Below are 288,358 nucleotides of genomic sequence, written 5' to 3'. Positions count from 1 at the left end.
CACCAACTTTGAGGTGGACGTGTGCACATTGCTCAAGGCGCCGAGGCCACGCATTCTTCACTTCCTTTGAAGTACACCAATACTTAATCTCACAGCTAAATTGTTTGAAATGTGGGTCATGGCTCCAATTTTACTACAGTGGTGTAAGACCAGTATATCAGTGCTTATTCCCTCTTGTACCTCGACGCCGAAATCATCTGTCTGTATTCATTTCTCATTAATCAGAGGAGTTTCTGGACATGCTTCGTGTTAAGTTTCAATTATGAGTAGCCGCAGGTAAACAAAGCTGTTGGATTGGGGTCAAAACAATTTGTTGGAGGCTGCTGATGTGAAGTCCAAAGGAGGATCAGGCACAACTGAATGTTAAATAAATGAATTTGTACTTTTACTTCCTTGTCCTTTAAAAAAACAAACAAAACCTTTGTTATAAGATTGTATATTAAGGTGTTTTTAAATGCTTTTAAAGGCCTTGTTATATACAGAATATGTGATTTGGGCTGTTTTTTGGTGTCACCCCATCACAAATGAAGGTCAGTGAAGGACATGTCAAGGGTCTGACCAAGCCTGCTCCCCTTGTCCCCTGTTACTACACCCATCCACCTCTTAATTCTCAAATCTCATTTCATTTCTCATTTAAATCCATCTGCATTTTATGTGTTTTTTTGTCATGCAGGCAGCGCTCCCAGTCATTTTCATGGAGGGGCCACAAGGGGCCTCTGAAAGTCTTGGGGTGGCAACCAAAAGCTGTCATTTGGGAAACCAGGCTGAAAAAAGATGACAAAGAAAATGTGTGATTGTGTTGCTGGTATGGTACTTTTAGTTGTCTTGAATTAGGATTCAAACAACATGCTGCTGAAACAATCCGTCTAACATCTAAACCTGAAAGAAGATTGCTTTGCAAACACGTTTCAGGGTAATAAGCAGATCAGGATTCAAGTTTATTGGGTAAGCTTGCAGACACAGATTTTGACTCAAGGTCTCAGCAGCTCTCAGTGTTCAAAGAAAGAGTTGCAAGGCAAAAGCAACAGCAAGGAAAACAACATGGCTCAATAAAAATAATGAAGATAGAAAAAGCATAAAAAAGCATAGCTACAGCTATCATGCACCACAGACAGTGGACAGAGCTTCTGTGTCTGAAAAGTGAAGCCTTAAACCTGCGTTATTTCTAATGGCCAGCAGAAGGGGCGACTCCACTGGTTTCAAAAATAAGTCTGATTGTATGTAAGCTTATGAGAGAAACTTCAGCGAGTTTATGGTCTCAATCGCACGTTTTAAGTCTTCTAGGTATAAAGCTAGACAGTTATTAGATATAAAGTAAAGGAACAATCAATATAATGTGCCTTACTAAGGCCACACTGGAAAAGCCTCAGGAATAGCTCAAATACTTGGCATTGACTCAGAGTCGAACACTCTAAGTGGAAGAATGAACCCCTATTCTTCCAAAAAATGTTCTTTCATTGGTGTTGATGACGACGTTGGAGAGCACTGTCGCTCAATAATCTCCCATGGGTCTTCTGCTGAATTGACATATGGTGGCTGTAAAGGACGTATCATATTATTCATATTATTAAGCGTCTGTATCATCTAACCTGTCACCCATCCGTACATGTATTACACAGGAATGACAGGAATGTTTTGCACTGTACGAGATATGTGCCGCTACTGCACAACACAGGCTTATTGTACAGGACTGTAGTGTGATATCAAGGCCTGTTTCACTCTCATTTTCAAGGCAAAAACAATGTAATCACTTCTGTCTTAAAATGTCTTCTCAGTTTTGCCAAAAAATAAAAAAGCTCAGTTGGTATATCAGTCAAACCAACTATACAGCTCAAGTTGAATACAAAATAGGATGAACATGCCAGGGCATCTGATAAGTGACCTTTGCTCAAGTTCTCTCTACTGTTGTGAAAGAGAGAAACAGACAGACGGAGAGAAAGTGAAGGGTTTTACATGCTTCTCAAAGTCTGCACCTTATCAGGCTCTCCATGACTGGCTTCTCCAGGAGTCCCCGGGGTTCCCAGTGGGCACAAGAAAGAGCGAAAGAAAGAGATGAACTGCATGCAGAATGGGCAGCGCTGCATCCAAAATTGCCCTGAACTAGAGAGCAGTGTGTGATTACCATTTCGAGGGCAGAGGAGTGTGTTAAGAGAAGCAAAGTGGAATAATTATTAGCCGGGTCTAGCACGTGCGAGAGGGTCAAGGTTAAAGCGGAGCCCAATCCTCCACGGCTCCAGCTCCATATATGATTAAGACTTTAAGTGACCGTTCAAGCATCGCAAAGGAAAACTCCACTCCACTCCTCTTCAACACACTCCTGTCCAAAAGCCGGACCTGTTCTCCAAAGATGGATATTAAAGCTTCAGCTTCAGGGTCCTTCTAAGCAGTGACTTTGTTTTTCTGCCGAGCAATTTGTTTTCTTTAATCATAGAGCTTGAATTATAATAACTTCTTACGTGTACTTATCCTCAAGCTTTGTTGAGCTTACTTATTTAAAGCCTGTGCAGGACATTGGAAAGAGCTATTTGTGTGAACCAAAATAAAGCAATAATAAAATGATAGGATACATCCATTTCCTGTGTTTTAAAGGATAAGTTGGGTGGGTAAAACGGTACAACAGGGAGAGATGCAGGATGCTTGTGATGCTTGAAACTGCCTGACCAAACAACCAAAACCGTCATGGAATATTTACCCTGGCAGCCACGTTTGGCCAAATATTAACTGTGCATGATGGGAAAGCAAATGTGGGCTGTTTATTTTGACTGACGCAGACTTGTGTGTATGCTCACCTTGTGTGGATAAAATCAGAGCGACCTTAACTGATGCCGTTTGACGCATCAAGTATTACTCATACGCCATTTATGCACATTACTCCCGTTGGAAATATCTTTATTAGGTCTGAAGATGATGAGTAATTCTGTACCCGCTCATCTTCACATGAAACAATATGCCAATTAAATAAATGCTAAACTTCAATTACCAAATCCTAACCTCGTGCCAATCTCCATTCTCATTCCATCTCTTCGGTGCTCCAATAACCCTCCCGTACAAGGCAAAGCAAAGCTGGTAATAAGCTTTAACTGCCACTCACATTTTATTAGAAAAGTTAATATCAATAGTCGGGAAGGAAGCTTAACAGTTTCAGGTTCCTGGGAATCAACACCTATAATTAGAGCCTTTCGTGGTCTTCTTCTGTACTTCTTATAAGGTTAAATTTCAGTGCCAAGTTCTCGTCAACTTTGACAGAGGAACAATAGAAACCATCCTGACTGGAAACATGTTAAACTGGCATGGTTTGTGCACAGCCCTGGACAGGAAGGCTCTACAGCACGTGAGTAAAACCACCCAGAATGTCATTGTTACCCATCTACCGAGCATCAGTGCAGTCTGCACAGATCGGGCTGGGTAGAGTGAAAAAAATGTTTGATACCGGTACCGATACCTTGACTTTGATACCTGAATGATTCCTTTTTCTAAACCAATTTTATGAAACCTGTTTTTTTTAAGATCACATTACACATACACGTGGTGAGCCCCATCTCTGGACGCACCTTAGTGTTTTTTTCAGCATGCCTGAGACAGTCACTCACCAGCTCTATTAATCTTCCCACAACAAGCATACTGCATGCTTATTGGCATACTGACGCTGATGAGATTCACTCCTTAGGTATTGAAATCTAGTATCGAATGACAAGACATTTTTCGATACTCGGTAGTATCGAGGCAATTCGGTCGATGCCATAAAAGTATTGAAGTTAGATAACGTGCCTTTTGCACAGAGCCCAAAGGATGCTAAAAGATATCACCCACCCCTGCCACAGTCTGGTCACCCTGCTGCCATCTGGCAAAAGATACAGAAGTGTCCGCTGCTGTAGCACCCGAAAGCTCAGGCTGTGGGATCCTGATTTTCTTTCTTGTGTAGCCTAAAGAAACTACGACTTCAGTTGTACAATGTTGTAAAACCTTGTGTTGTTGAAAGACAGTTATTTCTTGAACCTTGAATGAATTGTTCTACAGTTTGGCCTATATATTTATCTTACAGACATGAGAGTAGTATCTATCTTCTAATCCAACTCTTTCCCAAAATGTCACACTACTACTTTAAGAGCCATTGTGACAGGATCATAATGTCATCATTTGTCCGTCCGGAGCTGTTAACAGTGACTATGTAATAGAGATATCATTGGATTTGCACTGTAAAGAGGGCTCACACTAAAGAGAGACCTTGCTCTCAATTAACTCTCCTTAATTGCAAATAAAGGTTTTAATAAAAAAATGTTAACGTTACAAAGTCATTTCCTTTATATAGCTGGGTATGATTGTGTGCAACTGAGTTTAATGAAAACAGCTGTTCCCAAAATGTTGTGGCATTTGAAAACTGTTCTTTTGTGATAGAAATATGTTTTTTCTACCCTAACAGTCAAGGTTTTTGCCTCTTAATTGCCACCCATTCAGACACACACTCACACACTAATGGTGTGAAGCGCAGGCCTGCCTATTGGGAGCAACTTGGGGTTCAGGGTCTTATCAGTCATCGACCCAGCAACCCTGAGATTAATGGACGACCTGCTTTACCTCCCGAGACACATTCAATCCAAGGTTGTGTCTCAGCAAGGTTAAATAAGGTTTAACTAAAATTACACATAATTAGCTGGAGAGGGGTCCCTAAATAACCTTAGTGAAACAGGAACATTGTGTTGTGAGCTGTGCTTATGAGTTGTTTTATGCACAGTATTCAGAATACTGTCTGCATGAGAAAGAAACAAACAAAACTGACATTCTCTTAACCGTTAGCATGCTGACAGTTTTTTTGGAGCAGTGTTAATGAGCTTTAAGTTGTAAACACAACACTGACAACTAACTAACTTACTTCTTTGCTGTTAACGGTTGCCTGTTAATCATCTAGCAGATAATGAGCAAGGTTAGCACGCATTTCATTGCATGTTTGTGTCCAGCTGAAGTCCAATATTCACTCTTCTTTTAGCTCAGTTTTGGGCCCAATCCCATTTCGCAATTTGTTAATAGCTTCATGTTATCAATCAAGCTATAAAATAAAAGGAACACTGCTTCGTTACTGGCCACTAACGTGAGGGGTGCTTTGTAGGCTAACATTAGCAAACCGTGCTCCTACCCTGCCAGTCTGCTCTGGTACTGAAGGAGTGGTACCGAGTGCAGCAACTTCACTGCTGGACTTTAGTTTAATTTTGGACATCATATGCAATTAAAAGGGGATGCAATATTGAAATACGTCAAAATGTGGACTGTCATGCAAAAATCAGCAATAACAGTGTAACGTTAGTTAGCCAGCTAGTTAGCTACCGAGACATCAGCAGACTGCCTACAATTGTTTTATGCTTGTTATAAAGAAAGGGACCATGATACATTGAAATGACAGAGAGTTATCATAGCCCTTGGTTTAAAGTGTGCCTCAAACCTTTGTTTGGAGGGCCATGTTGCCCTAACACTTCACCCTACCCCTCTATCCCATCAAGAATCTGGGGTTGGGCCTTGGTTTTCAATGCCTCCTAAGGGAAGCATCCGATCAGAGCCATGAAACTCAATAAAAACAAAGTTGTGGGCCAGACAACCAAAATATTGAGCTGAAAAACTGATAAAATGCTTCATTAAATCGAGGGGAATTACACAGCCGTAGGATAACTTTCTGCGGGTTTGACTCTCACGAGCGAAACATGTTGTATTCCACACAGTCATGTGATCCATTATTAATATATATATGTATATATATATATAACCCTAACCCTAACCATATAACCCTAACCATCTATAAAGTTAAGCAAACAACTCTGCTGCTTTCCACATGCAATATGCATTTGTATGCAGATGTGGACTTGTAATTTGAAAAGTGTCTGTGGTTGCAATGTCATTTCTCACTCATACAGTGTCTGGAGTAGCCGTAACTCCCACAAGTCATCATGAAGAAGAGCAAGGCCTTGTCCTGAAACCCCCCCTAAACCTTTCTTTCTTCCTCCGGAGTTGTCCTCGGTTTGATGTGGCCGTCCACACAGACAGAGCAGTGGTGAATTAAATCAACCCTGAACGGGATGCCACTCTCGACTGAAGAAGTGACGGCAGACCAGAAACCACACACAGACCGACAACAAGTGTGAGTGAAGGACACAAAAGTCTTCTTGTTCAAATATGATGAGGGTGTCATGAGGTTTAAAATGCACTGCACAGGATCCCAAAACGTTCCTCGTTACGCCTGACATGTGCTGTTAATATCTCTGCATGAACTCATGCTGAACTTCTATTCAGCCATGATATTAAAAAAAATTAAGTTCTGACTAATTTTAGATTGATTCACGCATGTTAAGCCACATTAAGCTAATTTAGTCCCATTAATTTTGTGCAGTCCTGATTGTTTTTTCTAAATATATCTGTCTTCCTTTGTACTGCAGCGTGGCTTCACAGTGAACTACTTTAAATTTTACCCTGCTTTAAATGTTCACCCTGACTTAGTTTAATATGATTTATTAATGTCGAAACACATTAACGTCATTTGCTCCCATTTCTTTTCCATTTTATTTTTTTTCCCCTCCACCCTGCTTGATCTCTTTATGCCTCTCTGCTGCTTCATTTAGAGACACCCTTTACTTTTATCATGTCAATAATCTAAAATTATGTAATTAAGTTATTAAGTTTGCTTATATATTACATTACATTATATTTTATTGAACATTTCTGAACATTTAGTCCCATCAACACCAACTTTCAATTTACTTTTTTCATTAAAGAAATGTCTAATGCTATTTTTCGAGCATTATGTTCCCTGATGTTTTCATTCATTAGAAAATCTACATCAAAACAACAGTTGTTCTATTGTCCCTCTTTTTTTTTTAAAGGTTATTTATTTGTCTTCTTTAAGATGTCTTTGCTTTAAGCTTTGCATGTGGTATCTCCGTAAACGTGACCTGACTATGGCCGTGTCTCCACAACGTGCATTCATCACCACGAACTGGTGAGTCCACTGTTAAGCAATTTCGAATGTGTACACTACTGTATTAAACACACAGACACACAGTCTGGATCTGACTGATTATGCCTCCCAGTTATAAATATGCTCCCAGCAGAAGATTAGGGGAAGATGGGCTTTCACACATAATAACTGAGATTATCCTGCTGACTCCTCTGACGTCAGAACTTCAGATCTCACAGGAACTTGCACGATTCAACGTGACACCAAAGAAAACATCAGGGGAGACAGACGCCCGCACTCAGATTGCTCTTCCTCGCCGCTGAAAAACAGCTCTCACAGTCAGCCTCTGCACTCCCCAGGACTTGTTTGTGATTCACTGGATCACATAAGCACACACACATCTGCACCTCTCAATAAATCTACAGAACACTTTACACCTTCAGCTGAGTACAACTGTTTGTAGTTGTGTTGTACTTTGACAATCCTGATGTGACTCAGCAGACGTGGACAGACATGGATGTAAACTGCCATTTGACCTGTGCGCGGAGGCATGAAACTGCAGGGTGGTAATTCTAGTTTAAGAATGAAATTATATTTTGGCGACCCACTTTTAAAGACTTACATCTTTAGGGGAACAAATGATCTTGGGGATGAGTGCAACAGACAGGTCAGACATGGTTTGTTATGTTCCTCTTACAGGATCTGTTGAGAATATCAAGATTATTTGCTGCCGCCAGCCTTATCCTTTAATCTTTGCTGCTGTGTGAAATCCTTTAATCGTCATTGTTGTGAAATCCTGCCCATTTTGACCTTTTCAGCTTTAGCAAATTTATTCCCAAGAAATTATTCAAGATTAAACCAATGGGAAATGACAATCAGTTTGTGAGTGTTTTATTTTAGGGGTCAACAGCCAAACAATATTGGGAATCGTTGGTGTGAGTGTGCTGGCTCTGACCCTGCTATATATGTTTCCTCATGAGGCTGCTGTTACCTTTTGACCTCTTGGCATTCCTGCTGCCAGAATATTGCCATTTTGCAGTATTCTTATAATCCTATAAAATAACAAAACATAACAGAAAATATCTATCTTGTAAAAACAACTACTTTCTGCAATTAAAATACAGTTTTTAGCTTATTTTTAGCTTATTTTTTACATTTAATTGAGGATATTTACACATAATAAAACAATGAAATTGCCTTTTAACATGGTCAAATGCTGTTATAATACAAATAACTGTATTTAGCACAGTCACACCAGTGAAATGATGTCTTCACAGTAACGCTGGTAACTAGTCTGTATATTTGAATGTTAAAAATTGCAAATTTAGAGAAAGTTTTTGTCATGAAAACTAATTAAACAAAGTATCTGTCAGTTAACAAACAAATCTATGTAACTACACAGTACTTTAATATAATACTTCAATACTAAATGTAACCCGAGAACCAATACTTCTCTCACTGTTAATTGTCACTCATTTTTCAAATCAATTTTAGTAAATGCAACGACAGTGTTAAACTTGAATGCAACATTTTCGATTAAAAAAAAAAAAGCAAAATTATTTTCATGTGTAGAGGAACAGCAATTATGAATGAAATTGTGAAAGGAAAAATAATTGAGGCAAAGCTGGCTACAGTAATCCAGCAATGAATGGAGACCTACACACAGAATTTAAGAGATAACACAGTTAAAGTGATGACAAATTTGTACCGCCAATTAAAAATATACTCATGCATACACAATATCCTGAGCTGTTTGTTTAAGGAGAGACACAAGTCGTCGTCACGTGACTCACATTGATCACTCCGGGGTCGAATGCACGAGCATCATATCTGATTTACCGCATGGGAACTCAAGCCTAAAGTTATGATGAAGCAGGCGCTCTTAACTGAGGATGATCCCACATTCCAATAAGACTGCGGGGCCTCACAGAAATCCATATGTGATACGCATCTTCACAGTCAGTCAGTCAGAGTGTTTGCGCTCCAAGGTCAGACAGTCCACCTTTACTGAGAACGCACCACTACATTTATGCTTAATTCACAGAATGAAAACCAAGCATTTGGAAACGCAAATGTTCTTCCTCAGCAGCAATAAATCCTGATGGCATACCAACATTTTTAAGAAAGTCTATTTATGAAACTGCTGTTATTCAGCACTTATAGAGTCAATAATCTCTGAGGAGAGTCATGGTGAGGCAATATACTCCAAAAGGTGAATTAGACAGCTGGCCGCTTTGATCTGTGAGCTTTGATCAAGCGTGACTTCGGGAGAGCCTAAAATTAGCCACACAACTGAGTGGTCCTCCAGTTCTTCTGCACTTACTGAACAAATGGCATACGTGTGTGGATATATTATAGTTTGTAATTTGCTTGTAAGTTTGAGAAACTTAAGATAAATGAAGTCTTTGGAAGAACAAAGAGTGACAAGATAGATGGGAGCTATTTCACTGAAGTAGCATCTTTTCCTTTCAAGTGAAAGTGGAGAGTAATTTTACCAATCAGCAGAAGCCGCATTCAAATATCTTTTGTGAAATGAGCTCAACGTTTTTGCCAATCAATTTTCATAACATGAAAGGATAATGTGAGGAAATTATGACTAGAATAGCTGTACAGTGATATAACTCAGTTAAGTGTTGTGGATAAGTGAGGGGATCCTTTATCTATCTATCTTTAATTGAAGCAAATTATCCATGTTCAGCAGAATGTGTTCCTTTTGAGCGTGTGAATAGAAAGCAGCAGGGATGATGTTTTCTTGCAGGCTAACCCGGAAGTTAGCATCGCTCTGGTTCCCTCGACAAAAGGGATTTTGGATTATTGCAGAAAATACGTTTTTGATGTTCAACAAGACAGTCGTCACAATTGAAAAACACTTTCATGATTTTTGGGTAAATATAACCACCTGAAGTAGAAAAAGCTAACGTTAGACTACAAACAAATTACATTGCGTTGGTGTGACTTCACTGTCACCACCATTAAGCTTCCTACTACTGCACGATACCTTCAAAAAAGGAAAACCTTCATTCTGGCTCCCCAGAGGACGTCTTTTAGACGTCTCGGATGTCCATAAATGATGTCTAAAAGATGTGATCTAGACCACTTTTTGCTCACTGGGCTTTAGAAAAAACTATTGGAACTTGGGTCCGCTAGTTTAGCCTCACATCATTGACACTGGATTGTTTCAGCAGTCTGTTTATTTATCCCAATCAGTCAATTTAACAACTGTACAGATATATAGGCATATAGACTGAACAACGATGTATGTGTTTTATGTTTATTTGTTTTCCCACTCGACCCCTCTCTATCTCTTCTTCCCCTGTACATGCATGAAGTTTACTCATGTGTTAACGCTGCCCGGAGCAAACCTGCAGTGATTCGTGTCCACTCGCATCTTTCCATTGATTTTGTGCACAATAAAGTATCTATTTAGATATATATTTTGCTTCGCTTTCATTCTGAACACTCTGATCTTTAGAGGCTCTGCTGGTTGTTCTGCAGTTGTTCATCAAAGACCCGATAGGACAGTAGTGACAACACAAGCCTCATTTCTGAATATTTTAACACACTGGAGGATTTTCTTCATGTGACATCTAAAAAAATTGGGTATGACTCGGCGGCTAGTGAAGCACTTTAACAGAGCTGTGGTGGGTTTTCTCACCTTCTCAGTTACAGTGTGTTATGGCAACTTCACCACCCAGGAGAGACAGAAGTTGGAAAGAGCTGAAGGCACAGCATCTAAGATCATTGGCTGCCACTCTCCCCTCACGGTCCAAACACAAGGTGCTCAAAGCGATCGGTGATCCATCACATTCCTCTTGCTCCCTATTCAAATTCCTCAGATGCAGAAACACCTGTCTTAGAGCCTGAGGCTGTCCAACATTTAAACTTTATAAGAGTAATGTTGTCATTAGCACACAGACTGCACAGTTTCAAGCAACTCAACTAGGCATTAATGTATGCAAGAATGCATATAATCCAACATGAACATTGCATTCATAAAGTCCTGATTTAAAGGTTCAGTGGTGAAAAAGGATGACCTTGAAACATGACTACAGATTAACAACAGTCTTTTGGCTTAGGCATGTGCTTTGTGCTGTCCCTGCTGGATAAATCAATACATAAACATATGAATTTGCATCCACAACAAATTATCACATTTTCCCAAAACGGATTAGACCGTATCCGAGTATGAAAAGTTTCAACGCGAAACTTAAGACAAGAACAGAGAGATACAACAACAAAAGACTTATTACGGTAAAACTGTTTATTCTTAGCGAAAAGCTTGTCAAAACAACATCCTTTATGATAAGACCTCATTTTCACCACCGCGAATGTAATCTATTTGACAAATCAGGAACATGTCAGATTGTCCTCCACCTAATGAATAACATAGAGACAACCACAATCAGTATGGAGATTGGTATGAGCACATTTCTCGCATCCTTAAACACGAGCAGACAGAACATCTGTATGCATCTGTGTGCATGTGTGAAAATGCATTCCCCTGGTTCATCAATTTAGTGGGAACCATTTCATAAAGCTTTAAGAGTGCGTTTCCAATACATCACCATGCATTTGGGTCAAATAAGTAATGTGAAACATGTTGCTTAATATGACACACTCGCAGAACCGTCACCTGATTCTCCACGGAGCTTTCAGTGTCTTTTTTATTTTTTTAATCTTTGTTTTACACAACAACTGTCCATAATCGATAACAGGCTGAAAGTCTCCATCAGTTTCCTTTTCATCCATATGCCTCACAGTAGTTTGGTCCACTGCCAATCAACCTGCACCTCTCACACATTAGTGCTCAGTACAATGTCTAAGGATCAGTCTCTGGGAGTGTTACTAGTAGTAGCGTCTTCACAAAAGTTAACTTAAAACAAAATATGCTATTTTTCTCTCGTCACAAAGCTGTACTTATGCTCTGGTTAGGTTTAAGTACAAAAACACACTTGGTTTTGTTTGAAAAACGTAATGTTTTGGCTTGAAATAGCTCGCCTACCTGTCTTTTTAGCCACAGACTCCCCCACTTCCTGTCAACAATCTCCATTTTTTAACATGGCTAGAAAGTGCTCTGAGTACTCCTTAAAAATTTCTAGTGGTGACACATTTACCACGGTCCCTCGTCAAATACCCCTCCATGTTTACCACCGCTCAGTGAGTGGAAAGCTGGAATGTGATGTGTTGCTCTCTGACATTTCAAATGAACAAAGTGTGAACAATTTAAGCTCTGAGCATCAGGGCTCCAAGGTTTTTTCTCTCGCTGTATGATGGCCATATCACTGCTGCTGAGTCAGGCAACAACACTCCCTAAGAAATGAAAGGTTTTTACACGATGTTACGCCTTTGTGGTCTTGAGCCAACCTTACATGCCAACTGTTCTGTCTGTCGCACCTTTCCCGTGCCGACCCCTTCTTCCCAAAAGCATCTTAAGGCTGATGATCTTAGCCCTTTAGACTTCTCATCTGAGGCTTAAGAAGCTTTTGGGAGACAGGGACCAGGTCGTGTTATCTCCTCTTGATCCTGCTTCCCAAGTGGTGGAATGACTCAGTAATTGCAGTCACGACATAAATGTCAAAATTGCTCCTGGGATTTATAATGCACATATGAGCAAGGGGAAATGTGTAACTGAGTGGAATTGGTCAGGTTACATTCATTGGGTTTCTTCATCGGCCCAGTGAAAGGGGATTAGTCCATGACACTGTGTCTGATATGAAGCCTGACACAGGTTATTAAGAGGCTAATACACTGACCCTCAAGTTCAACTGCCCTCCACTCATGTCTACCTTTTCACTTCTAAGGCAGTTAACACAGGGATTTGATGGATCATGAGATGTGCTGGAGATGTACAAGCCCACATTTCATGGCTGATTACATTTAGCTTCTAATAATATAATGGAAGTGGTGGTTCCAACAAATTTGTTTCAGTGCCACAGTGGATGAAAACTGAAGAGGACAAATGAAGTTATATAGACCGTATAGTAAGCACAGTAACACCAAATATACCCAGTAATGATAGAAGTAGATTACGTGTGCTTGTGACTGGATGGTATGCGTTTTTTGTTCAAGCGCAGAAGATAATTTGTCACTGTAACAGCGGATCAGCTGAGAGTGTGATGACTCAAACTACTGCTCAAGAAAATATCATCTTCTACGCTGATGATTACGCCTGGTCAGTCACATTTAACCAAAAAGAAAGCTCAAAATGATCTGCACATAAATGGTCTGTATGATGACTATTTTAGTTCACAACAACAGGTATTGTAGTAACTGTGTGCGCACAATTTTCATTCAGTAAACCCACCTAAAACAATAACATTCAAGAGATAAGTTATATTCTCCCTCACATTGTATTGTAGCGGATTCAATTGCACCGAGGTGAAAATGTCCCATAAATTAACAGCCTGCATTCAGGAACTGAAGATATGACGATCAACCAGGTTCCGATAATATACTCATTATTGGAAAATGATGGAGATTTAATTTCAGAGTGGGCTGTTATTATCTGGTGATTATCCTTCAGTCTGCTGGATGGCAGACTCATGCTAAATACCTTTGAACACATCCATCAAATTCAGTCTTGGAAGCCACAATTATCAAATGCATTGTACGATCAGATATAACACCAAGACACAAAATGCAAAGACAAGAAATATTTTTGAGAAATATTTCGTGGTCTGATTAAAAAAATCATTTTCAGGTCCAGGATGTAGTATGTAGGAGTGTCTATTGGTGGAAGTACAATATAATCATAACTACTGTGTTGAATTGTTGTATAATCACCTGAAACTAAGAATTGTTTTTGTTACCCTAGAACGAGCCCTTTAATCCAAGTGATTCCTCTCCTACGGAGTCTGGTATGTTGCATCTCCATGTTTCTACAGTAGCCAAGAGAGGACAAACCAAACGCTGGCTCTAACCCTTTCACATTTTTTTTGTTGTTGCATTTTTAATGGCCACAGTAGGTGAGGATGAGATGAGGGGTGTTCAGTTGGTTGCAATCTGGAACCCCACCACTAAATGTCACTAAATCCTAACACACTGGACTTTTTAAAGTGTTTTTGAATCATGGCCAATAACAGGCCAACCCCAGACAATGATCCAATTAGAATGGCATTAAGTAGAGCGCATACCTCTGCCATGACCCAACAGTCCCCTTTAATTCACTCAAACTATTACTGTTAACCATAATTTAAGATCACCAGATCTAGGATCCTTATCAAGTTGTACTCACTCATAGATGCCAGCCACCTAAATACGCCATCATCACCATCCATGCATTATTCCCTGAGAAATTAACAAAAATGTCAAAAACGCCCTGTCTCACAATGTTAAAAAAAAGCCTGAAAGAATTCCTAAATCCATCCCCTTATCTGGATCCAAAAGTTAATGGGCCGAGACCCATCCTCCATCCAAGTTTCATGGAAATTTGTTCAGAAGTTTTTCTGTAATCCTGCTGACAAACAAACCAACAAAACATATGGACCAGGGGTGAAAACGTAACCTCTCTGGCGGAGTTAATCATCAGTTAAACACATGTCTCAAGAGAGCTGGATATTGTGTTGCATGGTGATTCATTCTGATTAGAGTTGCTCATTGTGCACATCTAATGTTTCTTTTACAATCCTGGGATTTCACATTATGCACATTAGAGTTCTCTCTCTGGTTGAGTCAGCTGACTTCCTGTTGGCTCCTCACACACATGGATGGCAGGAAAATAACTTACTGACACCACTCTTTTATCGGGCTTTTATCGGACCTAATGGCTCAAATTCTGATAACACAATGTGTCATTGAGGGGTGTTTGTGACGCTCGGACAAGAAATGTAACTTCCTGGAGAAACATGGCTGATTGTTGAGTCAAGTGCTGATGCTGTGGGTTACCCCCAACAGCTCTTCACTGACAAAATCTGCTCAAAGCTATGACAGCCCAGCACAGTGTCCTGGGGGCTTAGGGTAAACCACCATTCTAAGTAAATTGGTGCACAGATCTACTAAACAAGTAACCATAGCAACAATACTGCTGCTTGAGGAAACCTACCAGTTAACGATGAGTTGAGGATATATGAGGACAAGACACAATTTAACTTGTTAGCTTTGCTTGGAGTGTATTTTTTGCACTGGCAGGAAAAAAAAACAACAGACCTGACAGAGAAAACACGTCCGCCTGCCGATGTGTCGCTTCGTATGTTTTAATGATGTGTCAATTAAGTAATTGGTTGTGATTAACCACTGAAAAAGTTGTTCCAGTCAGACACTCCTGCCTCCTTACTTTCATCAGGATTAAAACTGATCTACTGTTTTAGATTTAGCGAGCGCTCGGAGCAGTAAACCAAAAGTAATCTGTGATGTCGATGTTTTAAGTGCCACAGCCATTACTGAAACACGTGTGCAGTTCCCAGAGAATTAGTATGCAGTGCTGCGTGATGAAATATCGTCACCTTTGCTGTCATAATAATAGAGGTAATCAGTGCATCTAATATATCACAGAGCAGCACAAATACTGCTGCACACATACGTGTCATTAACACTAATGAGGCTGACAGCAGATGTGTGGCGCCACATGGGAAAATCTCTCTTCTGCATTTTTCTGTCGGCCGGTACATCCTGTAAACGTGTGACAGTGTGCTGCCCGTGGATCAGAGGATACACGCTCATCCTCGCTTCAGAGCTTCGGACTCCACTGGCTGGTTACCGACGTAATTGCAAGTCATAGCTGTTGTCACGTTTTCCCCAGTGACTCACTGTCTGCCATCGGTAAATGCTCTATCTCCCTGCTCCCGTCCTCTCGCTCTGCCTGAATCAGCCATCTAAGCTCCACCCGGGGACGCACCGCGAGGCATGATCAATAGGTCACACTTAAAGACAGGCTTCCCCTGTTTCTCTGCTGTCTTCTTGATACTGGCAGATTGGCTCAAAACAGACAAATACCCTTTGCTAGTTCTGAAAGATTTCTCTTTCTAGTGGCATATCTGTCTTGATCTGTTGTCTCTTGTGTCCCTGTCCCAGTTTCCACTCTCTCCTACCTCCTCTGTTTTCCTCACATTTCCTTGCCTGGCTCATTTCGAAGTGACAAGCCAAGATTGAACGGAGCTTACAAGCATTATCCTGAAGCTGTTCTTTTTTAGGGCTTTCTTTTTTTCTTTGTTGAAATAACTTTTCAAAGGTAAACAAGAGCCGGCGTGAGTAATTGAAAGACGGGCGCTGCAAAAATCGATGTCAAGGCCGGAGAAAAGAAGAATCTCAACCAGAGAACTGCACTGGTAGTGGTTATTGATTAGGAACATTAATTCTCTGCTCAGCAGTTTTTCAGTACTTTAGGCTAGTTTACCTTTAGGGTTGCAGTCTATCAAGACTTACCTTTAATGAGGGTGGCAGCAGAATATATTTCTATTTTCTTTATAGTCGGAGCGAAAAGGATCAAAGCCAGAGTGACCTGAAAATAGATCTGTGGCATTAAGTCACATAAGCCAGAGAAACGAGAAAAAGCAAAGATTTGTCAAATTAAGAAGATGTTACACATCCAGAAAGGTGTTCGAGGAATTTTGTTTTATTTTAATTACTTCTTGACACTGTGTGGGAAGATGTATCACAGCTTGTGCTTGCCATGTTGGACCGGTGCATCTGGCACCAAGCAGGGAGAGGTGGGAGCATCACAGGCATCTATCTGAGGAGCGCAGAGGGCTGAGGGAACAGAGAGAAGCCACGCTGGGGGAAATTAGCAGAAGCTTTTCTTTATCATGGTTACTGAATGACACGTTAAGTCAAAGCCTGTAGGGTTATAGGAGGAGGCAGTGAGCGCTTATACCAGAGACTAGACGGATAAAACAGCCTTGACACCTTCTCCTCGAAGTAGGTCACAAAATCCTCAGGAGAAAGACAGAAGCAGGTGGTGCTTAGAAGGGATATGCAAACAAATGTTTTTTCTAGTGTTTCAAAGCAGAAGATGAGATTTGGGAATGGCGGGCTGATTTAGCGACTGATGTATGAGAAGATGGAGACCACAGGGGTCATGGACAAGAAGACAAGGAGAAGATTTGCTTACGTTGAAAGTCTCTGGGCAGTTAAAGGAAAAGTCAAGCAGTTTGGGAAATATACTTGTTTGCTGACAAATCCTCACTCTCTGACAAGATCAATATCAATTTGTCCTCTGAGCACCCATTCAGTGCTGAGACAGATGGAGGGCGTGCCTCTCCTCACTAGCTGTTCTATTTAAGCAACATGTCAAAGACTCACATAAGTAATTTTGCAACCTGGTAACCCCACTGTGACAACTGGAGGGTTGAGATGCTCTACGCGGCGATTGCTTTTAAAGAACAAACGTGGACATGTGGCAAACTCAAGCTAAAACAACGATGTTCATTTCTGTAGTTATTTCTGCACAACGACAGGGTAGATGTTGGTGAAGTGATGTTTGAGCTGAAGTGCGATTAAGAGGTTGATGACCTGATTCTGTCCGGGCCATAAAGAGATTAAAGTGATCTTCTATCTGTAGATCAAACGCAGGTAAAATGTCAGGTGGAAATTGAGTCCGGGGAGGAAAAGAAATCTAGTGGAGGGGATGAAGAAAGTGTGGAGGGAAGAGAGCCTGAAGTTTTGTGATAAGGTCAAAGCAGAAAGGACATATGAAGGTGAAATGAAGAGAAGTCACATTAAGTCCATATAGTGTATTGTAAAGTCATTCAAATAAAGACTCCAGCTTTTGAGAGATCAAATGAAGAAGGAAAATTTTAAAATTAGAAATGTAAGACATGAGTAGTATGTCTTGTAATTAAGACTGGGATAGTTTATCAAGAGCTCTGTGAGGCTGCTTAGGCCAAGCAACTTTTATTCAGTAATCCAGCCGTTCTTGTTATTTGTACCTTCCGAGTAACGCGCCGCGGAGGCCGCCATGTTTTTTAAAGTTTACTTTTCCACTCCCTGTAAGGTAAGTTGTGTTAATGGCAGCCTGAATTATCATCAAATATCAGCGCTAAAACCACCCATCCACTTAAATTGTGCATTGATACTGTTAATTTACATCTTAAACTACATTTCACCAGAAGTGTGAATGTTCATTATGTGTGTTTTATGCCGTTTTTGATACTTGGTAATTGCAGGTAGCATGCTGTTAGCTGCTCATGTGTTTCTTACCGATGGTGACTTTTGGTTAACCTAACCTAGCATGCTGTGAGTCAGTAGGCATTTTAAGCTGTGTAAATAGTGCTTGACGGAGCAATGGCTTTTCTGTCTACTTAGCATCTCATCTGATAGCTTGTTTTTGATATTTTATAATGTATTCCTGTCAGAGCTGTATTTAATTTGATTCTACAGTAGCACTAATCTGAGTGCTATTTGTGATTTTTGATATTAGATTATTATTTGAGTAGGAATCAATTTTTCTCAAAAAAAGTTTACTTTTCCATGCCCTGTAAGATGATGAAGCTGACTGTGAGCCAAAGAGAGGATTTGCTTCAGTGAAGCATTAAAGCGCAGCCAAGGTCTTAACCACAATCCTGAACCCAGTGTCTGGTGCCTTTCTTCTCTCCACACCACACCTACAAAAACACAACGCAGAGTCCAGGGGTGGTGTAGAGAGGCTGTGGCAGTCAATATCCACTAAGATGCTCTGGGTTACAATAACATGGCTCGAAGAATATTAATGTCAAGAAGTCACAGAATTCGGGACTATGAGACTATGACCTTTAAAACTTTCATGACCTCTTACATGCGCAAGAACCTTTACAAAACACTGAAGAAAAGAAAAACAAGTGAAAAAAGCACAAAAGGTCTTCTTTACTTTACTTTGTGCAATAGTCTGGCAAATAATCTGCAGGTCAATTTGCATTTTCTCCTATTTTCCATAGGTATATTTTTATTTCATCGACTCAGATGCAGCACAACTTTGTCATTGTTCAGGATCAGGACACACACACACACACACACACACACACATGGGTCATTTGAAACTCTTGAGTTCGTCTCGTTGCACTCAGTGAAAACCTGAGCACCTCCAGCCCGCGGCAGCTTAGGGAACGACCTGCTGTAAATCTCTGAGCTGCACATCCATTGTTTCAAAACCGATCATTCTTTGAACTGCACTGATGTCGTTTCCCTCAGGAGACCTGATTTCAGCGTGAAAACACGGGGAGAAGAAGTGGTTCCCACGCCTCGGCCTTTCAATCACTAATCCTCATCAGACAGCTCCAGCTAGTGGGTGTGTGTGTGGTCTATTGTGTGCGTACGTGTGCATGTGTGTGTAGGAGGAGGATAGTCCACAGAACGCTAACCTAGATTATGTTTACTCAATCAAGTGATGAGGGGGCTTAACCATCGATGGCTCTTCGTCTAATTTAGGTGTTCTTAATTCACACTTCAATGAAGCCCTTAAGTGTATAATCAAATAAAAATCAGCTCTGCCTGTAATGATCTCTTGGAGATGCATATGTCATGTTGATTTCAGAAAGGTCTTCAAGTTTACACGTCTTTTTGTATAAAAATGGCTGAAAAAAAAATTGTAAACGCCATCCCTCATCTAAATTCGACCCCAGGACACAGTGATCCCATACACCTCTTACACCCCTGCTCGTTTTATAGTTTATATTTTGGACTATCTGCTGGAGCAGAGGCACATTATGGTGAGTGGCAGCATGAATGCATGCTTTGTCTACAATTAAAGAAAGAGAGGCAGGTACCGCGACATGAGGTTCTCTTAGGAAAATCTGTCTCCGTCAGCCTTTATTACATCTTTTCTTTTTCACTTTTTTCATCCACCCAAAAAATCAGCTAAACAAATCTTAAATCATCATTACCTTTAATAAGAAAAAGGAAAGGCATATTGAGTGCGGGGGTTAGGCTCCCTATCACAATGACACCCTGATAAAAACACATAAAAAACAATACATTTAAAGATCACAGTACATTTAAAACAATAAAACGAAATTATAATAATGTAAAGCAAGAGAGGCAAGATAAATTCAAATGAAACACCTACAGTCGAAACGCTTACTGTCTATTAAAGGAGGTTTAAAGTGATTAAAATGGATTAAAACATGTACATTCACACTGCTCGCCATCTATTTAAAGAGATTTAAATGAAAGGGATAAGCTTGTTTAGTTTTAAGAGTTTCTGCAGGTTGTTCAGTGAGATACTCAGGTAGTTTGCCAAGAAGTGCTCTATAGATAAACAGAATGTAGTGCCGTTCTCCTCAGACTGCTCAGGACTGCCACTCAACTAAACATCAGTGCATCCTAAAATCATCCTCAGTTATGAACCCAAGAGCCGAGTGATAGACCGCATGGAGAGGTTTACGAGTGGAGGCAGGAGAATGCATATAAATTACATCACCGTAGTCCAGAACGGATAAGCGTTGTTAATGAATATCCATGAACTGGACTGGTAGCCATCGGCCACAACAGCTTGTGTTCTACCACTGAGATAATTGCAAACCAGTTGTAAGATATATAAATATATATAAATCAATAAAAAGGACTGCACAGTCCTGCTAATTACCTAATGCAATAGTGATATCATTCAAGAGTGTTGACTTTCACAGTACCTTGCTCCGCTCTAAAACCTGATTTGTAAGACAGATGTTTCATACTTCAGATTTGATAGCTCTGTCGATAATTATTCAGATCACCGGGCTGACCTACTTCATGCAAAGGTAGAGTGTAGGAGAGCATCCCCGCCACACTCTCTTCTACCACAGTCCGATTAGAAAAAACAGTGAAGCATTCAACTAAAAATAGAGCTGCTAACAACAACAGTCTCAACTCTGACTGATCAGCCCCAGTGAACTTTTTTGGATCAAAGGCACTTAGACCATTACAGCTACAAGACATTTATTTTGTTGCTTTAAACAGCAATATTTGCAATTCTTTATTAAAAACATATGAGTGGCAAGTTTGTTTGCACAGCGAGGTACATTATAATCAGAGCCAGAGGGAGGAGATGTGGCATTTTTAAATACATAACCTTAAGAAAATTAAATGCACACACATGAATAGAAATGTCCCTATTTGTCTAAAGAGCTGTACATAATGAGGAAAATCAGCAAGGGAGGCCACATCACTTTATTTATCTTTAGTGGGGAACAGCATTTCACGTAACCTCCAAAGTAAAAGACATGCTGATGTTAAAAACACTCACAGTGCAGGAACCTTCAAACATAAAGCATTGTAATGCTTTCGCTACACAAACACAATATGTAATTTGAAGTCCCTCCATATCCACTGAAACTGACGAACGAAAACAAAACACTTGAAAAACAGCCACAGAGAGGTAGCTCACACAATCTGTTCCGTTTTCTGAGATTCACTAAAAGAACCAACATCTTTTCAGAGAAGCAGACCAGTTTAAATTATCGTCATCTGGATGTTATGTTCCCAAGGAAATTGCTGTGTCTTCCTAGTAATCGTCGTTTTTTACAGCTAACAACTTCTAACTTTTTCTTTGAAAGGAAAAAGAATCAATTGGAATAAATAGAGATGTAAATGCGAGCTGATTATCTCTCAGTAAATAAAGTGTTACATTGCAAACAGAACTTTGAAAACCTCGGCGTACGACTGATGCTTCAATCACATTGTTCCCAGTTTTTGCAGCCACTTTTGTGTAGAGTTAGAACAATTCTGACACATGTGCCCCCCAGTTGTGATGAGTAGTGCAGAGTAAAACATGCTGCTGAGATGAAAGGGTTGAAAAACACCGCTGAATATTTCCTGGAGCTGAAAACAAAGAGCTCTTAATGGCTGATCCATGAATAAAATCAAATTAATGCAAACTCCTGCCTCTGAAAGCAGAAACTATACACAAACTTTTATATTATGTGTGGAGATTACATCCTTAATAAAAAGGGATTTATTCTATGAATGACCAGCGCTTCCTCTTGGCTGCTGAACCACAAGAGAACAGGGATTCGTTCATAGTAAAGACACAGCCTCGCTGATCCATTTTGTCCAGTCACGCATACATCATTTTCAATACATTTTCAGTAAGTGGGCTTTATTGTGTGAACAGGGCTGATGACGCATCTGATTACTGATGCCCAATCAGGACGGAGCTCATACATTTGCTTTGGTGAACACAGACAAAAACAATCTAACCCCCAAGGATTCTATATTCAATGCATTCATGAGATAAATACAGTAAGGGAGTGTTTTTTTTCTTCTTATATGCAGCTGAACCCTCTATATATGCATGATCTATGGTCAAAGCTTGCTATTGTCTTACTAATCAGCATGTTTCCACCAAAGTATGTAAAACTACTAGAAAGCACATTAACATTTGAAACTAACTACATCCACTTTGTAGGGTGATGGTACGATGGACAATTACACCAACACCCCCCCGGTGCTCCGAGCTCCCAGGTCAGAGTCAGCTAATACGACTGCTAGCTGCACTGTTAACTGTTTACTAGCTAATGACAGCTACAGGTAGCAGCAGTTAGCGGTTACTTTGGGGATATGCTGTGCCCTGTTTGTTTGGAGTAATCGTGGCCAAGTCTTACATATTGCACCTTTAAGTATCAAAAGTCATTTTCTGGCAATAAATGAACTTAAGTATCAAAAGTACAAGTAAAAGTAGATTACACTGTATATACTGTATGCTATGGGTCGACTGATTGGCCTGGCTGATTATCGGATCCGATAAGCATGTAATCTGCAAAGTAACGTGTAACCAGTAAGTACGTTTTCACAAGTGTAGTGAGTAAAAAGCATCATATTTGCCCCCAAAATGTAATGGAGTGGAAGTATAAAGCAGCAAAAATAGAAATACTAAAGTGCCGTACTTTCATTCCATCACTGAATATTTCATCTTCTGGCTGTGAGAGTTACTCCAAAGCAAACAAAGCATGGAGGTGAGTAGTGCTAAATCCCCACAGCATCAAGTCTACAGTCCTGAATTAGCAAATGTAACAGGAATCACTTTGGCTGACGGCTTTAACCAAAGCAGGGGAAACTTCGCAGTAAGAGGTCACAGGACAGGATATTTTTTATTGGCATCTATCGATTGAGCACTTAAAAAGCAAATGTTGGCATAAGCAGCGGCAAAGAAAAGTGTCTATTTGTGTTTGTAAAAGGCCTTACGAGAAAAAAAATACCTGCCTGGCTAACTGATTGAGAGAGTAAGCAAAGCTGAAGGATGCGAAATAAAGATTTATTCAGAAGGCGCAGAGAAGACCATACAATGGGAGAGTGGAAGTACATCTGCGAGTACATTCTCCTGACCCAGGACTGTGGCACACTTCCAGCTGATGGATGTTTAAAAAAATAAGTGAGATTTTTTTGCTCGAAAGGCCACTTTAGGCTAATGAGGGTCACCGATAAAACAAACGACACAGGTCAGAAAGCAGTGCGCACATTGGCACAGCGGAGGGAAGATTCTGGGTCAGGCAGCTGAGGAGGATTAATTCATAATGCGGTGTAACTGGATAACAGCACAGGCTTCTGGGTAAAGACCTAAAACATAGCTAAGGAGGCAGGGTGGTGACAAGCTGGGCTTATGTGTCCTTGCCTGAGCGTTAAAAATATGGTGACAGTGACTGAAATGACAGATTGTTTGCTCTTAAACAGGCAGGTAACCCAGAGGTAAACTTCTCTAAGCAAAAACTTGTCCGTGTCATTGTAAAGGAAGTTTGATTTTCCATGCATGCATTGTGTCCTTTTAGTATTCCACTTATGCCAAGGTCGAGCAGCTGAGGTCTCATTTTCATACACTCACACCCCTGGCAATGTCAATCAAGCCCATGTGAACAGGAGCTGTGGGATGGAGAGTGGGAAGGGGCACGGGACGCGACTGAGCCTTTCCATGCTTAATGGCCAGATTAATAATAAATCCCTTGTCTAATTATGAAATGGTCAAAACTAATGAGATTTCTGCCACCCGTTTTCTAATGAGCGTATTACCAATTCCACTCACTCTGTGTCTCTGCCACACAAACGATAACATCTGCATATGTCATGCTCCTTGAAGCTTGCACAACACATGAATATGAAACTTTTTGTTTTTGCACACGCTGTTCCTGCCGCTAACAGGTGTTGAGGGAGGGAAGATAATGAGACTGCTGCAGCATGTGTGTCACTGAGCGACTGTATTTGACTATTTGCAGCTAAATAACCGATATAGTGCCCACACACTTCACGCTGCACGCTTCAGTTTGCACATTGGTGGGGAGGGTTTGTCATATTGAAAGCTGTCCTAAACCAGCAAGGATTGAGACGAGGTGGTTCAAATAATGTCAGAAGGTGAGTCAGCACCAAGCGTCCTGGATTGGAGCGGGGCTGGGAAGCGATTTTGGCGTGGTGGCCACATAGGGTATTGCAACTTCCACACACCAGTCACAAAAGAGGTTGTAAAACAGTGCACACAAATAGCCCAATATGACTTTTGTTACCAGGATTAGACCCAATTGGTCCAATAACATTTGGAAATTTTCAAGGAGCTGTATGATTAAATTATTTCATCCCATTCATCTGTGCAGGGAGCCAACAGGAAGTCAGCCAGCTTGGCCAGTGGCCAGTGGAAGTCTCTCTCAAACGGCTTGGCATTTTCTGCGGGTCCAAAAATACAGAAACCTTTCGGTTTGTGTTCCCAGTGAACAACATTCAAGGAATGAATAGGGCGCCATCATTGAACACATTACTCAGTTCTCCTTAATACATCCATAGTCTGCACTAGCTGGTACTAACTGTAAAAACTCAATTACACACTAAATGGAATCCTGGCTGCTGGATAGTGGAGGAAACAATCATAAATTTGAAGCAGATCCCAGTAAATCCCACTCACTGGACCTTTAACTGAGCAAGAGTGCTGAGTTTTAATGCTTATTAATTCAACTTTTCGTTGGTAAAGAGTTTTATTTCTTCTTTTCAAAGTTTGATAGTTTAAGCTAATGCGTATGAGAAGTTCTTTAAGCGCTCAGAGAAAAACCTCCATGACGACCAAAGGTACGTGTCCATGGTATCTGTTGTTTTCACACCTCCCATTCATTGTCAATGAAAGCTGTGCAACGCATTCTGGTAGTGGTGTGTTGTTTCCAGAGACGTGGTGTTGTGTTGCCCACTCCTCATTTGGACAAAGTCGAATTCTGGCTACTTTATGCAAATCAGGAGCATCTGGCACAACATGACGCCTCTGGAAACTGCAGAAGAACTCGACAAAAACTAAACATAAAATGTTCATCATAAACACAATTCGCTGAGCTGAGCGTTCGTCCAGTCTGGTGCAGCCACTAAGTGTTAATGTGTCCCTTGTGGACATGTACCTTAACAGTGATTTAATGTTGTGTTTGAACAAAAAAAAGACCCAGACACAACACACTGAGGCCGGCAGGTTAAAAGACAAAATGTGAGCTTTAACAACAAAGTCCAAAATCCAAAATGCAAGAAATAAAAAGCTGGTAACAAGAAGGCAGGCAAAGGAGAACTAAAGAGTGATACAAAAACGTTGGACAACGCCACAGGTAACAAAGCAGGAACACAGAGGACGCATGAAGAACGGACACAGAAACACAGTGGAACCAATGAAGAGTGAAGGAAAAACAAATACTTAAATAATCAGCGGCTGATTAACTAACAAAACACGGGAGTACACAGAAAACAGGCGGGGAAAAGACAAAGACAGGAAGTGGAAAGTACAACATGACACATGAGGATATTTTTTACAAAATAAAACAGGAAATGACTGATGACTAGTTTGTTTTGTCAACTGCTCTTTCCAAGACTAAGAATCAACGTTGAACTTAATCAATACATCATCGATTAAAAAAGAAAGTACATCTGTGTCATCACGCATGCTGGCTGTAGTGAATGATGTTACACTAAACGTAAACATTTACAGTTAAACAGTAGATAATCGAAATTAACCCAACAGCTGAATGTGCAGGTCTACTGTAAGTAAAGTACAGGCTGTCTGACTGTATCCACGGTCACTGATGTTTCTCTCTCTTGACAGAGAGTGGCAAGTTCATCCTACAGTTTACCTGCTTTTATACATACATCCTTAATGCAGACTGCCCTCCACAGCCTCAAGTCTCACTTCATACAAAGTTAAACTCTGTAGCTTGAGTCAGTCTGGTGTTAACAGCAGAACACAGGCATGTGACATCATGTTTAGACAGCTGGACCAGCGGCATTAGCATCCAGACCCTCAGGCTCACATGCAGAAGATGATCCGATGACCTCATACAACATGGAATGCACACGGACCAAAACATAACGTTGATATAATGACCACATGTCGGCACATTGTGATCTTTCACACGGACGAGTCGGACACATGTGGAGCAGGGTGACACATGAAGGCTGCAGCTTATTTGACTGATTAATTCTTGTTGACAGTCACGTATGTATAATTCAACCTAAGTAAAACCATAAGTGAATTTGTCACAATGAGAGTGACTTTGGTTCATCACAGAGCCAGACTCACACTTAGCTGCTTGAGCGCTGCTTGTTCTTTTTGCTACTATATTATTTTGCTGTTAGGGCAAGCGTCAGTGAAATGCTCTGTTAAAAAATAAAAACACTTCCAAGTGTTTGGTGTCTCAGTTAATTGTACATGACTGTAACACTTTAAATCTGGATAAGGAAACAGGAAACACAGACATTTTTTTCTTTTTCACCACCACTGCTCCTGATTAATAGTTGAACTGTGTCACAACTAACACCGCAAAGGCCCCCAGGAGCCATTTTCACACCTGACATTTGCATTTAGGATGCTAAAGGATGCTCTAATGGGCGTACTGGTAGAAATTAAAATCAAACTTTGATTAGCTGATATGAACCATGGCCTCCTCCACTGTGAAAACTCTTTCAGAATCAGAAATAGTTTATTGATCCCTGAGGGAGAAATTAGGTATGTTACAGGGCGTCACATGTTTTGTGGGGCATCATTTGTTTTGGCTATTTTCAGATGACATTTGATTGGCTACATTGAAACATCCACACTCAAAATTAAACTGAAAATATTTTCCTTACTGGTCCAGTGGATCTATGTCATTTACATGGACATGGTTTGGCTGGCAGCAGGTTATTTATACAACCTGCTAGCATTAAAAAATTACACACAGATACACAAAATAAGGTTTTTAATATATGCAGTTTTGGACATAAAGGGCTCCCCAGTCAATTTCGCAATAAAAACAATTGTATTATATAATGTCAAGCTAGACTTTTAAAAACAAAACTTGCTGACAAACAGGTACACACGTATTATGACATATTATGGACTTCAACAAGTTAACAGCTAACTTCCTGTCCGGTTCCCTCCCTGCTCTCTAAGGCACCACATGAATGCTATTACCGTTTGAATTCAGACCTATTTAATATTTTTTTTTTCCACTTACAGCAGCTTTACTATTTCTAAATGGTTGCGGTTTGTTAAAGTTTAGGCTTCAAAACTGCTCAGCTAGGTTTAGGAAAAGATAATACTTTGGGTTAAAATCGCTACAATTAGTCTCGTAATGCAAGTGAGGTACGTGATGTACAGTAACTCGCGTCACACAACACAACAAGAGACGTAACTACATCAGTCACGTTTCGTAGGTTACATCGTTTACGCACTTTAACTTACTTGTCACTTTGACTCTTGGTCACAAACGGGACATAAACTGCGGTCTCTGGTGGCAAAGTCCAGTGAAGGATCCACCCAACCACCCCCTGACTCTGACTTGTCTTGCTCTATACACTACTGCACTACAGGGGCACTTTAAGAAGTGACCAGGCTGCTGTATTTGACACGTTGGGGGGTAAGAACGAGCTAAAAAAAATCACTTAAAACAGAACAGTTCACAAAAGGGCTGCACATGTAAGCACAACTCTGACTGCTTATTTCTATCTTATTTAGATCAGTGAAGGTTCACCTTATCTTACATTATCTTATCTTTTTTCTTATTTATAGTCTGAATAAATGCGATTCAGACTAAATTTCAAAAGTCACACACTTTCCCAGATACCCCTCTTTTATTCACTGGAAACATTATTCTACCTGCACCTGTTCCTCAGGAAATAACTCAGGCATGTTTTGAAAAAGGCATAGCCTGACACAAATGAGGCAGGTTTGGCATTTATGAATCCATAAACAGGACTGACATAATGTGGTGCACTGAACTGTTGGAATACATTGTGAAAATCATTCAGATTATCATTGTCAGGTACATCAGGTTGCTTCCTTCTGCATGGCAACACATAATGGATCGACAACCAGTCTTCTATGTCAGATGCAGGTGTAATTGGTTACCATGCCACAATTTTCCCAGGGGTCACAGTTTATTGAATTAAACCTTTCCTCCTGTCCCACCCAACTGTACCACTGAAAATCCCATCATTCTCTGCTTGAGTGATTCGCCGCTCCTCATGGAAAACGAACAGGGGGGCTGTGTCTCCACCTTGCTCACCGTGTCTGGCATCGGCCTCACAGCCAGACTGCTGCAGATTAGTTTAGACTGTGCAATTTGTAAGAGGTGAGGTTCAGATAAATGGAAACGGCAATTTCTTTTTTGTAGAAAAGAGACATTCATTTTCGTAAGTCAAATTAGGCTAAGAGCCACTGAGTGATTTGGTCAAATTGGTGGAGACCTTTGATGAAAAAAAAAAGCCTGGCAGTGCTCGTTACCTAACACATTATGTAATGGTCGCTGTTAGGTGTGTTTGTGTGAGTGTGTGCATGATGGACAGCGGACGATGGCAATGATGGCAAGCAGTGGAAGTGTAGCAGATGTTTAGCTGTTAAAGCTGATGATGCATTATGTCCGTTAATACATAAGAGATATTACTTTGTTCAGTCCCGGTGCACTTAAACACATCACGGCGCTATTCACAAATACTGCGTCCACATTCATCTTAATCTTTTGGAGCCACTATGCAGATGAATAAAATTTATGGTGCAGGTTTTAAAGGACCAAAGACCTTACTGTGTGCTAAAGTTAAACATGGAGAAAAACGCTATGTCAACACTTTTGTGTAAACAGTCGGCAGTATAACTTGATTTCATCTGTAAATTGATGTGCTTTACCTTCTGTACGCAGAGGTGCATGCAGGGCGCATGAGGAAGTAAATTATATCCTGCTGCAGTACATAAAAGCAGACCTGAGCAGGTCACAGCTGAAGTGTTGGCTGGAGAGCAAAAAGCAACAGAACCCTCCTATCATTCAGCCACACAACAGCAGATTGCAGGCCAGCAGAGAGGGCACGGACCGAGGCTTTTACATTTTCCACCCAGTCCATGCATGGCAAGTGTTGAGAGAGCGTACAGTGAAAAATCCTGCAGAAGCAGAGCAGTCAGCTGCAGTCACCTATTTTGTTCATTAGTCAGTTTATCAAATTACTTTGTAGAGCTTATAATCAGAGTAGTATTCACAGCCACACACAGTAAGCTTGTAATTGCAGTTAAAAAGAGATTATGAAGTTTGTTGAAGCAGGAAAACGCAATTATCCACACAATAACTGCATTTTATATTAGAATCCAGCAAGTAAAAATGATAAAATGCGCTCTAGTGATTATTAATGTTCTCTGTGTTTGTATGCACAAATAATTAACACTGCCGGCAATCTGGCAGTGAAGCTAAAAATCTGAGTCTTATACACGGCTGCACAATCTGAACAGCCCTGGTAATTATCCTGTTTACATGACAAGAAGAACTGCGATAAACCTACGAATAAGCTCTCCTCCTCTCCTCTTCTTTGGTGCACAATGGGAGGGAAAAATAAAAACAGGCTCAGGAAAATGTTTCTTCACTAATGGAAAGCTACCGTTTCCCCACAATGAGCCACATTCCTTGAGTCTAAAGTGTTCTGCACTCGAACCATAGAGGTACATAGAGTGACCACGTGGGTTTGTGCGTCCTTCCAGTATCTCACCTCTGACTGACCTCCCTGCAGGACATTACTAAGCCACCATGATTTTGAATCTAAAAAATATGCGGTGCTCCGACACAGGATTAACCACCAACTCACCAGACAGAAGGCTGCTGGTTGGATAATGTTCAATGACAGCTTGTTTGAATGTCAAATTCACAACTCTTAAATTCTACCAGTACGACACCTTTTTGGGTACTTTACTCTCTCTGTAAACAATAATGTCATTTCAGTTGTAAAAACTAAGTCACAACATGTAATGTAATACTGGTATTGCTTTAAAGGAGTAAGCTGTTCAAAGACCTTGGAGCAGAGAGGAAAAGATGCAAAGCTGATGTCAACCAAGACAGTGAAAAAGGGCCAGTTATCTCCATTAACAACTTATCTACTTATCTTATAAATTACATGAAGATGTCGATTAATTTGTTGATGCCTCGCTTAAACTTTCGTCATCCAGGGAGGGCTCAGCTCTTTCGGCACTGGCTGCAGGCATGCTAACATTAACTTACTGTGGCTGCTGCGAGTAACTTGGCTTTCAGGCCATCATACATCATCCAGTACTGTCATCAACTTGCCAACTGCCACAAGTTGGATGAGAAGATTGATATCACTCTCGTGTCTGTATATTAAGTATGAGGAAGCTGGCTAACTGAGCTTAGCACAAGACTGGAAACAGGGAAACAGATGGTGGAGATAGATGGCGGGTGGCGGTAGACTCAAACACCTGTGATCCTAGTTTTTGTGTTGCCACTTGCTGGCTTTTTGGCTGACTGAGCCAGGAGAATCGCAGGAGGAGCCTGACGGTGAGTGAAATCATACTGATTGTCTGTTCAGCAAAGTGAATCAGTGCACTAGAAGAGACATGGAAAAAGAAACGGAAAGCCCTGTGAGCCTGTCGCTAAATTATGCATGATTTCTCCCAGTGCAGTTTCTTCTTTTTTGGGGGGCCTCTGCCTCTTCACCGGCGGTGCCATTTGTGGCTATATATCAAACATATTCCACAATTGCTGCTTTATCTCAATGTTTTGTATATCCACAGTCGTGAGTCTTCCAGCTTCCCTTTTTGAATGATGAGACTATCTCATGCTGGTGCAGAAAGTACAAGCTAAATGGTTGTCAGCCGTGGTCTCGGTGTGTTCAAGTGCAGCATTTTGGCCAAGTGGAGCCACTCAACAGTCGGCCTTCATCCTCGATGTTGGTTTGGTCCTCACTCTCGGCAAAAACAGCTAGTAAATGTATTTCCCAAACGTCAAGCTTTTTTTTCAGCTCATGAAACTAAAGGCAAGGCAACTAAAAGCGAGGTAAAGTTGACTGTCAACGTTACATTTTTCTGGTAGTTTCATTGCAAGTACATACGATGACAGGACACAAAGAAACAAGCTGAACAAACGGGACAACTGCGTCACACACACCTCAGCAAGGACAATCTGTTGGTTTATAATGGGACATGGACTCCATCCTCTAGCATAACAGTTGGACGTTTACTCAACCTTCCACCCTCCCAACCTCCATGCCCTCACTCTCCACACCGCCACATAATTAACTTACTGCACTGGCACTGAATGTTGGCACTGGACATAAATTGTAAACTGCTGAACCACCCACCATGAACATAATTCCTCTGGATACTGGGCTGATTTACAGACAGCATATGGTTTGATTTGAAATGCATTTTGCTGTTTCAAGTAGTTGACTGTTGTTTTGGCTTTAATCCCCACTTCACTGTCTCCACCAGCCTCATTGTTTGTTTCCAGTTTACTTCCATGGACAAAGTCCCAGAAGTTTTTTATGTGGCGTGTTGTGTTGCCAGCTACAGGCATCTATTTGCAGGTGAGATATTTAGTGATATATTATGTAACAACATGTATGCGGTACTGGTTGGTGTTATTTTATGTTTTTGGCAGCCCGAAAGAACATTCAGTTGTTTGCCTTCCAGATATGCTTTTTTAAGTAATTTAAGAACAATTTAGAAAAAAAAGTAACCCGTCCTACAATATATCAGCACAAAGCAGCAGTTTACAGGCACTTGAACAGAACATCATCTTTCCAGTCTTTGTATAAACAGCTGAATCATGTTTTTCATGAACAGATAAAGTGCAATAATTACATTGTTGCATACGTGAGTGTATGCACATATTCAGTTTGCGTTTATATCTTATACACGGACACGAGCCTCATTTGTTTCTGCAGCTATCGGCTTAAATCTTTAAAATGTAGTGTGCGCATGTACACCTTCTCAGCAAAAAATCCCCCTGGATACCGTCTGTCATCTCCTCCATCTTCTTTCATTCATTCCTCGTCGAGCTGTACTTGCTGTGACATCTGTTCTCTGCCTCATTATTAGGAGTTAGGAGTGAATGTTAACTTATTTCTACTCTGCTTTTAGTGTTACATACATCAAAGATGAGATAAGGTGCCAAGCTTTTTATGTCTACGCAGTAACTGTGCTACAAAAGTGTGTGTGTGTGTGTGTGAAGAAGTGTGTTAAGAGTGAAAAATGAGACAATCTCAACACAGCAACCGTCAATCAATAGTATGACTTGCATATGGAAAGCTGATGAGGTCATTATTTGTCTCTTTTTCATTGCCGTTTGACGTTTTATACCTCCCTCTGATATAGTTTTATATCTCAAGCCGGTTCTTATAAACGCTGCCTCAAAAAGTGGTTGTTATTCCGCAGTGTGCATATGTGAACGGCGGACTGTGCAGTGTCAACAGCGCCAGTGTGCATCTGTTCATGCCGGTGAAATGTGAGGAAATAAAAAGTGTTTTTTTTTTTTGTTTGAACAAGCATCTGCAGAGCATGATATTAGTTCAAGACAAAAAAACTGAGAAAACGACTGCCACAAATAATAATAAAAACAAATCATTAAAATTATGAAGCAAAAATAAGTTTTTTGCTTCAATGTGTCATAATGAAGTAAAAGCTGATTGCACTATGTAATGGCTACAGAGCAATGACACCATCTGTGTTTAGATTGGCTCCCTATAGACTTTGCTTTCAATAGAAAATGTCCTGGGAAAATGAAGGCTGCCAGGCAATCCAGTCAGGCTGGCAGCCTGGCACCATTTCTAAATGCTCTCGCGTCTCCATTATAGATCAACATATTCTCACTCCCAACTCGTCAAATTTGGCAGCTTGGTCAGTGGCCTTTAGCTTCAAACTACGACGCTGTACCTACCACTCTAGCATCAGTTTTGACTCTGCTGTCGAGTAAGAAATAATTATATTATATTCAACATCCAACGTTGTCAAATGGTTGCAGTTTGCTTAAGTTTGGGCAAAAAAAATACTTTGTTAGGGTTGAGCAAAGATCGTACTTAAAATAATGAATGTAAGTTATTTAAGTGACATAATGTTCACTTATTTTCATTAAATACATTAAAAACAAACTCTTTGTCATAAGTGGGACGCGAAACCAGAGGGGCACCTACACTGTCAAACTCTGAGGCGTAAGCCCACTGAACAGACTGCTGCATTTGACACATTGGGAGTGGGAAGGTGGACTCAATGAATGAATAAACTCATGTTTGGTCGACAATAGGACCACTTGGAAATGCCAGAGGCTCAATGATGTGCATTCCACTTTTTAAAATATGCTTCACGGGAGTCGAGTAGTTTTAATGCGATCTTACCATAAATGTTTTACATTACACTATGGAATAAATGGCAATCGGAAGCAGGGGGCCCTCCGCTGCAGGCACATAGAGTCGCATTTACATATAGCAATTGAAAAACGCCATCTGACCATTTATAGTGTGGAGGCATGGCGTGTAGAAACACCTACTGCCAATATAAAACTACTTTAAAAGATGTGTAAAACATCAAACGCGATGTAAAAAGAGGCAAATGACCCCATCAGCTTTCTGTACTTGCAGGCGCAGCATTACGCCGGCGTCTGACCACTTTGTAAAATGACTCCAGAAGTTCTCAACTTGTATAAACTGCTTAACGACAAAAAACATCTTGAGTGATTTCTTCTCATAATGCCTCACCGATGTTCTCCCCGTCGCAGTGATAGCTGTTTTTAAGAGGACTTGACTTGCGCCACATCAGTTTTGCAGCTTTACAGAAATCCCTACAAAGTCATGTGCCTGCACGGCCCGTGCTGTTAAATCAGCCTCTCTGATTAAAAATTGTTCCACACCTCTGGGCAGCATCTATCATGTTAAAGGTGATGCCGAAGCTTTCTGAAAAGTGTGGTGGGATGTTTACAATTTAAGGCGACTCCTCCTCAATTAAATTTGAGGTAATCGTCCTGCTTTCTCTTCAGGTGTCTCCTTTCGTAAATGCTGAAACACCAAGGTCTCAGTCAGACAGAGGGGTTGCATGGTCAAGGCACATCAGCACTTTAAAAATGTCTGACAGGAAAAATCAATACAACATTTCTCCCGTAGTGGTGGCAGATTCACAGTAGAATGTATGGGGACATTTTGCTGATATTACTTGCTCAGATAGTTGCTACACAGGAATGCTTCGATGAGTGAATACATGAGTAAATCTATGCTTATTAAGTTTTTGAAATTTATAAGCTTTACATAGTAGTACGTATTAACTAACAAGAGAAAAATGTCAAAAAGAAATACATAACAGATGTTGTACACATGGCCACATGTTCGTAATATATGTAGGGGCAGAAAGGGAGGTGGATTAACCTGCAGGAATGGTGTGAGAAGTTTCTTTGGACGTTTTGATCCTCTTTTTTTCTGCCGTGAAAACGTATTACCTTAGGAACCGACATAAATTCAGCCTGGCCATTGCAGCTGCTCTGTGAAGGATGAAACTACCAACTTTTAAACCTTCAACCTTTCAAACCTCCAGGGCTGAAAGGATATATTCCTTTAATGGCTAGCTGTTCTGTATTTGGAGTCACTTGCAGAGATATCCTGTTTTTTTTTTTTTCTCTCTCTCTCTTTTTCTAAAATATCACAACCCGGTCTGTGATGCAGAGCTATGCAGCTTTGGCAACGATTCATCTTCCTTCCAGTGTGCAACACGACTGTGACAAAAAATAAGAATCATGGCCCAGTTTTTTATCACACAATTGAAATATGGCACCACAGACAAGAGCACATGAAGGTAATGGATTACAGAGGCAGCTCAACTGTCCGCATGGTAAAGCTTTATTTTAAGAGCTTTAGATCATATGTAATAAGGCCCTTATAAGTCCTTATACTTAACATAAAACTACAGGTTAATAACAATAGTAGTATAAACATGTTTATTGTTAGATTACAAGAGAGCCATAAGTACTTAGACCTAACAGTTTATAGACTGCTTAAGAAAGTTAATAAAAGCTTTATGAGTGTCTTATAATTGTTTCAATTTGCTTTACAAATATATATTTTTTGATTTTAACTACCTTACCGATTATGTCATTGTTAAACCTTTACCTTTTCAGGATTAATACATACATTATTGATCGTTCATCAACAGTTAACTGTGGTTTTTGCAGGTACAGAGCGCAAGGTTCTAAAGTTAACAAGTTTCTTTGTAAGTGCTAATAAATGCTTTATAATCCAACTATAAACACGCGTATGATGCTATTATTAACACTTAAACCTATTAATGCCCATCTTTATCCTGGAGAATTTGGAGGCATTTCCGATACTGTGAGAATACCATCTGCTCTAGTCTTTCTTTCTTTTTTATTTTTTTTTTATCAGTTTCACTTTCACATGAAAACTACCACCTTTTTTTCAGTTGCAGCAGGTGATGTTAGACATCCTGCTAATTTTGTTAATTAGGGGGAATCAGTGGTGTAGTGGTGTCTGGAGAAGTGGGTATACTTTTAATTTATGCCCCAGTTCATTTTCAAAGTGATCTGTCCAGCAAAGGATTATAAACAGTGCTATATAACACTGCTGTATTATAAACAGTGACATGTAAGCAGTAGTGGAAAGCGAGTATTTCTATTTTAGGCAGGGGTGGAAGTAACATGTTATATTTACTCAAATTACTGTAATTGAGTAATTTTTTTGGGGTTAACTGTGTACATTTTCAAGTCTGTAATTTTACTCGTATTTAAGTTTCCATTACAACATTGCCAGTTGTTTATATGTCTGTCTGTGGATATAATAGAATATATTATTATTATATTAATATTAAAAAAAAACCTAGAATACACTGAACAAAATAAAACAAAGATAACCCAATATAATCACAATAGAATAAATATAATATTATCTAAATGAAAAGGACGACTACTAAACTTGAGGGGGGCTGCAGCTGATTGCAAAAGGGGGGATTACTTAGGTCTATTGATTCCCCATGAAAAACACACAAGCACTGCAATAAATACAACAGATAAGCAAAGCACAAGGGCGCCAGGTGAATGCATGCAAATGAAAATAAAACAAGGCAATTGCTACACAACGTGCCCCTCTACTAATAGCTGCAACAACTCTCTACATGGATATGGAGTCTATATAATAACATCATAGTAAATACAAAATATTAAGGAGAAATACTTGCTTAATAAATATATACTATACTTTTTATAAAGTAGTCTAAATGAACAAACACTCAAGGCAGAATTAAGATATTAACCATTCAAAAGTACAAAAGCAGCATAGCTATAAACAAGGTAGTATTCTAGATACGTTAAGTTTAATAAAGAAAAAAGCAAAGAACTATTGGCTGAGTGAGTCAGCCTATATGGGCAAACCAAAGTAGCAGAGGCAATTTCTATCATTGGCTTCCTGAACCAACCCCGTAGTCAGTATGGTTTGCAGGATATATCCTGGCCCAAAGCTGAAGGTCTCCATGACTGGTGACCTGCAAGCCTGCTATGTGCACAATAAATACAGAGGTGGCAGCACACAGGAATATCAGTCTTGACCAGCTGAGGCCTAGGGACACCACAGGGACATCGGCCAATTAACTGAATTGGGCGTTAGATCATTTCAAGTGCTAACCATTGTAACTCTGTTCTGAGGGCCAAGGGGCACTCAGGCTTGAGGACCAAGGGTAAAAACTAGAAATGGGATTGAGTCTCGGGGTAATACATTTCTTGGAATTGCTCACCACCTAAACATTATTTTGGGAAAATATGGCCGGTTCTCTCTTCCTGATCCATTACCACTGTAACTGTATACAATGGATGGGCAAAACACTGCTTTATAATAAAAAATAGTTAGTTTGACTGATTCCCTTGATTTAAGTGCCTGCAAACCCTGAAGACAGGTGTGTGACACTATGGGTAGGTTGGGGATCATTACGTTACATATCACTTACAATCAATTGAGCAATTCTTTATAAATATACATGAGTTTAACCAGTTAATATATCATCCACTGGGGTTGAATAAGAACCAGACAGGTACGATCATTTTCCAAGTATAGCTGAAAACCCCTTCCTCTAAATTTTACTTTCAAAACCCATGCTTGCTTTTGTGTCAAGAAAATACTACCTTTCCACATTATTTATATCCATGTCCACCAGCAGTAAATATCAAAAAGTAGATGGTATGGTCTGTACAAGTGTCCTTGACAGTATGGGAAACTATAGCTACAGAAAGCTTTGATCTGTTGAGATAAAAGCTCATCCGGCACACAAGGGCACAAAACTGTAGCCAAGTTTCTATCTGTTCTGGGTCTTACTTTGGCCCATTGTATGCACATGCATGCCCACGCACACACACAGTCGCATACACAGACACTCAAACACAAGGGCATCCTGTCAGAAGTAGATCCATACCAAGTCCTGTGCCAGAGCCCTGGAGCCATGAGATATCTTGTGCCGAGAATTTGTTTGAATACATTAGCCAGTTTATTTGGCTCGACCGACTCTCAAACACAGCTCTCGAACGAGTGCAGATTATTCATTTATGTGATAAATTGCGCTGCTTTATTCTAAGGGGAATGCAAACAGAAAAAGGAGCGCTCAGCTTAGTAGAGTGTCCTGTTGGTCACTTCACTTGTTGTATATGAGATTGTACTCACTGCAGGACAAAAGAATACAGAGCAAAATCAACAGAAAGGGCTTAACACCTTTTGAATTTCACTGACACTGATGTCCCTCCGTGCCCTCGGATGGAAACAAAAATAAAGGATGCGAGACGCTCAATGTCAGCATGGTCAGGCACACGTGACAATTATTGACATGCTTACCTTACAGTTTACTACCCCTGCAGCTTGCCCTTCCACAGACCGTCATGCTTTTAAAAAACTGCTAGCATGCTCTGGTTGCGGTCGCCTCTCTCCTCCACAATGACATTGGTTTGCTGACTCATAACATCTATGACTTTGGGAAGGATAAGTGGTCATTACACCTGTCATACTGTGAAGTGCAACATGAACCAAAGGGGATGAGAAGAGAATTCAGGGCCTGCAGTACATACAAACCACACACGCTGCTGACTGGGATGGAAAAATTGAGTTCAGAGTTGGAATATGATCATGAGCTGCCCTTGACTTACAAAGGTATACATGTCAGAGAGTGTAAACGTTATTATACCTTAGCTTACTGGACAAGGGAAAAGCTGGGTTTATTGTTCTGCTTTGCATTACTGTCAAAATCAAGTAGTATAAAGTGGAAATTCTCAAACCCCCCCTTCACAGCGTTTCCCTGTGGTTTTACTGTTGGTGCTGCTGTTGAAAAGACAGTGTTAGCAACATGGCTACAGCTAACGACCTGACTACTGTCCAGAGCCAAAAACAAGGCATAAAGATCCCAATTTGACCTAGAAACCCTGATCTCAGTGCTATGAAAAGGCAGCGTAAAACACCTGGTTGTATTAATGACACCGGCGCTCTCCACTGACTGAATGCCAGTCCGTTCACTCTTGTTTTACCTCAGTTTCAGTTTAAGCATAAATATCAAAACGCTTTGGCCCCTCGTCTAAAATATCCAACGCTTTCACACGAACAAATGTTAAAACGCAGTCTCGGTCTGCGGTCACTGGCTTGTCAGCCTTCTCGCATGTAACTCCACCACCATCCCCTCCACCTCATGATATGAAAGTTATTTGTATCAGTGGTTTGCAGAAATATTAACTGCCAACATTGCTTTCTGGCAGCTGGGCTGAAATTATAAACTGCAACATAACAGAAGGTGTTTATTTTTTATTGGAGTTGCAGATTAGACCAGGTTCAGCAAATCAATTCAACACAGAAACAAAGCTACTAATTAATGCCGGAACAAGGCCTGTATGTTGCTGTTTGTATAATGTTTGTGTATCTGAGGCAGAGCAAATGGCAATGTGAAATTTAGAGGTGCCAAAAAACTGTTAACATTAAGCGTGCCCCCAGCTATGGTTTTAATTGTAAAATATATGTGGTGTTGTTGTATCATCAGCAGTAATTAATGTACTATCACAGCCAGCTCATAATTATTTTGGACAAACACACCTGTTACTGTGCTCCATAAAAATGCCAACACTACATCCCAAGATAAAATGATTTTGTCTGTTAAGCACCAGAGGAAGAGTAATGCCCGTGCCCTTCAGTAGAATAGAAAAATAGAAAAATATTTTTTTACACAAGTTAATGTGGCAAAAACAGTATGTAATAATACTCCATTATAAGTAAAAGCCCTGCATTCATACATTTACTTGAATATGCCATAATAATACACTAAGTATTAGCTATACAATGAAGCATTCATAAGGTAGGAGACTGGCCCTTATCAGTGTATTATTCAACATCCATGTATAAAGGTGAATTTCATTGCTGAGATCAAATCAAATAAAATGTTATTTTATAGCCCAAAATCACAATGCCTCAATGGGCTTTACAGTGTGGACAGTGAACAATTCGAATGAGGAAAAACTTGCCATGTTGTTGGGGAAAAAAAAGACGATGCAATTTATAATATATGTAAAGTATGTGGATCGAGGAGATGCCCTACACATTCTGTCTGAAACCAGTGAAATCGCCCTCTGCTGGCCATCAAAGTCTTATTGCATGTAAGCTTATAAGAAAATAACCCTACCTCTCATTGTTGTCTAATGAGTTTATGGTCTCAATTACTAGTTTCAGTCCTTCTCCAATACAGCATGATGTTCATTTAGTAAAATATGGTCCCATTTAGAGTAAAATAGACAGTAAAGCAGTGTGTGGTAGCGGCTTGTTAATCACAAGGTAGCCACATCCTAAAGCACAGTGTGTCGTCGAGTTCCCAGGGGGATCCAATCAGGGTATCCTCCGCTGCTCCACTCTCATCCACATATGGTCACTTCTGGCTCCAAAAAACCAAAAACAAGATGGCAAACTCTGTGCGTCACAACTGTAGTCCACAAACTAATGACTGACATTACCACACCACCGGTCATTTGCTTAAAATTCTCGATTCAAACAGACAGGCTTCTGCTGAACTATTTCTAGTTCTGCTCTGCATTACACGGAGGCCAGCAAGTCGCTATTCTAAATAGCTAATTAATGAACCTGTCAATGGCACATCAGAGGCAAAGCCCGTGGGAGGAAAGCAAGGGAGAGTCGGGGGGGGGGTGTTCTTATTTTGAATATTGACTGCTGTTATTCATGTGGAGTCAAAGCGCTGCTGAACGATCTGAAAGTTCGGCATGGTGGCTTTCCGCTGTAAGGAGCGTCAGCAGAAGTTTCTCTCGTTTGATATGCATGGTTTTTGAGAAATTAGGAACTTTTTTTGCAACTAGGGTAATGATTTGCATGCGCTGTTTGGACTATTCTTTTGGAGCATAGTCCCTCAAGAAACAGACAAATGACAAATGACTGACATTGTATCTGCTGTGAGAGATGGTGATAGAAAAAGGACGCACCATATGTCACGACGAAGCCATCTCCTGCTCTTTTTTTTTTTAAACCACACAGGATCAACTGTCTCTGTTTTGCTCTTTCTATCTGTCTCCTCTTTCGTGTTGCTCACATTAACATTTCCATGAGACATTCAGACGTTATTTTCCCATCACACCCCCTTCTGTACAGCATGCATCTAACCGCTATTAAGAAAGGCTAGTGGACGGCGTTGTGTAGGTGTGAGCTGTCCTCTGTCACACACTGAGATAATTGGCGACCGTCAGTGTAAACATCCATCCCATCTTAAGTCAAACAATGTGTAAATGTGTGCATCGACAGCTCCTCGGTTATGTTTGTAACTTTAGTGGGCTGCATTGTTCCGATGTCTTGTGTGTGCGCTTTTCAAATAACCGACAGAGGACATAGAAGTTGTGATGAAACAGGTGTGAAGCCTAATACAGGTTTTTTTTTAGCGGCAACACTAAGAAGCGTCTTCAGTGAGCAGACGGCTGAGAGCTTCAAAGCCAGTTTTGTATCCACTTCAACAGCTGAGGAAGAGCTTTGCTTTGGTATACGGCTTATGAAAATCTATACACAAATGCTTTTGTGGAATGCTCATTAAATCTATGCATATTTTTCTCCACAGTAAGAGTCACAGCAATAACAGCCTTTGTGTCGTTAATACATAAGTTTAATGATTGAGTGGCGCACTTTCAGTTTCCACTAAAGTTCACTTCAAAAGCTGAAAACCTGCATTTTTTGGAGAGATGACAGTAATTATTTAACAGAGGCGATCAGCGCCAATCTGCTACCTTAAGGCTTTAGGATTGTAGGCACAGCCCCAAGATGCCACGACACCCCATTATTTCAGCCACAATGGAGTTAGAAATTTGGCAGCTCACATCACTCGGCTCTGTGTTCACACATGGCACAGCAAGTGAAGCCTTCATCAGTGGCTGAACGCTGATGGCTGATAGCTTGCGTTTGGCCTCGCTTCAACTTGAACATGAACTCAGATGTGTTTGTGAGCCTGAGGCTGTTGTTTGGAACCAGTGGGAGGAAAGAATGAAATTTGTAGATGGGATAAGTTGTACATGGATACCCAGCACTTAGTTTAAACCAGTTGGTTATGCGTCCGTAAGATTGTTTAGTGCTTTGCCCTGCATCTCTTTCTTTCTTTTAGGGTTCAGGGTTAAAGGCCATACGTGTTCGACTTACTCTGAAGTAAAATATGTTACTTCTACCTGTAATAATCCTTTTGTTATTGATATGGGTTGATTGGTCTAAGACGATAAAGGATCACTGTTCAGTGTTCTGGCTCTATTGATCTCCATGCAATAACCACCTGCATTCAAAAACCGTCACAGTACGATAAATAAGATTATCCTTAAAATAAAACTTCCCCAACAATGTAATTTGTTTCCACCACCACCACATCTCCACCTGTATCGTGACTAACAATACTGTGCTCCAGGTTTCGCTTTGGCTCTTTAAACAATGATGCCCACAGTCATTACGCCAGTTAACTGGTGTTTTTGCCAGAGACACTGAGGAGGACTGTTAGGGATGGAAATATACAACTTTTCTTGAGGCTGCCTGGATTGTTGTCACATTGTTGTGTCCATCATGCATTGGATTTGCAGTAGAAAATCGATCAAAACAACAGGTTTCAAGTTTTTCTGGTTATATTGCAACAGTCTGGGGCTTTTTTTTTCAAAAACTTGAACCAGCAGATCTGTCATGTGTAATTGTAGCTCACAGCCGAAGACTGCTGATGGAATAGTTACAGGCGACAAGGCTGCCAAGCCAGTGACCACAGTGTTTCAACATTTGTAAGCTTGACACCAGGTGATATCTAAGGAGACACTGGTACAGTTTCCAGACGAATTTGTAGACAAAAAAACTCCAGAAAACTGTTTCTCGAGAAATGTTAAGTTGCAACATAAAGAAATAAAACTTTTAACTTATCTATGGTTTTGCAGAAACCTACATTGCCAACATGTATTCTGCTGATTGGGTTGTGGGTTAGGGTTAGAGTTAAAAAAAAATGTGACAGGTATTTAACATTTCATGTCTTAAGGATGAGGACCTTCTTGTCTTTGGATTATCACAAGACAGTAAAGTATCTCAGTGAAACTTTCCCAGCAAGACTAAAAGTGTTTAGTATATTTAAATGTCTTCTTCCACAAACAGGTGTTGGAAAAGTTGGGTTTGTCTTATAATCAAGGTCATCTTATGTTTGAGCCAATATGGTACAATATGGTAGATTTTGTTTGTGGTATGTTTTCCAGTCTATGCCTGTGAATCTGTGGGTACGGAGATTAGCAGGGCATTTACTCTGTCCATCCATCCTGAGACTCTCCTGGGCCAGATGGGATATATAATCCCTCCAGCATGTTCTGGCTCTACCCTGGGTTCTTCTCCCAGTTGGACATGTCTGGCATACCTGCACAAGGAGGCATCCAGGGGCCATCTTAATCAGATGCCTGAATCCTCTCAACCAGCTCCTTTCAATGCAAAGTAGCAGCAGTTGTACTCTGTTCATCCTAGCGTCCATATTGGTAAACTCAGTTACATCAATTTACTGTGATGCTGCCTTTACAACCAGGAAAAGTTAATTTATGCAAGCGATAAATGGTCCAGCCTTACCTCCAAAGACAGCTAATTCCAGTCATATTGTATGAATATGAATTTCAGTCAGATCAGAGCTTGTGATCATACGTAAGCAGGAACATCGACTCAAACCCAGCAGTAAGGGCCAAGTAATAAACAAAAATGGGGCATAAATAATGTTGAGTATTGGCCTTTGTTTGATCGCATTCATCTGACTGCAAACGTTCCACATTCAGCGGGTGTTGGCGAGTCCCCAATCACCATGTAAAATGGTTGATTCTTGCCCTGCCATTTCACAAACTGCCTTTAATCGAGGGAATCAGCTGCAGCACAAATCACCTCTGAGCAGATGCAAATGGACTCGGTAAAAAACTAATGAAAACTAATGTTTGATGTCCGCTGCTGCCGAGAGATATGCCTCAGACAATCTGCAGCTGCTTTGGATTGACTTTGTGACAGCTCCAGCCAATAGAAAACACTAATGTCTGACCTGCCGGTGGGAACAAAGCCAGACTTGGACTGCTGGAATCATCAGTGTCTAATCCTCCAAATCACGATTGCACATAGTTGGCAACTTGATGGATCTGTTATTCCTTTGAGGAACTTTTCAAACAACACTGGTTGAAAAACAACACATTGTTGACGACTTGATTTTTGCCAAAGAATCTGTCCTTGTTTATGCTGATTTTCTCCACATTACTGTCTAAGAACCAAAGATAATTAATAACACAGTATTACCCAGTGGCATCAGGGAAATATGGTGGTGTTCCTATAAATATGAATGTATGATGAAGACTTTTTAAGATGGAGTAGCATTTTTCTACTCCATGGGCAAGTGGAAAGTAATGAATAGCAGAATACAGGCAGAATACAGTCATATAGGCCCTGGTCAGACCTGCTGTTGACATCAGTCCTGAGTGACCACTTGTGATCAGATCTCACTTCTCCGCAAGTGAAAATGTACATCACTGGAACAAATGGACCCTATTTCTTTTTTTACACAAAGAAATAAAGAACTTGATATTTCACATTTGCCCAAATAAATAATCATTTTGTTAGAGACAGAGTTTCAAAAAGTTGTAAAGCTTCTTTCAACTTACCAATTTACAAAATCATGGGATTTTTTAAGGGGGTCTGGAGGCTTTCTCCGTGGGCAACAAAAAACTAGCCTGTATTTGTTACTGTTTACTGTATATGTAAAATTATGTGTACCATAAATAAAATGTTGTCTTCTTTCACAGATTTAGTGCAAATGGTGAAATCAGTTGAAACTTGTTCAACATTTGCAAAGTGTTGGCAAGTAAAACTCACTTTAGACAAAAAGCAGACAGGCTGGTACAGCCATGACGCAACAAACAGACTTTTTACAAGGAAAGACACGACTGAATGTATTGAGTAAAATGCTGAATTCACAAGAAGGTGTAAACGATTTAGATGATTCGCCCTTAGCTGTTTCACAAAGTTTTTGAAGTTTCTCCTCACTCAACAACTCTGAAATGGCGAGATTTGTTAAGGAATTCTGGGGATATTGGGATTACGAGTTCAAAGACCTTGCCTGACCCCCTTATTGCCACTGTGGAACAGACAGTGTAATGTACGTAATGTAGAATAATGTTTTATTCTGGATTCACCAGGTACCTCATGTTTAAAAGACAATTTTAAACAGGTCCATTGTTGGAGACATTCCAACAGGGCTGCTTCAGAAAACACAATCAAAGCGAAATGGAGAGCAGGCCCCACAAGCGCCACAAACATGTCAGAAACAAGTGCCCTTCTTCAGCAGCGAGAAACAAATTCCCTGCCTCCAGGAAGCACAGACGGCTAGACTGATGGTGTAACCCCATTTGATAAATACGGACTCAAACACTGGAGACGTGACAGGAGGCCATCCATTATGAAGTGAACCTAAAAAAACAGACGTGGAGCTAAGTCATTCACAGAGGGACTTAGGGAATTTAAGAACGGTTGAGAAATGGCATTTAGGCAACCTATTGCTCTGAAGAAAGTAGTTTTCAACGCCAATATACCACTAAGTCAATCATCGTGATCAGGTGTCTTCTGATCCCTCTAACTTTAACATACTACAGGGACTTGAGTAAGAAAAGCAATGTAAAGACACATATTATCTTGCCAGTATAGGAACAATGGGAGAAATTAACTAATGGATGTTGAGTATGTGTTTAACGCTAAAGAAATGCTTTTGCTGGTACGAGGCAAGAGAGAGTCTGTAACTCTGAATCTGTATGGATAAACATGGGTCACTGAGCTAACCTGTGAGTTTAATTCAGTTTTATATAAACTCAGACAGGCATCAGTTTTTTGCTCATTCAGTCATTCTTGTCACTTGAAATATTCCCATTTTGTTGTAGCACGTTACATTGTGTTGCATGTTTATTGCAGCAGTGCCGTATATTTCCAAACTGCATAAGTTGTCAAATTGGTGAATGTGTTTTCCTCATTTTCTTGTACTTTCTTTGAAACTCTCAAGCCTCCTGTAACTTTTGTAACATCAAGCACATTCTTGTCATTATCCTCTTTATTTTACATTAGACTTCCAGTCTGTTTGTTGAACTTGAACCCCAGATTACAGCGATGGAGCTGAGAAAGTTTATTATGCACTAAATGTAATGATGGCTCAGTACCTGATTAGCACTTTGTAAGTTCACGTAGCATCCTTGTAATTAGTATGTTGCTTTATTTTTGTCATAATGTTAATTAGAGACATCACACTATTTCCCTAGAGGAGTTCTGCTCTGTGATTATATAACAGTTCTGTGCTTTGCATATAAAGATGACGGTGAAGACTAATACATTTATGTCTCAAATTGCCCGACACGCAAGCTGGTGCAGCCCATAATTGAACTTATAAGATTTCTTCTCATTTGACATTAGTGTCACTCAATCCATTTATCTAATTGGTACGCCTCCACAAAAGCTGATGAGTGTAACTGTCGGTGACAACAGAATAGATTCATTTGATCTGAATTCTACTCAGATCAAATTGAAACAAATGTGATTTTTGATCTCAGCATGTCAGCATGCGGCGCCAACAGTGTGTCTCTGTGTAATGTATTATGACATATTTGGTAGACATCAGCACCTCCTGATTGTTGAACTATTCATCATGTCTGCTGCAATCATTTAATGCAGCAGGTGCAACATCGGATGTACGGAGCATGTCATGAATATTCTACAGCTGTTTTTCTGCCGCATGCAGCATCTCCGTGCCAGACACGTCTTTATCTACCTCTCTGATGACAGATATGTATGGGTGGCATACGTACTACTTTCCTGCAGCTGCACAATACTTAACCAGGAGAAAATTGAGTTCTCCTTTCATTATTTCTTCAATTAAATTGCAATAACTTAGAGTATATCAGTTGCATCCACAGTAGCAGCTTTCATTCAAGTCATTCTGAATTTTAATTTAAAAAAAAAAACTGCTGGCAACTATTACCTGATAGGGTAAGATGATAATGTGTGTGTGCACTGAGATACAGATTCTGACTCTGTATGTATGTGTGCGTGCATATGTCTGTGTGTAGTCATTTGCCCCCTTGGCATTATAATTATGGGCTGCCTAATGGAAATACCATTTAATAATATACACAAGTAACCTTATAGATTCCATTCAGTGCCCTTTTTATGGAAGCTATAACCCCCGAAAGGAGGAAGGAACTGAGAGAGAAACAGTATTGGTTGAGAAAAAACTTTATCTACTGCAACAACCGTAACTGTGAATATGTTAAAGATATAATATGCAGCAATTCTGCATTGTCTACAAGCAACTACACCTTTGTTTTATATTTTGTTGAGTTGTGTACTTACATTATTGCAAATATATATCAAAGTAACCTTGTGTTTCATGCGGTCACCTGTCACGACTCCGGGAAAGGGAATACGGCGAATGAGGCAAAAGTTGAATACATGAATACAACTTTAAACATTACCTCATCTGTGAACATTTTTCCCTGAGTCACATCAGATAGATTTTCATCAGCTTGGGTGGGTATTTAATGTTGTATACATCAACAGTGAAGCAATTCAATGGCAGGAACGGCCAGCTTACTTTACTGTATGCTATCAGTAAGCTAACGTTAGCGAGCAACGCATGGCAACTCTCTATGAATTCAGTACTGACCAGAGACTAAGACACTCTCTCTTCTTTTCCCCAGTAATGTTACGTTCTTGAATCAAAGTACATTTCCCCAGTAGTCAACATTACAGAACATAGACACCTGAAATTGGAGTCCAGCTCTGCAGATCACTGCTGCAGTCAGGTTGATAAACAGGAATGAAGATGAATCCACTTTTTAATCCTAAAAGTAGTAGTTTAAAAGGCCTCCACACAACCCTCGGCAACATCTTTTATTTTGTTTTGATAGAGGGCCTCTTAGCGGCAGAAGTTACGTATTGTATGCTTAAGTTGCATTTCTTACACCTTTCTTTTGACGAAAAAAAGATGTCTTATTATGCCAAAGAAAATTTCAAATCAGCTCATGACACAGTGGGAGGTTTGTGGAAATATTCCACATTTTACAGAGTACACGCTTCCTGTTTTTCCTCTCTGAACTGTGGTCCTTGTCTGGTTTCCAACCAAAACCTAAAAAAACATTACAGCAAGAATAACAACAGCAGCAGCAACAACAAAGTCTCGCAGCCATTTAGATAAAATTCCCGTGCTATGAATAATATTTGAAATTTTGCTTGGGTCAGTCGGCAGCGTGGCCGTGTTGTTTTGCTGACACAGGTCCTCATTAGAACCAGTTGCTGATTAAAAACAAGCCCATCTTGTCATCCTCCTCCTCCATCCCCCCCTCCTCCGCTGTCTTCTCTTCCTCACTCTGTCCTTCCTTGTGCTGTTGGTTCAACATCAAAGGGACCAATTTGCATAGAGCGAGAAGGGAGTACTGAGAGCCAACCTTGTTTAGCTAGTCAGTGTTCTGGTGGTGCTTAATGGCTGCTGACAGATGAAAGGAAAACTGTTCCACTACCCAAACCTCATAAGTACAGCCTCTTCCTTTTCGAACGGGCATGATAAAAGATAATTCTCTTCGTAAAAAGTGAACATCCTCACAACTATCTTCAAGTATGCACATAATAATTAGGGCTTGAATGAGAACAATAAGGCAAACACTTCAGTCACCGTTTATGACCTGCTATGAGCTCCTCACTGTATATTTTACTTGTTTATAATTATTGGTTTCATTATCTTGTTTTTCGCTATTATGTGCAATTTGCCACTAAGATCAAGAGCTTGATGACCAAACAGAGATTTGTATAATTATAATAAGTGATTCTTGGAGAACATTAATAATACCTGACCACGACATCACATTAATCACAGAGACTGGGTTAATTCTGAGTGTGCACGTATGTGTGTGTCTACATGTCTGAGCATGTGTTTACAAGGTTGTATGCATGCTTTGCTATGCATCGCTGCATTACATTACCTGTAATGAGATTACAGGTTCTATTTTCATGTTAGAGCAAAGGCAGGCAGAGAGCAGCGCTACACACAAGTTGCTGCTTTCATGACCTTGGAGGAAGCGAACAGAAGGGCGTTTCATTCAAATGAGCAAGCGAGATTCTTATTACGCACCCTCGCTGTATGTTTGTTTACATTGGCTCTACCATAACTGTCAGGCAGTGAGGCATAATGTGATGAGCAGTGTAAATTGGAATTTCTTGCAGGAGTTGGGGGATTGAGGAAAAAGGGAGAAAGTGCTGAATAAGGCTGCAAAATATTGATAAAAACTGATTCAGCGATATATTTTTTTCCACAACACACAGCGATATGAAAAAATACAGGAGTCATAAAATAAAATATTACAAAATAGCTAATTCAAACTAAACAAAACAATGAAGCAAGTAGCAAACTTTGTCTCCAAAACCAGCATAACAACAACAAATAGAGCATGGCTCACTTCAATATGGTGTGGGTGTGAGCGTGTGAAAGACTCGTCCTAGAGTTTAATCCACTTGGTAATGACTTTGTTTTGTTTTCCCCGCAACACCAAAACAGTTACGATCCAGTTCACAGCCACAAAAAGAAAAGACAACTCAAAAGTCAGCTCTGGTTTTACTGCGGGTCCCTACAGAAACAGGGTCAGGGTGCACCATAACTTTTTCTCGCACCTCTCAAAAACTGTCTGTACTCTTTTCTGCTCTCTCCATATCTGGTTCTCTGGGAGATTTACAATGGCCTGAGATAAACTGCTCCTGGAGGCACTAAGTGACGATTGCCTTTCCGCTCTCCCCTGCCTGCTCTTCTCTGTCAATCTGTCGGTTGCTTTGTTGGACCGTTCATCTGCAAGGCTTATGCTTTGTACGTCTACATTTGTTTTTATCTCCATTTTGAACCTGCCTCTTGTCAGGAGTCAAAGCAAATCAACTTGCTTGAAGGACAGGTGTGCACAACACATGCACATCGGCTCCTTCTACGTGTAGGTTCATAGAGATGTTTATGTGCATCTTCACAGAAGTATGATTCCAGTTTAAATTTAGACTAACAGTGTGTAAAAATTCCCTCGCTAATCTTTGACTCGTGTTATGTGTTGTACAATTATCCAATAGAAGAAGAGCGAACTAAGACCTAAGGAATTATCGTTACTTCCTATTACTCTGACAATTCAGGAAAGGAGTGAAAGTAACTAGTTGTATTGTAACATTAACGTTATGTATTCACATCAAACTGTTTTGTTCAAGATGCTGCACTACATGGAATAATTTTATTGGTGTTTTTTCTTTTCTTTTACAATTATAGCTGCTTTATCAACGTGTGGAATTGTTAAAGAATCGTTGACACAGATGTATTATAAAACTGTAGATTCTTATAATTCATAGTTGCAGACTTTGACTGTACTTTTACAGTAGATTTATATAAAAAAAATCCTGTATTTTATTTTAAAAACTTATAAAATATATATTTTTTACAGTGTAAAATGTTTTGTATATATATATATATATATAAACACTATTAGTGACGCTGTCTGTGCTTATCTATATTGGCCTGACGCTGATCTAGCTTGATTTAGGGCCTGCCTCCAAACGGATGAGCAGGTCGAGCGGCCTCAATGCCTTTCAGAGTGTCTTTTTTCCCGTGGGTTCTGACTGTACGAAACCACTTTGCCGTCTTTACTGTGTGACCTCCATCAATATCTAACTCACCCTATTAGCAGGCGCGTAATCACCGCAGGGAACGGGGGGTCACGTTTTTAGTGAATCATATCGCTTCACAGTGTCAGTGTCAGGCCACAGTGACCACAATTGAAAGGATGAATACCGGTATTACACCAGACGCACATGATTCAGAATTTTAAAAGGCATTGCGATGGCATTATTGGCTGAAGACAGTTAACTGGAATTGTATCATTTCTGTCCTGGGAGATTACAGGCAGTGATATCCTTGACCCCTGCAGGTCTCCTCATGGGAACTGCCTTGTCACAGATAAGGCAGGCCGAGGATGAAACAGGGATGGAATTGGTGTTAAAGACTCTCTCTCTCTCTGTCTGTGTGTGTGTGTGTGTGTGTGTGTGTGTGTGCGCACCTTGACAGATGACCAGCTACATGCTTGGGTTGCTCTGCTTGCAGCTGAGGCTAATTTTCATTCCATAAATCCCGTCATTTAATGAATATATCTAATGTGATCTCAGACTAGAGAAAGGTATCTCTTACATTTCTCTGAGATAACAAACTACTATTGATTTTCCTCTATATTTCTGTAACCCATATTCGTTTATCTAACAAAACTTACATAAACAGCCCTAAACTAGGCCCAACAGGCTTAACATAACCAAAACAGCAGACCACTATTGGCGCTGCTCTTTGTAAATAGATATAAATAAACAAGTACAAATCTAAGCTGTGTTGCCCAAGTATGAAAGCTAAGCAGCTAAATAGGTATATTTTAAATGAAGTAAGTCTGAGCTTACATTTTTCCTAATCACCAATATAACACTGGCTCTAACTAGATCTACACTAACCATTTACCATCATGCAAATACTTTTAGTTCACCAGCTACCTCTGACAAAATCTCGTAGTTTCTGTAATTCTCATTCCAGCTATGTGACAGCTGCTGGCTAAAGATGAAAAGTCTTCTTTTGTCTGCCTATGCCTCAAATGAAAGACTCATTATTTCTAAAAAAGTATGACATACTTCAAATGGCAGATCTGTCCCCATTATCATTGTAAAATAATGATGTGTGAGAATGGAAAGCTTGACATCTTTAGTTTTCAAGGTGTCTGTCTGGATGGAAGCAAAGCTTTCCTCTTGGACCAGTGCAGCTGCAGCCAGTCTCATAATAATCATCTTAATTCGGACTCTGTGGGGGACCTGGAGTTGGAGCGTCTCAGCGGGGTTTGGATTTCCAGGGGCACCTGAGACACACGCAATAATCTGCAGACTTCAGCAAGAGACATAACACTAATGATATTCTACCCTTCGGTGATGTGTGGACCTGTGATATCTGAGGTTCTCTTGAAGCCATCACTCCATTTCATATGTTAATGTGTTGGTTAATTTTGCCTGCTCTGTTGGTGAAGGATAAAATGTAGCCTGGATATCTATGGGACAAAAGCTCACAGACATAGCCAGTACCACCACTGTTTCTGTCAAGGTGAGAGGTCAGACACTAATTCCAAGACGACGTGATCATCATCATGTAACTGACAAAAAAAGACTGCTGGTAAGAAAATAGAGGGAATGAGGAAAAAGCTCAGTCAGGCATTTAATTTCAAACACATGACACCAACTTTAGACTCCCAGAAAGACTGCAAAGACCGGTGTATTCAAGGAAACCATTGCTATTACGCCGACAAATGGGTCTTTCTCAGTATTCCCCTTAATCCCTTGTGATAAATCAGGTGTGAACGGAATCACTTTGATTTCCGTTTGCTCTGTTGATTTCAGTTTTCTTTGTTTTTAATTCTTTGTTGTCTCCAATTTTTCCACCACCTGGACTATGAGCCATATCTTAATGACGACACGACTTGCCCTCGTTCTTGTGATATTTCATTTTCAAGCATTATGAGTCAAGGCTGGATGTAACCAAAGTGCAGGTCCAAATGTGTCACTGCTGGGCACAGGCTACTTAAATGATAGTAGTGCAATGACAGCCACTGGTTCTTCAGCATCCTGGGTTTGTAGGCCTGTTTGAGCTTCCACCCATTCATGGCATCACATTTCATAAGTCACTGTATATGATAACTGCAGAAAGTAGAAGATTAGCAGGGAAGATTGTTCTGAATGATGATGAGTGCTCATGAAGAGGAAAAGCCTTGCTTATGTCATCTTCATCACCAAAACACCAGCATCAGAAAACTTGTCGGAAACTATAATCCTTAAGGTTGTGTACAAATGGGCCGGCTCTACTCACGACTCAAATGTACTCAGTGAGAGCGATTTAATGAATTCGAACACAACCGTGTCCAACTTGGATGTCATTTGGTAATAAATGAAGTCCTGAGAGAGGGATATCTGGCAGATTACTCGTAATCATTTTAATCATAACAGATATAATCTAATACAAATTACGACTAATTTTTTTGCTGATGAGATTGGGGGTCTTCAGCTAATGTTTGACAGAACAGATACATGTTCATCTGAGGGCAACGGCCTACTGTCCTTGACACTGCAGAAGTAAATTAAATATAGTGCTATCTTAGTGTGATTGGTGTCTTCTCAGCAGCTGTATGGCAGACAAATGAAAGAGAAATGTAATTGGAAGGGGAAATGGACAGTTAAGAGGATTCAATATTTGCCTTCAAGAGGTGCACCAAAGCATACAACAGAGGCTGCAACACCATGTCTGCTGTGGGTGGCACAGAACCTGACATGGCAGCACAATGCCAACCCAGTGTGTGATTTTGGATAGCATGCCAGCATTCTGGAAGAAGCATGACATTTAACACAACAGCCTCAGCATCTTGCAGTTGATCTTGTCCTCTGCTGGTGGGTAAGGAGCTTCTGGACGTTATTGTCTCTCGAATTTGCAGAATTTTGCAGAATTTTGTTTGCTGTTCGTGTCTTTAAATTAGCTGCTAGCTGCTTTTTAAATCCCCCAGTTGTGGGTTGAGGTGAGACAGATGTCGATTCGGATCTTTCTCAACTATGACCCCTCATTCTATCTGTGGCTGTGTGAAAGGGGCTTAAATAACATGCTTTGTTCTGTTTGATTAAACCGTACAAAAATATTCTCACTTAACGCTCAATAAGAAAGCAATTAAGTGCAATTCCCAAAATGTTTAATTTGATTCACTGAATGTGAGTCATATAATAATTAACTTTAACTCAAAGGTTTCTACACCCACGTCAGAGTAAGCATATTAGTGTTGCAGCCCTTTTGTACCTCTATACATGGATTGAGCAAAAATTAATTGAACACATTTACATAATCATTAAAGATTTGTTAAGAAGATATCCACAGATAATAATTGCCTGAAAAGTACACTTTATCTGATTTCAGTATTCAGCGTGTGAGACAAATACTCAGTTGACTTGAAGTCAGATGATTGACTTGCCCAGAAAAGAGCGCTCTTAAACACCCTAAAAGTCGGCACTTCAACCTAAATAACGTCATCATTTCTGATCCATCGTGCCGAATTTGACCCATTTCTTCTTCCGTGTTCCTTCCTTTACATAAAATGGTTTCTAATTGCTAATCTGCTTGGCCTTTGGAGGCTCACAGAATGCCGTTACAGGGAAAATGGCTTCGACTCTGCCTCATGATTCTCACAATTGAAGCTCTAAAAGGCATCTCACTGGGGATGGCATTGGATTTCTCCCAAGATGGCAAGGCAGAGAAATGTAATCTGGAAAACAATGGCGAGACGTTGACTACGCCTCTGAAGTCATTGTGCATTCTCTGCTGTACATATGCAGATTTTCACCTCCTTATATTCTAGTACGAGAAGGCAACCAGTTGGTATCTCCTTAAGCTACTGGTGAGATATTTCTACTTTGTCTGAATTTATACTTTTTAAGGGGAGTTAGTTGCATTCAACTGGCTATGAGAATTTGCTGTAATCATAAGAGCTCAGGCTTTTTCAGTAGCTGCTTTTAAAGGGCCCTGGGCTGCATGACAGTACCTGTTTTGGCCTGGCTGCTTCAGCTTCTTTCTTTCAGGTTCTCCCTGATTACCTGGCCCCACCCATATTTTTGAAGAATTGGACGCAGTTGTGTGTAGTCTATGTAAGCTAGGTGGTTCCAAGATGGCTCCTCTGCTCTTTCCTTTGAGTTTAGTTTTAGCCTTGGTTGAGGTTATAGGTAGTCTAGGTTAGCATCTACATTTTCCTCGCACCAAACTACACTACTGACTGCTGATTTAATACGTTATTGTTGCGATAAACTTAGTAAATGTATTACTTCCATCAAGGAGGTTATGTTTTCTTGCAAACTGACATGGGTGAAAACAAGAGTAGGCATCAACTACTGAATGGATTTCCACGAAACTTGGATGGAGAATGGATCTCTACTCCCATTTTCTTTCACTTTTCCTCGTCCCATCGCAATAAAGCCATGAAACGGCTGATGAAAAGTTTTTAAAACATGTTCCACATCCGTCATACACACATACTGACATACACATAAACATTGCTGTCTGGTGCAGTGGCCAAGAAGTTTGAGCACAGAACTCGTGCCCACAGACTGGACCACAGGATCGCAGGTTGGAATCCAGAAAAATGCATTTTCTAGTAGAAATTCAAGCATACCAATTAACAAGAGCAGTCAATCTTAGTGTGTAAAAGCAACATCGCAACAAAGTTACAATGCATTAAGTAACTATTGTTGTTATTATTTTCATTGCTTTATTGCGTAACAACTTAGCCCCCAAAACAGAGATTTGCTTTAAAGCTTTAATTTCTGAAATGAACAACACACTATGTAACAACCAGAAGTGTCTTAAGAAATTGTGGATCAATTGTTTAAAGAAAGTAGGAAAACAAACAAACAAACAAAAATGTTTACATGAAATATATAAAGAAATGAAAAAAAAAATTCCATCAAATATAATGTATGCTGGTCAACTTGAGGTTTGTTCTTCTGTAGCAGACCTCAGCTGTTTTAGCTCTGTGGTTGTTGGCTGAGTAAATCAACCTTCCGTACATTAATTACAGTCTGGCTTACACTGTCTTTCAAAATGCTAATCACAGGAGTGTAAGGATCCTCATGAACTTTCAAATACTGTGTTTACACACTTAATTCACTTTGTGTGTGTCCCCTCATTAATTCATTCATTTTCTAACATGCCAGTTTTGGTCCTACATACATGAGCAAATACTTATTATTGGCTTTCCTTCTCATATATTTCTACTGTGCTATTGAATTACTTTATTTTTATCTCCTGTTTGAGCCCACACACCTCAAATCTTTATTACTGAGCTCAAAGCATGTTTTTGTCTACATGTTATCAGGGGTATAGAATCACAGGGGGGTGTCCGATCAATAGAGTGATTGCAAGAAGATTAGTCCAACAGGCAGGCGAGCTGACTTGTTTACAGAAAAATGTAAGAAAACAGGCAGGTGGCTTCCTCAATCCGACAGAAGCTTGACCATTCCATTATTATTCTGCTAAACATGTCAGGCGAGTCATATTATTCTTAAGCCTACGTTTACCTCGATATGAGGATATCTAGGCTATGGTCTGTGTGTGCATGTGCACGTGCACAGAGATAGATTGAGCTGTTGTTCCAGGACCACAATTAGCTTCAATCAGATAGAAGCTGTTGTTTGTTTGTGATGTTTTGAAGCTATTTTTAGTGGGAGCCTCGATGTAACTGGAAAGTAAAACAGTTTTTCTTTCCTTTTTTTGAAAAATAAACAAAGATATGTTAGGATGTCTCATACATTTTATTTATAGAGCGTTTATTAAACAGAAATTACAGAGTGATTTACAGCAGTGCTTGAGCTGTAATAGTCTCTAAACCAGCACAGGACACAGCATGCACATGCTGTTTTTACAGAGTTGAGCTGTTTGGCTTATGTTTATACTGTAGCTGGTCATTTCCTGGCATGAGACTGTTTTAAGTGAGAAGAATTGAGTTACAATTAAAAAAGAAGTAGCAATAAATTAAGGCTCATAAAACAGAGTTGGTGAAGTATTCTCTACATTGTTAATTTCATTTCATTTTTGTGTTCACAGTTTTTTTTTTACTTATTGAATGTGCCATCTGGGATGATTTCTTTTAACCACAGAAAACACAACACGCAGACTAACGGATGGTCACTCATTTATTTTTGGTTAGACACGACCAGTGATGCACTGGAGTAGTTAGTAGTAGAAGTATGCGTCCTTTACATACCAAATACGTCCCTGGATTAAAAATAACAGGATTGCCCTTTATTGTTACTTACTGATACACATGACAACATGTGAATAAGGGGGTACTGGCACTTTTTTTTCTGCTTCAAGCACTGAGTGACTCAGAGGGATTTCCAATAATGCGTGTTTGATGAAACTTAAGGTAAAATGTGTGTATAACAGTCTTTTTCAGATGTACTACATAGCACATATCATATGCTTATAATACCCATCTCAAATAACATTTTTCATCATTTTCCCATTATATTATTTGTGGGTCATTGCTATTTATGAAAGTACACTTCTCAAGACACGCAACATCAAACAAGTAGGGCACATAAAACCTAATTTGTTATCCAATTTAAGGGGATCTAGTCCGTCTTAGAATCACAAGTGTCCTCTACAGTGTATGCCTACTTTATCTCATTGTCTGACGCTAATAAGTTGGAGAAAATAATTATAATAATAATTAGCCTGGTGCTAGTGTGAGTGTTACTGAATCAAATGTGAATGAGCACATTAACAGTCTGAGTGTAGGGCCTCACAGGTAGACTGCCTGTCATGAATCCTCCCTGATCTCACAATCCATAAGTGGTGCTATTAAACATCTTTTTTTCCATAATTTTTAGTCTCAAACATTAAACCAAAGCAATAATTTCAAGATATTTATTGTTTAAATGATACATAGTAACCTAGGCTACTTGCGTCATTACCCTAGCCCTTGGTGCAACAGCTACACAGAAAAATAACCCCCGTTCCTGCCAGTTTCATCACCTGTTCCACCAATTTACCCACCTGCTCCCCATTCCCTCTGATTCCTCCAGTAGCATTTATACCCATTCACTTCCACCAAGCACCTGCTAGATCATCTTTTGCACTCTGTTAAGCAATCCAGCAACCTTTGTTTTCCAGATTACCTCATCCTGCCTGCCTGAATCACTTCCCAGATTCCTGGTCTTTTTGGCTGCCCCTTTTCTGGTTAAAGGTCCAATTAGTCCAACTTGATGCGATACTGATGCTTTCAGTTTCCCAACTGTTCAAATGCTAATGCGTTAGGATTGTAGGTTGGGTCGGCCGCATCTCAAAGCATCAGATTTTTAACGAGTTGGGACTTCTACAAACTGGAACTTTACATTTGCCATCTTCTTTGCTGCTTTTGGCCTCTGCCTGATGATTGGATTAAAGATTGTGGATAATGCTCTTCTGTTTAATATCTTGTGTCATGTTTGTGGGTTTATGTTTGTTCTGTGCCAGTACCATTACAGTACAATCAGGCCAGAATGGATCCAGCAAACTCAGAGTCAGTGAGGCAAGAGCCTTCTGCCCAAACCGGAACCATTCATCGACACTAGTAGTAACTCAGCTCCATTGCAGAGGCTGTCTAAGATCCACTGTTCGTCAAGAAAAGTCTTGGATGCCATCCGTGAGAAACTTCAGCTGCTTTCTCTCATTAGCCAGCCTACAACAGCGCCTGTGCAGGTCAACGCTTCAGCTCACTTCTTCCCTGTGCTTATCAAACTTTTATTAATAATCTTTCTGATGTGATCAAGGACGAGTTGGCTGCCCTGGACCCATCCCTCCATCCTGGATGAATTCATTGCAACTGCTGTCTGGATCGACGGACGCCTCCAAGAGTGCAGGAGAGTGAGAACCCTGGCAACCAGGTACCAGGGTCAGATGAAGATCCTGGGGTCCATGGTGGACCTTCATCCTTTATGTTGATACAAATTTTTAGCAACCCTGAAATACTGAAATACCCTCTCATCCCCTGCTCCACCCTCAGATCAGGATTAATGAACTCTCTCAAGTGGTTCTGGTGTTCAGATTCCAACTTCATGAACTAATCCCTAGCCATCCTCTCAGGGATTCCCCAGAAGCCTACCCAAAGCCACTGAAGCCAGGTCCCTTGATGGACACCTCCTATGCTCCGTCACCTGCAGAATGGTACTGGTTTGTCCTTGCACGTCATGGAGCCACCATAAGACATTTCACATTCCACCTGATCAATGCACCTAACCAACTGGGGATTATGGGGTTTCCCTGGCTCCGGACACACAATACAGATATTGACCGCGGCATACCACGCCTTTTTCCAATAAAGCCGACACTGCCGTGCTGTTTTCTCTCAAATAGGCTCTATCTCCCATTTCCAGGAGCAAAACTACTGTTCCCTGACCTCTCAGGGATTCCCCTCGGGAAACGTTTTTTGTAGGAGGTTTTTAATACGGCACAGTCCACATCACTTCAGCCACATCAACCCTATAACTGCAGCTTTGACCTTCTCCCTGGTTTGGCACCTCTTATGTTATATCCATTTCCCCATGCCATGTCAGTATTTGTGAAAGATGTACAGTAATGCACTTGCTAGACTCCTGTTCCCTTAATCCCCTAACATCCTCCCAGCTTGCAGAGCCAGAGACCATTTGGCAGTAAATGTTGTACAGTCTACAGGCTAATGACATACAAGTAAACACAAGCATACAGAGGGTGCTCCTGTAGCACTCTGTCAGAATGAGGTAGAGCACCTAAGCACCTTCATCGTCCACCAAAATATGCTCATACGTAAGCCTTATCCACATGTACACGGGTATTTGTTAAAACTTGTCTTCTATGCGTTTCAGCCTTATGTACACACATAAAAAGTATTATTGTCATTGAAAACAGACCTTTTGGAAAACTTGTTCCAGGAAAATCCGTTATAAGTGTTTACATCTGCACGGGCTGAGGTTAAGATCTTTGGAAACAGTGATACAGACACTTGTGTTCACTTCCTAAAGGCTCATTCATGCTTAACGTTAGATTTGCATACATGATGATGTTACTTCACCCCACCCCAGAGACAAAAAGTTACTAAACAACAGCTGGGAGGAGATTATACGGGAATTAAATGAGTTGGACGGTGGGGAAGGAAAAGTGGAGGACCAAGCTAGAGCAATTTGACCCGGAGCAGGGGCCTCTAGTGACTGTATTGTTAACATCCATGCCAACATGAAGGACGCATGGAAGTATGTGGGTCGTGAGGGTTAAATCGTGTGAAATGAATCTGTTTTCATACATAAAGGGAGCACTGTTTCAATTTACAAAATATCTACGATTACTGTTTGATGCATAATAGGAAGAAAGAGGAGAACAATTAATATGAATAATTTCAACAAGGAGTGATATCACTTGTAAAATGGCTTTATTTTATTAAATGCATAAATTCCATGTAAAATATAATATTAATATTCTGCTGCTATTATACTTACCAGCAGTAGTAACAGTGATAAATGTACCATCACAGTGACTGCTACATGGTCATAGTCTATGATGATAACTCGTGCAAAGTGCACCGTGGTGAAGCTTTTAGTCAAGAGGCCCCATATTAACATCTTGGACAAACTCAGTGACCACCTAAGGTGCACCGGGCAGAATATATGTCGATGTAAAACACATCAAGTCCCATTTTCTGCTCATGCAACCCCGGTCATTCACAACACCTAATTTCTTCTCATGGGCATCAGCTTCGCAACGACACAGACTTTCCATTAGGTCCAAGCTAACACTGTTGTCAGGTGACCGTGTTGCTGCTTTGCTACCAGTAGCAAACATGCCTTAACACACTTAAAGGGCACTGGCAGCAACTTGTCTTTCCCAGGCTCTTCATACAGGCTAGTTCCTCTAAAGTTATAGCATAAGGAAAACCATGAGGAAAACATGATACAAAAAGGGTTTTATGACGAAACAGTACTAGGTGTTTGTACATTAATGGTATTATAAGATGTATTAGATGAGTCTTTTAATTTTTCTTCATCTTTTTTGTCCAAGTGCTTACACTGACATTTCTGGTTAAATTTTGAGGTGAAATGGAAAGAAAATGAACTGTATGTTTCATAAATCTGTGTCTCTAACTTTAACGTCGGACAAGAGCTATGATTTATGTTATCTATATGTAATACTGGCTCAGTAGTACAGCCATATTTGGGGCTGTGGATAACACAGGGAAATGGTTTTCCAGCACCTCAGCGTGAAATACATTGTTTAAGGGTGCAGGAGGTGCACTGGTTCACACAAACAGCAGTGATGTAGCAGTTCATTGTGGCTGCTGCCTTTGTTAGTATCCCCCCTACATTATGTACACGGATCCACTGACAAAATAGTCTCCATATTCAATAGACCTTTTTTTTTTATTGAAAATAGCGCCCCAAACAATGCCTGCTAATCTCAGTGACAGATAAATTGCATTTCCTATAGCTGATTCACATAATAGCCGCCTGCTAGTTTGCAGGTGGAAAGCTTTTATATTTTAGACAGCAGCAGCAGGAAATGTTCAGTTTGCAGTTCCACCTAATTTACATTAAATACGGCTCTGATGACAACAATTTTTCTCCTAATGAAATAGCAAAATACATTATTTGTCCCATTCCTTTGGAATGACACATAGCAGCATTTTCTGATGCCCTTATTGGCAGGATGACATAATTTGTCATGTTAGAGAAACATTGAGGACTATTGGTTTAAAAGGGAAAACAAACAGCGATCTAGTTAAAGTCCGATGCTTTATTGACTCATCCTTACAACCTGATCTCATCCCTGCCAGAGGTGTGAATCTACACTGACCACATGATTCGTACGCACAATTCTTGATAGATCTCAATGCATCGCATCCTCAATTTTCTATATTACTGCTTTTCCATCAATTAATACAAACAATCAGATGAATTTGAACTCCCTTTAAACTCAGAAAGTGCTTTCAAAAATCAGACTACAAAGGTCTTTTCAATACCAGTGTCCATGTAACTGACCTCAGTACATAAACAAAATAGTTTTGTGTAGGCTGCAAACTCCTGATTATGTTTTGTCACTGCATCGATGCAGAATCTTCCATATCGACATCGCAATGCGTCTCAGAATCAAGAATTTTCAAGACCTCTACTCCCTACACAGACACTCTTTAACACCGTATATAACCTCACTTCTTACTATGCTCCTGTCATAATTAGCACGGCCACTAGAGGCATATGCATAAATGACAGAGGTGACATACTGGAAAAATTCCACCTTGGACAGCCTATATCATTGTAAACATAGAATTTCAAACTATATAATATTATGCATTGAAAACAGTTGTGCTATTATAGATGCATGCATTTATACGTTTGTGAAGATTGTCAGCCTGCTTCATAGGCGTCACAGGGGTCTGGTCCACTATAACAACCTGCACCTTCACACACACACGACTGCCTGTGGAGCAGCCTCTGGCAGTGTGTTGCTGATGGCGGCTGACCTCTAGCAAGTAGCTCCTTTTAAAAGTTATCTTGCAACAAAAGATGTGTCAGACATTTTTATTTACTTCTAATAGAGTAAAACACATTTACAGTTAAAACCAGACTGCATTTTGTTCGGCCCATTACCACACAGTTCAAATCTTGTGTGTCCACAGTATTGGTGCCTTGCAGCAGCGTCTCTTAACTTGCTGGTACAAATAAAGTTATTTACCTCTTCAATTATCCAGTATACTTTAAAGTGGTCATCTGTGTTTCCTCTAAATAAATTTAATACAACAGTGCCCTTGGTGGCACCTTTGATGTCCCCTTCAGGATGTGCTCTTGAGAAATGATTCTCTTTATTTCCCCTGCCCAAACAGTGAAATGAAACATCTGCCCTTGACTGGAGGGCTTTGTCACTTGAACGCGAAGTACCCCAATATGTCATTTTAGGGCACTTGCCGAAACGACTGATGTTGTTGTTGTTCTTGGGAGGACAGTCTCTATGATAGAGACGTAGGACAGCAAATCAGTTAGGAGTGAGCTTGATATCTGTGAGATGAAGTTAGGAACAAGAAGAGAAGAAAAAAGAAAAAAATCCAAACCACTAGGTCACGAGCTACAAAAGAGAGCTGCACATATTAAGACATTCAAAAACAACTCTCTCTCTCTTCGCCAGCCTGACCACATGTGCATTGAGCCAATCAGTTAAGACAAGGCTTGGCTGAGGAAGGAGATCATTACGGAATGGACCACAGTAGTACAGGTCAGCACAGATATTCTCTGCGAGGCTACAGTGAAAAAGCATGTGATCATGAGAAAACTAGACTACTGTGTAGTACATTTAGAGAGTAATCAGTTGAGTGCACATCTCTCCTTATTGCTTATGCATTTAGGGGATCATACAAGGAGATAGGATAAGTTTGGGTGAGGGCACATTCTGCTGGTTTGTTGGATTTAAGGTTCATGCAATTTACTGGGGTCAGTTTTGCACGGAAAAATATGTCGGTCTATGAAGCTGCAAATTTCCATATATATATTAAAGGGTGGTTGGTTGGTGGGAAAGAGAGAATTTAATTAACCTACCGAATAGAAATCAACATGACAGCGGAAAAAAAAGGTTGAGCACATCACAAAAAATAAAAATGCAGGAAATCTGCAGCGATTTGGTTGAAATATAGAAATAAAAGCTTCTTCGGAAGGAGAAGAGAGCAGTAATAATAACCCTCAAGAAAAAGTGAGTGTTTTACACCACCTTAGAAAGGCTGAAGCTGTGGCTTTCTGGCCATTAAGTTTAAGATTGACTCTCACTGGGCTGTAATGCACTATGGATCCAGCACTCCTGTTGCTTGTAATTTTTTATGGGCTGTGTTTTTTTTCTTTCCATTCCTTTTTCTTTTCTTTCCTCACACATCCATTTGATATCTCCTGCTGCATTAGTTTAACACATCTTTTTCAGACACACAGACACAGTTGTAGTAGATGACTCTCTAATTAGCCCCAGTCGTAGGAAATCACATTCTAATTTAACAAAGATTGTGAGTGCAAATAGAATGAAAGGGTTGTTTTTTTTGCGCTGCACTTCGATGTACGGACTGTAAAATTGCTATCAGTTATCTTGAATTGTCATTGGTTAAATCTGTGGGGTCTATAATACATGTTGAATCCTACTACAGTAAAAATCACAGACACAGTGCTTCTGTTATCTGTTGGAGGATTTCAACTATGTTACTGTTGATTTTATCTACAGTAGACACTCAACGTGACAGTGCAACCCTGTTTTAAAAAAAAATGGATTCCAAACAAACAAGACACACCGCACTCCCCTTTCAAACCACAATGTCCACCTCCAAGACAAGTAACTTCACACAGTTTAATTTTCTTTTTGCATCATGTTTGATGCTTTCATACAATAACAAAACTTACACTAACATAAGGTTGGAGACCTCATTTACCTGTTGGGGCCACAGACGTAAGAAGGTGACACCTTGAGTTTACCCAAAAATAGCAGCCAGTCCGACGGTCGGTAAGATGTCCGTGCTGGATTTGGTTTATCAAAGACGAGCAACACGGTGCATGAAATAAGCAGAGCTGACAGCCCAGACAATTGTGTTATACCATTACAGTTACAGCTGAAAATGACCAAAGAAATTTAAAAAAGTTTGTAGATTTTACACATCTCTGCAATGCAAATCAGTGGCCAGTTCTCTACCCAGAAGTGACTGTTGTTGTTCAGGCAACGTCACGGCCTGCTTAAGTTATCTCGCAGTATGATTTTGACCTGCTTATTTCTTTTGTTGCTGTATGTATAGATGTTGTAAAGGGAAGTAGCCTGATTTTTTTTACAATATACTGTATCACATCGAAAAAATGGAAACAAATCTGTCATGGTGCAAACGCATAGCACTTTTTAAAAATGGAAATAAGGACATGACTCGACATAAACCTGGCACTGCATTTATCTCCAGTGTTTTCAACACATATACTTTACTTGGGCGGGCTGCCCAGGAATATTTGGCAGCCCATCTTGGCATTTTTTTACTTTCTACTTTCTACATTTTTATCCATCCGAGAGAGTGACGCCACCCACAATTAATTAAGTAGTGGTCAATCTGCCCTCAATCTACCCCTCCCATCTACTAACATTCACACAGGCTCTGCAGAGAAACACAGAGACAGAGAGATATGCTCTTATATCCCTCTTCTATTTAATGTAGGCTTGCTTATGCCGTTTTTTTTTGTACAAGCAGGTGCACCTGGTTGTTCCCATGTCTTTCGGTGCCACGTTGGTTTTGTATTGTTTAAAAAGGCCACATCCTTAATGACTAGCTTCCTCCACACGTCGCCCACCTGCTGCTGTGAAAATGGAATCAGGGGTGGAAAACTTGATAAAACATTCTGCTGAAGTCAACAGAGCGGACACATAGTGGGAGAGAGAAAAAGAAAAGGTGAGGCAAGCCAGCGTGTGTGCATTAAGGTGGACAATTAAAGCCAACACCACGCAGGCAAACTTTTCAAGCGATTCTGAAAAAGATAGATAGAGTATTCATTCTCAGGTTGGCAAATACAGACGCTTTGCCAAACACCATCACCACCACCACCACCACCACCACCACAGGCACACGACTGCTCTGTGGGTAACACTGGCTTCAAAACGTGAGCGGTAAAACTAATTTGTTTGTACACAAGCAGAATCCTAGGAGAGAGGGTCGATATTGCATTCTGTTCTTAAAAGTTAGGTCTTCTGTTTTTCCATCTCACAAACGAACAAACCTCTAAATACTCTATATGTTTTTGAGCCATTACTGTTGGAACACAAATAGCTATTAACAAATGGGAAAATTGAATTGATTTTATTAGTGTGTGTGTGTGTGTGTATGTCTAGATAAGGAACATGACTCCCTGCCCATGCAGCAGAATAAATTAAGGAGCCAATTTAAATGGCTGTGAGTTGTGTATGTGTATCCGGCTGGCAGAGGACTGCAAGAGAAAGGGAGAGTGCGTGCGAGAGCGAGAGACGGGGAGGGAGGAGGGGGAGGAGAGGGTTAGAGACTGAGGGAAATAATTCTGGAACGTGCACGGGAAACACCTCTATTTTTAGCACATCTCCTCAGAGAGCAGAGCAGAAGCATGAGCTGAATGATTTTGGCCGCGGAGAGTGGGAGTGGGGGGGTGTGTGTGCGGGGAGGGGGTATTTTTAGCTCCGCTGCATTCATACATTTATGAATCTATATATGAATTGCGTTGTTTCCTGCCTCCAGCAAATCCCATCCTTGCTTGCGTATGTTGACGCTCGGCTTATTTGCAAACGTCACACAAAAAACGTCTCGGTGTGGTAGAACCATATCAGTCGTGGCAGGTTAAGGACACACGTGTGAAGCAGGAAGAAGCCAGTATGTCCGTGTGTGTGTGTGTGTGTGTGTGTTGGGGTATGTTGCGTGTCTGCGAGCTGGCTTGTGTGCTCGCGTCCATGAGAGTGACAGAGTCGGTGTGTTGCTCTGCTGTGAAATATCCTGAAATGGCTTGCCTTCGGGGGTTTGTGAAAGTATGAAGCAAAACGTGACTGTGTAGTCAGAGCTTCACGACTGAATGGAGAGGAGGGGAGGGGGATGGATGGAGCGAGAGGGAGAAGGATTTGAATGAGAGGGCAGGTAAATGAAGAATGGGGGAAGAAAATGAGTCAGGCATACTGTAAGGGAGAGAGAGGAGAAAAAGGATGGACAAAAGAAAAATGAAAGATGCACACAAAAAAAGTAGAGACGGGGAACTTCAGAGGCTAAGTCTGTCACGTGCAGAGCTTTTCAACGTGTCAATTTCTGAGGCACCATTGTAGCTAAAAATAGAGAGCATATAAATAGACACTGGTCTGATTCCTACTGTCTGAAAGACAAAATGGCTGCAGTATATTTATCCTATCTATTTTATATCTCTAATACAATCTACCTTAATCAAAATGATTCAAAACTACTTTCCAGATGATGAGATTTCTGGCATTCACGCTGTATTTTCTTTTAGACTCCCTCATCCCACAACACCATCACTGATGCCAGGTGTGTGAGGATGTGTAACCCAAGGGGGGAATGATATTATGTTGACAGGGCAGGTTGAAATTGCTTTTTGGTTTTGACCTTTGACTTTCCCTTTGCCAGGTTAGACTGTTTGCAGCCAGGGCAGCATAATTTAAGCGCTACATTTTGATGTGAGCCAAAGGAAGAATACAAGAAATGGTGACTGTGTGCATTAAAAACAGCGCAGGAAATAAAAACTCTCACCTCTAGAGGTGTCTAGGCATGCAAGAAGGTTTGTGTGTGTCTTTCAAAGACAGTTTCCCAGTTATTCAGGATAATCCACAGACTTTATTTACAATACCATGTAACAAAGCAGCTTGTTCTCACTCCAGATGTGTCAAATACAGCAGCCTGGTCAGTGACCCTACATTTCTAAGTTTGTAGCTGTTGCTGCCCCAATAGCGTCAGTTCTTTAATATCCCTTCTCAAAAAAAGTCAGAATCAGAGGGTGATTGGGATGGCTGAATCATACATCGAACTTTACTTTTGAAGACTTTTGAAGAGTTCGCATCCCATTAGTGGCCAAGAATCAAGAATGATTTGATTTTAAGTTATGTTGAGTAAGTCAACGTACATAACGTACACAAAACTTACGTTATGTGAGAGAAATACTGATGTCAGTGACGTTACATGACGTGATTCATGTTACTTCTGTAGTACCATAGTTATTGTTACCAAAAATTATCTTTTCCTCAACCTAACCAAGAAGTTTTGGAGCCAAAGCCTGACCAAACTGTGGCTGTTTGACAATGTTGATAACAGTCCAAAAGTCATAACATGTCATAATATGTTAACTGTTTCCCAACAATGTGACAACTCACCCTGGACTGTAGTTTATTTCACTACCTGTTTTATTTTGTACCTTCATCCATGTTTGTTTGTCTGACTTCCTGCCTCTGTTCAATTTCCCAGTTTCATTCAACACCTGCTGTCAGTTATCAATCAGCCATCAGTATTTATAGTCCCATTTGTAACAACCCACTTGCCAGATTGTCTTAGCTATCTTCTAGCAGACTAACTTTCCAACAATCATTGTTCCTAGTTGTTTTCCAGTGTGTGACCACAGCCTGTTTGGACTTAGATTTTTGCCTGATCCGTCTAAGTTTGTAGCTTCAGACTGTTTTTTGTATCCTGCCCTCGCCTGCTCTCTGTACCGCCACTTCCGTGTCAACTTCAAGCTATAAAGTGAACTTTAAGGCTTTTGGACTTCACTTGATCCTTGCGCTTATGAGTCCTTTGTCCACATGTTCCAAACAAACTCTCCCAACAAAAGTGAAACTGAAATGACTCCTATAAGAAGCACTTCAATCCTGTTGTGCTTGTGAGATCAGCCACAGAAAATGATGATTGCTGATTTTGGAAACTGTACTTTGTGAATTTCTTTCCAAAAGAAAGCACAGCATCTAAATATCAATAAACAAACACACAGCTGTAGAGACATTATCATCCTGTGGGAAGAGAGTCCCCCAAGCTAAATAACAAAATAGGTTGTCACTGCCACTTAAAATGAGCCATTTGAATGTTTTGTGATCTGATGCTTCCTGTTGGCATGTAAGTGCTTTCCAAAACGTGTATGGCCAATGAAAAAATGATTCATGTGAGTGCTTTCTGATCTGGCCCCTGGCTTGGTTAAAAGAAGCACACAGGGATGTGAAGCAAGGGCTCCCACTTTGAAGGGGCTCTATGTTACAATTTGTAGGAATTTACATGTATTAATCACTTTTTATTGGCAGATTATAACGTGATGTGATAAATGAGATCCCTATACAAGCCTGTGGACGAATTGTTAAAGTTGTTAAACATAAAATAAGACACTTGAGGCTCCATAACAGCATCACACTATTATTTTATGAAAGCCATAACTCAAAGGTCACAGAAACACGTGATCATCAGTTATTTGACATTAGACCAACTGATTATCGTTTGCCTTGCGAGGCAAGAAAATTTGCAGGATCACATGAATCCATCTTGCCAGGGTTCAGGCGCTTGTGACCGAACCACAGTGGCTTTGACCAATCAGAGTCCTCTGACAGGTGTAGTAAAGGTGTTACGACCAGCAGAGAAGTGGTTGTTCATTTGAAAACAACAATGGCAGCTCCTAAAGAGGTTAGCGTAGATGCTGCTATAGTATTTCTTCACTTGAAAGAAGAGCAAAGAAGATACTGAAGGCTTTTCTCAATGGAAAAATGGTCTACACTCTTCTTCCAGCTGACTTCTGTAAGACTTTGACTTTCCAACATGGCTCCACTGGTAGCACTCTCTTGCTATGTCATAGTTGTCATGCTATGTCATCGACCTGACTGGTTGAAATTAGCCCATGATTGATGGTGATGGACAGATGGTTCATCTAATCACCTGCCAAGTACTTTTTAGAGGTGCCTGCTCTTCTTCAAAATGTTTTCCAAGGACGACTTCCCAGATGGTTCTGTGTAACAAACCATCTGACACGCCAAGTTAAATCATCATTGGAAAGTCTAATCACTTCCTGTATTTGCCACTGACCACAATCAACAAAAGACATCGCCGTCGAGATAGTGGAGATGCCTCCAAAGCTTATTTTTACACTCCTTAATTGTTCCAGAAAATCGTCAAACAGCTTGAGCATCACAAATGGGTTCCAAGACGACGGTCTGTGTTGCAAACTACAAAGCTTACATTGACGGTGTTTTGATGAAGCTCGTATGCTCCAAATACAGCACAAGATGGAACCATTAGGGAGAATTCAAGTACGCCAACTTCTAGTGTCTGGGCTCTGCTTGGATTTGAAATTGTTTATTTAGTCCAAATGTGTTGGGATGAAAAATGCTACTTGATCACAATATTTCTTCTTCGTTACAAGAGCTGTTTTGCGTGCTACACATCAAACACCATGGTGTGTCAAACACCATCAATTTGTATCATTCTTAGTTCAGCTAGTTCTGTATTTGATCGCACTTCATAACCTCCACCAAGGAGTTTATGTTTTCACCCACGTCTGTTTGTTTGTTTGTTTGTTGTTTGGTTGGTTGGTTTGTCAGCAGGATTAAACAAAAACTACTGAACGGATTTCCCAAAAAGTTGGCTGGAGGATGGGTCTAAGCCCAGAATAGACCCTATAAACCTTTGGTGCGGATCCGGAGAACGGCATGGATCGAGGATTTCTTTTTTCTCACTTTCTTTAAAATGTTAGATAGGGTGTTTTCCTACATTTTCGTTGATTTCTCAGAGGATAATGCATGTATAAAGGTCAAGGACCATCCTTGACCTTTGTCCACAATCCGTGTTCAACAAGATGTCGTTTACAACCCTAACAAGAGCAGGTTCTGTCTTGTCAAATTTATTTTAAAAACTATCATATAGGGTAGCAGTTAGGAGACAATCTCTTTCAAAGATGCCATTTCAAAATAGATCATAGTTGGTGAGATCAGAAGAGTCATTACTTTGGTTTTCTCACTGTGGCTATAAGTCTTTAAATATTCACAACACAACCAGAGCATGAGGACCTGTTCAAACCAGAGAGCAGGCCTTTATCTGGAGAGTCTTTATACATTCCCAATGACAAATTTGGTCAGTAAACTATCAAAGGAGCAAAAAGAAGATGGTATCATATTTAGGAATAATCTGCCTGAAGGGACTAAATGTATTTGAAAGGGGCATGAACCCTCAGTAAATGATGTAGGGAGGGAATCGCAGACTGAATGCCATTACCCTTATCTCTAAAGAAGGTTAAAAATGTCTCTAGCTCAGCGTTTGAGAACACCAATAATTAAAAGTAAAGAGTGAGAGGAACCTTTGGTCGTGCTTCTTGCTGGAGACATGTTCAGCCAGTCCATCAGAATATCAAATAGAATTCAGTGAACTACAGAAATGGCCCACTTGGGTATTTTAAGAGGGGCTAAAAGACAAATTAGACTTGAGGCAATTTTTGTAATGTATGCTGGATTTCTATTTGTTCTCAAATAACACAGTTTTAGAGAACAATTGCATATCTCAACCATACTATCCATTAATATTAACAGATTTGCACAGAGTTTGGTGAATTTCTGCTTTCACTTGGCCCCAAAAACAGGCTTGAGGCACCAGATGCTGTTATTTCTCTCAGGAGATAATGGTGACAGGTTTTGGACCTGGTTTTAAAAAGGAGGACTAATATTTATGGTTGAGGAGCACAGATTATCTCAACATTTCAACACATCATGCTTGTAGGAAAACAAGTGTGGAAAAGAAGTACTTGAGTTAACAAATACAGCAGTAAATGTTTAGCACCTGTAAAAATGTGAGGGCAAACAGAACGAGTGTTACAATGTGCTCTTGAAATCTAGATTTTAACACAATGTGTTATAACACACACTTTAATCTCCCAAGACCAAACACTGAACACCCAGTTCAAGGGTAAAAGCAAAATTATGATAAGGCTGTGACATTCTGTTTGAAATTAAAACACCTAAAGACTCAGCTGCAAAGCCAATTAACACACAATCAACCTCTGTCACGATACAACAGAGGGACAAGGCAACTTAAAATAAAATCCAGATAATTTGCATAGAAATATAGCATTATATTTTAGGGGTGGATAATTAACAACAGAGCAGAGCCGAAGAAATAAACTTTCAACACAAGTACCTCGAAGCTTCACAGGCTGTTAGTTGCTAAGGGACTACATCTAAGTGAGTTGTTAAAAATAGCAGCCAGTCCACAACCAAGGCCACGTGTAGTTTTAGGAAAAATAAAATCATGAAATTTTAAGCAGTAATCTGGTGCAGAGTACATTTTGCAGAAAAAAACAATAGAGATATGTTTTTATATCCATTATTTTATTAATTTACAACATCTGACATGACCTGCTCTTTGTGAGCGAAACTATAGGCACTCATTTCATGAGCGTAAAGCGCAGTCAAGTGCACTGTGCTCAGAGGTAGTAGCTGTGCATTGTAATGGCTGGAGGGGTGGGCTGCAGGTGAACCCCAGGTCTGCTTTAAAGGGGAAATTTGAAAGATAATGTCTGAATTATAGTTTAAAAGGTAGAGTGTGAAAACACAGCAGTACTGATGCTATGTCAAAGATGTTTGTGTTCTGTGTTGCAGAGATGCATATTGAAATTGGCATGCTAACCAGCTCATCATTAAACAGGGTTATCAAACCTGCTTTTTCTTCTCGTCTCCGGGGTCATAGTCCTAGTCAGAGCCGCTGTAAATGACCTCTGTATCCCCTGTCTTCAAACTGGCATCTGTCAGTCACAGTCTGGTGTCCCGCCATATTCACTGGGAGACCGGTTGACCATTAGCAAGTAGCTCTCACTGAGCAACCTGCAAATGACAACGAGTCGCTACAGCCAAAGACAGCAACAGCAAAGAGTAGCAATTGCAATATAGTGAGCAGCAGTAAGCGTGTAGTTTTGGAGCTACCTTCGAATTCTGGCCATTTCCTACAAAATACACCTTCAATGAAAGAAAAAAGCTGCACAACTCAACTCAAAAGGTCCTTATCAGACTAATTTCTACTGCCTTCTTTCTCTACTGCTCGGCTCACGACAGCAGCTGTCTTGGAGTAAAGTGTAAGTAACATGTAAAATAAGGATTCCAATATGTCTGCCTAGTGGTTGCTTTGCAGTGAGAGGGTGCCTGCAGCGGGGGGCCTGGCAGGCTGAGTTTACAAGCTTCCTGCTGCTTTGCGACATATTTAATTGAAGATTTTACTACCGACGGAAATAGTTTAGACATGTCTTCAGTCTTTGTGGAATCTAAGCTAAGCTGGTGCCAGCCACATATTTAACAGAAAGATATGAGAGTGGTACCAGTCTTCTCATCTGGCACTCAGCACGAAAGCACATAAACATATTTCTCACAATGGCAAATTTGAACAACCAGTCAAACCTGTATTCTGTGAAAACAGTGCATATCAACCCTTCAGTGCGTTGCTATCTAAGAATGTACTGCAAGAGTTCTATCTAAATGTTGTCTACCTGTTGAAACGCAGCTGTGATCTCCACTTTGAGGGAAAATTGAGCTGGCCAGTCAAAATGTCCTGGTCTGTGCCCTGCCCTTCAGTGCAGCCTTGTCTCTCAGGGATTTGATGTCGTGAGCGGGGTTGTGTGAAGTCACCACTTGCCCACCTTTCACTGTCACTGCCTCCACTACCTTCCCTTGGTGGTAAGGATGGGTCTGTTGTTCACTGCTGGTCTGTCGTTCCTCCCTGGGCTTGCCCCGAGCCTGTTCCATCTGAAATGGTTTTTTGTGTTTTTGTGTGTGCCTTTCCGGGTTTACACTGTGAAACACACACACACACACACACACGCAATTTCCACTGTGTGAAAGGGTGCAGTGGGGTGTTGCTGGCTCGATTCCCCCATTTACTGCTGTCAATAACGGCTTGGTGTATGGCAGTCAGTGACACACAAGGTACAAGTCATCATGGAGATATTATGTGAGTGTCATGGCAGGCAGTCCATTAAAGGGCACAGCCAGTGTGAAATAGAGAAAATGTTACACGTTATAACCCCAGCTCTATGAGTACAAGCAGACCCTGATGTAGTCAGTGTGCAGCTCTGCAGTTACAGCTGCAGATTGATGCAGCTGTAAGTTTTAGCTAAATACAGACTCATCATCAGTGACTCAAGTAATTATACAAATGTCAGTGCACTGATCTGCAGAGGAGTTTCTGCTAATGGAATCAGGGGTAAAGTAACTACATGCATTTACTGAATTACTGAGCCACTTATGTACAAGTGTACTTAAACGGGGACTTTGACAATTTTCAAGTAGCTACAGTGTTGGTAGTATATGCAAATGAACAGTGGTGAATTTCTCTCCATTTTGGCAAAAACCCTCCAAATGATGCAAATGATTTGAACCCGGAATGTAATTGAAACTGTCCACACTTGGCAGTACTGGTGAAGTGTAAACCAAGATTCTGTTTCCACAGTACACTGCCTATTCCTCGCCTAAACTGTTTTCAGAAACATATTTTTGCATACTGTTTAGCTGCAGTAGAGAAAAATCGTTAACCTGACTTGGCCACCATATTGTTCCTGTATTGTGAATATGGCGGCCAAAAAAACAAACTCTGCTCAAACTGTAAAACAAGGCAGTGCTAATCAGATATGAACCATTATCCTGTCCATTGTCCAGATGGCCACCTTACTTTTTCCTGTTTCCACGCACAACCAACCCTCAGCGTGAGTGTTTATTTGTCCAGTGAGGCGCAGTGCATTCTGGTTGTTGTAGGTTTTCTACCTTTTGAGCACAAGTGAAAACCACAGCCCATTATCTTTTCACTGGTCATGCAGCACCGAGACCCAATGGTGTTTTCAAAATGATTTAGTCTTTGGTCTTTCTTTTATTCAGAGCGATGCTCTCATTTCAAGAACGCCGAACACATTCACACAGTTACACATTCACACCTGGAAACTGCCAGCACAACCACAGTCTGGTCTGTTGGCTACTGAGCAGGTGACCATCTTCTACCTCTACTCTACCTCCTGAGCCACAGTCTGCCCAATAACGTTTTCTTCTTTATATTATAGGCAAGGCAAGGCAAGGCAAGTTTATTTGTATAGCACAATTCAGACCCAAGGCAACTCAAAGTGCTTTACATGGGCATAAAAATTACATTAAAAGCATTTAAAATACATTAAAACAAAACATTAAAACAAGTTAAGAAATAGGAAAGTAGGCTAAAGTAGAATAGTTTTAAAAGAAAATAAAAGTTACAGTGCAGTTCAAAGACTTAAAATTGCTTCAGTGAAAAGCAGTGGCAAACAGAAAGGTCTTCAGCCTTGATTTAAAAGAGGTGAGAGTTGGAGCAGACCTGCAGCTTTCTGGGAGTTTGTTCCAGATATGTGGCTCATAACAACTGAACGCTGCTTCTCCATGTTTAGTTTTGACTCTAGGGACTGGAAGCAGACCTGTACCTGACGACCTCAGAGGTCTGGATGGTTCATAACGTGGCAGCAGATCAGAAATGTATTTTGGCCCGAAACCATTCAGTGCTTTATAAACCAACAACAGGACTTTGAAATCTATTCTTTGACTGATAGGAAGCCAGTGTAAAGATCTGAGAACTGGAGTGATGTGATCTACTTTTTTGGTTCTTGTTATTATAGCATGAAGTGTGGCTGGAGTTTGACCTCTTCAGAACATACTGTCTTCTCGCTTTTGCAATTTAAAAGTTTATTTTGAAACACGCTCAATAACAAAAAGTTGCTTAGTGACATGGGGCAGACTAAGTCCTAAGTACACTGACCTTCTGTGTCTGCCACAAGGCGAGGTGTAAAGAGGACACATCTTTAGCAACGTGTCTCAATGAGATTGCCTCCCTTAAGCTGAGAACGATTCTCCTGCAATTTGTTATTTGAGATACAGAATAACCCACACACACACACACACACACACAAACACACACACGCACACACACGCACACAAACACACACACGCACAGAGGAGAACAAGACTGCTTGCTATCTTTCAGCCATGTCTTATTTCTTTAATCAGCCATTGAGTTGTAACAAACATAAACCTCAGACATTCCCTTACGGTCTCTGAACATTCACAGACTGACTCTGACTCTGGATGATTTTGCTAAAAAATGCTTTAGGAGGAACAAGTTTGAAATGGGGGTCAAGGAAAAGAAATGAGAGATATCCTAGTAAGGGGAGAGCCTGAGTAGACACGAGCTCAGAGGATGAGAAGGAAAGAGACAGAGAAGTCAAAAGTCACATATTCAAATCAGAAAGGCAGAGATACACTGAATGTGAAGTGGCAGGTTTCCAATATGCCTCGGTCACACTACACGACTTTAAAAGTCGTCACATCGCTGTCCTGTTCACACTACATACCTTTCTGTCTTGTATGTCTGAGTCCTGCAGTCGTTACAAGATCACGCCCCCCAGACGTGACATGGAAACGATGCGGTCAAAATTGGCAGTGAAAAACACGGCAGTAAAAGGACAGAAAATGTGTGAGAGAATGGACTAGGAAGGGCAGACAGCAAGGATTACTTTTGCACTCAAATCTTATAACTGCCTGCTCACATTGTGGCTCAACAAGGACAACATGGTTAGAAATACTGAAAAGCTGGTGTGTATTTATTCTGAATGAGATCATAATCTATTTATTCTGCTCGCTCCATACAAATGGACGTGACTGAGTTCAGGAAGCTACTGCGACAAAGACGAGGAGGAGAGAATGGTAAATGGACTTGCATTTCTATAGCGCTTTTTCAGTTTACTGACCACTCAAAGAACTTTACAACACTTCACATTCACATGGTGCCACCACTATCTTCACTACCACGCTTCATTATCTTGCTCAAGGACACTTTTGACGTGTGGCTGGAGGAGATGGGGAATCGAACCAGCCATCTTCCCGATTACCGGACGACCTGCTTTACCTCCTGAGCCACAGCCGCTCCAGTCGAAAGAAGAGGAGAAAGGCTGTAGCTCATTCCTGCCCCCACCCACCCGAACCAATCGACAAGTCAACCAGATATTAAGCATGCTGGATGTCCAGTGGGCATTGGAGACACATTTGTGAGCTCCTGTTCACACATACCGAACGTAGAAAGAGGGAAAACACATGGGCTAAATACACAGGAGGCTAGTCAGGGACAAGTGAAGCTAATCAGGGCAAGGGAAGGCAAACAAGACAAAGACAAGAGGACGAACCTTACAAAATTAAACGGGAAGCAACAAAACTGAACCCCAACATCACGACAAACCGTTGCCACTAGAATCCTGCAGCTTTAGATTATATACCTATTGACAACAATGTATTAAAGTACATTGCGGGTTGGTAGAAATATGTTTAGTTTCCGAAAAATTATATGATGACATGATAACCCTGCAAAGAATAACATCTATTTCTGGATAATGACATTTAATAGGCAATTGATAAGTACACAAGGCAGTAAAGGAATAAAAAATAAGCAAATAAATCTAAAAAAAAAAATCATCAAACATTTAAAAATAGATTTTTAAAATAAGATACAGAAAAGATGACAAGCTAATAATGACTAATAACACTGCTAGTATTTCTCAAGGGGCTCTTGTCTCAAGAGAATCAGCATTAGCCAGTGGATTAGAGTATTAAACAACCATCATCGGCCCTCTAGGAAGCAGCTGGTGGAGCGGCATCCATCTTCGCTAGAAGAGCGAGAGAGCGTGAGATGAAGAAAGATAGAACACTGTCTTTACTCACTGTCCCTGTGATGAGTTCACATCTCACACCGTTTTATGCAAAAGTCTTACGCTTAAAGAGCTAAATAGTCCCTTCTTCTGTCCCACAGTTCACAGTAAGATGTGGAAGGCAGACAGCGGAGAAAGATTTGAGATGATAGTTAATTAAATCACATATTATGATTTATGAAGCGTCACTTTGTGGTCACAGGCGGGTGACTCATGGAGGTTTCAAATTGTAGTCCCGGAGAGATGGGGGGATAAAAGACAGTTTTAATTAATTGACCAATGAGGTTCTATAGTTTTTAATTTTTCATATGCAGTTCTATAATGCATGTTGTACCTTGACCTCTACGGAGTAGATTTGTTTGGGAGAGGAAGGAGATCTTATTCTGCATGAACCTTTCAGACACAAAAAGCACAAAAGCAGAAAATCCTCCAAAAGAGTGGGTATCGCATAAAGGAGTATATTAACCATTTTTCATGTTGGCTCCACATATGTGTTCTGTGACTTACACACTATTTGCAGCCGCAACTTCTGTTTGTATCTTGGATCCATTACATTTCTTCGATACTGCAGTTATGTCACGTTTTTTGCTGGTAGTTTCAGTGGGCATGACCCTGGTTTTGAGCACTCTGCCATAAGTCTCATCAGATGCAGCCTCCAGTTGAACTGCAAAAATCCAGTCACTAATAGTTTTCCAATATCGGGATGTGTCGGTTCAGTAAAAGACTTCTGCAATGGATGCTCTTGTGTATCATTCCTCTGAGGAGAGCCTCTGGTAGAGTGCTCCTTGTCCTCTCTTCATCCAATTTCAGGGAATGGCCATATCCTTCAAGATGGTGACGGATTTCTTTCGCACTTCCTGAAGAACAGAGAAGCATAATTACCTACAGAGAGAACACAGCTCCATCCAGAACGTGACCAGCCATATATAAGTGGGAATTAAACTGAGAATGAGGAACTACAGGAAGAGAATAGTTCAGCCAAGACTTATCCATTTAAATATGAATTAAATCTGTTTTGTATTGGAAAATACATACAGTACAGTTACAGAAGCACCTGCCAAGCTTTAAAAAAGTGCTGGAGAGGACTGGTTGGAAGAAACCCCTGCAGGCAATGCAACCCTGAATCTATTTGTTCAACAAATTCATGGATATACAGTATGTGTCCGAATTCATTGTTCATTTGTGCTCAATGTGAGACAATACACATGAACAGATGCAGTCTCCACAGGAAGCCACCCAGCTGCACAGCAGCAGGTACTGCTTCAAATGGCAAATACCCAAGCCATGCATACAGTGGGATTGAAAGAACAACAAGCTACCCAAGCAGCTTGGTGCTGACTATTCATGCCTTGGAATATTTTTCCTTTGAGCAAATGATGATAAGTTGCCAGTTCTGAACAGCCAGGAGGCAGGTCCAAGGACAAGGAAAAATGGATTTCAGTATGTATTTGCCTCAGGCCAAAGAACATCAACTGTCCCTATAACCGAGGGACTGACCTGAGGCGATTGTCACCAGGAGATGAAGTACTTGTATTGCTTTCATCCTCTGTTTACAAATTGCCATACAGGCTGCAACGAAAGGTGGTGGTCATACATCAGCAGATGGATGTTGACAATGAGGTCATTCCTGTCTGAAAGAGGAGAAACGCTACAACCGCCATCTCCTTAAAGACAACGAGTATGCGGAGTCTGTCTCTGGGAGAAATTAGTTCTATAAGCTTTGAAAGTAAAGTTTGTTTGTGTTCCTGGTACAAATCACGCTGCATCACAAAACACAAAGGGATATGTTCAGAGCGGGTAACTTACGGCAGGAGAGTGGACCCAAAAAGCTTGATTTACATCACATCTGCCAAAGAGTGCAAGCGTGACTCTTAAACTGGTACAGCCACTAGAAACTGAGCTTTTTTTTTTTGGACAAGGGAGCCAACAGTGCTCCTCACCCTCCTACAACAGGAGAGACAGTTCTGACAAACACAGTTCAGGGCCCTGACAGGAAAGCACAAACCTTCTATGCAACCCTCTGGAGGAACATACACCTCTGTCAATCTCAAAGGAGATGTTCACTGTCCATCAACCTCCAGTCCTCCGGCAAGACCGCAAGCTAAAGTACACATGGTTATACATCCCTATAAGACCACAAACAGCTATATTCCTACTTTTGCAGGAGCCATTTCAACATTATCTAGTTTGAATCTACCTCCATCCATTTCCCCCTCAGCAACACCTCTCTTTTGTCCCAGTGCTCTTTGACAGGTCCTATGTGTGAGTGGAGATTTGGTGTAACTGGATCGTAATCTATATTCACCTCAAAACACCAACAACAAACTTTGGGAAAACTACTGGATGCAAGGCAAGCCCAATTAATCTGTCCTCACATCTGCGTGACAAGGGTTAAATTCAGCCCAGTCGCCAGGACAAAATGTTGGCAGTTAATGTTTCTGCATATCACTGATGCATTCACATCCCCTTTTAATGAGGGACAACGGCATTTTGACGTTTGGATATTTTTTTTCCTCTGTATAATTTCCAGCTGTGTTTGTGGAGAAAAAAGGATATTTTTGACAGGAAGTTGGGACATCTCCAGCTGCGTTTGTGCTTACCAAAACAGGTATTTTAAGCCAAAACATGATCTTTTCCTAACCCTAACCATGTCTTTTTTTTAGCCTAAACCTAACCAGAGCATGAGTACAGTGTTGTCACAAGATAAAATTGAAAAAAAAGAGTAAAGTTGCAACATAAAGAAATGTTAAGTTTCAACACATCCGTGGTTTGCAGAAATGTACATTGCCAGCATTTATTCTGGCGAATGGGTTGGTCAGATTACTAGCCCCTCCATGAGGACATTTTCTAAAAGTAATCTCGACTTCATTTAAGAGTATAAGGGTCTGTGCCTCTGCCTCTCTGCAAACTGACTGATAATTTGTCCTCAAAAAGACTGAGGTTTTAACGAGTCTCTCATTTCTTGCAACTCTCCCATTAAGGTGCAAAATTGTCTGTCTGAAGGTTCTTTAAGGCCAGCGTTTACTTGATTACGTTCAAAACTTATGAATGTCATTTTGTTCTGCACCAACAGCACATATATATCAGGCCAGTGAGGACATTAATTAAAAACTGAATTGTCTTTTAGTGAAGCATAAAAAGCTGTGTGTACATTTGAGTGGAAGGGGCGAGACAGCGGCGCTATATACACACTCAAGAAATAATAACTTTCTAGTCTGGAAGTTTCAAGTCTAAATAATCATTTCTAATCAATCTAGTTCTATTTATTTTTTTTAAACTATACTAATGAGACGATGGTCTTTCTAAGTAGTCATACTATATACCACTTCTCAACGAAACCACAGAATGTAGTATGAGAACTTGCATTAGACCTCGATTGCTAAAACATGCATGTGTGCTTTTAAGTATGTTTTTGAATTATTCATTGTTTGCAGACATGGTGCTATTTTTAAAAAGTATGCCAAAGTTAAGTCGCATGGAGCTCCAGTGCTTAAAATATTTACTGTTTATGCTAAGTATATTTCATCTTCCTTCCACTGACAGACATTGTCTCTGCAAAGGTAACATGTCACATAAATGATACAAGGATCTTATTTTGTCCCTCTGGGCCTTGTAGGCTTGTATTTGATAATCCTTTGCCCTTTTTATTTCCCCAACGGTAAACACATGTGCAGGGCAGTCATCCTCCTGTCATGCATAATTTACCAGATTTAGTTTGTTTGCGTACGATTTTAACACCTAGGATAAAACATAAAATGACTGTATAAACCAATATACAAGATGACATTGAATTAAACATTATGCCAAAAGCCTGTGGCATCTCAATGGTCTGAGGCATTGCTATGGACTATGTTTCTCTTCTGATCTCCCATGTTTCCTTGATGGACAGCTCTGAGACATCACAGTGACAATCAAAAAGAAGACGAAGTGACAGGAACATCCACTTGTGTGCATGCACGCCCAAGAATGAACAACACTGTCTCTGCGTGTCCGTCCTTGTCTTTCACACACAGATCTTTCAGCGTGAACTCTTGGGTAGTGTTCATGGCAACAAGAGAATAGACACAGGCAACTGTAAATAGAGCTACTAAAACAGTGACAGGAGTGTAATTTAATTCAGGCAATGATCCACAGGCCAGAGAGAGACCACGTCTGCGTTGCTGCTTAGAGCAATGTCAAGATCACTAAAAGTAAGAATGGAAATGAACACTACGTTCATGACTGCATGGACTGAATATGTCAGCGCTAATTAACTTTACACAGCACGAAAGGTTGTTATGAGTGTCGGTGTTCTGGGCAAACAGGTAAGAATAAATTGCTGCGGAACCACGTGACATTTAAACACAACATCAACGATAAATATTCTGTGAAGGGAGAGAAAATCACAGCACTGACTCTACACAACTGACCACACCATTGTTCAAAGATCGTTTGAGACATAAAAAGAAATATAGCAGCAAAAAAACAGTTGTGATTCACATCATTAACAATGGATATATTCCAGTGTGGTGTTCCAGTTCAAGGGTTGTTGTGTGTGCTGGCTCTCTGACATGGCTCACTAGGACAAAATGGAGAAGAGTCATCATTAACGTTTTAGTTACATCTGTGCTTTTCCTTCTTCAAGTCCCAGAAAATGTATATCCTGCATTTATGTTATGCTGTACAGCACACTGCGTAAAAGCAAAAATGTAGCAATTAAATGGACGCACTAGCAGGATTTTAATCCTTTGTGTGGATAGTCTTTAAAGAATAATGATGTTGCTGTTATTTTTTAAAATAATAATTATCGACAGGTCACAAAAAACGAGCAAAACAAACAATGCATTTACTTCCCAGTATTGTGTGTGTGGCCAAACTCGATATATCTGATGCTGTAAAAAGTGGAGAAGGTCAGATTTAAGAGTTGTGAAACAATGTGCACCGTGTGTAACACACACACACACACACACACACACACACACACACACACAGCATCCCTTCACTGTGCTACATGATAAATCAATTTAGTTTAAATGTCACATGGGCACAATGTATCCTTCAGAGACATCTCATTGACAAGCACATGCAGTTTTCACTCCTCCATTCTATGGGAGAACAACACGAGGCCAGCAATACACAAACTGTGTCAACAACAAAAGATATTAAATAATAGGATAGGATAGGGGAAATTCAGAGATCTCACTATCAGAGTGTGTTTTATTGAGCGCTCACAGTGGGGATTACAGATTCAAACTGGCCTAATTCATTCTAGGTCGAATTTACACTTGTAGTTGTAGTGTTTGGTTAATTTGTCCGGGCTGCAGAAAAAAGTTGATCAATGTTGTGTTTTTGTTCTGGTCTGGTGCTCATGCTCACATGGACTTTTTACAAATGAACAAAGAGTAGTAAACATGAAGTCATGACTGACAGGTAACTCATTCATTTGACATCGGTATAGTCATCCTGTATCATTAGCACATCATCATACCCTGTAGCAGTTAATGGGGCACTTTAATGCTTCTGATGTGTACTTTTGTTTTTTGGTATCACAAAGAGCTACCAAAAAAACACCTGCTTATTAGCATTATTAGTATCATTACACTGCCAGTTGACCGCATGTCATGAATAATGACTAACAGGTAGAGACAGGATGAAAGGAGGCCTCGTCCAGTAATGATTCTGTGCTTATTACTGCGGGATCGCTGTCAAACACTTTTTATGGACTTAACAAACTGGCAGTACAGTAGCGGGACCAGTTTTAATAGCTTTTGACCTATTAACAGGGGAGAAAAACACGCTGATATGCATATGTGTTATATCATTAGAAGTGATTTTACATAAAAAGAGGCCTATAGACGAGGAATCAGTTAGTCTATAAGAACTCTTCCTGAACAGTTCACAATCAGCAGATGGATTTAATAGTCATTTAGTTTTTATCACATATCTATTAACCAAAATCCACTTGGTTAGCCGCTTGCTTTCACACCACACTAGAGTCATATTTAAAAAAATAAATAAATATTGAAATTTACAAGCAAACAAGTTGATATAAAAATCATAAAGTGGAATTTACTCCTTCTCCTATTCTCAGTGTATGTGTGCTGAAGGCTTCAAGTTTCCACATCACACTTGTGTATGCTGAATATTGGACCACAATTGGCTGACAAGCTGTTTGTTATGTCAATTAACACAGAAAAAATTTACACTTTCAACATTTCATGTGAAAACAGCCCTCTGGTCTCGAACTGTGCACATACATCATTCTGCAGAGTTAAGCTCAAACATTCAATAGGAACAAGAAGAAAAGCATTTTTTATTTACTAGATTGACAGGGGAGAGATGAAAGGAAATGAGGGGAGAGAGGGGAATGACGTACATCAAATGTCCCCATCTGGAGTGAAACAAGGGACATTGTGGTTCATGGGCAGCAGAGGAAAAAGATAAAACTAACAGCCGGCAGCCAAAAATGGTTAATTAATGGTTCATCACAGAGAGTTCACTGACCTTGAGCGTTTGACAGCTTCAGACTAAACAGGAAGCCGGTTCTGGTTATTGTCTGCAGTTATTAACAGTACGTTTTGTGTCTTCAAATGATTAGAATAAAAAACAAAAACATGTTGGCTTCTTATGACTGATCTCACTGAAACACAACTCACCGCAACATGACCAGACGAACACAAGTCTCTTTTAAGATGACCCCACATGTCAGAGTTAACGCAGAACAGACACACCGCTGCAGTTTCTATCAAGAAAAAAAATTAAAGAAAAACTTCATTCCCCTTGCTGTACAAACATGGCTGACCACAGCTCTGTCTGTGCAGAATTATTGCAAAATAATGCTCAGTAATTCAAAGTAAAATACAGTATTATATAAACTTGTCCTGGATGAGAACAGTATTGCCAGTGTGTTCATTTGTAGTGGTGTCATTAATATTTAATCCACAGGAATGTGGGTCATTTTTACTGTTTTCATGCTCGTCCTGCAGTTTCTTTTTGAAATGCCAACAAAAATATTTCAGTCTAATTCATAAATGTTCAGGTTGAATCAGATACATTATATGGCACAAAGCATTCACATTATGGGTCATTATGCACTCACCGTCATTGACATTTGGCTTTACAGCACTTAGATTGTGCTTTGTGGAGTGACTTTATGGTCATTTTTTTTTTACCCGTTTGAGTTGCAGCTCACATCAAGTCTTTTTTTGATTACAGAGCAGGCACTCATGTTATCAACCTCTCCAATACATTTCCACAGCATCACAGGCTCTTTCACCAGGCCTCTCCTCCCATAGTGGCCATCAATGCATTCTCTATTTGTTGCTCTGAGAAGGCACCAGGCACCTTTTGTGCACATCTCATATCAGTCACATCCCTGACAGGTGTAAATACATGTCCTCAGCTCTGTCCATGACAGTGTATGTATGTGTATGTAAAACTCAATCAGAGGTGCGAGTTGAAATCATCTCACCAGGCGTTTCCAGCAAACACTTTGCTATACATGTGGTTTTGTTTGGATTGTGCAGCCGTCATCTGATTCATTATGCCACAAGATTTGACTTCATGTGGGTGTCAAGATGTCAGGACCCGAGACAACCATACAGCATGTCACTGATATTAAAACCAGTCTTTGCTATTGGACAAAAGCAATTGGCAGGATACATTTAAGAGACCCGCAGGGCTCTTACATGGTTATGCATGGGTTACAAGTATGCTAAATGCAATCAGTGAAGAAGTGTCAAAATGAGCTGTAGAAAATGATGTCATGATGCAAATTGTAACTGGCATTTTAAATATAAAAGAATATTTTGTGTCATAGCATAACTTCATTCTCTCACTGCTTCCCACACCTGTTTTACACAAATGTCTGGTCGCTCCCAATTTTGATTTCCCAGGGGTATTATTGACAAGTGCAGACCAAAATGCTTCTTGACACAACTGCATAGACCGATAACAATTTGGAGCAAAGAATCATGGGACGTAACACTGAGCGACACATGCAAGCTGGGGCAGTTCTTGGTCTGTCTTTAAGCAGGCAAAAAAATAGCGACCTGGCCACAAACTTTCTTGAATTACAGCGACAGAACAGTAGACTGAGGCTAGAAACAGGCATTTCCATAACAGAATCTTGATTCATGTTTGATCAGCACTTCCTAGTTTGACAGTTTGACGTGAGTTTTATGAGCTTGGTGCGCAGCTGGATGAACTTTCATACTGGACGCCATTGGATAATTCTACAACCAATCAGAGCAGTTAAAAGCGTAACATGTGACTTTTCAAATCTGGACTGGTAAGGCTCCTCTGTCAGTCATCGTATCAAACCAGCCCTTGTATTAGATAAGCGGCTAATATTGGCCTGATAGGGACCAGATCGGATGGGTATCCGTCTGAATGGGAGGAGGACCATCTGCTAGAGCAAGTGAGCGCAGCAGATCTGTCTGGTTCCAGAGCTACACAAATGTGGGAGGTTGAGAACACCTCTGCGTTAATTTTTGATCTGGTGAAACTGTGTGAAACGGAAGATATTGACCTGCAAAGGCACTGCAACAGATTGAGTGACACACAGAGCACGTCTGAATCAAGACCAAACTCTCTCCAAGAGCTGCATATACTCAAAGAAGTGCAGCACTTCGATCCATTAGTTTCCTCAGTGGACAAACATTTGCATGCTGTGAGATTACGCTCAGAATTTCTCTGACTGTCCCAGTGACTATGGTCACCCTAGGCATCCCTCTAGGGTCTCTCGTTGAAGCACCCCTCTAGTGCAGTAGTATAAAGAGCAGAAAGGGTGTTAGGATCGGTCATAGACTGGACTTTCCCTCAAGAGACCGAGGTTTGCGCCCCATTTGTGACCGAGAGTCAAGAGTGATTTGTTTTTAAGTTGATGTTGATGAAGGTTCTCAGTCATCCAGGTCATGGTATTTCTAAGTGCTGTATCGCAGGCAACTGGACGTGTTTCAATTTCTTGAAAAGAAACTGAAACACTGAAACTGAAACGTGGGAATAGTGTTTTTCACCTGCTTCACAGTGTTTGCTCTGTTTTTACTCTTTGCCCCAGACACTAGGCCTGACCTTTACCCTTCACTTTCAAGTGTTAAGCCCACAAGGCTTCATTTTCTGCTGCTTAGCATTTTAACACCTTTTTTTCAATGTGACATCTCACATTCTACTCTCAATCTTATACAGTACATGGAGGATCTTCATAATTAATTCGGAGGCCTGGACATGGTGGTCACATAAGGAACATGTAATGTCCTTATGTGACCACCAATGTAAGATGTCACATGGGTCAAAGTGGAGCAGTTGAGTACCAGCAGCAGAGCCTTTCTGAGAAGTGTGAAGTTTCCCAGAGATGGAAAGCTCAGTGAGACCATCTACTTTCTATTTATAAGCTGACTGACTGAGTATAATGCCAAAGCACTCTTCCACCACATGATGGACTTTTGAGTACTTTAAAGTGTTCATTTGTTTTCTACTTTCCTCCTAATGCATTAAAATCCATTCAAATAATCTAATTACATGAACAAATGTGGTGTAATGTATGACTGTAGGACTGAAAACCGGAAAACCTTTCTCAACATAGCCACCAGTGACGAAAATGTTGTCAATTCCTGAAGAAGGTTAAAGTGCTTTGATCCATGCAATAAAGCTTTCATTTAAGTGCCTGTATTCAACAAACCTGAATGAAAGAGGGCTGTACCTCTACATTTTTAAGTCTTCAGGTGTCAGGTTGATTCAATGTTACATTTTTACTTTGCATATACTGGTACTGGAGTCTTGCTGTCAGCTTATCTTTGCTCTTCTTCCTCTACAATAATGAAATCGCGGCATACAAACTGAAGAAAAAAACAGTGTCGGGAGGGGCTCTGAGGTCTAGCTCTCATTGTTACTCCAAAATCACCGGCCTCATAGTACAGACTAGTAAAGTCCAATCATGTTCGCGCAGGTGTAAGGCACAGCCATTACTATGTGACACTATTACCCAGCTGTGCGCTGCTGTGTCCAAGGTTGCAAGGCGCATAAATAAAGGGATCCCTGTTAGGATTTCACTGCTTCTTGATTGATCTGTGACTGAGAAGACAGTGTATAGTGAGAATCCAGAGGGACATCAGGCCAAAATTCAAGGTGAAAAAACACATTTGTTAATGCCTTAGCTACCATTAGACAACAGCTACCATTAGGATTCAATCACCTTCAGCGATATGATAGGAATGGCGTGAATTGGACACAATTATTTTTGACTGGAAGTAATCAAGCTTGCAATTTTTTACGTAAACTGTCTTGCCGTGTCTTCACCCGACCACATGTTCAACACAAAAGTGTAATAAGCACAATAGCAGTGAAAGTGCCTGCTTTTTTAAATTATTAGTGTCATTTATTATCTTTGCGGAAATTTGTTTTCACGTTATGTTGCATTACACATTTAAAGCTTGATTACATCCAGTGTGTTTTACTTCCTGGTTTAAAAGAAAAAGGCATGATGAGAGACTATGAAATGGCTGTATTAGGTAGGAAGAAGTTGAATGCTAACGTTACGGTTGCTAATGAGTTATCTAACATGCTGTTTTACCACAAAATAAGGCCAGAAGTCCAGAAGTCCAGATATTCAGCATCCATTGTATTTCATCCAGGAAGTGGAGAAACGACAATGATTTGTCAGAATTCTTACATTTGTACAACTTGAAAACTGCAGCACAGCAGTGAAACATTTTCACTCTGATAACAGCATTTGAGCTTCCCACCGTGAGTGATGGAAGAAAATGGCTGCTGTGTAAATACGGTCTGCATTCAACACAACCCTTTTACTACATGGTTTTGCAGTGGTAATAGAGTGCCACAGGAAGGAGTCCTAAAGCCTGTGACATTCATGAAGTAAAGTTTGAATCTGCTGAGAGACTTTCACATTTTGTTCCACAAAACGAGACCCATCTACTCACTGGTTATAGTAACTTATAGACTAGACTTTGTGTAGTCCATTCATAGCTTAACATCAGCTTTTTTCTTCTGCTGATTTCATTTACGCTTCAAATTTAAAGTGTTAATTTGTTTATTAAATATTATTTATTTATTATTATTTGAGTTTGCCACAGAGCTTCATTTCTGCAACAATCCAAAATCCAATTGAAAAATCCCATAGGCTAATTGTCGGGCTGATGACGATGCTATCCTCCGGGTTAGCCTGAAAAAAATAATACTTCATCCCTGCAGCACAACGTCTTTCGACTGACGTGGCGTTCTCACAGCCACAAAAGGTCCTTATCACTTAAATATAAACATAGGTAGAATTAGACATTTGAACAAACAACAAACTATATAACCGTCCTTGTAAGGAATATCCCCTCCGACAAATATTGCCCGGCTTTAAAGTTGCTCCTAACCTTTTTACATTTTATATTTACAGTTTTGATTATCATGCCAATTGAAGTGGCCTTTATTGTGTGTCTCATTGTTATTCCTGTAGTTAATGAAATTCTGCTACCGATTCATTCAGTGTAACATCTACTTGTCGCTGCGTGTAGAATATAGAAATTAGCACACAGAAATGAGAAACATGAATACGATTCTCAACGAGCTAAGCTGTCGTCAAAGCACAGCACAGCCACCTGCATTACTCGAATGAAAGCTTCTGTGTAAATGAAGGATTTGCTGACGTTTGTTCCAAATTCATTTTGAGAAAAGAATAAATGGGAGTTACTTAATCATAGCAGATGAATTGCTAATTTAATGTCGAGTACAGCGTTACTCATAATTGGAAACATATAGTACATGTAGAAAATACAAACATTCAGACAAAGCACACATATTTATCGATCAAAGATCAGGACAGGGGCTGAAGGCTGTTGACAGAAGAATTTAGTTGCAGGTCTTGAGATTAAATTATGCTCTGACATGAGCAGTTCACTGACAGACAGACGGAGAAAACAGAGAAATTTAACTCAAGTCAGAAGAAAAATACTGGAGTTGTTAAATAACCAACAGATGAATCACAGTATTTGTATATTCCTCTTTGTGGCTTTGCTGTTGGGATAATGAACTAGGCTGAGAGCTCGGATCTAAATCCTTAATGCATCTTTATCTCTTTCTCTCCCACTCGTCTCTTCATCCCCCCCGACACAAACACTGAGATATTTTAACATTCAGCTACTCAAACAAGCCTCTGCTGCCTACCTTTACTCCCATCAACTGGAAAACAAACCATTTTGAAGTGTGTACTCAAGAATAAGTTTAATTGCACACGTTTGGTAGCTGTTGGTGTCACTGTTTGCACAGACGATGTAGTTTTAAACATACAGTGGAAAATAGACCTTAGCAATTAGGACAATACATGTCAGGACTACTAAACTGCTTAAAAAAGGGAAATTTGTGACAAAATACGCTGAGGTCCAACATCAACCCCACAGAGTTTTATTTGTGTGTTGTCGTTAGATAAAACATCTGTAACAGATTAATGGATTTTTTTGTTGTGCCATTTCAAAGCTGCACTAATAGACTTTTTAAAGCAATTTATTACTGCGCTGCGATTACCCAATTAGATTTTGTCACAATTGATTCTTCCAAACCGCTGATCATTCATTGGCAAAAGTCAACCGTCACAAAGATTGGTCTTCATCATACAGCACAGTTGACCTTGTATCTGTTTGTTTTTTTGTTTGTTTTTTTAAAAAGCTATCGGTCTCACTGTAAAAAAAAATTATATTTGACATTTGAATTTGACTACTATGACACTTAAAATAAGAAGATTTTGAAGTTTGCTTCTATAGTATTATGTCTTCTGACCTCTTCCTTTTGAACACAGTGACATAAGGAAGTCATATTTTATTTCAGAAAAAGGAAAATAGGAATGGAAAATGTAATAAACCGATAAACACCCTAAAGTTAACCCCTGTATTAAATCACTTCCGAATCGGGCAAATGCGAGGGGACACAGCAATGCTTTTACAGCAGAATATAAATGACCCCCATAATTTAAATCAATTACATTGAAGATTAACTGAATGTCATTGACATTTACCACACATAAATTAATGTCAACACAAATGGTACCATAACTGCTAGTCATCTAAGAATGATTACAGTTCAACTCCGACTCAAAGTATATTTTTTCAAACTTTTATTGCATTGCATAATTATATATTACTTGATTAGAATGGGTGATGACCGTGACATTTAACATTCATATGCAGTCTCAAAGAGGCAAAATAGAAGATGAATGCTAATGTTTCAATCATACTGTATCTAAACTGATCCACTTAACAGCACACTGATCCAATCTGTAACTAGTCTTTTTGAAAACCATCAGCATCCCCGAAAAACAAAGGTAATAATAAAGGTAACTGCAGGACAAGCGCATTTTAGTCAGAAAGCAAGCTTCACAAAGAACTCAACTTTTTTTTTTCTACCGACTAGACGTCAGACAGCAGCCCTTTGAGCCAGCGCAGAAGATTATGGGATTTTTCTTTGCTATTTGCATGTCTCTTTCACTAGACATGTCCCGCTGTTTGGAGTTGCTGGAGTCCAGGCTATTGATCTCCATCCAGGAGCTGCCTTTTTTATTGTTGTAAAGGCGGATTAGTTTTCAAAGGAGGAAGACATAATGATACTTTGCAAACAGACCATACGAGCAGTTTTTGTTGATTTGTCTGGCACTTCACCCTGCTGAGTTATACTCTCACCAGGGGTGCAAACAGGTGAGGGGTAAAAAAAAGCTGAGAACGTTGTATGGATAAAGAAAACTGGGTATAAGAATGGTGGTGCAGGGTATGAAAATTTGAGTCAATTTTAATGATAAATTGCGTTAATCTGGTCTAGTCTAAAGAAAAAAATGTAAAATTAGTATCATCTAGAAATGTATTATCTACATTACAATGTATAATTAATTATTTTGAGTAAACTTGTGGATTACTCTGAGTTTGAACTGAGTTTCTAACCCTAACCCATTTTAGATAATGTACAGTAAGTACACAACTTAAAAAAATATATAACAAAGGCCTTGTAGTCGCAGAATTGAGACATACTATATCTATATTTGTAAAAATAAAAAGCTTAATATGTAGAAAAATCATGGTTCTGAAGTTTTTCACTTTGAATACAATATAATTTCACTGAGGGGCCCACCAGTCTCCCACCTGCATCAAGGACAGAGGAGGTTAAAGACAGAAGAGAAGTGTGGGGCTACAGTAATACAGATAATAGCTATCAGCCCTTCCTCGACCTCTGGCAAGGTGGGTTTGAGATGATCGACAGACTCATGACCTACGTTAGAAGGATGCTTTACCTCTCTCATTAGGATGAACAGTGTGATACACACAGGGATGGTCACTGTAAGTGCAAACGTAAAATGGCTGGCAGAGGCTGCGGAGTAGCCAACCGACTGTGCCCCTCATGTGCACAACCCCCAGCTAGCATGTCATCTGCAGCACCAGCGCAGTCTTTCACACAACCCCTATGTACTGTAGGAGGTGAAGGTAATGCGAACAAGTGAACCATGAAAGGTCGGAGAAGTAAACCGTGACCTATTTTTCTGTGAGATCTTTATATTTTATAATGTGAAGCTCTTGCATTATCATGCATACTAAATAAGTTTGGATTTTGAAGAAAGTGTATCTTTGCTTTACATTTGTGTGTTAAAACAGCCGCTCTGACAGCAGGTCCCTCCGCTCCCATGCGCTCAGTGTGTCTGCTCAGCGCACGGATCTGTTCTGCTCTTTGTCTTGTGACGTCAATGTCACATCTATGACCTATAGCAATACTGTATAGACCAAAACACGCTTCAGAGAATGCACTAACCCTCTGACGCCTATAGTGCACTGTTCCGCCTGACCGCTTCCAAACATCTCAAATGCAGTATAAATGTCCTGTCTTTGACTGGCCTGGCCCCAATAAATACACTCTCACAAAAGGTTCAACACATCACCCACAGATCCCACCACCCTCATTGTACAGTAGATAACCCGAAACAACCGGTGGGAGTCACCAGCTAAATGACCGTATTATGATCCCTCATTGGCTTCACATCCACGAACACAGAAGGTTGTATTTGTGGAAATGTATGACAAAGACAGAAGTAATGCTACTGGGAATAGAACCTGTTCGCTGTGAGGAGCACAGGAGGGACTTCACTTCTTCTCCTACATACTCCTGAAGAGCCGACTCAACCCTCACTTACCACTCTCTGCAATTTCCTATGTTCCCTGTACCAAAGTATGCCACTTGTAAAAGTCATAGGACGAAGGACTTACTGTACCTGCAATCTGACCAATTCAAGTAGGAACACTCAAAAGAAGCCAGCTGGAGAGAGACATTTAGTTTTAAGCAATTTAGTTAGATGGTAAGGAAGTTATTTAGAGATTAGCTACATACAGGGCAGGCAGGAGAACAAACTACAATGTCAAGCAATCAAAGCATTGACATCTGAATAAAACATGTCTTCAAAATAGGGCTTGCTTTTCTTCAATCAAAAAAATTAGATCAACTACGTCTGAGTTAGCTTTCTGTACGGGCTTCTCGTAGTAATCACTGTATGCTATGCACTTGGTTGAGTATAGAAGGCTTTAACCGGACAATCAGACTGAATTGCAACTTCCTTTTATTTCATCAGTTTAGCTAGAGTGTGTATTTTTGCCCTCAGTAGTAAGTCGAGTATCAGTCCCGCCAACATCACTTTAAGTTGACAAGGAAGCTGCAGCGATTGACATTAGGAGCCGTTAACTTAACATTTTTCACATCAATCAATCAAATTATGTTGATTTAAGAGTTGTTATTTCTGTAAATTGACAGGGGGGAATAAAATATTTTACCTTTTAAGTTGGAATGTTACTCAAAGCATGAGATGACGTTTTTTGGCTCTCTTGCATGACAGACACAGGCATTATATTTTAAGTTTTTTTATTAATGTAACTATTCTCTGCTCTGATCCCTGCAGTAGTAGCTGTAGTATTTCCAAGGACTTCTTTTAATAAATGTGGGAAAGCTCTGTTCTGTGTCACAGTGACTGTGTATGAACACTTCCTCAGCTGTAAATTGTTTCCGAGGAAGGTTTCTGCCAAATTAGAAGTTGGACCTGCCCATCATTCTGATCTATAGTGGTCAAAAGCAGGGGAGAGAGGACTCAGGGCTTTCAACTCACCGCTGCACGGCGGGGAAGTAGAGAACTAGAGAACAGGCATGAGATGAGGTCATGACTGTAGGAAAAGTCGTCCACAGTATATGTTGCCTTTTTGGCAGCTGAATAAAAGTGGACGCCAAGCGTCAAGGTGCCCCTTATATATGGTATATCATCTGTGGGAAGAGGCTAAGCTTGCTATGATTGGCTGAGCAAATAAATGCAAATTTTGAGTGTGCTGCTGGTGAGGGAGCGGTCAAGCATGGAGTCTGTTTATATGCGTATCCAGCGTGAAATTGGACTAAAACCTGAGATCAAGACTGGAAAAAAATGTCTTTATGAATTGCTGATCCCTGCTTTCTAATGTGGTTTCAATCAGTATGGAAGACATGGAGCTGCAGTTTTATTTTCCATTTTACACATTAACAATTCAAGAAAGAATCGATGGACATTTTGCAATTGTGGCACCAAGACCGTTCAATTTGCTCTACTGTAAGAAAAGGTGAAGCTCTAGAGACAACACAAGGCAATAAAAACACATTAACACATCTTACATGCCTCGCCTTTTGCCCAGCGTTCAACGCGTCCAACCAGTCGGGAGTGCAGTGTCACATTGTGTCATCCCACTCGAAGCCTGTGTCACCTTGCATCCAGAGCACGGAGCTAATGCTGAGTTAGGTGTTTGTCTCCCACTGGGGCTGCCCATGTAAGAAACAGCATTCACCCGGGGAAACACACGGTGCTTGTGGCAAAAACGTACAATCAGTACATTTGTTACATAGAAAAGCAAATCATTTGTTCCGTCACATGCCCTTCAAACTACCCACCGACAGGTACATTGTGTTTCAAGCCGAGGAATGAGTTTAAATGGACGTCAGCGATCAGCGCTAAAGATCTGTGCCAGCGGTATGTATGCCGATGCTTAGTGGCCTGCATTAGCGAGTGAGCAGAGGAATAAAGATGAGTGGATTTAGGGTTCTATTTGGCATCAGATTAGGAGCTAAAGTCCAATGTGACTGACGGTATAATAAGCCCCAAAGATTTTGAATATTGTAATCACTACATCTTTTCATTTGCCATTAGTGCAAACACATTTTTTCGACTGTTCCTGAACGTTCTGTCTTTCCACACTATATATATAATTTAGTTTCTACTTATATTCATGCATTAATATTTTCCGCCGCTTCTCGGAAATTCCACCACATCCTAAGCTTCCTATTTCCCTCCTCCATCTTTTTTTCCCCCCCCTCTGTCAGTCTTATCACTGTGCCCTTGGCTTTCATTTCTCTGGGGCTTTGATGGGTGCTGTGATGGCAAGATGATTGACAGGCTGAGCTGATTTCCACACACTAATCATGACATCACCGCTCAGTCGATTTCATTTCACATCACATCACATCACATCAAAGCGGCCTGATTGGAAGGTGAAAAAAACCAAGAGACATTTTCCTCCGTATCGTATTGAGAAAATAATGTACATTGTCAGTATCGTTTACAGCAGAAATGATCTGTTTACACTTTTGTGTTTTAGAAGTTGTTTGAACAAATAAAGACATAGAACTTAACCAACCACAAAAACACTTTGATTCAGCTGTGTTGAGTGTTACATAAGCTGGAGCAGAAACAGACTTTTAGATTTTTTTTGATCATCACGGCGGTTTTACCAACTGTTTCAACATGAAAAGACATGAAACATGCTCGAGATAGCAAATCCATCCAATGCCAACTTTATATTTTATCGCTTTATTGTCACATGGTAATGTTATTTTCCAAGTTCCTTTTTGTGCATGAAAGGAAAACAAAAGAAATAGCTGCAAAAACATCTGAATTTCATGTATACGTTTGGATTTCTGCTCCCTGCTTTGTGTTATCTGTCCGTCAAATCTCTGATGTTGTTGTGATCTTGAACGCAAAGACGGAGTTCAAAACCGGCCTTGCACACGACTTCATTTGCATTTAACCTTAATGCAAGTTTGGCAATAAAATTAAGGTTATGAAGTGGGCACTGAGATGGATTGCCTATGTCAGGGAGGTTCTCAGGTCTCCGCAACTTGCACAGTGCAGAGAAATAACTCGAAACCAGAGGATACCGTGCCACATGGCGAACTGGGCCATGAGCTAATTCGCTATTGGTAGCTAGCTACAGCTGAGAATAGCTATTAAAGAGCAGCAGTTGTCTGTTACTCCGGTGATATGCTGCCACCTATGTTTTCGGAGCTACGTTCAAATTCTGGCCATATTCTAGAAATTACACCTTTAAAGACATGCTTCGAAAGACGGTCAGCAGTAATTCAAAGTAATGCAATGCAACTGAACCCAGTACTATAAGATCCTTAACCCTAAACAAAGGGAGTCTAGCGACAATCTACCGATAAAACAGTTAAACTCACTGTACAAAAGTTTGGCCATCATCCTTTTATCTAAAGAAGCTTGGCTGCAGTGTTACACATGAGAGAATAGCAGCTGCTAGAGCAAAGCTCCTCACTCCACTTACTGGATCAGATTTCACAAGAGCCCAACAAATCAGATGATAAAGCGAAAACTGTTTAGTTACACTGTAAAATCATAGTTTTTATTAAAAAAAACCAAAGAGGTACATCTGACACCAGGATTTTAATCACACTACCATCAATAAATGTATCAAAAAACAGTAGCTCTTGACATTCCCAGAGAGCTCTGACAGCTGAACTGAAATTGTGTTCTGAATTAGTTTCCAGCCATTATTGCTCTAGTGGTCCTCAGTGGGACAGCAAAAATCCTCAAATGCATTTTGAAACCAGTGTCCTGGTGAAAACCAAATTTCAAAAGCCCCAGCTCCAGATGTGGAATGTTAAGTGTGAGGATCAGGAGAAATCTCAACAGGCCAGTAAAATTTCAGGCTGATTACCGCAGACTGACATTATTCTGCTTTTCTGGAACCTGAGCTCTCCACATACAACACACAACACAGTTACGCTTGCCAGTGTTTTTTTAACTAAAGATTAGGGACAAGTAAAATGAAAAGAGAAGGGTGAAGCCAAGTAGATAAGAACAGGATGCAGCCAAGAGCTCTACAGTTTAAAATAATGGAAATATTTTGTTCAGTTTGGCAGCGCGGATGCAAGATGTTTGGTTATCATCCAGTATTTATTTGCCAAAAAGCTCTCTTAAAGAGTCAGTTGACCCAATTCTCTGACAAAAAAGAGAAAAGAATCCATTTGCTCCAATCACAAAATTACATTTCACTTTAGCAATCCGTTTCTCCAGAAATGATGTCAGAGTTGACTTTGATGTCCACAGTTTATATTGGAACTACTTTTCACAGAAGGGTTAGTAAAAAAAAAAACGTTTTTAATGTCATTAAATCTGTGTGGGCAGAAACGGGCATTGTCTATAATTTTAAGTGGTTTATAAATATCTGTCTATACGAATGATTTTCATTTCATCTGTCCAAACAGCTTCAGTAGATTTTTTTTTGGCCACTTGGTAGCAGCAGAACAAGGCGTGCTGGGGCTGGGCTGGGCAGCAGATTGATGCGGCCGATCCTCATTAGAAAGAGGTCGACTGTGCAAGCAGGTTTTTACTCGGTCTTTACTTAGTCACTTGGCCACTGTGAGCGCGGCTCAAAGTCATAACTCAACACTAAAATGTATCATTTTTGTTCAACCGTCTGTCATTATTTAAATAAACACCGAACAGTAAAAGAGCTGTCACTATGAGCACCTACTTACACATCATATGAAATCATATGAAAACAGATTTTGACATATTTTGCTTCATGAGGGACAAAGATAGTGAACCACTTTGGCAAAGGTAATGATCTCATCTCATTTGCAGATTCCCTTTATGTGTCTTTGAGAAAAATAATAAACTTTTAAGACTTAAGATGGATTTTTTTCTATTAATTGTCTGACAGCAGCATTTCATTCTTGGGCAGAAGCGAGTCCTTCTTCTCCACTGTAAAAACTGACTATAAAGTGGAGGCGAGACATATGAAGACTGGTGTTTGACCCCCATATACCAAAGTTTTACATCTGGCTAATGCACTCAGGCATTAGCCAGAGATCCCCCGTCACCAACTCTCTGTCTCTCTTTTTATCTCTCTCTCCACGCATGACTATACTATACTATAAATAGCAGCAGCATTCCCCCAAATCATCTTCTCACTTGGGGAAAAGGAGCATTAAACCTAAATAACCATGCCTTTGCCTGACAGGCAAAAGGCCAATGTTTCACCTCTAAGCCTGACGCTAATCATGGTGACAATATGTAGAAAAAAAATACACAAAGATACTCACAGCAGCTCTGTCATCTCTGACATTTCCTATTTTCCATCTTGTTATCTGCAGCCTTCTGTTGACATTCCCAAAGCCTCACGTGCAGAGCCAGAAACAGTCGAAGGAGGATCTAAAAATAGCAGCAGCACGCAGCTCAGTGTGCCCAATATGAGTGAGCACGTTTTTAATATCTCCTCATTAAATATGCATGAGATTAAGTACTCGAGACTTCACTGTTTATTGAGTGACGAGCATTGTTTTTCAATTCATCAACTCCCTGCACCCAGCCCCACAAATCTGTTGTTTTCCCAGTTCAGTATGGATGAATAATGCCCGGCTGATTGACACGTGAATGGTACGAAAACAGATATGATGGAGAGCACGCACGCGCTGTATTGTTATTATTACTACACAGACACGTATTTAACATCGTCACTGTACATTTCCGCTTTCTTTCGGTTGTTCCTCTTTTCATTATTCCGCTGTGTTTTCTTGGAAATACTAATGAGTACGACACTAGTTAGTACACGATCTGATGATTTTAATTGATAGGATATATTGCGCAGGAAAGGAGCTGCATCTTCTCTCTCCACAGCTGTCAGACTTGCGCTATTAAATCTTTCGATCATGGTTTGAGTGATTGAACGTCAAAGGTTACCTACAGGGCATACACACATACACACACACACACACACTTTTTCCTCGATGCAAATCTGTATGTCATAGATCTCTCTGAAGGATGTCAGGGGGAGAAATGTTGCTCTGCTGCTTTTTTTCTCATTAAAATGTGCTCATATACTTCTAATGATCCGTGCAGGTGAGACACAAATTCAAATGCGGGTCGCCACTCGTGACCTCACAGACCGGGCAGCATATGCCACGGTGGTTGCAGACAGATCTGGCCAAACTTTATCGTGTATTTGACAAAGACCAACTGTCAGTAGCAGACTCTCTTCATCAATTTTTCTTGTAGTGATTTACCAACAGGATGCCATATCTGGTAAAGAGGCGCAAACGTTACCAGGCAGCTAAAATCCCTTTGCTGAATTGGCTCCGGTGACAGCCTCTATAATCCGAAGGGACAGGTGTTGCCATGACAACAGCTTGCCCTGAGCTGAGCTGGCAAAGCTTACAAACAAATGATTGCATGAGTGAAAAAAACCTATGTCTGTGCCAAATATGTGCGTAAAGGAAGAGCAACACAAGGCATTCTCGCTCCTCTGCTGCTCTGGAAGTGAAAAACACATCCAAGTCCTCCGACGGCGCCTCGAAACGGGAGCTCGAGACGCAAGGCGGATGCCACACCGCGGGCATGAAATGACCTTGGATCAATCAGGACTTAACTTAGTGCAGGAGCTGTAGACGGAGAGTGCACGGTGGTCTCGTCGCTCTATTGGCTAAAATTAAAAACTAATAATAGAGCGGCTGTGTCTTACAAGAAGAGCGCAGCAGCACCTCCAAACACAAAGGCCTGTCAAAGTGCGTCAAACAAAGTGAAACCATGAAGCAGAAACTCTGCTGCTGATAAACAACCATTCCCGTAATTACTCACCACTTCAAATTCCCATCCTGTATTACTCGTTACGTGTGGCAAAAACAGGAGGACCCAAACGCAAGACACTCGGGAGGCAGGCAGGGTAAGGAACAAAAAGCAAGCTTTATTAAAATAAAGCTGTAAATCAAAGTCCAATAAATACAAAATACAAAGTCCGAGCAGAAGAGCTGGCAAGAAAAGGCAAGAAAAACAGAGGGAGCAGGCAAAGGAAAAACCGAGAACAAAGAAAGAAATACTAAAACTCAATAAAGTACAAACCAAGGAAGCGCTGGCACAACAGGTAGGAACACAGCAGGCATAGGACTCACGTGGAAAACAGTATTTAAAATAAATAGAGACTAATTAACCACTGAAACACATGTGAACAGGAAAAAAAGGTGGGAAAGGACAAAGGGAGGAAGTGAAAAGCAAAACGTGACATGAGGACAGAACAACAAAATAAAACAAGACACAACTCAATCAAAAACTCATGTCATTACTGAGAACATGAACAGTAGCTGGTTGACTTGACAGCAGTACGTGGTCGCAGACTCAGCCATATCAGTTAGTCCACTGAGGGCTACGGTATGTGCTGCTTTTACAGATAGAGCTTTAATTGGAAGTCTTGTCTCATTTTTTTCACACCCCTTCATGTTAATTTGCGCCTTGGTCGTTATCAACTACTACTCCGCGTGCTGATCTTCGAACAGGATAAGAATAAATGCTGGGCTTGCACTGTTTCTGAGTCAGTTGATATATATATATATATTTGAGAAATACTTTCTTGCAAAAAGTGTCCAGCTTAAAACCTTTTGCCACTATTGGACAATACCAAGTTTTGATGTAATGGTGGTGCCAAAACAAAAGTATCACCAAACTTCATGCTTAGAGGACCATAAATATGAATTCACTGGGAATTTGGTCAGTGGTCGTTGAGATCTTCAAGACAAACTTTACTTTGCAAGGTGAAACCAGTGGGGACACAATAAGAAAACATACATACACAGGGAGAGTAATCATGTGAATTTTGACAGCTGCTTGCAACGGAAATGGTGCTGACGGGTCATTCTGGTCGAGCAAAGTCCCCAGTTCAGTTCAGTCTGGGGATCCTTTGTTCCATGTCATTCTGTCTTTCCTGCATCCGTCTGTCCTCATGTTTTCTGTCAGTGGCTCTACTGTCATAAGTAGAGCTCATCAGCACCCAACTGTTCTCATACTGAATGATTATTACAGTAATTGCATTAAGAACAAATCAGTCATCCACAATATTTCCTTATTGTGGTTCAAACTTTGAGAAGGTGCAAGACAAGTGATTAAATGACCACAGTTATTCCTGAAAGTGATCAATATCACTTTGAGGTAACTGCTACACAGATTTGATCAGCAGGCTACACGATACAGCTCTCTTCAGTTCATCATATCTGTGGGTCCCTCAGGTTCGTCTTATTTTTGGCTGGTATAAATCTGCTTCGTTTGTATTGTGGAACTTGTTTATTTGGCCTCCCATTACACGCTGTGCAGGCATTAAAAATTTAGGAGTCAATGCCTTGTGAAACTATTTTTGGGAGCTACAACCCACAAAAGCTACCTTTCCCTGGGTAGCACAGGCTGCCAGGATAATTCAGGTTTCTAAAAGCAGCCCTCACGTTTGCACTTCTGATAGAAGAGCATTAAAGCATGGAGGCATTATAAGTCCTTCTCTGTGGACACTGGCTTATATTCTCGCCGAGCTGTCTCATCCAGGAACACTTCAAATTAGCATCTCTGCCCACAAGGCAGTACTAGGAAAACACTGGACTGTCTGTAACGTGGGAGCCAGGAGCTGGCTGACAAAGCCCAGAGGGCCAGAGCAGCCCTCACTGTCTTTGGTTGGAGGTTTTAGAGAACGAGTGGGGGAGAGAGAAAGAGTAGGTGGACAGTTTCATCACTGTGAAGAAATGGAGGAAGCAAGGTGCGCTCCCAAATAATTCTGGAGGGCGGCGTAACAATTAAAGAAGCGCAGAGTTGAGTTGATTACTTAATGTGAGAAAAAGCACACCTAAGCACCCGGCGGCCATTCAAACCCCCACACTCGCTCCCAGGCGTGTCTGCGTACTCCAAATGGATTTGAGACGGCATGAGAAACAGTCAAATTAGTGCAAAAGCTAATCACATTCATTGAACATGCAAGAGGTCCTTTCAACTATTAAGCAAGCATAGCTTTGTAATTATGCATATGCACATAAACATCATCAATTATGCACATGAATTATTCACATTGTTAGAGTGTCAGAGCAGAAATATGAATAATTGAGCTTTGAATCTAATATTACAGGAAGGGATTTCCAGTGTTTCTTTTCAGAGACTTCCAAGTAGATACTATTTAATAGTAATTGACAGAGAGAGAAATACTGCTTAATGTAACAATTCATTCATCGGTGGTTTTTGCCACTAAAGTTGGTGAAATATATAAAACCGATGTCCATCCTGTAGTAAAAAGACTCTAATCTCAAGGTTCACCTTTTTATGGAGCTTTCAACTCGATCTTACTTCCATCTTCAGGAAATGGAGATTACTGGATGCGGATGGCCTCCTCCATCTTCCTCTGGCTATCCACCGACTCCTGCTTGATCAGTGTTGTGACGCAGATACAACAGCAAGGTTAGTGTAGGTTAGCGATTCCCAACCAGGGCTATTCGTATCTCATGGGGTACTTATTGTGAGTGACTCAGCTAAGTTGAAAATCCAGATTTTTTTTACAAAATAATTATACATCCAAATATTTTCTGTTCAGGAGAAAAATGTGTAAACTGTATTGATGCTGATCAGTGGTGCCGACTTGGGTTAGTTACATAGAAAAAATGTAGGTTATGTTTGATGATGTTAAGTCACGAGGAAGGAATAAAAACACAAAATGAAAACTCAACATTCTGCGATCAAACATATGATCCAGCTCAATACATATGCGGTATGCAGCACAACACATTAGTTACATAACCTAAGAAGCCTGATTCCATGATTAACACCCTTGCATCTATAAACTTTCTGCCTGTAGCAGGGAACAAGCTTTTCACAGTCTGGACCCACTCTGCTGTGAAGAATGCAGGAAGATGCTGTGGTAGCGTTGCATGAACAGGGACTTTTTATGTTTCACCAGTGGCAGCAAAAACAACAAGGTCTTTCACTATTGTAACCATAGCCTGAGCTGATCTGGACTCTTTATGGCTGACTTAAATAATGTAACTATTCCTAATAGCATGAAACACTTTTCTGTGGCTTCAGCAACATTCTGATAGAGACTCAATTTTACGGCAAACCCACCGTCGCACACACAGCTTTCTCACAAGGCCTCCGTTCTGAAAGGTGAGGCTCAGCTGGAAACACAAGCGCAAGTAGGTGTATGTTAGAGGTCATTAGCTTAGACATTATCGCCGTGACTGTAATACCTGGCTCAGATGTGACAGCTTTATCACAATAACGCCTGAAACCCTATTCTGGCGCCAGTGAGGCTGATCTTTAATGTATGTCTCCCAACATAAAGTATTAACCCTCACCGAGACAGGCCAACTGCATACGGCAAAGCTTACAATCCAACAATACAATGTTACTGTGGTGCGATTACAATTAAGCCTGAAAACTAGTTGGCAAGTGAGCACAAAAGTTGAAAGCTGAAAGATCGAAGGGTTTTGCCAGTGGTAGGAGTACAGATGCAAACATAAATTATCCTTCACTAAAAAGAAAAGTGTTAAATGGAAGGCGTTGTGTAGTCATAATGTGTGGTCAGCGAAACCTGTTGTTATTGACACTGTATAGTTGTGTCCTCGGGGGAAAAGAAGACCTCACATTCTTCAACAGAAGGAGGCTCTTTTTAATTGGCATCTTAAACCAATTAACCAACGGCCAATTAACATGGCTTTTGGTCCAGAATGTAGAGCTTTCTCATCTTCTCATATACACAGTGTATAATCATGACAGAGTGGTCTAATCAGTGCATTTAACAGATCGCTTCTACGATAGGCAGATTCACACCTTACAAGGTGCTACAGCAGAAATTTTCCTAGCGGGTTGTTTTGTACCGAACCTGGCACGACAGTATAAAGGGGGCAACCTTTAGAGACAGATACAGATATTCAGTAGGTCATCTTTGCTGCAGCAATCCAGGCTGGGGTGAAGAGGTAGCAACTTCGAAGAGGAATGAGCAAGTAACAGGTTCTTTCAACTTATTTCTTGTTGCATTACAAGAAACAGAATGAACTGTTGCATAAAACACCACATTTGCATTTACGAAGGTCGGACTATTCTTTGTGAATTTAATGAATCCAACAATATTGATGCTCATGTCAGGATCGTTTCTTTTTATGCATTTTTACCAAACAAAAGAAGCTGAGTTACACAGAGTGGAAGTTTTGAGGAAGTCTTTGCAGGGTCCACTATGGAGACAGATTTGTTTGACGACCAGCCACTGAGTTTAAAAGTGAAAAATAATTCAAGGTTCAACATGATTTATTTGTCATTACACAACACAGGGTTGCATTAGAAATGTAGGTTTGTTACTTCTTCATGCTACATAAATGGAAAACATATATGGTTATTTATAAACATATTAACCCGTATACACACACGCAGGCAATAATTCTGTAGAGCGTGTTATTAAATTTGTATCCAGGTGGATAATGTGGTCGGCACCTTCATATTAAAAGTTCAGGTAAACACTGTCCAACAACTTTGACTGTGTGTGAACACCAAGGATCACTGATGTCAACACAATCCAACTCTCCTCTTCCCGCGCTCTGTCAGCTCCGAACAAGGTCCGCCTGTCAAGTGCAACAGCTTGATCCGGGACGTTGTGGTGTGGACAGGGCTCTGTAAAGATGTCTGCAGAACAGTCTCTGATTTCCTGTTGTTTGGCAGCCTGAGTCCCATTTCGTCCATTTCATTTCCTTTCAGTTAAAAGCACAGCCTAAACAGTGCAGGTTGTGTTTCTTAAAATTAATGATTCGTTAAACGACAAATGTGTTGCGTCTGTACAAATCTGATGTGTCAAATCGGGGCCACTAATTTATTTTGTACGAAAATAGCTGCGTAAATTAACCCGCTACCTAATTCTGATTATACATTTCATCCACTGTTTGTCAAGAATCTTAGAAAGCCCGTGTTTTCTCCTCCACCAAGAAGCCTTCCATTTTCATCCTCCCATTTCTATTTTTGGATCTGTTCTGTTTGTCCAGCATAGCCCTTCCTTCCAGAGGCTTGTTACTTAGAGCTGGTGGGATCTGGGCACATGTGTCCCTATTTGTTTCCGATGTATTTTCAGAGAGGTTAATGCGTGCTGACATCACATAAATGTCCTCTCATCCAACTGAGAATATGCCAACCATGCAGCAAGCAAGCCAACTGCACACACGCACTCACACTCTATCACTCTTTCCTTAACTCCCATCTGAGTTGATCTTTCTTCCCCTGATTCACTGTAATCCCATCTCTCTCTCTCTCTCTCTCTCTCTCTCTGTATCTCCATCTGTAAATAATACATATTGATTGCTCCAACAAGTTCATATAAACACACTGCATCAGTACGCCTGTTTTTTGGTTTTTGTGCAGTCTTCCAGGTCTTCATGCAGTAATGTTGGAGCACTTAAGCAAGCGTATTTGGCAATCAGAGGTAATATCCACTCAGATAATATTGTGCTATTAATAACACTGGCATCCAAACAAGGTAAAGTTTGCCAGCTAGCTGTAAATTAGCTATGCTGCATCGACCCCGCTCCAGCCGCTCCTGCAACATCAGCTGAGAAAGCAATTTGCAAGCAGCGAGCCAATTAACCAGCCAATTAACCAGCCAGATTTTCTACGTTGGCTAGCTAGCAAGTCACGCACATCACCAAGCCAGCCGGTTGATGTTTGCTAACTTTAGCCAGCTTACACCACAATATCACAATATATTTTACATGCTTTGCAGTAATGTTAGCTTTGACACTGGACCTTGTTTTCGGCTAATTTACCTGTGTATACTATGATTTGTTTGTGGTTTGCTCTCATTATTATTGTCTTCTTTATGTATTGACTATTTTTACTTGCTTTGTAAAGTGTCCTTGAGTGACGCTTATAAATAAAATGTATCATTATTGTTGTTATTGTCATTATTATTGTGGGTGCCGGGCATTTATTGACGTCCATTCCTAAGCTAATATTAGTTAGTGCTGGGGAGCAGAAGAAAGGCTGGCCAGGCGCTCAGGTGCTTCCATAAATGTCACATGCTTTGGATTTTCCATTCATCTGAGTCATCTGCGCAGGAATCAGTCCACCGTTTTTTTAACATTACAATGCATTCATTCATACGTTGGTATTCAAAAGTGAACAATGCATGCAATCTCTTCACATTCTTACATATTGCACTTTTAAAGTACATGAGCTTACATACGAATGACAGTAGAAATGGAATTTTAAAGGGCAATTGCACTGCTTTTATATGTCAAAGTCTGTTTCTAGGTTTTGGGGAGTACAACTGCATATGTAAAGAAAGCTATATAAAGCCTTTTGTTGCTCCAGAGGGAGCCACACACGGTTATATAATATCAGTGAGGACACAAATTTGAAAATGTCTTGCTGCCAGACCATTTTAACCTATATGCTTATCATCGCTGCTTGAGGGCAGCAGCCCGAGGCTATTAGCTGCTACTAGCATAATACACCTGGATCTCCAACCCAACTCTTGGATTAGCATTGTGGGTAAGGTAGGTGCCTTGTATTGATGAATCGATGTTGAGGTTTGTTTTTTTTCTTAAACTGTTAATCATGAGTCTGAGAACGTTACAAATCTTTAAACCAACTGTTAAAAAAAAAAAAGTAGCACCAAAGTGTTGACTATCTATGCAAGCTAAAGTAGGAAGCATGATCTGTTTTCAGCAAAAAAATTCAAAGACACATTTAAGGAACCTCACATCTATATTAACTTGTTAAAGAGGAATATGATATATGACCTCTAAGCAACTCACACATCTCTTAAGTGTTTTTAAAACATTGTTTTTTTAAAAGTTTGAATAATAATAATAATAATAATAATAATAATAATAATAAAAACATTATTGCTGAAAATATAATTAAGAGTTCAAAGAGGGGCATGTTTGAAAATTCCTCTCATGGACTAATGTAATATTTCATATGTTGTAAAAAATAAATTAAAAAGTTTCACAGTAGCATAAATGTGATGACTAAGCAGAAAGGACATGAAAATGTTCAAGAGAAGGATAACAGATGGAGAATATAATTGCCGTAGAGCAGCGATGTTAACAAGATTTGCGTTTGGGTTTTTAAATGAAAGAATTCAGCATTTCTATGCACATCGGGTAAAATAAGTGTTTCTGTACAAAGCAAATAACAAAAGAGTGGTTCATGTTGAAGAGGATTCGTAATCTCTGTATTACTTTTTCTGACACTTGTGTGAGCAACATCCAGACGGAGCGTTTGTCTGAACCTGATGTGCAGCTGCAGAGAAGGAGAACAAATGAGACTCCGACTTTTTATCTGCTGCAGTAAATGTGTAGGAGCATTGTGTTCTTTCCATCTGTGCAGAGATGTGCTGACAGTTTATAGAATCCCTGCAGCATATAGGGTATGTAGTGCAAGGACATTACCTCAGAGCACAAAGGACAGTCTGAAATGCAGTATAGGTAAGTTTTCTGTAACGTCTTTTATGACAGACGTGTGTTGAAGTTGCATGCCACATCACAGTTCCAAAGAAGCGAATAAAGTGTAGAAAACAGTGCTAGTACAAAATGAGAAATTCATAGCCCACGTTCCTGTGGGTGAAAATTGCAATGTCTCTCATAATAACTTAATCAGTGTTAAGGCAGCATTGCCGACATGCTCCCAAGCAAGAAGGGAACAATTATCTCTTTCAGACAAGTTAGCACATATTGTTAGCATCCTCTTACTGCTCATTTATCTTGTTCCTATGATCATGCAAGCTATTTTATACCCCCTCGCACCATTACTGTGGAAACTCAGACACAAACATTAATTAGCTCAGCCTGTGGCTAAATAATGAGCTATGATATCAAGTTCACTCAGTTTGTGTCGCACACCATCACACTCAAATACTTTTACAAACCACTAGACCTCTTTGTATAAAGACTACTTGAGTCTTATGACTAGCTTGCGTGACTGAAAGTGTTCTTGCCCCCTTGGCAGCAGTGGTAATCTATTGCCATTAAATATGGAAGGAGCCATGACCATTTTCAGACCGGCCCAAATTATTAAATCCTGAGTGCTGCTTCCATATATTATGGCTGGAAAAGTGGGTTCTGACAGACCCACTTTAAACATAATGTCTTTCAGTCACTGGCCTCATGTATGACCTTCTTCAAGCCATCTGACACAAGCAAGGTCATTAAAATAACTGCAAGAAAATGACAGGATTCAAGCTAAATGACACAAGATAGCCTTTTTGTCTTTACAAAGTGACACTGAAGGCCAAAAAGCAATACTAATCATCCATCAACACATTCGCAGACATGAACATGTTCACATAGAAGTATAACACACTGACCTTTGGAGTGTCACCGTTCACAGTGGGGTGTTATAGCCCGGACGTAGCCACCTGGACGAAAGGAAGAACCGTTCTCTACCGAGCAGGAGAAGACATATGTCCTGCACAACACAGTTCATTAACCCCATATGTTACCCTCAGCGAGACACACAGCGTACCAGCAGTGTACAGTACAGTAGAAGAGCAAAGTCACATCAGTGCCAAATAAACAAGCTGGTTCAATGTGACTCACTCATCCGCTTTAATAAATGGATAAAAATATATTCAGGGATGAGAACCTGAAACTAAATCAAATGTTTTTGTTTTCTCATTATCAACCTGTAAAGTTCAGGTTCATTTATTAAAGAGGCGCTATGTTTTAATATTTAATGAAGTTATGACACAAACTCAGAAATATTTAGTTTTTCCAAAAGTGAGTAAACAAGCTGTTCAAACAGTGTTTGAAGTTGGAAAGGTGGCAGGGTCCGCCAAATATAAACAAAGTAAAACAGTATGAAATTGTGTTGTCCTTTAAGGTCAGTTTGTTTATTCAGTTTATTCAAACATACCATAAAAACAAACATTAAACAAACATACCAAAAAAGATGAAAGATGAATCAATACATACTGCATTTGTCACAAAGAGAGCAGAGAAGGTGGGGAGACGGCAGGCAGGAACTGCAATTGATGAAGTTTTATTTGGGATCGCGGCAACACAAGGAACAGGCGAACATGAAGGAACATCAGGGAAACACAACAGAAGTGAACTAAAGACAGGGCTTAAATACAAACTACTACTAACTAACGAGGGGATGAGGTGCAGGTGGAGTGAGGCAGAGAAACAGGTGAGGGTAATGAGTGGAAAAACACTGGGAACAGGGAAAGGCTAATGAAGGAGATGCAGTGCAGGTGTGGAGGGAAAGCAAACTGCGGAGGAGCACAAGAAGACAGGAGGGAAAAACCCATAAAACACATAAAACACACATAAATGAAACTAAAATGACAAGGGAACAGTTTATTGTCATGTTAAATACAGACTTGTTCTATGACTATTTTGCCACACAGATGAACTGTAATACAACTGACACTACAACAGTTGTGTGAAGTTATGGCGGTTTAAAGAAAGTTGTTTTCTCTTCCAGTATTTTGTCCCAAAGAGAAGAAGCTGAAATAATATTGGAGATATTTCCCACAATTTAACTCTTACTCACATCTAAAAGTGAATCGTCTGCATTAACTCCACCAGAGATATTAAGACAAAGTGTTGAAACTGTGCTGAGATGATGAGTCAGCAAAGCACAACCATAATTCCAGTAGTTTTGGAAACCTATCCAAATGTGCGCTCTCCGAGTCGCCTTCTAGTTTCCAAATGTAATAAATTAAAGGGCAGCATAACGCAGGCTGAAAAGCAGTGTTTCCCTGCTCTGTCCAGCTGAAGGTACCAAGTCTGTTTCACAGTGATGTCACGGTGAACCCTAGAGTAAACCGGAGTAAACGTAAACATCACTGAAGTGTCGTCGCATTAGCGTGTTGAGCTAACAGTCAATAATGAATGGGATACATACGACCTTAAAGACATAGAGGGCACAGCTTGAAGTCTGTGCAGAACTTTACATCAAGGAAGCTCATCGCTGCAACCCACCAACATCAGCACTCTGTTTTATACTGTAAAACTCCTTGTTTGCTTTCATTTGGGGTGTTTGACCTTGAGGACAAGTTCATATCATTTACTGTAAACTCAAACATGTGTCCTGGTTAGACCTGTTCATTGCAAAATGCAGAACAATAGAGCAAAAAAAAGAAAAAAAGCAAATGTATTTAATACATTGAGCAGCAAAATTGACACCAAAAACCCAAATCTGCACTTCATGTTTCAATTAGCCGTAAAGTTGTTCATTTGACATTGTGACAAGTGAAGTCAGGTTAAACGTCATCGTGATTTGCACATTTTGAACAGCAAAAGCTGCAAAGAAATAAAAAAAAGTGACAGATGTAGCACTTGGTCAACTTTGGCACCAACTTACACATTCATAGACGAGATCTCGTAGGCATTTCATTTCCGTTAAGATCAGCTTTCAGGTAATACAGTGACCGGGAGAGAGCAGATACAGTGATGTGAGCTCAATAGGGAGAAAGAAAATGGCAAAAGAATAATTCTCTCCTTGAGCATGACCGATAATTGGGTAGCAGTTTGAGAAGCGGACACAGCTGCATCAACATGGTATTGAACGTATTTGAAGAAGTCTTGTCACAAACCAATGTAACACATCAGATCCAGCCAAGTTGAGACAGGGTGACTTTGGATTTGGCAGCACCGTACGCTATTCTGCCCCCCTGAGAAATGCTGTTGTAAGTGAGTGTGTGCAGTATGTGAGCCTGGCAGGGGTGCAACACATGTATCGCTTTCCTCGACGTCTTTTTGAGCAGATGTGCATTTGTCTTTGCCTGCCTTGGCTGTGTGTGTGTTTACTTAATTGGCCTGTAATTGATTGTAGATGTTCATGTGCCATGTGGTCCCCGAAGGTCGACTGATATTAAGGTCTTTGATTTTGATTTGATTTATTTAACACATCAGATGCAAGTCGAGTAACCGCAGCAATCTGTACGCTACTTTGTGATTCGAATCACAAGAATTGTTGCATGTACAGTGAGAAAAAGTCAAAAGTCTTCTTCTCAGTTGAAAATGTTTCACGATATAAACTTGTATGCATGACAACAAGAGTTCAGTTTATTTTTATACTCTTTACAGACAAAGGATGATATTTGAGCCTGAATCACTTTGTGGCTTCCACTCTCACTTAAATTAACAGTTACACTACAGTCTAGCAACGTAATGACTGACAATGAAGACATAATGACCTTAAGTATCTAACTTAATTATACTCAGCGGCTGTAACAGATTGTAATTCTGTATCAGTATGCCTGCGTCTCTTCACTGATCATTTCCCATGACAATTTTTGACATTGCTACGCCAAGGTGAAGAAACGACCACACATCTGTTCGTCTTCGCTTTATACGTCTGATTTTGAGGCGTGTACAGTATAAATGTGCGTGTGCGCGACTTCCAACGAGGGAGAAAGAGAGACATGCTATGTCATAGGGGATGTATTCTCCTCCAGCTAGCCCAGTTAACACTATTAATGGCTTCCCAGCATGTCCAAAAGCTGTCTTGCTCCCTCATTAGGAGAAAGTGTCACTGCCTGGACCTTTGCTAAAAGGGACCCCTGCTGTGATTGGAAACAGAGAGCAGACCACTATCTACCGGGGCCGCCCTTGAGCGTCCCTCTCTCTCCGTCTCCCTCTCTCTCTCGACTTCCTTTCTTTCTTTGTCTCTAAACCCATCCATCATTGCTTTTCCTGTTTTATCCAGGACCCGAGGAGGACTACTTAATTAGTACAGTCATTAAAAGTAAAAAATCTTACAAAGACGCTGTGGAGGCATGCGCTAATTCCACATTCAGACGCCATCATCCCTCCGTCGAAGGGATAGATTGGATGGTCTGAATATGCCACTTTATAATGAAAAGAGCTAAAAATAACTATCCACTCATTTTTAATAAAGTGATTTATCCATTTGAAAAACCATCACGACTTCCTTAATTCTCTTTGAGATGTCAATGCACTTGTACAGTAACGTGTCTATTCAATGTGAGCTCTGCAGAAACGTGGGAAGAGATGAACTGGTGGTGAAGTGCTGTTGTCATTACAGCAAGCAAACTTGCAAACGCACGGCTTTTAAGTTTTAAAGAAATCAAATCTAAAAATGCGACTTCCTCCAAGTGAACTGATATCTTTACAGTTGTAATTAGATTGAAAGAAACAAACTCTGTTCATTTCAGAGCAGCAACAGGATGGAGCACAGGCTGCCATGACCAGAGCTGGGTCAGAGTTGGGTCTGTTAATTTACATGGACATAATCTTGTCAAAACTGAGGGACATGTGGCGTGTGAAGAACATTTTTCATGGTCCGTTTCTAAACACTGTGGGTTCACAAGACATTTCTAGAAATCCGCATGGGTGATCCAGCCAAGGACCTTGAACATGACAAGAGAGACCACCAGCAGTCAAACTGCTGTATGACTCTGTAAAGCCTGCATTTCCTTGTGTACAACCCCTGCCAGAACCTGTCAATAGATAAACATCCACTTAGAACCAAGCAGTACATGAAGAATGAGTCATCCAAATGATTTATGTTGGCTGATGATAACGAATAAACTGTCTACTTTTCCTCGTTCACCATAAAGTCTCACACTGCATCTTGAAAGAGACTGCCATTTGTTGCGTGATGTCACTCGTCAACAAGGACTACCCGGGCTCTCGTTATCACACTCAGGGTAATAACTATTACACAACCACCGCTCTCTTCAGACGCTTCGGTGACTTTGGCTTCTGAGCATGTGGCACCTACCCCGACGGAAGAATGGCCACACCGACAACAAAAGAAAATGCTCTCACCAGGAGGCCCCTGAGAGGCTCTGGATCAGAGATGGCAAGCTTCTTGTTGTGAAACGGATGAATACGAAGGAGGTCTGTGTTTGTCCACCATTCATACCACGTACTCTGGGGAAACTGTTGTGAGAGGAAGGAGAACCAGTGGTGGTTGATATGAGATTATCTCACCGTGGGTATTTTTAATTTATAATTACTGTTATAGTTATCTCTTGTCTTTTATCGAACACTGTTATTGAACAATGACTAATCAAACACACAACATGTCATTTCTGGTGCTGAGGGTTTCTCTATCAACACAAAACAAAAGGCATTTGCTGAGTGTTGTTTAGGGAGGGCCAGGTGGCGTTGGGAGCCGACTCGCAGCTTCTGTAGGACTTAACACCCGGAGTCACATCAGATTCTACTGTGAGGGAGCTGTTTACCATCAAGAGAAGATTAAGAAAATGATTTATCTTCTCTCCTGTTTATAAATCTGACTGCAGCAGCGATCCGCGGAGGTGACCTCCTTTGTTGGGTGTTAATGTATTGTAATTTTGACTGCTGCCTGGAGCTGGAGGAGAAATGTTATTTTACTTCATTAACGTAACATTACCGAGAGGAGAAGGGAAAAGGAGGAGAGAGAATCAAATTATCTGGTGAGTGCTGAGTTTAGTGATTGACTGAACTCACCACAAACAAACGCTAAGATACACACATCCTCTGCGTGTCAGTTTAATGTGCATTAAACAGACTAATTCACCCCTAGAGAAAATACACCGCTGGGTGAATAAATACTCCCACGGGTTACGCAGAAAACCACCATTGCTAATGCAAATCTATCTGACTAGGGCACAAATGTTCACGTTACATTTAGTCATATCTGCAGACTTCTTCCTCCCGCTATCCTGGAAGTTATAGCAATATGCTACCAAATGAAATGCGCCGCTACCTTTAGTAAATTTGTGGATTTCTCTGGGTTTCAATATTGTTGGAAACATATGGAATAATGTCATTTTAGTACACAACTCAACAAAATATATAACATTACATTACTTACATATTATATCTTTAAGTTTATTCATTCATTCAACAGGTACATGGGTGGTGTGGACCTGTCCGAGCCACCAACAGCTACAGCTTCTGTAGAAGGAACTATGTGCTGCAAAGTCCTATGACCCACAAAGGTTTTCAAGTGCAGCTTGCAGCTGAGCTGCTCGGGGTACACCTGGACTTTTCAGTCCCTGAGGAGGCAACAAAAGGAAGGAGAAAGAGAAAACTGTAAAAGGAGCATTCATTTCATGCACTCGGCATATCTGGTGCCTCTCTGCATGACTGTAGACAGAAACTTTGTTGAATGTAGCACAACTAGAGGTTTCAGAGCTGCAGGGCACAAAACTGCCTGCTGTCCAGACCTCTTTCTGAAAAGTATAATGGAAGAAGGGACTAAATGAGGCAAGTCAAAACATTTTTGACCTCACTGGGTGGTGGAGGATTTGGGGCTATAAATCACTTGATGATACCATTATAAAGAAATCACTTCAAAATTAGCTTCAGACAAGCAAACAATGTTATATCTGAGCAGTGGTCTATGATGGGCTCCAACGGGTTTATATGATCAGTGGTTCTGCAATAATTCTGACTAGAAATACTAGAAAGGCTTCCTTATATAAGCAAACTCGTCATAATAATTAAAGATGTATGAAGCATAATGAAATTCTGGGTGCATGAATTACCAACCGCTATGAATAAACAGATCAGTGTGATTAAATATTTTTAAATATAATTAGTTTGATATGGCTTTATTTTATTTGTAACAAATAATTCAACATTTAGGGGAGTGTTAGTAAGCTGTTACCACCGTTCCAGTGTTAAGATAGGCTAACCACCAGCTCTGTGCTTCCTGCACAGAAATTGATATCAATATTACAACTCAGCATTACAAAACAGCATACTTCCCAGAATGTTAAAGCAACTACGAGGAACTTTCATTTTGTGTTGTTTCTGGCGCCCCCTGTGGACAAAAGCAGTAGTGTTTTTTGTCACCTTGTGCCTACAAATCTTGTTCTGGCTCGCACATGCATTTTATTTGGAAGAGAGTGGAAGAAAGACATAACATGTCTCTCCACAATTCATCCTCAGCACTCTGACAAAAACTATATTTAACTTCATGACTTAATCGACCTGGATACGTCAGAATACAACCCAAAGACAGGCATTAAGAATAACAATTGTTCTTTCTGATGGTCTTGTTTGCTTATGTAAGTCATAAAGAGGCATCAGTATTACTCTTACTCTTTCAGAACTAGTTAAAAACTCCTAGAATATTCCTTTTAAGAAGTGTCTTGCTTTGTAGTTACAAATTCGACACAGGAGTAGTGAACCTTTGGAGTGAGCACTGCCTGCCAATATACCACTCAAACTCAATTACAGTCGAGAAATGAAACCTCGATCACACGTGAACATAATTCTTCCCGGGCAGCTTTGACCGTATGTGTTTTTGCATCTACTTGCTTTCATCTAAATAGCAAATTTCATTCTGGCTGAATGACCCTCTTATGATCTAATAGCAGTAATTGTGCTTTTGGCTTCAGTTTGATGATGACCTTTGCTGTACAGCTGGCTCTAAAGCCTACACTGACACTGTGTCTGTGCATTTTTAATATTATGAAAACATCACGGTAACACAGCCTTGAAAAATAAATGCCCTAGTTCAGTTACTGAACAGGCATAAATTGACAATTGGCAACATAGTGGGATCAGACCCTTACGGTGCTAGCTCAATTTATGCCTGCTGCACAGCTGTGTTTGTTGAAGCCTACGCTAAACACACGGTTGCATTCATGTGTTGCTCGTCAAAAACTTAATCAGCTGGTGATGAGCTATCAATAACCTAACCAAGTTAACATTATAAATATATATATAAAATGCATATATCGGTATGCATATTGGAAAAATATACAGTGGACATAAACATTGACATTTAACATCCATGTAAATGTGCTGGGGTTAGCTCAACAGCAAACTAGCACTAGGATTTTCAACTAAAAACAACTGGACTGACATTCAGATGAGCGCATACCTCTACCAAGGTTTAACAGTCCCCTTTTATTCAGTCAAACGTAATCCAATATCAAACTTGATAGCCCTGTACAATAAATGCTCCTGAAAATTAACGGAAATGTCAAAAAACACAATGTTAAAGAAAGTGGGGAAAAAATCCTGGATGTTCTTCTCTGTCTGGATTGGCTCCAAAACTTAATGAGGTCTATTGTGGGGCGAGAGCTATCCCCCATCCAAGTTTTGTGTAAATTCATTCAGTAGTTTTTGTGTAATCCTGCTGACAAACAACCCAACAAACTAACAGACTTGGACTCCTGCATGCTTGTTTATGCTTCTTTGAACTTGACATTAAAATTTTAAACCTACATTCTTTTTTTCTGTGACTCATGCTTGTGAGTCCATATACATGTAGGAAAGAGGGATGGATAGTAGAGGGGAAAAAAAGTTCCCAGAAACTAACTATACCTTCAGTGTGGTCATGTCATGTCTTCATTGCACTGCTCTTCTATTTCCTGAAGGTAAATAACAATAAAAAAAAGCAGCAAATGCAAAGTTGTATATTGCTGTTTGGTACCTACAGTAGTATTCCCTGCTGTACTCCACGAATGTATTCTAGAGATTTTATAGCCTTTTATTTGGCTCCACAAGCCTCTCGGTTGATGATCACTGACCTGAGCACTGTAACTGTATTATCTCATTCATTGACTTGCACTGTGGTAAGACAGTGTCAGCTCCAACCAACCGTCACATAAACATACTCCTGGATGCAACCAACCAACAAAACCTATCCAGGCAGCAAAGCCTGGCTGCACTCAGCTGAACTTACACTTCAGGTACATTCAGCAGAAGAACAGTCAAGCACAAAGACTTTGAAAATAGCATCTGCATCCAATTGTGTTTCTTATTTTAAAACATGATAGAAAACAGGGAAACATGTTGGAGAAACTGGTACACGTGCCCACATAAATTCCATTTGTTCTTTTGGCTTTGATGGTCTTTCTACATTGACACCTGAATGCAAATATCTGCTAAACACACTGCGGTCAAATGATATTTTCTGACATTAGATCAGAATGATTGCCTTGAAGTTCCATTTACAGTCATTTACAATGGACGACGCGTGTGCTATGATTATGGGATATTGGACACTGCAAAGCATACACCGATTCTGCAATATAAGCATATTTGCATTCCTTGGTAGCCCGTGGAGGATCCATTGAAATGGGTCAGTCCTTGTCAAACTGTTATGATGTATTGGGGACTTCTAGGGATCGAGCCTCTGAATTGGGACACAGCCTAAGTAGATATGGATGGGAGGAAAACACCTGACTTTGCAATTTCAAAAGGAACCTGCTGGTTCTGACATGATTTAGTGTATTATCCTGGTAACCCTGAGGACTCCGAACATTAATTCATCTCAGCATATTCATTTGACATGTGTTATACGAACTTCAGTTTGAAAAAACAAAAAAGAACAATACTTTGCCTTGTTGTAAGGATTTTGTTCTTTTTCGAACTTGCAGTGTTCACGTTGAACCTGCATGTAACGGTCTGTCCTGCATCAACATCTATTATTATATGTTGCTATTACTGTGAGTCACTTTTAGCTTTACTCTTCCTCACAGAAACAATTACCCACACACACACACACACACACACACTGCCTTGGAATAACACGCGACCCAGATAACCTTTCGTGCCTACGCTTCCCTCGGAGTTCTAAAAATAGCTGCCAACATTAAATGAAATATGACTGCACTTCAATGTAAATAATGCAATGAGTGGTTAAAGACATAGACATCTAGACTACCATGCTCACAGCTCCGGACTAATATTTATTTCCACTGTGGCTTAAAACGTGTTCTAAAAATTGTTGAACTATAAAAAAAAAAAATTGAAAAATTTACCAAGGCGTGGATGATTTTTTTTTTCTCCCCACTCATCCAGAGTCTATTAAAGGTGCAATAGGTAAGAATTGGCGCCCAATCGTGTTGGGAGCTCTGGACCAGGGAAATGTAAGTGTTTACACCACTAGCACAGGAGCTATGGACCGGCAAGGGCTAGTGGTCAGCATGCTAGCTTCAGTAGATATATCTGCAACAAAATACATAGATCTCTTAACATCAAAACTGCTATTTATAGACATTATTTTGATAATTTAAGCCAATGTTTGAATGTTTTCAACTAAAATGCTTGTATATTGCTTTTTTTTCTCTCACTGCAATTCATAATCACAGCAATATGTTGCACCACGCTAATCTCCATTTTGTTTATGTCTGTTTTCCCAGCTTCAGTCTGCAGAGCCATGAAGCCAGAGCACTGAAGCAACACCCCCTGCTGCACGGTGTTCGCTGTTTATTCAAAATGTATTAATATTAAACATGTTGCATGTTCAAATTTCACTAAATTCGACACTGCACTTCATTGGATCCTCAGCAACAAACCTGCCAAGTATGGAGTAGATCGGAGAAGCTATTCTCAAGATATGGGAATAACAGACAGACACAGACAGACAGAGATTCCTTGCTATAGAGTTTAATATTGAACATCCTGTTGGATAAAAGGGGACGGTGCATTCATAAGGCAGTAGTGCCATCCATAGTTCAATGCCAAGACAGGAAGCATAAGTAATGGCATTTTGAGTGTTTGACTTTTACTTACCTGCACTTGTTACTTGAGTATATTATTTTGCACATAATGTCCAAGTATACCTAGTCCAGTCCGCCCAAATCATGTCTGCCAAAGACTGCTTTTTTGGTTTCTCTTTCCCATTTGGATAATCTTGAGACAAAGAACACACAATACTGTATTTGGAGCAAAATAGCTTTCATAGAAAAAGGAAAAAAAACATTTCAATCCAGGAATAAAGAGGGGAAGTGCCCTGAATACTTTCATGTATACTGCACTGATTCATTAGGTAAGGTAGATTTTCTGCAGACACATACCTCAGTCTCTGTCTTTCTCTTTGGTTGTGGGAGTTGATTGGCACTGCAAGATAGTCCGGTCTGGTGGAGTACACCGCCTCCAGAATCCCGTAGAATCATGGGATTGAATCCCAGCAGACATGGACAGAGGAATAAACCACAGCAAAAAAACAAACAAAAACATGCATTTATCCTGCTTAAATGTGTGTATTGTTATTATCTTTCTATATCACACTGTCATTTACATACAAACTGGCCTAGTTGGTCAAGTCTAGCCCATCTACATTTTCTGTTGAGTTTAAAGGCTTTGATATACGCATCTGCAATTGTATGAGTGTATGTGTGTGTATGTGTGAGTGAGCTGTACACCTCTTCCAGTGTTTCATGGCATAAAATGACATCACCTGCAAAGTGACTTTTAAATTAACTCTAATTATCTCAGAAGGTAAAAGTAGTATCACACTAATTAGGGCACAGACATCCCACCTCATTCTATTAGGATATCAGTCTCGAACACGCCTGGAAAGTGTTCCTCGAGAACATTAAAGGTGGCTGCAGGGCTCTCCGTCATAAGTCACAAACCAAATTCATGTCCAATAAAGAACACGTGCACATGTACTGCACAGGACGTTTAAATCTCAAAGTAATAAAAAGGATGAGGGACTGGAAAAATGTCAGTATTGTCTGAGAGCCACCTGAAACCCAGTTCATCAAATATGAGTCACCATCGTGCCTTTCCCAGCAATATCCTGTGATGAAATAATCCAGAGCTCGCACACAGTAATGAAGACACTCATACCAATAAAAAAAGATGATGCTTGCTGAATGTCCACTACTCCTATGCTAATATAGCTCCAATTTGAAACCTATTAACTTTTCCTTTATCTTATCTACTTATCTGTCGCTGCATAGACATACTGTTTCTCTCAAAACTCTCTCTCAGACATCACTGTGGCGCACACTGAAGTCATGTGAGAGTTAAATGTGTCACGTAGAGATGGAATCTTTTATCACTGATCCTTACTACGCTGTTTGTTGTTTCACAGCCATTTGAGACCGACGGATGTCATGTTCTATTAGATAACATGCATGGTGGTTTTTCAGGTGATCTACCCGCATTGATTCAGACCTTTATAACTGATAAGATAATGGCGTCAAATGTAATCGCTAGGTGAAACTGACTTGACCTTGAGGGCTTTCTTGCACACTTGGAGTAACTTTTAAATCCCACAGACGTTCCTTGAGGAAACTAGCCATTAAATTAATCAGTGAAATTATCTTATTTAGTCGTTTGTCCTATGATGACGTATCATGATGCAATACGGCTGAAAAACTTGTAATTAAAGGTGTAATTTGGCCCAAAACAAAATGGCTCAGTTAGCCATGGAGCTAAGTGGCCCTATTAGCTGACTGGAGTCTGCCCACATTGTAACCTTGGGTGATGTCAACGCGGTCAACCAAACTATGTGTAATTGTTTGTCCTATGATGATATGTGATAATGCAAAAACATGACTGACAAACACTCTTATTAAAGGTGTTATTTGTAAGAAAGTTTCGAAGATAGCTACAAAACTATAGGGGGCAGCATAACTGCAGCTCATTGCACTCTTTGCAGTAATATGTTTGCTTAAAATATGTGTAAAAATATCTAATTTCTTTCATTTTGTAAGTTAATTTTGAGCTGGAACTACAGGTGCTATCTGGCTATTGCCTCTTGCAGTCAAAGTGATATTATGAGACAGGACAAGCTGGGCCTAGCTGGTTAGCGTGCTAACTTTAGTGAACGTCTCTACAAGACAGTACATAGACGTCTTTGACACAACATCAATACTGTTTTTTCTTCACAGAGTGTTTTAAACTAAAAATCTGGCCATAGATTACAAATTGCCCCTTTAAATGTGTATTTTGTATGCTGTTTCGTAACCATTTGAGATCATAAGGCCTCATGTTGTTCGAGATAACATGCAATGTGGTTTTTCTTGTCATCTTCCGTCATTGACTTAGACCTTTAATACTGATAAGAGAATGGCATCAAATATAATCTGAAGAATCTAACTGACAAACACTTGGGGCTCTTTCACAGGCTTCGTGTACAGACTTTGCTTGAGGAAACTGCCCATAAAATTCATGAGCCAAAGTATGTGTAATTGCTTGTCCTTTGACAACTCTAATGCAAAATATGACTAACAAACACTCTCACTGTGAGTTTGGGGCATACGAAATTGATCGGATACTGTGGATTGGGGTGTTGAATTAGCCAGGTGACTTTTCTGAATTATAGAAGAAGCAGTTTAACCTCAGTCCATGTCCAGATATGAGAGACCTCCAGGTTTAAAATTGACCACCTCAGTTAGTAATCCAGCTTAGTGAGTCAGGCCTCAGGTACAGCTCTTCCTTTTTTTAAGGTCATGTCTGCCTCTCAGCTAAAAGGAAGACGAATCAATGTTTACCATCCCATAGCCACATCCACTGAATTTTGAGGGTAACTGCAGTGAGTCAGGAGATCATTCTCTGTGGGTTCATTACTACAAGCAACCCCTTTCACATTACACATAGTCTTTGAGTTATGACCCCATTGTAAGTTGGGACACTGTGTAAAACATAAATTATAGTTAAATAGATAATGTGATAGTTTCATAATCCTTTTTAACATAAACTCAATCCAAACGGTATCTTTCTCTTACAGTGCAAAGTAACGTGGCACACCAAGACAGTACTGTCTTCTGGTAGAAAGGACAAATAAAATATACTATCATCAGCATAGAAGTGCAGATAGAAACCATGCAATCAGTTGATCTGATCAAGAGAGGAAGTGTGAAGTACACTGAGAAAAGGCGAGCATATATTTTATCAGTATCAAATTCTGTAAATGCCACTTGAAACCCAGTTTATCAAATGTGAGTCATCATTGTACCGTTCCTGGCAATATCCTGCTCACACACAGAAATGAACACACTAATACCAATAAAAAAGATGATGCTTGCATAATGTCCACTTCCAATATAGCTGCAATTTGAAACCTATTAATTTTCCTTTATCTTATCTCCTTTTCTGATACGTCACACTCAGAACTCACTGTGGCGCATACTGCAATTGTGAAAGTTAAATGTGTAATGTAGAGATATAATCATTTACCACTGATCCGTACATGTGCACACTGTTTGCTGTTTTGTAACTGTTTTTCATGTGGTCTACCCTCATTGTCTCAGTACTTTCTTACTGATATGAGAATAGCATCAAATAGAATCACTCTGTGAAACTGACAGTAACTTGAGGGCTCTCTCGCAAGCCTTATGCATGTGTTATCCTGGAACATCATAATTAGTACTGAATTTAAAGTGGCTGAGTGGGTTAAGCATAGCATTCTTATTCAGAATACTTAAGTTCATATCCTGTTTGGAACATATTATTACAAAGTTCACTTATTATTTTCCATTTCTTTCCAGTTCTCTGATTGAACAAAAAGGGACCCAAACACAAGACAGGCAGGTGAAAGTTTTTCCTCACTCGAATCGAGGGTCTAAGGGCAGAGGATGTCGTTCACTGTACAGACTGTAAAGCCCATTGAGGTAATGTGATTGTGATTTTGGGCTAAATAAATAAAATTTGATTTGATTTGATTTGATTTGAAACCAAAAAGTGAGGTTTATTAAAATTAAACTGCAATTCAAAAGTCCAATAAATCCAAAATACAAACATACAAAGTCCAAGTAACAAAATCAGAAGGAGCAGGCGGGAGCAAATCCAAGAATTAGTACAAAGATACAAAAAAAAAAAATAGAACAAATGAAACACAGGTGAACAGGAAAAAAGGTGAGAAAATGACAAAAGGAGGAAGTAAAACATGACACATGAAGGGAGAACTTACAAAATAAAACAGGAAATAACTAAAGCAAGACAGGGATAATGAACAAGCAGGGGGGATCAACATGGTTTGAAGTAGATCATTTTGTGCAAGGAAACCGGAAATTCATTCATCATTTTGGTCACTGAAATAAAACAAACTTTTTACAGCCACCGTTGAAGATGCTGGAGAAGAGCTCTTTAAAGAATATATCAACATAAGCCCATTCGACTCAGGTGCCATGTTAGCATACAGCTGCTGCTTGCCCTGTCAGCTTGGTGTTTGAGGGAAGCAAAACTAGGCCTACATGTGCTGCTTTTCCAATACATCATTTAGTCCTACAGGGTGTTGAAGAAAAAGAGGATCATACATGTATCTCCATTCATCATCAGCGAGCATCTTCCGAGTGTATTGTTACTCTCCTTTTTCTTTTGTGTTGGTATATTTCTTTCAATTCTCCTCTTTTTCTCCATCTATAGTCCATATCATTCTTGTGTGGTCAAGCAGAAACCTGAGCTGACATGCTCCACTGGGAAAAGTGGTAAAAAGGTATGTGAAAGCAACTTCCATTATTGGATGAAAGCTGGAGAAGGCAAGAGAAGAAAACCTGCGAGAGAAAAGAGCTGAATGAGGTGGGAAGGGAGGCTGCTGCTCTTGTCGTAAAGAACGAGGTAAATACACAAGACAAGGGGCTTATTGTCATGGTGGCGAGTACACTGAAAGGAAACTCATGTAATTTAGCACAAAAGTAGAGGATTGGTTGTTTTATGCACAGTGATATGTTGTAGTTGTGTTGTTTTGTATGGTGTCTTTCTAGCTCGAACACATCTAGGCTGCTAATGGTCTTCATCTCTTTTCAACACATACCATTGTCCTGTCATTTTATGTAACATCCACTGGTGTGAGATCATTATGATCTTCTCTCTGCTGTCTTTCTCAGACTATGGAGTGCAGTGTTGTCCTATACCAGGCTTCAGCAGCTCTGTGCAAATTTCAGGGCCCCAGGTGGCAGCACTGAATCCCTGGTGGATTATGTCTCTGTGAGAGAAAAATAGGAGGACAGAGCTGCATTATCCAGCATCTTAGCAATTTTAGCCATCTTTCAGTGAGATTTAGAGCAGGGCAAAACAAACATTGGACAAGACACAGTGGCACCTTGCAGGCGAGATGATAGAAGGTCTCTTTATAGAACAGCTATTACAGTGTTACAGTCACTGAGCAGTGCAGCAATGTGAACTGGTGACAAAATGTCACACTGATTGTATTAAAAATACAATCATGTTTCATGTTTAGTACTCAGATGGGGGTTAGAATGTGTGTTTGGATATTTTTTTTATTTTTTCTTTATAACTGACACCTTGGAAACATACCAAAAGGTTTTTAAAAATGATAAGATATTTACTTACGAGCTTTCGACCACATCCGATGTAATTAGGTGACCTACAGTAAGTATGAAAGTTTGGTCATGTGATAAGAGGTGTGTCTGTGTAGTTAAGAATGAATCAAGAAGCTAAAATTAAAAAAAATTCTACTCACTCTTGTGTGACGTAGTCATAAAGAGTCCCCTTTAATAAACTGTAGTTCAACACAGCACCACCCCAAGGGGAAAATTGACTTGGCAGAGAGCCTGTGAATAGATACTGTGAATACGTATTCAGTCTTTGATTATTCTTCAGTTCTTCAACAAGACATTGAGATCTTCCCTGTCAAGGTTTACATGGACTAAATTACTTTACTGAAGCCATTGTGGGCTTTGTTGTGTTTTGCTTTTGGAGGTTATGCTCTGTTAGAGCTTTGATCTATGGCCTTGTCACAGTGAAGGACACATTCCATTTTCTTTTCTTAGTACTGACTCAGTAATGGAAGATGGACCATTGGTCATGTAACACCTGACTTTCCTCTTTTGTTTTGTTGTACATCCTTGGCTATAAAAATCTCTGGACCCAGATTACAGTATAACTCTCTTTGGGGGCAGTGTAAATCCCTGGGATTTTTACATTTGCTCATCCCCAACCCATTCAGTCCTTTCCTACTGCACACAGCTCTTGGGATTAAACAGATAGAGAAGGGGGCAGGGAGTGCGCTTGGAGCCCGCTCTTTCAGCTCTTGCTTTGAGGATGATGGTCAGTGGCCGTTATGTAAGCCAAGTGGATTTCAAATGCATAGTTGAGCCTTCTCCTCTTTGATGCATGATGCCTTTGTCTGTGTTCCACTAACCGGGTTGCCCATGCATGCTGTGAGACACACATGCAAACGCTGATGATGTACAGTTGACTATACCGTCCCTGCCTCCTATGCACTGCAGAGTCCTTCACATTGTGAAGGACAGTCATGCCTATCTGCACTTTTTATGTGCTCACCTTGAAATTTGGTTGCTGTCAGAACCTGATGGCGTCCACACAAATGAGTCAGACATACTGCGCTTATGATACATAAAGAAAATCCCTGACACACAGTATAAAGCCATATCATATTCACTGGACGTGTTCCACTTTGGATAAAATCACTCTACTCAGGCAGATTTGTAGCTGGGCCGTTTGCCAAGGATAGTTGATCCTTGGCAAAAAAATGAATGTAGATGATCAGCCAAACAACATAATTTTAAGGTGTTCATGCAGTCATACAAATACACTCAGTTGCCAGGTACACCTGACTTAAACAGTGTATTTCAACAGCCCTGCTACACATCCTTCTTCGAGCAAAGCTATAATGTTCAGTTTGTGTTGTTTTGTTTGAGAGATGTTGATGTTACTTTATAACCATCTTGGAGACTGTTTGTCTTGCTGTTGGATTATATCGCCTAATAATATCGCCCAACCCAGATTAAGATTAGGTTGCAATTTATACTCCACCACAAGCACCTCACACTAGTTTTAGCTATGTGTATCCAACAAATTAGCAACTGTGGGTGCACATTTAGTAGTATTTGTAAAAAAAAAAAAACCTTGATGAAATTTCTTGAAAACAACCCACAATGATTTATTCCATCGTATTACCTTTGCCAATGTTTCACCCATGACCATTTAAAAAAATTTTTTTTTAGTGGTTGTTGGTTGGTTTGTCACAAGGATTACACAAAAACTACTGGACGGATCTATACGCAACTTGGATGGAGGAAGGATCTAAGCCCAGAATAGACCCCATCAACTTTTGGTGCGGATCCGGATAAAGGGACGAATCCTGGAATTTAGGGCCAAGATCGGGCGTTTTTGGACATTTTTGTTAATTTTTAAAGGAATAATGGATTAATCTTAATGAAAAAAATCAGGTGTATTTATGTAGCTGGTCTCTATAAGTGAGTACAATTTGATGTGGATCCAAATAGCTATCTGGATCTAGTGGATTTAAATGTTTTATTTGATATTAGATTAGGCTTGATTGTATTAAAGGGGACAGTTGGGCCTTGGCAGAGGTATGCTCTGTACTGATTAGCATGATAGTTTACAACTTAGATCATATTTTCATAGAACCTCTCTTTAGTTAGGCTGTGTACCGAGATCTCAGATGTTGCTTTGGTGAATACATTGTTATGATAATGAGTAGGAATAATGTTTAAAGCAACATTATGTAGCCCCCCACAGTTTCTGAGTGCAACACCACTTTCGTCAAAACCAATCCCAGGTCTGTAACAATTTGTCAGATGTAATGTAGGCGATAACTACAAACAGAATCATTAGATCATCAACGTTATGTGTTGAAAACTTGTCACTTGAATTCAACATGAATGTAAGGCTGTGATCCTACCCTCTCACTGAAGTTACATAGTGCAGAAACAAGTGATGGGGGGGCGGAGTGGCTGAGACAAAGACACCATTCACCATATTACAAGACACTGTACCATCCAAATGATTTTGAAGCTGTTATCTTAGTTAAAAAAGTTACATAATGTTGCTTATAAATCATGCAAAAGTTTATAAAAGTTACTGAATGCATTCACAGAATTACAATAAACTTCACACAGCACAGAACCTCCATCAATATCAGATTTTATTTTGCATATGAACAATTCCTGATATCCATGCATACAGTATAATGAGCTCACAAGGTGAGAGAGCGAGAGAGAGAGAGAGACTAAAATATATATTCCACCTAATGTATTGCAGGGTATAATAAGACAGCAGCAACCCACATTGCTTGCACTCAATTAGTGTTACAGTGTCACAAATGAGGTTATTAAAATCGGTTAACTTCATTTATAAACGTCTGGATATATTTTAAACCAACTTTTTGTGGAAATTTTTTATTGGCCTGATAGAATTTTGTCTTAATTTTACTGGAACCTGATATATCTTTACTATATAACTACATGACATTTCATACAAAATAAATACTTATATAATGCATGATACATTTATATAATCACTGTAAACATGAAAACAAAACGGACATCATATATTTACTGTACTACAGGTACTGCAAACAAAAGTGCTTGATAAAAGACAAAGATAATATGCACCCCTGTTTTTACTGTGATTGTTCAGAGGTCAGATAGCACCATATGTCAGTCTGTGGACAGCTCAGAGGATACAAGCTGCTTCATATTTATATTTGGTATTTTTTCTTACTCAGCTTTTTTTTTTCTTTTTTTTTTTTACTCTCAGTCACAGCATATCCGTTCATGTCCGCTCACTGTTCCTCTGAGTTCTGGTTCAGACAGAGTCCACCTTCACCTGGTTATTGTTGGTCATGAGTGGTGACGGTTTACTCTTGAGCCTCTCCCCTGCGTCGTTGGAGCTGTCCTGGAAGAAGATACGTGCCGTGCACACTGACACTACAATGCGCTTGTACTCACGCCGGAAGTTCTGGTTCAGCACACCATACACAATGGCATTAAGGCAGCTGTTGAAGTAGGCCATGAAGTAGCTGGACACAAATAACCACTCTGGGATGAGGGGAATCACTACCTCTGGTTTGATCGCTACTGCCAGTCCGATGAAGTTGAGCGGCGCCCAGCAAACAGCAAAGAGCACAAACACCACGAACATGGTGACAAAGTTTCTCACGTCGTGTGGCGTGATCTTGGGCCGATTGTCTGGCTTGACCCGTCTCCTCACCTGGATGACGAGTATCCAAATGCGCAGGTAGCAATAGGTGACAATCATGATGGGTAAAATAAAGTGAAAGAAAACCACTGCGATAGTGTACGCTGAGCTGGCGGACTGTTCAAAGGTGCAGGAGTAAACTCGTGGGTCATACTGAAGCGAACCCACAAACAGGTTGGGCACGATGGCCACCACAGTCAGCGCCCAGATCAGCAACACATAGCAGACAGAGTTCTTGTCGCTGTACAGCTTGTCATACTTGAGGCTGTGACAGATGTAACAGTATCTATTGATGGCGATGCCGGTGATGTTGAAGATGGAGCCGATGACGCTGACGCCCATGAGGAAGCCGCTGATCTGGCAGTGGGCGTAACCCAGGTTCCAGCCATTGTGGAAGATGGAGGTGAGGACCAGAGGGTACGGGTAGATGGCCACCACGAGGTCTGCCACTGCCAGGCTCACCACAAAGATGTTCCCTGCAGACCAAACATACACCCACAGGAGAGACAAGGGAGCACACATGAGTCATTGACAACAGAGGCAGACTGGTCATCCAATTGGCGAGACAAAGAGAGCATAAGTGATTGTGCTGAGGGGGAGCCAAATTATTCATTCAGAGACATTTTTGGAACTGCCTGAAAAAGGACTGTGAGACTATTTTGCTTGTTTTTAGCGCATTTCCCTTTTCTCCACCTTTCCAGCAGCCGTGCGTTTCAGTAATCAGGAATTTAGTATAAAAAGAACAGCTTAAATATCAGCATACAGAGGACAGTTGAAAAAAATAGAAAAACACTGGTAATGTCACCCTGGTGGTTTTCAATTTCATGCTTGGGTTTATCGGTCACTGCCATCTTTATCCCGTAGAGCCAGAAAACTCCTAACCTGGAAAAATGCAAAACTATCACAGTGCAAATGTTTTTCGGGATGAAGGTTTAAGGATCTTCATTTACATACAGCACAGACAGTTTAATTAAAGAGCACAAGAAGACAATCCTTTTTTAAAAAATCCAAAAAGCAATGGTCCGCTTTGTAAAATGGCTGCCAGTAATTTAAGTGCATGATTTGTAAATATGCTAAAACATGCAAAAACACCGGCACAATCCTTTAGAGACATCCATTTGTTTTTGTTGCTACCTCGTTACATAAGCCACAGGGAAATGGCCTCAAGGCTAGACGCTGAGAGGGAGGGGAATGCATCCGTAACATTTTGATTGTTTGCGTGTTTGTGCATACGTGCGCTCAAGTGAATGCATAAACACATTCGGTCGTTTCCCTGATGACTTGGCGTGCGTGAACCTCGACTTGCATTCAATTGTCACCATTTGATGTCGGCGAATAATGAAAGGGAGGGGGTCCCTGTCACAAAATAATGCACATTCTAATTGCCAGCAAGGACTCCGCATTGTGCGTTCAAGGCAGACATGATCTACAGGCCGGGCGGTAATCAAGGGCACACAAGTGTAGTCTTTGTCCCCAAACTGATGGGAGAATTAGACATGGCTTGTTGGAGAACACAGTGTTGCATGCAGAGAGGCGACAGACAGCGACCGTGATCCTCAACCTTTACTAAGTGAAATACATGACATGCACTTGAAAGAGACAAAAGAGTAAATATCTTTTTAACACTCTGCGCAAACTGCCTCACTTCTGTGTGTGTGTGTGTGCACTTCTTTGTGCCTCCAGTTTTCCTTAATTATGCAGACCTCTGTGTTTTAGCATTATTTACTGTTGAGTGGCCTGTCATGAGGAAGTCGGAGGATCTTAACATCTAGCCACACAGCGTTTTCACAGCTGCCACTTACATACTAGTGAAATGTGTTATATGTATGGTAGTAAGCACCACATCACGGTGCTTAATGACAGGTCCACATCCAGCTTTGCGTATGCGACAACGCCCTGTCACAGATAATAAGATGCATTTAGTGCATGTCAGATGGGAAATAAGCGCATCGTATATCTCCTCAATCACTGCAGTGCAGGAGGCAATTTCATTTCTGCGCTGACGGTTGGTCTGTCAGTATCAGACACACTCCCCCGACCTGCAGGCAGACCTGTCAGTCTCACCTGAGCATTAGAAGCACGCTACTGATCAGCCCGGTGGCCCCTTATCTTCCATAAAACATACCAACCATTCTCCTGCCCGGGATCATGTGGCTATTAATTAAGCTTTGTCCTTTTATATCTGTCATTCAGCTGCCCTCTATAGGGAATTAGGTGCACCTGCTGTTGTCACAAGACCCCATGGCTGCTACAGAGCTTTATGGTATGTGTGTGTGTGTGTCTGAGTGTATGTGATTTTATACATCTACCTTTGTGAGGGGCTTGAGAGAAAGGACTCTTTTTGAATGGTAAGAACATTTTTCCACGGGGTACCTTTCAAGACTTTATGGCTCAGGTTAGAATTAGATTTAGTTTACGGTGAGTATAAGTGTTGGATTAGGGCATGTAGTTATGAAGACTGAAGCAGCAATGATTGGTGATTTTGGGCCACCTGGAGGCAGGGAAACATTATCTGACGTGACAGATGGTTTGTTACATAGAACCATCTGGAAAAGTTCCGCTAGAAACTGTCAAGAAAAGGGCAGGCACCTTCAAAAATTTCTTGGCAGGTGATTGGAAGAACCATCTGTCCGTCACTGTCTATCATGGGCTAACTTTAACCAAGCAAATAAACAGTAGGAGAGTGCTAACGCTTGTGGAGGGAGTTGGTAAATTCTTACAGTGGCCAATCGATAAAAGAATGAAAACATCTTTTCCGTCAAGAAAAAGCTTCCAGTGCAGTTTTTAGCACTTCTTTCAAGAAAATATATTTTCTAGTTCTGATATAACTGGTGCTAAAACAGCAGCACTAACCTCTAAAGGAGCCACCATTGCTGTTTTCAAACAAACAGTCGTTTCTCTTGCCGGTCGTCATGCAGACCATAAAAGATCTGATATCTCTGTGTCGGTGTTCCTGGAACACCGTAGTCAGTGTTGCTCCAGGACCATCACTAAAAGCTGCACAATCCCGTTTTTGTAATGTCATAGCTTTTAGGGGTATAAAAGTCCCAGAAAAATTGGACATGTGAGAAATGAACCTTTCAAACATGTGTTTAACGCTGTGAAAGGGTGTATTTTAACCCAAACCTGCTTACCAGGTATTTGAGTTCCCCAGTGGCAGAAAACTAAAATGAAATGGAGCGTACACCCACACTCATGTGACGCTGATTGGTTCAAGCCTGGCTGGATGGATTTGCAAGATCACATGATCACAAGGTAAACTGAAACAAGTTGTAAAAACAGCGCTGACATATTATTGTCTTATGGGTTATCACTTTGACCTACACCTGTCACAGCAATCAGTAATCACTAGATCAGCTGTAAACATAATAAAGATTAGTGCAGTGTTAAGGCTAGAATAAGGGAATGCAATATGTCAATAAGTAAATTTACATACATTTAGACTCGCTTGCAAATCCCATGCGCTAGCTGATCTTTTCACATGTAAGTTATTGTGTAACCTCTTGGTCACGAGCAGCATCTACAACAACCAAGCCTCTGATGATGATATGCAATCGAGCAATACAAATTTTGGACTAGCCAATAAGATCACATCATTACCATGTTCAAATAAATATATTCAGCTTTGACCATTTCATCAAATTTGCTCATCTTAAACTCATCTATAAATGCCTACATAATCAGGCTCCTGAGGTAACACATAGAGCATCCAACAGGAATTGTTGTGTAGATGAAGTGCCTCTACTCAAGTCTTCGTTTGGACACTCGATCCTGACACGGTTCATTTTAAAAGTCAAACTGAAGCAGCTTTTGAGGAGGAATCAGTCAGGTACTCATGAATGATCTTGTGCTTCTTCTTTTATTGTATTGTATTACAGTTTGTGTCTTCTATTGTTCTGTCTATATCAAATTATTTATCGTTGAGGTGGTGTTTGTGTTGTCTCTTGTGTGTTTTAAAGGCCCATCCAGGGAAGGAAATTGCAAATCAGCTTGGGCTATAAATGCTGTGGCGTGTGGCATCAGTTTATGCTACATACGTGTCCCTATTCAAATAAACATTCCATGAATAAATAAATAAAAATAGATTGCAAACATGTGTATGGGTACTTGTATTAATTACATCCTGGGGACAGTAGTCACACAGTGCCAACATGGGAACTCCACTCTCATTCGTGGACAAACAGCCGTTTCCCCACAAGATAAACCATTAAAATTTTATGGTTATGGCTTGGATATTGTAAAGCCAAGGGTCTGGGGTGTAGTGATTATAGCTAAGGTTAAACTCCAAGGATTAATGTGAGACAATGCAAGGACCTCCTAAGTGACAAAAACAAGGGAATGTGTGTGTGCAGAGATGAGGGCTGGCTGCCGTTAGTGGGGCTCCGTGCATGCTGCCAAATGAGAACATGTTTTCTGTGTCCAAAGAAGGTGTTGACACACGGTGCAAGCAGTCATCTTTAAGGGGCTCCTATTCTCTCCCTTGGCTATACTTTACTGTAACAACCCTGTTACAGGATTTTAAACTCAAGTCACTCAGTATTAACAGCCTTGACCTTGACAAGGTCATGTGGTGAAAGGCCCACAGGCAGCTGGCTCTTTTGGCTGTTGGACTCTCTCACTCACTGTCTCTGTCACTGTGACTAGTCCTGTGATTGACGCATCACTCTGAGTTTTCATTTGGCTCGAGGAGAGATATGGCCTGGCGATGTGTCCCTTTTCCATTTCTGCAATCCCACACTTTTAACCAATTTCTGTTAGGATTTAGGTACAAGCGAAGCACATCTGAGCATTTATTTTCTTTTTGCCACTGCAGCTCGCAATGAATTCTGACAAACTGGAAAGCTTAAAAGATATACAGTGTATTTAGACGGTTATCCAGCCAGCTCAATTTTTTTTTTTTGACGATTTATGGTGTTGCAGCATAATCTAAAAATGGAATATGTTGATTTGTTTCTGAGGAGGTGATCAAAAAAAAAGAAAAAAGGTTTTTGTTTTCCAGACATACTGACAATGACATACAGTCATCCCATGCAAATGAGTTCTAACCACCACAGTCAATACTTTGAAAACACATTTTGGCAGTAATGACACTTCTGAGTCTGTTTCAGCCTGGAGCATCTGAATTAAGGATTTTGTCCCATTTTTCAGAGCACAGTTACTCTGGTTCAGTCAAGCTGAAAGTGAAACCTCTGTGAGCAGCTACGCTGAGGTCTTTCCACAGATTCTCCAAAGGGATTTAAGACCTGGCTTTTACTGGGTCATGCCAGGACTGTCACTTTCTTGTCCTGAGGCCACTGCAGCGATATGGAAGGGCTGTGATTTGATATGTAGCTTAGCTTAAGTGCAGTCAGAGGAGACTATTTCATTCTTTAATCTTTTGCTTGTACTTTTTCATTGACTCTATTTTATAATCACTTGAGCTCCGCCTCTTGGCTCTTCTCCATTCACAAATTTCACTAAAAATCAAATCAGGTCAAATTAAAGAGGTTACTCCCACTTGGTTCAAATCCAATCAAATAATCTTAATACGTTCCGCTTATTATATCACACAGAAGGCACACACTAATCAGTGTGTAATTTATTTACCTCAATCAGCTACTCACAATGGTGACCTCCGCCGACAGACACCGACATAAACACAGGCTGCACAATTACACCGTTATTCTCTATGATGTTGAATGTTTGTTTAAAGGTAAAATATGTAACATTTCTGCATTAAAATGTCAAAAAAAGACACGACCTAGACCTATATTTTGTTGAATTTTGTAATAACAGTATCCCAAATGTTCCCAACAATGTTTACATCCAGAGAAATCTGTTAATGTTATTCAAGGTAACGGTGCGTTTCAGTTGGTCGCCTGTCAATGGCGTCATATCCCCTTTACCCTGTCTAGTTGCTATATAGTGTTGCTTAATACTACTTCACTTGACATCCTCCTTTGCTGCCTTAACAATTACTATGGCCACTGGAAGTAACTAGAAATGTAGGCTACATATGGGTCGCAATAAGCTGCTTTCACAGTCAACCTACATGGTCGTTTTTCTGATGAGGACAAGCTGGCCACACTATTTTTTGTAAAGCTTGCACTCATGATAGAGCACAATTATTCAATTTCATGTGCGTCCATGATCCTACGCTACTTCTAGTCATCGAACTCTTGTCTTTTGTTATTGTTTTGATTGAGAGACACCTGGTGGGCCAAGTACTGTCCATTTAATCAGTGAGACTTAATGCACATACTCTGTGTCATGACAAAAAGCTCCAGATTCTGCTGCATTCATTCTTCCTCTAACTTGCCAAGTCCCCTATCGCTCTGCACTGAAAAGAGCACCCACAGCATGAGACTGCCACCTTCACGCTTTACAGCAGGGATGTTGTTAGACTGGTGGTGAGCTGTCTGTTTCCTCCAGATTGCTTTGGATTACAGATGAAGACTTTTTTTTTTTTCGTTTTTCATTGCATCACTTCAGTGCTTTGCTCTCGGAGTCATGCTGGTTTTTCCAGCAGTGTCGTCTCTCAGTACTCTGACATGTCGCCCAGCGAGTGCTGCTCCGACTGTTGTCATTCAAAATCTGCTATCTCAGCAAACTCTGTAGTTCTGTCAGTGGACCTTGAATTGTTTTTCACCTCTCTGACCGCGGCCCTCACAGCACAGTTGTTTAGTTTGGTAAAAGAGCTTGCTGTGACATGTAGGATATATTAATCCTGTAGTCTAGAATCTATATATGCAATACAATTATTATTGCTAAAACTACAGACTAATAAGGCCTGTCACAACAACTATCATTTGTCGGATGATATATTGTCTCTGAATAACTGCGATAAATGATATATTTGCCATTTTTGGACCATTTTATGCCACTGATAGCATAATAATGTACACTCTTTTTACACCCTTTAAAACTGCAATTAGCTTTTAATTCTGAACAATATTCAGACATTGGAATCGGAATATGAAACAAATATTAAAATATCCCTAATAAATAAATCACACCACCATACCAAAACAACTGGACTCACAGGCTCTGTTAACAAAAAGTGCATGTAAACACAACAGGCAATATCCAGGTCAACAAAAATAATGGAGTTCATGGACATATATTGATTTACATGCACAAGTGAAATCAAATAAAGCGTAAGGTCTACAAACTTCTCTGTGTGTATGTTTCTGTTTGAAGTCCTTTGAAGTAAAAATGCGTATTGCTGCAAAAATAAGTCAAACATCACTTTAAATCGCTGCAATGCCAAAACTGCTGTAGACTACATGAATCACTTCCCCTAAAATTGATCAAATCTCTACAACTATCATCTAATTTGGAAAGTGCCCCTACATATGGTAAAGTCAAGCAAACTAATCATTTTTTGAGTGCCTTATTGGCTTATTTTTTTCCTTTTAAGTCGTCCTCCTACTGGCAGTCTGTGCGAACAACTGTGTACCAACTGTTCGGCTTTACACTGATGAATGTTAAATATGGATCTGATCCGTTTTTCTTAAAACGGAAGAAGACACAAGTTCAGATCACATTTGAACAGTAGAGAATAAATCTGGGTGTTTTATTTAATTTTAGAATTGTAACATTTGTGCCTTCATCATGTGATGTGCGTGTGCTGAAGGTGAGCAGCAGGTGGGACAGACCTGAATACATCTGCCGAGACACACTGTGGCCTCATGTCCCCACTGCTCTAATGATCTATTGCAGGCATTTCATTACCCACAGTCAAAAATCAAGTCTAACTGCATACCTTGTCAGGGGAGGTTACTGAGGTCGGAGTGAACGGGGAGAAAAAGCAAGTGAAGGCCTTTAGTCCACTGCCCTTGGCAGAACATACTACCGAACGTTCATTTAAATGTATGTTAATGACACCCAAGGAATATGAATACATTCAATTCCTGAAGTAGATATGTAAATTCTGATAATAATGACACTACAGGTATAGTCAAACGCATATCTCATATTGTGAATTCTAATTATAAACATCTGGTTCTAATTTAATGGCAGTGCAAAGACATGTGGATATTGTAATGACCTTGAAAAATACTTGGCCAAGATGGAAGAGGTACCATTAAGGGCAGAAGGCAGTTATTAAATTGGTGATTCCCCAAGTAATCACACACTAGATACCATGAATGTGTAAAAGACCTGGATTGTACGGCGCTGCTCAGCCTTGCCTCCAGTTTTGCCCAGTGGTCAGTCGTGGTACTGCAGCGAACAAATCCCCTGCAGCCCAAAAAGCATTTTCCCTGTAGACAGTCATTACGAAAAAGGTCTATTAAACTGCTGATAGGATGCCACCACAACAACCGACGTATAGTCCACTTTATGCCTACCACCACACCTTTTTGAGCTGATGCACGTGCTTACACATTCAATCACCTTACCATCATGACCTCATACTTTATATTGGTCTATATTGGAAGAAATCCTTCTTCCTGTGAATTTTCTTTCATCATTACTGAGCTGCCGCTACTCATACATGATTCAGCGATCAGTATCTGTGCCAACAAATTCAGAAAGTCTTGAATAAAGATGAGTCCTTGATGAATGAGAGGATATAATATGTTTTTTTGTGTTGAGGGCATTTAGCGAGGTCCTGTGGAATTCACTCAAAATATCTTCCAGCTACTGCAATGACAGGAGGAGGGGGGATTATAATGGCACTCTGGGGTGACAGTTCCTGAGTTCCTGAAATGTGACAAAATGCACACAAAACAACAACTGTGATGTTGGAACTTTACTTGAACTGCATTAATAATAATCCAAAGAGGAAGAGAAACGGAGAGGATGAGGGAGAGACAGGGAGAGGAGAATAAAAACAGAGGGAGAAAGAGAGAGGGAGATGGAGGCATCCCTGTGAAGAAGCAGAGTGATTATGTCCCTGGGTCACTATTGGATTTGCGGATATTGTGTTTATGAATGAAGCCAGTGACAAGCGTGGATGATGAGACTCTCGGCAAGTTTAATCTCCTCACTTCTCTTACAGAAGCTATTTCAAGAGTCTAGGATGAGTACAAAAACACAGCGAACGTACAGTACATTAATAATAAAACATAAAGCAGCTGGAGGAGAAAATCTGTCAATAGCCTTCTCCGTTACTTTAAAGAGAATTTGTTTTCAGCCGCTGTGAGAATAGTGGAAAAAAAAAGGAAGCACTTTCGACATGGATTTAGGTAGAAGGGGTTTTATTCCTACCCCGGTGTGGCAAAGGAAAGAAGGGATTTACAAACTGACCTCAAGTGCCCTCTCGCCTAAGGGAAGTACCAACCATAAACAGCAGAGCGGGAAGCAGCGTTATGCACTGCCAGCCTGATTCTAGTTTGCGTCAAGCACTGCCACTGTTTTCATAAAAACAGCCTGGCGTAAGTAGCCCGAAGACTATTTAAATGTCAGGATCAGATTTTAATCACAACAGTTAACACAAACACACAAACAGGGTCAGTTGCTTAATATGCCTGAACGACCAAAACACAACGTGTCTTTTTGTGGGCTGTGTTTTAAATTCAGAGTTATTTCCTGACTCATGACATCCAGTTCGGTGTGATTCTCTTATCAGATGGAGGAAATTTTTCCCATTGGCCTGGATATTCCTTTGGGATGCGCTCAGATTAGCACACAATGTCCTTTGTCTAGCACACATTCGGAAACAGTGGGGCACTTTCTTTCACCAATAAGAAAGGAATTTTGCTAACAGTTACACGTTTCAGATAAAGTTAAGTAAGTAAGCATTTTAGCTGATGAGCTCCTGTTCTTCTTGGCAGTGCCATGATGTCCTGCAGGTGATCGCACTAGGATACAACTCGAGATTCAACAAGGTCAAACCTTAAAACACGTAAATAAGCAGTCTCAATCTCAAAATTGCGGGGCCTCTTTCTTCCAGCCACCGCTGCAATTTTGAGGATCATGTGTTGTGAAAATACCTGTCTGCCACACTTACTTTCTCTGCTTAGGGAGCAGAGATGACAAAACACCACGGGTGGTGTCACACTGGATGTCAGCCAGGCCCCCACAGCTGGTGGCCTGACACAGCCTGACAGGTCCAGTCACGTCTTCCAGATAAAGCCCCCTAGACAAGTTGTCCAATGTCATGTTGTCAATCTGATTACACAGTCTCCATGTGTCATGAACCAGTGGCAAAACAGGATGTAAAAAAAAATTAACCTGTTTGTCCGACCAGGCATGAAAATTAACTCAAACTCTAACATCTGTGTTAAAAGACCAGTGTTGTCACCTTTAGTCATAGATGCACAAGCAATTCTTTCCATCACACTGATCTTGATGAACATCAGGTCAGTGTGTGGGGGATACTGTACTTTTAGATCCCCCGAGGAGCTGTGCGTTGGGTGAACCATGTGGCCACAGCTCTTGTAGCTGCTGGTGCTGCTAAGATTTACAGTGTTCCAGCTGCTCCCCAGTGAGCCACACTGTGCGACTCGGCTACGGCATCTGCTATAAAGTAGAGAAAACTAAACAGCATTTGTTTTGAGTTCTATGCAATGAAGCATTTTCTACTGTATCATCTAAAATTACAAATCAAAGATATAAAGTAGGACAATGCACGCAGAAGCCCCATCTGCAGCTGAGCGCCAGTTGAATAAAGGTATTTCTGCTGAGTTCCACTTCCATCAAACTGTCATTAATGTGGCAGGTACAAGTTATTTTGCTGACGCTAGTATCCAGAGTGCCTTAACCCTTTGATACTGAGGACATGTGAGTGACGTGGAAGTCATGCTTCCCCCATCTGTGTGAGACTGCTGATGCAGAATAATCCCTGGTCACTGTTCAGAGAAACTGTGATGTATTAGTTACGTAATTAAACCTTAAAGCTTTAATTCTACTGCTTATTTCTTTTTTTTAGACATCTGTTTGAGGTTGTGATAGACACAAATCAAGTATGACATTTTTATGCACATCTTTCTCCTGCACTAAAATGATGGTCATCATCCTGGTGAGAGTGACAGGTTTAGTGTGCATGATATGTGTCCAGACCTCCCAAAATCCAGCCAAAACAAATCCAGAGAATCCAGCTTCTCAGATGTCAGCATTTTCTCTTTTTTTTTACATTTTTGGGGCCAGTCAGAGAGGCTCTTGGATCCTTTGATAAGAAATTTGCAGTATTTCTTAACATTTTACAGACCGAACAACTAATTGAGAAAATAATCAGTAGATTAATCACTAATTAAAATAATCTAAAATAGTTCTAATTAAATCCTGGTTTTTATTATTGGTATGTATGCTGTGTGAGAAAGGGAAGCAAAATATGTCCAAAAGCATATTTCCCAGCAAGACTAAGAGTCATGCTACTGCCATACAAGGAGCACAGTGAGGATGCGCTTTGATTTAAATGCCAATGTCAGCATGCCAACATGCGCACACTGACAAAGCTAACATGCCGATGTTAAGCAGGTCTAAAGCAGGTATCTAATGCTAGATGAAAAGTCAAAGGATCGCCTTAAGTCTTGAGGATTCATCCTCTTGAGACCATGAATGTGTGTACTAAATTTCATGATTTCATGGTATTAAAATGACAGAACTTGAATTTTTGTTTTTATTTATTTTTACATAAAATGTACAGCATTATGACTATAACCCATGCATCGAAAACACTGTACCATGCTGCAGGAAATCCTTTGCAATTGTAGACATTTTCTCACATGACCCTGGTCACCTGTGTGAAGCTTAGCTTTGCTTTGAAAGCATTTTTTCCTAGCAAAGTCACCAAAGAGCACAATTTCCCAAACCTAAATTTGAAAAAGCATCACTTTTGCAAAATGGACCTTTACACAAAGAAACACGACACTGGATTACAACCAGCAGAATAAAGGTGAGCACTTCTGTATGAAAGTGTCCCCTGAGTGAAAATCCCTAAAACATACAAAGAGCTAAATTGAAGCACAGCACATATGGACACAATGCCGACAAATTATCTGCGAAGAAAAAAAAACAAAAAACAGATCTTTAAGGCTGTTGTTACCCCACCTGTCCTACTCACATAAAAGGCACCTTTTGAGCCCCATCCATCCTGCCTCAGTGTTCAACAGGTAATTCCAGTGTGAGAAGTAGAGTAGCTGTCTGAAAGGCAGACCGGTGCAGAGCGTGGCAGGGGGCTGATGGGTTGACCCAGATAGGGGGAGACAGACTTAAAGTTCAACCAGGATACACGGGATAAGTTTGAATGTTGCAGTATAGTGACCTCGGATTCTCTCTCTCCCTCGCACATCCCACACACAAACCTAAAACCACTAATTATGCTCCACACATGCTCCTTTTAAAAAACCCCAACACTGCGACAATTGAATCTACAGTTCAACGCCTAAAATTTGCAGCGTCGATTATTTGCCTGTTTGCCACGGTAATTGTTCACCTACTGTACGCTTCAACAGATTCAATCTTCAACTCAACTGGGTAGAGAAAAAAACAACGACGGAAAAGCACATCTGTCCTCTTTTCCTGATACTGCTTCATTTCCAGAAGACAAAGCAAAAATTGGTGAGCAAGCCAACAAAAGTGGGTTATGTAAGAGGAGCCTATACACATTCAGCTCCGACAGACAGAGGGCTACTGTATAGCTACATGAACAGAGGGACTGTCTGCAGATGGTCACATGGAGGGTGTTCAAACACCAGATTCTGCTCTTATTTGTCCTGAAACTCCAGCAGGTTAGTGGATAATAAACAGCCTCTAGGCCTGAGAGTGTTAGGCCTGAATGGAGCCATGTTTCATAGCTGAAATGTTAAACTGAAGTTGCTTATGGTTCACTATCTGATCCGGTGTGTGTGCCCATGTGACCTGACACTTGACATATGAAGTCAGAGCGCTGCTAAAACTGCCAATAGACATTTTCTTTTCTCTTTAACTCATCATTTTGAAGTAAATACTGATTGCACAGTATAATGTCTGTAAAAAAAATGACACCATTTCTGTATAGATTGCTAAAATGATTGGATTTTTTCTCAGAAAAGCAAAGGACGCAACTGCTTTTGTGCAACCAAAACAGGAAGAGGCATTGTTTTCTATGGTTGCTATCCCCAGGTAACAGTGGGAACTCTACAGTGCAAAAGAACCGCGCTGAGGGAGTAAGCAAAGGAGGCGAGGAGGAAGAATGATAGAAACTCTAGTAAAACAAGACTGAACGGATAGGCATTCACTCGGTGGACAGCTCCGGTGTTGTGTCAAAGTCTATTCCTTCCATACTTTGCGGTTGACTTCTCCCTGGCCTTTAGTCAACATTGTACATCATTTCACGAAAAAAAAAGCTATTGAAGAAATTGTAAAGAAGCTCTAAGAGCGAGGTACATTGCTTGGTCACTAACCGGACAATAGTTCACTTAGTTTATTCCAAAGACATATGCTCAACTCTTGTCTCACAACTGCCTGCAAACAACTCCATTTTTGTTTGTTTTTAGCAGTTTATACAATGGGAGAGAATAATTAAAAGTGGATGGTGCAACACAGCTAATAAACCACATTAGCTCGCTCCATTATTGACTCTACGGTTCATTACCTCAAAGTTAGGCATTAGAAAGACAGCTTGCTATGAGCAGGGCAACAGTGCAAACTGCGTGACAAGGTTCACCAAAGCACGTAAAAAAAATGTAAGAAAACACAAGTAAACAGACTAAACAGAGGTAAATTAAGAAATACAGACTACAGAAAGATGCTTCAACTACAGTGTTGAACATGACTGACCTTGGTTTGTGCCTCATGAAGTTACTGAGGCCAGTTTTCCTGATTCCTCCAAAGTTTCTGTAATTGATTGTGTTTTCTCTATTTCCAGCTCTTTTTTTTATAAATGCTGTACATGTGTTGTTATATTAGTGGAGATGTTTTCTTTATTTAGTCTGTGTTATGTCTATTTGTGCTTTTAGTTAACGTGTCATGGCTTATTTAACGTGTCTGGAGTTACTGTGCCTTGTGCTCTCAGGGCTATGTCGCCGCACGAGTGGGCTTTTACAGTGTTTTACAGCGACTTTAATCAACAATTGGTATAAATGTATCCATCGCACTATGATAAACCAGCAGTGACACAAATCTGAATCTTAAGTAATTTTCTTAATGACCAAATTAGTACTGATTTATTTAATTTTTTTGCCAAAAGACAAGTGCCACTGTCAACATTGGGATGCAGCCTATTTCGGGCGCTCACATTTCACCAGGTCACACACACACACACAAACTAGCAGCAACCAATTACAGGGTGGCTTGGATTCCCATTTGCAATTACCAAGCAGCTTGATCCTGTCAGAAGATTGGATTGATCCCATTTATGTCATTTAGGTCCCTGGAAAGCAAGCATTTAATGAGGAGTTACTGCCACTCATTATGAAATGAGCACACTCATCGTGCTTCAAGGTTACTGAGGTTATTGTACAATAAAAAAAATCAGAGCTAAGCCACAGCAAAACCCACAATGTTTCTGTGAGCATTGCAATTTTGAAATCACACAGACATTAGATATGTACTGTACTGTAGATTTGAAATCTTTTTTTAACTCATCTTAATTCAAATACTGAACATGTCTCACGCGTCGCTATAGTGCTCACAGGAATGTTACATGAACTTTTAGTAGCTGCCAAATTAATATAAACCACTCGCTGTCTGTTTACCCGAAGCCAGCTTCTGAATATAAATGTCCTCCCTCTTGCGAGTCTTCACATTAACGACACAACCATTCCTCTCTAACTGCTTTCACTTTGAAGGCAATCACTGAAAACAAAATGAAAGAAAGCATTTTTGCTTAATTTGAAATAAAAATGAACATGAAACATTAAAGAGCAGGGGTGTCTACCCTGAATTGCTTCCTGAATTTGGAACAAATGTTGGTCAGGATTAAATTAATTAGTGGTAAGAGACGGGAAGGGAACCTGCAATGACATCAAAGGCCAAATATTTGTACAGCGTATGAACACCCATCAACCTACCCGACCTCCGCACCCTTATTGTTTCGCTGCGCTGTCTGAACCTCACATTACTTCCTGAACTGACAGTGAACTTGGCCACATTGGGAAAACACTGATGCAGGGTTGCTGCAGAGCGGGCTGGGACGCACGCATGAGCAGAAAGTTCCATCACCATATCATTTGTATATTAGAGTACTTTTAACGTCACCATTTGCAATTTTTTCCCCTGATAATTTAAATCAAATGTGACAGCACAAGATTCTGTGATGGTAAATACCGATGCCTGGAGTTTAAGTTATTTTTAGTTAACTATTAATATATATTACAGAGGGTGTGAAGGCCGTCTCGTACATGCTGGAAGTTCAGAGCTTATCACACTGCACAGCTGATGCCGAGTGTGTATCTGTGTGAGTGTGGATGCATTCTTCATGTTGTGAGGAAATAAATCTGTTTACAGTCATATTGTGGAGACTTGCCTTCCTTTTAGGGAGGGGGAAATGCAAGTCACCATAAAGTAAATCATTACATTTTAGGGTGACGACTTGGGTTAGGTTAGGGGTTTTGGAAGGCAAGTCAATGTAATTTCCTCTGAAGTGATGGAAACACAACTGTGTGTGTGTTTGTGGTTGTGTGTGTGCTCTTTGCTCCACTTTCTCGTGACAGCTGCTGTACAATTTCAGGGTCTTGTTTTGGGGGAAATATTTGCAGCTTGGTATTAAAATACCCTGATTCCAGTGTTTTTACCAGTACCTTAAAGCCATCTGCTGCCACAGCTTGGATGGCCACCATGTCTCTATGTTTTACATACATAAGTGGATGAGTTTGATGACCTCTCGTTTTGGCTTTTTGTGCCTCATCAATATTTACTTAAAATGTTGCTCATAATAACAAACCCACAGAGATATATCATCCATACCAACAGTTTCCCTCAGCTCTACAGAGTGCTCCCAACGTATTGTTTAGGTTTCTAGAGCCATTAACTTTTTTGTTTTGGTCCACTCTCACTATTTTCATCAACCCCACTTCCAGCAGATGTTCCCAGCAGAGATGCTCTGACAAACCCTCTGTAGGCCGTCTACCGAGCACCAACCAGCAGAAAAAAAGCTTCAATCCCAATTTTTTTCCCCTACCCCTTGTTTTCGAGTGCCAACTTGCTCCTCAAGATGGAGTTGCAGAGGCTAGTGGCTGGAATCTTCCCCTGTGAAATGGGACAAGCCTTCAACACCCTTATCAGCTGTGGTGATTGGTGTTTATGTTAACAGATGCAAAGGGACATTTTCCAAAATGCCATCTTCAGCTGTGCTGATTGCTCTTGGGTTACCGTGGCAACCTGGTTACCTGGGATTACCACAATGCTGTTTGCCATTTATCTGATGCAGAAAGAAAAAGCACGGACACTCGCAGTTCCTTTACAACTCCACGCTATCTATCAAGTCATCAAATAAAAAAAGAGCACTACTTCATAAACCGGCCACTAGCAGTGCTTAAATGCTATCATTAGCAACCTGTGCTCCTACCCTTGTCAGTCTGCACAGGCCTAAGTGCTGGGGGCAAAGGGTGTGTTGGGATTGGGCCACAGTTAGTGACTAACTAAATTTGGCCCAATAGTACAACATTTACCAGCTAAGGAGCTGGACATTTCTTCAGGAGTTGTTGGAGACCGAAACAGACCACAATGAATGAATATTAATCTTGCTTTAACTAACAGAAATAACATGTTTGCTAACACGTCCACCACAACAAGCTTACAGGTCGATAATACGTCAGTGCTTACAGCTTCTTCCCCAGTGGACAAAAGGTAAACAAAGGCGGTGACATCTGCCTTTACTGTAAGGACTAGAGCTATTTGTGTGAGAGCCAGGGTTCATACCAAACATTCCACGTGCTCACTGACATGTTTCGTTTTCGAGGAGCTTAAAGAGGTCACCGCACCCGTTGCCCTGCATAGTCTGTAGATACTTTTAGTTTGCTCGATATCAAAATATTTATAGAAGAGTTGTCCTTTTTCTTTAACAAGTTCTCCATCTTTTGGTCTTGCCCTTGTAACTCTGTGAATTCCCATTTGTTCACTGAGGTTTTCTTAGCATGTAAATGTAAATAGAGTACGCTGACGAGAGACAGGATTGTATGACGGTTGTGTGTGATGGCTCTGTAATGTAATGAGTTTTGTGATTTCCCAAAGCCAACACTCCTTTGTATATTTTGCTATATTGTTTCTGTTCCCATGGAAAATTGAGGTCAGACTAGAGCTTTAGCATCTGTTGAGCTTTATTATATATGATTAGTTTGTGCAGCAGTTATTTCCATCATCCTATCTGGCCCCAATTGACCTGAAAGAGCTCAATGTAATCTCCTTATCCCATGGTTGGGATTCTTTCTGCATTTTTCGAATGTCATCTTTTTACTGTGTTTTCAGACTTACATACCATAAATTTGAGGGCTTTGAACAGATGAGCCGTATTTTATTGCTGTGGTTAAGGGCTTATCTTGCCATTTTTTTCTGAATGTCACTCTGAGCATAAGCTTTGGACACAGTCTCTAATTTCCTATTTACTGCCTGTAACAGCTCTGCTTCAAAGTCATATACAGAGCAGCCAGAATGTCATATTCTCACTAATCCCCATATTAAAAACCCACTATCTTTTCTTCGCATCACAAGTACTTTCTACATTTATACGTCGCTCAGACCGCACGTCGCATCCTGTGGAGCCATTCCCATCTTAATTATGATGACAGGATCAGAAGTTCACTTAAACATAGTGCGTGTGTGTGTTCAGTTACATAATGATATGCACATAGAAATTGTATCTGCTTGCGGAAAGAAGCTTCATGGGCCGACAATAAACTCACAGAAAAATAAGCATCATGTGTAAACACACAGTGAAGCAGCTGGGAGACAGACATCAATCACCCGCCCACGCATGACATAGAAACCGTCTCTCTACCAGTCTGTGACGACTGACAAATACACATAATACTCTGCAACAATGACATCAACAAGCTGGTGGGAAAAATAAGGACCCATACACTTCAAATGCAATCAGGATACACCACTCCTCATATAATATTTCTATTAGATTATTTGTTTCTCACGAATGGAGCAAATGAACCGTCACACTTATGAGTTTTTTCTTTGTGTTTGTTGTTGTTTGCTCAAGCTAAAGGAATCTAGGAAATAAGCAAACCAGTTTCAGCAACATGCAAGCATTACTAACTTATAACTAATAATATACTATATTTTGATTATAAAACTGAGTCCATCTTGCAATCGGATCACACATTGGTTATCAGTATGGGTCCGACTGTGCCCATCTTCAGATTTGACCTTCATTGTAATCTCAACTGCACACCTGAGAAGTTTTGAGACTGCATATTGTACAGTTGTGATGAAATCACACTGACAGAAATGTGTCCACAGACAGATATATGAACACCTGCTTCAAACTCAAAGCTGCTTCAAACGGTGTCTCCAGGAACACATTTTACCATGCAGACACACACACACATTATGACATTTTAGGCATATAGTATCCTTAATATGAGTCTGACCTTAACCCTCCTTCATTGAAAGGTTGACCTTTGCTAATTTCCCACATCGCAGATTTGAAGTGGCTAATCAGGACATCTTGGAGGTGGGCGGCTGCAATTTCAGGGCTGCATGCTGGGTGTTTTCTGTCAGTCAGAGTGACTATTGACTGAGTCAACAGCCAAAAGAAATGCAACTGGGGGAAATGAACTGTTAGTGAACAGCACTAGTTCTGTAAGATAACAATAAGACAGGGTATGTGGGACATGCCTTCTTCAAGAGAAATAAATATAATTGCAGTTGAGTAAGTACATTGAAAGAAAGCGCATACATTTACATCTGAGAGTGTAGACACATGTATAAAGTGCCCTGCCAGAGTTCATTCTTAAGCCCCTTATCCTTCCCTTAACCCTCAGCTCTACGTGTCCCGCCTCAACCCTTCACCTGAAGTTCACCTAAATCCACTTCTTATTCTTATTGTATTAGTCTAACCGCAGATGTGAAGAAGTGAGGCTCGGTCAAAATGACCTCATTTTGCAAAAATGTCCTTAGTCTGAATCTCAAATAGGTCCTAACAGGGACAGGCACACGCGCTCACACACACACACGCGCGCGCACAAATGCACGTACACACACACACACTAAACTAGCCTAAAATTACAGCGAAGGGCAGTAATTTGGCCTCTTGACAGGATGATTTAGCTCATGTGGAATTAATGGACACAGATGATGAATGAATGATCAATTACTCATGTTGGATCTGATCATACTGTATTTAAGCCTATGCCTGACAGCATGTGCTGCACCCTTTTCTGAAACCTAATTGAATTACAAAGGAACAGGACGAGGGATTCTTATATTCTGCTTTCACAATAACTTTGACACACAGCTCCAAACATTTTTCACCTTCAGCAGGGAAGATGTTCGCATCCTCTGGCAACATCATCACCCTCTCCCCGAGGGCATATCGCCAACTATGCGTCGCTCCACACCAGTTCATGTAACTTCCCCATCCTAACAGAACACTCTGGGCCAAAATCTGTTCTGATGTAACCATTTGATGTAACTGAAGTCTCCACTTTGGTTACATCAAATCTAGTCCAGGGGATTTTTTTAACATGACCATGACCCCAAAACTAAGGATGATTTGATGTTGTTGTGAAAACACCAACTTAACAAACTCAGACTCCTCTCACTCCTCTCACTATTCCAGTCATAATATGATTATCTCACGGTATGGCTGCCAGTTCAGACTCACTTGCTTTATAAAGCTGCTTGGGAGCATCTATCTGATTGAGTTAAGAAAGTATTTACTCATTCACATCTATAAATTCTTAAGGTTTCTCAACGTACTTAATTAGCTCATTTTTTTGTATATCTGAGCTGAAACTCAGTCGTTTTTAATGCAAAAATGCCAAACATTCGCTTGTTCGAATGTCTCAAATAGGATGCTTTGATTCTTTTCTTAGTTTTACATCATTGTAAATTAGATATCTCTGGATTTTGGGGCTGTTGGTGGGACAAAACAAGAAACTGAATATGCCAAAGTGTGCTCTGCAGAATTGTGACCCGTTTTTTTTTCATCATTTTGGAAGGTTTATTTTTTGCCAAACAATTAATCTATTCTCATTCTTCTTATTATTATAAAAATATAAATAATCGTTAGCTGAAGCCCTACATGTGAGCAGCTCTTAGTGCCGTCTGTCCACCTCCTGTACATGGTACCTTTGTTTTTATAAACAAAAAGTATGTTAGGTGCAAATGTTGCCCAGTACATCCATGACAAATAAAAACAAGCTGCAATGAATTACACAATTGCAGCCAACTCAAGTAGGTATGGATGTAAAAGGAAAAAGATGAACACTACCACTACTCAATGTTAATGTTACATTACATTTTCCTCCCAATTCACCGTTAAGAAGGTTGCTAGTACTGCCAACCCCACTGGGAATCAACACAACTTTAATTATGTTTTAGCCACGTTTTTCTCATCGTTTTTGATTATCAGGTTTTTACTTAAATCGTATAGCAAAATAAAGACTTGGTCGAGTTGGACGATCAAACAGGACTAAAAGATAAGTGGATATTGAGTTTTGATTCATCAGAAGGCCAGAAACAAGACTTCAATTAGTGGGCAGTTATCTGTCAGCGTGATGATTACAGGCACTGTTTCCTGTGTTCTCTTTCTGTTGTTTTGTCTGTGGAGTGCCCCAATAATGACCAAATATCCCTTAATACAACTTTAAGTCATTTTGGGAGATGCACAGGCCCCGACAGAGGAGCTGATGGCTTTAGAGCTAAACAATTCTCAGGCATCAGACAATTTGAGACCAGCTCTAAATGGAAATGGAAATACTTGAGTGCCATACCTAATGACCTCATCCTCAAACATGCTTTCATCGTGCACCACTATCAACAAAAGAAACCACCATCCTCTCATTAGAGCTTAGAGCACATACAGAGGGTGATCCTGTGCTGCTGTGTCTACAGTGTATTATTGGTGGAGAACAGGTGCATCTCCATAAGTGAAATAAACATTCAGGACAGTGAATGTCATCTCTTATTCTCCCGTTCATATAAACAGCCAGGACAAATCTGTGTTACACCATTATTTGTCATTTTAACTGCCATTTGTTGTCACTGACTATTCTGATGTGAACCTCTTCAACTTGCCATATCTACTTCTACTTAAGTCAGTGAACAGCAACCACTGCAAAACAAAAATGTCTAATCTGGCGTTGAATCACACATAACGCTTCTAGTTAAAATTGGATTTTAGAAGATATTAGGTCGAGCGTGGCAGCGGAGTCAGCAAAGAGTGTTTTAATAAATGTCCCCAAGCAGCAATGATATCATACATATCTACTCGCATCTACAATTTTTATCACAGTGCAATATTTTCCATGAAATGTATCAGATTATTTTTTTCATAATACTACATGCCACTAGAGTTTATCCTCATATTCTCAGGGAAACTGAGGCGTAGACTAGTTCACCGAGCAGTGAACAGCATGAGCATCTAACTTCCTACTGCATAATTTCCTATTACTTTTGGACGGCGCCCAAGGAACGCTGAAGTGAACCCAAGTGAATGTGTCTGAAAGTGTGACAAAATACACTCATTTAGACAATAATCGCAGGGAGCATGTTTATGGGTCATTAAACAAAAGCATACTGTGATAAGGAAATCTCACACACTAAGCTCCTGCTCATTAGAGCGACTCGTAGGACTCAACTAATTACTTTACAAACATGACAGGACACGAAGAATGTGTCATAATCTGCCTCTTGAGAATTAGAGCGCACCTCTGCACTGCCAACTGTTACTTGTATTAGCAGAAAACGGCTGTTGAAAAGGTATTTAAAAAAAATCACTGTTCTCTCTTCACTCTGCGGGTAAAACCAAGTGCAGGAGTCACTGACACTTATGTGTCCACAACAAGAGCCCTCAACAACACAAGTCTTTACAATGGAATCAGTTATATAAAGTGGATATTGAGTTAAGTGATCTTTAGCGATGCAAAACAGAGACAAAGAGAAACTAAATTGGACTCTGGCTGCATAATCGAGATCTAATAATGGAAATATTCATCAGTGATTAGACGGAATTAAATGGCTGAGTGACTGTTTTCTCAAACCAGCAGTTAATGATAGGATTGGCTGTTGGATAACAACAAATCATTACACAACCGTAAGTATTGAATATGTAGAGTGAGAGCACTGACACATGCACTTCTAAGCATCTCTTTAGAGCCTGACTAGTGTATATATATATATACACCGGCATATTGTTGACCAATTTTAGCTCATCCTCATATTTATATCTCTCTCAGTGTAGATGTAACCACTAACGGCAGAACATAAATGTCGCTACTTGGTTATTTTTACTTCCAAGTGCAGTAATTGACAAAGAAAAACAGTAAATCCTTACGTTTAACAAGCTGATACACGCACACGATTGCTTGTATAAACATCCAGATAACACGAAATAGCATTAGTATTCATTTGTGTCCACCCCACATGAATGTAAGTCCAATATTTACTCCTTTCCTATCTCTTTAACAGCTAGATGCTCCACTATGTTTGCCAGGTAGTCGCTAACTTTGTTCGTCTGTTGTTTGGTGCTGGGCCGATAGCATACAGCGGGTTTATCAGCTCCTTTTCATTGGAAATAGCTGCTGGAAACATTGATGAGAGCAGTGAGAGTGAACCAAGACGGTAAAGTTGCAGGCCGTAAAAGCCAAAACAATAAGTTCAATGTCTTTATAAAGCTGCTTTGAGCTAAAGGGAACTGCAGAGTCTAAGGTAATTCCCTGTGGGTTTGCCACTGCTGGTGACCCCTTTCACATTCACACAGTCATTTAATCCATTAGTGATATAAAAATATCTATTAGAGCAGCTTTAATAACCTAATTTACAAGGTCATCATAAAAAACAAACAAAAATCAATGTTTATTATCAGTTTTTGGGCTGTACTCTATTCAGTTTACCTCATTTCAAAAGGCAGGCTCAAGCAATTAAAAACTGGGAATACAATCAAGAAAATTAAAATGAAAAGACATTCTTCTGTGATTTAATAGTTTTATGGAGTTTTTCTCGCAAATTGCAAAGATTTTACTTAAGACTGCTTAATCGTCTTCTGACTTTAAAATGAGTAACATCGTGCGTACTGTGCTTTTTGTGGACTGATTACAGAGTCCCTTTGTGATAAGCTTTGATACTTCGTTTCAGTGCGTTCCACAGTGAATCCAACAGAAAACTTTTTCAGAGGAAAATTCTGGATGAATCTTGCCTTGTGCAGACTGAAGGAACAAATACGTGTCTCCATGAATGTCTCAGGAAATACAGATTCAAGTGGTCAGACGCTGTTCTGTTCTTTCCACGTCCTCTTATGTTCTCCAAATTCTGACACCTCAGTTCCAAATTTAGGAGTTACTATCAAACAAAAGACCTGTTGTTTTCCTATTTTTGACTTGGCTTTGTTTGAACTTTGTTACTAAATTTAGGAAGACAACGTGCATTTCTACAACCTCGTGATTATTATTAGAATGCTTTGCCCTCACGTCTTTGCTTTGTAGTTACTAAAACTGTCATCTGGAGCATGTAGGAAGTGTTGTGTCTGAGCCCGGATGCACCGGTCTGCCAAAGCTGATCGGGGGCAGGGTTCATAGGGTTACATCAAATGGCATTCATGTGTCTGCCATAATAATCATCATAACGTGCCATTCAACTGAATCTCCCCGTCGGCTCCCAGAGAGAGTGACGAGGCTTTCTGATTGAGCTGTTTGCTTGTTAGTGCGCTGTGTGAGCCGTGCCCTGTTTTTAGACCCATTAATGATTAAATAACATAAGTGGACAGAGATAAGGGGGAAGATTTAAGGAGGAGGACTGACTGACCCAGCACAGTTTTTTAACATCATACAATCTGACGCATTCGCAGCTGGAAGCTGCTGAGTCCGACCACAGTCTTCCACTGTTGGCCACTGTGTTAGCAATGGTGGACTAAGTGCTTCATTCAAGGGCACCTTGAACGCAGAGGAGAGCGTTCCTCGCTTCCCTGATCTGATTCTCTCAACTGGGATTCAAACTGGCACCGCTCTCATCACCAGCCAGCATCTCTAACCTCTGAGCTCCCGCCGCCTCTCCTGTGTGTGTGTAATCAAATAGTTGCTGCTCTACAGTAAGCACTCTACAGTATGCATGTGTTATGCACAGTTCCCCTCGGATGAGCATTAGGTTTTACTTGATCTCACTGCCTTAAGCTTCCCATGTGCGTCATCCCAAGCTCCTATCAAGCAGAAAGAAGTTTTCACTGTATAATATTGTAAATGATTAAAAATAGCACAGGGAAGCATGGAAAAGGGAAGCTGGAGTGGGGGGGTGGAATCTTAAATGGCTGCAAAAATGCTCTCTTGTATGTATAAGTATTTATAGACTCATTATGTCTTTCTTTTGAAGTGAAAACCCACTCTCCTCTGTAAGACAGAGAGACGGACAGAGACAGAATGAGAACAAGAGGGAGGAAACATGCGCAGTGGGGTGGCGACGGACAAGACCAGATGCCAGGCGCCTGTTCTTGTTAAAGTCGACCATGTCAGGCTGGTCATTGTTTAACACTTATCAAAATAACAAGCTTAATTCATTTTGCCCACTTGGCCATTATATAATCTGGAATCCGCAGAGTTTGTGTGATAACCGTCTTATTGCTTGACTGGCTTGACGCAAAGCGCTATTGGCAGAATTCCTCTACAGGTATGCGGTCTGACAACATAACATCCTTAGAGAGCGGTGGGGGTGTTGGATCAGAGTGATGCAAACAGACAGGGTGTCATGGAATATGAAGCCTGGAAGGTCAAATTTAAGTGAAAATACACAACAAAAAAAAAGAAATTTGAGTGTGTGAGGCTGAGTAAGCTGGGGAGGAGGAGAAGTACAAAGAAGGTTGGAGACTGAGACTGAGATGAGGTGCAAAACTTGGCGAGGGGAACGCAACGGAGAATGTAAACCAGAAAAAGAAAGAAACAGAAAGGTGTTTTCTCCAAGGAGAAATCTGGAATAACACAGCCTACATTCTTATCGTACGGCAGATGCAAATCATATATACAGAGTGGATTACTGCAGGCAGGCTTTATGTGTACAGATAATCCTGCAAATATTAGAAAAATTACCTAGAAGCCGAGGCACCTTGTAAAGAGTAGACAAAGTCAAATGGGCACTTGCTGGGTCAATTTTTCTTTCTCAGATGACCCTGGAACCAGGCCTTGGCCCAGCAGGACACAGTGGCACCTGCCAACACTGAAATACTGCGGTCAAATAGCGAAAACACAGACGTTTTTTTTCTTTTTGTTTTTTTTTGTAGTGGAATTTTCCCATGATTCTTGCTATTAATATTACAAAAACATGAACCCCGGTCGCCCACGGCGGAAGCAACAAACTAATACGTGTGAAATGGCGAGTCATTGAAAATAAAAATATAAGCCTCCTCGCTCTCTCCCACTGTGCGTCTGCCTTGTATGACAGGCTCGCACCAATCTGCTGCTCTTTATCTCCACTATCATGCACTATTGTAAACCTTTCTATCTCGCCCCCCTCTCTCTCTCCCTTGATGCGTCCAGGAGTAAGAGGCGGCAGCAAACAAGCTGGACAAGGTTGGCAACACAAACAATGATAACATCATGCACACAGTCCCAGCAGCGGAACCACAGCCGTGCATATATCTCCTGCCTAATTAGATCTGTGAGTGATCTAATGTTTGTGTTTTAATCCTTGTGAGAGCCAAAAAAGCCCTCTGACAGGAAATCAGTGCGCAAAAGATATGCAAGTCGGGTGTAATTAATGAAAACGTAAAAAGTCTTTTACATGTTTCAGGACACAGAGGAGCACCGAGAGAAACAGTTAATGCTGACTGCAAGTTATCAGGTGCAAAGCAGCCTTGGGGGACGTTAGCATGTGCTCTGTTTTTTCGTGTCCTGGCTGACAGCAGGGGCATTAACTAATCTATAGCTGGGAGTTAAGTGCCTCATGAGTAAAATAAGGAGATCCTTATCCTCTCCCACTCAATGTTCATTTATTCAGCTTGGGCAAACTATAAATTAATTGCAAAGTCGTGACCTGCTGGCTGTTGTGGGTCCCCAATTAGTCGGTGTTTTTCACCCACTGAGCCCTTTTCTCTCAGTTCTGATACTGTTAAGCCGCTCCACCATACTGTGCCGCTGCGATGCTTATCACAGCAATCACCACAGAAACTGACACATGCAGTGAGCAGCTATGACTTCCACGCCCTCGCATATCTTTTGGCGAACAGTAGGAATGGTAGGATGCCGTCAGCAAAGATACGGGCTTTGATTAAATAAAGTTGTCTTATTGCATTAAGGTTTGCGTTACCTTGTGTTTTCCTCCAAATCACAATGAACTCTAGGATAAACACCGTGGATGGTATCATATCCGAAACCAATACTTCAGTCATGATGAAAAGCACAAAATATGCGACTGCTCAGACATTGTGTTTATTTTATTAGGAGCATAATCTGATAATGTCTTGGCTAAAAACATACAGTAGATACAGTACAGCACCTCTTATGTCAACTTCAGCATACAGGCGTACTTTCTAACCTTTGGCCTTTTCCGTTATTGAGGGCCCCTGTCAAAACTAAAGCTCTGAGGCCCACTTGAACTCCTGCAAAACACTGCTAAACTTTATGGAAAAGCTGAATGTGCGGCACAGACAAAGGAGGAACTTTAAAGAACCCCTCCCTGTTTGTGTATAAAGATAGCCCGCTTTGAAATTTAAGTCTTGAATAGTTTTCCCACAAAAATATATAAATATAGCAATGTCTTTTTTCAAAATTACGTTTATTCCTTCTCTCTCATTGAAAAATCAAGAGAGAATCTAAGAGTATTCACATATTTTTCATTGAAAAAATACTTTGTTTGCACACTGAAGGTCTCAAGTTTTGACTTTAAATCCGATTTAAAGTTAGATTTAAAGTAATCCTTGTGATTTTCATGAAATCAAAATCAGTGTTTGATGTTATAGGTGTAGAAATAGCCATTTAATGAATTAACAGTCAGTGATTTCCACTTTAATGTGTTAGTTTTAATTGTTGGTGGCGGAGTCCGCCATTTCCGACTGGGTGAGGGATTCACAGGAAATGATGCGTTAACATAATCGTTACTGTTTCTGATCTGGTTTTATTGACCTTCAGCATCCATTTTTTATAGTTCGCTCTCTTTGCACTTGTCAGCGCGTCACAGCTGTAATATAAGTTACCGCTAATGTAAACACAACATCCGACTGCCGCCACTTCAGATTAAAGCCTTCAACTGACACCGAATCAACCAGGACTGAAATCTCAAGGATTACAGCTTAAGCCAGGATTTCCGTTGGTGCAGGTCCATGTGGTCCTGGAAGATTTATATGTTCTGGATAAATTGGAGAATTTCCGGTCAAATATCATCTGTGTTTATTGAACTTGAAAACAATACATGGAGACCACTGATGTTGTGCATCACCAACCTAATAGAGAATGAGACTCAACTCACTCCAGAATTGCTTACTCCACCTTGGATACATGTCAAATTGTGCTTAAAAGGAAAATTTACTTGAGGCAGACATTACGACCAGCGAGATTCAAAAACGTCAGACTCCAACAGATTTTCCCGGTAAAAAACTAAAGACTCAAGCACAGAGAAATGTTCCTCCTACACGATAGTGTAAAAACAGCCTTCGTGGGGCTCAACTCTGCACCTACATTACTTCGCACAATGGAGCTCAAACATCCAAGTGTAGTAACAATAAGCAAAACACATGTTTGAATGGAGGAAGGCAAGTAAAATATAATCATATCATATAGTTCGACACAACTACTACGAAGGCTTTGATCATGATGCGGCAAGGAACCTGTAATGGCAAATTAATGAAGCTCACAGGAAACAGCTGAACTTCTTTGACACCGTTGGAATGTGCTCAACACTCCCGTCCCTCAGACGCTGTGGGTGAAACTGTAGCGGTATGAGCCAAAGGGGGCACAGCAGGGTTCACAAAGAGGCAGCCATGTCATCAGAGGTGGGAACACATGATACAGCCACCCGAAATTGATACCGCTGTCAGAGGATGCATTATGCAGCGTCGCCGGACAGCCCCCGCCACCTTCCTCAAGACACGTGTCCTCTCCGTGCTGCTGAACTTCTTCATCTAGACTTTACAATAAGAGGTTTTTTTGAACACACAGTTTCAGACAGAATAAGCGGTAAACACAGGCACTCAGCGTGCTGTGAGGCAGATGGTTCCTGAGCACAGCATGAATGGAGACACTCAAAGCTTTAGAGAATGGATTCACACGGCCAGGTACATCAGACGGAAGTGACACATTATAATGAATAAGAGTATTTATTTTTAAGAGACTTGAGTACATTCTCTTCCTAAGCTCTGTTCTGGCGTAACCCTTCTTTAACCTTAGAAACTCCCTGTTCCCCAGTTTAATCACGCTCGTGCACTCTTGATACTGATATGTGCGGCGCCGATAAACCCTAGTCAAAAGGATTACAGTTTCTCACAAAACAAGTCTTTCAAACAGCTTCCCCTCATGATGAAAGTACAACAGGATGCTTCGAAATCAACAGCTACTGTACGACATCTACAGAAGAGGATTTGTTTTCTTTTCACAGTCAGCTCTTTATTAAGCTCCGCACTGCTGAGCCAATTTCCGTTTAGTATCTCCAAACAAAGCCAATGGATATTTAGAAAACCCAAAACGTTCATTTTTAATTGGAGACACATGCAAATACCACTTAATTCTGCATTAATGCCTCAAAATATTCATTACAAAGAGAGCAATAATACTGTAACGGATACTTGAGGTGTAATGAACGATCGGAAAATAACACTCTGCCGGCACATGGCCAAGTCACGCAAGGCTGGAAAAGGATAAACTCTGTGTGTCACAGTCAAAAACAGACAGCCGCGCTCCGATGTGGCACTCTGTGGTTTATTTTGCAGCAGCAGAACTCAGCGCACCAAGGCATCAGCGTGTCACTCTAGACTGTGAATGGTACAGTGGGTGAGTCGCTGTTTAAACCTCCTGCGCTGTTGAATGTCGAGTTTTCTGCAGCACAAAAACAAAACAAAAAAAAAAAAAACAGATGGTGTGAAACTAGAAGACTTTTCTGATTTTCTACAGACTACTGATGTTCTCATTCACTAACTCAAGCTGACAACACACCAGTGGAAAAGAGCATGATGCCATTGTTGCCGGCCAACAAGGACTGCTCAGACTTTCCATCTGCCACCGTGCTTAAAAATTCAAAATGTAAACCCCTTTTTGTCACGGCATGTCAAATCAGCATATTGTCTTTTTTGACATACAAGATATAAATGGATCTGGTTTACGCATAACGGAGGAGCTGTGAGTGTCGTATGGAAAAAGAAATGGACACAATCAGGGTGAAGAGGGATTGTGTGAGCATGCATTCACACAGGGCTACCAGGTTTGCTGTTTTCTTCTTTTGTCAAAAAACATAAGCCCATTTCACGTTATATCCCATGAGCTAATGTCCTGCAATAACAGCTAGCGAGGAAATAGTCAGTTGTGACAATTCTTTCCTGGCACCTTTTGTTTTTGCTTCAGCATGATTTGAAAAAATCCTTATCTACAACAGAACAGGTACATTTAAGATGATTTATTGGCATTGAGCTGAGCTCACAGCACTGACTCTGTATCCAGCCACGCAGCTCAAACCGCTCACCATGTGTTGTTGGCTTCATGCTCACTCACTCACTGGCCATTTCGTGCACTGACGGAGGGTTTGGCCATGCAGAGACAGCAGTGCTGCTGCTGCTGCCTGCAATATGTGGCCACAGTGCCTGCCAGGTTCTCCACTGAGTATATTTCATTACTCATTATTTAATTCATCCCCTTGTTGATGGACTGCTGCGAAATCTCCAACAGCGTTAAGTTCGTGCCAAGAAATTTCAAGCCCACTTGTTTTTTTTTCGCGGAGGAGATTCAATCAGTTCGACGACAGGAACTTGAGTTCTTTTTTGACAGAAAGTGTGGCAGTCAAAAAAAAAGCCACTACTGAAAGTTCAGGCTGATTCAAGACAAATTTGTAGTTTCAAACAGTCGTCTGTGGCATCAGACTCCCACAGATAAGGGCCTGTAAAACAAACAGTGACAGCCAACCCTTCATCAAAACATTCCAACACTGATTAAAGCATGAATGGAAAAGTTTTTGTGTCAATCAATATGTCTGACAATTTGCACACAAATTCGCCAGCGGCTTTTTGACGAGAAGATTGTAATGGCCTTAAGTTAGGCATGCACGTCTTCAGAAGTTGAATGGAAAGTAGCAAATACGCTTGAAAGGCATGAACTTGAGCGACCACGTCATCCGTCTACGCGGGACTCGTTGTCATTCACGGACAGTTTTACAAAAACCCAATTAAGCTGAGGGATTTTTTCATCAGCTCCTTTTTGATCCTCAAACGTCGGACTTTTCCTCAGGGTGCTCGGGAAAATTGAATTGTCCAATGATCTGAATAAATAAATGGTATTTCTAGCCGGTAATGCTTGAACCATATGCAACATTCAAGCGTTGCATAGGCAGATAATATAAGTTAACTACGTGCCTGATTAAATTCCTGCTGCTGACCTCCTTACATGTGATTATCCATAATTAAGGGAACAACTTCAAAAGACGCGCCTTCCTAAATTTATCTCTCCCCTTGTCTCACACTTGTGTTGTTGCACGATTTTTAACGCTCTTACAAAATCCCAGTCTCACAGACAAACTCTTGGCTGCAGATGTTTCGAGCTACTGCAGAGTTGCATGCGTGGTGATCATCGCGAAGCAACGAGAGCTTGGAGGAATCTCAGCAAGAGTCAATCATATCCTTGTGCAGCCTAGATAACGCTTAATATTCCTCGCAGGGGCTCTCGGCTCTCTATCCTCATGATGGAAATCCATTCTGACCCTAACATTTCCGCGCTGAGTGAAATGGTAATGTCAGGAGTGTATTTAGCAAATCACCCTACTCCAGCCTCCAAATGATGACAGCCATGATACGTGTAGCTGCCAGTTAAAGTGTGTGTGTGTACCTCAGCAGGACAGGAGCCTCTTGGGTTTTTTTTTTTTTTTTGTATGTGTGTGTTTTTTCCTCCTCTGTCCTCTCTGACTATTAAATTGTGAGCGTTTTACCACCTTCACCGAGCAAGACAAACACTGCTGTGTCAATGTTGTCCAAACTCGGGGACAATTTTTTAATCCTCAAGCCCATATCATAATTAAATTCACGTTGAAGTGGTGTGTATGTTTAAACACACACACCTACACACACACACACACACACACACACACACACACACGTACGCAAGTGTCATCATCGACCTGGTAATACATTAAAAAAAAAAGAAAAAATTCTCTTGTCATTATCGTTATTAAATCAAATCTCCCGGCTGGATGAGCATCAATAGTGGAGAGAGCCTGGGAAGCATTAGTGTGAGCGGCGGTGGGATGAGCGCTGGGCTTTCCCCGTGGCTTCAGACTGTGTCAATAATTGCTATAGTGTTTCTCTCGGTGTACGTCAGCGAAACGAAAGTATAGGCTGTAGCAAGTGGAGGTCGAGCTGAACTGTCCATTTTAATTGCGAATTTATAAGTGTTATTAAGTATTTGCGGTGGATTTTAAAGTGATGCACCACGGGAAAATAAATAAAAAGGACAACCATGACATGAGGAGCGAGGACAGCTTCGGTGAGGCTCGGATTTCTGAGAACCAACTCGTCGGTCAAGATGGACAACCGGTTAAAAATGACCCCAAAAAATGAATGTTTCCATCAAAAACAGCTTCGAAATTAAAAATAAATGAAATAAAAAGCCATTGTGTTAATTCATAAACGAACTGTGTCAACCTCCGTGAGACTGTCGCCACTTTAACAACAACAAAAAAAAATCTCACAACTGAGTTTTTGTTTTTGTTTTTAAACGTCGCCTGACTTTCAGCCACGCGCTCCCCCTCCACGCACGCACGCCTCTCTGAGCTCACCTGCGTTCCTGAGCTTCTTGTTCCGATACACGGAGAAGATGACCAGGAGGTTCCCCAGGATGTCGACGACGATGGTGAAGATGAGGAAGCAGCCCAAAGTTGTGGTCACCCACGGCGGGCGGTTCAGGACGCTGTCGCTGGGGTCTGGCGAGGAGCTGTTCAGGTGAGACCCATTTATAACCATTGTATACAGTCGCTGAACTTTCCCCGACGCAACCCAAATTCAACCCCCACTCAGAGCCCGGGTTTCGGAGACGCCGGTGGTGGGATACTACCACAGCCTCCCGCGGCTTTCATCTTCATCCTCTTCCAGGCGCGCTTCTCCTCCTCCTCCTCCTCCTCCTCCCCGTTCTTCTCCTTCTTCTTCTTCTGGACTTCACCCAGCTGCTTTGTATCAGCTCTGGTAGTCGTCCCCGCTCTCTGCTCGCCTCTGTGTCACTTCTGCGCCCGTGTGCCATTCACTTTGTCGGTACGCATGTGTGACATGAAGCCGCAACTTCAGACCTTCCCAGCATGTGATCAAACAGTCCGCGAGAGGAGCGGCTTTCTCGTTTCCGAGGAGAGAAACACTGACGCCTGGTGGCCGAGGGGCGGAACTGCAGCTCGGAAAGAAGTCCTCGCTTCTTTCCTCGTTTACCAGACGCGCGTTCATTCATGGCTTTGCGGTCGCTCGCTTTGCTTTATTTCAGCAGCCCATTCATTATTATTATGACGGATCATTCATGTTTTTTTTTAAATACAGGAAGCTGTCTTATTTGAGCCCGTGCACGCTGCTGATTGAAGGATATTCAGTGTTTCAGTGATCTAGATTTAAATTTCACATTTTCAATCGTCTAAATTGGATCCACACTTGTGTTTCATCAACTTCCCACCACACATTTCCGTTTAATATTCCTTTTTTTTGTAGTTGTGTTCATTGTTTAAACAAAGAATGCATTATGATGTGTATAATTAAGGGGTCAGTGAAACCACTCGCCCTCCCACTGTGCAGACTTATTATCACAGAAAATAAAACAGTTGTGCTCGAGCATCCCTGAGAATGGGTGAGATTTCTATACAAAGAATGGTGATTATGCTATTGTTAGTTAATGATGTTCACAATAAATGGGTCACCCATCCACCCCCACACGCGCACACACACACACACACACACACACACATACATACATACATACATACACTTCTGCAGGCTATTGAGCTTAATGATAAAATGACACGTTGTCATAATAAAAGGTGAAAACTCTCATCTGATGGTTTATTTTAAAAATGTCACGTTTGAGAAAGACTATAGACAATACGGTCTCTCTGCCTACATTTCTATCTATTTATCCATCCAGCCCATGTGACAGAGCCCTCGCCCACCACTCCTCCCTGACCCGCTACTGCTCTAATTTACTTGCATATTTGTGTATTTTGAGAAGATGTGATTTTTGATTTTGTTCCAGTTTGTTTGTGCTATAGTGACTTATTGACAGACCACTAGTAGCCAACACAGAAAGTTATAGATTCAAAGTTACAGATTGCTACAGATTGCTGATCCAATTAACAATAATCATTACATTTCACTGACCCCACAACAAATAAGACTGTCGATATGTGTTGCGATCAATTAATCACCACCTCTGTGTTTTGAGACAAGATAATAAATGGACCCATTGTAAAGTCTTCCTCTACTTCTTCTTCTTCTTACATTATTAAAGATGCTCATTTACAGACTATGTGTATGCTTTGTCCGTCTCCTTGTCTGTCAGTTGGCCTCGTTAAGTTACCCACCAAGACGTCTGCAGCTGTCAGTGCTAAACTCAACTTGTTGAGAGCCAAAAACATAGCTTCTGAAAAGCTACGACCTATTTGGCTTTACCGGCCAAATCTATAAATAAATGGTCTAAAATTTAATATGAGTTTTTGAATCTTGCTGCCGTCACAAAGTTGACTCTTCTATGTAGTTAGATGTGCAACTTCGGAGTAAAAACACGTAGTTTAAATATACCGAACTCTTGTTTCCTTACCAAGTTATTGAGTTCTCTCTTTTGTGTGTGCATGTTTCCCTGATTTCCAAGTGTCGTATAACACAGTGATCAAGCCCCGACTTTGCTTTCAAAGTATCTGTTTCGGTCCCTCACAACATTATTATGTTACTACCCAGTAACATCACCAAATTACTCGCCATAATAATCCTGAGCTGCCTTCTGAGCTCTTCCTTTATCCACCCCCTCATTGCCTCATGTCATCTAATTTAAGATACAAACAGCTCATTATTATAAATAATTTGTGAATTGCATTCATGCGATCATTATCCCGCCCCGTCCGTCTCTCGATATTACATTTTAGGTCAGCCTGTCCCTCGCACTGAGCTGCTCTGTGAGCAAACATTGATCAGCACCCACAGTCATCTGTGGTGCTTTTAAAAACACATTACAGAGAGCTCTGCTGTTTATCAAAATAAAGTGCAGGGACTCATTTTGAATAATTATAGCAGTTAGTGAGACAGTACAGCAAACAGTGGACAAGGAAAGCAAATTTTCAGACGTCATTTCTTCGGTTAATGGCCATATTTCCATTTGGCTTGATAAAAGAAGCTTTGGCAGCATCGGTAGAACGAGTGGAACATTTTGAGCTACTTCATTAGAGCTGTATAAACGTAGAAATTGCCTGTGACTCAACATCTTTGTCATACTGTAAATGACAGAAAATGACGGTGTTTAAAAAAAAAAGGCTTCGTTAACTGTGAAATGTTATTAGTTGAAATTAGATCCTGTTTCACCCATTGAAGGCGGGGATTGTGCGAGTCTCTACCCAGGCTTGAGTCATGAATACTGTAGAGAGAGATGTCTGTTATTTTGAATTAACAAGTGACATCTAACAGTTTCTGTTTTTTCAGCTTCATGCAATTATTTTATCTTCTCTATTATTTTGTAAAGAATCTATAATGACACTGCAGTTGTTGTTTTTTCGATATTAACTTTTTTGGACATATTTTCAAAAACAGCATCCGAGCCTCGGGCTTTCCGCTCTCGTGGCGGCAGCTGACTGATATTTTAAGGCCTGTAGGCTCGGCGTTGATTCCCATTAGGCACTTTTGATTCATGTTATTTCGACACTTGCTGAGTCATGACAGCTCACAACCTACGTGGTGCACTACTAACTGGAGCACATCGCAGCCCTGTGGCCCTGCAAACTTTGATATGAGATGTGTTTTTACAACAAGCCCACATAGCATTTATCACGGTTTACAACATTTGGGAGAAGTCATCGTGATGTCGAGTTTGTCAGAGTTAACCCAGCTTGCTAATGTTAGCGCTGATTCCCGCCAGGCATTGCTTTCCATTAGTGTTAGTGCCCCAGACACAACTTGATCTGTTGAGAGCTGGTTCCAAATGGTCCGATCCATCAGCATTTTATCCCTCTGAGCTTTTCAGTTCTTTTTATCAATGTTAGCACGTTCTTCTGACGGTTGTCCATTGCAAAACAATGACATCAAACTCATGCCCCCTAAAATGCTTTGACCACCAACCCAGTCCCAGAATAAATGTTGGCAGTGTGCAAACCATGGATATGTTGAATCTCTACATTTCTTTATGTTGTCTTTAGATTCAATTTACTATTTTAAGGTGTGACAGTGTTGTGCTTACAGTCTGGTTAGGGTTAGGAAAAAATCATGTTTGGCCTGTTATTCCACCACCATTCCCTTATGCTATTTGTAGAAATGTCAGTATGGTGTGTAGGATTTGACACATACAAATGTGTCGAATGCTCTGACAGTGCTAGTTGGTAATGTCTGTAAAATTATACTTTTAAGTGACAAACAAGTCATTACGCGAAATTGGCTGAAATTCCAGGAATGATTTTATCTTTGACTAAGAAAACCCCATGAATGCTGAATGAACAATCAATTTTAGATGATGACAAGCCTTTGCTACAGCCAGCACAACATAAATTGATCTGAAATCAATAAAGAATCGGACCGATAAGCAGAATCGATAACGGCGTAGTTATCAATAGAATCTTAACAATTCCCAATACTAAACGCATGTGCTGTGTAGGGGCGACATGTTAACAGAGGTTGATTGTGTATCCTGTCGAGGTCACGTAATGAGCGACTGTCAGTTTTACAGGGAGTTTTCTCCGCCTCTGACAAGGAGGCGTAATCACAGCAGCCACAAGCGAGAGCGTAGTGGGAGAAGAAACATTAAATATAGGCTAGTATATAACTACAACTAGAAACAAAAAAAGACTATTATTAATGAACACAAACCAGCAATGAACTCAAAAATAACAAGCTGCAACTTATCTTGTGTTTGTTTTAAGACATTAAGGCTGCATTTACCTCAGCGTCCACATCCACATGGCCTCCATCTCCAACTCCACCTGTTCTCTCTCAGATATAAGCTAAACATTTCCATCCCATTAGCCATCTAGTTGGAGCGGAGCGGCGGGGGTTCCACCCCGGACAAGTCGCCGGTCAATCACAGAGCTGACACACAGTGACAGACAACCGTTCACGCTCACATTCACACCTACAAGCAATTTCAGAGTTGCCAAGTGACCTAACCTGCATGTGTTTGGACGGAGGAAACCCACACAGAGAGCCTCTCGCTGTGAGGTGACAGCGCTAACAGCTGCATCGCCGCACTGCCGCCTAGAGATTCATCAGTATCATCATTTTATGAGTAAAAGTTAATATTTTGCATCAACATCAGACGCCTTTTTATTTCTGAGTGAGAAATTCCACCCCTGAACTGTAGCTCATGAGCTCTCCTTCACTCACAGAGTGCGTCTGCCTAATGAGCCGCTGCCTTTGTGAATCAGGTGCTGAATACACCGAGTGTGGCCGTGAAGAAAATGGTTGCATGCATTTTCCATTTTTCTTAAGTATCTGTCTGTCAGCGGTGAGCATCTTCCCACACTCCTTCCCCCGCAAAATGGCCAGACTGTCGAGCAGTCCTGTGACCTCGTACCTTGACCGCTCGTACGCTACTCTGACTCTTAATCACGACAGCAGCGTGTCGAGTCAAAGAAGTAACGTCGGGAGAGCTCAAATCACAGATGGTGCAAAGCATCCAGCTGGTTCGCTGCTTGTGTCTCTGTTGGAATTGAAGTGATATTATGAACTACAGTCGGTTCCCCGCCCACACAGATATTACATCAATCAAATTACAGCACCGACCCGTCAGCCAGCACCACAAATGTCACGTCTGCTGGGGAAGATGTAAGGATGCCGTCACTTACAAACTTACAATTCTTCCTTTAAGTCCATTTTAATAAATGATTCAATCAAACAAACAACTAACAATACTGACTTCATGCACGTCAAACTATTTCTTCTCGTAAAATCAGTAGCTGAGAGTTCCCGTATCCCTCGTCGGAGCCCATGATTCACTGTTTTCCCTGCCGTGCCTTTATAAGCATCCAGAGCAATGAGGCTTTTATCTAATGGATAATTGAAGCCTGTTTATAAATCAGTAATTTCCACGGTAGAGGAGCAAGCATAGAAACATGTAGCTCAGCCCGAGACAAGATACGAACAGGCTTCTGAGAGGGAGGGAGACGTATCTGCAGGGGATACTGTGTTTTGTTTTGACTCGCATGCTTTTAGGAAAGCATCCCGCTGCTACAAGGGTTCATATTTACTAAAATGGTTTTAAAGAGCAAACAGGATAATACTGTGGCAAAAGATGCACCCAAGAACGCCTGCTTTGTGCCACATTGTCATTTTCTTCTTCGGTGTTTAGAGGCACTCAGAGGCGAGAGATGAGGCGGACTCACTTTTTCGTGTTTCGTGCCAATTAAGCATCTTCAGAATGCGAAGTGAATCGGACTGACGGAGGAGAGAAAAAAGAGAAACGACGGCACGTTATCTTCTTTAAAATACCTCCTGAGAAGCTCCTTCACTTCAGGAGCTAAGTAAAAGAGAGAGAATTGAAAAGAGAGGGAGATGGAGGGGGGCGACGCGCGGTCGTTTTCGTCTGTTTTCATCACGCCAATCAGAGAAACAGGTTCCTGAGAGCCGTTATGAGTTTTGTGGGAGGGGGGGGGGGACGGCGGAGGAGGGAGATGAAAAAGGGGAAGGGTGAGAGCGGGAAAAGGAGAGTGGGAGAGAAGTGCAGCGTGTGGGGGAGGGAAAGGGCAGATCCACACGTGATGAGGACAGGAGGGTGCCGAGAGGACCCCCGCCCCACACACACACACACACACACACACACACATTCCTGTCTCTCATTTGAGGGAGCTGTCAGCAAAATGAAGGAGAGGAGACAGAAGTAATGTAATGAGCGCGGTCTCGACACAGCCCCGGCATGTCTCTGCTGCTTCACTGGTCATCACTACATCCCACAGAGAAACAAGAGTGTTTGCTTTTATCTGCTGTTGCCCCCCCACCCCACCCACCGCCACCATCCTCCTCCTCCTCCTCTTCCTCTTGGCCCATTGCCATGACAACAGCGGCGGAGCTCCACCCAGGAAAAGAGATGTGTATGGTGGTAGGAAAAGAGGATTATTGGGGTCAGTGGTCTCTGCGTGTGTGCGTCTGTCTGTCTCACGCACATACACATGTTTTCTCACAGCACATGATTGTGCACAAATACACAACAATACAGTCACCGATGACTGCGAGATGAACAGCACCAGACAATTCCTTTTTTGTTGTTGTCATTGTTTTGGTTTGTTTAATCTGGAGTCTCGGCCCCTTGAGGAACTGTATTCTGTCGAGGGTACTTTTTTATTTGTTTCTTTTGTCGTCTTTTTCATGTCACTGCACAATGTTTACATTTTACATTTGTTTAAAACCAATGATCAGGTCTTTTAAAAGGCTACTCCAGTGATCTGCTATTTAATTTAGATAAAGTTTTGGGACTTGCACGAGACATGTCAAACAATAAACAGCAGAGGCTTAGATATCCTGACTTTTCTCCAAAAATAGTTAGTCCTAGATCTCCCGGTAATGCTGTTGTTACTGATCTTTCAAACTCCACACCTCCTGTTTGTCACACAGGTTTTCGATTAAAGATTTCTGTTGCTAACAATTTTCATTGGTAAGCAGCCAAGCCAGCCCCAAATGCTGTTAAACGATGCCATGTGCTCATTTTGTATTGCTGCTTGTAACAACCTAGAAAGACAGCTATTTCAAGTCTGGCCATAGTCTACAGGGTATTTTAGATCACAGTTTAGACCTTGGGTTGTGATTGAGATTAAATTAATAAATATATATTTTTGGACCATCAATTTCCAAAAAGATTTTCATTAGACTAACCCTGTTTCCAAGTCTGTGACATTTTTTGAGCTTATCCAAGTGATTTCAAATGGTTTATCTAAGTTAAGATGTAGAGGAATTAATCTGTAGAATAATTATTCACTTTATTTGAAAAACAAATTAAAGTTAGATAGTTGAAAAGGAGTTTCTCAAGCTAACATTGGGTGTAAGCACATGGTCATCTGGAGCTCTGTAGACACATTCACAGCAGTCCATCTGATGATTTATTGATTAATGTGATGCTGCTCTCTCCAAGTCACTGAACATAGTCAGTTCATGAGGAAATATTGGCAACTAGAGCTCAAAACTAGGAGTTAAAAAAATGCAAAAGGGGTGTCGCCAAATCTGAAATGTGTAAATTGACAACAGTGGACCCCTCATGATATCACAATGCCATCATCGTCTCCCTTTCTCAGCCAAGGGTTTCCTCATGATGAACTGATCTTCATTTAAAAAACTGTTGAAGTGCTCCTTTAATAAATTCCTGATACCTTTTGTTCTTTCTTTTAAATGTTGCTTCATCTTCCTCCTACTTGTGGATCTCAGAGGGGTTCTCGGTGTAACTCTCATGAATGACTGTGCAGACAGTCAACACTGTGTCCGTCGACATGTTTAAACAGCACGATAGCCGCTTGTTAATCACGTCCCTCCGCCCTCTGCCTCCCTCTCAGACACTTCTGATTGATTTGACTTGATATTTGAGGTATATGATATTTGCATATTGTACGTGGGAACCTCAACTTGCATTTATTAGCGGTCCTGCACACACATTCTGTGCAAACAGCGAATCATAGCCGGAGTCGTGATTGATGAGAAACTAATCCTGCTGTCAGAAATTCTGGATTACACTGACTGCTATCACTTTCTGTGGGAACACTTCTGATGAAGTGCGTGAATGGCATATATAGAAGGTATATGAACCTTTTTTTATATCCTACATGAGGCTTTTTGGGGGCAGAAGAGAGTGTGCTTGCACCGGTAGAATGAGCAGTGTTGGGGCAATAATAAAGAGTTTACATCGCATAATGACTGTGAAGGCTTTTATACCAGATGATCCATAAATGTGCTTATTTGTGTTCCTTCATTCAGACAGAAGGATCCCCTGAGTGATCTCATTTGATGAGGCTGCTCGTGTTTCTCTGTTTCTGGCTTGTCCTCCTTCAGCTTGTTCATGTAGTCGTGTGCCGCCATCTTGTGGTTGTCACACAGTATTACAGCGCAGCCTTCCGAGCACGCGTCAATATAAGCCACAACCCCTGAAGCAGAACAGCTCCTTTCTCCACACAACTGCATTCATGATTCCATAATATGAATAATGCATTAACAGGTATAAGCAATCTTAATTTATTTAATGGAAAAACACCTGGTGCCATTTCCCAGAGTTAATTGGATCCACCAAGCATGAGATTAAGCAGCACATGAGTGGAGTTTGGATTATACGTTTCTCCTCATTTCTACCGAGACCGAGGAGCTGTTTCACTCCACACAAGACACCTGAGCGTGTTTATGAAAAGGTTTTTAATCTGCAAGTAATTGTCCATTTCCTGAGAAAGAGTCTCCTTTGAGGGTGGAAAAATGCAGAGACCCACGTGTGGAAACACATTGTCTTTACTCTTCAGACATGCTGTCAGTGAAGTGATGCTTTGCTCATGACTACTTTCTCAATGACATCTAAATATAGGCTAAATTAATGAGCAGCCATGGTGTTGCTAAGTTGCATCTATGAAAATTGGGCAAAAAACAAGCTGCGAGGGTTCTGAATTTAAAGCTAAACAAAGTTTTAAAGCAGAACACAGACAGGAGATAACTGAGGAGTTTAATGGTGCGTTCTGTTACACTCATCCAAGTCAGAATCCCAAGTGGGAAACTGGGGAAAGATCTGTGTGACCCGGGTTCATCGACATAAACACACAGGACATCGCAGCATAGCGAACAAATACTAAATACTTAACTCTTCGTCACTTTTTTTACTTTATATAGTGTTTGTTTTGTGAAACGTGCAGTAAATACAACTTAGTAGTTGTCTTTTTTTACTTTTATTCAGTTGATTTTTGCTAAATAGAAGTATTTCAGAGTATCCCAGTTCCCAGAATTGCCATTCAAACACCCATTTGCTACGTGCGATCCATTTATTTCTGAGCGGAGAAGCTGGGACACTTTCAGATTGGAACGCAGCATAATTACAGTATGACACTTCGCTGTGGCAAAAAAGGACCTGAACGCAGACTCCAGGCAGGCAAATGGTGGAATAAAAAGCGAGCTTTAATAAAAGGCTGATCAAATACGGACAGGTCACAAAAAAACTAAGAACACAGGCAGAGGGAAAACCCAAAAAAACAAGAAAATACAAACCGTTCAACAACTAAACCCAGATCAAACTGAATAAAGCGCAGAGAACTCAGATGAAACACGAGGAACAAAAAGACAACCTGACAACACATGGACTAAATACACAGGAGGCTAATCAGGGACAGGTGAAACTAATCAGGACGATCATAGGGGAGGGCAAACAAGACAGGAAGTAACACAACATGACACATGAGGATGAACCTATCAAAATAAAACAGGAACAATAAAACTGAATCCCAAGATCACGACACCCTTTTGTCTTAATTCCACTTTCTTGCTATGCATGTCTTGTAAAGGTGTCGATGACTTTTGTTTTTGGTTAATAAATCATTTACTGAAGCTTCATGGATCAGTGAGGACTTAACAAAGACAACTTTAGAGTCACCGAGCTTGGAACAATCTGTTATCTGTAAGATCCAAATGTATTATGAAGAGTGAGAGGAGAAGATTTATTCCAGTCTCATGGTAAACATGCAGCTGGATCCAGGAAAACCCTGAGTTTAATTTCTAACAGATTGGAAACAGGGGAAGCTCTGCTCTCACTAGCTCTGTCCAAATGTAACAAAAAAACCCTGCTGGCACCTCTGAAGCTAATTCAACAGGGGTTGTGTGCCAAACTATGTCTTGCCGTGGACCGGTTGCTTCTGGAGTATCCACTGGTTTCTTGCCAAGAAAGACAATACGCATATTTGCCAAAATGTTGAATTATTCCTTTAAATAAATAACTGCAGGCTCGACAGATTTCTAGAAACTGAGGAATCCATTAAGCCTTTATTAAAGGATAAGTTCCATCAATTAATGTTTTTTTTTTTTTTCAGTGCCCGTCTTCATCAGTTGTTTAGGAGAATGCTGCTACGCTGTGTTGCTGTGAAGCTCCAGAAATGTTTTACAGCGAGTTAAGGAAATCCTCTAATTTAAGCTTAAATACATTTGTTACACTGTTATAAAAGCCTGAAACCCTTTATCAGCTATGTCTCATTATAATGCTGTACTGAAATATTAGTGTGCACCCCGGCACGGACAAACTCTGCTGCCCTGTGGTGCTGTATTCATCACCATCATGCCGTCAGACATGTTGGTGACATGATATGAATCATTAGAGAGACTGAGGAGTCTTAACATCAGTCGTCAGACGTGGAGCGATTCTGCTGTTGTGACTGAGGGTCAAAAGGTCACCTTCAGTCCACCACAGAGCCCAGCAGGAAGCAGCAGTCGGTTCTGTGTGGAGCTGTGATCAGCTCAGCGCAGTGCACCGGGCCAAAACACACACAAGAGCGACTGTTCTGGTGGGCCGGGCCTGGAGGTGACAGGGTCATGTTAGTTTATCGGCCCTGTGTGAGACAACCAAGGTTTATTGATACAAGCAGCTACGGGGAGTCAGAGGAGGGAGGTGACACGAAGCTGTCAGACAGAGGAGAGGCAAGATGTGATGGAGAGTTCATGGTTTTAAACTCCAACACAGTTTCCCCCCCCGATGTACTGAAGCTTCGTTAAAATCAATTTCCACACAGTCGGCCTCTCTTCACTGAGGCTTGATAATTACACTGAGTGAAATATTATAAACCAAGACTGTGAATTTTATTTTTTGCAGAATTGGACAGGATTTCTACAAAATGTGTCATATCATGTTCACACTGTAATCTTATCACCTGACTTTCATATCGGGTGGAGGGGGTGGTGGTGCAGTTACAGGCGAGAAGGCTGCCAAGCCAGTGCTCCCAGTTTAAGACTGCATTTGAAACCACTGGATATTTTTGTCAATGAACCACTGTGTTTCAACATTTACAACCGTGACACCGAAGGATATTTTTAAAGACAACTGGGAAAATGTCCAGCTGTTTCTGACGACAAAACCAGATGTTTTTAATCTCCAGCTGTGTTTGTGGCGACCAAAACAGATAAAGAAATCAGGTTTTCCTCACTCTAACCACAGTGTTGTCTCAAGATAAAACTGAAAATTGAACCTGAAGTTAAACCAGGAAAAAGTTACAACATATCTGTTCTTGTTTGCTTTGATATAAGTATTTATGTAGCTGTATAAGATCACCTTGCGTCTTTCTGGTTAAAACAAAAAAGTGATGTCATTTGTCACATCATATGTGACTGTCAGGCTGCAACTGAAGGATATTTTCATTATTGGTTAGTGCTAAAAAAATCAATTAACTGCTTTCTCATTAAAACATCAGATATTTTAATCAAATATCTATAAATTGTTGATTGACAGAGTAATATGCCCATCATCTTGAGTTGACAAATGTTAATGTATCAACACATACGACCAACACTTCAAAACCCAACAGTCTTGTTCACTATGAGACGAAGAAAACAAGTGAAATTTCACATTTATGAACCGAAACCAGTGAATTTTTGCCATTTTTGCATAAAAAATTGCCTCATAGTTGCAGATAAATTTACTGTTTGACTAATCATATCAGTATTGAAACAGAAATAAATGAAGAAATAAGTTTGGAAACAATCCAGCATTAAGACAACTAAAGTAAAAGTGACATCTTTAAAGTTCAGATTAATATTTAAGCCTTCCAGACATTTATCATCTTCTTTCTGCACAAACAGTAATTACAGTAACCAAATTACTCCTCACAACAACAACTTGTTTCTATTCATAAATCTTGTGAGGAAATAATTGCACACAGACAGTCGAGATATTTTTTAGGAATAATTTATTGCCAGTAGGAAAGCGTGAGCTTGTGGCAGTATTCAATAAAAACCTTAACAAGACCATAGCATTGCTCACACACACATAGACACCTGAAAAAGTCACGTGTCCATGGATAACTCTGCACTATAAATATATTGGGTCCCATTTTCTTGGTGGAAAAATAAAGAGGTTTCAAAGTCAAAATTTACAAACAAACAAATAAAAAAACAACACAAGAATATGCAGTCGTTCATTGAAGACCCTTTTTGAAATGAGCAGGAGACAATAAACTTTTACGAGTACACTGTGTTCAGAAAAGCCACGCACTTTTCTTCTCTTTTTTTCATGTTTCTTTTTTCGTGAATGTAAGCACAGTAAGGCTGATAATGTCACACCATTTAACTCTTTTTTTGTTGAAAATAAAAGCATAGAATATCTACAAAACCTAGTAAACTTTGAAATCAAAACTGTACATTTAAATTTACATTGAAAATGAGGACTTGTATAAAAACATTTTGCTTGGTTTTATTTATAGAAACGAAGATATTGTGGTGAAATTTATTCTTTATTTTTTTCATGATGCGTTTCCTGTTGTACGTTAAAATGTTGTTCCTTCAGACGATCCACTTCTTGTGTATGATGACAGCGACTTAAAGCAATGGCACCGCCAACTCAAAGGGGCGGGAGTTGGACCGAGCAGATGTTACGATGCTACAGAGTCTCAGCTATAGCTTCAGGAGATCTTCTCAGCCAATTGGCCTTCATAACCAGTCTCAACAACCCCGCTGTTTTGACTCAATTCAATCATGTGTGTCAATGTATGTATGTGTGTGTGTGTGTTTGTGTGTGTGTTTTCTGTGTACACATACTGTGCGTGTTTAGTGTGATTGGTGTGTGACGGGCTAACATTAGGTGTAGCTGTGGGTTCAGGCACTTTTGTTTGGATCCAGTGTCAGACTTCAGTGTGCTGTTGGGAGTCCAGCCCCGGTATGACCAGACGCTCGAAGTGGCCCTCATCACCGCTCTCGTAGTCGCTTATCATCGCCTCGGACTCCTCGCAGCACGCCGACATGTCCGAGCAAGAGGCTGTGGACGTGTACAGAGACATGGACATGTTGTCCAGCGCTGAGGAGTCAAAGTCCCGACTACAACCTAAAGGGTAGCCCCCTCTGTAGCCACTGGTGCCCAGGGTGGAAGCCGGGGTGGTCGTGGCTGAGGTGGAGGCAGCGCCCTGCCCCTCGGTGTCACCTGCGTCGCTTGAGTAGGAGTGCTGTGGCAGGTACTGGTTAAGGCTGTAGAGCTGGGGCAGGGCCGGGCGCTGGCGGACCCCAGGAGAGCCCGGACCGGCTGCAGCCGGGTCCAGATCTTTGCCTGGGTGCCGCAGTGTGTCGTACTCTGGCAAAGGTGGCGGCGGCAGGTCGTCGTTTGCATGGAAATCCTCCGGCGGCGGAGGGAAGTCGCTTTCAATGTCGAAGCCGCCGGGATAGTAGTCGGTGTCGATGGCACTAGGGTCACTGTACAGAGGGGCGGGCGACTCCACAACCTCATACTGTGGAAACTCCTGGATTCCAGGAAGTTGAACACTTGGCATCCAATCAGATGTGTCCCAGTGATATCCTGTTTGAGAAGGAAAAGCACAAACACAATCATTAGTGTGCTGCCCCAAAGCTCAAGACATCAGAACATTCACCATCATGTTAATATTGAAAGGCCACACCATGCAACAGGAACACAATACAACGTTACACCAACACAATGAGTTGTTCATTAATAAACACTGAAATTCACGCCACTGAGTTTTTTAACACACTGCAGACACATTCACAGACTTTAAGAAAACAAATGAAAACGTCTCCTTGTGTCTTTTGTTCAGTTTTCTTGCTATATGCCAAAAAATTGTGAAAATCTTTTTTCTCTGAAATATTAAAATATGTTTTAAGAATCATCTAGAACTCCACTCAAATTAGATTTGAGGCAACTAGCTCACTCTATCAGAACAGAGAGCATCAGTAGCTAACGTTCATTTAGTCCACAGAGCTCCTTTAAGCGATCCAATAAAATCTATAGATTCTGATTTAAGTCCCTCTAGTAATTATACCTCGCCTATATATTCTGTTTCACATGTAAATGTGTCAAATTAGAAAATGTAGAAACTCTAACTTCTGTTTCAGTGTGACTCAAAGGCAGACTTTTCCTTACCTGCACCACATCACCACACAAATCATATTTTTTTAAGTTCAGGTTCACCAAACCACTTCAACACACAGTACATTTCAGGGTTTCAAGTGTTTTGAAAATAGCCACTGTAAATCCTGCACACACTCTTAAAAATTAAAATTCAGTCATCATGTACTCTTCATCAAGCTAATGCACCTACTTCAAACCTGGTGCGTGCTAAGTCTTTTAGCTCAGCAGCTACAGTGAAGCTTTCGGCTGTGTAAATAACGTCTTTTCAAATCAATTTGGTATCTTGGGGACACTTGAATTATACTAGATGAGCTGGAGCCATTTTATGTTTCTTTTTTCAGTTGTTTTTTACATTTTACAAGTCCCCCGTCTTCTTCTACGCTGTTTGTTGTGACGCTCCAGATTTGTTTTGTGGACTATAAAACTTTGACCCGACTTTCCATCGGCATGCGACTGAGTAGATAAAGACTGAATTTAAATTTTTGGGTGAACTGTCCCTTTGACAGTGATAGCACAGACACTCAAACACAAACTTCCATCCAGTCAAGTCACATTTCCAGTTAGTTACTGAGCAGAATTTAATCACGTAACAGTCGGATTAACATTTTTTTAATGTTGTCACAGCATCAAAGACATGCATGGGAATGTTTTTGGGATTAAAAATATCTCAGAAAGGCTGACAGAACACCTTACGAAGCCACTGAGGCAGAAAGCGCTCAGTGTCACACCGGCTTGGCCTTACAGAGGAGCATTAACCCTCTCCTCCTCATTAAACCCCGGGGTTAGTGGTTAAGAGTTAAGAGGGTGGGGGGGCGGGGGACACCAGTGAACAACAGGCAAACAAAGATGTAAAAAGTCACCTCTTGGGTTCTTGAGATCATGAGCCAAAAAAGACTCTTTATATGAGGCGAGAAGGAGGAGAAAAGGAGAAAAGAACAAGTCAAGTTAAAACCTGAGAGGAGAGAACAATCGGCTAAGAACACGAATGAAATGAGGACAATGAAACACTGAAATAATGATAAAAGAGAGTGACAGGTTAATTAATGCACAACAGCTTTGCCATTTTCTTACACAGACTTCTTGAGGTGTGTAATCAAAAGTGGGCAAAGATCAATACCGAGACTTGAAGGCAACACTTCTGTGCCCGTTTAATTTTTTATTTGCTTATCTTTTTAATTGGCAGCTCAATCTAGAAAGGAGCATGTCAGGGTTGGCTGAGGTTTGTCAGTGTAAGATAATGGCAGCTCTATAACCTGCACTTCACATCCCAACACCAAGGACAAAACTACTGGCAGATGGAAGCAATAAAAGAGTACCTTCTCCTTCCACAGTGTCAACAGCAGAGTTGACAAGGTGGATTACTGTCACTATGGAGGCTTGTGAGAGGCAGGGCAGAGGAGAGTGGGTGGGAGAGAGCTAGCATTAGCACAAATGCTCTGAAAATTTGAAAATGAAAAAAAAAAAACACACACACGGAGTTCATGGTAGTGGGGGGTGATGCCAACACAATCGACACTTCCCACAAATGTGTCTGTCGTAGTGTTGGACTTTTTTTTTTCATTTGGTATGGCAGGGCGGGTCATGGCTGGCACAAGACAATGGTGGAAGGCGACATTGTTGGGAGGGGGAGGGTTTTGTTTGTGAAAGATAACACACAACAACAACATACGGAGATGCTACGGGGTGCCATCGACAGTACAGATGGAAGAATCAGTGAAATTCCCCGGAGATAAACGCTATTCCAACCCCAACACAGAGAGAAGCCTGTGTGCTTTTAGACAACAAACCGAGGCAATACAAACAACTTGTTTAGAAAATATTCAATTTGTGATTCAATTTAGGATTCCTTCTCATTTTCAAGGTAGAAGATGAAGGTTTTGATGACTTATAAGCAGCACAATCCCCATCGAGATGACTGTAATGACACGGGGGTAATAAGTATGATATGAAGAGGAAAAGGCAGAACGTAAAATAAAACGCGTGTATACCCTTGTGATATGATCCTCGATGTTTGCTTTAAACATCCGTTTGTAGCTACATTTAGGGGAAAAAATGGAGAAACAAAAAAAAGGAAAAGAAGAAAAAGCATGCTTATAAATAAACAAAATGAAAATGCAGACATCTGTCAAAGTCAACGACCTTGTGAGTGATTTTCAAACAGAACATAACTGCTTTCTGAGGAAGTCATCAAACTCCTTTTGAACACAGATAAACTGAGAGCCGGCTGAATAGAAAACAGGGTCAGAATGCTTTTTTTTTCAAGCATATATAATCCCGGGACAATTACACAGCACAAGTTGTTGTGATTGCTTCCGTCTGTACCGGTAGTGATTGAGGACTTACAGGCTGGACCCCCTATTTAAAACCTTGTTCTGGATCTGTGGACTGATTTGATCCATATGGGAGCTGAAGCCCCCGCAGCAAAAAGAAAGAGAAAAGAACACGTGACCCAACAGTCGCCATTTGGGCCATCCACTCTGAGCATGCAGAGAAACAGTGTTAGCAGAGAAATCAACAAGGCTCTACAAGGCAAAGGTAACTGTCGCAAAAACCTGCAGGCTGATCACACAAAAGAAAAGAAGCTCATCACAGGTGCAAAATGTTATAAAATATGGCATTTTTCAAACTATGCTGACTTGTTAGTTTGTCTCCAGTGACTAAGAGAGATGTGATTGAATGTGTTGAATGGCAGCATACCGTTATCATCGCAGGACTCCGACTGGAAGGAGCTGAGGGACTGGACCTCAGACATGCTGCCCCTGGTGTTGTAGGGGTGACAGGCACTGTCCTCCACAGGCTTCTTGGTCAGACATGGGTCCAAGTCCACCACTTTAGCTGGAAGAGAAGGCACAGTTTGATTTTATTGTTAACCTACAGAACATGGATGAGGTATAAAAAAGTACTTTTTATGGGGTTTTCTACATTTGAAATTGTTGATAATCCATTTCAAACATTTTTGTGCAACATTTTCTGCAAAATCACATATAATACAGTGAAATTCATGTTCAGTGAACTGTGCTCCACTTGTATGCTTGAGGCAAAACTCTTCGCTGATGTAAAACCACAACAATTTACATGGAATTTACTTTTGAGTTAACTTTATTTTAAGGGTCCATTATTTCCTAACAACTTCCTGGCAAGTTTCCTGGAAAGAACTACATAATTTAGTCCCAATTATCGAGAAAAAAGAGACAAAGTCCGGCTATTTTAGGTTGAATTTAGTTGGTTATGTTCACTTTTTTAAGCAGTTGTTGATTTCCAGAGGGAAAAAACCTGCTCTACTTAAACCCTTGATATTAATTCATTATTTGTTTTATTTCTGGAAACTTTATTTGTGCATATATTTTAAATTGCCTGTACAAACATTTACAGGTTAAACTAGCAAGTAATTGGAGTGACTGAACTGGAAGTTTACTGATTAAACACTGCCTCTGTTTGCCATATAATTAGGACCAAATTACATCCTTTCCACGAAAACCTCCAGGAAATAATCAGGAAATTATAGACCCGTAAAAATAGTGCTATCCAGAATTTCACAAAATATCATCATGACTGGATTCTACCGAAAGCCAATGATAATTAATTTATCCAGTCTCCTGTGTACGTTCATGTTCAGGATTACTTGGCACTAAGGCCACCCACGCTAATGTGCTCCTGCAATACAAAGAACATGCTGTGGATAACGTTAAATGAGTTAAATGCAGGAAATATCTTGATAGAAGTTATTTGGAACTAAATGCACCTCCGGCCTAGGAACAGGTAACCAATGCTGCCACGTAGGAACAAACTTACCGTCATAGTCATAGTCCCAGTTCGGCTTCTGGATGGAGTCGCTGTCCGAGACTGAGTTGGAGGGAGGGGGAGGGGGGAGATTGGGTGCTACGCTACAAACAGCCACGGTCTTGCGGTGTCCGTGCACAGAGTCTGGGTTGAAGGTGCTGAACTCTGGATGCTCCGGGATGGCTGAGCCCTCAAATGAATTCCTGTCCAGGTTGTTTCTCGAGTCGCTTGGAATGCTGGGAGTGTAGGAGATGGGCCTCACAGGGACCTGCGGCGGGATGTCGGAGTAGATGTTCTTGTTGAGTTTGGCGTCAAAGTAAGGTCTCTGGAGAAAGGAGTGAGGCACGTTTGAGCCTCCGAGCTGTTTGTCGTCGTCGTTCTTTGACCTGCTGCGACAGGCCCTCTTGCGGATGATGATGAAGAGGAGGACCAGGATGAAGATGCTCGAAACAAAGACCACAATGCCGATCACCTCCTCCAGGCCGATGTTCCAGGAGGTGGACACGAATTCGTTGCGGACCTCGGCGCGGAGTTCGCACATCTGCCCGCTGAAACCCAGCGAGCAGTTACACTTATAGGAGCCGTACGTGTTCTGGCACTGGCCTCCGTTAGCACAGGGGTTCTTGATGCACTCATCCACATCACTCAGGCACCTGAACAAATATATTGGAATTTAATGAGGGGTGGTTGAAGGTGAAATGTTGCATGTTATTAACTGCTGATGCAAGAAATCAGATATTTAATAATTCAGACAGTTCACCTCATGGATTAAACTCGAACGTGGCTTACCTGTCTCCCTGGAAGCCTGCTTCACACTCGCATACAGGTCCATCCAAACTGTCGATACACTTTCCACTGTTCTTGCAGGGGTTGTCTCTGCAGTACGGCCCCAACTGGCATCTGAATTTAAAACAAGTTTATAAGAGACGTGATTTTGCAGTGTGAAAGATTTAATGTTCCGTAGTGAATTGAAAATTACAAACGTCAGTTTTATGTTGCTGCAGGATATTCTACGGTGTGAAGTAATGTGTAAGACATAATTCATGAATGCAGATTACCGCTCTACAAATTCCTGCAGACTTGTGAAATGCAGGTTCAGACTCAGACTATGAATATTACGACTCAACATTTATTGTTAGTAGTATCAAGTATTATTTCAATATCAGAAGTAAAATGATGGGTATTAAGTAAAGTGATCATTTTGCCTCAAACATGCAAAATATTTCTACCAACACGGCATCGATGCTTGCCGACACATTTTTCTATTCAAAATCAAGCCTGAGAAGAAAAAGTTGTGATACCTTTGTCCTGAGTACTGCCCTCTGCACTGGCAGTAGAAGTCATCTGCACGAGGTACACAGGTGCCTCCGTACAGGCAGGGGTTGGAGGCACAAGGGCTGATGCCGATCTCACAGTGCGTCCCCATGAAAGATGCAGGACACTTGCAGAAGTAGCCTGAGGAATTCAGGAGAAAATCTTAAGAAGACGACGAAGACTCTGAGCAAGTGGCCACCTCTAAACTACTGTACACTCTCAAACCAAAGTCAGTTTGGAAACAACAGCAGGGGGTTGTGGGGGGGCGGCTGGGGTGGTAAACAGGTCAGCCAGGCATAAAGGCCAGGGGGATAAAAAAACAAATTACTGGGACTTTTACTTTAATGGCTCGCTTGATAAATTCTGCATAATTTACATTAATTCCAGCAGTACAATGACAGAGTCACAATATGCTTACCAAACTGTTTCTTCTTGCTTTAAATTGAGCTGATGTAACTGAAACTCAACACGTCCTGCAGATGTTTTACAAAAAAGCCTTCCAGGGATGGTGAGGGATTGCGCCCCCTGAACCTCTGGCAGGTTTTTAATGTGAAACAAATGCAAAAGTGTTGAGTGCGCATTATTAGCAAAAGATTATTAACTGCAAATTAACACAGAACAGCAACACTGTTCTTATAAAACTATGATAAAAGGTCCCTGTCTTTAATAGCCTGTCCTGAATAAAAGATGGGCTCTTGAGCTGGAAGCAAGCCATGTTTGATTAGCAGTTAAGATGGCAACACATGATCAGGTAAAGAATTTAGGGCAGAAAGTTCTCCTTTATCTCACCTAGATCTATGGAAATGTGCAGGTACTCAAGTACAAGCATAGCATACAAATAAAGACAGCATCAAATTTAACTTCAACGGCTCCAGTGAAAATCTGAGTGAGTGCAATGAGCTGAGCGCGACATTACGTACCTCCATTAGGCAGCGAGGTGCAGCTCCCTCCGTTGGTGCAGGGGTTGCTGGAACAACTCTCAGCAGGTGCGAGTGCACAGCCCGGAGCCACATCCACGATGTCCTCCAGCACAGCGTGGGCGCGGTGAGCTTTGGTGTTGAGAGGCAGCTCCTGGCCATTCAGGGCGATGGCCTCGATGCAGCCGCGGAGCCCGTTGGTGACCGGCAGGCTGCGTCCGTGGCGGGCCGTGGCGTGCTGGCGTACGTGACCACCGAAGTAAATGCTGTTGTCAAGGTTAAGGGTTCGCAGGGTGCCCGGTGCTGTGCCTGAGGCAGCGTGCACCCGGTCCAGCACAAGCTTGGCGTAATTACCGTCCACCTCCAGTGAGACGGTGTGCCACTCCCCGTCGTTAACCTGAGCGCTGTGGACTGACACGAGGCCGGGGCCACTGCCGCAGTCGAACTTGTACTGCAGGCGTCCGTTCACAATCTATTTCAGAGTTGGAACATGATCAACACTCGGCATATATCATACTTCAGGAGGTTATTCATCTCATCACTTCTGCTCTTTGTTTCCCTTTTTGATTAACACTGCACAAGATTAAAACTTGGGGCGGAGAAACTGTGATAAAATCATCAAGTCGCTGTTATAAATCAACGTCTGACACTGTCATGAATCACTCCCTATCAGAAAACAGAGTGCATCAATTTATTACCACACAATGAAATCATTTATCTTGATAAGGGGCAAACAAATTCCTCTCGATAATATCGCACAGTCCTAGCTTAACAGGAAAACGTGATAACTTCTGTTCTTCGCTCCAAATAAAACATGTAACAGTTTGGAGATATTAAAAGCCTTGCATGGCAGTCTGATAAACAATAGCTGCCTTTTAGCCAGCCAGGTTCGAGTCTAAAGTCTGGTGTGCAGAGCGCTACACCAGACAGACTCTAAAAGGAATGTGTGGAAAACTGCTTTCTGTTTCCCTCCCAGCACTAAAATAGCTCTTGTGTGTGATTTTTTTCAAGGCACCACCACATTCCCATAGTCCCTCATGTGAACCGGGTTTTAAAAATGGCTTTTTGAACCCTTCAGCATAGCTTCATAGTACACATGGCCCCCAGGGTCAGTTATGTGTTTATTAAGCCCTTCTGATATGGAAAATAGCTAAGAAACACAGAGTCTGTCTCGAATATAATAAATGTGGTTTATGATATATGAAATTTCAGTTTATAAAGAGGCGGAAGGAATAGAAGTGAAATGTATTGTTATGGCTGAGTGATAAGGCCAGAGAAATATGTTTACACACACACACACACACACCTCGAGGATGCTGTAGTCGGTTCCTTTAGCGTACATGACAGTAGCGTGGCTGGAGAAGGTCCTCAGCCTCAGAGACAGTTTCATCAACTCCTTGTTCTCGTTCTCCATCAGATGGTATTTCACGTAGCCGCTGCCGCTGAACGTCAGTGAGTGGCCGTCTGACATGAAGTAACAGACAAGTATTAAGAAAAGCTTAATAAAGAGACAGTCCACTACAAAATCAAAAATACATTTTTTTTTCCTTACCTGTAGTGATACTACAATTTAGATTGTTTTGGTGTGAGTTTCTGGGTTTTGGAAATATCAGCCCATTTTCAAATATAATGTAACTAGATGGCACTCAGCTTGTGGAAACTCAACAGCAATCTATGCTATCTAGTGCCATCCATTATATTTGAGAGTAGGCAGACATCTTTTCGGCCAATGTCTCCAAAACACAGCAACTCACACCAAACTAGATTGTTTTGTTTTTGATAAATAGCACTACAGATAAGAGGAGAGACATGTATTTTTGATTTTAGGGTGAACTATCCCTTTAAATAAAAAAACAAACAAACAAAACATTGACTCGATCTTTACATAGCTTTTTTTCATCACTACATGTAGAAGAAGGCTGGGTGGAGGGAACACAGACTGAGAGGTGGGTGGTCTTACCAGAGCATTTGCCCTTCTTGCCCTCTGGACACACACAACTGTAGATAGTCTCTCTAGGATCAGCCACACACTCCATACCCTCAGGACAGGGGCTGCTCTCACACAGGTTGTTCACTACAGGACATCTGCCACCTAAATACAAACACATTTCTACTCAGAATGGGACTTTCTAACAGACATTAAATGTGTTAATGTGCATCCGTCTGCGTGTACATGAGGTGTAATTACTCTACCTTCACACTGGCAGGTCGCGGTCCTCATGTGCCGCGGGGTAACGAAGCTGAGGCGAGCCGTGCTGTGAGTGGACATGACGGTCTTGTCAAGGGAGACGACCTCGTCGCAGAAGTGCAACGGGCAGTCCAGACCCGCGCACAGCTTCTGCACCACCCGCACGATCCGAACCCCAGTCATCTCCTCGATCACAGCTGCGGAGGAGTTCAGCTTACGGAAGACGACCTGAAGAAGATTGAAACATGAACGCAGAAAGGCTCAATAAAGGGGATTTTAGTGCTGAAATTAGTCCATTAGTCAAATGACAGAAAATCAATCGGCAACGATCTCGACAAATGGAAAATGGTGGAAGTCATTTATCAGGAAAATATGCCTAACATTCATGGGCAGAGCTAAAACGACTTCTCTGTAAAAGAACCAAAATATCTATATCTATTTTTTTTTTTTAATTCTACCTGATAAAGATCTGAGGACTGAAATGTTGTGAAATAAAGTTCACACATTTTCTGGTTGCAGCTTCACAAACATGAATTTTCTATGTTTATCTTTGAGGTATATGACGGCAAACTCCATTGTGGAAACTGTGAAAACTGTCTGAAGGATTGTTAGTTGCAGCCAAAACAGAGAATCATGACATCTTTGGCCTCAACAACAAAATAACAGCTATAAATGAACATCTTGAAAGTTTAATCATGGCTGCTCTTACCTCCTGAGATTGGTAGGGGCTGCCTGATCTCTCCAGAGTCAACAGCACATCCAGATCTCCTTGCTCTGAAGGCTGCAGGCTCACTAACTGCACTTCACTCCTCCGAACTCCAGCGATGTTCCTCAGTGCCCGCTGGAAGTTTCGCCAGTAGTCCCCAATAAACTCCTCAGGGGCGATATTTGCAAAGCGCACTGAAATAGAGTTGTCCAGAGCCTGACGAGCTGCCTGTCTGACATGCACGGTGACATCAGCAGCTGTGGTGAAGCGGCCGTCAGTCACCGTCACGTTGAGAGGGTAGTGGCCCACATCGAGTGGTCGTAGCGCGATGACTTTACCATCAGAGGCGGAAACTGAGAACACCGCATCGCTCTCCTCCGAGGAGGAGGAAGAAGAGGGGGCGAGGCTGTAGGTGAGAGTGTCGTAGATGTCTTGGTCAGTGGCGTGGATCTTACCCAGGACGCCGCCGGAGTATTCATCACCGGTGGTGGTCACGAAGATGTCCAAAGGAAGGATTGCAGGAGGGAAGACGCTCTCCTCAATTATGCGTACGCTGATGAAGGCGCTGGAAATGAGCTGAGGTTTGCCACTGTCTGACACCTAAACGTGATGAAGGAGAGAAGGAGACACATGCATTAAGGAGGTGCTGTGCACTGTAAAATTTCAACTGCAAGCATGATTTTTCCAACAGCAGAGGGCAATCAAGCGCTTTCCCTGATAACCCTGGGTTGACTGCATCTACACACTGTAGGTGCATTTGATACCAAAGCCAACAGATTCATCTACAGATCATGCTTTTTAACATTCACACTTTCACACAGATGGTCATCAGCTCTGCAAGAAAAAAAAACCCAACTCTGACTCAAATCTGAGTGCGCATCTCGTGTGTAACAAGACATCACACTTACATTTCATATCCCATCTGCCCACTCGTTTTTTTTTTCCTCTGTTCTTTCCTCTGTTGTGACACATCAACACCCAGCAACACACACGTGATCACGCCAACTCAAAGCAAATGTCTTTGATTTATGATTCTCCTGTGAGATGCACTCTGATGCTTATTTCAATTCAGCATCTCACATACAGTTTTTTAGAGGGTGGGAAGCTTTTTTTAGATTACATATACGCAGACACGAACATTGACTAGTTGAGAAAAAAACAGATGGGAACTAGTGAGCATGAGAGAGAAAGGGTACAGAGGGAGAACAGAGGGAAGACAAATAGATCAGGTTGCTGTGGCTTGACGGTTCAATCAATACAACCTCTCAACTCTGGTTCTCCTCGGTGCTGTGACTCACCTGTGCTTGAAGTAGGTAGTGTTCTTTACTTTTCCTATTCAGCGCCCCCACAGCCACTAGAGCTCCCTGCTGATTGATGTGGAAAGCATCGCCCTCGTTCCCATCCACGATGGCGAAGGTGAAAGGTGGGCCGTTGTGGGAAGCGTCCCGGTCGGTTACGGTGAGTTGAAGAACACTTGTGCCTTTTGGTCGGTTCTCCTGTGGGATACGAGAGAGGTGTGTTTAATATTTGTGGTGAGAGGAGGTGGCTCTCCTGATGCTCTTAACTTCTATGATGTTTGAAGCTCTTCAGTTTTATGATGTTTGACATAGTAATGTTTTTCACAAGTTCACATTTGCACCCACATCAGGGGAGAGAATGCAACGGCTACTGAGAGGACAACATTTTCTACTGAAGCTATTTAAACTTGTTAACATGGATCACCGATAACTTAAATTACATTTCTTATTAAAAATAAACCAAAGGGGCAACCTCAAGGGCAGACATGCCAAAAAAACTGCAGTTCCTCATATGGCCACTTGACATTACAGCAGAAATCTACATGTTTCAGTCCGGTACAAAAATGGTTTTGATTGCAGCATACATTTACCAGTTACTCCTTCATTTGGAGTCATGTTTCTGCCATTCTGATAAATGTAAGTCCATTATTCACTCTCCTCTTACCTTGGTTTTTGGTCTCCACCAACTCTGAGGGAAATATGTCTTTAGTAGCTAAATACTCCTCTATCTAGTTGCTAACTCTCTGCTGTTTGTTGCTTGGCTGGTAGTGTAAAGAAGGTTTTTCGCTGGAAACAGCCACCTGCTGTGGCTTAAAATGACTTTACGAGAGCAGTAGGAGTGAACAAAAACAGTAAAGTTGAGGATCAGGATACCAAAACAATGAGCTGAAAGACAGGTAATAATCATCTGAGGGTTCTTCACTGTGATCGACGCCCATCACATCACACATAGCAATTTGATCCTTTGTTAAAAATAAGGGGTTTTGTGATATGACAATATTGATGATAGATGTTTACAAATGAGTATGGATACTGTGTTGAAAATACACATGATAATATTGTGTAAATAATACATCTCCTCTTAAATCATTTTTTTTAGTTTGTCAGAGTATGTGGCTATGAAGCACCAGAAAGTAATTCCAAAGAGTTTTTTTGTTCTTGTTGTACAGTTATGGTTACAGACTTCCTCTCCACCTCCCTACACTTGTAGTATTAGTGAAATGTATAAATAAAAAGAAACAAATAAACAAAGTTAAAGATGAATATGACTGAGCTTTTTGTCCCCTTCAAACTATCATTGATTATGATCATTATTGTGAATTCTTTAGGCCGTGATAATCATATAGTGAAAATCTGATACTGTGACAGCCCTGATAAAAAAAATGATTATAGTCGCTTTGAAGATTTGGGCAAAGCTATGACCAATGTCGTCTTCTTCTGGTCTTAATCTGCTGCCGGTATTTGTCAGTTGTGCAGGTCCAGAGTGTTGTGGCTCGGCTTCTGATGAGGCAACATGTCACTTTGTCTTTAGTGTCCCTGAATGAGCTTCAGATCTGTCCCTTCTGTTGACTCTTTCAAGTCCTGACTCAGAACTCACTTTTTGTTCTCCGGTATTGAAAAAAGAAACTCCTGATAATCCTGGTGGCGTGCGCAGTATGTGTACTGTACTTTTTTGTTTCGTGTTCTGTTTGAGTGTGAATTTTTGCCTCACTTTGATCAAGGCTCCACAGTGAGTAAAATAAAGCCAGTCAGGATTTTTTTCAGGGGGAAAACAATGTTTCATCCGAAAATGCTTGAGCTGCGTGCAGCGTGTGTGTACAGTGCTGCCTCAGAAAAGGAAAAATGGAAATGAGTCATCCTCCTTCTTCCCTTTGGAATCATTATTTGTTTCCTTTTTTGATCTCTCATAAATACAGGTGCATCTTCTTCTCATTGTTACACACTTTCCTTTCCCCGTCAACCATCCATTATCAGCTTAGTATCTTGCACATTCCCTCTCTTCACCACTCCTGCCTTAAAGACTTTAGCTTCCATCCCTATCTGCATTCTTGTACTTAAGATTCAGCCTCGGTCTTGCAATTCCCTCACCCTCCCTCCTCTCTTCCTTGTCCTTACCTCTGTACTTGCTCCATCCTCCGACTTGCTTCTTGACATTCTAGTCGCACAGTCTCCCATTATTCCTCCCTGTTAATCCCTCTCTCTGTGTCCACTGCAATCCCCCCTGCACCTCCCCCTCTCTTTCTCCCTTCCCATACACCTCATTCTCATCCTCTCCTCTAATCAGCCGTTTCCACTGACCCTCCCCTGCCTCACCTGGATGATGAGGCTGTAGTTGGCCTGGGAGAAAAGCGGTGGGTTGTCGTTGACGTCCGAGATGTCGATGTTGATCATGGCGCTGCTGGAAAGAGGGGGCACCCCATTGTCTGAGGCCACCACTGCCAGAGTGTATCCTGAAGTCTGACAAAGAGAGACAGACAGAGAGAGAGAGAGAGAGAGAGAATTACCATACATAGCAAAGCTGCTTTTGTAAGCAATAATGCTGAGGAGATCAGTAAACAAGCTTCCCTATTAGGCATGACATGACTCCGATTGGATTTTGCATTGAGGGCAATTAGTTGCTCGGTGGATTAAACTCTATCTGTATAGTCAGCATTGTGTCTGCTGTTTCTCTTACTCTCTCTCTGTCCAGCTGGCGAGCAACTCTCAGCTCTCCTCTGACCGCATCGATGACGAATGGACTGCCTTGGTTGCCGTCTACGATGGAGTACCGGACGTGATCGTAAGAGGGCCCGTCCACATCCTCAGCAAAGACCTTTGAATCAATACAAAAATCAAAAACCAAAGATCAATCAACAATCCTTAAAGGTGGCTTCTAGTGACAATGTTAATGTATGTGTAAAAGGTCAGAAAACCTTGTTCTTAATCAACTTCTTGCTGTGATCGATGGAGGCCTACATTAACACAATTATCTTTAGAAGGAATTAGTGATTTCGACATAATTTTTTTTTGTCTGAGCTCTTCGCTAGTTAAAGTTGGTGGGTGAGTCAAAAACAATCATGATTTTTCATGCACCATCAGGATTTCAGTGCTGGTGGACTGTTAAAAAACACTCCCTTAAGACAAATCAACCAGGTTTATGAGAGTTAGACTCTTACTAAATAACAAGGATGTTATTACATTCATCTTTGATTATTTTTTTTTTAGAATATTTATTGTTAAAGACAAATACTTCAAGTTTTCAGGAGCACTATTGCAGCGCCGAACATTAAGCAATCGACAGAAAATTCATCAGCAACTACTCATCATTGTGAGTGTTTTTCCAAGGAAAATGCCAAACATTTTCTTGTTTTAGTTTCTCCATAGTCTCAATGTTTTTTTTTACTATAATAGTAAACAGAATATCTTTGGGTTTTGGACAAAAGAAGACATCAGATGGTGTTGGTTGAGAAACTGGAACTGGTTATTTTCTGACTCTGTATAGATACAACAACAGATTTATCATGATTAATAATCATTACTTGCGACCCTAATATCGCAACATCATACAGATGCACACAACCTTTTCTTTCTCCTGTGCACCATCCGTCAACACATAGATACACAGGCACACGGACACACACTGGCACACACAAAGTCTTAAAACCAACCAACCATTACATATTGAAAGGGATCCCCGGGGAAATCAGCAGACAGAGAAGATTTACAAGTATGAGACAATGGCAGGTATTAAAATCTAATTTTCTGACGGATAATTTACATTCAGGTACATTAGACACTGAGATAAATGGCCATAAGCAGGGATCTTTTATGAGGGGAGGGGGGAGAGAGAGATATAGATGGTGTGAAAATGTTATATGCAAAATGCCTAATCTTGGATGGGGGCTTAATGAGTCAAATGCCTTTCAATTAAACTGTTTGAGCATGTGTGTCAGATAATGCACGAGAACAGGGGTGCAGTGAGCATGAAGAGCACTGGTCCTAATTTAGCTGTGCCACCAGATGGTGATTTGCCACAGGTGCAGATATTCGATAGTGTATGAAGTGAGTAATGGGCAGAGAGGAGAAGCTGTGAGGGAGTAAATGAACGACTGAGTGAGAAGGTGAATGATTGAAGGATGATTAAGAGAAAGTGATGAAAACTGTCTTTCACCCTGCGCGCAGATTTATAGTGACAATCTGTTATTATCACCCAACAAACACCTACTGTAAGTAAACATGACCCCAAAGACGGGATGCGTATTCTCACCGTCATCACAGTCTTTCCCAGCTCGGTGTCCTCGCTGACGACGGCTGTATAGACGTCCTGGCTGAAGGCAGGTCCGTTGTCATTGACATCAGTCAGGTTGATGTTCACAGTGGCCATGTCGCTGAGTGGTGGTGAGCCACCATCTGTAGCCTCAATGGTGATGTAGTATTCATGGGAGACCTCGTAGTCCAACGGCTCAATCACAAAGATGTCGCCTGAGGACAAAGAGACAGCAGAAAGTCAAGCGAGGTACAGAGAGCTGGTGTCATGTTACAGCAATGGACAGTTTAGTACCATTATTTCATCTATATATATTGAACTCAATGTGACAACTGCCTGTTGTATATGCATCCTTTGTTGACGATGGGTTAAATGCTGTAACTCATTCCTTATCAGTTCCTGCTATAACTGAAGTGGTTTATAACCAGAGTTATAAACCAAACATGCAACTGATACTCTCATATCGTCATCCATCATTTGCGCTCATTTGAAATTCAAAATTTTTATGCTCAGCTCAGCTCCTCTAACTTGCATTGCTGCTTGCAGCTAAACAACAGAACAGTATCCTATTTGTTTGTTGAGACAAATTAGTGTGCAGTTTTCAAACTCAAATTAAGTTCAGTGATGGTTGAACAGTCTGTTGTGAGTTTTAGATGTCTGGGATTACTTCATGATGTTTCTTTTGGAAACACAAGAATGTGTACTGTGTTAATCCTTGAATAATAAGAAACCCGATGAAGGTATTCGTTCCTCATGAAACACTTTTTGAAAATATTAGGTTGTGCACTGTACACATCCACGTTTGCCTGCTAGCAGCCTTCTTCTTCTGTGCCTTTGTTGGCACATCGCTTTGCCTCTTTACCAGCCAAATATGGGCAACTCTACATCTTTGTGTGTGTACAAGATATAAACAAAGCTGAGACCCAGTGGTCAAAAACTCCATGGGTTCCCATTAGTGACAGATTAAGTTTAATTTGATTTGGTAAAATTATCTTTTATAAGGACTCAATATCAAATATAATTGGATTAGAAGTAGTACAAGAAAAGCAATTAGCACAGGGAAAGCAAAGCTAAAAGACCACATACCAGTGCGTGGGTCCACGCTGAACATGCCATGCTCATTCCCGCTGATGATGCTGTAAGAGATCTCTCCGTTAGCCTCAGTGTCCCGGCTGGCTGCCTGCACTCTAAGCAACTGTGTGCCCACCGTCACGTCCTCTGACACGGTAGCTGTGTATTCGCGGTGCTCAAACACTGGCGGATTATCGTTGATGTCCAGGACGGAGATCACCACCTGGCACACCGCGGAGAGACGTGGGGAGCCCTGATCACTGGCGCGGGCCTTCAGCTCGTATGCGGCCTGCACCTCGCGGTCCAGGGGACGCTCCAGGCTGATGACACCGGTGTGCTCGTCAATTGAGAAAAATCCATCAGCAGAATCGAGCAATGAGTAGAGGATGTCGCTGTTAAGACCTGGAATGATGGACAAAGAACAATTCAGGTGTTTTGGCAACATAATCTTTGTTATTTTGATAATCATTCCTCTTGGTTATGATGTGGTACCTTTCAGACCGTCAGTCTGTTGATGTCCTACTACCCACATCACAGCAATTAAGGTGGTGAAAACAATGTTGTCCTCACCAATAAGATTAATAGCCACATAAACAGAACTACCCCTTTAAGCACAGGGCGTGAACAAGCATATTGATTCTTATATTGATGTATTGATTCTTGAATGATTGAAGTCGTCACCTTCTATTCTCATTCCAAAACATCCATCTTTCACGCAGCCACTGATAAACAGGAGCTGTAAACGTCCAATCCATGCCGTCCTCATAACTCATGTCCTCCCACTAGCAAGACGCTCCCAGCAACAAGACAGAGACGGATCACAATAATAATCATAAAGCCTTTCTGCAGGTGGCCCCCATTTGGAATACGCTATTATATTCCCATTTATCAGGTAAGTGCCCCCATCCTCCGTGGATCTCATTATCATTCTGGAGAGACTACCACAGGGAGCCCTGCTTATATGGTTTCCCATCACTTTTATCTGATCTCATCATCCTTGAGACAATTGCTTAATGGTGGTTAAGTGAATTGTGCGGAATCTCGATTGGCTACATTGCCTCATGCCCATATGTTTATGATTACCTGGTCGTCTCACTGCCGAGGCTGGAATGTTCTATATCAAAGTAAATAGGAAACTAATTGGCAACTTCTTTGCCATAAATGATGTTAAACTGAATCTCTTTGGGCTTTGGACAGACGATTGAAAAAAACAAGAAAATTGTATTCGGATTTTGGGCAGTCGAAAATTATATTTTTTTGCTACTTTAACGGACAAAACAATAAAGAAAATTAACATTAAACTACCCATAACTGCTTAACCATCATTTAAGCTCACCAGATTGAAGATGGTACTCACTCATAGGTACCAGACATTGAAACATGGCTGATTTTTTTCAATGCATTATTCCCTGAGAATTTTACGAAAATGTTGAAATACACCACATCTCACAAACTGAGAAAAAAAGGGGCCGACACACATCCTACATCCAAGTTTTGTGGAAATCCATTCAGTGGTTTTTTGTAGCCCTGCTGACAAACCAACAATCAAACCATCAATCAGACACGCGTGACAACATAACCTCCTTGGCAGAGGTAATTACTCAAGGAAATAATCAGCAGATTAATAAATCAAACAGCCCTATATTAAAGCCAATGTTCTACAGCACCTTTATTCCTGTAAATCTCTTTATATGCTAAAAGCAAACATGCTAACTCCACACTGATCCACAGACAGACTTCATTTTGAAGACAGCTGGTACATTAAGACATCTCTACATTATTGGAGGCAACTTTGACGAGAACTTGTATGAACCTGGCACTGTACCAAGGTGGACCAAGCAGAAAATGATAAAATCCTCCACACTGAAGTAACATGAGAAATCGAAGGGAAAAAAAATAACCCAGCGAGGCAGGGCAGAGGGCAAAGAGACGACACTCGGGTCCAGGCAGAGTGATAAAGGACAAAGCAGAATCAGAGAAGGAATGTGTACTCACATAACTTTAGTTTATCAGAGATCAAGGGCAACGGTTTGGGTCTGTTGTGTCTGTCTGGTTCATAACCATTCCACACTGATAAGTGCTGCCTTTCAGAGATTGTAACAGCAGGCTGAACCGAAGAGCAGCAATGTGGGCAAGTATCAAACATGTTTCGATTTAACTGGGCAGGCAGATCATAGAGGCTGTGGCATACAACGGCCAGCGCCAAGATTCTCCAAGAGTCCTCGCAGAGGTATGAAGTCAGATATCGATGGAGGATAAGGCAACTGTTTTCTCTTAGGAGCAGGGTTACAGTAGGCTGGAGATTTTGATGGTTGGCTGCAAAGACATTTACCTGCAGTCATAGTGAACTGGGTCAAAGCTACAACGCCTATATTTTCTTGTACTGTATATGTTGCTTGGGACTTGCCAACTGTGGTGTAAGGTTGCATCCAAATCAAAAAATACAAGATAGAAAAAAAGAACCTCTCAATGTGTACGATATGGGCACACGTGAGAGAAATACTAATCAAATGCCCCTCTGCTTTCACTCAGTGTAACTCTAAATAATTATCGCCGCTGGCTAAACTGCAGGGAGCACCTTTTTTCTCCACCTCTCCTTCAAGTACCCTTATCCTTGATATTTAAGATTTGAAGCAAATTTTGTGCCAGCAAAGCCTCGGGGAAGAAATGTCTTAATACCAGCTCTTTCCTTTCACCGTTTAGCGTTATACTCCGAGCGACCCAATTCTACCATCCCTTTCATTCTGTCAAGCTGTCAGTCCAGCCAAAACGAGGGACTGCAAAAGGGGAATAGAAAGAGAGGGCGTTGATTCTTTGATGGGGGAACAGGCTGAAACGGTTCTTCAAGCAAAAATGTCCTGCCCGGCTTAACTAAAGGTGTAATCAGCGGCAGCAGGTCTGATGGCTTCCTGGATAAAGTCTCAAGGAGCTTAAATGACTGTTTAACTGCTTGGTTTAAGTTCTCATTCTTATCCACATGCCAGCCTCTCAGGGGTTTGCAGTGCTTGCTGAAAGGTGAAGACGCCTCAGATAAATATGTGGCCCTGTGGGTTTGCGCTAGGCAAATGGAAAATTGCAATCAGCCCTTTTGAGAATTCAGCTTGAAGAGAGAAGAATTTCATTAGAGTGTAATGGAGCTTTTAATTTGAGGGCTTGATCATTCATGAAAATCCACATTTGTTATCCCTCCCTCTTGCCATTTAGCGTAATGCAGTTGCATAAAGTAAAGATAATAACCTCTGCATAAGCAAAGATGCACATGCACTCTAATGCCAGAAAATGTATCTTGTGCTGCTTCTTTTATGACCTTAAGTTATGCCTTTGTTTGCTTTGTTTATTAGCCATTAATTGCATTTTAAGCATACAGTTCAGGCAATTGTGAGTGTACTGTACTCGCAATTAATTTTATATTGCCTCAGCAAGAGCTCTGTTTATTTTAAACATAGTTTTTAATATTTCATTATTTCTTCACTGCACTGTGGCAATGATGTTACAGCTCTGAGGGAGGGAAGTGCTCACAAGGTAAAAACGTGAATTACTAACTATATGATGCATGCTAGTCTGAGGTTCAACTCACTTTTAACAGCTCAATTTATTAGGGAGACATTATTTTAGAAATTGCACGTCTTAACTAACATGGTTTTACTGGCAGCCAAATGAGCAGTACAGGGTTTGAAGTCTTGTTCTCTTCTCATGCAAAATTTACTGAAAATGGAAAACCAAGATTTCTCATTTACAGACTCTGGAATAAGGGATAGTGAATCCAGAACAGCAGATAATAGATTCAGCTTCCTTAATGTACATTATATGATTGTTTTTTTTTAATGCAGTCATGGAAAAAATGTTTCTTACCAGTATCAACATCGTTTGCCAACAGTTTTGCCACGAATGTGCCCGTCTCTGTGTTCTCGAAGACTGTGATGGTGTAAGGATCAGACGAGAACTGTGGCAGGTTGTCGTTGACGTCCTCCACGGTGATGTGGATGTCAGCCTCGCAATACCGCCCTCCTCCGTCCACTGCTCGCATTTTGAACACGTACTCGTCCTTTTCCTCTCGGTCCAGGAGCTGTAAGGTCCTTAACTCCCCTAATGGTGAGACATAACACACACTCATGTCATTAGCTATTTAAAGAACCACATAAAAACACTGAATTTACAGACAAAAACATAAGCAAAAAATGTTTGAGAGGACAAACTTTGTTTACTTTAAATCGCTGTAACCCCCTTGTCTGATGTCTGCTAACCAAGTACAAAGCATCCAAACATCTAATGGCTTTCAAGAGAAACAAGAGGCGGATAAATAAGTAACTGAAGCCCAGCAGGAGAGAGAAAATGGCAAAGAGAGCGGCCTGATGAAGGAACCCATCGGAGTTGGCGGCTAAGAGCAGCTTGGAAGAGTCCTGGGATATGAGGCAGCCAGCGTTACCACAACCTCTCTGGAAAACTCCAGAGCCTCTTGGCAGCCCTCATCTGCAATAACCCCACTTGTCTGCACTGAAGAAAAAAAAAACATTCCCACCCCGTAATAGTAGCGCTGCTGCTGGAAACTCAATATTGAGGCTTGCCAAAAGACAGCTGGATGGTATTGTTGTCTTATTATCTTCCCCTGGACGCTACACAGCTGCAGATGTCTGGTATAGCTGTTTAGATCTACTTGTTTTGTGCTTTTATTTTGAATTTATTTTAAAATTATTTGGATGATGATGAACTGTCTTTTCATCCTTTTCTTTCTTCTTTTTTCCCATCCTGGCAGCCAGATGTAATGTCTGATTTAAGAGGGGTCTCCCTAAAAGAAATTATTTGCCAGCAAGAAGTATCGCAGTCATAAATTCAATTTAAGTGTGTGGCTCTGTATTTTAGTGCCACTGTGTGTCTTTCAGCCGCCCTGCAGGGAAATGTTCTTGGCTCTTTTAAAAATGAATAAGTAAATAACAACCGGGCACAAGAAAACATGTTCGACTCTGCCATTGCCGATAATGATTCAGACACACACATAGGACCACTAATAAAAAAGTCAGTAACACTGTGCCGAGGGATAACAATTCTCAAATCTTAGAGTGCAGAGTGTAAGACTGCTGCCATGCTGAGCTGCTTTTTTGATTTTGTGGCTTGAAGCAGAAGACCAAGAGTGATTCGTGGGAGACTTTTCCACATACTCCTGCTCCCCCATATCTAGAATAACCTGCAACACAACTGGAACATAATCTGACTTAATAACTGTGGACAAAAATATATACAGACACACATATGTTCATATATTGCTATTTTCATCTGACAACAACACTGACAAAAAATAATCACACAGATAACAGCATATGCAGATACACACCTGTATCAGAGTCAATGATGAACCATTCAGATCCAACTCCCTGGAGCTCATAAGAGATATGGGCGTTTGAGCGGATGTCAGCATCCGTAGCAGAGACCTGCAAGATGAGCCTGCCGGCAGGGGAGTCCTCTGGGACGCTCTCACTGTACAGGGACTGGGGAGGGATGGAGTAAGAGGAAAATTACAAGTGGGAAAGACATTTAATAGAATACCAGGAATAAAAGAGCACATCAAACTGAATGCTGTGCTGAAATTACAGCAAGCCAAGAGAAAAAAAACGACTTTACCTTTTCGCATACAGGGCTGTTGTCATTGGCATCCAGCACCTTGACCTCCACAGTGGCTTTGGCAGTGAAGATGCCATCACTGGCAGTAATGTTAAGGAGATAATTGTCCCTCTCTTCACGGTCCAGAGGCTTTCTGACAGAGACCTTCCATTCATTCTGAATGTGTTCAATGGCAAATTGGCCAAGTGGGTCCCCTCCTGTTTGGTGTGAAAAAGAAATATACCACTTCAGAACAACAACTCAGAAGCAGGAGAACAGGAAAGAGCCTGAGTCATTAAAAAGACACAAGGATAAGGATCTGTCCTGAATATTAAACTACATTCGACTAAATATTAATCAGTAATTATTAATTACTGTTCATCACTAGTTCACAAAGCAAATCTTCACTTCGAAATCAAACATGTTTAGTACACAAGCAATCTTGCAGATCTTGCAAAAATGTACATGAAACAATGATCGTGCTGGTTTCTGATTCCTCATCATATTTCCAGACTAGGAGAAGTTATTCACACTTGCTAATTAGCACCAGAGGAAGTATTTTTTCCCCAGTTTATTTCAAAGCATTATTCAGCTAATTATACATTTCTGTATTTTGATGACCTAAATATTTGCCTTGAGCTTCAGCAGATTAGGCGATAACTTAGACTCCTAACAGATAATAGGACTGTGTAATGTTTCAAAGATGAGATATTATCATCATATTAAGTGGCATAAATGGATAATCCCCCCTAAGCTCTGTTTATGAAAAACTGTTACACAAAGGAGTAGAGAGTAAACTCTCTGGGCTTACTAATGATCTATTTTACAAAATAATAAACGCCCACCTGTGATGAAGTAGTTCACTTGTTTATTGATGTCCTCAGAATCATCATCTGTGGTGCTGAGGATAGCGATCACCCCGCTGGGAGGAGGGTCATCTTCACTGACTGTGCCTTTGTAGATCTCTGCAGTGAAGCGTGGCGGGTTGTCGTTCACATCAGCGACTGTTACCTCCACTCTGGTGCCAGTAACGTGTTGTACTTTGTCACCTTGGTCTGTTGCTAGGACAGCGATTGTGTATTTTTCCATCTTTTCGCGATCAAGCTCTTTTAAGGTTGTCACCCATCCAGTTTCACTATTAACAGCAAACAGCTCAGAGATCTCCTGGGAGTTCTGCTTGGGGTCGAGGCTGTAAATGACATGGCCGTTGGTTCCAGAGTCTTGGTCGTTGGCTTTGACTTGGATCACTTGAGTCCCACTTGGAAGGTTTTCCACAATGACAGCCTCATAAGGGTCGGACTCAAAGACAGGTTTGTTGTCATTAAGATCTTTCACTTGGATGTTTACACTGACAGACGAAACTATGTCATAGCTCTCATATTTGGTTTGGGAAAGCAAAGTGAGTTGGTACCATTTGGTCGTCTCATGGTCGAGGCTTTTCTGAAGCTTTAAGGCTCCACTGTCTCTGTCTAGAACAAACACCTCATCTTCATTGCTCTCGGGAGTGTTGCCCTTCACAAGGCTGTAAAGCACTGGTTGCTCACTCTCAGCCTGAATTACATCGATTTCTGTGCCAATGGGAAGGTCTTCAGCAATTGTGTAGCGGTAATGTGCTTCAGTGAATTTGGGAATTGGGGTCTCTGGTGCAACAATCCTGATGTAAACCTGTACAACAGAATGTTTGGGTGGATTCCCAGTATCCTTCGCCCTGACAAAGAATGCATAGAGCTCATTTTCAAGTCCAATGAGACTCTCTTTGGTTACAATGACCCCAGAGGTTGGGTGGATTTCAAAGTTCTCCTCCACGTTTTCAACATCTGCTTCAATTGAATATTCAATGTCAGCATTGCTTCCCTCATCCATGTCTGAAGCAGCAATTTTCACCACAGAGGTTCCCCTTGGGACATCTGATGCAATAGTGGCTTTGTACTCAGCTGCCCTGAATTGTGGGGCATTGTCATTGACATCTGTGAGAATGACATTGACAACACAAAAGCCTACTTTTCCACCGCCATCTTTGGCTACGAGAGAAATAGGAATAACCTTTTCTGCGTTATTCTCACGATCAAGGCTCTCTAGAGTGAAAATCTCTCCGTTTTCATTGACAGAGAACTTGTCTTTTGCAAAGTCATTGACGATCTGGTACGTTATGTGCCCATAAATGCCTTCATCATCATCCGTCGCCTTTGCTTCTGCCACCAAAGTACCAACAGGTGAGTTTTCAACAAGTTCGACCACATAGTCCACCTGAGAGAAGGTGGGGTTGTGGAAATTGGCACCAATAACTGTTACCGTGACGAGAGCTGAGCTTCTGAATACACCGTCGGATACTGACACATTGAGGTTGTAAAGAGGTTGCATATGTGGCCTGCGGTGGTTGGAAATGACAATGGCGCCCGTATGTTTGTCAATGGAAAAGTTCATCTCCTCATTGCCAGATTTAATGGAGAATTCCAAGTTATCTTGGTCTGAGCTATCAGCATCCGATGCCTGGACTTGGGTGATGAAGTGTCCACGTGGGGCCAATTCACTTACAGTAGCTTTATAAGTATGCTCTGTAAATATCGGAGCGTTGTCATTCAGGTCAGTAACATCTATCGTCACAATGACATCACTAGAGAGGGCTGGGACTCCTCCGTCCACAACGCGGACCCTCAACTTGTGTTGCTGGATCTCCTCATGATCAAGAACTTGAGCTGTGGAGATTATTCCTGTGTCACGGTCGATAGTGAAATAATCAGAACTCTTCCCCTTTTCCTCAACCAACTGAAAGAACACTTCTTGGTTATTGCCAGTATCAGAGTCTTTGGCATCAACTTGCAAAATGGATGTACCAATGACAGAAGCCTCTGAAATATTGGCATAGTAGGTCTTTGACAGGAACACTGGGGTGTTGTCATTTACGTCTTCCAGTATGATATCAACGAACACTTCAGAGTGTGCTCCAGTCAGAGAATCTGTGGCTCTAACGTTTAACTTGTAGGCTGGATGTGTCTCAAAGTCCAACGGCTGAATAACATGAATTACACCTGTGTTGAAATCAATTGAGAATTGCTTGAAAGGATCGCCCTCAGAGATTGTGTACACAATACGAGGGCCTTCAGAATCATTGGCTTGTACATGAAGCACAGGTGTGTGTAGCTGAATGTTTTCAGGGATTTCAATGCTGTAAAAGGCCTTCTCAAACACAGGCATTGCTTTGTTCACAACTGTTACTGGCACTTCGATTTCTGCTGAGAGTGCTGGCTCTCCATTATCCTTTGCAATAACAACAATGACAAAGTCTGTGTTAAGCGACTCCTTCTCAAATTTCTTTTTGAGGAAGATTTCACCGGGGCGGCTAATTTCAAAGTGCGCTTGTTCCTTAAGCTCATAACGGATATCTGCATTCTGGCCCACATCTTTGTCCACTGCTGTGACTTGTCGGATGATCTGGCCTTCCTCTGCATCCATCTGGACCAGGGCATGATAGGGCAGGTTAACAAACATAGGCTTGTTGTCATTCACATCTTCCACTGTCACGGTTACAAGTACATGAGCCCCATCTTCAGATTTGTCCTCTCTGGTGACCTCAACAACTATATCAAATCGGTCCTGTGCTTCACGATCGAATGGTATCCCAGTGGTTGAGACTACTCCAGATGTGCGGCTGATTTCAAACTTGCTGTCGGGGTTCAAAATTTCGTAAAACAATGGCTCATTCACTTGGTTCCCAACAGCAGCAATGATTGCTAGTGTTTTCTTCTCAGAGGAGTTTTCTTGGACGGAGGCTTTGTAGGACTCTTTGGTAAACTTCAGCTTATTCTCCTTGTTTTCCTTCACATTTATCTTTACTGTAGCAACAGCAGCAAATCTACCATCAGAAACCCTCACCTTCAATTCATATCTGCTCCTAAGCTGTGTGACGTTCTGAATAGAGATTATGCCTGTGATTGGATCCATTTTAAATTTATCACCGATATTTCCCTCAGATATGGAGAAGAGAAGTTTGGAGTTAGGCCCAGAGTCTGCGTCTGTAGCGTTGACCTTAATAACTTGCACTCCTTTGTATGTTGGCACTATGACGTTTGTCTCGTACAGTTCTTGGCTAAAAACTGGGGAACAGTCATTAACATCAATTACTTCAATGGTCACATTGGCTGCCGTCTCCGCAAACAGGCGTGGCATTCCTAGATCATGGACCTGGACCGTGAAGCGGAAAACACTCCTCTGTTCATAATCCAAAGCTGTTGTGATTCTGATGGCTCCTGTGCTTGAGTCAATGGCGAAATAATTATGCGCAAAAGGTTCGACAATTTGATAGATGAGCATGGCATTCTGGTCACAATCAGCATCAGAGGCACGAATGACAAAAGGGGTGTTTTCATGAGTCAGAACAACACTGTTGATGGGGGCCGACTCGCTGATTACTCCTTTGAATTCCCTCTGGAGAAAGATTGGAGCATTGTCATTTTCATCCTTTACATGAATCAGAAGTGTCGTGTTGCTGGCAAGTCCGGCCATGTTGGTGCCCTGTATGATGAGCGTGTACTGAGGGGCGGTCTCGTAATCTAAAACTTTCTGGGTCACAACCACTCCTGAGTTTGGGTTTATATCAAATGCATTGTTGATGTTGCCACCTTTTATTTGATAGAAAATAGAGGACTGGCTGACAGCTGTGACCAAGCTGACAAAACTCCCAGGATGGGCTGATTCACTGATTTCAGCAGAGAACTCCTTTTCACTGTATCTGGGTGCTGCGTTGTCAGAAACTGTTACCATAATGTGCACAGTGGCTGTAGTTGACAGTGGAGAAACTCCGTTATCAGATGCCTTGACAGTCAGCTCATACAGGATCTTGCTGCTTCGATCAAGCTCTTTGGCTACTGTAATTGTCCCAAGAACAGGGTTGATGGCAAATGAGTTTGCAAAATTTCCTGTAAGATAGAGAAGAAAGAAGAATTATGTATTCATTTGCCTGTTTTTCATTCTGACTTGTAATATGCGGCAAAAGAAAAGTTTTAAAAAAACAACAAAAATGAAAACACACATCATTTTACTACATTTTCTGTCATGAAGCTGTGATCGTTAAGCATATATAATGTCATTCTTTTTCATTTTCAACATTACTAATGTTCATGTCCTTCCCAAAGCCAGTCATCGTCAGCTCTCAGTTTGAGTCAAAACAAAGCAAGCCACAATTCAATTACATTAAGTCATCTTAGCTATTTCAAATATGCATGTACTCAAGCAAAAAGCTAATAGCCGCATGCTTCTTGTCCTCATATAAAAGCTTATTGTTGGAGAAAGCCATCGTGGGAAATTCTGAGGGGGGGATCTGCTCATCTCCCACGTATTTGGAGACCCTCAACACAAAGTCTTCAACAGTCTCCTACTCTTTGTAAAGTATTCCATTCATGATCAAGATCCAGTGGGTAGCAGCACTCAAGATGACTCATACATTTTTAAGAGCTGATTACATTTGCATTACTTTACGGCAAAAGCTTTCTGCAATGAGACAAAAACCAAGGACATTTCTGCAACTTTTTTGTGCCTTTTACCTGATTCAATGCTGTAGTTGATCTCTGCATTAGGGCCCTTATCTTTGTCAAGAGCTGTGACCTGGAGCACAGCTGAGCCTACGGCTGCAGATTCAAACACACGGCCAGAGTAAGGCGTGCCTATAAACCAGGGTGCATTGTCATTGGTGTCATCCACATTGACAATCACACGCACAAGGTTCCTTTTCACTGGGATGTCCTGGTCTCGAACCTAAAAAAGAAAAATTGTGTTCCCGGCAGACAGAGGAGGGAGGAGGAAAAACAGAGCGTGTGAGCCCTCAAGGGACAATTAATTCCTGAACACTAACATAATAAAACAGCAAATTATTCATAGTTTGAAAAGCACAGAAACAAACAAGCTAATCTTAATTTCATGGATGTTTCATTTTACAACGAAGCAAACAATTCCAAAAATAAACTTGTAGTAACTTAATATAATATAATTCATCAGACTATTGTTGAATTGTCAGCTGTCATTGAGTCATACCATGACGGTGAGGACGTGGCGATGCATAGTCTCATGATCCAGTGGCTCAGCGGTGTACAGAGTGCCTGTTCCTGGGTCTAATCTAAACTTCCTCAGGCTGAAGGGATCAGTGCTGCTCAGGAGTGTAAAGGTCAGTTTGTTCTTCTCGTCTCTGTCCACGGCACTGATCTGCAGGACCTCAGTCCCTGCTGGTTGGTCTTCGGAGACATTTACCGCATACCAATTCTGAGAGAACTCTGGCCGGTGGTTATTGGTGTCAATGACACGGATAAGCACCTATAGGAAACAAAGTAAATCATAGGGAAGCGCATCAACTACATACTCCAAAAATCCAATAATAGCCAGAATACTAGTGTGAATGTAAATTCCCTGAAAGGTTTTAAACAGAATAGTGATTAACAAAATGTTAAATGCTCCAGGAAAATACTAAAACTAAGATAACTGCAGTATATGCTGCAAAAAAAAGAAAGCAGAAAACTCAAAAAGGTTGAAGGATGTGTATATGATTATCATTTTTACTTTACACACACAACAAACTTTTCGAATCCTCACCCACGCTCTTCAGTAATAAGCACCCTTGTGCGGACAGAGACCAGATCGATACACATGATGGCAAAAGCAATATTTTAACTGAATGACCACTTGATGCAGCCAACAGTGAAAACAAGAAATCGATGCTGAATAACCACATTGCAACTAAATGTAGTCTGAGGTAGGTACAGGAGCAGCTGATTAAACTGAGAGTATATGTGTAATAAACTATATGACAGTGAGCTGTCAACTGTGGAAATTGAGAAGGCCTACCCATGGACATTAATTATATATAACACCGTGAAAAGAAATAGAAATTTTAGGATAGTGAAGTTTGCATTTGAAATATTCTGCTCATGTTTTCACAAACAAATTGTTCAGACTCAAATCCATGAAACAAATTTCTACACATGTGTGCCGCACACTTTGGACAGTCCAAAAGTGCAGTCACTGTGGTTTTTTTCTCCCCGCACACAACAAAGACAACATCCCCAAACTGTAAAATTCCACTGGGAGCATGTTTTATCAACACCAGCCACTCGTCTACTGGACTTCCGACAGAGGATTATGGAGAGCTGCTGGAATGCCATCTCTGCTTCCCAGACCAGCGAGGGGCTTCTACCGTTGCCAAACATGGGGAACAAAGGGATCAGCCCAGATTAGACACCTGCATACCAAACACAAGGGGGTGATGTCCCATAAGGAAACAGACGAGGACTAGCTGTTTGCTGCAGCAACAGTCGAGGGGGCTGTAACCACAAAAACCTCTGACCAGTTGACAGCTCACTAGCTGACCAGGATTTGTCCCACTGTTGTCCACTGTTGTTTTTTGTCATAATACTGTTTGTTGAGCAGTGTGAGCCTATATCAGAGACAAATATAGACTCAACCTGACAGCACTGATAACATTTACAATCTGCTGTGTGCTGTGATGTTGGCAATGCTGCTGAGGCTCACAGATGTCATCTTGCAGGGGGAGCGCTGGGCTGCATGCTGTCTGTCAGTGCTGTAAGCTGGCCGTTTGCCACAAGACATGTGTCATGAGCGACCCATGTCACACCGCTAATCAGGACGTGTAATATTAAATAAATACACTTTTCTAATCTGACGTTCACCCTGAAAAAGTGCATGAAATTGGGCCTCTGGTGCATGTAGCACCCTCAGCGGGCTGGCAATCTATCTCATTCCAAGCATGTCTTCTCATGTCATGCCAGACATCATATAGCACCGGATCCCTGATGTCTCACAATCCACCTTTTGCACACATAGATGCACATGCATGCACCCACACACACAGGCTTGTACACCGTGCACTTCCACACATACATCCACACAAAGAGGCTGTCCAATGTGTCTCAATCTGGCCAGCGTCAGATAGCACGTCTTGTGAATAGCGAGTAAGGTGGCGACAGCAGATAGTGCTGCCAAGAAGCAGAAAGGAATGGAACCTGGTCAGTAGTATCCTCGTCTATCCACAATGTACTATTTCATACAGTTTAGAAAGCACACAAAAGGCTATTCAACCCCCCATCCCCCGTATGCACACAAACTTGCCTTTCCCTTTTCAAGGAGGCTCGACAACACTTCAAAGGAACTTTGCCCCCCAAACATCACAAAACAGCATGATACAGCCTGACTGCAGCAGAAATGTTGCTGTGGAAGAAAACTCTGTAGTCTTTGTACAAGGCTTCCTCTGGGAATGCTCGGGAGGAACAAGATTGGGACTGAGACACAGACGTGACAGATGGAGATACTACAGAAAAAAAGTGCTGTGAGGGTGAGACAAGAGTAAAAAAGAGAAGTGGTAGTGGAAAACCAAGGAAATCTGAGGGAAATGGTCAAAAATAGAAAACACAGGTTGTGGGTGAGAATGAAAAAAAAACACACAAACAAAAGATGAAACTGAGAACACTATTTAAAAAAAAGTCACGGTGAAAAAGAGTCCTAAAAACAAAAGTCAGCTTTCATTCAAAAGGCAAGAAAGCATGCAAGTATGAGTGAATACGGTGAACCTTCGACATAAAGAGAGTCTTGTGGGCTGAGATAACATGAGAAACAGGAGACCGGGAACAGATTGTGAGCAGAACAGCTTGAGGTACTTCTGCATGGCCAAGAGAGGATGTCATATAGCTGGAGATTGGGGGAAGGGAGGCTGGGCTGCATGCCGAGGCTGCCTTGTTGGCGCGGCTCCTGGCTATGAGGTGCCCGAGCGAGAATGCAGCACCCCTTGTCTACATCAGCTGATCCTTCAAAGACGCCTTCACAGAGCTGCAACGGTCAAATGGAAAGCTTGCAACAGAAGGGCCGACTGTTTCCCAAAGACCTCCCACAGACCAAGAGCTTCATGCTGATATCACCTCTGGACAAGAAGATTGGATTTAAAATTATTTATAATTTAGCTCAGTTTGTCACGGCCATTTGAAAATAAAATAGACGTTCAAAAACAAAAGCGTGCTTAAGAGACCACAAAGGGAGCCCTCTGAATAACGAAACACCTTGTGCAGTGTATCCAGAACAGGACACGGGGGAGCTTTCATTGTGCTCATTGTCCTCCTGTGCAGTGCGTAGGAGAGGAAGCCCCCCTGCCAGGTGGCAGGTTCTGGGCAAAGGCAGGGCACTGGCACTGGGCACTCCAACATGTTCCCAAAACAGGATTAACACAGCCCACTACCCATCGAGATCCAGAGCCCTTGTTTGCGCTTTATTCTACCCAAACAGAATAATCATCATCTCTGCATGCCTGGCCAATAAATGAGAAGCTTTTTGAGAAGCGGAGAAGAAGAAAAATCTGAAAGATAGACAGAAAGAGAGAGAGAGAGAGAGAGAGAGAGAGAGAGAGAGAGAGAGAGAGAGAACAAAAAGAAAGAAAAAAATTCCAAGGAGAGAGAAAATAGGCCAGCCTGTCTGGCAGCACAGCTTCCACATGACTTTGATTTGAGGAATAGATAAATCCAACTTTGAGCTTTCACGAGGTGCACTGCATGTGTGTGATCTAATAGATCTAATCTGCAGGGAAATTTTGTATGACTTGTTTTAAAAAGGTAAACAACAGACGATCCCCAGAGAAAACAAATTCATACTCAGTAACAATTACCAGCGCTTTTGCATATGATTTCCTACTGATATTCTCTTTTCTCGGATTCATTTTATGTTGCAGAGACAGAGAAAATTGATTAGTCTACAGCTGTATTTGAATTTATAATCTACAGATTAGAATATTCCTTCTGGTGCTCAATGGATAATCCTAATACTGTACAATCTGGTGGAGATTTTTTTATTGCTGGTCACCTAGCTCAAGAATAGAGCTGAACTGTAAAAAAAATTATATTGTGATTATTTGACAACTGTTAAAATTGTGACGCGAGTCACGATTTTAATGTGAATGGTAAATTTGCATTCACTATCAATCATAACTATCAAGAAATCTTGACAATATTTTGATTAATTGTTCAGCCCTCAATACATTTCATTGTGGTTTAGCCTTGTCCCTACTGATTACTCTCTGCTACAAAGAAAGCACTCCACAGCAGGTACATTTACAGTGTCTGTTAACCCCCTGATCAAATACTGTTACTGCTGAACAATGTTGTCGGATAAACAAGTTAGTAGCCAAAACACTCAATGGCTTTACTGAAACATGAAGCACTCAGTATGCTGCTGACATTTAACACAGTCAAATATCAAAAATGCAGGTAATATGAAGGCAACGCTAAAGACTACTGAAGGCAAGGAGGCCAGCACACGATAGGGTTCTCTCACAACCCTTTTGTGAGGGGAAAAAGTAATTGATAACAATACATTTTTAATTTCAAGGATGTATTTATTGCTAGCCCACAAAATTTGGGTAATTACTACTGTGTCTGTTGCTACTGGATGCCTCTTTCAGTCACCTATTTGGCTCTCAGCATATCCCAGGCAGCTGTCCTAAATCTCATGGTGTGGTTTATGGAGCACACAAATTCAGTAAATCCGTTCCCTCTACGGAAAAACAGCTGACTTACAGTGGTCAGCTGATTATGCAGGTCTGTATCTTACACACTAGCAACCATCTGCATGACAGCTAGTCACAGCTCTATTAATAATGTGTTAAAAAATGTGCACATTCAAAGTGTGCAGGCAGTAAGAAAGAGTGCACTGTTGCAGGCGATAAGCTTCAACTGACATACTGTACAAGTGATTATTCTTTGACCCATTTTCTTGTGTGAGGGTTCAACTGAGATGTGACGGCTCGTACAGATGGAATTCATAAAGCTGATCATCAAGCAGTCCTTAACAAAACGTAACATTAGGTCTGTCGTGACGACTAGCTTATCAACTTATCATATCTTATCCACATATCGACATATGTACATGACCTAGATCATTTTGGCTGACCTTAATATCCCCTGTTGTGTTCATACTCAGGTTTATCCTCATAGGACTGTCACCGAAATTTTAGCCAATACAGAACAAATAGCAGAATTTTGCCACCGTTGCAAGACTTGGGCGCAGTGCCTATGCCAAATGAAGCCAGGTGAAGTGAAGATAATGTGCTACTCGAGGCTAATAGGTGTTTTTCCCAATGACTGCATAATGAAAGCCAGGACGATTTCAAAGAATAAGGACATTGGACTTGCCTCGCTTTAAAGCTCCGGAGTGGCGGCATTTTGGGTTTGAGCCGAATGAATCAGGAGAGCCCATTAGCGTAAACAAGCTGGTAAGTCAGGCTGGCAATGATAAAGTGGCAAAAACTGAATTGGCAGATAATGATAAGATGAACGGTTTTGGCTAGACTCGACTGACTGAACTGTTCAATATAATCTGATGACTAAAAAGACTAACATGATTAAAAGGACTTTAAACAGATTTATTGACTTAAACTTCATGCAAATAATTACTGTTTTGCCAAAGTCTTTAGGTCAACTAAAACAGGATGAGGTTGACTAAATATGATGAAACCTAACAAAGACATTTGACACAGGACTGAGACTGAAAAATAATAACAGATTGTTTTCTAAGACTACACACGCTGAAGCGCTGAAGAGAAACGTGGCCGTGTAATGCAGTATTGATGTTTTGGTGTAATTCAAATTTCATGATGTGGTGGCGACTACACATGACATCACTGTGGCATTTTATACAATTTCATAGCTTTTCTGTGGAGTAAAAAAAAAAATTCAAGAAGTTTTGAAGTCCATAATGTGGCCCTGTATTTTTATATCAACACTGAATTAAACCATTCCCTGTAGTGTGAAAGGGTTGCTGGTGCAGCCAGTTCCACTGAGAATCGAGGCCCACTGAGAATAAGACCTTCTGAATAGGTTAACCTTTGAATGTGATTAATTTGACTTAAAATGTCACTGCATGCAGTTTTGCTGAGAGGCTTTTAAATAAGTGTCTGTTGCCAGGACTTTTTAAAAAGTGCTTTATGGAGAGAGAAAATCATGGCTGAGAAAAGAAAAAAAAAATAGGCGCTTTATGGCTGTTTTTGAGGTTCTGCACTGAAGTAAAGGACGTGCTGCTTCCTCGGATGAGTTGCAAAATGCCAGTGAAGGAGGCGCTTCATCCAAAGGCTCAGTGGAGCACAGCAGCCAGATGATGAAAGGCTTTATTCATACAGAGTGACAACAAATAGATTCTTTTCCAGCGACAGTTCTCTGAAGCTCCCCTTTGAGGACAAAGGACAAAACATTTTGAATGCCACCATCCCATATGACCCAAACTATCATGTAAAAACGTTCAAAATCTCATGGACAAGGCATGACCATCTGAACAAAAACCGAAGACAACTCGCATGCTTAAACTCTTTTATCATGGCGGTTCAGCTTTAGTATCAGCTGGGGAGCAAGCTATATGCAAGCAGGAATAAATCAGCATATTAATAAATTAAAATGCAAGTATGCAACTGCTTTGGCAGTTTCATCTTTCAACAAAATGGCTCACACGGGGTCATATGGTTTACAGTATCTTTTAGTTTTTTTTAGTTTTCCTCTTCATAAAACTTTTCAGTTGATTTTGCAGTTTCCAGACGATGCCATGAGCATACTTGTATATGCATAAGTGTAAAATATTTGGTAATTTAGAGTCCATTCAGAAAAGGCCAGGGCAATCTGTTCCTCTGGGCGAGAAGTGAGAGAAGGTTCACAGGTTCAGAGAGACACAGCAGAGGGGAGGAGAGGAGGGGGCTTAAGAATGTACACTCTGGCTAGACGGCACCATCATCACAGCAGACCCACGTCAGGAATGAGACAATGGAAGATTCCTGAACTTCAATGCTCAACTGGGACAGCAGAGAACAGTGGAGGAGGAGCATTGTCTTCCCATATCATGGGGTTTAAAAACCAGTTAAAAAACAATCTTCAAAGACTTCTTTCTGTCTCTCTTTCTTTCTTTCTTTCTAAAGAAATATAACTGATAATTCTAATTAAATCAACTGAAGTTTGACATTTTGATGATCATGCTTATTTGCTTTCTTAGATTAGTTAAATGAGAAGATTGATACCACTCTCATGTGTGTACGATAAACATGCATCTACAGCCTGGAGACAGTTAGTTTAGCTTGCCATGAAGGCTCGAAACAGGTGGGAAAGGCTAGCCTGGCTCTGCCAAGAAATAGTCCCACACATAACCATTGTAAAATTTGGCATTTTTACGCTTTACGCAAATCGTGTTTAATGTCCTTTTGCTTCTGTTTCCTAACTCCACATAACCCACACTGCATGAACAATTGTTCACACTTTGTGTTTTAATGGTGCAGATTCAGATGCTATTTCAAGACTGGCTAGTCTACAGGATATCTCAACATTGAGAAAAAAACTAACCAGCTGCTTGGTGTATAGTAGCTTGATATTGAATTCATATGAGAGTGTTATGAATCTTCACATCTACAACCTCGCCAAGAAAGTGAATAAGTAAATTTCTGAAAAATGTCAAACTATGTTTTTATCAAAAGACCCGTCTTCTTGTGGTGAGCTGATACATTAAAATACAACAGTAAATCTAGGAGTATAACACAATTCACCCACATCCCCCAGGCACCACCAGACAATATAAGAAGATCTCCTCATACAGCACAGCCTCATCATATCCCATATTTTTTGTATTACTTTTTTTCCAAGGCAGCTTTATACAGTTAGAAGTCAGGTCGTGTAGGGATGTAATGAGACTCACACGTCTAAACTGTCATTTTCGTGGGCGAGCTGAAAGCAATGATAGCCTCACAACATAAACATATCCCAACAAACAGGACAGTTTGGCCACCGCTTCACTCATTACCCATCCCTTTGCTCACTCTATTTCTCACATGAGACAAACAGAACCATGACAACTGCCTCATCAGCTTCCAACCATTTCATTAGTGTTTCAATTACCTGGGTGCTGACAGTTCGTGTCCCATCTGTGGCTTCCACCGTCAGGTTGTAATTTGATTTCTGCTCTGCGTCCAGGGGCCGCGCTACAATCAAGGTGCCGCTGGCCTTGCCCACGTCAAAGCGGCTGTCATAATTACCACCTGTGGAATCATTTTTTTGTAAAAACAACAAGGAAGGACAAAAGATTAGAGACGAATCATCGCTTGGTTGTCTGCATGTAGCAAGGTTACACAAACATTAAATGGGAGGTGCTGAGATGGACATACAAACATCAATTTACTGCCGTGCTGATGTTTGACTTAATAATACATAGATAGAGATTGCTCTTTGTAAAAACATTATCCACAGAACAGCTTGCTCATGCATTTTAACTGTAAAACTGTGCGCACATATGGGTACACAAATACAAAGTGGTGGATGTGTAACAACACAACATTTCCTTTGATATATAGTACAAAAGAAAGCTTAACTCTCAAGGATAAACTATAAAACAGTGGATATAAAATGGAGCTCTAATTCATACGAGGTAAGGAGAGGGGGATTTCCTGGCTCTCTTGAGATTCCTAATCAGGTCACAGGTTTAAGGGGAAAAATGTGGCACAACATCAATCCAGTGGCACAATACACTTCAACCACAGCCAACAGGCAGCACCAACACACAATGTAGGATGATCTCTTAATACAGCACAGCCTATTAGGAGATCCCAGCAGCTACCTTCTGCTGTACAGTTGTGGTCACAAGCCATCTGAAGGATGTAAAACATCTCAGTATCCTCTATGCCGTCTTGCAAAAATCCAACCAAACAGAACATTCCAGAGAAAAGAGGAAAGCAGAAGCAGAGCACAGAAAAGAGAGGAGAGAAGAGACGTGTCAGTCAGACATTAATTAGAGGAAGAACAGGCTGGGAAGAAGGCAGAAGAGACGAGCATTTCTCAAAGCAGTCAATTTAAATCCTCTCATGCATACAGTGACTATCATAAGCTCAACAGAGAAACACATTCAAGAAAACTACAAATTAAGTTTTAGCACTTCAAAACAGAGTTGGCAAGAAAAGTACGATATTTCAATTGGCTCAAACAGGAAAACTCAGAAAACTATCAATATTTATTGTTTGTAACTATGAAGTCATGATACAATCGTGTTATCTAAACTATCTACCAAAGCAGAAAGCAACCAAAATAAAATCTGAGGCTGGCTGACAAAGTGCTTAACAATCAGAACCTACCTTCATTTAATGCATGTTTAGACTGATTACCTACATACAGTAACCGCCATAAAACCTACATGAAAAAAAATGCAGATACTGCACTCAACTTTGGACAATCTTCAGGAAAATGTGTTATTTCACCTTTTTTTATCATCATGATATTTTAACATATTGTTAAGCAAATGCCAAAAAGTTAATTGTTACAAAATATATAGTTACTGTATTTTGGCTTTGTAAGGCAGCTAAAATGGCTGCCAGAAACTATGAAAATGGCTGTTCAAATTTGACTTCTCTCCTAGACCTGGACTCCTAGTATACTATACAATATTATTATCTTCTCAAATACAGTTTTTTAGGATATTTCCATATTTTCCCAGCATTTCCACACACAAACGCTATGTTAGTCATTAAGTATGAGTTTTTCTACCTACAAGGCATTTCTACAGTCTGCATGCACACACACAACAACAGAGATTCATGTGAAGGAGGCAATACCTGTGATTTCAAACCACACAGGAACATCGGAGGATTCGGTGGCAACGACGCCCACCATGTGCGCCACAGGGTCGCTTTCCATGACAGAAAAAGTAAAGGGCGACTCCTCAAAAAGCAAGGGAGCGGCATCAGCTGGCAATTCTGGTTTGAGAATCCACTCAATATGCAGACGACAAGCGGAGGACTTCTGAGGACGTCCGTTGTCGACAGCTTTAATCTGAGAGCGAGGCACAGAATGTGGGCTGTGTTAAACAGTGTTATGGTACATGTTATTCAGCTCTCTGGTGGATCCTATGCCTGAAACTCTTTAGAAGTAAAGAAAGTTTGGTTATGTGGATTGCTTGTTAATGCTTACAGATGAAACATACCAGCATAAAATATTTCATTTTCTAAACAGTGCCTACATACTTTAGGAAGAACCACTGATTTCAGGCACAAAGCCACAGAGTGGGTTGTGATTCGATCCTAAAAGCTTTACCGTACTCTGAGCTGTCCACACGGAAACAGAACCTCATATTCTGAATGACAAAACACCTTTTGTGTGCTGTTCTATTGTGATTCAACCTTTTGTGTGGACTTCAATTACTCTAAACTGTGGTGTGCAGAGTCTTCTTGCAGCAGGAAACACAACTTGTGTGCACATTAAATCTGGGTGAAATCAGTTGAAACCAAAAAAAGATGAGCATTAAGTATCACCACAGCAGTTTTCACAGCCAACTGTGATGACTACTTGCTGAGGTAATCTTCTCACAGGTGGAAGATTGACAGATTACATTCATTTTCACACGTATATATAACACATTTATTTCCCAGAAATTCTAAGATACTCAGCTAAAAACAGCTGCCATGATGAGCAGAAAATGATTTTTATCAAGTGCTGTACTGTAACAGCCAAAAAGAAGTGTCACATTGAGAAATTTGGCTCCTGAAGACTGAGGTACCACAGTAATAAGATTGTAGAAATAAAGAAGGCATAGCTGTAGCAATTAGATCCTAATGGGATATTGTGGGCTTTGGAACATGATCCTCAAAATTTTAAAGTAGGTTTTTGAAACTTATATTCTGAACATAAGTGGACCAATTAGCTTTTGGCCTCTTTTACAGAGACTTCTTTTACTGCATTTTCCAACACAGAAACTGATAAAAAAGGAAGACAGAAGAGAAGAATAAAACAGTAAAAAACAACCATCCGTTGTAAAAAAGAAACTACTGCTCACTGAGAGACTATCAGGCTGATGAAAGGAAGAAGCCCTGGGATTAGATACTCACTGTAAGAATGTCATATTCTCCAGCAGAAGAGAACTTCTTTGCAGACACCAGGCCGGTCTTGGGCTCGATAAAGAACTTCCCATTCTCATCTCCCTCCTCGATGCTGTAAGAGATCTCTGCATTAGGTCCCTCATCACGATCAGAGGCAATGACCCGATACACAGGGTCTCTTTTCGCGGCTCTTTCTCTCTCAGGCCTCTCCCGCTCTGGGAGCTTGATCTTATAGATCTTTTCCAGGAACAACGGCCTGTTGTCGTTCTCGTCGAGGACTCGGACGATGACGCGGACAGTGGTGGATTTGGGAGGAACACCATGGTCAGTGACCGTGATCTGGGGAGAAAGAATACAAAACCTCAAATCAAGAAGGCTGAACCACAACAAAGCAAATATTATCTGAGTAGTGAACTTTAAATGACATTTGATCATTTGTATCTCTTCAAGTCACAATAACCTGGATCTCTTCCATAATTACACAGTGGAATTAATAAAAGGTTTATAATGTCAGCAATTTCATTGAACATCATGTATTGCAGAAATTTGAAAAGATCAAGGCAGCTGTGATAGAAATTCATCATTCAAAAGTCTAAACTTAATCAAAGAGTAGGAAAAAAGGATGTGTGTGTTCCTTCATGTTTCCACTGCACTTCTTTCAGTGCAACTCAACTAGCAGCTAAATTTAAAGGCAGTTCCCTCTGAGATTTGCTGTCTGGTGGTCTTTTCTAATACATATTCTTTACTTAAAAAAAAAACAACAACAAATACACCTCAGTAACAGGCTCCCAAACACTGCTGGATGAGATGTTTTCTTTATTTTTTAACCTAATAATCTCATCTCTACAGGATGATGATTTTTTTCACAAAAAATCTCTTGATCTTGTAAAAAGGGACTCTTTCAGAACTACAAATGAAATCTTGAGTCTTGTGAGGCAAAATTATCCAGCAGGAAAATACAAGATAGATTAAATAAAATTTAATGCATTTTCATCCATGCTTCAGAGAGGGTACAGGACTTCAACACTCAAAATGTTGGTCTCTTGGTTTTTTGTTTTTTCGGCGGTCCAACCACATTTGTCTGGTTGTATGTAAGGAGCAGCACAGGCTTTCAGACTTTTGAGCCCCTATTGTAGCCTAATAAGCATTAAATAAGCTAATTTTATGCATAAAGTTACACAAGCAGCCACATCTGGTGATTTGGGAGTGTACTTTCCAGTATCAGCTCTTATGCACATGGCAGTTTAATTAACAGATCATTTAAAAAAACACAATAAGGTGAGAGGGCCACTTTGATTTAGCAGGAGAGACATTTTCTAACTACTAGTTACAAGCTAGAGTTGGTGTATTCAGGTAAACATAATTAGTTTCATCTGGAGGTTGCCACAGTGAACTAAAAACTTTCCTAATCAGAAATAACATTTAATGTGTTTGCCTGTGATCGTGATAACAGTAGCTTGTATGGCTGTTGCACAAATAAGCCACCAGAGCTAATTATTTTTAATTAGCTGCACCTCTTCATTCTGATAGCACCAGCTGCACTGAGTCTGCTGCTGTGTGTGTCAAACTTGCAAACGGAGATTTTGAACTGCTAATAAACATTAAGACTTACTGCCCTTCACTGAAGGCCGGGGGCTTTTTTTAAACCCCAGAAGTACTTGGTATAAGAGACAGTGTCAAACAACTAAATCATTAATGGGCCCTTAATTTAAGTCATGACATCAAGCGTTACTGGCGGCACAAGCTAACACTTTGTAATTTGTGCCATGATTATGTGTCTTCAGACGTCTGAATGCACAGTTTGAGGAGTTTAATCAAAAGCAAAGAGCCACGGGCTGACCTAAACAAGAAGAATGCACTCGCAGGTTTGTGCATCTGAGCGCTGGCAAAGATGTGAGCATTTTCTAGCTTCGAGCTGCAAAATACTGTAGAAGGGCAGAACAAATGTCACAGTCATTTAAAACCATCTGCTAAGTGCCTCACTAAAACCAGTCAGGAGTCCAGGGCAATGCACACACCATTTGGTACCATAGTTTCAATTACTAAAGTAATGTGTTTTTGTTTTTCTCACAGTGTCTGCAGCTGTCTGTGCTATTCACATGAGCAGAATTAATTAAATGGGATTACAAGAAACCTGAAAGTGAGTGTCTATTACAGGGAGGACATGCTGGGGCCCATTCTGCGCTCCGTAATGAACATTTCCATTTTGATCACATGAGCTTCTTCGGCCTCATATATGTAGGTGTAGCGCCTGATGTCCCTAATTATATTTTAACACCCTGAGACACTTTGGAAGGAGACATAAAGTATTGAATTGAAATGTCCCAGCACAGTACCTCATTCGCATACATTAACACTGTAGCTACCCAGCTGTCCATCAACCGTGTGCCTCTCTTTGGAACATTTTCATCAAAAGCCTTTAGTGTGATAATTAGGGAAACCACACGAAGAGAAGTTACACCAGAGGGAGTGTGTCTCATCACATCTGCATAGCACTGCTCTGAAGTGACGCGAACTAAGCCAACCCATTTTGTTCTGTTGATGTTTTGCAAAACTTTTAGGTTTATCTCAGTGACCATATGTAAGTAAAATGCATTCTATGTTAACTAAAATAACCTGGGAACTGGGCTCAACTGTGCAAGATTTTTTTAAGTTAGTTACAATAGAAATGTATGTTGTGCTTGGCTATCGTAATGGAGAGACTTACTGACGCTGGCGCTCCACACCAGTTGTTTAAATAAAGCAACTCATTCTTTTTTAATTATCAAACGTGCATTGCAGAGCAGACACGAATGCCTGCTGTAATAACTGCAGTATTAAACAGAGCAAAAACAATATCTCATTGTTACAAGTTTGCTACTCTCAGGGTTGTTTCCACTGCATGAACTTTCCCAAGGGACCAAGAACCGTTTGAGGAACTGAAGCTGGTGAGGAGTTTAATCAAAAGCATTTCGACCAGAGGAAACAATTTAGTTATTGTAAAAAAAAGTGCCTTCCCGAAGGAACAGGAACCTATAGGGCCTGAGTGTACTCCCTTTGCTTTCATAGTGCCTGGAACTATTAAGTCACGAAAGGCTATACACTAGCTTTCAAAACTTGATCAAAGCAAAGTACTTATATCTAAACTGTTTTTGTGTCATAACTGTGACTTACTATAGCATGGGCTCGGTTCATTAATGAATCAGCATGAATAACTCATCATTGAGGTTGATAATGAACAAAATATTCACTTATTTCAGGTTCTGAGGTGAGGATTTGCTGCTTTACATCATTGCAGACTAAATATGTTGGTGTGTTTTCATTTTTATAGATTAAAAAAAAAAAAAAAACAGACTAAGTAGGATGGAATATCCTCATCAAATCAGCCGGACTAACAACCTGTCCGGGGTGTACCCTGCATCTCGCCAGCTGCATGCTGGGAAAGGGTCCAGACAACAGATGTGAACAACCCATTCACCTCTGCTTTTCCATTCTAATGTTCCCTCTACAGTCCCAGCCTGAATCCTAAGCATGTCCTGGCATGTCCCACTTTAGCTATTTACCCCCCACCCCTCCTCCTTCCTGGGACGGATGCCTCTCATCCTGCCACTAGAGCCCACACTCAGACCATCAGGAGCTGCAATGCCTCTTTCTCAAATTCCCTCACTGCCTTTCTGCCTTTAGCTCTCTCTCTCTGTTTCTCTCTTTCACACACAGGCACACGACTACCGCCTACCAACCCCCATCCATCTCATCATAAAAAGCTGAAAACCCCCTGCGCTCCCTCCACCTCCTCTTGGCATTTGGTGCAAACAATGCTGACACAGCCCCCACCCTAATTGCTCCACATGTTCCACACGGCCCCACATGTTTCGTCTCTTCTCCTACAACAAGCTCGTACAAAAACTTCAACACTAGCTGAGACTTCGACTTGATTTGCTGTGCCAGCACCCAGTTCACACACAAAGGCATGTGCACACACATGTATTCTTCTGAGTCATGATTAGCCCTCGATTAGCTGCCCTGCGGATACACCAAAGGTGTGTGTTTGTGTGTGTGAGTGTGGGGAGGGCAAATTGTAGGCTTAAGGAGTCCGTGCTGCCCCACCAATGTTTAGCCCAATAAAGAGCTTCCTGCTGAATTCCTAGTGACCAACAAACTTCTTAAGTTGCCCTGGTTACACAGCTTTTCCCAGGCTGTGTTCGCTCAGCCACTTTCTACCTATTTAGGTCAAAAGTTACTTGCTTTAAATTATCCCTGCAATTCATATTTGAATTAAACAGACATGTGCAAGAGAAGCTTTAAATTAGCTATTAAGAAAAAATATTGCTTCTTTGCGCACTGGAATTAGAATATCTATCAGTGCAAGCTTTAGTAATAAACATTACAAAGAAAAGCAAGAATATTAGCACAAAGAGAATAGGCGTGTTGAATTTGGCGTAACATTAAAGACCGCAAGAGTCTAAGCTGAGTGTTTCATGTGGTTATTAAATGTCTGTCTGGAGGCATTTTGTGAAAAAGGGAAAAAATAACAACATTCATGAACTCGGCTTTGCAGGAATTAGCTACTTTTTTTTTCAAACAGACACAAAGACTTTGAATCAGCCACCAGTTTCAAAACATTCAACAGCTTTCTGCCACATGTTTGAGGTAGCACTGTGACATCTACAGCAAACCGCGAGATCGGAGGAGCTTTGGGTTTGCATGGGAACCTTTTTCTGACCTTGATACCCTCTAGTCTACACAAATTTAACAAGTTTGCTTAATTCTAACCTTACTGTTTAATTTAAATCGTGAGCTAAACTTAAAATGGAATAGTTTTCACTTATTCCTCTCTCGCATCCCTATCATTTACTCTCAGTCCTGTAATGCAATTAGTGCAGTGCAGCAATGTACAATCACAGTATGAAATACAACACCGCTCTGGCACCAGATGCACAAGCATTAACTGTCGCCCAGTGATCACTGAATTGTGTAACTTCTAACAATAATTAAAAGGCGCCCAATCTGCTCCCTGTCAGCACCGGAAGCAAAATTAAAACGGCTATTATCAACCTTGGGTCTGTGGCAAGAAAGAGGGAGGGAAGCATCAGGAGAGAACAGAGCCCTGCTCAATTAAAACCCACAAGTTTAGACATCGGCCTGTTGGGTTGACAACAGTTTCCTGTCCCGGCTTGCTCCATCCACAAGACGGAACAGTGGGAAAGAACAAAGGAACAGTCACCAGGATCTCCCACACCCCTCCCACCTCTCTCTCCTACCCCATCCGGAAATCAGAAGAAGAAGGAATGATTCCCTTCTTGCATACAACCCTTCCTCAGAGACAGAAAATCTCATTTCTTTAACCGGGTGACTGAATGTTTTGACCTCGTAGGATTCTGATTATATGATGCTGATTAATTTTCTCATGAAAGAGAGGCCAACACTGACCTCCAGCTTTTTCTTCAGAGTTGAATAATTGCCAAAATAAAGTGCTTACCTCAAGAATGTGCTCATCCTGTTGCTCCCTGTCCAGCTTTCTTGAAGTAGTCGTAACCAGACCTGTTGGAGACAGTCAATGATAATAACATTAATTACACAGATAGAGAATTAATCATATAAAGAAACAACTGTGTACATTAAATCAACTTTTGTCATGAGAAAGCAATAGATATCACTGTAAATGCTGGACAAGGGGCCAACAGATAAATGGGCTAGGCTGATTATCAGCGAATATTAGTGCACTGCAGATATATTGGTGTGAGTGTAAATGTCAGTTATTAAGGACCAAAACAAATTACAGAAAAGAAATCCCAAACATGTGTTTGAGGGAGGTTAGAAACAGTCTCACAGTTTCTCTCATTTCATTTTTCATCTGTAAAATGGCCGACTCAGCCGACTTGTTTATGGTACCTGTTTGGAAGCATCAGCATAACAAAGCCAGGCTATAAGGTGGACTAATTGATTTTGTAGCTCCTCTCCTCCTCTTTAAATTGAAAACAGAGAACCAAAGAGAAACTTCTCAGACAGAAAACGCTCGAACAGAAATAATATTTGATTAATTAAACAAAAGAAATTCCGCCCACTCACTGCTGGGTGACATAATGTGAACCCTGCTGGTTATCTCATCAGTCACCCTTGAGTTAAGAGTTTACATCTGGAGGAGTGCTCTCCCTGTAGGTCTTCCCTGTCAAGCCAGTTTCCAGACAGCCCACCACACCGCCTTACATATGTGAAATATCACAAAGGTCTGCAAAGAGTGCCCAAACAGCAGCATAGCCCTGACACCCTGTGTTTAATTCTTCCACAAGCTGAATAAATAGACAGCCAGTCACACATCGCCCGTAGTCTTGAGCACTTTTTGAAACAGAGAAAAGGAAACTTCAGGGAAAAAAAATCCTGCTGCTCGTTGATGTTTTTTAAGGGTCTTTTTGAGCGGTAGTGTTCATTTTAAGTGGAGGGACTGATGTTGTGTGACATCAATCACACAGAGGGGGCTTTGTTAAGCCAGGCTTTGAAAAAACTAAAAAAACAAGTCTGATTCTTCAGTTCCTCCGCTTCAATCCACTTTTGAATCAAATTCACAAACGAAGGGAAGAAAAATAAGAAATGGGGGGAAGGCTATCGCTACATGGCTACGTTATAGGCAGTGTTCTGTTCTCACTACCGATGTAATTGCAACTTTGCAGAGACGCTGAGTGTAGAGTAGACATGCCAACTTCAACCGCACCAGAGCTGTCTGCTTGCCACACTGCGCCTGATTAGCATAAAGCAAAGGATTTCCGAAACCCAAACCCATCAATGGCACATATGCTTGCAACGAGAATAGCAGGCCACAACTTACAGGTCCTGAAATAGCCCTCCCTCAGCACTGCAATTGAGGCATATGAGTGAGGCGCTTCTGCTCCCCCTTTTTTATCCTCTCCTTCTTAGGCTTTATTTAATCTTCACAGCGAGCTGCAAAGATATAGGTCTACTGATACTCCGTTAGGAAAAACATTTCCTGTAGGTGCAACCCATTTTCTTCTCTGCATACACAACACAGCTACATATTGACTGGCAACAAATTTAGATGTTAATTTGACATTAACATAAAATAGCACCCACTGCAGGAGCAAATACAGAAGACGACAAATGTAAATCAACACAAAGAGAAAACCTGCCTCTACCTCCCCGTCTCAACAGTGCTACATACAGAACACCCCCTCACTGAGTGAAAAAAACAGTGCTTCATAACTGACGACAAAAATTAACTTTAGTAAATTTACACGACCTGCAGGAATTACTCTTTGCATGCATGGAGTCTGCAAGAAAGTTTGCAAAGAATCAGCATGGGTTACATGAGCCAGCGAGCTGTAGATTATTACTATCAGGGCTAATAGTTCTGCTGTGCCACATCAAAACACACCATGCTGACTAATTATTCATGTGCTTTAGCCAGGCTGGAGCTGATGGATGATAATGTTTTTAAACTCCCCTGTGTGCTGTGTTAGGTAACTCCTTTCTCTGTTCATGTATTATAGAGCAGAATACAGATGACAATATTATCCACACAGAGTCTACGTTTCTGATTCATAAATCCTCTACAAATCAGCTGCCTAATCATAGCTTGACAGGGAGTCATAACAGACGCCGTGCTTGTAATGTAAACACTATACACTCAGTGCAGAATCAAACAACAAACATAATAGTAAAAAAACCCAAGGAAACCACAAAACCAGCGGCCTTCATCCAAAGTCCACAAACGAGTCCTATTTCATAAACATAATGTACACCTTGATGCTGCAGCAGCGGGCACACCGGAACATGAGTTAATGACACGAGGGAGCATGTTACTGAACGCTGTTTGTTGACTGGCGCACATGCTTGCTCGACAATCGTAATTATTCTGGTTCAGGAGTAATCTCTCTCCTCCAGCTTGAAACAAGAATAGGACATTTGTTTCGAAAAAATGAGCTGGAGAGAGTGCACAGGCAATTAAGAAAGCAAAACTAAAGAGGAAGTGAAAAGTTATTTGGTCCTTATTTCACTGCAGTTACTTGCTGAACAAGGCTCAGCGAGAGAGCACGCTCAGCTTTCATGTACTATTTCCTGCTGAAAGCCTATTGTCCAGAGAGGAGATACAGTTGGCAAAGTGTCATAAATATCAAGCGTGTTTTATAAATATGGGACTCCTTCCAGATACTGTTGTGCCTTTGGCAACAGCGGGGGGCTGACCTTCTCACAGCAGGGCTGTGACGTTTTCTGACAAACTGTGTTTTCTTAATACACATCTCAAATGCAACAGACAATCCTGTAATATTGCGAGCTTCTACCTTTAATCCTATGGTCTGCCACGGTCCTCTTTTCCAATGGCATAAAGTGGGTCCATGGGTGTACTGAGAAGTCTAAGGCTTATAGATCAATCTAGCATTTATTTTAAAGATTAACTGATTGTTTGGTCTCTAAAATGCCAGCATTTTTTTTTAGATGTCCACCACTATTTTTAAAGCCCAACATGATGTCTTCAAAGATCAAAAGTCCAAAACCTGAGGATATCCAGTTACTATCCTACTGGACAAAGACAAGCAGATTATTTTTGAATTGGATGAAAGAAGCGAGATACTAGATTGCATTTTTCTTGTAAAATGATGATCAATCTCCTGTCAAAGCAGCTGCTGATTATGCTTCTTTCAATGTACTGATCAATAATGATAATTCACTTACTGTTTCAGCTCAACAACAGTCAGCTAAGCAGTTTTATGGCATGGCCTCGTGGCGAAACGATTTGAACCACAAACTAAATTTTACTGCCCACTCACATTTTCTAAATTAAAGTATTTAAGAATTTTGATGACGCATGAAACCAGCATCTACTTCAAGATGTCTGAAGGGTGGGGAATCACTTCTGAAATGCAAAAAATATGTGGCATCTACTGTGGATGAGTGAAGCTATTTGTGTTGTGGCTTAAACTGCTTTTGTTTGCTTCGGTTCCATTTTTGTCCGACATGCTGCCGGATCTCTCAGGCACAGGATCTGCCGCCCACTTTAATACACAAGCTCTGATATCATTTTCAGAAAATAATTCACAACTTCTGAACTTTGACACATCCAAATCTTTCTAAACTCATCTCACAAGTTTGATCACTCATGCAAAAGCTTCATGCTGACCAGGAACGGGCCTTTTATGTAAGGCTGTGCTGGCACTAGTGGTCCAGCCAATAAAGGTGCATACCTCTATATCTCTACCTAAACGTTAAGGAACTGTAAAATGATTGGTTGGTAAGCCAGACCTCACCAGAGAAGTCTGCGCTTCCAACCCACAGTCTTTGTCACAACACACACACACACACACGTGTACACACACATATATACACACACGAAAGCCATCCTCAGGCGTGGGCTGAGCTGGGCCGACAGTAATTATAGCCATGCTGTTTTCAGAGGGATAGAAAAACAACAGCAAAGCAGCAGTGGCACTCTCAACCATGTCCTTGAGCGCTACAACCGCTGCTCCAAAATGGAGGCCTGGAGGGAGTTAAGGAGTCCAGGACATTGTTGGGGCCGGTTCATACCCGGGCACTGCTGCTGTGATTAGCAGTCTTGAGAGTGACACACATATTTATGCGACACGCATTTAGCTGCAACTCCAGACAATCGGGAATGTGCTGGGTGTCTGAAGCTGCCAGACTTATTGTGTAATTTAAAAGTCGTTGAGATGTTTAGTTTGTTGTTGATGAATTGACACTAAGCTCTGAAAATTAATTATTCAAACTCCTGTTATTTCTCTCTTGCGTGCGGAAAATAATGAACACAGAGTGCGACATCTCTTATTCCGAAACCCAACGTTCAACGCCAGACAACTATATCAATATTCTCAGCCTCATTATGAGTTAAGTGTCTGCCTCTGGAGCCTAAAACAACACTGTGAAACATATCTGCTTTCACTGCTCATGATGCCATCTATACTTTCGAATGAAAACTATGGGACACCAAAATCCAAAGGACTGTGGACGTTTAAGAAGGTTTGCTACATCAAAGAAGGAGCTGTTTGTCGCTTTATAACCAAGTCTCCAAAATACTGCAGAGCTACTGACAGTTCTATTTTATTGAGAGGGAAGGCGATGCTTGGCACGCCATTTAGAAGGCAGTTTAGCCTGATTTGAAGTCACGATGTGATGTCCAGAAACAGAGAATTTGACAAATGCTGCGAGGGAGCCCCTATAAGCTAAAGCAAACACATAGATGTATACTTATGGTCTTTGTGAAAATGAGTAGAAGGCATTGAATGGGGGGAGCATTATTTACATTAGGATTGAGATATATCAGCACCTCACAGCTGCAGGGATTATTTGTAATCTGAAAAGACAAGCACGTCATGGAAGAGTTGGGGCTGTGGGGGGTTCGGGTTCCCAAGTGTTTGTGAAAGTGAATGTTATGGGGAGTTGTGTAAGTGGATGGGATGCTTGGAAGCAGTGAAGCAGCTGAGGAAAGGCAGCACAGATAGTAACGGTATGAGACTGTGTGGGCTGTGCAAGAGAGACATTCGTGCGTGTTGAGATCTCAGGCAGATTAATTGGTTTTGATATTGCTTGGCCTGTATTCTCAAAGGAAGTCCTGTTTAGTGATTTTACCTTTTCACCCTCAAAACCTCGTAAGATTTCACATTGGTCATCAGGCATCTGTCAAATTTACATGTAAAGCCACCTTAGTTGTATTGTAGTATGTCTTAAAAATAAATCTGCACGGCCAATTAGACTCCTGACCTTCTGTCAATCAACTGCTCACTGTTGAACATAAAAATGGAAGAAGTTGAGCTATCGAGTTCCAAGGAAAGGCTGATGTAATCCTTAGCAAGGAGCTGTAGAACGAACGTGGACAGAGACCAAATATGTACGTATGTTAAGTCCTTAAGTAAATGCTTCTGTGGTCATAAATTAATGTCTAGCTCTCAAGGACAGCCGAAGCCCCAATCATTCTTATAAAAGCTGTCCAGTTGCACTTTGAAGCCAAAATGGCTCGAATTCCCGGCGATGAAAATACTCGGACGCTGCTATTTAACCTCAGCTATTGTAGCATAAACTACTTCACAAAAGATAAATGGTTGGAAGACAATATGACAATATAATTAACTTTGTGGATGCGTCCCGTTCGAAAAACAAAGCCTGCTAACTGAGAGATAGGAAGCTCGTTAGCTTAGACAGCTTAATTCCCATCTTCAACAACACACTTTGTTGAATGAAATAATGTACAGCCCCAGGGACAAAATACCCTGGGGGGTAATTAGCTCAGTAGAGAAAAATAAAGAAGCTTGGACAACTATTGTGTCAGGCTAAGGCTAGCATGACTCTGGTTGGTAAGCTGTTCATTAACTAGCTTTGCGAGTAGCCACTGTGTCACCAAGCTTAGGCCTTGGATAAAATGCACAGTGCCAAATTATAGGTAGACCAGGCCTTTACGCCGTATCATCCATAAGAATGGCATCTTAAAGACATTGAATGTCCATAAATACAAACACAGTCAAATGTGTTGCTTTCAAGGCATTCTACACCTTTCACATCTAAAGTGCTCACTTGTATGGTTCATTTGAGTAGGTGAGCCATTTTGAGCCATGTGTAGCAACAATAGTGACGTAGTCCATTTAACAGTGGTGTCTGAGAGCGCTTCCACATTAGGCCCTAACCCTTGAGTAGGAATATTTCAAGTAATAAAACATTCAAACTAAAACACTGTAAGCTGCCTGCGTAGTGATATTTTAATGTCAGCAACAGTGTTAAATCCACTCAGCTGTTTGACTGTACGCAAGCTTTGTTTTACCTCGGTCGACCTGGCACTTGTACATTCATTTTTCCAGCCTTACTCTGCAGAGTAAATCACACTTCTCCTGTGTGGTTTCTCAAAGTCGAGAGGTGGATACATGTTTGTTTTTTCAATTCAATTTTCAGCCCTATGTTCATAGAAATCAGTCAAGTTTTAATTATAACTTAAGACACCCACAACACCAAGATGTGGCATTCTTTGGTGAATGTCATATTTCAAAAAAATATCATGTAAAAAAGATCCCAGGTTGGATATGTTTAAAGATATTATGGTTACCTAAATCTTAGCCAAATAAGCCACCGTGACCACTCTTTGAAGTTTTAAGAGGAAAAACAGCCATTTTTCATTTCCACATTCTCTTTTCACAATCTCTTTTGAGAGCTGTGACAATTGTTTGGCCTCCTAATCACCGGAAACATCAGGAAGTTGTTGGAAGTATCCATTTCCTATCTCACTTCCCCTGATAGTCGTTGGGGCTTTGGTAAGCCACTGATAACACCAGTGTGTTTCTAACACCAGTGTGTTTGTGTGTGAGTGTGTGTGTGTGTGTGTGTGTTTTCTCCATCAAACAGAGAGGGTGTCGCTGAAAGTTGATATGAGTTGAGCGCCACAGAAAGTGGATGATTCTCAGTTGCAGTCCCAGTAGCTGTTTTCCCTTACCTTTTCATTCAGCCCTGAGGATGACAAATGCACATAAAACCTGTCGAAGGTATCCAAGCTTGCCAAAGCATTACCCTTGGCATTCCTTTTCGATTGATGACAATGAGTTGCTGGCTGCAGGCGATGAAAAAAGATGGGCCACAATTGTTTAATACGACTGAAAGAATTCGCCTGGGTGTATCTTTCTTCATTTGTGTTTAACCACTGGGATGAAAACTGTATTTATAGGTCTAACACAATCAGGTATAGTCAGTCATATCCTATTAAAGGCATGGTCTTGTCAGCAATAACTACATCATTGTCTGGTGACGAATACATTCAGGCGCCATCATTATAGGGTGGAGTTTCAACAGAAGCTTTAGGTGCTCTGAGCACAAATCTCATATATCAGGTCACCATAGACTAAAGATAATATGCTCTAAAAAGTCAATGAACAACACTGGGACAATTAGAGAGGCTCGAGAAAGTACTAATACTACACAGAAAGGTAGAATAGGTACAACAGGAAGTAGATTAATGAGCATTCAGCTAGATAAGATCACTATCGTAGTGATCTTTGCTCCATCTCTCACCTTAGCTTCGATATATGAAAAAACTTCTTGTGCGTGTTTGTGTGTGTGTGTCCTGACTACACAGTCTGCCTTGTTGCTCTTTTCTAATACATGTGTGTTCTTGCATAAGTGCTCTGCTGAAATCCACAACGTCACAGCACGGTAACAGCATTTCAAGGAAGAGAGATAGTGATTCACCAGGTAATGAACACTGCTCAGTCTCCCACAGAAAATGTGGGCATCTCATGCCAACAACCTCAGATGAACTAGCCTAGAGATCTGACAATTCTTCTATAAAGAGAAAAATAAAACTAGACAGCTAGTGGGCTGGCTGTCTCAAGTGCTGTGTGTGTGAGAAGAACCATCCTTATTCTAAATCTACACCCAAATGATACAACAACCTTTGACTACTCTACAACGCAACCAGATGACATTTTACGCATCTCCATCTCCACAGCCCTTATCCTCTTGAGATCTTCTGATAGCAAGCCTATGAGTCGTTATCCAGGAAAAACTATTCTCCTCAGCTGCCAAATCAGGGCTTAGGAGGCTGGAACAACCATGGTCATGTCTGTGGGTGGGATGAGATCCGTGCCACCAGACAACTAAGCACTGGTTCATCTTTTAAAATTTCACACCCCAACAGCATTATTCAAATTCACTGATCTCTTACTGATTTAGAACACATAATTCATATCCAGCTGACTGGCACAATTTTCACCCCACACGGCTCTCTGCCTCTGTTTTTTTTTTTCATCCCTGTTCCAATCCTTTCCAAAGCGAGAGTATATCAAACCGTTAAGTTCTAAGCTCTCAGACGTTGGGACTGCAATAGTGTCTGCTATAGAGAGAAAAGCTGGCCTTGCACTTTAATGACAAACTAAAGTCAGAGAACAGCCAAAACAGCAGGACTTGTTTACTTGGCAGAAATAAGGGAAGCCTAAGCCTTTCATCCTGGACTTCACTGAGCCACTGTGGGTCTGCTGCGGAAAAAGGGCAACCAACGCCACCCAAGGCGTCAAGCGAAGCCTTCATATGTGTCTGAAGCTTAACAGGCAGCTTGGAAATCTGCACAAGGCTGAAGCCCATGATAGTTAGCTAGCTAGTTAGCTTGGAAACACATGCCTGCAAAGTTCCAGAACCCACAAACAAAACATAGGCCTTAACGTCTTTTCCTTTTTCCCACCCCTTTGTGGAGCTTTGTAGATATGCCAAGACAGGGCCTATGCTTCCAATGCAATTTTAGAACATGTAATTACAGAGACTTGCATGTTGTAAATTTAAACATTTTCAAAAACCTGTAATAAGCGGCGAGAATGCCATATTGAATTGATAATGTGGACAGATATCAGGCCTATTCTGATCTCATTTAATACCACGGATAAAAAAATAGAAAATAGAATTTATAATCATTCCTCAACACATTTAATCCAATTCTCAAATAAAAAAAAAATGGCTGTATAATCATGCCGCTGTCATTTTGACTGGCACTTTGCATAAATCCTTGTCTTCTCTAGTGACCAGCTACATTTGGCTCCCTGTTTTTGCTTGTTTTCTCTACCCACCTACATTTCTACCTTCACTCTGCTGCAATCTTCAAAAACAAGAAAGAAAGAGGAAAATCAATGCAGCAAAGCAGTGATTTAATGAACTTTTCTTCCTGCAAACTCCTCTTTGTTGAACCTGATGCAGGGGGCCGTGGTGTCCTGGTGATAAAAGTTTAAACATGCTTTGATATGCATGAATTGGTTTTTATCCTTATGCTTCAGTTTCTTGCATATAACCAGTTTGTTCTTTTCATTTCAGAGAGCTCTCTGACACATATAAACAGCCAATTCTGCTGTAAAGAGGTTCTTCCCACAGTGGACTTGACCATAAGCCTCATAAAAACTCCTGCTGAATATGTGATTCACTGTAACTTTACTGTTCAGTCTTGTCTGAAAAATCTTAGACCAAAAAGCAATGGCATTCTGTTTAAGATCAGGTGCTTCAGTGTAGACATGCATTTCCAGCTATGGTACCATATTATCGCAGGTTACTCATCCATCGAATGGCTAAATAAAGACAATTCATCTTGGAGATCCAAATGATGGCAGAGATATTTTCTTCACGGATGAAAGTCTGCCTATGTTGTTAAAATAGCTTTATGTATGACTGCTTTATTGGAAGATAAACATTCGATTTCCCCGCACTCCACTTTTTCAGCCTCCCAGACTTCTTATCAGCATATGTTAGCTGATCCTGTCATGCATGTACACGAAGCACCGACCTTTAGTGTCCACATACCTAAGGTTCACCCTTTTTCTTTATCATTTATTTGTTCTTTTTCTTTTCCTGTCCATTGAGGAGTGCCCGGTGTTACTGCGAGGCTTGTTTGGGAGCCATGCTGCATGATCAACCCTTATTTGGTCAGAAAATTCACATTGCCACTTCCAGCAAAAATAACTCCAGTTTGTTGATGTGACAACCTCGGGGAAACAGGACCACACACGGCAGTAAGGACAAACTGGAGCAACTGCTTCACTACGCATTCCTCATTTCAGTTTAATGAGCACTTGCAATCGTTGCAATAAGCCACGTGTGTAAGCTATGTAAGAAAGAATAACAAATTCAGTAATTGGCACTTTCAAAGACGGATACAGAATTCAACCATCTCATTTTGCTACTGTGATTTATGTTAGGGAAAATGGAAGTCATTTAAATCTTACACTAACTGATGTCTTTGGTTTATTTTATATTTGTATAATGACCCCGATAAACTTAATAGCTCCAAATGGGTTTATACAAACGTAGAACAAATTCTTCAATGGAATCACACTTGAGTCCTGAATCCGGCATCGCGAGAATAAATCTGTACATTTACTGAGAGGCTCTGCTCGCACACGGAGCTTCACTTTGCACCTATTACAAGTATTTTCTCTGCTATTCAACTAAACATAGCCTGCTCCTGCAACTTTAAAAGAACCCAATGAAATATTAATCATCACACCATTTCTAGAGTACCATATGAGAACACACTTTAGAGTGTTAGAGTGGAAAAAACCCCTGTAGGCTCAACCCACTCCTGTCCTGGGTTAAAATACTGTGTTCACACTGCTCTTCCTTTCCACAAGAAAGGGGAAATGGAGGCTCAGCAGCTTGTCGGTCGTGCGCTACAGTACATCTCAGAACCTTCCCCAAGTCTCAGAGATAATTTAATATGTAGTACAATTCTTCATTTATGCTTCATGTTTATGACCTTTAGAATAGTTGATAGTTCATATGTACCAATAAGTCAGGATATCCCAGATGATACCTACTTACAGAAAAAGAATACATTGTGACCTTTGCGATATAAGGCTTTACAACAAGCTATTGTTTTTAATATTTAATCATTTGGACCACTGGTTAGATAAACTGCACGCTGGAAAATGGGGCTACTTTTAAAAGTGCAGGAGCTGATTTCTCTGTCGTAGTTAAGTGTCTTTCTCAAGCTTGCAGCCTGATTCATTTGTCCTCAGATACAATATCAGGGACTTCTTGCTCTGAGGATGCAATTTATAGTGACATGAATTGCCATCACAGTAACAGCAATCTTACCTGTCCTGGCGTTAATGGCAAAGAAACCCTGGGGATTGCCGCTGGTGATCCTGTAAGTGAGTTTATCACTGGCCTTGGCATCTGGATCAACTGCATTTATCTGGATGATTGACACGTCTTTAGGGGAGTTCTCCATGACAGAGGGGTAGTAGACAGGTTCGGAGGTTTGTGGTGCATTGTCATTGACGTCCTGCACCTCGATGTAGACCTCGACAAATACAGAGAGGGGTACCACACCGCGATCCATCGCATAGACTGTGAGCCAGTAGTGAGGTGTCGTCTCATGATCCAGCAGTTCTTGTGTTCGGATAATACCTAAGAGATGAGAGAAGCATAAACAAACGCTTTAGCCTGCATCAAATCAGGGAACATTTTTATGAGCAACACGTGCCCTTAGTCTCACACCACTGCCTGCACAATCAGTGATCTCTGAAATCGATTTCTGGCAATGAAGAGAACAGAAACCTCAACACAGCCCCCCCCCCCCCGAATGGGTAAGGTCAGCTGAAGGCACCTCGACTGAAACATGTCAAGGTGGGATATTAACAACCAGTCAGTGCTCTCCTGTTTACATTCACTGGCAGGGAAGGTTTTTTTTACTGCCATGTGGGGGCTGTAGCCTTCAGCTGAGCAAACAAAAGAGCTTTCAAAGGTCTGTGAGTTGTAAAGTTTGGCAATGGTTAAATGGGAGGAGGGTTTGACTTGGCTTTAAAAATAAAGTTGAAAATCTAAATGCACTTTGGAACAAGGTTAAATAGCACAAAGATGTCTTGTAAGTATGCCTCCATGCACTGCGGCAGAAAATGTTATTCGTATGAAACAAAAATCAGGTACATTTTAATGTCATTAAAAGGTATTTGTAATTGGTTGACTAAAGCAATTCAGCTCTGTTGGACACAGATATACATGCTTCACCCGTCAGCACTAGTTTAGATGTTAAAACATCTCAAACTGGCCAGCAGCGTGAACGTTCTGATCTTTCCGGGGAAAAGCTAACAGCAAAGTTCACAGGAGTGAATTTGCTTTAGTGCTTTTCATCTCCACCCGACCCCACTTACAAGCACTCACCAGGTGCTCAGTAGGTACATTTGGACTGACTATAGGAGAGGGATAAGAGTGTATGTGTGTGAGTGTGTGTACTTTTCCACATGTGTTCAAATAGGTGTAGGGGTGTTTTGAGGGAGAGGGTGTGTGCACAAGCCGGTGTGTTAGTTTGCTTGTGAAAAGTGTTACTTAATGTGTTTACATGCACACAACTAATCCAATCATTACCACACTGAGGCAATTTCTTAATTTCTGCTGCTGTCATTCAACATTTGACCAGATTACCTGGTTCAAGCATAACCTTGTTGACAGATCTAAACATGCCTACATCTTTTCAATGTCTGACGACTAATTTATTTTAATCCTATAAAAGCATGAAAAACATCTCAAAGTGAAGTTGACATATGGTCATGTTTCTAGAAACAAACAGTGGTTACGCTGTCATTTTTGATGTGACACAATAAGCGCTTTCATGTTCCAACTAATGAATGAGAACATTTACATATGTTTTCATCAATTTTCATCAACATAAGAACAAAGTGCTTTTCCTTTTCTTTTCTTATGCTGTTTCTGATGGAAGAAGGACATCTTTCAGATGACTCACTTCAGACAAAAACATAAAGTGCAGACATTAATATAACACGGCAGTCATCTTGATTGGCTATTCACTGTAATCAGGTTATGGTTTGAATATAAACAAACTGACTGATGCTAAATTGAACCTTTTGATATGACTGCCTTTTGTTACTTTAACAAAAACAAAAATCAAGGTCCTCTGAGGGCAAAAAAATGAGGATGGAGCTGCTGATAATGAAACAACCATATCATTTGGATGACTTGAACATGTGAGGTCTCATTATATCAACAAGCACAAACTCTAAGGCAGTGAAGAAGGACAACAAAAACAGACATATCCTCGAAAACAATGGAAACCCTGACTACCATTGTAAGAACAACCATTTCATTGTGTTATCTGTGATACCCATATAACCTGGATGACTACGATGGAAATTTATAGCTCTATTTGATTTTGTTATCATCTGAAACTAATAAAAGTGAATCATGCTATAGGCACACCCGTATCATTACTGGGCGTGGGTGTTGTCAATTTGCGACATTGAGGCAGTAACTGCTGGCCCAGATAAGGGTTGCAACAGCATACACATAAGGACACATTTCAAAGGTTCAAGTAGTTTACGTAGACTATCTCTCTGCTGCTGCTGCCTTTGTTCGCACACGGTAACTCGATCAACTCCTATGAAGGGGTGTAACTTAGAGCAGCCAAACAACTTGCCTTGGGTAATGACAGATTTCTCAGGAAGCAGATAGCACTCCAAATGACTCGTCACAAAATTCTCAAATTCAACACGGCAGGGGGGTGTGAGAGGGTACAGCTCATTTATTCTCTCGCCCTGCTTTACTTTAGCGTAGCCTTCATTTTGGGGCTGGGATCCTCTCTTGTCATTAGTCATCATTATAGCTCTTGCAACTTAGCTTGAGGCATGTAATAAGAAGGGTAGTCAGGCAAAGGAAAATAGGTAGCTCCCCAATGTTTCCTAAAGCCAAGAGTCCCCCAGCAAAAACAACATCACCCAGTCGACCAAAAATGCAAATTAGATGTTTCTGTATAATCAAAGTGATGGCTTAAAGCTGACAATACACAGACGCACAACTAAACATTCAGAGAAGTCATAAAATAAGAGTTACAGATACAACGTTATGGTTTGATTGCAATAATTTAGCCAAAAAGATAACAATGTAATGACTGATTTATGATATTACTGAGGCAGTGGAAAATAAAGACCGCCAGTGGAACCAAACATGTATAGAAAATTGCAAATGTTAGACATAAATAAAAGAAATGCAGATGCTTATGTGAGCCGTCCTTAGCGGAGACACAAATGAGTAGGAGGATAAATGTTTCAGACTCCCGCAGAGAGGGAATTAGAGGAAAGAGCCCTTTAAACAAAGATGAGAATGAATGGGAAGGTAAAATGCTTAGAGAGGTTTGTGTGAGGGGGAAGAGGTACAGCAGAGCAGAGGTGGTCATGTGTGCACAGGCACACGTGTTAATAAGACAAAGTACAAGAGAGAAGAAGAGGCACACGGGGAAGTATGAGACATCTTTTGTGCCTCTGCCAAGGAGGTGCCCATGCTTGAGTGCTCCCCTGTTTGACTGGCAGACACCAGCGTAGCAGAACAATTCCACTTTCACCAGGGTCATGCTTTTTGCTCACAGCTCTTCGTCTCGTATCAGCGTACAGGAGATAACTTCATATTTTGTTGTTAAAAAACTTGAATGCAGCTGTAGCTCTGAGAGCACTGTTGCTGTACACACTTTGGCCTTTTCAAGCTAAATGCCAATGCCAACTTTTGTTCATATTTATCTCAGAATTAGCTCAAGAGGAGACAAATTACCATAAATGTGTACAATAGCACAGAATGCGAAAATCTATCTGCAATGGCCTTTGACAGGATAGTCAGTAACAAAGCACTTGAAAGGTGAATCTGAAGAATTTAGTTGCCACACCCATCCCATATAACTAACCTACCCACTAACGCAGAAGCAAAACCTGCCCTTAGGCCACAAGGAGAATAAAAACAGACCGTGCACCAGCCTCTGCCAGATTTGCTTTCCGCTTTTTTTCTCTTGCTCTTTTCTTTTCCCTCTGGCTTTGTTCTTCAAAGTTACTTGAGCGCAGTGGCTGTGCGGTGGAGTCTTCAGACAGTCAAAGGATTTCGAATTATCAAGGCCAGCAGGTATTTTATGTGCGAGTGTACTTGAAGCAACGTCCTGTGCAGATACACAATGAGTTCATTCTCTACAAACTTTACAGTCACAGGGAGGGCACAGTTTGAAGGGGGTGAAATCTGCTTTCGAAAAGCTGCTTGAAACTGTTCACTGCATGTCACAAGTTGTCAAGTGAAAGAAAATAGACCTACTAAATATAGTAGATACAAGATTAAGACAAAATCCTGATTGTCTCGTGTACTGATTTTCTAGTTTCTGCTCAGACTCTTCCTGGAAACTTTAAGCATTAACAATTCAACTAAAATGTTGTAAATCTTTGCAGCCAGCTTAACGTACACCAGGACTTCTTCCTTCACTCTGCAGCTGAAAAGTTGGGGCTTGCTTTGAACTACCTCAGTTAATTCTGCTCACCCCTACCCCACATTCCTCAGTCTCTCAGGCCTCTAGCTCACATGCTTACATAAACTTTCTCAGTGCTTTCTCTCCCCACCTCTCTTTCCACAGCCCTGGCAAAATGCTTCAAATTCCTCTACCACGTTGTAGGGCCTGGTGTAATAGAAAGAGTCCTAAACGAAGCTTTCTGTTACCCAGCAACTTAATATCACATCATCCCAATAGTTCCCAGACATCTGTAGCCAAAATCCAGGCTTCAAAGAAGTTAAGCCTGTTGGTATTAATGCCTGAAACCTTTGAAAAACTCAAAAATCTGAAGTACAGTCCAAGGCAAAAATATATTTTGTTGTTGTGTATTAAAAGTGTTGCCTGAAGCGTTGGTTTCATCATGTCAGTGCAATATGATGCAGTGGTTATTGGTTAAGGCAACGATGATTTTAGTCAATATAAATAGATTTTTTTTGGTCCTTCAATTAAAGACTTTTTTTTTTCATGCCATTGGAGAAAAATGTGCTCGGTTGCACAGGTTAGTTTCAGGGAATAAAGCAAGGATCTTGATGAAATAAATCGGCCGTATTTAGTTGGCTGGTATCTATGTGTGATTATAAAAGGGAACTGTAGGGCCTTGGCGGAGGTATGTGCTCTACTGAGTAACACTTTGGTGTTGGAATTAGATTTTAAATAATCTCAAGTGATCATAGTCAGAGTTCTTTGTTAATCTTTTTTATGCATTTATTGTTCCACTTGCAAGTATTACTATGAGCAGGCTTACGGTAAGTACCATGGCTCTCTGACTCACATTAATACCTCTGTTTTGTTTGAAGGCCACAAAAGGCTCATAGTAAATTAGGATAGGTCTCGGAGATAATCATAGCGATGACACAGTATCACACACAAAAAAAACATGTCTATCTTATCTCTTTCAATATCTCGGCCTATTGAGCCAGTGAGACTTTTCCACTTCATGCATTACTGCGCACGCTGTACTGTGTACTGTCAGTACTGGCAGAAAAATGGCTGTCGACAGCTGGCTTAAGGGGAAAATGGTACTTAAGAGAAGCTCCATCATTTTAGCAGCCTAACAATGCAGAACACTGATACTGTATACGTCAGTGTAATCCTTTTGTTTTTATGTTTGTTTGTTACACAGCCAGTACTGATAATGGCTTCAGAATTCCTTTAGCCATATTGTATTTATGACACACGTCAAAAGGAAAAATATATTTATTTATTTGTGCACTGAGCTTTGGAACAAGACTGAAAAAATCTTTTGATACAGTTGTTACATCTCTGTGATGCATGCCTGAATGGGTTTTTCTTTGCTCGTATTTTTAAAAATTTGCCTATTAATTCCAGTTGAGATAGCTTTTGAGACTTAGCTGACGATACAAAGCTTCCATTGTTACTGGGAACAGCATTATTTCAAAGGCCTTTGAACAGGCCTCAGAGCAATACTTCTTGATTCAATATCACACTATTATTTTGGAGCAATTACTATACCTCCTAGCTCAGAAGAGCTCTCTGCCTGTGTCCTTGATAACAATGAGGAGTCCGTCTTCATTCATTTCTATACCCCCACCCCTTTTCTACCTTACTACACTGTAGTTCTCTGTATTTCCTTTTCATACGGCAACCCCAGTGTGGCCAAAGGAGCATATTGACTTTGAGCTGACGGCAAACAATTTTCCCAAGAGAGGATAATATGAGACGAGATTCATGCTATCTCCCCAGGTACAACCCTAGTGGCCTCAGGGCTTCCCGTCCATGAAGCTGAGCCAAACACCACAGTACAAGACTACAGATCAATACCTCTTTAACTGTCAGAAAAAACATCATTGCAAAAACAAAACACCAAATAACCAAATAAAACATTGTTAGCTTCAGTATTTTTGGAAGTATACTTCATCCCTTTTTTGCTCACAGCTCGATGAGATTGATAGATGAAAATTCACAACTAGAGTGCTACAGGAATTACTATTTTTGCAGAATAACCCAGAAGTAAGCATTGCCCTGGTTCCCTCGACAAAAAGACTATGGGATTTTTCAATTGGATTTTGGATTGCTATTATTATTATGTCCACTTTGTAATAAATTCAAAAATCCCTCAAAGACTGTTAACCATTATGTTTAAAGTAACCAATAAAAATGTGTCTGTGAAGACTAAAATTTAAAGATGAAAAGTTTTGTTAAAAGCCAACATGGCCATAGCGATTATTGGTTGACAGACAGGAAAATGTATTTTTCTACACTCACTTCACTTCACCTGAGTGTATTTGTGGCCAGGGCTGTCAAGTATCAGACAGCATGAAATTGGCTATAAATGCTTGAAATAGTCACTGAAATTTGAATAAAAGGATAAAAGGATGTCAGTATCTCTTATATCTCTGCCATAATTTAGCAGCGAGAGCCCCTGGTGAATATGCTCAGATGTGTCTGTGGGGAAAATGCTAATGTTTTTTAAAATATCACTGCTGTTTGTTCTACTGAACACTATACACAGCTGTTCAGAGCAGTTTTTCTATTTAGCACCAGTGAAGTATGAAATAATGACAAACTAAAGGTGTTTAATAAAACTGTTGTCTGAGCGTTAAATTTAATAAGCAAAGGTATTTCATATCATAATTAACTTATGGATGTGCCGCTGTGAGAGAGACTGCTTTAAAAATGTAAAGTCTGCGATATTATTACATCAACAGGAATAGAAAGCATAAATCTAATTCATGAGAGTCTTAGCATGACAACGGTTAACGCACAATGAAGCACATCCTCTGCACATCCTCTGCACAAGGCAGCCTTAAGTTTCTTTAAAAAGATTTAATGGACTGAGAGAACAACATCTTTTAACGAGGGAAAGTGTGTTTTTCATTTAGCAACCTACAATCAACTTTGTCCCGCTGCACATTCCTGGTCCCGTCTCCACAGTAACAGCACTCAAGCAAAGACTATTTGGAATCATGTGCCACTTCGCAGTCCCACTTTCATCTCAAACATATAGGCGGTGAATTGTAAATTAGGGACAGAGGGCAACAGATTTCACTTTTAGCAAATTATACGTGTGTTAAAACACAGACTATAAACAAATACAAGCATACATTCTTTTCATTATCGTCAAGAACCGCTTTTCTTTAACGTAAGGACAGTGGAAAAAGTGAGGAAGGATGGACTTTTTTCTTTGGTGGAAATGGAAAACACACTAACAGGACTTTGTCATTACGCATCAAACTGTTTCATTTGCTTTCACAAAGGACGCATTTACAGCACAGGCTGCAAACAGCTTCAAATGAAAGGACAATGCATATATTATCCAACGAGAAAGGGCAATGCATATTTTATACAATCAGCATCTGCGTCTCATCTAGACTGAACACACTCTGCCATGGTCACCTTGTATACTGGATGATTTCACTTCAAGCTGAGACACAACTTCCTTTGAACACACTTTCAAAGTAAGTTGTGTCTTGCTCCATATCATCACCTCCAGTGCAATATGGCCTTCACTTTCAAGTGAGGCAGACACACAAATTGATTGTCCTCTGACCTAAGCTGAATGATATTTACTCAAGGATTGGGTGATATTGCATAAAACGAAATCAGAGCATATTGACTGAATAAAAGACAGATCGATAGAAGAGAATTTAGGTGTAATACTTGGTCTAACAGCAGCATACCTTTTACCTCCTTTATTTTCCATGAAGCACTGCCCATCATCCCTTCCTGCCTCTTGCCGATGCAACACATTTGCATTTACAGCTCTGGGGCTAATTTAGTAGCAGTGTTTGGCTAGAAGCATTCTTGACTACAGATTCTTGCCTAGTGTGGGAGTTTTGTCCAAAAGCAGAGCCACAGAGCCTTTAATTCAAACCCTCAATACATTTTTCACCAAACATAACAGCAAGTCATGCAATGCTCTATTTAAAAGTGCTAAAAAAAAAAGGTGCCTTGAGAGGGCGTCTCTTTCTCTTTGACCTCCCATATTCCTGGAATTGTCTGCCTGAACTTGTGATCAATAAGGACTAAGCTTCCTGATTTGCACCCTCTCCCTTAGTCATCCCAGACGATAGGAAATAAAAAGACAGTTACTCATTGACAATAAGAAAAACCTTGCCTTTTATATCTGCTGGTTGATGCCTGAAGTGAGGTGTGTCCGGATGAATGTGAGTCAGGTGTACTTTGAGGAGTGGTGACTTGCTTGCGTTCCTCATGATAAGCATTGTTTTATTGCTCGTCTGTTATGGCTAGCAGTGGAAGCCGACCTCAGATGGGTTCAGCTGATTAGCTGACCCCGTAAACGCACATACTTCTTTGGCTATATTTAAATTGTGGGCTCTGTACAAGGAGTTATAATCCTCACAACTTTCCTCAGTACTGACCCACATACAGTACACAGTGCTCTTTTGGATTACTCTACAGTCATACTGTCAGCTGAGGGTGCGTGTCCAGCCAGGGGGAGCTAACATCTTTAAAAATTGTTTTCCATGGTTTTAGGGCACCAGCTGCAGAGCCTTACTAAAGAGGAAATGTTGAAGAAAAAAAAAAGCAATTACATCGGCCATTTACCACACTTGGCACACAAAATTGGCATGAGCCCTTTAAAATCCATATCGGTCGACCTCTCGGGCCCCAATATGTAAAGCTGGAGCCAGCCACTTTTGGCACACAAGCCCTCATAAGTACAGAGTATGCCTCCTCCCCAGCACAAAATGGTGGAAAACAAAGTACTACTGGCTGGTGAAGGAACCAAAACCTCTAGCAAACCATGGCATGCACGTACATTTTTATAAAGTTAGATGAATAGATCATGGCTTAAGTCTAATGCTGGACTCATTTTCAAGAGCAGAATGACCAGCTTGCTCTGTTTCGGCCGAGTCTCCATGTGGTTAATGAGTTAAACATAAACCTGCTTTTAGTATGTCAAAGTTCAGATTTGTTGCTCCTGGTATTTCAGGTCACAATCAGTCAAAAATCGCTTGGCTTGACTAGTAAACTTTCCAATTAAAGCGAGGAAAGGTAAATTTGGTCACCAGCATGAGAACGGGCCCAGAAAAGAAAGAGTCTTGATAAGAGTAAGTTTAAATTAAGATGGCACCGAGCCAGTGACCACAGAGCTTTTAATAACACGGAGAATGTCTGGGCAAACAGTTGCCATGGACTCCCTGAGCAGTCTGACAGGAAGGAACCATATCAGGAGAAGGAGAAGACGTGGCTTGCATACCAGTGTTTTACTTCAAATTGTTAGTAAATTATAGCAGGACAGCATTCAATAAACAGCTAACAAAGAAAACCACTCCTAAATAGAACTGCTATTTCTCACAAACAAATAAGTTGTTTGTTCCTCTTGTGGTTTAGGAACGTCAGTCAAGTGGGTAGGAAGCACGGCCCGTTTGCCCGATCTAAAATACAACCTTTGTTCAGAATTCTTAGATACACCTACTCTGTGAGAATCACTCTCTCTCTACTTGCGTCAGACACCACTGAGTCCACTGCACAGCAACACCTTTTTTTTTTTTTACCCACAAAGTAGTATTGTTGTGTTTTTGTGGATGCTACTGTAAGAGGAAAAGCTGAAGGAATGGTAATTTATACTTTGGTAATAGAGAACAAACAAAACACTACAACATAGCTAAAACCATGCAATAGGCTGTGTACTCAAAACAAACACAACTGCATGGGTTTAGGATTGCAAGCGTCAACTAAAACAGGAAAAGACTTGAACAGTCTTCCCTCACTCCTTCCCACAAATTCCATAACTGAAGGTGTGTGGCTCCTGGCATTTTTCCTCACACCACTTTTTCATTTGTTTTCCAATTTTAGACCATTTTAAAACATTCTGGTTAAGATTCACAACATGCAGCTGCAGCGCTGAGTATAAAGTGGGGTGTGCTTATATTTTTCTTTTAGAAGCAAAATATTCTAAATGCATATGGTTGCCTTAAAGACCGCACCCTTCATCTAGTGAAATCATAGGAGGGGCATTACCACCTTGGCTGTATTTAGTTGTCTACTGACCTCAGATGTAATCCATAATGACAGGACCCAACCCAGGACAATCCTATCATTGCACCTCCTGATAATCACTTAATATAGGCCTCTGGGATTAAGTAGAAGATCAGACCAGGCTCCATGAGTCTGTACCCTACACAGGATTTTCAGTTAAAAAATGTACTAGCTGCTGGCCTGCATGTGGCCCCACCAAGACTTACACTGTAGCACTGCAGTCCATTTGAAATCTATGCTATTCCTCGTAAATGAGCACGAAGAACAGAAATACAAAGAAACTGAACTTATACAACATAGACAGCACTTGTCATTCTTGCACAAAAGCACAGACAGATCAAGCTTTAAATATCACAGCATCGCTGTTCATAAAACTAAATCTTATTACAAATCAAATATCAACCCACCACCACAGAAACAATCACAAACACACCACAGCTGACACAGCTCTGGAGGACAGATGCTTCATAAAGGCTCTCTGCTCATGCTGCAGAAGACAGTATTTCCCAACAGGTTCACTGAGAGAACTGTCAACTTATGGAATTATTCACATATACCTGATTTGTAAAAAAAACAAACATTAAAAGTACTTTTACAACAGTAAAAGTCAGCAGCAGACTAATAAATTCCAATCCCAGCGTCCTTATGTAGATATGAACCTTTGAGGTTACATGTGCCAAGAGAAATCAATGTATTATGCATTAAGTTTCACTGCTTCATTTAGACATTAAATATGTATAATGCAGAGAGAAATTTAATTTCAAATAGGGAAAAAAAAAATCCCATTAAGCTGCCCGAGAATGTGGATACCAGGTTTAAAAAGGAGGGCAGCCGGCCAAGTCCAAAACATCCAAATCAGGTGATTGCTAGGTTTTGGGCAGGAACTCCTGGAATTCCAGACTGCTTATTTTGAGCTAATTTGAGTCAGCTGTTAAAATCATTCGGGGCAGCTGAGCAAGTATTAACATATTTTCTTCAAAATAATAAGCAAGCAAACCCTGCCTCCAGTACAATATTGAAACTTAGTGGTTATGAGAAACTTCTTTTTAAAATGTTGTAAGAAGATATTAACCTTGTGTCTACGACCACTTTTTCAAACTCAAAATATAAAAAAAAATTATTAAATATTAGTGTGGAAAGAGGAGGTGAGATCACTCAGAATCTTCTTACTACCGCAGCCACTACTGAGGAATGTCTACACAGGTCTGAGAGACAGCTGGTCCATCTGTTCCTGCCGTCAATTCTCCCAAAGAAGAAAAAATGACTGGAATCAGGAACTTCACCCGCCTCCTGTTAGACTTCCTTTACTGCACTGTTCCACACTCTGATATGACTGAATAAACTCGAACTGCATAAAACTTTCCTTATGCAAATTATTTCAAGATGATGTATGCCTACTTCAGAAAGTAGCACAATCTTCACATTGTTCGACAGAGGCACTGAGAAAAGACTGAGACTCACCAGTTTCCTCGTCGATGGTGAATATCCCCAGGCCGGATCCGTCTCGTATGGAGTATCGAATCTCTCCATCTTGTCCTCTGTCTTCATCTTCGGCTGTCACAGTCATGACAGAAGTCCCAATAAGCGCATCCTCTTTTATAAATCCCTTTTCCACAAACGATCGGAACAAAGGCCTGTACAGATTCTCGTTCACGTCCACCACGTCCACCTCAATGAAACAGGTTGATGACAAGGACATGGGCTTCCCTTTGTCTTTAGCTTTTGCTGTCAGATTGTACACTTGTCTCGTCTCGTAATCTAGATTCTGCACGATGCGCAGAGCACCGCTGAGTTTGTCTACTTCAAAATTCCCATCTCCGTTATCAATAAGGCTGTATCGTACCTGACTGGAAGGTCCAATGTCGGGATCGTGAGCCTCCAGCCACATGATCACAGTACCGATAGGGAGGTCTTCCCTCACCTTCACGCGATAATTAGGGGGGACAAATTTAGGTGGATTATCATTCACGTCTTCCAAACTGATTTTAAGCGGCACAGTGGACACTAACTGAGGCTCGTTCACTGCCTGGTCACGTGCCGCAATCTTTAAGATGTAAACTGGATGGAGCTCGCGATCCAATGGCTTAGTCACAGTCACCACACCTGTCTCCTCATTAATGGCGAATTGATCCGTGCCTCCCAAAATTGAATACTTAACGACTCCATGATCTCCTTGATCTTTGTCTGTCGAATCCACCTGGATGATTTCTGTCCCAACAGGTGTGCTCTCACTTATTTCAACTGAATACGAGTCTTGCAGAAATTGAGGGCTATTGTCATTGGCATCTAGGATCTTAACACCCAAGAGGCGGGATGAGGATTTCTGCGGTATGCCAAGATCATAAACTGTGATATTGAGGGTGTAAGAGTCAGTTGTTTCCCTGTCAAGAGGAGAATAAACCAAAAGCCATCCAGTTTCCATATCTACTATGAAGCGGCTTTCTGTGTCTCCTCCTGATATAACGTACACAAGTTTCCCATTGAAGCCGCTATCTGAGTCTGTGGCACTTAAATGGACAATCCGAGCACCGACAGGGAGGTCCTCTTTAACTTCAATAACACTGGGGAAAGTCTCTGCGAACTGCGGAGAGTACCGGTTGACTGAGTGAATGTCCATTAAGTTGTCATCCGGCTCAGTTTGCGAGTGGATTTTGCTGCCTTGAAGTAGCTTTTCAGCCAACATGGTAGCAACACCAGTTTCAACACACTTTAACTGGACAGGCTTGCGTGCCGTGATGACAGTAATGTTCATGATCATTGGCTGAGTCTCGTGTTCGCCGTCTGTCGCAATGATTTGTAAACTATGAAGGGACACTTTAGCTGCCTCTCCCTCACTCAGCGTGTGCTTCAGTGAGAGCACGCCAGAGTTCGGGTTCAGTTCAAACAGATCAAGATCATTCCCAGCTTTAATGTTGTACCGTACTAGCTGCAGTTCATCAGCATCTATGGCAGACACTGTAGTTATCTGCTCTCCCACGCCGTGATCTCTCGGCACAGTCACTTCACAGTCTACATTTTCAAACAAGGGCTTATTGTCATTCAGGTTATTTAATGTTATGGTGACTGATGCCTCCACCTCCCTCCGGAAAGGGGATCCCCAATCTGATGCCCGGACTTTAAGATTGTAAATCCTTGGCATGAGCTCATAATCTAGGACCTCTGAGGTGCTGATGACACCAGAGAAGTAATCGATGACAAACGGCTGAGGGCTCAGATTGGTGATGCTGTAGGTCACGTAGCCGTTTTCACCTCTGTCGAGATCAGTGGCTTTAACCGTAACCACACTGGTCCCTGTGGGTACGTTCTCATCAACGGTGGCCTTGTAAGATGTCTGCTGGAACTCAGGTGCATTGTTATTCACATCAATCACGTCGACGATCACTTTTGTTGCTGCTTTTTTGTCAGTGGTGATCACGTCTAGCTCAAATCGGGGGGAGGAATCAGCATTGATTGGTCCTGCAGTACTGATTAAGCCGGTATCTGGATTGATGGTAAATCTGTTCTTGTCAGATTTGTGTCTAAAAGCGTATTTTAGCTGTGGATACTTTGGCACGGCTGTTACCATAGTGACAGGGGTATGAAGAGGGGCAAATTCACTCAGATTGACTCTGTAAACTGCCTTTTCAAATATAGGAGGGCCCACTTTGAACTGCGCCGAAGTGACATGTACCAATTTAACGGATGAAAATTGAGGGGGGCTGCCTTTGTCCTTCGCCTGTAAAGAGAGGTTATATCCAAAAGGCTGGCTATCCCAGTCTACCTCTTTGACTGCCTTTATTTTATACTCCTTGCTCCCTGGACTGGTTCTCACAGCCTTGAATTGCTGAAGAGGGTCACCGGCCACAATACTCAATGATGCTATTTCTCCATTTGGTCCATGGTCACTGTCTTCCACTGTCACAATAGCATAAGTGGGGTCATTGTCTGCATCAGAGGGGACCAAAGTAACAGCAGTGATAACAGGTGCATGCTCATTGGCCTGTTCCACCCTCACTGTGAGTTTGGCCATGCTACTGAAGCCACTGCTGCCGTACAGCTTCATCCCTCTATCCACCGCAAGGATCTCCAACTCGTACAGCTTTGTCTCAGAGAAGTCAAGTTTGCCAGTCAGTGTCACCACGCCGCTTGTTGGATGAACTGCAAACATGTCCGTCCACTCTCTGAAACTGTAGTAGTACTCTCCATTCGTACCGATATCTGCATCCGTTGCAGTGACCTTGGCCACACTGGTGCGTATTGCTGTGTTCTCTGGCAGAGAGATGCTGTAGGATGTCGGAGAAAAGAGAGGCCTCAGATCATTCGTGTCCAGTACCTGCACCTTAACTCGAGTGCGACACTCCACATTAGTGCTCCTCTCTGAGGCTTTAACAGTCAGCATGTAGTGGTCTTTAACCTCCCGGTTCAGAATGGCAGTGCTGCCTCCTTTGGTCCTTATTCGCAAAAAACTGAAATCTCCCAGCAGGTAGTCCTCTGCCTTGAACAGGTTCTCATTGTCTCCAGAGATGATTTTGTACCGTACCTCCCAGGCTGGGTCTGAGATATAGATCCCCATCTTGGTGTGACTCTCTAAGAAAGTCTTAGCAGCAGAGTTCTCGTATATGGTGGCATTGTAAACAGGGTGGGTGAATTGCATGGAGGCGGCCCTCACCGTCCTCTGGTTCCCTGCGCAGTCACAGAGGAGCTGCAGGAGCAGCACAAGCAGTGAAACCCAGTGCTTCCCCATTATCGTACCGTGATGTTCACAGAACCACCTGGAAACACACAAAACTGGACAGTTAGCATTTAAATACTTTATCATGCAAAATTCATTTAGTAGACAGAATAACAAGTAATAAAATTAAGATAACAGCCAACCACATTGAAATCATCAGTTTCTACTATCACCCCCTATGGAAAGATCGCCTCAAACCATATCCATTTCTTCACTGAGCACTTTCCTGTCTGCTTTAAATATCATTACAAGTGATGGCTGGGCAGATAAATGGCTAAATAGGTTCCATGTGGAAATAAGATAAAGCGGAGCAGTGAGTCAGGTTAGGAGATGTGAGCCTGCACTGCTCCCATGTCTGCACGGTGCCAGATGCCAACTCTGCACACTTCACAACAGAGGAGCCTCATTTATCCAAAAACATCAGTTTAATTAGCTCGGAGACAGAACTGGCACTATGAAAACATGTACATCTTTAATTTCCTTGTCGATTTTTAAGGCTGCGCATTTAATGCTGCTTTCTTTTTACTCGTGCATGGAAATGCAATGTAATTTAATATCTGTCTGTGGATCTGAAAATATCTTAAGTCACACAACTGTGTAATACACTAACTTACAAAAGATGCAGGACCAAATACAGAAAACCCGAGCACGTGATCGCTCCTTTCCCATCTCATCAAACTGCAATCACTGCTGAAGCCACAGAGGAGATGACTCTGAAAACGCTTTCAAATTGCAGATTCATTCGTTTTTACAGCCGCTTTACAACGTCTCGGAGCTGCGTGGGAGTCCGGAGCCTACAAAGACGAATAAAAAGCAGGACATTGCTGTGTCTGCGCAGGAGAGCCGCTCATAAAAAGAAGATAAAAAAAAAAAAAAGAAAAAGCTACAATATTTACTTATGGCGTGTCAAAATGACCCAAGCGGGGTTTAGTTATTAAAGCTTTATGCGGGGTTAATAAGTGACAGAGTGGAGCAGAAGTCACCTTAAATCTAAAACTATCGCCTGCAGGTACAAAAGAACCATCTGCTTGTGGGCGACCATTGTAAACACACACACACAAAAAAAAAAGATTCCGGCAAGAAAAACTTCTTTGCAGTTTTCTTTACACATGCAATAAAAAAAAACACATTTAGCATTTGCTGTATTGGGTTTCTCCGCAGCTGAGCCGCTTTCTTTAAGAAAAAAACTAAATGTTTGAAGAAGTTAGGAGCCTCCAGACTGTTTCATTTCTGACCCCCATCCCCCAACTAAGAGCCATTCACTTCGTGAGACGATGGCAGCCGAGCGCAGAGCACAAATCTGCTCGAAAAAAAACCCTCCTCGCACTTCTTCTCCAGCACGGCGCAAAAAAGCAACGCGCAAACTACTCTCAGACGGGAATAATGAACACGAAACCCCCCCATGTGTCAAAAAACCACACCGAGCTGATAAGTTTAGTTTGAGGCTAAACTTCTCGACAGAGAGAGAGAGAGCAGCGGCGGCTGGTTTCTCAGCTCACAATAGCCGAACAGCCGAGCTCAACTTTTTGAAACGCAACAAAGATGCCGAAGCTCAAACGCCGCCGACTTTAAAAGCACCGGCGAGTGTAAAAGCAACGGTTCACATACCTCTTCTCTTAAAAGTCTCGTATATTTGGAGGTTTTGCATGTAGTTTATGTAGTCCAAATCTCGGCATGGTAATACGTGGACTTGCCTCCTCTCCGTTACTCCATCTACCAGCAGCAGGCAGCCTCTCTCTTTCCCACCTCACCGCCTCCCTTTCTCTCCCACACTGGAGCTGGCCGGTATCTCTCCGCGCTGCGCACGTCCGGATCTACTTACCGGCTTGGCAGCGGGATAAAACCTCTCCGCTGTGAACCCAGGACCAGGGGACTTTAATTTCCCTGTGTCTGCATTATATATATTTACCCAACATGTTGTGAAAAGGTCCAAAAAGCTGTGTTTAAGTAAACCAGATCAGTTTTTAAATCTGGAAAACATCACTTCACCTATAGCCCCAGGGCAGCCTTTTCTGTAATACGAGCCTCCCTTTAAAAAAAACGTCACTTATACTTTGATGGGGCATTTTGATTATACAGATTTTTTATTATCGTTATGATTTTTGCTCACATTGCTCGCTGTGACCATTTAGATTATTCGGCTATACATGAGATGTAATTTAGCAACCTTTTTTTTTTTTTCTCCAAACATGACTAATTTATAGTTCCGTTTTATCTCCATCTATGCTCATAAACTCAACTAAAATAGCCTTCAACAAAGTTCTCTTGAGGTTACCGGACACTCCACGTGAGATACCCTCACAAAGGGCAAAAAAACCCTCGTCCTGCCCAAATGGGACTAACCTTAATCCAATATTCAGCTCCTCAGCTGCAGCCCAAACCACTTACGCGCCGTAACGAGGTTGTTTTGTGGGGGGAAAAAAATAAATAAACAAAAAAGGCGAGTTTAGTTTGACCTCGAGCTGGCGGTGGGCAAACAAACAGCACAGAGATAGTTTTAACTAGACAATAATTTATGCTCGCTGTGTTGAAAAATGACCCGTGAATTCACATCATAATTTTACTGCCAGCTTGAAAAGCTGGATAAAGTCTGTTCGTGCGACTGAAATCTCGGTCCGGGCATCACTGATGTTGATAAATAGACTAATAATACTTGCAAATGCAAACTTCCTCGCGCGTGTTGCTGCATTTTTGATGTGTTTTAACATCAATTCCGGAGATTATCTTCTTCTCATTATTCTTACTAATGTAATTGTTTTTTAATGGCCTGGGTTAGGCGGAAAATATAGTGCCCAGCAGCGCGTCCCGGGTTTTTTTTTTTTTTTTTTGCATTAGAGCAGGGTGACTGATGGTGGAGGTGCACTCGCCATGAAGGCACTGATCCCATCAACCCCCCTCCTCACACAGTCATGCTGACTGCTCCTCAGACCAAAGCTGCAGCACATTCCCTCCACAGGAGCTCAGGAGTGTGGCTGCTATGCGATTGATGGCGCTGTCTCACTGCTCTTGCCCGGACTGCAGTGATACAAGCCGGTGCGCCTGCAGAAAGCTCTGTGCTGCATGCAGCTTGACAAACTCGTCAACTTGTACCTCTCCTGTGTGTGTGAGTGCATGTGCGTGCGAGTGCGCCCAGCGTGCGTATTTGCGCATTTGGCATGTTTTGGCACAAGTCAGTCAGAATTACTCACTTTCCCTCGCCGCCCTCTCAAAGATGCTCCGAGTTGAGCGCAAAGTTTTAAGAGTCATTTTTAGAAACTAAAGCGTGAGCTCAACGCTTGTAATTTCACTCAGAGCTACTCACCAGACCAGCTGGATGATCGCCGGCTGCCGCTCAAAACTTCACTTCACATAAATCCTGGCAGTTTTTTGGGGGAAAACGATTTTTTGTTGTTGTTGCGAGCATCTCTCTCTCTTTCAGATGAGCGAGGTTTCTGTTTGCGAGAATCCGTCACCCTCTTCCTCTTCAGTCCCTCACAGACCTCTGAGCCTTCCGTTCCGATCCGCTCGCAGCCTCAGAGTCGTCATCACACTTGGTGGCTTGATACAGTAGAGCTGTGGGCTACGGGCTGCCTCGCTCCTCTCCTCCACAGCGGTTCAGGTGGAGTTGCATGTTGCTGCCTTCAGGTGATATCGGAAATATCGCCACTCCTGATAGAAGCGCGCAAGAAAGTCAAAACAACAAAAATACAACTCAAGGAAAAGGCAAAGTCGTGATTTTCTCGCCTACATTAGTCCCGTTCGGAAAAGTGACAGAGCTACTGAGGGGGCGGGGTGAAGGGAAGTCACACCAACATCTGAAGGAGAAAGTCATGTTGTCTTCGGTTATAAATAGCCAATATGTTTTTGTTGCTCTGCTGATGAATCTCACTTGTTCTGATAAATTAATTCAAATTGCAGCCTGTGCATGGTGCATACCTTCTCCTTCAGCACAGCCCAATATGATGCATTTCTTAAATACACAAAAGCCATCGAAACACCTGTTTTTGTTATACAGGGATATTTTCTTTTATCATTTCTATACAATAAGTAGTTTGAGAAACCACAGTTTGAAAGTAGGTGCATATCAGGGTCAGACACCGACAGCTTGAGCTCTGACGTCACGGATTCCTCCGTCATACCGTGCATGCACAGCTCAGTGTGTTGACCTGCAGTTTAGCTGCACAGCAACCACCTCACAGCAGCATGTGCTTTAAAAAGTACCCAAAAGTCACGCTTGAGTAAAAGTAAAGATATCGTGTTTGTAAATCGCTTCGGTCGACTCATGTTGTTGTAAATGTGCTATAGAAATACATTTGACTCATTGCTGTCATGATATCAGATCGTCGCGACACCATTACTGTGGCCATACGCATTCACGATAACGTTGTTATCGCAATACCTCAAAATACCTATAATAAATTAGCCCCAAAAATACAAGTGAAGGGAGTTGGAGAGTCACTCAATTACTAGTGAAAAGGCAATCAGATGAACTCATAAACAAAAGATGCGCAGGGCCAAACGTCTTCACAGGCTTATTCACAAGAAATGATATGTGTATTATTCCATACTTTATGATCACGGTTATCATGAATATCACAATATTGCGACACCCTGACCTCCAACTTGACTTAAAATAATTAAAAAATGTAAACATGTGCTCCTTTGGCTCTGATGCAGTAAAAAAAAATGAGTAAAAAGTACAACATTTGCCTCCAAAATGCGGTTGCGTGGAAGTATGGAGTAGCAGAAAATGGATAAACTCATGTGAAGTACAAGTACCTCTAAATTGTACTTCAGTTGGCTACATTCCATCACTTTTCCATCACATCCATTTTTTTATCGCTTTCTGAATCCTCTCCATTTATGACTTCTGTTCTCGTGCCCTCTTTTGCGAAACCGCTGTGTAGTTTTGATAGTGATCAGTGAATGCACTTGAGCATCAGAGAATCAAATGTCTTCATTCAGCTCCTCGAACATGTGGTTAACGGCTAAACTCGACACCGCGCTGTGAAGTGGCTGCCAAAAAATGCCAGAGCAGAGAGAGGGGGGGTGGGGGGTTGGTTGGCTGTTTGAGTCCAGCGTGAGAATCTCTGCCTAATGTCCATTCAGCACCGGCTCATTAAAGTCACATTTGCCTACAGGCTAAGTAAACGAACGAGACCTATGGGTTTGGTGTGTGTGCGAGAGAGAAGGGGGGAGAGAAGGGGGGAGAAGGGGGGAGGGAAAGATTGAGCGTGTGTCAGAGAGCAAGTGTGTAATGTTTCATCTCTCTCCTCTCTCTGGCTCGCCCCTCTATCTCGCTCCCAGTTTTGTTCAAGACAATGTTAGGTATCTGAAACAGCTTTTTTCTCTCCCTCTGCCTCTCTTAGCCTCCCCTCTGATCTGCCTGTAAAGCTTTAATTGAATTCAGGTCAGGTGATGCCCTGGGCTGGTTCCACTGCTTTGATCTCGCCAAGTGTTTGCAGTCCTGGCTGCTGGGGGTCAGGTCCTAGTGCCGTATAGACCTTATGGATGTATAGTGTTTGCATTGGGGACCATCTCCAGCCCCTTTAATCACAAGTTAAACCAACTTCATAGACTGACAGTGGTGGAGGAAGTGTTCAGAGCCAAGTGGAAGTGCTTACACAACCTTATAAAAAATACTCTGTTGTAATAAAGTTCTGCATTGAAAATGTTACTGAAGTAAAAGTAAGTTGGTTTAATTTATGAAACATGTTTTACGAAACATGGTTATACTTTATAATAACCATCATTAATAATGGTACATTTGTAGTTAATTAAACTTAAGTTATAACACATTTATAAATCAATTGTAAAACATCAGTTGCACCTTTATATTGGCCACCCAGATAATGTTTATAGATGAACTACACAACAATTACTCAATAAATGGTTCATAAATCATTTCATCGCTTGTTAACAGTGAAATTACTATTAATTAAAGTTTAATTAACTATAAATTAACCATGTATTAATGATGGTTGTCTTAAAGTGTTACCTAAACATTGTATTTTATCAGCTCTTGATACATTTTATATGCAAAAATCTCGTATAGTTGTCATATAATCGTAGTGCAGTAAAAAAAAACAGTATTTCCTTTATGAAATATAGTGCAGAAGTAGAAAGTAGTGCCTCCAAATTGTATTTAAACATACTGCAAGGAACTTTTTAAGTTTAAGTAGTTATTAAAGAGTGTTAATTATATACTGATGCCTCTTTATGACCCACATAAGCAAATGATTCCATCAGTGATAAGATTGGCTACATATAATTATTGTAATTATTCTGAATGCCTGTCACTGGGTCGGATTCTGACTTGTTTGGGTTGGATAAGTCATAAAACTGAAGCTAATTTTTTTTGTTATATTGCTGAGGATGAATTGAGTATTCTGTCTGAGGGAAGAAGCTGCTGTGTCGCCTGGCGGTAAAACAACGTTGACTTTGTTTCACCAGCATCGTCTTTCATCCAAAGGGGCCGCCAGAATCAGCAAAAAAATGAAAGTTTCTTGTCGTAGTTTTAAGTACAGTACTTAAGTAAATCTACTCACTAATCCCACCACTGCACTCTGACTGCTTATAGTGTGAAATCTTAATGAATGACACGTCAGGTATGTCTCTACATCGTGTGTCACTCTCGTCCTCAGTCTGCAGCATGCTGCATATTGTTTCTCATGTAACACACTGCAGGCTCAATTTCCTCTTAAAATCATACTAATCCACTACAGATTGTCCTCATGTTGTTGAGAGATGTTAGGAACGGGCCCCGACTGACGTGCCGAGTGAGTTACTTCTCCTTTGCCCGTGACTAATGTCTTAAGCTGAAGGTTCCCCCTGCAACTCGAAACTGGATCGAGATCAGGGAAAGATACAGATGATTTGTAGTGTGCCTGCAGCAATGGAGCACCCAGGTATCTGTTTCTCCCACCACCCAATCTGTGTAGAATCTGAATCCGGAGGCGAAGCTTAACTGTAAAAGAGATTAGAATAATTCAATATCTACCCTCTCTGTGCTGTCCTCAAGTAAAGATCCTGACCCTCCCAGAGCTGGTGCCCCGCTTCTCACAATGACCCTCTGTGCAAAAAAGGGAATACATTATCAAAATGAACTACTACCCAAAAAACTGATTTGCTTGGCTTCAAAATGAAGCTTTATTTTGTCACACAATGTACCTGACATGTTTTTAGAAAAATAACATAACGAATGCGTGGTATATAATAATAAACAATTGAAATTTCCCCCGCAGCTGGAGACAAACTGCTGTGCTCTGAAAATAAAGTCTTCTGCTGCCTCAAGCAAAGCAGGAGATTATCTGAGCAAAGCCCCTCGGTTGCAGAGGCTTCCGTAATTACCTAAAAAACTGACACAAGAAGACACTGTGCTATATCTGGAGCGACCTGTTTGGAGAGTTAACATTGCTGCATTATTTATTTGGTGTGGTTGCTTTTAAAAGAGCATGCAAGTGAAGAATGAAACGTGTGAAATAGATGAGTGCACTTCTCTCTGCATGCAAGGCCATCATGGAAAACCTGCACCGTGCCACCTGGGAAATCAACCCCCCCCCATCTTTTTTTTTTCTCCCTGCTTATAAACTCTAAATTTGGCTTTGGACTGAGGTTGCATTTCAAAGCTCTTTGTTATTCACTGGTTCATAATCCAAATAGGATGGCTGTCCCTGGAGATGTCCCCAGGTGGATCACAGTAGTACATTCAAATTTTTTGGTAAACAGACTGTTCACCTTATTAGCCCTGAGAACGAAGTCCATGTAAGAGAAATGCCACTGATGATGATTTGACCTTTTTCAATATTTTACTGCAACTCCTTTTATAAATTCAAACTGCATATGAAAGCAATATTTTTAAAAATGACTGGAAATATGCTTCACTTTCTTGTTGAGCATCACACAAGAATATTGACACCATACTCTGTTTTATAAATATGAGGCTAAAGCAAGTTAGCTTAGCTTAGCATAAAGACTAGAAAAAGGGAAACAGTTAGTCCTGCTTCGTCCAGTGGTAACAAAATCTGCTGACTAGCATCTCAAAAGGCTTAGGCTGGCCTGCTAATGAAGAAATTACACCCAAGACAAACAAAAACTGAAGTGACACACACACAGCATGTTGTACAAATGCACAATAAATATGTAGCTGGTTGTGGCTTCCATGACGACATTTATCACCATCCCCCAAACAACACGACCTTTGCGTCAGAACGTACCAGCAGCAGGCGTACCGGACCTTCTACAAACCCTGGTTGGTCAGTTTTAAGGAAAGAATGTGGTTTGGGTTAAGATAATTATGTTAAGCTACTCATGTGCCTTAACTTTTGTACGTTACGTTACGCTACACTACGCTACGCGGTATGTAACTTTAGGTTACTTTACACTAGGTTACTTTATGCTAGGTTACATTATGTTATGTTATGTACGTGACATGAGGCAGGTACGCTACTAAGTTAAAATAACTTACCATTGACTTTTGGTTTCACTGTCCTGTGTTTGTTTGACCCAACACAACCTCCTCGCTATGTGGACTCTATCGCCCTTTATGCTCTGTTACCTGACTTCCTCCTTTGCTTCTGTAATTATTACTGCAGCCACCAGAGGTCACTACCTAACACCAAGTATAAATATGGGTCATAATAAGCTGTGGCCTCTGTGGATGTTTATCTGATGGGGAAAGGCTGATCTCGTTGTTTGATCCTGACAAAAACTTGTGTGTATGAATAACATTTTTTTTGTAAATTAGTGAGTTTTAGAGGTCCTGGTAGCAAGATTTTGTTGGGATCGGTTACCTATGTACCCCTCTTTCCGGTATATATACTAAGCTAAGCTAGCAAGATTCTGCCTGACTGTAGTCTGAGTAGAGTGAGTGGTATCACTCTTCATGTCTAACTACCGAAAAGGAAACGCCAACAAGCATAACTCCCAGTCCATCAAACTATTCCATTAATGTCATGGAAGTACCGAAATTGGCTTAATTACGTGGCTCAGATGCACCGAAACACATTTGTCGTCGCTTATTGTCACATTACCTTCCCTCCTCTTTCCCGCAGACTCTGGACTGTGGAGTGCTGATTGACTGGCTGGTGGAGTAGGTGGCTCGGGGAGATAATATCTTTGGAGAGAGTGTGTGTGTGTGTGTGTGTGTGTGTGTGTGCTAAGCATATCATCACTGCTTACCATATGCAGTGCAGTCTATCTGCGCAGTGTCAGTGTGAGGCAACGAGCTCGACTGAAGCAGAATAAATTGTTATGATTTAGGATAAAGCAATTTAATCTGCTTTAACATGCAGACTAATATCTCCTGCAGTATACATGTTATTGTCACACGTAAGCAGCATGTGAACATACAGACTTTAGTTACATCTTTCCTGAAGCACACCTCCTCTGGCTGTCTCCCTCTTGAGAGGCCAGCTCTTTGATGTGATGTAATATATAAAGGCTGTGGGGGATAAAAAAACCAAATTGAACACAACACTGACTGATATTTTTGATGTACTGTATTCCACCAGTCATTTTTTTCCCTTGCTAAATCCTAATCCCACAGAAATTGTGTCGGGATTATACACAAAAGGCGCATTTTGGACATGGATTTGCATGGATGGATTAGTAAAGCCTTGTAATGGAGGCTCGTGTTTGTAGAGAAACCTCCATCTTCTTGTTGTAGCACATTAAAATGATGCGGTGCTCCACTTCATGTTAACACACATTACTCATCTCCCACCCTGGGAGCACAGATAATTATTCGTTGCCATAAAAAGTTGTGAATTTGTATATATCAGCGAGAAACAGATGCCCGAGTCAGAAACGTTCTGCTTTGCAAGGAGAGTTTCACATGTCAACAAGCCACTCAAAACAACAGACACCCTAATGCTGTATGTTCACTTACAGCTCAGGGCTTTAAGTCAGTGATACGGAGGATTGGGGGTGCTTTGAACCCCCCGAGGATGATGTTGCCTTTCACTCTCACCCAGCCCACATGTTCCCTTCAACAAACTGGTGCTCAGAAAACAGAAAATTGCAAATAAAAGGGAACCATTAAGTACTTCACAGTGTATTCATTTGGGTCTCCGCAAGACACCGCCTCGCTCTTCAATCGCATTCTTTGTACAAAAACAAGCCAATCACAGTCCTCTGGCAGTCATGTATTATGTATTTACAGACACATTTGCTTATCTAATAGGAGCCATATCGTGTCTCAGATTTAGACAGCTTAGGGAATGCCCTAAGGCCCTCGCACTGCTTCCTAATCCTCAGATCTGGGGGATGTCATCGCACTCCTGGGAGTGAATAAAAGGACCTAAAAGGACCAAAGTTTCCCGTTTTTTTTCCCCCTCTCAGTCTTGTGTACAAAACAGGGAACATTTATGCGACTAAGTGCTGGAATAATGTGTGTACGTCCTTGGCACAGCCACATCAGAGGACTGGAGCTTGGTCCTTGCCCACAGACAATATTTTGAGTAATCACATCCGCAGTAAACAAACTGGCCACCGTGTTCAGACCGAATCCCTACTCACAGCAGGTACAAATTAAACTAGTGTAATTGTTGGTTTCCTGTTGCTGAAATGTGTGAATCACCAGCTCTTTGACACAGGTACCACAAATTATGGGTCACTTCTAGGCTAATGTGCTAAACCCCAGCCTACGAGCAGCAACTGACCATTCATGGTTTAGTAACTGCAAGGCACGGTGTCTTACTCCCATGGCACCTTGAATGAATTATGGGCGCGACTTCTGGTGCATCCTGTCACTTAATCTGAACCATAATTTTCCCTGACAACAGGGTGCTAATCTGCCTTTGGCATGGTGTGTCATTCATTCATGAAAATCTAGGTTAGTTTCTTAGTCGAGTAAATTCTACAAACAGCATTATTATTGGTTAGCACACTTAGCTAATGCTCCTAAAGCATTGTCCTGCCAGCATGTCAGCTATTATGTTACTTTGGTGTAAGTTCTTTTCTGCTTAAACGTAAGCTACAAATGTTAGCATGTTTGGCTAACCAAAGACCAAGGAGCTCAGCATTTGTATTGTTATATTGTTTCAACCTAGCCTCTTGCTACCTGTTACCAGGGGTTGAAGTAACTAAGTACAACTACTCAAATTACTTTAATGAAGTCATTTTTTTGGGTACTTTTATTTTTTCAAGTGTGTAATTTTACTTATACCTAAGTATGCATTACACCATATCATCTACTTAGTTACTTTTACAATCATAATTGAGACTGAGTACAATTTGAATTAATATCCAAACCTTTTATCTGCTTTTTGTAGCCAACAGTGTGTGAACTGAGTGATATTTCTGTAATGTAACTGCACTCGTACAGATTTCCAGTACTGCCACTGCTTGTTGCTTACACGGGACATGAAAATGTAATCTTATGGTGCTCATCATGTGCGAGAAACTGATATTGTGAGGTGAATAACAGCGCTGTCTCTTCTCCTCACAGACGCGCAGCAGGAAAACAGCAAAGTGCTTCGGTGGCAAATGATCTGCCCCCAGGACATGTTCAGAGAGGGCTGCTGGTGGCACCCACAGCGTTGTCATTGTAATATTTTTCATGTGTGTGCGTGTACGTGTCATGCTTGTGTCTTTTAAAATATCTAACATTTTATGCAGATGAACTGGCTTTTAGATGCGGACTATAATCGACGTGCATTCACATATTTGAGATATGCGAATGCCCCCCCCTGCAAGACCCAGAGCTGGAAAACAGTGCCGGGAGAGAGATGCAAATCAGTGGAGCAGCAGGTGGAGAATGGCATTCATCAATGTTTGATGGGATTCATTCTTTCTTAGTGGCACTCTGGCGAGCTCAGGACAGCACGGAGGGATGAGTAAGAGCAAACACTCACAGCCAAACCGCGGCGCAGAGGGTCATTATCACGTCATGTTTTGTTTAAATCAATTCTCCATATGTAAACATTTCAGAAGAATTAAAAAGACCCTGAAAGAATAACTCATTCCATTTTCATCAAGTTCCCCCCCATCGCTGCGGGAGCTTGTCAGCTGCTCCATGAGTGAAAGCCCTTTCTTCACTGTCTGTCATTCAATTTAATATAATGGGGTAAAATGCTCCCTGCTTGGAGTGCTCAGGGTTATTTTAAACACATCACTTTCCACCCTCTGCCCCTCAAACAACGACATCACACACAATGCCTGCTGACATTTTGACACTTGTTGCAGAATAGACTTGTCGCCTTTGAGGCAGGTTTACTCAGTAATCCAACTGTAACGTTTGTGGATTGGTTAGTATAGTAAATGTTGGAACTGGTAAAGCCGCTGTGATATTAGGCTCAAGTCAGCCAACTGATTATCAATAATTCATGTTTTTCATTCTGTATGAGGCTTTTTTAAACTGAACCACAACCTGTGGCTATAAAGGTGTAATGCACACATTCAAAGGCGGCTTTAAGATGAATGCAGGAGTCTTGGGATTCAGATGAAGGTTTCCGAGGCCAGATTATGTTTAAATCCAGTTGAGAGGGACAGCTGTTCACATCTGGCATCAGAATACATTTCGTGTCATACATGTTAGGAAAATGAGAATATTGCATCTGTGATGTCGCGTGTGACTTTGTGAACAGATGTTTTGAAGTCTGGAGTTGGGTTTGATTTGTTCGCTGTCATGTCGGCAGTCGACGATTGTAAACTCGCAAACGGGGACGAGTAAGCAACAAGCAGCTGTCGAGAGTGACAGCCTGAGACGCCTGCCAATCATAGCGAGCACACCTCAGTTTGTTCCCCTTAATATGCCCTTATTAAACAATACATTTCATAAACGTTAAATCAGCTATTAGGAGCCGAAATTAATAGCCAAATCAGATTAAATCCAAATGTGTCTCCATGTGTTGGTGTCCTGCATTGGTTAATTTGATGCATATTAAATTTGTGATCGGCTCACCGTGACATTTTTATGCAGAGAAGCAACAGCACCTGAGGGGTGCCCCCTGTAGAGAAAATATATTAGAGCAGGGGGTTTGTTTATATGCCAATAACAATTTGGTAGTCTTGAATTATTTATGTTTGAGCTCCAGATCCAAAAGTAAAAAGACAAAAAGAAAAGGAGAAGCAGACAGACAGACGGGCAAATGAATTATTAACTTTATATCTCCCTACCTGATCGCCTAAAGGACTACAAAGGGCTGTAGACATTAAAGGGGAATTCTGCAATTTTTAAACCCTATTTACATGGTTCAAAGTGTAAATGATTCATAAAAACAAGCACTTTTAGTGGATGTAACTTTGACTGTTGGAGTTGCCCAAAAGGATTAAATTGCAACCGTCGCAGCTGTATTGCGGCTCCCAGCTGAGGCGATCTACTGGACCGATTCCAAAAACTTTTTGTTAGTATGAATCTTTTACACACTTAAATATAGGGCCCAGTTCATTTTCCCCTTTTAATGCACCAGTGTGAGACGGCTGAAAGTCCATTCATCTCTTTTCTGGCTGCCTTCCCTCAGACTGCAGTTATTAGCTATTTAACAGACATTAGACTGGCCGTCGTTAGCTAATGACCTGCCACACACACACACACACACACACTACTCCGCTGCTGACTCAGCGCAGATGTTCGACCCATGTCGAGCTGTACGTAACACTCCGATGTGCATTTAATGGAAATAAACTTCCGGTGCTGAAATAATACTGAGCTAATGCAATTAAATGTCATTGTCAGCCTTCGCGCCGGCAAAACTGAAAAGTTCACAGTCTATTTTTTTGCTTATCTAATAACAATCACCTCTCAAGTGCGCGACCTTTTCCCAGAACAGGGATCAATACAGCTTGCCATGATGCTGCAAACAAACCACTGTTTGCTTTACCTTAGCGTATCTTTCACTCATTTAAAAAGGTCAACAGACTCTGTTATACTGATAGGGCGAGAACCCTGCCCTTTCCTTTTTGGATTGATCTGAAGGCTGCTGCAAAATAGACTATACTCGCTCCCGCTATCCATCTTTTCCCTGTGTCATTTTGTATGTATGCCCATGTGTGTTTGGACAGGAGAGTTTGTACAGCGCATGTGTGCTCCGGCTTTTTGGTACAGTTCATGTATTGTAGCACTCTTCAAAGAGATGGGTCGAAACAGTGTTTTATCATCAAGCAGGTTTGGCTCCCCTTTGAAGGTCTAACGAATGTCTCCTGCAGACCGGGCCCTCTTTGGGGTTTGTGTGCAAAACATTACAGAGGTAGTTGTTGTGGGGGGAAGTGGCAACAGCGGCGGCGATTGAAGTTTGGGAAGAATGAAGGCTGAGGATTAGGGTGTTCAAACATCACTGTCCTGTGCAAGCCTTGATATGACTGCACCTGGGAACAGGCTGTTCCGCGCTGTGGCAGTTTCCCAGAGTCCACCGGCAGCACTGTCAGTACAACGAGACACGAGTTGGAGAAATGAGCACAAACACTGAAATGTAAAACATGTCATGTGGGTGAGGGCGTGTAAAGATGAATCTCATGTCCTACACATGAAGTATATGAAGTATTTCACCTGTGTTATGAGCTAAAGCAACTCAGTATGCAAAGGTTTTTTTTCTAAAAACAAAAGCTTCACTCACAAGGAACTGCAAGCTTATATAAACCATCCATCACCCTGACCTCTGCAGCTTCCCTTTCCACCACTCTATTTCAGTGTCAATCTACTGCCTTATTCTAGGTGCATTGCTGCCATATAATCCTGACGGGACTGCAAAAATATAATTCTCTCATTTTTCTTGCACAGAGAAGCTTATCATTTTTTACGAAATTGTGCTCATTTCTTGAAATTGCCAGGAACGAGGCTGGTTTGTGTGATGTCAAGAGGCTGATGTACAGACGGAGGCGAAAAAAAAGAAGTCAGCTAGTTGAAACTGAATATCTTGGCGATATAGATGTTTAATAGCAAGCAGATGGATTAGTTGAGAATCTGAGACTAAATATCTGCATTGTATTGGGCCTATCCCTTGAAAAACTATAATCAAGTAAGAATGCATATTGAATAACTGAATAACTTTTGAGTTAAATGTACCTCTAGATAGTAAAATAATTTTCTTTCATATTCAAAAAGTTGACATTTGACAAAATAACTATAATAATTTAAGACAGCTTTCATCACATCCATCATATCAGAGACAGCCTGGCTCATATCTCATTTTTAATTCACCAAGCCTTGTAGCATGTTATATATTATTACATATGGTACCTACATCTATCCAACTGTGCTCTCGTGGTTGGAATGTGGTTCAGGTGGAATAAATTATGGAACAAAAAGAGAGATATAAATGTATTCATCCCTCCCTCAGTGAACTCAGGTTTGCTAATTTCTCTCCATTGTCTCGTCTCTTCTGCTGCACGTGTTGGTGGGCGATAATGTAAAATTTTAAATCACCTGCTCCACCTCAGCTCCACTGAGGTACACGGAGGTGGGTGTCTTTGCCCCTTGGCTTTGCTGAAGTTGAGCAGTAGATTGGTCTCTGTGCACCACTCGATTTCCTCCCAATATGAACTCTCGTCGTTGTCTGCATTGCGGCCGACGATGATGGTGTCGTCTGCATAAGAGCTGAAGTCATCAAACAGCACTCTGATGTAGGTGCTGTTTGTTGACTTCAGCGTCACAACACCGCTGTTATTCGAATCATTTTCCCTCTCAAGCGGTAACGCTAGATAGGAAACAATAATGTTGCTAATGCTCGATAACGTTGCTAACACAAGGTAACTAACATTAGGGCGGTACTGTATGCTGGGTGCAGTGCACTGTGTTAGCCATATTTCTACTGTTTTACTTTATTAGGGGTATAAAATGTAAAAGCTGTCGTAGTTCTGAGCTTCCTGGTCAAACTTAGGTGATGTTCACGGGGGAAATGTCAAACTCACATCACACTAGAAGAAGGGAAACACAAAAATGAGAAAAAAATAGGCAAGAAAGGCGTGAGATTTTGATTTGGAGGTACATCAATTCAATATTTTCAGAGGGGATCCGATATTCATATATTATGATGAGGGAGAAATCCAACTGAGAGGGAAAATGAACATAAGTACAACTGACAGACTGCCGTGAATAATCTCCAGAAGAGCTTTCATCTACTATTTTAAGCTTGCAGCATTTTCAGGTGAATAAATGCAAGAGGGGAAAATTGGACAATTTTTATACCCTCTTTCTTTTTGAGTCACAAAAAGCCAGTATAGTCCATTTTCCACTAAAAGAGTTCTCTTTGTCAACATTTCCTTTGGAGATTTTATGCTTTAAGTTCTTGCATAAATAAACACAATGCACACAGTGTGCTATTATACCCTGATATATATATATACAAGCACACAAGCTAACTGAACAGACAGAGTGTTCCCATGAGATTCAATAAGCCTGCATGTTTATTCTCTGCACATAATTGATGAAGTGCTGTTGTACTTGTGGATCTAACAGCTTGATATGCTCCTCTGGAAAGCTACCTGTATCAAAATGCTGTTACAGTCGACTCCCCGCAGTGAAAGGCCGCTTCGTATTTGTGTCAGTGGAACAAATCACCATTTTTTCCCTCTGTTTCCTGCTGGCTGGTAATAACAAGGGAATATTCCCCTCACTTGTCTCATTTTCTTGGTATGCCCCCACTCTTCACCGACAGGAAAATGCCAATAGGAGAATATTGAACCAGATAACAGACTATGACAGTGTTGCTTTAGTGAGGTGTCAGTGACATTACAGAGGATTGCTCCTGAAAGTGGAAAATCCAATCAGGCTGTGACTCTCCCCGAGGCTAAAGGCCCACAGACTACAGAATGATTCATTCAAATTCTTTGATCAGACCGCGTTATCTCCCAACTCCTGTGGGATTGAAGACAAACTGAAGAGATCCGGACCATGAGGAGGGGAGACAAGAAGTTGTCTTTAAATCGGGATAATGTAGAGAATGTAAAGTAGAGCAGCACTGAGTCATTGCAGTTATATGTTATGAAATTGTCAGATTTAATGAATGGGTTTTATTTCATCCACATGGTCATTAGTTCACCGTATGCTAATGTCCGAGTGCTCAGTTTAAAAGAATAATATCCTTGCAATAATGTGTGCAGTTCGTAAATCTGTATCTTTTTGCGAGAAGCATGAAAGCCATCAGGATGGAAGTTAAAATATTGATAAAGAATAATATAACTATTTTATCATAAGCAGTAAAGAAGTCATGAAAATGTCATTGCCTTTGCAAAGTTGGTGAAATTGAAGTGAATATTTCATCCTTTTATTTCATCCCCGGCTAACAATATGCAGCAAACTGGGCACCAGTGACTGGAGAGCCTTTGGACATCACTTATACTGGAGAATCAAAAATACATTAGATAGGACAGAAATATTTCACAGAACTGCAGGGGTAACCTGAGACGTTATTATCATCATCATTCATTTAGTTCCACCCTGAAATTGCCCTTGGCTAGTGAGACACGCAGTCCAATCTTCAGCCTTTTAAAATCTCTGGCATGTTTATGCCCTTAGTCTTTTTTCAGTGTTCGAATGGCCGGGGCTCGGGCATCAAGGCATGTCATTAAAGGGCCATGAGCACATGACCGAGGCTTGTGGGTTCATGGTAAGACATAAACCAAATTCATATTTATACATTTATTCTCTTCACAGATGCTGATGTTGTGACCCACAAGTCAAGGGGAGGGTAATGCCTCTGCAGCATTATGCTTGGCCATATGTTATTATGTTCTTTAATTCAGGTTCCCTCTGAGAATAACACATTCAAATGCTGACCATAGCGTGCTTTAGGGACCATTTTGATGGCTACTTAATAAAATGTATTTATTGAAATGGGGAGCAGACAGAATTCTTCCAACTCCACACCTGCAGATTTTTTTGTTTTTAAACTTGTGGTTTGAAAATCAGACTTTGCAGAGCTCCCCTTGGAGCCTCTAAAGGCTTTATAGAGGCTTTTTTATTTTTATTTTTGTTCAGATATGCAGTAGTACTACCGTGACCTGTAAACAGATGATGTCTGAAGATCCACTTTACGATTTCAGTCCTGGTTTATTTCGTGACATCTGTGGTGACAGTACGTGTGGTTTAATACGACAGCAAAGGGTCATTGTGCAGCTACTTCTTCAGAAATACAACTAGTGTGCCTTTTTTTATAGTGTAGCCAGTGTTTCAGAGATCAGTGAATCATTTTTATTCTTTTTTTTGCCAATAGTTAAAACAGATCTCTTGTCAAGAAATCCCAAAAATGACCTTGTTGTTTTGTTTCGTAGATACATTTTTGATTGACGTACATTGTCACTTTGAACACTTTGCACGTTTTCCTGTGAATCCCTTGTGCGCAGATAGGTAATTCAAATCCAGCACAGGAATGGCGGAGTCCGTTACCAACAATGAACCCTCCTGTTATCCTGTTACGGCAAAAATGTTTGTGTGTCAGTCTGATCCGGCTCATGTTTAATCATCAAAACGTCCTTATTGACATTGTTTGTACCTCATTACCAACAATTTATTCAATATTTAGTGCAATGGTGCTATTAACCTCTCACAGATCATGGTTCCATTAGGATAATTTACAGATTATTCATGAAAAAAACCACTTCAACTGTTTTTAAGTACTTTGGTAAAACATAGATATATAATAAATTAGTCATACATAACATTTCATTTCTCAAAATCTGTTGTATATTTAATTTTTTGTTTGATAGTGAGACAACTCTTCTGTTCAGTATATCACAGAAAGCATTCTTTAGTGTTTATAGCCTACTAATGCGAAAATGTCCTGAAACCATTTTTCCCATTAGATCTCTATCCATTTATCTGTCAGCTGGTCCACTGGTCCCCATTATAAGAAGTAATAGTAACCCGTAAAGGTGAGGTCATCGGCTCTTCCATCAGTAATATGCAGTAGTAGCCCACCGGCCACTAAATGAATAGCAATGCTAAATCTTGATGATCTGTAATGTGTTTTTTTTTTTTTTTTTTTTAACACAAACTGTTTATCTCCACAACTGTATTTTCTTGTCAAGTTTTATCAAGATCACATCAGCTAAATGGTGTCTGGGTGTTATCTACAGAGTCTGATGGAAATCGAACAATTAGGGTCTCCAATTCAACCATATCGACGATAACAATCTGGAATTACAACTTTCTATTTCCACCGAGACAAGAAAAATTGGTGCTGTGAGCTCGCAGTCGAGAATTGCCACAATACAATTACATTGTCACCGGCAACCTATACATTTCCCGTGTATTGACCACACTCTGTGAACAAAAGGCACATACTTCCTCTTCCCCTCCAACTCATTTATTCTTAAGATGGTGCTTCCAACATAAATCTCTGTCAGCCTTTTATTTTTTATTGATCACTGAAGTTGCTAAGTAGCATGTTGGTGCTGGGACTGTTCTGCCAGTGGAAGGAGACAAATGAACTGAATTGATTTTGTTGAATTAGAATAAGGCATTTATCTTTGTAGGCCAGAGTGCAATATCCGCTATTTTTAGTGTCTTCCTCTGTGGCCACCTTTATCAGCTATGGTGGTCTTGCAGATGCAGTGATATGAACTGCACGCAATGCAGAAATAATGGTGATATAGAGGATAAATCTTTATATTTGTATAATGGTACCTAAGACTAATGAGATTGCTCAGACATTCAGCTTTCTCAACCAGCTAGTTGCCAGTTTTCATTTGCCTGCGCCTTGGTTTGGCTGGTCGGAGTCATTTTTATCAGAGCCCGCCTGCTGCTGCTGGAAAAGGTTTTGATGAGAACACTGGGAGCTTAAAGAGGCAAAAAAAAAACAAAACAAGTTGAGTGATGTTTAATCTGTGGGTTCATCATTATGAGTAACCTCTTTCATATTACACATTTGATTCAATGTTAATATAGAATATACTGATTTATTAAGCTTCAAATTATGACCAAAACAAGAACCAGAACATGTGTAATTTACGGTCCCTGGTGTCCGCTGCGCTTTAAACAGCCACTCTGTTTGCTAATGCCTCAGTAGCTATGTTTATTGATGAAAGATATGTCAAAATTGCTCTTTTTCCTGCCGGTGCATTTAGTCCCATTAAGCTTCCTCTACAGCTAAATGGAAATGCCCCTCAGTTGAGTCAGAGGACCACCCAATCTGGCCCCTGGTGACTTTATGACAGCTTCCTCCCCCCGCGAACTTCCGAGCAGTTGTACCCTGAGGTGACAGGCGCGTCACCATTATTTACTCTCATGCCACCAACCGCAGGATCGGCAACTGGCTCAAAGGTCAGCGGGCCGTGTCTGTCTGCACCTCAGCCGCCAGACGCTCACTCTTTTCTCAGCCCGCCTGCGCCTCACGGACACTCCGGGGAAATCTGATACCCCCACAGCTGCAGCTACCAGAATCAACAAGTACAGATTCTGTGCAGGCCCACAGCACATTCGTGGCAATGACAAATAGACCTAATTAATTTACAATTCATTCTAATGTGATCTCTGCTCTCCAGATCCCTTGATCAGCCGCTTTAATCTATCCTATGGAGAATACAGTGACACCAACTCACTTGGCTCGTTAGTTAACATTAAAGTATGTGCCTTAGATATAGAGAGGCACTGCTTGTACAACAGTGTGCAGTATTAAACATACTTCTTAGTCTATTAGTAGAACTGTATTAGTTGTGACACAAATTATTATAATTTAGAAATCTAAAATAAAATGTGACTCATGCATTAATATAGGTTTTATATTCTGTCATTAATTGCCGCCTCACTAAGCCCCTCCCCTGAGCAGCAATTGTCCAATCGTAGCTTTGTAATCGTAAACTAGAAAGTGTGGTCAAAGTTTTCCAGTGCTAACATGCTAGCTTGACAGCGGTGTGTGCTAACAATAGGTTTCTTTATTACATGTGGGAGATGAGGTAACACTAATTGGATATGGTTAGCTATGACAATGAGGTGCTACGCCTGTTGTTCAACAGCCAGCCAACTCAGAAGCACAAAGCACACACCTACAGCATTAAGGAGTAACTGTCCTGCCAGGTAGCCTTATCGGACAGAAGTATGTTCGGGACAGCTATTTTGCTTGTGTTTTTATGACTGTAGCATTTAACAGAGGGGTTTATTTACGTATTTATCAGAATAAAACAGACGAGAGAGCTTGTGGAACTTAGCAAGCTAGCCGCTAATGCATATTTCCCTGCTGTTCAACAAGAGCCACAGGGCAGTCCTGAAGGGATAGAGACTTGCTGGGTTTTTCAATCTTACTAAACCTCAGTTTCATATGTTAAGACTGGCACATTCACTGTGTTCGCTGGTCCAATCCACTCCGCAACGCAAGAACAATGCTGCTCCTTTTATTTCCATGTGTTCATGCTGATGTTTGCCGTGCACACAGAGCTCAAGCCTCAGTCTTTTTAGCATGACATTATTATCATTATCATTATGACAAGTATGTGGCTGTTGAGTGCACATTTAAGACCCTTTTTAATGGATTCTTGTTTTAAAACAAGTCAGCAGGAGACAGCGTTTCAACCATCTCCATTACCATAGTAAGCCAGCTACAGCTGAACAGTTGCCAGGTAGAAATGAGTAAACCTGAACCACTGCTTCAAAAAGTGCAAGGAATTTTCTTCATAGCTAATTCTGATAAACTGTAAATGTGGCACTGTCATCATATCATTATAAACTATTATGTACCATTATAGAATGAAAAGCTTCACAGACATAGGAACAGTTACTAAGAGGAGCTGAGGCTTAGTGAACACTCAATTACCTGTGTGATCTGTACATACGTGCTGTACAGCCTGATGAAAACTGACTTCACGCATGTCATTTTGAGAATAAGGGAAGGGTTTCACTTCAGTGTGACTGACAAACATAACGAGTAAAAATCCACCATCATTCATCTTTCGGAGAACCATTTCAGAGCGTCTCATCTGTCAACCTCCTCGCGCACAAGTCATAAAACATCTCATTAACGCGTGCGTTTCCTTCGATATGGTATGAGGTTTTAATTGTATCCTCCTTAGTTATGGAAATGAGAACTCATAGTGAAATAGGGTGTGAGAGATGAAAGGATAGAGGAAGGTCGATAGAAGAGTACTCCTCAAACAGACAGATAGAGCTGAGCTTCTCACAAAATATGTAAAAAAAACCACGCAGATTTTGTTTTCTGCAGGGTTTGTAATGCGCCTTCAAAGCGAAGCTGACATCACATTCAAAAACATTAAAAGACTGGAGTTAGGATAGTGAAAATGTCAGCGTTTCCCATCTAGAGAATGTTATGTGCTTTCTAAATAAGGTTACATTCTGCTCACATTCATCATCTACAAGCCTGGAGGGAGTGTGAAACTGTAAGACAGCTGTTCAGTATGTATGTGTGATGTCTTCATTTGTATAGGTGTGTGTGTGTGTGTGCAGACCATTCAGACGCTCAAAGCTATATGACAGAAAATGGAGCACTGGCCATTGGTAACTCCCACATAAAAAGTGAATTACACTACGGTATGGTGAGGGCAGTGATGTTACACCCCACTGCACTTGATTACAGCTGTAAGAGCGCTGCTCATGGCCACCTACATGTGTATGTGATCACTGTTATCTTGTATATCCCACAGTTATACTATCATCGACACAGGCGTTCTAGCTTCTTGCCTCATTCCAGACCTGGATTTCGCCTCGGGCCATTTTTTCACAATGTAGCCTGATAGGTTTGATCTCAAAGCGCCGTGCAGACAGAGCAAATTAGCCCCGGTGCTTTATGCCTGAAGGGAGGGAACCAGAGTGTAAGTTTGTGACGGTGGTGGCAGAGGATGATGGGGAATGTGGAAAGAAGTGGTGACTGAGAGAATAACATTCAACTTCCAAGTGTGGAGCAAGGACAGAGTATTGATCGCAAGTTGATGCTAAGTATGCCTGAAGAGTCCCTGTCTGATTAATGGATGTTGTGGGATTTGAAGTCACAATCAACATCCAGCTTTGCCAGTCCTTCATTGTCTATTTTTGGGATAAAATACATACACTTGAAACTATGAACACAAATCAATGGTAGAAAACACTGCATACCTCTGCCGAGGGTGAACCATCCCCTGAATGCATCACAGTGGTGAGAGAAATTGTTCTCAATCTGCATCTGGTTCAGATTTGCACACAAAATAAAGTTTAGACCATCATGGGTTATTTGTGCAAGAACACTGTTATGTGCTCTGTCTATGGCAATCAGCCCCAAGCCCATTGGCTGCCACTGAGGATGTAAAACTTTCAAAAACTATGTAGTTTCACTGTTCAGAAAGCCTCTGCATGGAAATAGCCAGAATCCTGATATATTATAATTGGATATCTCTGAGATTTTGACCATTTCTGATGTATATCCCGAGCTTACATACTGTATATCTATCTACAGTATCTGAGATGACATAAACCCCACATAGATAGATAGATAGATAGATAGATAGATAGATAGATAGATAGATAGATAGATAGATAGATAGATAGATAGATAGATAGATAGATGGTGTAAAATCAAATCATATTTGGATCATATCTTGGACTATTCCTTCAATAATATCTCTGGATTCTTGGGTTCGTAAGTGAAACTAAAAAGGAGGAGATTGTAAATTTGTGGGGGGCGATATTCAGCTGTGGATGAAGACAAACCAGTTATTATTGAATTAATCGGGAAGCTCTCATTGAGTCCAAATAAACTACAGTTCCCTTTTTTTTATTGGACTTTAGGAACATTTCACTCAGTCAACACTGTGGTTCACTGATGTGTTTTTAAGTTTCTGGACAACAGTGGCAACAGAGAAATAAGCTGCCTTTGAGCTAATATACAAGCCTTGGCTTCACAGACAAGCCCAGTTGGTCAGATCAATGTATTGTTGGCTCTGGCTTCCTTTAATGTAATTTTTTGCCAATAAGAAGACTATGAAATATTGCCAGCTTAATTCCTCACACTGCCTTGGCGGAGCTGTCAGTCTGATATAAAAGATGAGGAGATGATTCTTGGCATTAAAAGCTGGACGAGGCTGACAGTACTACAATTTTAGTAGAATTATTTTATTAAAGAGAGGGGACCCCAGACACTGTCTTCTTCCATCTTGTCTCCAAAGGAGGCATACACACTTAATAGTTAAATTTCTCACCCAAGGTACAAAATATTCATTCAAAGTTCACAGGAAGTAAGTATCAGGGTATCAGAAAGCTGCTAGTTGAACCATGGTGATCATAACTCACAGCTGTAAGGCACAACATCAAAGGACAGTCCGAACATGTGAGCTGCCGTCGACAGTGTGGAGATACACAAGTGTGGCTTGATGTCCAATTCAATCCTAGAGCGGACCAGCTGCCTCGTAACACCCAGAATGATTAGTTGTTTGTATTATTAGTACGATAAAATGTTACATATTTAGAGCTGAAAATCTGGGGAACAAATAAGACATGGAAACTATGAGGCGAGAGTCAATATTGCTGTGTGATAAACAAGCAGTGGATTTGCTGAAGTTGTTTACACTGCTACTTCTGCCAGCAATTCTCAAAACTACCTCATTTCCTTTTGTAAAGTGGCCAATTAGGATGAGGAGATTTATCCCACCCAAGATCCAAACAACTCTCATGGGGGATGTGAATCTATGAATTTTATAATATTGAGCTAAAAATCTGTGATGTGGAGCTACAAACGCATCACGCACACACACAATTCCAGGAGCAGTCGTGAAAGTGGCAGACAGCAGCTGGCGTGGCTTGTCGCGCACGTGCATGCAAAAGAGGGGGAATAACAATCGGAGGGCATCGCCGCTGACCTCTCTGCATCTGCACTTCCAATGGACCATTAAACACACAGCATCCACATTGCACTAGTTAGTGTGAAGCATAAGACAAAAAACACACACACACGCAGGCGTAATCTTGTATTCACCAAAAGAAATTCAAAGCCGCGACTCCTAAATGCTGCATGGATCCACTCTGGAAATATTTGGATGAGATGTATCAGTCAGCTTTTTTTTAATATCTACCCATGATACGCTCAACTCAAGCATAAATACTGTTAAATGAAAATGTAGCTCGAGTGGGTATCAAGTATTGAGGTGTTGGATTAAAAACCTCTCAATCTTATTAAGAAATGTGTCAGCGTATCTTTTCAAAAATAATGAGATCAGAGAAATGTGTGTGGCCGTCTCCCTCATAGTTGGTAGGTTGTTTTATTATACGGAAAGCCCTCTCGCGTTTGTGTGGTGTGTGTTTGTGTTGAAACCACAAAGCTTTGCTCCGTGTGGTGAGACACACATCCTCCGAGACTCCTCTTCATCCGGCCTGTAAGCTTAGTTAGCTGCATAATCACTTGTTTGCCTCTGAAGAAGAGAAAGGAGGTTTGTTGAGATACAATGGTACTCATGGGGCAACAGCCTTCCACACACTCACACCCACACACACCGGACACACACACACACACACACACACACGTATACACACGCACTAACGGTATTACTTTTTTTTTTCAACGTGACTCAGTTTCAGAAAGTCACTGTAAATGATGCCCATCTCTCCATGAGATAACAATATCAGTTCTCATCCATCCATCCATCCATCCATCCATCCATCCATCCATCTGTTGATCAGACAGTGAAACTCAGGTTTCTATTTTATCACAGGGGAATTATTTTTAGTAAGACTCTATTACTCTGGCAATATGATGTTAAAACACATCAGGGGTAGATAGATGAGAGTTATTGCCATGACTGGTCATTGAGGGCTAGAAAAGAGTGAATGAGGCAGAAAAATGCAGACGTCATTGTCACTGATTAACCTCACTCTAATGCACAAGGGCAAGACTGTCTTTTAGATGTAATCTGTAAATGTCACATCTGTATTCCAGCCTGTTTTACAGGTACGTTAACATTTCACTCTCCTGTGGTTCACTGCTGATCTAAGAGAGAGAGAGAGGGAGAGAGAGAGAGAGAGAAACGTTTTGGTCAACAGATTGACCCAAAGACCTGTGGGCTCCTCACAGACACTTCACACTCAAAAAGACATACAAACCCATTTACACGAGCTGTTTGTGAACGCATCTGTACAGTATATGTTTACATCGAAGAGCAGTTTCATTTAAAACTATGTATCTATTGCAACCAACAACGCTTGCAGTGTTCCCCGAGGCCTCTTCTATTTACAAATGCTTCCGTTGTACCATGAAATTACATCTCCATAGATTATTCCCACAAGTAAATCGAGCAGATTACTGACAGAATGTGTTTACACTTTCATGAGCTACATCAAGATAAAACTGAGATAACTGTTGGTAGAAAAGGAGAAAACCTGACCTGATTTGATGTAGCCATGAACATTTAGCACTATCATCTCAACCCGATCATGCAAACCACGGTTATATTGAAACTTTACATTTATTTATCTTGCAACTTTACATTTCTTTCAATTTTATGTTGTGACAACATTGTGCTTATGTTCTGGTTAGGTTTCGGCACAACAACACACTAGGTTAGGGTTAAGAAAACATGTTTTGGCTTTAAATGCATGATTTGGCTGCCACAAACACAGCTGAAGATGTCCCGAGGTCTCACAAAAAAACATCCAGTTTTGTCGGCACAAACATGGCTGGAGATGTCTGGGCTTCCTGTCAAAAATGTCCGCTTTTGTCGCGACAAACACGGCTGAGAACTGTCCCAGGGTTTCCCTTGTCAAAAATATCCAATGGTTTCACACTTACGAATGCTGAAAGGCAGTCTTGAACTTCGGTCACTGCACCACCATCCTCTCCACCTCACGACACAAAAGTCAGGTCATAAACATTTAATGTGACTGTGATATGACACGTTTTGTAGAAATGTTGCTGTGGTAGCCCACGACACATACAAATGTGAAAAAATCAGTGGTTTGCAGAAACATTACCTGCCAACATTTTGTCCTGGCGACTGGGCTGATGTTCATCTTTAAAACATAGTATGAATCAGAGAACTTATATCCAGGCCTGACTCAGGGAAAGTTTTTATTTCCAGTACGCTCAACAGTCTTTTCTCAGGTCTCCCTGAAGCGACTCATCTCATTTAGAAAGCTGCTGCAAGGATCCTTACAAAGGAAAAAAAAAACTAAACAGATCACACCTACTGCTAAGTCTCTGCATTGGCTCCTCACCTCCCTCTCTGGCTGTCTCGTACATTTCAGGTCTGCTATACTAACAGTTGCCTGAGTCTAAACTAAACACAGAGGAGCATGCGCCATAGAGCTGGTACAAACTTCTAAAAGATAGAAGGACAAGCCCTAACTTTTCATATCCATTGAATTCACATCCATCGTTTGAAATGCCTGCATGAAATGTTCTTGCGACATAGATAAACTTGCCTCACCTGGCCTGGCCGTGCCGTGAGTGTAATTGAGTGATTCCATGTACATAACATTACTCACTTGTTAATGTTCTTCACCCGATGTTTCCTGTGCGGGGTCACGGAGGAGGCTGGAACGTATCGGAACATGCAAAGGGCGGAAAGGTGGGAACAGTTGCAGAGCATGTGAGGAATATTGATATATGCTCGATGAACGTGAAGAATTTGGAGCTGAGATGTTGTCTCAGTCTCACCAGCACCTCCTGTTATTTGTTTATCTGCGTTTTTATTACTCACTGGAAGGTAGAGGAAATGAACATGAAACCTTACTTTGCACTCCTCTTCCATATTGTACTCTACCTTAATTGCCCTAATTAAATCTCACATATGTTAATTTTTATCACAGATTTTATCACACCGATGCTCCCCTGTTAGCATAGCGCGATACAAGCCTCTCAGATATTATCTAGCAGTTAATTCATTCCTGACAGTTAACACAAGACCTTTAATTAACAACATCTGTTTTACACTGCATTCCTGAGCTACACTCGTGTCTCTTTATAATTCCTACAAGGTGTTATATGTCTTCTGTGCATCAAAACAATATCATATATTTGTATCTGTGTTTGGCTCCGCTGAGGCACCGCAAAAAGAAGCAGTATGGCTGTAATGAAATGTGGTCTCTGTGGTCGCAGGCTGGCAGCCACCAGTACGCCAGTATGCAGAGTGAACAATCTATTTCCTCGCTGTTCTTTGCTTGTTGGGACAAATCTGTGGTTAGCAACATCCGAGCAGAGTCCCAGAGCAGCATGCTGTTCCACCTGCTGAGGGACTGTCAGTTGAACACTACAGAGCTGCAGAGCGACAGGGAAATAAGAAAACACACACACACACACACACACACACACATAAAACCATATTCAAACAGCACAGGGATTAAAAAAAAAAAACCCAAAAACAATACCACTGCGAGCAGAGAATGTTGTGTGATGTCTCTATAAAGGGCCCACATATTGTTTTTCTTCTAACAGAAACAAAAACAACACTATGAAATAATAATTCAGTATCCCTCTGATCACATCTATAAACTACACTAGACTGTCACAAAGGGCAGATCACATGGCGCACGGAGTTCATTTACTGCTGGTAATAGACTGCCAGTCGTCCACCGTGGTCAGAATCGGCTGTGCCTTAGCTCTAAGCAAAGGGCCTATTTCTTCTCCAATAATGAAGTCTCCATCTGCTGGGAAGGTGTGTGTGTGTAAGTGTGTGTGCTCCTGTGTGTATTGTGTGTATACTGCCCAGCTGCTGACTTATGTAACGGGGGAGGGTTTAGTGTAAACACATTTCCATGGTAGAAAGGTGTCAATCCCTCTCTTTTCTTGCCTCACCTTCACAGCTCATTTACTCCTTCCACAGGAATCGAACAACGGTACAAGTCAGCCGTAAGTGCAGCTTTAGAGTTTCCTCTCTTCTCTGATAAGAATCAGGCCTCACCTCTTGGGCAGGAACGTTTGGAGAAGGCGAGGCAATTACTCACCGAGCCGATTCTCCTTTATCAGCCGTACAATGGACTCTTTTGCCGTTTGAAATGTTACTCACAGAACATCCGAACACGACACAAAGTCCACGTCTGTTGAATGTTCGGATACCACAAATATTGTGATGATGATGACGTCAAATTATGTTCATACAAGCTCTGATCGCTGGCCTGTGAGAGTTGCTCAGTAACAAACCAGGAAGTGTTTATGTTGAATGATATATGATACCCGCTACTGCAGGTTTCACTTGATTAATGACTCTGAATGAACGTGTTTTGTTTGTACAGCAGTGACCACAGCTGTTTCTACACCCAGGGAGGGTTAAAGGTATACACTGACAGTTTGTGTACAAATACATGAATTGCATGAACCTAGTGGACAAGAAAAACACATTTAGTGTAAGTAAGTAGTTATAATAAAGTATTTACTCTTTACATAGTTTAACCTCCTTTAATTGGTTTACTTACTATGTAAAATAGTGTCTGTAGTAAGACGAACAGGATTTGCTTGTCTGCAGTGATGCTGTACGATTTAAAGGGTAACTCCACCAATTTTACACATTAAAGTGTGTTTAAAGGTCTTGGGGAGAACTACTGCATATGTGAAAAAGTACTATAAAGGCTTCTGTGGCTTCAGAGGAAGCTGCATATAATCTGATAAACTGCCTTCAATGATGTCACTCAGTGGCTGAGTTGCATTGTGGGTACCGTAGGCACCATGTTTTGATAAGGAAGAATGCGTGGAATAAAAAAAGATGACATCTCCGGTTCTGCTGTTTCAATTTTGATCATTTGTTAAAAACTGTCCGTAAACAGTGGCCGTGTTGCATTGTGGGTAATGTAGGCAACAGTTTTGAAAAGCAGTCCACTGGTTTAGCATTGCACTCCTAAAACAAATGATCAGAACTGATGCAGCAGAACCAGAGATGCCACCTTTTTTTATTCCACACATTCTTCTTCCTTGTCAAAACCTGGTGCCTACATTACCCACAATGCAACGTGGCCACAGAGCGACATCACTGGAGATGATTTATCAGATTACATGCAGCTTCCTTTTGGAGCCACAAAAGACTTTATTTTACTTTCACATATGCAGTTGTACTCGCTAAGACCTGTAAACACATATAAAACTGGTAGAGTTGCCCTTTAAGTACACATTTCAGTATCATGTCAGTACCACAGTAGTAAAGTGTTGCCTCTGACTATAAATAGTAATTCAGTGTAGTTGGGATAGATGAAGTGAGATTATGTTGTTGTTTTCCCTCTGTAGCTCTCATGGTGACAAAGTAAGATCAACTGCACAAAGCGAGCAGACACACTAACAGCCTTGCAATAATACCACTATTAACCGAGCGGTTGTTCCCTTTATACAGCAAGTGTGCAGCTTATATTGCTGCACTGCAATGATTACTCAAGTACATCACAAATTAGATAAAATTTTTAAGTACAGCGGAAAAATTCAAAAGAAGTGCTCGAAAAACTGACACTGCTGACACCGGGACGTGAAGAGCCCCCTCCATTCACACGCTTTGTGTGAGGCAAGTCAGTTTAGTATGAAAAACATTTAGAGCCACTCTGTTAATAAAGGCTTTATCCAGCACATCAGCCCTGAAGTGCTTCCATTAATCGCTAAACTGTAAAATGTTTAGTGTTTTTCATTCTCTGTAATAACACTCACACTCACACTAAATGTAATAAAGAGGAGCTCCATCGCCAGCAGAGGTCTGTGTTTATTCTGAACTTTCTGAACTGACTTTACGATGTGTGTCTCAAAGCACTTTGCGAGACGCACCTCACTGATTAAGTAACCACAGGCCACTAAAGATGGCCGTGTTATAATTCATCCCAGTCGGACCTTTGAACTAGACTCCCGTGTGAACATTAAAGAGTTAGTGCACTCCGTCTCTGTCCATCCTGCGTGCTGCACACAGCCCACTCCGTCTGTCATACTGAGCACACAGATTTATCTCTGACAAATAAATCGGGAGCTGGAATGATGGACTCCGACTCAGTCTTGACTTGTAGCCTGCCTTCCCCACTCGTCGGCCACCAATTGGCCTATCTGTCAATCAAGCGGAGCCATGATTTTCATGTGCCTCAGATTATGTATCGTTTATCATCGCAGCTCATCCAACCCCTGCAGCTGTCTATCATTTACCATAATCATTTTGCTCTCCCCCTAGGAAGTTTGCCTGCCTCCTTCTCCACTAAGACTCCCTCTTGGATCATTTTTTTCCCCCGTCATAGGCAAACTGTAAAGTCGACATCTCCTTTTCCTCATCTTCCCTCCCTTGCTGCCTGCCTGGATTTAAACCTAATGAGTCCTTTACATTTCCCCTCTGCCTCCAATAACATTCGGGACTGTTGCGGCTCCTAACTGGCACATCAAATGGGTGATTTAAGAACTGCCTCCACTGGAAGCCATCTGCCCCCATAATACAGTTTCATATGTCGTGATGGAGGACGAATTCAAACAGGCAAAACACTCATCAAAATGCCGTTATTCACCATGTGTTGTGTCCTGTTGATAAATCCAATCTCAGAGGTGCTGCAGAAAGTCTTTTGAAATTGCATGCCTGCGAAAAACAAAGGAAGTTCTTCAGCTTTATTGTTTTTTTGTTTTTTTTTATAAAGATGGCAGAGTCAAACCACAAATCCAAACTGGATTCATCCTGATGTCAAGTGTACAAAACTCAGCCTTAATTTCCATATAACGAAGAGGAAAAAGTGGACTTCAATGGTTCTTTGCAGACGGATCAATGTGAGCCTCTTCTGTATATACTCCCACAGGCTACTCTCTGTGGTAATCGTTCCTTTTCAACTGAGTCCTTGACCCGCGTCAAGACAAGAGCCGACCATAAATGGGATGTTGCTGCCCTGACCCAGCAACCCGTGAGGATGATCCACCTTGAGATCAGGGTACCAGTAGTGTGTGTGTGTGATACAGGTCACTCGATGGACAAAAGCAGTGATGTGAAACCAGCGATCAGCTGGCTGTTTTTAACGCTGCCCGTGTACTTGCTAATAAATAAGGTGAGCCTCAGGAAATAGACCAAAGTAATTTTTGGTGCAACACAACTTATCATTAAAGTGACTGCTCTATAATCTCTAATGCTGAACATTTATCACAGTCGACCTGTGAGCCTCAGCGCATCTCTGCTGCAAGGGGGGGAAAAAAAACCTATGGGAATCACTCCGTATCATCTTTTTAAAATAAATGGTGCTTGAATTCGACAGCAGAGCCCTCCTTACTGAGGTTGCACTGTCGAACCAGCAATGTAGACGTTAGATTTATTTTATAATGACATTATAAATGAACAAACCCTAGATTTTTCACCTTCATTGTTCATTTAAAAGCAAAAAACCGGAATTATTAATTTAGTTGCGCAGAAAAGTGAACTTTCTTAATGGTCCTTTGCAGTTTGATCATCTTGATTTATTATATCTTCCACTAAACAGTGAGCACATGGTCTGTTACATCAAAACACAGAGGCTTCTATTTGAACTCTGGAAGTGTTCGTAGCATCAAACAGTTGTTGACACGCGTATTTGGTACAGGATAGTTGTGATGGACGTAAAAGTTAGGGCTAATTAAAAATAATGAGCTCTGTGCATCACCTTTATTGCAGCCTCGCAAGATACCAACACCACGCATCGGAACTACATCTTAACAACAACTTAAAGCGGCTCTAATCAGTATTTCTAAATTAACAATGGATCATGTAACTATTTTTCAATATCTAAGGGGTCAGAAGGTGAACATAGTAGAAGATTAAAGATGAACTACAAAACAAGGAAGCTCTATCTGTCTGTCTGTTATTCTCATATCCGGAAAAATGTTCATCTGATCTGCTTCACACTTGACGGGTTTGTTGCTGAGAACCCAAACAAGTGCAGTGTCGAATTTAGTGCAATTTGGACAAGCAACACATTTAATGTTGATACATTTTGAAAGAACAGCAAACAGCAAAAACATGTTTTGAACTAACACTGCACTAGCTACTTAAATTAGAGCTAACAACAGAGTGAATGGACAGATACATACGACTCCAAATGAAAGCTGATGTTGCTCCGTAACTGCTTGCTAACAAATTCATCATATTGCATTTATAAGGTGATAATATGTCAGACTTGTGTTTACAGCTTGATGCACTGCCCCCAAGTGGCCAAAAAAAAATCAATGAATGTATGTTATAAAACTCTCTGATGCCTACATAGTCACATATGACTATGATTTGCATCATTAACAAACTTTGGCACTATTTATTGGATCCGCTTATTGTGACATCATTGCAGCATTTATTCTGATAGCCCAGACTGTCCTGAAAAAATGATGTATATAACTTGATTGTGCGTTATAGGGTTTATGTTATACAAGCATTATTACACAAAAAGGTCAGGCGAACAAAGAAATCTGAAAAAAATAGCCTCAGGGCTCAGTGATTTTGTCATGACTGCAATCTTTCCCCCGGCTTATCTGTTTAAGTTGTTACCCTTTACCTGAACCACATCCCTTTTTGTGTCGTGTCCAAATGGTTTAACATGGGATTATGAGGCTGATGACTTTGATTTACAAGAACCACACACAGCTCAGCCCAAGAGGGTGACATGGAAAATGTATCAGGCAGGAGGGGAAGCATGCTGGCGTTTTCCTTTCCTTACTACGTATATTCTGTCTATTTTACCCTCAGAAGAAATTCAAACTTCTGGGAATCTGATCTCTTCTTATCTCTCCTCACCTCCCTGGCCTGTCATGAGTAATAAATGTATGACCTAATGGGCTGATGTGGTAAAACTTGAAAATTGAACCGCCGCAAAGCTTCTCTGGCATCACCCCAGTCTCCGAGAGAATTTCCTCGCTGCCAGCCACCGACTACTCGTATCAAGTGGAGACAGAGCAGGCTGATATTAGGGATGAGGGGGCGCGGAGAGCCTCTTACGAGTGATCTTCGCATCTCACTGCTGATGGGAAAAAAAAAAAAAAAGTGAGTGTGTGGGTGTGAGCACATGCAAATGATTTGGGAAGGGGCATGCAGGCGGATGAACAGACAGATTGATTTGTGAAACACTCCTGATGACAGCAAAGCAAAGGTGTAGTGAGGCGTGAAGGCTATGATAAAAATTTGAATATTGACTTTAATAAAAGAAAAAAAATGGATTTCTAATTTTAGAACATTACATCACTTCTGTGGTACAGTACCCACACACAAAGCACACACTTGTTTGATTGAGCTGAGGGGTTGTCATCCCAGAGAATCCTCAGTGGAAAACGTGGTGCCTACAGATCTTATGAACATCAGTGGCATGCTGCTCCCTGGTTTCAGAGCAGAACACACTTTAATTACAGACCTAAAACTCAGTTGTTCCTCATTCAGTATTTTTTTCTTTTTCCTTCAGTTTTCCTTAATAATGTAGAAGAACAGCTGGGCAGAACATGGGCTGCAAATTCATTTGAACTGAAGACGCTGCAAGTGCTGTAGTAGATAAGGAATGAATCCTCGGTTAAGTGGGATTATCATCACTCCTGATTAATTTTAGACCCATTACAGATGGATAAATCATCGTGCATAGAACATTGCAAACGTGAACCTCATTTAATTTCTTTATGTGTAAAACTTCTGCGGGGTCCTTCAAATGGGAGATCCATGTCTGGTGTCATACAGTATGTTAGGCGCGACTGAATCAGAAGAATAAATGTGAACTAAGTATGTTTCTCCAAAACCGCGGTTTAGTTAAACGTTTCTTTACATTGCAACCTTGTCACAATACTGTGATTATGCCTATCAATTAATCTGACAAATTAATCAATTATCAAAATAGTTGCCAATTAATTTTCTGTGCCAAACTGGGGTTGTTGGCTGTGGTGCTGCCTGTTAAATATGCAATTACTTGCATATTGGACTATTCATCAATCTCGAGATTTACCTTTAATGCCATTGTCCACCAACATAAATACTTCTCCTGCACAGTTACAATAATAAACTGATGTTTTGCTGACCCATCTGTCCACCGCGACCTCCCTACGAAGACTTCACTCGGTAATAACACCACCTTCCTCCTTTGCCATAGGAGCCATAATTACTGGAGCCACTAGTGGACTTTTTCATTTGAGCGTAAACATGTTGTTTGGAGCCAGTTGTTCAAACAATTGATGCTGTCAATTTCCTTGTGAGGCAAACAAAAAGTTGTGTGCCCTAAATGTAGCACGGCAGAAAGTAAGGTTGTGGACGTCACAGGTCAGTGGTGGATGGACTTGTCATGGTCACTGAATAAGCTAATGTTAAAGCAATAACTTAAAAAAAACAACACACAAAAGTGAAAAGTCTGAACAGGTTGTCAAATGCTCCATCCCACCAACATTAGTAACTGCACAGCCCACATGACGCTACCGATTTCTGGCGAGACCAAAGCGATACGTATCAGGCTGGTGCGATGGTAAAGTTGGACTTTCCAATTATTGGACGCCTCATCCTCATCAGTAGATCTATACTATCATCATTGCCCACAAAAACTTCTGCAGTTTAAATGAGAAACTGCAGCTCTGTCTTTGGTTACAGCAGCTGAGTGAAACTCAGATGCATATGGACCTCAGATCAATAAAATCAATTCCAATTTCATCACACAGCATGCAGCGAAAAACTGCAAGGTCAGTTTTAAGAATGTCTATTTAAATAAAGGAAAATAGATCGAAGGGGAATAATACAGTTTCGTGGTGAAGAGCTCAAACTTTAAAGAGTTACCAGCTGGGATTATTTGCAGTGTCAGACTTTGTGGTGCAAGTACCCTTGACCGCCGTGAGATAAGGCATTATCTGTCTCTCTTGTTCACTGTACCTCCTTCTCTTTGCTCTTCTTTCTCATTTTATTCCTTCGGTCCGTCCAAGTATTGGTATTTTCTATCTCCTCCCTTCCTCTCCTATTTTTCACTCAGGCATTGAGCTCATAAAAAAACTGGCTACCTGGTTAGAAAGCAGACGCTGTCCTCACTCCCTCACAGATAGCCGGCTGTTTCCTGCCCAGAATTTTATTTGTGAAGTTTTACTGTCGGTTAAATGTCGACTCCGCAACTAATTTTTTTTTCTCCACATTTTATGACGGCACATTTGGAACACATGTGACACCATCAATAGGGGTTTTATTTGCGGTTATTTGGATGTTGTAAAAATGGAATCAAAACTGCCTTTCTTTGCTGCGATGCTGACCTGAAGGTTTTTACTTTTTCACACTTCTCATTTGTTGGAAGATGCTTCTCACTCGCATCGTGACTGTAAAATGGTCGGCTCAATGTAACAAAAAAACAAAAATCCTTCGGTGGATACACTGTGGCCATGTTTAGTTGAATAATGATCCTTCAAAGGCCGAGCTTAAAGCACATCAGTATTGAGGAACGGTTGCTTAGTCATTTTAGAAATCTTGTTTTGGGAGCGAGAAAAAAAACTAAACAACAAAGCTGCAGAAACGCCCAAGGTAACAACCATCAAATGTGTCTTAAAGGTGCCCTGTGGAGCTTTTATTATTCAGTGTTACTCACCATCATGGATCGTGGATACCCTTGAGCTCTTAAAGACATGTCGAGCTTTTCCTTTCTCGTAAAACATTGTCAAATTCAAAAATATATGAATAAATAAATGACACTGTATTGCAATAGCTGGAGCTGCTTATGTAGTCTTGTTTTAGTGTCGTTGGGAAAATGGAAAATGCGTCTCAGTTTGTGAAGCTTAAAGGGGCTCTGTGGGACTTCCTGAACTCTAACGTTAGCTACTTTTGCTCTCTGTTAGCGCAGTGGAGAGAGGCACTGAGGCGAGGCACTCAGGAACGTACACAAAGTCACATCCTGCGGACCGTGCCGGAAAATGGACCCACGTCCTTCACAAAAAACTACTTAAATCATCCACAGGCTTGTCCGGGCAATGGAAACATTTAACATGGCAGATAAAAAAAAGGGATTAAAACATGTAAATTGTTTCAAATTGTTACACAGAGCACCTTTAAGGCCGCTGACCATGTTTCTCCGTGCTTGACGAGTTGAGGGTGAGAGTGTGTTGACCATGCAGCTGACTTTGGACTGCTGTTGTGTTCTCGTCGTAGCCCTGCGCGGGGGTGGTGATGACTGACGTACAGTGTGTATTTTGAAGCTCTCTATAAAACACACACTGTACACGGTTGCTGTAGGCGCTACAGGGCCAGTGACCCTCATGTCCTCAGCCCAAAGAGAACGATCCATCCACTTGTTGGCATGTTGGTGTTCAGTATTTAGTGTCAAATTTAGCCTGTAATCTGTTAACTGTACTGTAGCATTTGGAGCACCTTTTAGAAATCAGCTCCTGATAATCATTATTGTTGCTGGTAATTTAATATCAACACTGGCGAGAAATCCTTGGGTTGTAAGTTTTTTTTCTCTGTGGGAACTGATCATTAGTCTCCACAGCGGAGGGCTGCCGCTGCAAGGGAAACAGCGTGAGGATTAAAAGACAACATTAAAAGAAATATGATAACATGAGCTTAATTAAATTCACAATTGTTTGGCCTGAAAGCATTTGAAGCACTTTAAAGAGAGAGAGAGAGAAGAAAAAAAAGTGACGTGATTGATAGAAATGTGTTATTGCAAATACAAGAGTGAGTGACGGACGGATTGAAGCGTCGGCCATTTAGAAAGTAGTTCAGTCATTCATTGAGACGTGCGCATAAATTAGACGCAGCTAACAAACACAAATCCGAATGTTTTGAAATGTTCTTTATATCTTTTAGGGATGGCATATCGTACATTCCATTGTGATTCAAATACATTTAAATTCAAATACAAAAGGGGGAGATAATATTATTCCAGCGCTATCTGTTATCACTGGAGAACAGCCCACATCTTTGAATATGGATACAATAAGTACCGAATAACTGGCTTATTTTCTTTATATCAACTGATTGGTTCTGGTGGATTTGCTATTGTGCGTAGGCTGAGCATGTTTTAAAGAAAAGGGGAATTTAATTACATATCTGACAATACACTGCTGTACCTGTAACTCTATAGGCCTTGTCCGTCATAACTATTGACAATGGCAAAGGCATTAAGGCAATAAAGAAATGTTTAAATGGGAAATTTAACAAATGAATATACGGACAGATTAAGAAAATAGACTGTGTCATTACAAAGGTTTGCTCAGTTCAGTCTGACTGTGGGAACTCTGAACAGCTGCCCAAATATTACTGTGTGAGCAGGGTCACTGTTCCTGGTCAGAAGGCGGTGGCGTCTGCTGTTTCTGCAGGTTTACTCTCGCTTAAGCAGCGGTGAACACCTGCAGGGGAGAGGCCGAGAGGCATTTTGACTGTGTGTTGTGTGATAAGTAGTCCTGGTGTAGTAAGAAGCAACAACATGTTTTCTTTGGGACTGAAGACAGATAAAAATCATCTGAATGCTACTGTATGTGTGACATTGATAGCTGGGGTTTAGTGTGATTTATCCAATTTATCCAATCAGGACAGAGAACACCTTAAAGAGGCGCTCCTCCTGTTTGCTGTTATGTCTGGTGATTGCGACAACTGCAATGTATAAGTTAACTACTTTTACTTTAACTTTCAATTCTCTGGAAAGAATACAGAATAATTTGCCCCTGTGGCCTAAAGTAATATCAAGCAGTTCCCCTTATAGAGTCCGTGCAAGCCGCTGTGTTTATCAGCCTCTCGATGGTGAATGAAGGAAGTACGATCCCCGCGATCGACAGAAAAATCAACGTGATAGATTTCACAAAATGCACGCCCCTTTTCCTTAAAACTTAACGAAAGAAACAAGAGTTGTTCTTGCCAGGATGTCTGAAATTTGCTTGAGTATTTATTTCTCTTCTCGATTTATCCGTCCATCTCTGACTCACTGAGGAGGACGAGGCGCAACAGTACAGTAGACCACATGCTGTACAGTAGCAGAAACAGGTTGCGATAACTAAAAGAGGAAAAAGGTGTGAAAATTTGTCAGAAATCAGGAGAAATACAGGAGAAACAGGGAAATGAAGAACTTCAGCCTCGCAGGAGGTCGGGAGGGTTGGGAAGTATAAAGTAGGCTAACAGCTACTGGGATTCAGGAAATAACAAGCTAGGCTAACTAGCTTTTGGGGTCCGATTGGAAGCTAGTTAGCCTAGCTTGCTGGCATTTTTCGAGTGGAACGCAAACTTAACAGCACCATGAGTCCTTTAATTGTTAATTTAATTTAATACATAGCTAATGTTGTGTGCGCTCTGAAACATCACACTCTGTATCAACATCCGTAGGGTACAGGGCTATGACTTGCTAGCACAGGCTAGCACACCACAACAGCAGGTCTAAAATGTCATTCAACCGCTGCTAGCGCATGCTAACCTCCTGTGTCATAATAGGATTATCCACACAATAGACTAGCCGCTTATCTTAACGTTAGAAACAGTGTAAACTGTGTTTTAAAAAACTATTCTCTGTCTTTCTGAGTGCTTTAGTTGTCGGTCAGGACTGGAAGGTTTCTCTCACTCAGTGAGCTCAGTCCTTATCAGGTTCCTGCTTGGTGCTGAGAGTTGACCTTCAGACATTATCTTCCCCCACTCTCCTATCATCAAAGGGTGAAGCGATAAGAACTGACTGTGTAGTGATAGAAACCTTCCATGGCGAGTCCTCTTCGTTCGCTCCTCCTCCTCCTCCTCCTCACCGCCCGCAGACTGGCCGGCACTGTTATGGGGACTCCCCGGGCATGAGATTTACTGCATCGATGGTCATCATGGGAGTATGCGGTGGAGAGGGGCTATCTTTCACGGTACCGCATCAAAAATGAGACACGACCTTGAGGTCAAATGCGCCGGAGACGGTTAAGGTTCAGTGGATTGTTGGATAAGCTAATACTGACATTTCAAACATTTCAAATTGAACCTGTTTTGTTCCTTTTTCATCAAATTCATGAAGTTAAATAAGTGCAAATGCATTCCACAACCCTGAATAACCGCTTTTGTCTGAGCAGCCTCACCTCAGAAGTTCTCTTGGCACCCTGTCGTGCGAAAATTTCTCTTGATACAAAGACAGTGACAAACAATAATGACTGGGGGCGAATGTGTGTGTGATGCTTTCACACACCCTCCTGGTTGCAGCACCTGGTGTTGATATGTTCTGTTCGAGTGGGATGCAATTAATGTGACCTACAAAGGCAGGATTTGTTTGTGCTCATTGGTTGGCCCACCTGCAGCTGCTTTTGGCAGGAGACGGCTCTGAGAGTGGCAGTCAGGGGAGATGGCTCCTTTTCCATGTGTTAATTAACCTGGAGGTGACTGTACAAAGAGGGCTTTTTTGGCTGCATTTGCTGTTGAGGGGTTACGAGAATCCAAAGAGTTTTACCATATTTATGTCAACTTCTTCAAGCAAAACAGACTGAAAATTCAGTTTCTCTGCTCGTCAGTCGAGGGCCACTTCAGAAAGAGGCATAATCAAGATACCAACAACAATACCAACAACAATAGAAGGAAGAAAACGTTCAGTTATCAGTTTTATTTGTACAAAAATATACTCAAAGCAAGAAAATCAGAAAATGCATATAATCTATGTTAATCAAACAAGAGGATAATAGATAAGAGAAAAATTCAAATTTCTCTGTGTCAATTAAAAACGTATTTTAGATTAACACATTATTAACAGTACTTGATTGAAATGACAATCTGAATTCATCACCAGTTTGGCATCTTTATCAAGACTGCATTTCAGAAATAACAGATCTTATAACAGATAACAGAAATAAGCTGTTGTATGTGCTCCGAGGATAAAAAACTTAACAGACTTTGAGTGTTAACATTCGCTCTTTACCTTGGAATATACAGGTACGTTTGACAAAATAGTCTTACAAGGTTACAGATACATGCCAAAAGTCACATTAGTTCTTACGCTGGCTGCTACAGCATGAATAACTCACTTATTTTTAACCCCCCCTCCCCCTTTTTTAACTGTAATTACAGTGACAAAGAGGAAGATCCCACATTACATTACATTTTTACATTTCCCCAATATTTTGTTAGAATTAACAACAACCCCCTTCAGCAAAAATAATGTCAAGTCCATCACAACTTGCCTTAAGATAGGAAGTAATGAGTCCTAAAACCTCAGTGTGCATTTTTGCACTTCAGGTTCTCTGAACTCAAAGCCAGTGGTGTTTTTTGAATGGGTTTTCGGTTAAATGCCAAAAGTTATTTACACGTTTTGTTCTACGACATTAAATTAAAATGATTATGTCCCACAATTGAAATGCTTACGTGTCTTAAAAACGGCGGTTGCTAACAAGTGGCTAGATGAGACGACAGAAGATGTTGGGGACATTTAACATCACCAAGCCGAATGCGGAGGCTCGTCTACTCACCAGTCCGTCTTCACAGGCCGTAGATCAGTTTATAGAAAACGTGTGTGGTAATTGTGTAGTAAGATGCTTAGTGTTGCTGACATCTGTTTATAGCCTAACATTAACCTGTTACCCTTTGAGTCTATTATTATGTCCTGTAATTATTAAAGGTAGCCAGTAACTAGATGTATTATAATATATAGTTTATACTGTATAGCTAAATATACTTAAACACAAAGTTTGTCCCTTATCTCTTACCTTTTGCTGTCTACCCTTGTACCTACATTTATCCTGTTTCAGTAATAACACTATTCATAAGTATGTGAGAACCTTCTGTGCAGGTACGTGCTTTTAAATCATGATCCAGAATGTTTTGTTGATACATACGTTACAAGCTGTTCACCAGCCCGACGTGAGCACCATTGCGGTTGGTTCCCTTGGCTGTAATGCGGCGGTTGATTCCCCACCAAGACCCGTCTGTAACGACCCCCCGCAGTGCAGTGATAGTGAGTGGGAGCTCTGGAGGAGAAGCGAGAGTAGGCCGATGCAGAGCGACAGTCACGCTGATTTATACCCATGTGGGTCATTTTCGGAGGAATTTGTGCTGTACTTAACATAGATGACTCACATCCACTTCAGTTTCTTTTTATGCTCGACACCAAGAGAGCCCTTCATAGGGATACCGTGCATCTTTGTAACAGTGCTGCAGAGCTGTCAGGTTTATTACGGTATCAACAGATCTGATGTTTCTTCTGGGTGGAAAAATGTCGCGGTAAAAGTTTGGCGTTATCTGCTGAACTTTTTGATGTTATTTGATTATTGGTTTCTTCGTGTTCACTGAGCCTGACTCGCACTGATGGCGAGTTCATAAATTAGTGAATAATTGCCGGAGTTAGTGACATATTGATTTTCAGTGGGAAAAAATGAGCACAGTTTTGGACGTTTAAGCGCTATTTTGCTCAAACAGTTACTTCAAAAAGGACAATAATTTATTACTGCTTTCTTATCGGCTGCCGCATACATATCCACTGCGTCAGTGAGAAAAATACAAATTAATGTTTGCTTTGTCGAAGAAGATAGCGAGGTCGGAAAATTCTGCATTGTTGCGCGGCAAATTGAGACAGTAGCGCCGTGTGAAGTGAGATAATTATTAATGCATTAGTGATGGGCTTTTGCATGCTCTGAATACCTTAAAAGGATGTCTCCGTTTTAAGCAGATGTATTAGTTGTTTTGCTGGAACAATTACCTTCTAAAAGGCCTCTCAAAACAAGCCATGCAATATTCATCATTTTCTTCTGGCTAACAGCCCTTTGAAATTGCTGGTTCTGTGTCCATGTGCAGGGAGACAACAAATTACAAAACAAGGATATCATTATTGGAACAGTGCCTTGTCCAGGCTTATTTAGTCCTAAAAGACTCCAGCGCTCGGGGTCTGCCCTCGGTGATTTCAGAGTTCTATAACTCATTTGCTGTTTCAAAACAGAGGATAAACAGCAAAGGAAACTCAGTGTGTGATAAATAGAAGTAACTGAAAAGTGAGTAAGCTTGATGTTGACTCACCCTCTGCTTTCACAGCAGGTTTCCACTGGATTCCTGCGGCTTTCAGGTGTATGAGATAAACAGTCGACTTATTCACATAAATTCTTACTTCACATAATCACACGCTGGGGTGTACCAGTGTGGAGCCGTATAGATCCAGTAATCAGCTCCCGAGAGATCGACACCAAACATCTAGATTTCATGGTCTTATTATCTGTATATTTACTGTCTGTTTGCCGTGGAGGCACCACTGGTGATTTTTCCTGGAAGTGAAATGAGAGTGGAGAAAGCCATCGAGGGTAAACACTTAAACTTTAATGTGTGTTCAAATCAGGTGGACAAGATGAAAACGCTGAGAGGAAGAACAAACAATACAACAAAGGAAAAAAATATAGAATTTTAAAACTAAAACCAAAGGGTTTTAAATGTTTTATTATGTACGTGGATCCGTCGAGGAAGTGTCAAGATTTTTAACACATGTAAAAGCACCCACTGAATGTTGTTTCAACCAGCAATGACGATGTAATGGCGAACATGTTAGCAAACACTTGCATATTTAACACACCCTGCACACGCGGGGCACCATTAGCATTCATTTTGAGTCACGTCTCCGGCGACCTGATGAATGTAAATCCAGTATTCACTTTCCGTTTTTTTTTTTTTTGTTTATGGTCTCCAGCAACTCCTCAGAGAAATATCTGACTTTTTATCAGCCAAATGCTCCACTGTGTTCACCAGCTAGTTGCCAACTTTGTCTGTCTGCAGTTTGCTGGTGCAAGCAGATAGTAGACTGAGGGCTTATTTCAAGTTGTTTGCTGGAAACAACTGCCTTCTGCAGCCGAAAGCACCATGGATGAGAGTAACGGGAGTAAATCGAGACAGTAAAGTTGAGGCAAATCCAAAACAACGAGCTAAAAGACGCTAAAATGCTTCGCATACAGGTAGTATAGTAGTCTTATATAAAATCCTGATTTGTAAAATAACTCTCTCCAATAAATGTAGTGAAATAAAAAGTACATTTCCCTCTGAATTTTAATGGAGTAGCATAAAGTGTATTTTTCCGGTAACACTTCATTTTACAGTTCCTCAGCTTTCATGGTAATTAGATGGTAATTACCAGGTAACATATTTGAAATTTCTTTGAAATGACCCTAAAATGACCACAATAGTTACCTAAATGGATTATTTACTACTCAGATTTGGTTATGATATCGGGATATTTTATTTCACTTGTTTATTCTGTGTCATATCTGAATTTTTGTGAAAAATAATGCAAATAAAAATAAAATAATGCAAATCCATGCAAATGCATATATGTACCCATATTCCAATTTCCCTAACTAAATTTTAAGTAGTGTGGTACAAATGTGGAAATGATCAGCAGAAGTTAAGCAGAAACTTACCAGCTATTTATTAGTGCTTATTGTAAAATAGCAGAAGATTATTATTCACTACATTTTGAGGTAATTATTGTGGTAATTTGATTTAAAAGACATTTCTGACCACTTAATGTGAAATGTGTAGACCTGTAAAACAAAATGTTACCTATTTTTCTTAAAATCTACTTGGGTTCTTTTCTCCACTTTTCTTCTCAGGCACATTTAACTTTGTTCCTTTGTGATCCTTTCTATCAAGTCTTTGTTTTAACATCAAGTCGAATAAATTAGATATTTTTATGAAAATTTATGCAAAAGAGCATCGGTGGCTGGTGGGAAAATATGAAGAGAAAACGACTCCTTGTCACTTTTAAGTCACTTCACAAGGAATGTTTTTGGATCACATTAACTTCCAGGCACTCTCTTGCCTTTCCATTCCCTTTTACACTAAAGTCACATTATAGAATAAGTCACGTTATGTCAACATTCAGTGTAGAGTGAGTTCCCCTGTTACTTCTGTTGATGCAAATGCCAACTTTCATGTATGGGGATGTTCTTTTGGACATGGAAATGCCTGTTTTTATGTGCAGTACACGTCTGAAGGTCAGGACTACTCTAGAAATAACATGGTGGTGGAAAAATAGATGAGAACAGGTAATTGTACTGCTAAACTGATCTATTCTCTGTGCAGGAGACAAACATGTTTAATGGGAATTTTTCAAAAGGGACGAAAAACAGCATTTATAAACTGCTGCAAATTCTGTTTGTATCTCTATTTTCTGGGTCGGCTATATTTAAGCGGTGACCAATATATTATTTTCATCATCCAAAATTAAGATGACAGCGTCTACAGAATAGATTAAAATATGATTTAATCCCCCGAGAATAAATGCATTTGGCGATAAACAAATATGGATTGCAGACCGGCTTGTCGGTGATGAATGATGATAGCGAGGCCGTCCCACCAGCATCCCTCACCTCTGCTGAATGTAGATAGTTCAGCAGGACCCCCTTGACAGTTTATCAGGGAGACATGTTCAGGTCACAAAGCGCCCGGAAGGTCCCGCCCCCTCCCTCCCGACCCGCAGACCGTTAGATCACTATCACGGATCACAGCTCAAAGAACTGTCACCTTACACAGAACACCTTATGCAAGATGTTACCAGAGCTTCTTTGCATGATTATACAGAACAATTTCTGTATAAGTGAGTCTGCCTTTACGATCGTTGTTGAGTGGGAGTTTCTCATGGTCACAAATATCATCTGAGCGGTCCTTGACGACACAAATAATCTTAATGTTGGTCTACCATCAGCTTGATCCAGTGTGAGGAGTTTTTACTACTACTCGATGGATTGCAGTGACATTTTGAACATGCATTCAAGGTCCCCAGGGGATGAATCATAATGTATTAGGTGATTCCTTAACTTTCCTCTGGTGCCACCATGAGGTTTACATTTGTGGTTTTGAGTGAAATGTCTCAGCAACTTTTGGATGGATTGCAATGAAACCTTTTACCCACATTCATGGTCCCCTCTGGATGAACTTTGTTGATCCAATCATCAGGTCAAATTTTTAATTAATCCAAAACATTGGTTTATGACCTATTACCTTCAAAATGAATGATACTCCCATAAGCCTCAGCTGTACTGTGTGTTTGGTGCCAATTAGCAAACGTTAGCATGCTAAGCTAAAATGGTGGTGAACATGACAAACAATAAAGGCCGCCAAACATCAGTATGTTAGCATTCGGAGTTGAAAAGTAGCTTGCTCATCATGTTTGCTGTTAAAAGTCAAAGGGGGCTTAAAGTTGCAATATGGAATGATTTTAGTTGAAAGCATTCAAAAATGAACTAAAAATGGACGAATGAGAAGAAATAACAGTTTTCACGTTATGATGTCTATGTAGCGTATTGAGTTACAGAGATATCTACTGAAGTTAGCATGCTAACCAGATAGTCGAGGCCAGCCTGGGTCCAAAGCTTCTGTGCAAGCGGCGTAAACACAAACACTCACTTGGGCTCACTGTCCGGACCGCTAGCTGCACTTCTAACTGAATGAAAATTCTTGCATATTGCACCTTTAAGTTTTTCCCAGGGTGTTCAACTGCTGACCCGATGTGGTCAGCAAGTAGACCCAATTGGCCCAGTGATTGATTTTATGATCACTTACCACTAGTTTCTAATTGATTCTGAATCACGATTGAGGATTTAATAAAAAAACATATTACTCATATTTCAACAATCAATGTATACTGACAGTTTTTCTTTTATTGAGAATGAGTAAAAACAGTTTCCATCACTCATCACGCCATATGTCACATGATAAAACTCAGAGTTTATTCTTGGCCTCGGAACAGTTTACAAAACAATCTCACCACATGTCTACTCAGTAGCTGGAATTTCCCTTATTGTCATGTAATTGTAGATTTTCAAATCTCCACTGCGTTGAACACTT

The 288,358-nt window shown here is 41.0% G+C and overlaps 2 protein-coding genes across 2 annotated transcripts; both read right to left on the bottom strand.

The window, feature by feature from the left end:
- Positions 1-125,199: 125,199 nt before the first annotated feature.
- On the bottom strand, positions 125,200-158,204 carry mtnr1aa (melatonin receptor 1A a). The gene is made up of 2 exons (XM_073466587.1): positions 158,021-158,204; positions 125,200-126,531 (listed from the first exon to the last, which is right to left on the bottom strand). Exons 1-2 carry the CDS (start codon positions 158,202-158,204, stop codon positions 125,663-125,665), a joined length of 1,053 nt encoding a protein of 350 aa, XP_073322688.1. The 3' UTR covers positions 125,200-125,662.
- A 12,078-nt stretch (positions 158,205-170,282) lies between these two features.
- Positions 170,283-243,585, bottom strand: fat1a (FAT atypical cadherin 1a). The gene is made up of 29 exons (XM_073464755.1): positions 243,500-243,585; positions 238,642-241,931; positions 226,998-227,312; positions 215,908-215,969; positions 210,459-210,788; positions 209,190-209,406; positions 207,487-207,626; positions 199,607-199,882; positions 199,120-199,330; positions 194,425-198,495; positions 193,601-193,797; positions 193,314-193,467; positions 191,837-192,070; positions 188,000-188,386; positions 186,914-187,128; positions 185,342-185,479; positions 184,981-185,124; positions 182,668-182,865; positions 181,373-181,969; positions 180,669-180,891; positions 180,436-180,567; positions 179,782-179,939; positions 178,479-178,947; positions 177,546-177,699; positions 177,034-177,144; positions 176,257-176,897; positions 175,162-175,299; positions 173,325-173,360; positions 170,283-171,894 (listed from the first exon to the last, which is right to left on the bottom strand). The coding sequence occupies exons 2-29, from the start codon at positions 241,901-241,903 to the stop codon at positions 171,230-171,232; spliced, it is 13,875 nt and encodes a 4,624-aa protein (XP_073320856.1). The 5' UTR covers positions 241,904-241,931; positions 243,500-243,585; the 3' UTR covers positions 170,283-171,229.
- Between the last annotated feature and the right edge of the window lie 44,773 nt (positions 243,586-288,358).

This window comes from Pagrus major, chromosome 1, assembly GCF_040436345.1.
Source record: "Pagrus major chromosome 1, Pma_NU_1.0".
Taxonomy (NCBI): domain Eukaryota; kingdom Metazoa; phylum Chordata; class Actinopteri; order Spariformes; family Sparidae; genus Pagrus; species Pagrus major.
Note: the sequence above shows the minus strand (reverse complement) of the source record. Positions and strands in the feature narration are given on the sequence as shown.

What these genes read in the sequence shown, in the direction of transcription:
- mtnr1aa (XM_073466587.1), bottom strand. Translation starts at nt 158,204, where the DNA reads ATGGTTATAAATGGGTCTCACCTGAACAGCTCCTCGCCAGACCCCAGC. An exon ending in CAAGAAGCTCAGGAACGCAG is followed by an intron (nt 126,532 to 158,020) that starts GTGAGCTCAGAG and finishes TTTGGTCTGCAG; the next exon opens with GGAACATCTTTGTGGTGAGC.
- fat1a (XM_073464755.1), bottom strand. Translation starts at nt 241,903, where the DNA reads ATGGGGAAGCACTGGGTTTCACTGCTTGTGCTGCTCCTGCAGCTCCTC. An exon ending in GAGAATATGACATTCTTACA is followed by an intron (nt 209,407 to 210,458) that starts GTGAGTATCTAA and finishes CCTCGCTCTCAG; the next exon opens with ATTAAAGCTGTCGACAACGG. An exon ending in ACAGCCCTGTATGCGAAAAG is followed by an intron (nt 193,468 to 193,600) that starts GTAAAGTCGTTT and finishes ATCCCTCCCCAG; the next exon opens with TCCCTGTACAGTGAGAGCGT.